The 244,310-nt window shown below is 35.8% G+C and overlaps 15 protein-coding genes across 18 annotated transcripts; 9 read left to right on the forward strand and 6 right to left on the reverse strand.

The window, feature by feature from the left end:
* The first annotated feature begins 30,483 nt into the window (after positions 1 to 30,483).
* Positions 30,484 to 50,378, forward strand: LOC6645441 (bestrophin homolog 14). 2 transcript variants are annotated; one of them, XM_023177310.2, is made up of 12 exons: positions 30,484 to 30,769; positions 37,175 to 37,777; positions 40,254 to 40,364; positions 40,441 to 40,621; positions 40,680 to 41,048; positions 41,121 to 41,249; positions 43,341 to 43,448; positions 46,457 to 46,696; positions 46,755 to 47,097; positions 48,181 to 48,273; positions 48,598 to 48,663; positions 48,721 to 50,378. In XM_023177310.2, exons 2-12 carry the CDS (start codon positions 37,707 to 37,709, stop codon positions 49,338 to 49,340), a joined length of 2,331 nt encoding a protein of 776 aa, XP_023033078.1. In that variant the 5' UTR covers positions 30,484 to 30,769; positions 37,175 to 37,706; the 3' UTR covers positions 49,341 to 50,378. The 2 variants fall into 2 exon arrangements, with proteins under 2 accessions (XP_023033078.1, XP_002068347.1); XM_002068311.4 differs by having other exon boundaries at positions 30,485 to 30,769; positions 48,412 to 48,663; positions 48,721 to 50,377.
* A 352-nt stretch (positions 50,379 to 50,730) lies between these two features.
* Positions 50,731 to 55,991, forward strand: LOC6645442 (multidrug resistance protein homolog 65). The gene is made up of 11 exons (XM_002068312.3): positions 50,731 to 50,858; positions 51,211 to 51,565; positions 51,624 to 51,869; positions 51,932 to 52,103; positions 52,174 to 52,488; positions 52,558 to 53,115; positions 53,174 to 53,561; positions 53,621 to 54,332; positions 54,400 to 54,696; positions 54,756 to 55,122; positions 55,197 to 55,991. Exons 2-11 carry the CDS (start codon positions 51,264 to 51,266, stop codon positions 55,749 to 55,751), a joined length of 3,912 nt encoding a protein of 1,303 aa, XP_002068348.1. The 5' UTR covers positions 50,731 to 50,858; positions 51,211 to 51,263; the 3' UTR covers positions 55,752 to 55,991.
* Positions 55,992 to 57,824: 1,833 nt separating this feature from the next.
* On the forward strand, positions 57,825 to 62,937 carry LOC6645443 (multidrug resistance protein homolog 65). The gene is made up of 10 exons (XM_002068313.4): positions 57,825 to 58,397; positions 58,473 to 58,718; positions 58,786 to 58,957; positions 59,174 to 59,957; positions 60,019 to 60,119; positions 60,171 to 61,012; positions 61,086 to 61,646; positions 61,714 to 62,095; positions 62,160 to 62,516; positions 62,578 to 62,937. Exons 1-10 carry the CDS (start codon positions 58,066 to 58,068, stop codon positions 62,776 to 62,778), a joined length of 3,978 nt encoding a protein of 1,325 aa, XP_002068349.1. The 5' UTR covers positions 57,825 to 58,065; the 3' UTR covers positions 62,779 to 62,937.
* A 439-nt stretch (positions 62,938 to 63,376) lies between these two features.
* LOC26528987 lies at positions 63,377 to 64,043 on the forward strand. Its single transcript, XM_015177827.3, has 3 exons — positions 63,377 to 63,433; positions 63,487 to 63,642; positions 63,735 to 64,043. The coding sequence occupies exons 1-3, from the start codon at positions 63,382 to 63,384 to the stop codon at positions 63,839 to 63,841; spliced, it is 315 nt and encodes a 104-aa protein (XP_015033313.1). The 5' UTR covers positions 63,377 to 63,381; the 3' UTR covers positions 63,842 to 64,043.
* Positions 64,044 to 68,207: 4,164 nt separating this feature from the next.
* Positions 68,208 to 69,952, forward strand: LOC6645444 (probable chitinase 10). Its single transcript, XM_002068314.3, has 3 exons — positions 68,208 to 68,380; positions 68,912 to 68,998; positions 69,082 to 69,952. Exons 2-3 carry the CDS (start codon positions 68,933 to 68,935, stop codon positions 69,901 to 69,903), a joined length of 888 nt encoding a protein of 295 aa, XP_002068350.2. The 5' UTR covers positions 68,208 to 68,380; positions 68,912 to 68,932; the 3' UTR covers positions 69,904 to 69,952.
* Positions 69,953 to 70,542: 590 nt separating this feature from the next.
* LOC6645636 (neurogenic locus notch homolog protein 1) lies at positions 70,543 to 72,871 on the reverse strand. Its single transcript, XM_002068315.3, has 2 exons — positions 72,840 to 72,871; positions 70,543 to 72,749 (listed from the first exon to the last, which is right to left on the reverse strand). The coding sequence occupies exons 1-2, from the start codon at positions 72,853 to 72,855 to the stop codon at positions 70,543 to 70,545; spliced, it is 2,223 nt and encodes a 740-aa protein (XP_002068351.2). The 5' UTR covers positions 72,856 to 72,871.
* A 4,170-nt stretch (positions 72,872 to 77,041) lies between these two features.
* Positions 77,042 to 78,586, reverse strand: LOC6645637 (chondroitin proteoglycan 2). The gene is made up of 2 exons (XM_002068316.3): positions 78,561 to 78,586; positions 77,042 to 78,501 (listed from the first exon to the last, which is right to left on the reverse strand). The coding sequence occupies exons 1-2, from the start codon at positions 78,571 to 78,573 to the stop codon at positions 77,042 to 77,044; spliced, it is 1,473 nt and encodes a 490-aa protein (XP_002068352.2). The 5' UTR covers positions 78,574 to 78,586.
* A 5,404-nt stretch (positions 78,587 to 83,990) lies between these two features.
* On the forward strand, positions 83,991 to 85,211 carry LOC6645639 (peritrophin-48). The gene is made up of 2 exons (XM_002068317.4): positions 83,991 to 84,044; positions 84,111 to 85,211. Exons 1-2 carry the CDS (start codon positions 84,011 to 84,013, stop codon positions 85,139 to 85,141), a joined length of 1,065 nt encoding a protein of 354 aa, XP_002068353.2. The 5' UTR covers positions 83,991 to 84,010; the 3' UTR covers positions 85,142 to 85,211.
* Positions 85,212 to 94,646: 9,435 nt separating this feature from the next.
* On the forward strand, positions 94,647 to 209,835 carry LOC6645657. 2 transcript variants are annotated; one of them, XM_047011811.1, is made up of 3 exons: positions 94,647 to 96,119; positions 206,071 to 206,741; positions 208,635 to 209,835. In XM_047011811.1, exons 1-3 carry the CDS (start codon positions 94,698 to 94,700, stop codon positions 209,530 to 209,532), a joined length of 2,991 nt encoding a protein of 996 aa, XP_046867767.1. In that variant the 5' UTR covers positions 94,647 to 94,697; the 3' UTR covers positions 209,533 to 209,835. The 2 variants fall into 2 exon arrangements, with proteins under 2 accessions (XP_046867767.1, XP_023033122.1); XM_023177354.2 differs by lacking the exon at positions 94,647 to 96,119 and adding an exon at positions 193,918 to 195,784.
* Positions 97,895 to 108,687, reverse strand: LOC6645641 (T-related protein). 2 transcript variants are annotated; one of them, XM_023177356.2, is made up of 7 exons: positions 108,278 to 108,685; positions 101,188 to 101,581; positions 100,292 to 100,412; positions 100,070 to 100,213; positions 99,160 to 100,006; positions 98,725 to 99,091; positions 97,895 to 98,634 (listed from the first exon to the last, which is right to left on the reverse strand). In XM_023177356.2, exons 2-7 carry the CDS (start codon positions 101,571 to 101,573, stop codon positions 98,304 to 98,306), a joined length of 2,196 nt encoding a protein of 731 aa, XP_023033124.1. In that variant the 5' UTR covers positions 101,574 to 101,581; positions 108,278 to 108,685; the 3' UTR covers positions 97,895 to 98,303. The 2 variants fall into 2 exon arrangements, with proteins under 2 accessions (XP_023033124.1, XP_023033125.1); XM_023177357.2 differs by having other exon boundaries at positions 98,568 to 98,666; positions 108,278 to 108,687.
* LOC6645650 (succinate dehydrogenase [ubiquinone] flavoprotein subunit, mitochondrial) lies at positions 114,172 to 115,702 on the forward strand. The gene is given in 2 exon segments (XM_023177479.1): positions 114,172 to 114,384; positions 114,386 to 115,702. Coding segments are annotated over 2 exon segments (1,530 nt in total).
* On the reverse strand, positions 115,752 to 116,697 carry LOC6645651 (thioredoxin-related transmembrane protein 1). The gene has a single exon (XM_002068322.3). The coding sequence runs from the start codon at positions 116,565 to 116,567 to the stop codon at positions 115,803 to 115,805; it is 765 nt and encodes a 254-aa protein (XP_002068358.1). The 5' UTR covers positions 116,568 to 116,697; the 3' UTR covers positions 115,752 to 115,802.
* LOC6645652 (pinin) lies at positions 171,049 to 173,312 on the reverse strand. Its single transcript, XM_002068323.3, has 4 exons — positions 173,191 to 173,312; positions 171,734 to 173,130; positions 171,397 to 171,649; positions 171,049 to 171,334 (listed from the first exon to the last, which is right to left on the reverse strand). The coding sequence occupies exons 1-4, from the start codon at positions 173,258 to 173,260 to the stop codon at positions 171,207 to 171,209; spliced, it is 1,848 nt and encodes a 615-aa protein (XP_002068359.1). The 5' UTR covers positions 173,261 to 173,312; the 3' UTR covers positions 171,049 to 171,206.
* LOC111518961 lies at positions 173,668 to 176,054 on the reverse strand. Its single transcript, XM_023177358.2, has 3 exons — positions 175,339 to 176,054; positions 174,177 to 174,935; positions 173,668 to 174,110 (listed from the first exon to the last, which is right to left on the reverse strand). Exons 1-3 carry the CDS (start codon positions 175,901 to 175,903, stop codon positions 173,803 to 173,805), a joined length of 1,632 nt encoding a protein of 543 aa, XP_023033126.1. The 5' UTR covers positions 175,904 to 176,054; the 3' UTR covers positions 173,668 to 173,802.
* Positions 186,648 to 187,795, forward strand: LOC6645654 (mpv17-like protein 2). Its single transcript, XM_002068325.3, has one exon. The coding sequence runs from the start codon at positions 186,718 to 186,720 to the stop codon at positions 187,309 to 187,311; it is 594 nt and encodes a 197-aa protein (XP_002068361.1). The 5' UTR covers positions 186,648 to 186,717; the 3' UTR covers positions 187,312 to 187,795.
* Positions 209,836 to 244,310: the final 34,475 nt, after the last annotated feature.

Here is a 244,310-nt window from a genome sequence, read left to right on the forward strand (position 1 = left end):
TTCGAAACAAAAATCAAAAAAAAATCCCAAGATTTGTGTCTCAAACAAAAAAAAAAAAAGAATGCACTAATTTATTTGCAATAGGAAATGGCCAGCAAATACAAATGGCGAGGGTAAGGAGAAAAAAAAAATGTTTTGCCGGCTGCAAGTTCACTTTTTGGTTGGGTTTTTCGGTGTTTTTTTTTGGTTGCCCCCCACACACACTTGATCTCCCGTCTTGGTTTTATTTTTAAGTTTAAGTTTTTTGGTTTTGGGTCTTCCACGCTTATGTGTGTCCAGACGGTATAAATAAGAAGATTGCAGGAGCGGAGTTTTGTGTGTTGTTTTGTTGGTAGTTTCTAGCGGCGGCAGGCGGCTGGCAGAAGAGGAGAGAACAAACCGAAAAAAGCGTGCGGCGTCTAGCAGAGCGTGGCTCAAACTGGCGGCCCATCATGAGAAAAAAGTCAGCCAGACGCCGCCGCCGACGCCGCCACACACAATTGGAAACACTGGAAAGTGGCTTGCTCTCTCTCTCGCTCTTTGTCTCTCTCTCTGTGTGTGTTTGTGAGTGGAAATACTTACTACTAAAAGAGACGCTGGCTGGCTGGATGGATGGCTGCTGCTGTTGTTGCCGGCATATGGTATAGGGGTTGCCCCATAATAACTACTAGTAGCAAGCTGGAAGTATCTTTAGCTCTCTCTCAATCTATTGCTCTTTCTTTCTTTCTCTCTCTCTCTCTCTCTCTGTCTCTCTCCCTCTCTCTCTGTCTCTCTCCCTGCAGGGATTGCTGGCGTTGCATTTGCTGCTGTTGCTGCTTCTGCTGACTGATATGTTGTAGTTGTACAGTAAATGCAAAATATATTCTATTTACGTCGGAGAGGACAGAGGTTTGCCGTTTGGTTTGGTTTCTGTTATTTCGTTAAAATGGTTAAGGGTAGAGAGAGCGAGAAAGAGGAAGAGCCGGTCGAGAGCCTTCTTCTGTTGCCCTTCTTACACGTCGCCCTGCCATTGTGTTAGAGATTCACCTAGAACGCACAAACAAAACAACACAGTTCAAAAACAACAACAATGAAAAAAAAAGTGTTGGCAAGTGGCATTTGTTTGAGGCGCAATTTTTTTGGTTTGCCGAAACATCTGGCGACAGGGAAATCCAAAAGCATTGAATGGATGCGTCATTACCAAACGTCCAACCGACCAACCGACCAAGCAAGTAACAGCAACCCTTACCCCGTTCCAAAGGGGCAAGAAGATCCTACTCTTACACCCCTTTTTCTACTACCCTTGAGAAAACTAAAAAAAAAAAAAAAAAATTTTTTTCTTTCCATCAAACTTATTATTTATGCCATTGTTGTCCATATTGCGATGATTTTTCATGTCAGATTTTCATCGTTTGCGTTTGATACAAAATTCCAAAGCGTAGTAAATTGCATTAAAAGAAAATCCCCATTTTCCATAAGCTGTTAAAGCTATTAGGCAGTTTTATAAGCAATCATATTTACAAATGTATATTTACATAGTAGGGATATTATTACAAAATTTGAAGTTCTTATTTGCCAAAAATTTCAGATCAATTTAAGTCAAACTTTGCATTTAAGTCGGCTCCAGATCAATCTTCAAAATTCCTTGAACAAATTTTAAATTTGACTTAGTTTTCAAAAAGATCGTTATTCAAACAAAGATCAATTAAAAAACTAAAACTTAGATTCAAATGAATTCAGAGAAATGTCTTTAATTACTTTGAAGTACATTTTTATACCCTTGCAGAGGGTATTATAAAATTGGTCAGATGTTTGTAACGCACAGAAGGAGACGTTTCCGACCCCATAAAGTATATATATTCTTGATCAGCATGAGAAGCTAAGTCGATATAGCCATGTCCGTCTGTCCGTCTGACCGTCTGTCCGTCGGTGCGTACGCGTTTTACTCAGCCATCTTAAGAGCTATCGGGATGAAATTTTTTTTGGGAGCTTTTTTTTACCCGGGTGAGATAAAGTATGAAAATCTTTGGGATCGGACCACTATATCATATAGCTCTAGAAGAAACATTTTTGCAAAAATTGGAGTATCCCCATGAAATTTACCAATATGATAGTAATAGATATAAAATCTCAGATCCCAAAATTTGAATCTGATCCGATAAATAGAACACAAGTTACAGTCAATATAAATCGGTTCAAACGCTGCCGGCAGCGCTGCTTGCTGCCTACTACTGCCATCATCAAATCAACAGAGCACACGCATACACACACAGACGCAACGCTACATGAACTGTATGTGTATGCGTGCCGTGCTTTGCTTAGAAAATGATGGAAGAAGAAAAACTTGTGGTAAAAAGAGAAATAATATTTTGTTTGTGTATTGATGAATTGAGTTGCAGGGAAAGAAATTTCAAAAAGGAAAAATATTATTGCCAAGTATACTGCAAGGGTATATAAACTTCGGCATAGCCGAAGTTAGCTTCTTTGATATTTAAAGTTTCAAAAATGTCGTAGTCTAAACAGAGAAGATCAATTTATGTTCCTACATACATATAGTATATATCTGGTTAGAGTACGATCTTTTTAAAAATTTGAGTCAAACCTTAAATAAAAGATGATTATTTAGAAGGCAATACAAAAAGGTAAGCAGGTTGTCTTTATAGCTACATATTTCAAGAAATACTAAGTTTTATCATCAGCAGACTTTGCTAAAGACCTCAAGAATTGCAATAGCTAGCGATAAAACTAGTTGGGAGTTGCAACTCAATGAAGCGAAAAAAGATTGGCGAGGCCTACAATACCGAATATTATTATACAGTCAACCTGGTCACCTTTTTGTGTTGCCTTTAAAACAATCTTCTCTTTGAAGATTGACCTCGAGTCGGCTTAAATGCAAGGTTTGACTTAAATTAAAACTTATATTGAGAAAAGAAACTTAGAAAAAATGTCTTAAATTAATTTAAAGTACCATTTTGAAAATTATAAATTATAAATTTCGAATTTTACATTAACAAACCAAACGTAAGCTAAGTATCACCCTTTTGACCGATCTCTTGATCTATCTTCATATAGATATACAATTAGAAAATGAAACATATACACTAGTTGGTAAAAATGTATTATCCTTTTATAATCCAAAATAAATACATCGCAATGCAAAGTCATTCTCATACCATTCTTGATCTTTAATCAACTATAAATACTTAGCAATTAGAATTACTTTATATAAAGCAGAAAATATTAAAAAAAAGGTTTATGCTGAATACTTTTTTAATACCGATTTTACTAAGAGTATTTAGTTTTGAATAAATCTTTAGTGGCACGTGCTAGGTAAAACTTTACCTCTCGTTTTTAGTTCTCCCGCACGTTTATTTGTCGACTGCTTCCCACATGTCAACAACTTTCACGCCTAACAACTTACCGCATCGGATCGCACGGTTTTTCATAGGGGTTCCCTCTACTTTATATTCAATTAAAAATTTTGTAGACACTTTGGAGCTACTGAAGCATTTCATTAGAAATTTGTTAGTGGCTGACAGCGGGCGCAGCTGCTTTTTTATGTGGGACACAAAATGTCGCAATGAAATGATATCAGGTTACTTATATATGTATATATAATATATATATACAGTGTTAGTTCCTCTTGACGTATGCCTGTCACGTTGTGAGGATCGTCGGATCATTGTCAATTATCATGATGATAATGATGATGACGATGAGTATGATGATGATTATGCGATCCAGGAAACCCGCAAAATGCGCACAACGAGGGCGTGTCACAACGAAAGGAAGTATGAAGGAGAACACATGTTTTTTTCCTCCCTGTGTGTGTGTGTGTGTGTGTGTGTAGGTAGAATGAGTTCACATTCAGTGGAATAATTAACAAGTTCTTGTTTAATTTAAATTTTCGGTCACAGGTTTTGTTTATTCTTCAGTTCAGTTCTGTGGCCATATAATGGATCCACAGGAAATTGAGGGAAATAAAATGAAAGAAACCTTTAAGAAGTTGGGCCAAGTTTGGGTTATATCCTCCTCCCTCCTACGCCTTATAAGTAATTCAATCATTGAATGATTCAGTTTATTTTCTACCCCTCAACAAATAACCAAAAGCCGCTTAATGTTTGAGCTCAATTATATGGCTTTTGGTCTGTTTTGTAAAAGACGAAACAAAAAAGGACTCAAGGGGAGCAAGGGTGGAAACACTTAATCTTCTATCTCTGCCCCCCCCTTAAAGTAGACTATATGAATATATATTCGAATAGCCCAAAAAAGAAAATAAAAACTCTACTAAAATGGACATAAAGTGCTTTCATATTCTCGTATTCATTTTCAGTGCAAAAATGTAGCTTCTTTTTGTTATTCGTCGTCGTCGTCGTCGTCGTCGTCCGTCTGTGGGCAACCACAAAAGTTAGTTTGAAATGGGCCTCGCCTTGGCTTTTGCTTTAAGTTAGAATAGAAGAAGAAAGTGTGGGCCCTTAATGGACTGCAGTCCTTCAGTCTCTTCTCATGGTGAGCCGCGCGTCTCATGTTCTTGCCTGGATGTGAGGTGGATAAAACATGAGACGTTTTTAAGTGTTCTGAGGTTAAACACCTTCGTGAGGATAAAAACGGCGACAAAGTATTGAGTGGGTGGCAAAAAAGGGTTTGTCAAACATCTTTTTGGTCGAAATTGACGCCCAAATGCTGACAACTAAAGGTGTTTCTAATAGTAAATCAACGTTTTCATTTGAAAAAAGGTTTTTCGACAACTACTTTGAAATAAATTGCTTTAATATGAGTTTCTAAACACCTGAGAATTCTCAACTAGATTTTACTATTCTATCCCCCTCTCTCTCTCTCTCTCTCCAATTCACTCTCTCTCTCTCTATTAAATCTCTAGACAATTGCCTTTCCGTATTGATTAATTTTTATTTTGAGTTGGAAAAAAGAATCCCCAGTTCAATATGGGCAAAGTGTTTCCCTAAGGGTCAATGTATATAGCATGTATCCGTGCCTGGGCTATGAAAAGACGATCAAGATGATGTGCTGCTGACGATGGGTCCAGGGGTCTGGGTCGCTTTCACATTTCAAGTGGCTGTGCGACATTGTGTATTCAATCTTTACAAAAAAAAAAAAATAAAAAGAAAACACCAAATGGTACAATGGAGATACAAAAAAAAGACAAAATACAGAGAGAGAGTGAGTGAGAGAAAGAAAGAAAACAACAAGCATTAAAAGTTACTTAAATATCGACAACAATTCATGATTATACATACGCTCAAGTGAGTGGAAATAATCACTAACAATAGAGTGTGTGGTGCATGAAGCATGCAGCATGCACCAAGAACACTGACGACGAGAACGACAACGACAACGCCAACAACGCCAACAACGACGACGACTACGACAAAGTGCGAAAGCAACTTGACAACGGTTAATAATTGACAATACTCGTCTTGGTCGTCGACGTAGTCATCGTCGTTGAGCTGCAGCTGCAATTGAGGATGCTGGATGGATGCAGGCAGAACGCAGATTAAGCTGAAGTCAATGTTGCAACGTTTGTGTGACTTTGCCTCGCTGCACTTTTCTTTCACTCTTCTTCGCTCAAAAGTGTTGCACTCGACAAACACCCACCGAGCATCGAGCTCAGCTACATACAATCAATGGTAAGGAATGGGTAAGGAGAGTAGTAGGGAAGGGGACTCCCCTCTCACTCTTTCTGCTAGCAACTTCAATTGAAAGCAGCGCCGGATTAACACCAAGAAAAAGAAAATTTTAAAGGCAAATTTCGTGGGCATGGTAGCGAATTACATACATACACAGTGGAAACAAAATATGCAGCAAAAATCAAAATTTTCAGGGCACAAACAAAAATTTAATTAAATTTTGCAGTTTTGACTCAATTATATGACGTCGAAATATTTATGTTCTTTTAATTGCTTTACCAATCACAACAAAATTAATGTATATAGCTGGAGACCTTGTTACTCGACTCGAAATATACATATTATATCCTTTAAGAGTTCAAAAAAAAAAGCTTGCTTCTTACTGTTACATCATTTTGGCGACTACTAGCCAAAAATTTAAAAAAAACCTAATTTTGTAAGCGTTGTTTTCCTCTTAAATGAAATCCATATATCGTATTTCGTTGAAATTGACGATTAAAATATTAAACAAGATGACTCTAGTTATGTCTAAATTTATACACAGTCGTTCAACATTAAATCATTATACTTTAAACTCTGTATTTAGTTCTCCAGTTCGAAAGCCCTCGTCAGAGACGTATCAAATCAAATCGCATTATCATAAAATATCACACAGTTTATCCCTCTTTTACTTAAGTCCTTCCCTTTCTATGCTGAGAAACTCATAAAATTTGGCACAATAATACTTGTTAATAAAATCTAAAGGCATACAAAATTTCTTAAAAATTGTACAATAAATAGTTAAGGTCTTCTGCCCATGGAGGACGCCAAAGATTTTCTCGCTTATGATATCTTTCAGTGTCATTATATTGGCTAAGTTTGCTAAGATTGACCTTGTTCCAGATTACTTTTATGTTACAATTTTGTGTTAGATTTTGCACAGTTTTGGGACACTGTTTCGCCCCCCTCAAATAGAGTGTGCAAACAATGCAGTCAGAGGAGGCTGCCCTGACATTGACATGAAGACACAAGCAAGAAGAGAACTTTGGATTCTTTTTTTTCTTCTGGAGCTGAAGGAGAAGGCAACACCCAGGCAAGAACAGCAACAGCAGCAGCTGGCCCCTCATAAAAAGTTCAGTTCCTGCCTTGTGTGGGCGGATGAAGAAGAATCATCGACGACTATGGACTGGGTGTGTGAATGTGTGTAGCCATATCCATAAAAGACCTTTGGGGGCTGCTGCCTCCTCTATTAATATTTAACTTCCTACAATATGCGTAAATTGTATCTCAAAGATGACGTTCGTCGTCTTTCTTCTTCGGTCCAAAATGGGCAAAAACGTTGAATTTTAATGCGGCATAATTGATGGACAATGCCCCATGCCCCACACCATGGCCATTCATGATTCATTTAAAATATTGGATTAATCAGAGGAGATATGTACATACATATGTATGATCTATTCAAATGACATATAATATATATGCATATACATATGTGTGTATGTATGTACATATGTTTGATTCTGTGAGATACTTGTGAACGCCAACATTTATCCGTGTACATCTTGACTTACTACCAAATTATTGATTTTCCCTGTGAAAGTCAAACAGCTCGCCAAAAGTAAGTCAAATGTGGGCGGCAGTCTTTTGTGCATAATTTTTAATTTTGTATTTTCAAGGAAACCCTTCAAAGTTTTTTTTGCTTTATTTTTCTTCTTCTCAACAACAATTATCCGCTTAACATGGCCAAACAGGCCAAAGCAACAATGGGCAAAGTATCTCTTTAAAGTTTTCTCTAGGCATCAATTTCAATTACAATCGGTAGTGTGCGTGCGTGTGTGTGTGTGTGTGTGTGTGTCTATATTGCATACTTGGTTTTTCAATTTAATGGTTATCATTGAACAATTGGTTTATCTTTTATTCTTTCTCTTCATGATGCATGATGCAGCAGAAAATCTAAAAATTAAGACAAGAAACACACGAAAAACAGTTGAACAAATTGACCAAGTCACAATTGCAGCAGCAGCTTCAGCAGCTCAAAGAAAATAGAAGGAAAAACCATCTGACAGATTGCTATTGAGTCGACAGCTCAGTTGAAATTGAGGATAGAGAAAGAAAGCCAAGAGCAAAATAAGAAGAATAAGAAAGAAAAAAAAAAGAAGAGGGGATTGCTTGGAATGGAATAAGCCATTAAATACTTAGATATATGTACATATATCTATACAATTTTACAGTCTCAGCGCGAACGCGTGCCAATGAACTTTTCCAGAGAAATACATACATTTCAATTTGATGGATCGATTTTCTTTTTGGACAAGTTCAATGCAGTTGGCCATAAGTCATTTGCCAAATAAATAAACTTTCAGATAAAGTGAACTTTTTGTAGGACACCTGTAAATCTAACCAAAAATCAAAATTGAGTTTGAGGAATATCTTTTATTCTTGACACCTTCTTCTTCTTCTTCTTCTTGTGCTTCTTCTGTCCTGCTGTTTTTCTCATTTTCCAAGCAGGAAATTGATTTGTTATTGAAAATCTGCTGCAGCTGCAGTTATGATGAAAATATATCTTATGATTATAGCAGCAGGAGCATATCTCGAAACTGAACTGAAATCATATTTCCATTTTCTGTCTTTGGTTCCACATTTTGGTTTGGCTTCATCAAAATGCTCGCTTGGTGGTCTTCTTTGTCGAGTTGAGAGTGTTTAATTAAATTGCCAAATGGCCAGAAGACGTCATCAACGAGTCTATATAAATACATATAGACATTTTTTTTCGTTCTTCGTTCTTCGTTGTTATTTTCATCTGCGTGGGTGGCCTTTTGGCGACTCTTTGGTCTCATTTTAAATTGTCATTCCTTTTTTTTTTTTTTTTGTGTATTTTCATTAATACTTGAGAGTGATTTCAAGCGGATGTTTTAAAAAGCATTGTCAATGTTTTAGATTCGTTTCCCACATTTAAATGTTAATGAAACACGTGCATCTATCTATCCATTCGACAGTGTCCATCGATTGGCGGCTACTTAAGGCCAAAGCTGGAGCGAGCTCCAAGTGTTGAATGTCATTAACGCTTTGTCGCCTCAAGCCTCTTGACGAGGGAGTGCAGCACTTTGTATATGGTCAGAAGCTTGATGACCGGAAACGGCACTAAAACAGTTACATGTGGAAAACACCTGAGGCATACAATGACAGGCAGTTAATGATTGAGACCCGGTCGCCCCTCTCTCTCTCCTTCCTTCCACACTTCCTCTTTCTCACTCATTGAAAAATTGATTGCCTCTTACACCCACACAAAGACACACACACACACACACACGCAACCAAATCAGGAAAAAATGAATCAAGTTCAGGGCAAAATTGCAATTCAAGCGCAAAGCTGTCAAATCACTTGAAGAGGAAGAGCACAATGGTTAGCTAGAGGTAGCAAGGGTTGTGGGCAGGAACGGGGGGGGGATGGAAGGAAAATGGGCCAACAGCATGCAATTTTCAAATCGCAGATGTAGCAAAAGGCAGCAGCAAAACGTTTAAAAATAGCTACATGTCACCAACAGACCAAAGCCAAGCCATTTTACTGCATCAATGTGGCAATGAAGCAGAAAGCTGGAGATACAGATACAAAAATAAGCGCAAGCTAAAGCGAGAGAAAACATATCCTCCTCCAAGCATAACAAGCTGGCTGCCTGGTTGATCGCAAAATGCCAGGGACAAGGGGAGAATAGAGGGCATTAGGTTAGGCTATAAAGACTTGGACGATCACCCTCGACAGCCAAGTAGAATAAAGTTTACTTACCCTTTCTTTTTTTTTTAAGAAAACGTTCTGTCAAAACTGAAACAAAAAAACAGAAGAAAAATATAAATAAATTGGATCCAAGTATATGTAATTAGAGAGAATGATATTTGATACAATCTGGGACAAATATGTAACACTTGGGTTTTTTTAAACTTAAGAATCATGGCACATGATTTTTGAGAATTATTACAACAGATGTTTAATTTCAATTTACTTTTGAAAACTTAAAGCTTATTGTTTATAGATTTCCTATTTTTCCAGGAATTTGCAGGGACCAGGTAACAGATATATCAAAGCTAGCGTTTAAGCCGGCTAATGGTTTTTCAAGTTTTATTTATTTGTAATTCTCAAGTAGTTTTAGCGTTAAAGATATGGCATTCAATAGAACTTTAAACAAAAATGACTAACAACAGTTGAGTTAACTTGTAATTTGTATTATTTCGATTTGTTCGAAAAATACTGAATGACAAGAAATACATATCATTGATCAATCTCTTCATATCCTTAGGCTTTAAAGAATTTAAGCAAATTCGATCTATATCTCAAAAATCGAAACATAGTATAACCTTAGAAAACATATGACAATTTCTTTGATTAATTCCTATTTAAACAAATAATAATAAATAATGATAATTTATCATTAATATTGAACAAAAATGGTCAATAATCGATAAAGTTTGATCAAGAAAATTATGTAAATCTCTGCAAGACTTCTATCTAATAAATATTAGTTGCAAAATAAAAGTCCAAAAACAATTTTTTTAACTAACGACAAAAATTGTATTAAACTAATATGCTCTACACTTGAAGACGATGTGTGCAACTTACTGCAGGTTTTTGGGTCGTGAGGCCTCTTTGCAACATTGTATGTATGTATGATGTGTCTTGGGGTAATGTGCTCGCCCACTAAATTGGGCCCCAATAGAGGGAGGAAGAGCCAACTAGAGGTAAGGCAATGAATGTGGCATAAACATTAGTATACATCGGTATTGGTGTATTATATATTTTTTGTGCCCTGCAGCAAAGTAGTGACGATTAGAAAGGATGACAACAAAAGAGCCAAACGAAGCTAAAGTTTGATTTTTTTTTGTTTTTTTTAGGTTTTTGTAAGGCCAACACGAGTGGAAAATCAGCAGGAGGATCGGACTGGCTGTGCGTGATGCGCATGAGCGAAGCGTCATAGCGCCTTAAATGGGAGCACCCCAACTACTTGTCATGACTGACAATGAAGTAGCAAAGTAGCAAAACAGACACAATAAACTTACTTGAGTTTGAGAGGCAAGGTAAAGAAGAAGAATGCACCGCACCGCACCGCACCGCACCGCACCGGGTAGCAGGGCAGGGCGATGAAAGAAACAGCATTGCAATTTTAAAACATTTCTTATTGTTTCATTTCATATGGCAGTGCGTTCAGCGATGCGTTTATTAATGTCGGGGGTGATCTATGAAAAGAATCCATCGTCGTCGTCATCGTCGTCGATGTTGTTGCCTTCGTCTTTTCCCCCCTCTTGGTAAACGTTGAGTAAGATTCCTTCTTTAAACTAAAATTGTCGTTGCCTTTTTTGGGGTCGGCTATAACTCTTTTAAGAGATTGAACCAGAGGGGAGAGAAAGATTTTGTATGTTTCCTTTTTTGTGAATTATTGAAATTGCACAGCTTTTGCCTCTTAGCAGCAATTGCAATAGGGTCAGAGTCAGTCAGACTTGCTGGATTGACATTGGCATAGCAATCAATCAATCAGCAATCACAGATATATAGTGAAGATATCGCCTCTCAACCAGAGTATGTCTTTCGTGTGTTTGTGTATGTGAGGAGGAGATAAACGAAAATTGAATGACGAAAATGGCATGCAATATTTATGACAAGTTGAAAGACATTTCAAACTAGTCACGAATCTCGCTTTGGGTGGGAATTAAAGTGTTTTTTGACATGCCAAGTGAGGCAAAAATGGTTCTGTAGGCGGTAGACCAAGTAAGCTTCTTGCTATGAAAATTGATTTTGAAATTATAACGAATTGGTTTCTTTTTTCTAGCATTATTGCTTAAGTTAAGTTCCAATAGGATTGTGAAAATTTTAAGCCTGAAGAATAATTAGAAACATATGATATTTGTTCCATGCCATGATCCCTCTAATCAAATCCATTGAATTCCATTCTGAATTCAAAGCCCTGACCCCGCCCACTGCTGTCCTCGTACCCCCTTCACCATCAAACTATTTCCATGTTCAAAGTCAAATCCCCCTTAGAAGAATTTTTTGCGCTAACTAAAAATAACATTGAATCTTTCCCCTCTGCACGGAGAGAGAGCAAGTGAACAGATTTCAATGGAAGTGTAAGGGAAACAAAAAACAACCAGAAAAAACACAGAGAAAGCAATCAGAAACAAATTAAATGGGGAACATGGAACATGAAGTTCTATAATATAAATCCGGTAGTGATATTCACTCTATCTTTCTTTTGACGATCACATTTAATTCTCGAAAAAGCACTAAAAGATACAAAAAAACAAAAAAAAAAAGAAAAATAAATGACCAATTATGACAAATTTTTTACATGTTTTTCTTTCTAATACCCTTGAAATTCAAGCTTAAAAGGGTAAATGTGTGACAATGTAAAATTTTACTCTTATTGGCTTTATTGGGTTTTTTATGTGAAATTTCACAACAATTCATTTCCATTTTAGTCATTTATAGCTTCGTGTGATTATTGAGAAGAAAAATTGGACTTATTATCCTATAAATCTACTTGCCAGGGGGTATCTAATATTCGATTCTCTCGGTGGAGGTTTTGGCTTCTTGTCTTTAACCACTTGAAAAGCCATTCAGCGTCATCATTAGCGCCCAACCAAAAAACATTAAAAATGAAAAAACAAAAAGAAGGTCTTTCCACGCCTCTCTTCACATTGCTGACCACAAAACGACAGAATTGTTGTCACACACTGTTGAAGTTTTAAAATTGATGTTTAAATCGCTTTTAATTGCCTCGCAGAGGATGAAATGGGAGATGGCTTGGAAGTTGCATACAGGGCAGGGCAAGGCAGGCAGAAGGGGGGCGAACAGGGAGTCAAGAAAGTCAATCTTCCAAAACATTTAGCCTAGATTCCATTGACTTCCTTGAGTTCAGATTGTGGGTCAAGCAATTTCCTTCTCCACCTTCAACCATGATGATCATCATCAGCAATTACCTATTAAAAGAGTTTTCACGATTTATACTTCTCTGGCCCCCCTCCCTAACCCCTTTTGCCAACCAATTTCAATTCCACCGAATGCACACCCGGCGCTTCCTCTATGTCTCTTTCTAATTCGCTTGCCTGGAAGTGGAACAAATTCTGTTTAACCATTAACAATTTTTCTTTGAACTATCTTTATATCTTTTTGGCTTGGCCTGGTCATAACTCTCCTCCATAACCAATAACTGGCTCGGTTCATGTTTAAGGCTAAGATATCTGAGATCACTACGAAAAAAAGAAAGAAAAAAACATACCAGAATAAAAGGAAGAGAGACAGAACCATAGATTGAGAAAGGGGAAAGAGTTGGTTTTCCATTAGAGAGAAATATTGCCTGGTCTATGCTTGAGAGTTTTATGCAATGTATAAAAATGTCAAAGATCGAATCTCCACAAGTCCACACAAGGATTAATGATCTTGGCCCCCTTCGGTAGTAGCCAGCATTTAATGACGTCATTATGCAGCTAAAACCCAGCACGTGCTTTAAACTCCAGATCTTTCTCCAGCTCCAGCTCCATTATTGGCCCATTCCAAATTCAACCAACTACAGTTTCCCGGTGTTCCCCGCTCCCGTTCCCATTCGTATTCCTTTTCCTGCTGTGGCTTAAAACATTCAAATTTAAATTCAAATTTCCACTAGATGGCGACTGAGAGAGGGTGTCAAATTTCATGAATATGCAAATTAGAAAAACGACAACCAAAATGCCCCCAGGAACTGAAATAAAACAAAATACAAGTACAGAAAAAAATCCATGTACGACTATGATGATAAATTTATGGTTAGAAGTTGTTGCTATTATTTCAGTTGCTGCTTCGTCGTGCGTGAATTGTAAATAAATTTATGGCGTTGGCAAATTCTGTTTCCTTCTTCTTCTTTTTTTTTATAATATTCTTCTTCTACATACTCTTAGTTGAAAGAGTTCATTGAATTCATGCCTATCTTCTTTTTTTTTGGGTTTATATCATTCAATTTGTTATTCAAATCTAAAAAATTAAATAATATTTGACGCAACTTTTGAAAACTGGCATGAATAATCATCAATATTTACAGTGAGATATTATCTTTTGAACAAGTTTTCAAGCTTTTCAAATATCAAGTAACTAGTAATTACTATAAAACACAACCTTTTCAAAAAGATGCTATAAAAAAATACAAAATAACATCAATATATAAAGTTTTTAATCAATCTTAAACTCTTTTAAATATACTTTTGTTTTGGATTATTAATTAAGGCAATTTGAGACATTGGAGGAAATGTTTTTGCAAGTGTATAAAATATTCGCAAAGGGAAAAAATCCGTCTTTATCAACTTTTGTCTTTGAATTTGGCTTTATGGTTGGGTCATGCTGAGATTGAATAAATTGTAGGTAAGAGTGTTACTGCCAAATTTTCCCTAATGGAAGATGTGCGAATATATTATCTCATAATCATAAGTGAGAATGAGAGGATATATGTACATAATAATCTGTCTTTTGAAATTGCAGAATTAATGAATAAAAATTATACTTATTAAAACAACATTTGTTAAATCGATTTGAAACAAATTTGTACGTGGAATATAGATCTTTAGTTTGGTTTATCTGGTTTTAATATTAAAAACGAAAACGATTTTTAAGACCAAGTCGAAATTCCTAAAAACTACATGCTAAAATCATCATTTCAACTGGTTCAAAATTCAATTCAAAAATTTGTAGTAAACAGTTTAATTTTGTTTAGTTAGCCTCATAGTTTTATTAGATCTACAACTTCTTTCGAAGCGTACATTAAAAACTGAAGGGGAAAATTTGTGACCAAAATCCTGCCTATTCCTAAGTTGAAACTTCCCATTTTAAGTGTATAAAATTTGTAAAATATCTAAAATGGAACATTTGTACTCCGATTCACCTTGAAGTTTTACAGAATATTCTAAATATGTTACAAAGTCAACAAAAATTTCAAAACCTTAGCCCCCACCTTAATTAAGTCTTACTGTGATTAGCTTATAGTTTCTTTATCGTTAAGTTTCAAAAGATCCAATTTGATGGGAGACTTTGGATTTGTTTTTTTTTTATACCTTTTATGAGAATAAAAACATTTCGAATGCCTGCACAGACAGAAAGTTTCTCATAGTCGTCCGTCGTCTGTTTGAGTTGATTGTAATTTGCAGGTCTCTTAATTGCTTGACTCAACTGAACGAGTCCATGTTCAGGCTGGGCATCTGGGGTATTTCAATTATAAAAGTTAATGGCGATAAACCTAATTGATTGACTTGGACTCTCTTTCTAGGAGGTGCAGATAATATTTATACCATGAACAAAATCAATTTAATTGCATTTAACACAAACAACAACGTTCTGACTCAAGTTTCTACATACAATTCAATATAGTATGTAGAATCCATCCTCAATAAGCAACAACGTTAAAGTGCTGGGGACCAGCTGCTGCTGCTTATGCCGGTGATGATGCTGCTCCAGTGGCCCATCTCTAGTGCTTCATCTGCTTCAATTGCAGTTAAAAATTATCTTGAGGCAACGGTAAACAAAAAAAAAAAAAAAAAAAAAAAGAAAACAGAACTAGCAAGTGCAACGTGGCACAATTTTGCGGTACTCACGATTTTCACCCCAGGAGTAAAGCGAAAAACAAAAAAAAAAAAAAAACAGAAGAAACAAAATAGAAAAGCCACCAACCAAGTTAGTTTTATAGGAGGATTTTATACAGCACAGCGTTTGCATCCATCAACTGGAGAGGAGCCCTCAGAGAGCTGAGAGTTGTCAACACAGTTGGCAAAAAGAGGGCGGCGGAATGAAGGAGCACACAAGGAAACTTTCCCAACTAGCAAAAAAGAAATCTCAACAGGCGGCGCCCCAAAAGTTCAATGAACTCCAACTATACATGAAAAGCTAAAGCAACAAAACAAAAAGAAAAAAAAAAGGAAAAAAATGGTTCACTTTGCGGCCACAGGTAATGATGATGATGATGACGATGACGATGATGTAGTTGTTGTTGTAGTAGATTCTGCTCCCTGTGAAAGGAAACGAGGCCAGACCAGACCTGGCAGACAGCGCGACGGACAGACCAACCAACCGGCAGTCCAACTGAGAGAGACAGTCAGACCCAGTGTAGAAAGGAACAAAGCGGGCAAAAAAAAGCAGGAAATGATTCACAATAGACACAACAGAAGGGACACTCAAACATACAGACGCTTCTTACAATAAGGAAAGAGAGAGGATGATTCGAATTGGTTTTTACGGCTCTTCTCCTTAATCCATCCACAATCAATGCAAGAAACATACGGAAAGAATACAATAAGAAAAAAATAGAAGCAAAGCAAATAAAAAAAAGAAATCTACAAGATCTTCGTTTTAAAACAAAAATTGATAGAGACGTGACTCTTGAGGCAGAGCAGAAGATTCAACTCGATTGGGTGTGCAGCGTGGAGTTGGAGTTGCCTGGAAGTGGGGATCTTCCACACACACACACACAAACCACTGCCAGAGACCATTTGTAACTCAATGGTGTGTAAAATAGCTGCCGGGCATTGGTTAGCATCCATCGGACATTGCAGCTGCTGTTCTAGTTTAGAGATGGAACCCAAAAACTCTCACATGAACTTGGCATAGCATCTTAAAACTTGACTTGAACAGAAATCATAATCATCAAATGTAGATTTTATATTCTCACTATCATTTGATCTAATTGAAGGATTTATACAAAAGAATCTAAAAGTTACATTTTAGAATCGCTCTAATTGTTATTCTATGCTTCTAAATAAATATTATAACTTTATAGATAAAAAAAATGTGTGTGCATTGTTCAACATTTTTATGTAACAATGTGAAATTGACCACTGTTTCCATTTTGGTTCATCTCTAGCCCCACTTAAGATCTCTTCTTCACCAAGTGAATGGGCAATTGAGTTGATCGAGTGGCCTGCAAAAATAAAAAAACCAGAAAATGTGAAAAAAAAACCTAGTGGGGAGTTTCGGATACCCTTTATTTTTAAAGGAACGTTTGCTTTTGCAATCACACAAACAGATAATATCAAACGATGTTTTAAGGTGTCACAAAGAAACTCAAAGTGAAAAACGAATAAGTTTCTTATATAGAAAGAGAAAACTACTTGATCGGGTATTATAGCCATACTGCGAGAATCAAGATAGACAAATTGTTTATACCCTTCTTGTAGCTAGTGTATCAAATATATATATAGATAGATTTTCACGAGCCAACAAAATCAGAAGCTGGGGTAGCAAATAGGCAGTTGCTGCTGTTGCTGCTGTTCGATCTGTTTGAGATATAAACAACACTGAGATGAAGATGAAGATGATCATAATGACAATGATGATGATGATGATTGTGTGATCAGCGATGCTGCTGCTTATGATGATGATAATGATGTTGTTGTGCTAAAATTTAATAAGTGCAAAAATAATCATCATCATCATCGCCCCGCTTTATGCAAACTTGTAATGATTTTGCTTTTGGCCTCTATTGTTATTGGCAGCACCAGGAGCAGCAGCAACCAGAATCAGAATCAGAATCAGAATGCCTCAGTCCCAGTCTCAGTCAGTTAGTCAGTCAGTCAATGAACTTTCCAGTTGTGCAATGTGTGTAATTCAAAGCGAAATTATTATGTTGAAGCAACAAAAAACAAAACAAAAAAGCAAAAAAAAAAAAGAAACAAGTTGACGCTGTTCACCCCTTTGAGCCCGCTACACCTCCCTTTTTCCTCTACCTAGCACATGTTTCAATGCATATGGCCAAACCATATCTTTCTCCCCCAAACCCCAACCCAACAAAACCCCCTCTTCTCCTCACCCCCTCTTGCCGATGGAGCGAGCACAGCAAGCGAAAGAGCGCGTAAAATAATTTTTTATGACACGAAGAATTTCTTGTTGTCGCCGCATTTTGCTGCCCATGTTGTTGTAGTAATTAAATGAAGTTATGTTTGAGACTCCATCAAGCTAGACACTAAAGTGACACGCGATCTCTGGTCAAAAAGAAAGAAGACGAAGTCAAAGAGAAAGGCGGTAGAGCGATAGAGAGCGAGAGGGTTGGCAGTGAGAACACGCAAATATGGTTTTATGTATAAAAATAGTTTCAATGTAAAATGACTGCTGCTCGATGAATGGGGGAGGGGGGAGTATATAGGGGAGTACACCATGCACTTGACATCTCAACTAAAGCAATTGGTTGAACACATAATTTAATTAGAGTTGAAATTGCAATTTCTGCTGATTCTCTTAGAGACATAAAACTATCTCATATTGATGGAAATGATGATCATACTTTCAGAAAGGGAAATACTCTCATGGAAAAGTCACCACATTAGCTTTGATGTGGAAAAAACAGTTAAAAGCTATGAATATTTACGTTTTTGAGTACTTTTGTCTTTATTATTTATGTTATTTACAGACAGGACACTACACTTAGCTATATCAGTTTTAGTTTCGACAATTCGTGTACATTATAAAATGTTCTTAATGAAACTGAACTTTAATAAGTTCTAATTGCATGATATACGATATAAAAGGATATTTTCAAGATATAAGATGTATATTCAAGATCTTTAGTAAAAATAACTGCAGATGCAATGTTTTCGTCAGTTAGCCTTTTTGGCTAGCCTTCAAGAACATTTGAAGAAAATTACTCTAGTGTCTATAATTTTTAAGAATTTTTTCAACAAGAAGTGTTTCGAATTGTTGTTTCAGGGTTATATTTATCTAAAAATATTTATAAATACATATTTAAATATATGTTGAATTTGTTTTTAAAAGAAATATTAGAAGTTTTAAAGAATATTGTACACATAGATCCCGCAGTACCCAGTGGCATCTCCTTAAAATTAATCGAAAATAAAAAAATTAAACACTAACTACCCAAAATTAAAATTTTTGAAGTCGCCAATACACACTCTTGATGTGGCCTTTAAATTTCAGCTATATTTTGGAATATACATTTATTAGATTTGTTTGAAATGACCTTTAAAATATGCTCATGCTTATACTTAAATATTGATTTTAACAAAATTTTGCATGTCTATATTAAAGATAAATTGTATTACGGAAAAATTCTTTTTATATTGTAACCTTTTGGATTTTAAACAAACCTAAACCAGAGGGCCGGGGCTAACTTCGACCGCACCGAAGTTTGTATACCCTTACAAGTTTTTTGAAAACACGTTTTATATAAAAAGACTAATTTTTGCAACAACCTACAATCTTAAGCGAGAGCAATTCGTTGCAGGAGGCACTTCATTTTATTGCATTTTTATATGACAGCTATATAACATAGTTATTCGATTTTGATCAAATTCGGCACACTAATTATATATTACCTATATATAAAACTAACAAATATGAACTGTTATGACAGTAGCTTAGAAAATAACGAAGTTATTGATGTTTACCACTGATCCTTTCTATGGGAACATATGATATAGTCACCCGATCTTGATCAAATTCGGCACAGTCATTAACAGATATATTAAACTGACAAATGTTTAGTTTTAAAGCAAAAAGTAACAAAGAAGTTAAAAAAATTTTTACTGTTTTCGACCGATTCTTCCTATGGGAGCTATATAATATAGTCATCCGGTCTTGATCATATTTCAGAGTCATTAATAGGTAAACAAAACTAACAAATATTAATTTTTATGTCAATTGCTTAGATAACAATTAAGTTATTGAGCTTCAGGGCTTATTGAGCTATCATATGGCTCGATATAGTGGTCCGATCCGCTTAAATCCGACATATACAACCCGTGCAGCTCTGTAGCTTCTACGGTCTAAGACCCTTTTTGCAAAAATAAATGGCAATGTAATGAAAGAGAATTTCTCACATGGACATTTATCAACTTCCTGCAGTTATTTGGAATTAGTTCTTCTAATAAAGTATGTTGGTATTTAGAATTTTCATTTACCTTATCTGTATGTCTTTAACAACTTGTTCAATTAAGACGATTCTCTTAATTTTGTTATTCTGTTGTGTTCTTTTTTCAATCAACTTTCAATTCTTCTAAAACTTTATCACAATTGAAGTATCATCGAGTATGAATGTAGAATGGAGGAGGAGGAGTAGGCGGCGGCGACGGCGGTGAATGAAGAAGCAACAAATTGGTCAGACATTAGAAACGCATAAAACTTCATTAAGATATCTATTCGAATGCAGTTTTCTCTTACCCATCTTCCCCATCCCTCCTTCTCTTTTTACGATTAACTATAGCAACCTAGATGGAGAACAACAACAACAACAAAAAAAGATGATAATAGTGATGGCCCCCAACCTGGACAGGGAGAGTAGCTCGCCGCTTGAGTGCATCCGTTGTGGGTTTTGCGTTTGTTTGTCGGATTTGGGTTTGAGGAGCTATTCCAAGGGACGAGGCATTTTATTATTTATCATTGCTGTTGCTGTTGAAATGAATTGCAATGATAGAGTTGAGTCAGCAGCAGCAACAGAAACTCAGCAACAACAATAAAAACAGAAATGTGGTTGTTTATTCGTACAATGGGTTTTAAGTCTGTCTCGTCATCCGCGAGGTTAAACCAAAAGTGCGCTTTTATGGCTCAAGGGGGGCATGAAATTTGATTCTTGGAAGAGTCTTTGCTTTCAGTCTTTTGTTGTTGTTGTATGTACATACTTTTTTTTTTTTTTGTTGCTTGTAGCTTACCGGAGAAGTTGAATCTTACTTACAGAGGTAACTTAATTAAAAATTTGATTGCAAGGGAGAGAAAGAGAGAGAGAGAGCAAACTAACTGCATTTGGCATTTGGAGTTGCCATTTCATTTGTAATGTTTTTGTTTTTTTGCCAGCATTGCGCCCTTTTTTTTATTGTTGTTCTTGGTGGTTAACAAAAATATATGTATGCCCATATATAAAGGCCATTAGTCTGCCCTATTTGTTGTAAATTTGATTTTGGCAAACATTTTTCACTTCCCCTGACAATTTTGTTGTTGTTGTTGTTGCTGTTTGGCAATTTTTATTACTTCCTCTTTTGGGCGGAGAGAGAGAGTGAGAAGAGAAGAAGTTTTCTTGTTATTTTTGTTGTCATTGCATCCCCGTGGGAGCTTTGGGAATTGGCAACCTCAACACATGTTATCCTCCCCTTGCCAACCCCCCACAAAAAAAAAGAAGAAAACACTGGCGACAATGGCAACTAAAGCAACAACAACAACAAATTGTTTGTTAGCTGTTGCAGGATAAACTGCATTGATTTCTGACAGTGGCCATGGAAGCGTGAAGAGAATGAAAAGAAAACATCGCCAAAGCAGAGGAAAATGCATAGTAAATTTAAACTTGGTCGCAATTTCTATACCCTAACATTGTTAATGCGAATATTAATTAATGTAAGACCCTTGCTCATAATTCAATCCCTTATGGTTTTAGTTCTTCGGAATCTTGAGACTCCTTCATTGCCATATGGCTAATACATTTATGCACTTTTTAGTTAGGGTATTACAATAGCCAAATAGCATGATTTAAACCATTTGTGTAGCATCGACTCATTCTCTTCCTTTGCTTCTATGATTTCCTGCTACTGTTTGTTGTTTTTGCGAGGGTAAATTGGCAACATTCAATGCAATTTTATTTTGCCGATTTAACCATTTGATGCTAGTGTGACCAGAGGTGTCATTTTTTTCCATTTGTCAACCACTTTAGCTCACCCACACCCACACACACACCCGCATTTGTTTGGTTTGTCTATTAAATTGGAAATGTAAATGAATTTTCTAGATTAATACTAACTTTCCAATTATTTTGTGTTAATTGTTACATTCTATTGTTGCTAAAACAATTACAAAATCTAATACAACAATAGATAATGCACTTTGCCTCTCATAGTCACATTAACACACACACACAAATGGATGCATGCAAAAATTCTCTTACCTGATTTAAAATAGATTCTGTTTTTCAGCTATTTTTGCTTGATTCCGATTAGTCTTGTATTAAATTTGCTTTTTGCTCACTCACAAACTGTATTTAGATTCCACTATTTTTAGTTAACTAAATCAATTTCACTAATTTTAATTTCCCGCAAAGCTTATGGCGCAATCCCCAAGAAAATGTGCTAAAAAAAAATACCGAAATTGCTGCGTCTATGCTAAAAAGAGGCTTGCCAACACTATTCGTTGTTAGAGCGAGATAGCAAGCATACACTTTGATCGAATGCTTCTTCTTTTGCTGCTTGTTGATATTCGATTGTGGAAGAAAGCTGATTAAATTGAGGTTAGAATATTTTCAAACAAAATTTAAATAGATCTTTTTATACCTGATTTTTATCTTATATATAGCAACGGCAATTTTCAAATAAACATACAAATAAAGGGAGAGAAAGCGGCATAATCCCCTCTCTCAGACTATTTGCATTTTGCCAGTTTTGAAAGGATTAAGAACCGGTTTGGTCACCATCATCATCATCATCGTCATGGATGACGTCGACGCCACCGCCACCGCTACCGTCACCGCCAGTGTCTGGTCAATGCCTGCTCCTGGCGCTTTTTTTTTTTTTTGTATGTGCTGTTGTTCTTCTTGCTTTTGGGGTGGACTGTGATTTACTTTTGAGGGTGGCTAGCTTTGCCAATGCCATTCAATATGCGTCCGCAATCGCACTTCATGTAAATGGCCAAACATTAAAGCAACACTTGAAATTGAGTCTCTTTGGGGGGGCTGCCACTGCTGCCTGTTCCTCTGGCTGTCAAAGTCATGCCACCCTCAGTAGTAGTAACAGCAGGCAAAGTCGGATATGTATGTATGCAAATGCAAAACAATGAGGAAAAGAAGTCACGTGCCTCGGACTGCGGACTCGGTTCTAATAAGCGGGCGTATAATTGGCAGACGAACTTGAGACTACCCCAAGCAAACTGCTCCTGGGTTCCTTCTCATCCTCCCGACTCCCTTGGCAACTGCAAATTTGTGCACTACAAAACATAAAAACAACAGAAAATCGATAGGACGACAAACCACCCTCTCGTCTGGTTTCTGTGGCTATGACTGTGGCCAGGTTGTCGATCCTTGGAATGTTTGACCTTCCAGTGTGAAAGAGACACAGAGAGAGCTAGCGAGCAGGAAAGCAGGAGATTGGGAGAGCAATTGCATTGCTCTTGCATTTGATTTAATATGCAGGTAAAAAAAAAAACAAAATATAGCCCTCATATTCCCTTGGTCAGTTTATGGCTCATGGAAGCATAAAACTTTGAATGTGTCTTTTCATATTTCATGTGTTTTTTTTTGTGTGTGTATGTGTAGGTAACTCAAAGTGTTGAAACCTCAACCAAAACAACAACAATTAGAATTTCCGGCTATAAAACTTGGAGAACTAAGAGAGAAACACGGGGAAAACTGTGAGTCGGCGGCGGTTTTACATTTTGCTCGTCAACTGTCCAAAATCTAATGTCAAGCTTGGAGAGTTATAAAATACGTTAGAAAGAGCTCTTAAGTTAAATGATCAGGAGCGCATCAAAGTGACCGCCACATACAAGGCTAAAAAGGTAAGCAAAATAGAAAATCCTACAAATAGATTACTTAGATTATTAAGTATAAATCCTTTAGCAGTTGTTCTTTTCTAATACCTTCTTGCCTTTAGGTAGTCATAAATTCTAAAAAGTTTTGAAAATTTATTGATAATAAGTTCAATGTACATACTGTCACCTCAAACAATTGCACTCCGCTACTGGTTAATGACCAAAAAATTACGATCGCTATGGAATTTGCTTTTTAGTTGCATTTTTTGTTGCTGTTTGTTGTTGTAATAGTTAGACACTATATCACTCCCGTCTCTTACACCTTCATCTCGTGCAGCTGAACCGAACCCAAACCCAAAACCTAAACCCGCCGCCGACGCCACCGCCAGCGTCGCTGTTCAATGAACCATTTTGTTGTAGTTGCCACTAAGCCCCGACATGGGCCTCAGCAGCAACACAACATTGAGAACAATTAATATGGTCAACGATGCGCATCTAATAATGTGACTACAATGACGACAATAGTCCCGCTCCTCTATGGTATTATGTAAGGTACTGGTAAGAGCCTCCCACTCTACTCTAGTTGTTTTTGGAACAAAGCTTGTCTCTCTGGCTGGCTGGCTGGCTGGATGGCTAACTGGGGGACAGCTGGAGAGTGTGATATGTATGTTGCCTGAACTATACTATAACGATATATCATTGTATGTATAAGTCAGTTGTTGTAGCCGATCTACACACACATGTATGTATGTATGTATATACTATGTGCCATAAATTAACACTCTAGTGTCGAGGTAGTATAGAGCCCAGTGGGCGGCAACTTGGTGGGCCATAAATGAACAGGAAAACAAATGGAAAACAATTAAGCACGATCAAGATCAGGAACCCTGGCAGACAACATTTGGCTGAGTCCGTTGGTGTTTCGGCTGCTGCTGCTGGTCAGCGGCCAAGTGCGTGAGATTGCCAGTGGGTGATAACAACCCGATATGGCAATAAGGGACAAATGGGCGATCGTTAATCTAAATGCCCAAAAAGGGCAATGCAACATTTTATGTGGCCAATGTTTTGAAGGGGAAAGTGTAATAATAATAATAGTAATAATCAGACTTGTTTACAATGTTGTTTAACAAATTTTATGTACTTATTGTAACAGTATTCAATATTGGATACGCCATGGTGAAATTGATCTCTTTAGGTAGTTCTATTAATTTCAATGTGACACCATTTAAATTAAAATTTAAATTTTACCGCAGGTTTCTTTATGAAATTTTGGCCAACTTTGAACCTTTATAATAAGACCATTTAAATAGCCACTCTCCTACCGAAGAGGATCCAGGGGTTTTTTGAAATACATCCCTGTGATTAGTTGAAAAAAAAAAACTTTTAAGATATACATATTTCCAAGTACTTAAAGTTGGAAATATCAAACCATAAGAAAATGTATTTAAAACGCATTTTGCATTCATTTATTTATTAGAAAACTGAATATTAAAAAATTTTTCAATTTCAGTTTATGACAACTGTATTCTTAAAAGCCGTATGTTAAAATTGTTAACTGAAAAATCATTTTTATTTATTTTTAATGGTTTTTTTTACAAATCACTTAACTTTTTGCATTTATTTTTTTGTTGTTTAACAAGACAATTTCTTATCCAGCTGATTATCCCTTTAGTCCTATTCAAAACTCTCACTCTTTTTTAAAATAAACAAAACCTATATATAGATATAAGCAGCATACCCCTGAGCCAATAAATCTCGTCAACACAATTCCAGTTAAGCTATATATATACATACATATGTAGAAAAGTTGAAACATGCAAAAATCAATGGACTTGAATATACAAAAATAAAAATTGCGTTCATGAAGATGAACGCACCACACACAAGGCATCGGAACAAAACAAAAAAACGTAAAACGAAATCGAAAACCACCCGAATCAAAGTGGAAGACCTCCCTTCAATGTGCGTACAACAACATCAACATCAACATGCATTCCCAGGCGATGATAATCGCTCAGCTCAGCTCAGTTCAGTTCGGTTCGGTTCGACAGGGCCCTAAGGGTTGTTGGTATGAAAAAGAAAGCTACCCTTGCAATAGTGAAAAAAAAAAATACATACATACATAACAAAAACTGCAACTGCAATTGGAAAACGGTCCGGGCCAACCCCTAAAGGTAGTAACTGAATCGCATATATGTTATATACACTATACTTACTACCCGATTCCGATTTTTCCCCTTCTCCAGTGGGTATGGCGAGAGCATTTGCAATGACAAACAACAATAAAAATTCGATATCGAGACGATCGATCAATAAGCTGTTACAAATACACACAACACACACACACACACACACAGATTGGCGCAATCTCTTTCAATGATGATGATGATGATGAGGAGGATGATGGTCCATTCATTGCGTGAAATTTTTCAGACAAAGCGGCGACATGCCATGGCCATAATGTAGGCTCCCAATCGGGAATAGAAGCAGCTGCGCAGGCGCCATGCCACAGGAGGGATTCATCCTCATCAGCAGCTTTGCTTCTGCTGTTGCTGCTGCTGCTGCTGGTGGTGGTGGCTAAGCTGTTTGTCAGCTGAATTTCCTTCTTGTTTTTTTTTTTTGGGTACAGTAGCGCAATAACTGGATGGTTTCTCCTGGCCTATGATAAGGTTTATGCGTTCGATGGTATTGTGATAAAAAGATGTTTGGGTAAACTAGTTTGAGCTGAAAACAAGAACTGGTTGCAGATATTGGATCAGGATTTACATTGTAAATAATACAGAATTGCATTTAGGAACTGGTTAATCCTTCTCGAAAGACCTAACTGAAAATGTGATTTAAATGAAGTTGTTGAGATTTCAAAATAAGATAGGAAATATGTATATAGAAACCATTTGAAAGTATTGAAAACTTTTTGGTTCTTCATAAGATGCTTCACATATTTTCCTAAACTTATTCGAAAACGAATAATGAATTTTTGTATGGTATAAACATGATTACGTTATCATCCTCCTCATCAGAGGCATTTGTCATTGTCTCATCATCTATGTATGGTTACTACGTACGTAACTTTCTCATTCTCTCTCTCTTTCTGTCCTTCCTTGGCTGGTTAACTGTTTGACATGCCAAAAAAGGGGTGACATACATGTCATTTGTACAATTTGTTACGACGACCAGACCAGACCAGAAGCAGAAGCAGATCTAGTCCCAGGTCTCATGGACTGTCTTTAGCTGGTAATTGGTTTGTCATTAAATGGCCACTGGGAAAAAAAGGCATTGAACTCTCTCCCTCTCTCTCTCTATTTCTCTTTCTGATTGTTTGTAGATTCTCTGAGATTGGCAGCTGCCTTTTGATCCTTGGCACGTTCTTCCCCACACCCTTAGCCTGTTTATAGCTTTGGACCTTTGCACCTTTTGCCATGTTGTTATAATTTATGGGCCACAATCAAAATACAGCTGATGAAAATTGAAGGTTCGGTCTACATATCCGGTTTTTTCTTCTTTGTTGAGAGTTTTTCCAGGACGTTATATGTATGTAAGATCATTTTCCATTCCCATGATTTCGAGTTTTCACATTTGAAAAGATTTATGGACTTGAGCAATTTATATATGCTAAGAACTTTTCATATCTAAAATGGCCATATCTCTTGAGCTGCCGTTTAAATGTTCTCTTAAATGTCATGAGGGTGCTCCATCCAAGCTGGCCAATTACTAAATGCGACACTTCTCCCTGCTGATGGGCGGCCGTGCCAAGTCTATGGATTCCAATTTAATGATCCAACAAAAGCACAATGATACTTTATCACCAAAACTTAATCTGGATACAAGGGAGAGTAGGATAGCATATACTGACATCTGGATGATTGTGTGGAGTGGGGTGGAGATGGGTATGGGGATGTGGACGGGGATGTGGACTGGGACGGAGGTTGTACTTTGAGATGATGAGGGCATAACCCAGGGCAATCACAGTTCGGTCAATGTTTCAATCAGTGCAATTTTCAAAAACTCAACTGAATGATTCTCCCATAATGTCTCTCTTTTTCTTATTTTTTTTTTTTTTTCAGTTAGTTTGTGAATTTATGTAATTGAATATTGATTGTGTAAGGGGTTAAAATTCAATTGTAATTTTTGAGGTTTTGTTATGTACATATGTAATGGAAACTTTGGTGGGGGACAAACCCGCATATTATGCTAGTAAAATTGTTAATCAAATTATCTACAGCATCGACAAAATCTGTGTATATATTGTTATGTCTTGCCCCATTTCCCAAATCATTTTTCTATATTAAATGACTTTCGAATTCGAGTTTATGTTCCATTTTTATACAAACACACACACACACAAATACATAGATACATATAGAGTTTATCATTTATTGATATTTAATCCTTTTTGTTTCTCCACCATTATTGCAGTTAGTTATCTTCGCTCTCTCCCCTTCCCTGTGGACAGATGTTTGACTAGCTCTCTAAATGCCTTGTTCACAGGATTAAAGAACGAGTAGTGCTCATGGTTCAGGGTGGTTGTAGGCAGCATGTGTGCTGATTTTTGCACTTTATTGTTGGATATGCTTAAGCCGTATTAATTTTCAATAAGTGCAATGAGGTCTATAAATATTTGATAAATGTGCACACACAGAATGGCAGACTCCACAGGACACCTTCGGCTCCTCGTTCTGCGTCACATCCAGACGAGTGCCTGGCACGTGACTTCTGGCTAACAACGTGGCTATGCATTTTTATACTAATTTATTTTAAACCAAAGATCATTTAGGTCCTCGACAAATGCATGATAAATCAAATTTTTCTCAAATTAAATGCTTGAGCGAAATATTTGAAAATGTTTTATGGTTATGACCTTTGCTGGATTTACACTCTGGCTCCATCTGTGGCAAGGTAGCGAATGTTCATTCTAGCGGCAGCCCAAAGTATTGATATAGATGGCAGCACTGCATCAGAGTCGCCCCCTGGCAACTTTTGTAAACGTAACGGCTACATGAGTTTGACTAGTTTGAATTATAGTGTAGGCGTCTTTATAAACTAAAGTCAAGATATTTTCCAATACAGAAGATTTAAAAGTAATTTTTTCTATTCTTTTTTTTAGAATTTATATATATCTATATTTAAGTTTCGAAGAAAATGCATATCAAGCGGGTCATATTATAATCGGTAATAGGTGGACGACGATTTTCTATCCAACTCTTCAGATGATAATTTGTTTAAGCTTACGTCTTCGAGTAAAGGAAAGGACCATCCTGTAACTGATTTGGCTGCTTCACAGGCAGCACATTGCTGGCGATTCTTTGGATTTCTTATCAAGCATGTCCCGCATTCCCATTCTGTAGGGAAACTACTACACAGTGAGTCTTACCCATTAATTGTACCTGACCGATCATTCTGGGAGTTCATAAAATCCTTTTCCATTCCGATAGGTGGTCTCTGCTTCTCCCCTGTAGGTGGCAATGTCAATGGTGATTCAAATTGAAAGGTGCGTGGAACGCTTTGGCTAAGTGTCAAGGCGGTCTGAGGCGGGATTCCATAGTTGCGAATTTTGTCTAAAAAAAATTGAAGAAAATTCAAAAAATGTTTCAAACAACAGTTTAATATACACTCATGGACAAATAAATAGGTGTGAGTCTCAGGATTCGAGAATTGCCTATTTTAAAATGATGTGGCAAGTTCTATGATCAGAAAACTGTTTCCCAATGATTAGTGGTAGTGTCATGAAATAAAATGAGTCATTCCTAGTAATTAATTATTACCAGCCTTAACAAATTTTATGACTGTAATGCGTAATATACACACTTTTTCAGTCAAAATCTGGTGATAATTTTAAAAATATGTAACTATAGTCCTATATTTCAATAAATTTTACTGCATACATTAAGTATTGTGAATATTCGGAATTCTTCTCGATAAGTTGTTCCAAATTCGTGTGCACAGACGACATTGTTTACCTGCAGGACTCTACACGGGTATTTCTGGATTTTTTCCAAAAACTGTGTTCTTTTAGGGCAACCGTGGTTAATAATTGGTTATTAATAAATATGTAAATGTGTAAATACCAAGCCGAAGGCCTTAGCTGCCAGCGCTTTAGTTCATAAGTTAGCAATAATTTTAATTATTAATAACTTTATTATAAATAAATAAAAAAATTGGTTATTAAGGTTGTTCTCAAAAATTCTTACTAGAATTAAGGTCCGAAGACTTACTTTTCCTCTCAAGGGCAATCAGCGTGTTGCTCTTTATTCATCATGTCTAAAACACACTTATTATATCTAGGCCGTTTTTAGGGTTAACCGACTAAAATAAGCTAATTTTTTTTTAAGAGCTTCTATTTTACTTGGGGCTTACTTTTTTTTTTTACTTCAGGGTAGTATTAAGAATCTTTGCGAATCAGTTTTCCGGCCGTAGAAATTATAGTATAGTTTTTATATGGCCATTTGTTAAATCCTGAGGCTCACACCTATTTTTTTGTCCATGAGTGTATTTTGTAATTTGCAAGAGAAGAAAATAGTTGTAGCTTTTAATTTTTATGTATAAATTTAAACGTATTAAGTTTATGTGTTCATTGAACTTTCTTTAGAAACTTTTTATTTTACCTTAATAGTTAAACCATTATAAAATTGGAACTCCTTTAATATCATAAAACAAAATTTGTCATAGGCTTCTAAATTTTTGACTTAAAGCAATGTAAATACAATTATATATTCCTGATTTGTATCTATAGCGAAAACCACGTGTCCCAATTTGGCAGATAGTTTTAGCTTTCTAGATTGTGTATGAGCCATAACTTTTGGCAAAATGGCTAAATTTTTGATACATTTATAGAGAACTAACTTTTGGATCTTTATAGTTATGAATATTTAAACTAGAAAATGTATAAAACAATTTAAACAATCTGTTTATCCGAAAATTGTAAACAAAATAAGTTCTAGATGTGTTTTTGTTTATCTTTTCTGGACTATAATTAGAAAAGAAAGTGAGTAGTAAAGTCGGTTTTTGGATTTTGATCAGTTTAAATATTTTATTACAATTTTTGTACAATTGTTTAAATATGGTTACAGGCCTCTCTTTGCATTTAAACGACTCTCTCTTTCTTTCTCTCTTGCTCTATCTCTGTCTCATTGTATCTCATTCTCTTTCATTCAGTTATTCTCTGGTGATCTTCGGCTTAAAAGCCAGGTCGAAAAAAAAACAGCTGATGGCCATTGTAAAAACAAAAATGCATTGGACTCTCCCACATACACAGAGACAGTGAGGCAGAAGCAAAGAGACATAGAGAGAGAGAGAGAGACAAAGAGAGAGGGAGAAGGCCGCTGAATGAGAGAACTGATCAGGCATATAAAAGCTAAAGGCAAAAAGCATTTCGTCTACCTGTTGCCAACTAAAAAAAAAAAAAACACTTTTTGTATCTACAAAACGAAAAACAAAAAATAAAAAAAAAAACTACAACAAAAAATGAGTTAAGAGCCAACAGAGCCCAACTCCAGAGCGCAGTTTGTATGAGTTTGGCGAGCTGACAGGTTGTGTGTGTGTTTGTGGCTCAATTCAGCTCAGCTCAGCTCAGATCGGATCGGAACAGACACCAACGACGGATTCGAAATCGGAATAGAGCTTACAACAAAAAAAAAAAAAAAGAAAAAATAATAAAAAAAAGTAAAAAGTACAACAAAAAAACACAGAAAAAGCCAGGCCCCAAGCGATAAACCCGTCGGGTGCGTTGTTGTCGGTACGTTTGTTGTTTTACTCCAACTCATTCGCCAGTTGATCGTGCGGAACACCAAAAGAGAAGAAAAAAAAAAAAACCCAAAAATATATACAACAGCTTGAAAAAGCAGAAAAAAACAACAACAAAACAGACCATCAGTATTTGTTTTACTATGCTGTAACAAAATAATAGAAGCCAAATGCAAGTGTATAAATAGAGTGCCAAAAAAAAAAAAAAAAAAAACACGCACAAAAATCTACAATTAAATAATATGTAGATTAAAGTGACCAAAAATGAAACAAGCTTTAACATCAATCTACACGTAGCTATCGGTTTGTTGTATCTCCATCTTCATCTCCGAATTGTATCTGTATCTGTGATCACAGGCGCGTCTCACTTTTAGCGCGTGTCTCCACTCAAAGCCCACTAGATAGATGCCCTGGCCTAGACTGACTTTTACACACACACAGATACATACATATATCTACCTACATACATCTCTAGATATATGTAGAGATATAGGTGTTTGGTCCCGAACCAAATTTGGTTGCAATTTTTCAATTGATTAACAAACATTTACAGTCCGGACAAGAGCAATTAGTCTACTATATACATATATACATCTAGTTAGTTGGGTATATAAAGAATTCGAAAAAAGAATAGTTAGATAATATATATGTATAACTTGCATTATTCAAGCCGCCATTAACAGAGTAATCATATACTATAGTAACAGAATGATAATGATAAATTGAAATAATAGGAAAATTGTTTATAAATTTGAAAACACAGCACTTCAAGTCATAAAGTCTAAAAGAATAAGTATCTGTTAAATTGATTGCCTCCAGTTTTATTTATAAAACTTGTATACAATTAGGTACCTATCAACATATATCATACCGATCATTATATGGTATATATAGGTATACAAATATTATTGCATTTTCGTCATAAAATTAGCGTTTCAATAACTTATTTTGTAGTGATTTACAGCCAGAACTTGATTTAAATCGATTTACTTCACCTCATTCTCTACATATGTTAATTAGTCAACAAATTATCGTATTTGAAACTATGAAATGCCTGTCCAGAGTATTTGAATATATTGAAATAATGGACAAAGGATCATTTCTACTATTAACATAGTTTAGATTAGTTTTTGAGTGTTCTATGAGATTGAGAGATATGAGATTGAATATCCAAATTTCTAGCAGTTTTTAAGGATGAATAAGGCGTCCCTCATTTCCTTTCCTGGCAATCCGCCACTAGATATTTGCTACAAATAAGATAACTGATTTCAAATTCCATTAATTTTGAACAAAACATAAATCAATCATCATTTATAGAAGGAAACATCAAAGAAAAGGAAAACATTTTGTGTGTGTGTCGCACATTTAATACCCTTACAAAAAGCATTATACAAGTAATTTACATAAATAAGTTCTTACCACATTGAATAGCTTAAAATCATGTTTAAAACTTAATTAAAACTAGTTTCCTATTAGATTACGATTAGGCCAACAATTTGTTTTAGAGTATTAATGCTGTTTTTTTAAGTTTTAACCACAAATTTAATGTCGTTTTGCCATATTAATTATGTAAATGAAGTTGAAATATTTTAATTACAACTAATTCGAACCACTATCAATTAATAAGTTATCTCATTCACAAAAAAGGCAAATTTTTCAACCAAACAATAACAAGAAAAAAAAAAAAACAACAACCGCAAATAACAAATTCTCTTGAAATCAATTCAGTAAGAGAAACAACAGAAAATACATACTTAATGAGTTTATAGAGAAAAAATAACAATGCTAAATGGACAATATACCTATAATATATACAAACATCCATTCAGTTGAAAGGGGTATAAGTATATTGTTGTGTACCTTCAACGGATATTCAATTCTTTATTGTGTGCTAATGAAGTATCTTTCATTTCATTGGAGACTCCCTCCCATCCATTACTAATATGTAGGAGGAGTATATGTATCCCAATGCCATGGCCAAGAATGGAACAAAAACTGCAGAATGAGAAAGAGAATCAAAAAAGAAAAAAACAAAAACAAATGGAAATCGTTCGCCTTAAAAGCTGAAACGATGTTTTCATTTCGATTTGAGTCATTAGGTAAACATAAATTTGGTCACTTGGCTGACGGATTGGCTACGTCAGAGGAAAGTGAAAACGGCTAACGGTTTCATTTATTTATTTTATTTGAATTGAATTCGTCAGCAATCAATGTCAACGGCAGCATTGTTGGCACAGTGACTTTTTAATACCCTCACATGATTGGGCATATTGATTTGGACAATGAGTTTTACCAAAACTCTTACTGAGCTAAGAGAATATCATTATGAATGATGTCCAAGGATATCCAGTTTCTGCACCTAGACACTTCACTCCTTTTATTTAGTTCTGAAATTTTCGAAATCTGGCGACTTATGAAAAACCATTTCCATTAAACACTTAAGAAGATTTTCAGAAAGATTTAAGTGCTAAGTGGAAATGGTTTTTCAAGTTATTGTCATAGAACGATATTATAGCTAAAATATAATTATTCCAATGAGTTTAAGGAGCAAACATTTCTAAGTCGAAAACGAATAAGCTCTCTTATCAGCAGAGCTCGCTAGACAATCTAGAATTGTAATGTCATATCGAAAAGTCAAAGCTAAAACTCGTTGGGAATTACAACTAGCCAAAAAGAAAACGCTTCGCTCAAAACTCTCGAATGCAAATACCTAAATACATTTTCTACAAATGTTCAGATAAAAATATTTGCTAATGAACTTGGATATGCAGATATAAAGTGATATCAATTTCATACAATTTCATTTTTATAGGGTATACAGAGTTCTATATTATCTATTTTGTTTTCATTGTTTGTCCATTTATTGCGTAGCAAAAGATTTATAGTTGATTTACTTATGATTTTTTGTTGTTTTATTTTTCTTCTTTGTTTATTATTTTTTTACATAATGCCAGAAGAGTTGTCTTTGGTTTGAGTTTTATCTGGAAACTGATGCTATCATCTGTTTGCTGTAGATCTGTGTGTTTAATTCGTTATCGTGAAGTATTTTCAACCGCAATGAGTAAGATTTACCTTGGTTGGGTCAAGGGTCAATTATAATTAAAAGATGATTGAAGTGAGCCAAGTTTGAGTAAATTGCGAAACTTAAATCAACTTGAGAATATTTCACATACAAATATGTAGATTCGTTTTTAGCCATAAGACTGCAACAACAACAACAACAACAACAAGTGGGTGGCAACAGCAACAACAACAACAATAGCAACGTGACTTAACCTAAGGCTAAGATGCCGCCCTGTTGTTGCCTCTCTGTTGCCACTGATATTGCCGCCGACACTCTGCCACTTGGCTGCTATGGCTAATAATAACCGGTTAAGGCTATAGAAATTTTTACATTCTTTTAGATACATATGTATGTATTTGTTTTTTTATTATAGTTACTTATCCACTCCAGTGTATCGCATCTATCCAAAACTGTTTGTAAATGAAATTAACGTGCTAAAGTGAAAATTGCTTATAACGAAAGAACTCGTTTTGTATAGAAATGTTAATACGAGTTGCTATAGTAAGTATATATGTACATAGTATATAAGTATGTACCCACATATACGATTCTTGATCCAAGTCAGGTTGACATTTTATGCATATATTTCGAACGACTATCGTGCACGGTACAAAATATTGTAAAGAGAGTTTTGTTTTCTTTCTTTCTTACTTTTTATTTTTTTTCTTATCGTTAAAAATAGCATTTTATCCAGCCAACTGGTTTGTGCCCAGAGCAGCTTAAAATAAAAAAAAAATTCCCATACGAAATATGCAAAACTCTTCCAAAACAAATTTGTTTATTCAATCAATTAATCAAATCGCAGCACTTACTTTAAAATCGAGTCAAACAAAACACAAAACGGAAACTGATGCAAAATCCCATAAAAACTCTTCAAGCTGACTTGCCAAAAGAAAAACATATGAAAACAAACAAAGAAATAAAGGGTAAAGAAATAGCTGACATAAAACAATCATACAGATATACATATATACATATATATGTTTGTATGTGTAACCTGTATATAGTCAAGGTTTTGCTGATCAGATCAGTCATCGTCTCCCAAAAAAAAGTAGTTTTTGGGTAAATCCTGTACTTAACATGATCTTTAAGTGCTGCTCGCCCCCAACCCGTAAAAAAAAAAAACACACAATGAATTTGCCAAGGTAAAAATTGTAATAATGAAGTTGACCCAAATAATGATGGGTGCATCTTGATGCAACATTGAGGTTTTTCCCCAATGCGTTGATAGTAAATTATTTTAACTAATAATCATCAAGTAGAAGTAGTAGTAATGCTCTGGCATTAAAATTATATTTCTTAGCCTCAAATTCCATAGTAGAAATCGAATTAAAACAACTTTAATTTTCTCTGTTCGATGAGCTCTAGCCTTTATCCTTTTCTTTTAACTGGCTATATTCAGACTTGTCAGCTGAAAACTGTTATTTAAAGTACATATTTCGTTTCATATTTGACATTTAAAGTGTTTTTTTTTTAATTTTGTGCTAGAAATAGTTATTAAACTTCAAAACTTTATTTTTGATTTTGTTGTAAATTTCTTGTAAAATAAATTGATTACTTAAAATGTTACTGTTTAGGTTATTTTAAATATTTCTTTAGAGGATAATATACAAATTTGATTATATAGATTATAATAAAAAAAAAAAATAAGAAACTCACAATTAAATTTAAGATTGTTAGCAAAGTTAAAAAAGAATAGCAACCAAAAGAAACTGCAGACATGTAAATAAAACTAAGAAAGATGGCAAATGATATACTTAAAACCGAGATCTTTTGGTAATGATTTCCACCTTTAAATTTTGCAGGCGAGTCACTAAATCAGAAGCCTTAGATTCAGATGGGCTTGAATTATCAAATTGGATTCCCAAGAACCTGACAAGAACAACACAAACAAATAATATAGTGTAGTGAATTTTTATTTTCTTTACATATACTATCGATGCTTTTAATTCATTCTATGCTGTCTGCAAATTTATTGGAATTGATTCGTCCCACTCAAGTTCTTTGAGTCACAGCTCTTGCATTAAGATTTTTCATCTAATAATTAGAGGACTCAGAAGTCCTAAGGGGTCAAATAAACGAGATGTCTTCCCCAGGTAACCAAAAAACACCAAGTGCTTTGGTAGAATCTGATTCTGAAATTGTTATCGGCGTTGCTGTGCTAAGGGAAGCAGTAAAAGAGAAATAAAACATCGTTGGTTATAGACATTTTAGTTTCTACATAAATCAATTTAAAAAATGATTATGATTACCTTGCAAGAATATCATTTGACCCAATGGAATTTGGTCAATACGTAGCTAAACGTCGACATCAACAAAAACATAGGAAAACATCGAGAAACGTCGTTACTCGATGCATTGATGTGTATATTATTGAAATAGGTCATATACATGTAGATTTATTATGTGGGCAGTAAAATGGGTGAAAATTATTTGTTTCTGTTCCAATAAACTATATGTTTTCCACTATATAAGTGGTCCAAAGTCAGTTTTTCTCAGAAACTAATCTATAAGCCAGTGAAAGTCCAGAATTATTGGGTTAGTAGGGTTAAAAGGTAATATGTTATAGTCTTCTTTACTAGTTTATAGTCATAGTTTGGTAGGTTGAAACCGTTTTAAATGTTTTCTTAGTGTCTATATTGTTTGGTTGCATTTCAAATCCAATATAAATGTTTGTTAGAAATACATAGGTCAAGTGTAAAAGGTAAAAGTGCAAAATGGAGCAACATATTGTCAAACTCTTTCTGTATAAAGCTTAAGACCACATCATCTAAACTGAGGCAACCGGATCGAAATGTGCACTACAATTGATATAAGTGAACAGTTAAAACACACTTTCATGATGACATATGTCTATAACTTTAAATAACTTTGAATACCAAAAAAACACATTTCACCTGAAAATACGAAAGTGCATAACACCAAAAGCAAATCAAATTAAAAATGTACCAACAATAACTTAAAATATATATACATATATGTATGTATATGTATATGTATATGTGTATGTGTAATGGTGTGTGTGTATATATATATGTACATATGTAAATATAAAATGGAAAATAGCCCACAATACAACGGCAACAGAAACTGTTCGAAACGTGTTGGAATTTAAGTTGAAGCGTTTTGTTTTTGTTTTATGTGTGTATGTGTTTTTTTTTTAGCCGCTTTAAGTATTTTGCATGAATTGCATTTGTGTTGGTGTATAATAACAACCACAACAACAACAATAATAACAAAATGAATTTTTGTCTTTTCTTGTTGTTGTTGCACGTGAGTGTAAACGATCAAACCAAAGCCCTTACAACTTCTTTGTCTCTCTTTCGATTTCAGGCAAACTTTTTAAAACAGAAAACACCCAACAAAAAAAAACATAAAATAAAATAAAAAAGAAAAAAACCCATTGAAAAGACCAAGCAGCAGTGTCACCCACTCCCATTCCCAATCCCATTCCTCCCCTATCCATCCTCCTATCCCAATTGACAGTACTCCCTAAGTCTTGACCACCCACTCACCTACCCAATTAACTTACTACCCTCCACAAAGTGGGTGTTAATATACAGTGTGTCTTACTCTGTGTGTGTGTGTGTGTGGAAGTGCGTGTGTGTGTGTGTGTGTGTATGTAGTGTAGTTGTTGCTGTCAATGCGGCGACGACGACGTCGAAGCCGTTGCCGATGCCGTTGCCACTGCTAATGTCGCGACGCTCGACGCCAGCAAATCAAACAAGTTTTTGGCCTCGTCAATAATCAAATTAATAATACCAATTGATATCTAATAAGTACAACAACAACAATAACAACAACAACAACAACAACAAAAATTAATAACCTAAAGTGAAACAACAACTAAGTCAAACCTGTTAAAATGACCGTCTCCTATGCTGGTGAAGTGCCAAATGGCAGCAGCTTTGGATGCTTTTGGAAAATTCTATGGAAGTAAGTATAACAATGTGTCAAAATTTTCTAAAATTGTTGAAAAATCAAAATTGACTTGAACATATAACGAACATTCATCATAGCCATTAACTTATCAGAATATATGTATGAGAAAAACTTAAATTTTAGTGTTAATCAAGATGATGAAGGATTTTTAGACAACAAATTACGTATACGCAACGTGAAATGCCAGCTAGAAAAATTATTTTGAAAATAACAATTGAAACTAAGTATGCCCCTTCCTGAAATATTAAAAAGAAAGAAAACATACAATTAATCGTTCCGATGACTTTGGGATATTTAAAATCAACTTTAAATTCATTATACCAAATTCAATAAATTAAATTCCTCTTTCGCTCACTTTTATTAAGACTCAAGTACTTTGGGAAACTTTTAACCTTTTAGATTGCGAAGTAAAACCACTATTCATTATGTTTCTATTATATAGATACCAGAAGACATATGTATCTCAAGAGTTTTTAGTCCAACTTTGTTGACCTTAGCTCCTATGTATATAGTCTTCAAGTATCGACCTATGTAGGTTTTCATAAGAATTGAAAGACCAATTTCAATTACTTTTTCGCTAGGGAGAAACTTACTCAAGTTTTCACAAATATCCAAAAAAAGCGTTTTTATTGTCAAGATTACTTAAATAAGATCCTGATATCGCAAATAGGTTTTAGTAAGATTGAAGTGAATAAATATAATGAATAAAAGATTTTAAATGATAAGCAGCACAAAAGTTCCTGATGTTGGGTCGGTCAAAAGGAACCTAATCCTATAAGTCTGCCATTTACTGACATAACTACACACACACCTAAGATTTCATAGCAAAAATTATGGCGGGTGCAATAAATTTCCCTTCATAATTTCCCTTACCTTTCTAGGTAATACAAAATCTGCAGTTTTTTGTTTTCCTCTTGGCAGTTGTAAATAAACAAAGAATGATTGTATCTTTTTTAACCAAGAAATATCTTAACATTTATTTTAATACATACATATGTACATATATGGAAAGTAATGACATTGTTGACATATGAAATACTCATTGATTGAAAAATTTAAATGAGTTAGAGCGAAAATTTGGCAAACATGTTGACCAATGACCAATTTTTGTTTTACAAAAGTTATTCATTAAAGAGATTATTTTTTTATTTGAGCTTAAAATATTATTTCGATAGATCTCTTAATTAAACAATTAATACTCAAATATAATTTCGATTTAAGTCGGTGATTACAGCCAGTTTTAGGATGGCAGTTTGAAATTATGGCTAAAATAAATGTGTAAAATTGAGTGTTGACTTAAGTGGGTCAGCAAACTATATACATATGCACACGTAGTTAATAGTTGAGGGGAATTTTCCTCTCTGAGTCATTATTGTACTGGCTCCCATTTTGTTTACCAATATAATTAACAGCCACTGATTCCATACCAGACAGATTCAGATGTCTGTTTTAGTTTTGTAGTTTTTTGTTTTTGTTTTTCTTTTTTTTTTTCAACTTTAATTGTAGTCCAAGTGCAGTCACACGTAACTGGGCTTAAAAGTGACCAGTAAATGGTTTTAGCTGGTCGCCAACTAATACAAAACGTGGCTTTTTCAGAGTTATTGCCAAGATAAGAGGTAATTTTAACCGATCAATTTCCCGGGCACGAAGTAAATTGAAGAATTTTTTCTTTCTGAAACTCACAATGCTTGTTTACAATTAAAAGAAAAAAATTTTAAATGTAAAGCTGGAAAAACAAATGAAATTAGCATATCTAACAAATGACTTAGGTAGAATTTTTCACATTTGTTTTGTTGTTTATCATTTGAAGAAATGTATAAAATTAGATTGGATTTAAAAGTTTCAATATGTGAAAATTAGGAAATGATGAATTTATATTTCTTTAGTGTTTTATAATTGTAAATATAAGGTGTAAATATAAACTGAGAAATTAATTTCCTAGGAATTATTATTGAAATATTATTGTCTTTCCATCAAACTTCATTAAGATAATCACTTTAATTATTATTTGCTTACGACTTATGTATATATGACTCAACAACAACAACAACAATTTCTTAATTGTTAATATATTGAAAACAAGTTGTCAATTTACTCCCCGCCTAAATATATGTATACCTATATACATATCTATTTCCTAACAAACAAAGGTTAATGCCATATCAACCCAAATTCATATACAAGAACCTTGAACAGACAACGAAACAAAATTTTTGTTTTCCAGTTTATCACAAAGGTTATATGCAGATTATGAACATATCAAATCACACCTAGCAAAAATTCTATAGAATTGACTGACTGACGGACTGACAAGTAATAATTGTTTAATAAAAAAAAAACGAAAAAAAAGTTGCAAAACTAGCATAGAATGAAATGTGATAAGGAAATGATGGGTAAATGTTTATATAAATGGTAAAAACTGGTTATATGTGAAAATTAATCATTATATTTTCTCAATTTTCTCTTGCAGATGGCGTGGCAGTGTCTATAAATTAATATGGCGTGAATTGGTAGCATATTTGTGTCTATACTATACCATTAATGTTGTCTATAGATTTGCTTTGACCAGCGGCCAGCAGGCGTAAGTTTCCACACCTATGATAGTGGGTATGTCGATTAGAGAGAGAGTGAGAGTTTTCCTTTTAATACAATTTCAGAATTTTCAACAAAATACGACAATATTTTGGCCAACAAGGCGAAAGTATACCCATGTCCTTTGTCTTGGGCTTCTATGTAAATCTGGTAGTTAAACGTTGGTGGGAACAATATCGTCTATTACCCTGGCCAGATACGTTGGCCTTGTTCATAAGTGCAGCGATACCAAATGGTGGATTAAATGTAAGTCATTGTTGTTTATTATCTTTGATGCAATTGTTATAATTTATTTCATATGTAGAACGAAACTGGACGCTTGATGAGACGTAACATTATGCGGTATATGGTCCTGGCCTATGTGATAACTTTACAGAGAATTTCGCTGCGTGTCAAGCGACGTTTTCCCACTACTCAGCATTTGGTTGATGCTGGTCTAATGCACGAATCGGAAATGAAAATCTTCGAGGCTTTAAATCAAAAGAGTCCCATGAGCAAATATTGGATGCCACTGGTCTGGGCCACAAATATTATCAATCGTGCTCGCAAAGATGGTCTTATTGCATCCGATCATATTGTACAAACTATATTGGTCGAATTGTCAGACATACGTAGACGTTTGGGTGGCCTAATTGGCTATGATACGGTCTGTGTACCTTTGGTTTATACACAGGTAAATTTACCACACATATCATATCAATTTCAAAGAATATTGTTGAAAATATGTTTTAACTCTTGTTTCTAGGTGGTCACCCTGGTATTGTATACATATTTTATAGCTGCTCTACTTGGCCGACAAATGTTACCCAATGTTCTTGATCGCAATGGACGTGAAGATCCAGATTTATATTTTCCCCTATTTACCGTTTTGCAGGTAAGTTAAAGAGCTAAAAAGTGAAATGGGTGTGAAAACGAAAAGAAACGAATTGTGCACGTTTCACTTTAATATAGTCATAATATGGGAATAAATCATAGAACATTTTGCACGTCTCGAAACAAAAGTATTGTTTCAGTTATTTGTTGGTTTTGCTTTTTTGTTGTTTTGTTGGTTTTATTTTTGCGGTTGGCTCATTAACAAACAGAAACAGAAATTGAAACGCAAATGAGCTGGGAATGAGATGGGGGCTACCGCTAAATTGTAATGGTTATACCTTGTTAACCGATCTAACGATATGGCCACCTCAATTTACATACATATATATAAATATATATGTATAATATCTATATATATATGCTCTTTAAATGTATGCATATCCATTTGAGATATGGCCAGTTACAATTTTTTCCAATTTTTTTTTTTGTGAGTTTTGTTTTGTTGTTTTCCGTTTTGGTTTTTGCGGTCGTCTCAAGTATGTGTGTGTGAGTGTGTGTTTCTTGTTATGTAAAGTGTGATGGAGTCACGTTCAAAACTTTTTTTCCAGATAAAAATCAACAGAAAGCGACAAGTGTTTAGGGGCTGTCATTAATAACTGTTAAATTTAATAAATATAATAAGTTTGATACCCTTTAAAAATCTAGACTTGGCCATATTCAAGAAGTATGTAACGGTTTTTAACATTAACTCAAAAATGGCTAACTTAGATCACAATAAATTTGAGTCTTTTTGAGAGTATTCCAAATTCGTTAGTTCGAAAGTCAATGTATTAAAATGGACTGCAAATAAATTAACAATTAACAAATTATTATTTATAAAAAAGGCAAAAAGTATTTAGAAACAATTAAAAGTTTGCAAGATATGAAATTTTGTCTAAAATCTTTAGAATGCATCGTCATACAACTATATGGAGTAACTATATGAAATTCATAGGATCAAATTGTTTTGTATCTATTTTAAAGTCTTAGAAATACCATAAATCATTCACAGACTATCTCGCTAAGTCTTACGAGGACTTCTGACACCCTCAACAAGCAATTTTGACCTTTCGGTTCAAGTTCTAGTGAAATTATATATAATTTGCCCAATTTTATGACATTTTGTGGCCCCTTGAATATTAATAAGTAAGTCAATTTTTACTACCTTGAGGAGTAAATAAATTTTATTTAAATTACAAGGGTGGAAAAAGGCGTAAAAGAAATTTGAAAAAATACGAGTCTACCAAGTGTAATAACTTTAGGTTTTAAAGTCTCTAAGATTGAGATGCTCATATTGATGGATAGATCGACTTGGCTATACTGATCCGTAATATATTTCGGAAACTCTATTATTTTGACATTTTGGCGACATTAATATTATGTTTCCTATAGTTGTTCTTTTGAATTGGGACAACATTTTCCCTTATGATCTTTTCGGTTAAACTAATATATTTCTTTTGTAGCAGTTGGCAATACTAATGAAACGTAAAGTAAACCCTTCGTTGAAAATTTCGCTCTCGAATTTAGTTACCTTACTTTAATTCAATCGAAACTTGGGATATTCTAGAAGAAAATGTAAACGATTTTCCTTAAATAAATTGCAAATTAGTTAAAAGAAAACTTTAAAAGAATTTATAGTTGTTCCATATAGTTGTGTGACGATGTATTCTAAAGATTCAATGTAAAATTTTATATCTTACAAGCTTTTAATTGTTATACTTTTGCCTTACTTTTTTTGCCTTTTTTTATAACTAATAAGATATCATTTAAATCATTTAATTTTGGTTAGTCTATAGAGGTCGCCATTATATTTTGTTTTTGAGAATATCATATTATTATTAGTTTTTGGAGGGTATCAACAAGTCTGTATTCTCTCCCTTGTCGTTTTGGCTGGTTGCTGCTGCTAGGGGAATGGGAAAGTTTTTTTTTTTTCTGTCCCATTCATTCACTCACTGGCTGGCAATTTAAAGATCTGGCTATCTTGATATTTAATTAATTACATTTTATAATCGTTTTTTCTTTTGTTTATGATGCAATTTGAATTTAATGATTTTTATACGAAATTCAATTACCTGTTAAACTATTTCCACACAAATTGTTACTCTGTTTGCAGTTTGTCTTCTATGTTGGCTGGCTAAAAGTTGCCGAGGTGCTTATCAATCCCTTTGGCGAAGATGACGATGATATCGAATTGAATTGGTTAATTGATCGACATATTAAGGTGAGTCACACAAAAATAGCTAGTAAAAAAAAAATCCCCCATTCAAAAAGTCTAATCTCCAAACCGGTCCAACTCCTCCAAAATAATTTCGCTTATTTAGCATGAAAATTTAAGTAAATATCACAATATTTAATTAGATATTGCCAATAAATTTTGGAACAGGTGAGGAGAATTTAAGTTATTTCACCTTGCCGTATGCTGCCATTAGTTCAGACCGCTCAGACCTTGAGTTGTTTCAAAAATCACAAACAAAGAAAAAGAAAACTAACATTCGTCAGAGTTTGGCATAACTTGAGACTGATTTTAGAGAGAAGAATAAAGTCTCCGCTAATTGGGTTAGCGTGCTAAATAATGAAGAATCTGTTGTGGAAATAAAAAAACAAAACTTAATCACTTGGGTCTGCTACAAAACAGATGTGTATACACACTATATACTATATATGTATGTATATGTACATTGGTATATAAGTAATTTAACAAAAAAAAGGAAGAGAATGGACCACAAACATGTGTGTGTATTTGCCACGTGTTGAATTTCTTGTTGTTTTTTGGTTTAAAGCAGTTGAACAACTTCAGAACAGAAAATAATGATGACGATGATCAAGATCAAAGTCCAAAAAAACGAAGCCCTAACTACTCGTTTAGAGTGAAAGTTTTATTCAGATTCCTTGAGGTTTCCCTTTATAACAGGTTACTAAAAAACAATCAAAAATATTATGATATCAGAAATTTTAACCAGTAAGTAAAAACGATTTTTGAACATTATCATATACAGTAGAATCCGGTTATAACGACTCCGCTTATAACGTCCGTCCGGTTATAGCGACTTTAGTTCGATGAGCGATTGGTTGGTCCCAATACAAACTATTATGAAAGGGCCTCCGGTTTGTACTTCTTCCGGATATAACGACGAAAATCGTCGATCCCTTGAGCGTCGTTTTAACCGTATTCTACTGTGTTGTATTTTAACTTTATTAATTTAATACACTTACTAATGTTGACTGTCGCATTAAAACTGCTAGACTCTTGTTATACTAAATGTATATTTCACATCGGCTGACTAAATAGTTTTGCTCAGGAAAATGTTTTTCGTTTCTTATGCTATTATAATAGATGTACTTTCAAATAAAAAATAAGATCCGGTGCGGTTTGATTTTTGGTGTTGCACAGTGTTAGTGATAAGTTAACATTAAAATCGGCAAACTATATAGGATGCATTACTTCAGCTTAAGTTCTTGGCAAACTATGTATGTATATACAAACATTCGCAATACTAGAGTTAGCTCAGACTTGTGATAGATAACATTTTGTTGGTCTTATGAGTTTCAATTTTCAACCGAAATTTTTCAAGCATTCAAATTCAAAAACTTTATTAATATTGGGAAGAAAGTTAACCAGGTTTAACCAGGGCCTTTTGTCTCGGCAAAAAAAACTAAACTTATTTTAAAAAGTATTTAAATTAGGTACAATAACTAAAATTTCCCTAATAAATTTTAAAATCACAAAAGAATATTTTTCAAGTTATCAAGAAATCTTAAAATTTTCATAGATTTTAGATTTAGATTTTTTCATTGCTTTATTTCCATATTATTATATTTAGCTTAAAGCTAGCTTATTGATTTATTTACAGATTTTCATAGATTTATTATGATTTATATCACTTGGATGAATACTTTACTTGTTTTCCCAGGCCGTTTTTGGGTCAACCGTTTAAAATAGCCCACATATTTTTTAAGCGCTTCTATTGTACTTTGGACTTACTTATTTTACTTCATGATAGTATTAAGAATCTTTGAGAATCAGTTTTTTTTTTTTATTTTTTTGTCCATGTGTGTATATAGATAGGATCTTTTCAAGTTGAAATTAATAAAGTATTGAAGTTAATTCTTTGTAATTAAAAAAATTAAATCCATTGTGATTTGTTTAAGGAAGTAATAAAATTTCAATTGAAGGAAATCAATTCGAGAATTCTGAATCAAGTTTTATGCTATATTATATAATGACAATTAATTTAGTATTATGCAAATATCAATTACACAGATTTTACAATACATACAATAATAAAGAGATATATTATTTATCTATAGAGATGTATATAGAGATATTTAGATAGGTAGATAGACATTGATTAATGATTGATAAATCACAACTTAACTTTGACTTTGTGTTGTGTGTGTTTTTTGTTTTGTAAAACTAAATATAAATATTAAAATAAGTTGTAACCCAGAGGCAGGTCATAAATCTTTATTAATTATATCGATACTAGAAAATTGCCAGTTATGCGGGGAAAACCGGGAAAAGCTGTTTTTTAAAACAATAATAAAAAATAGGTAAATTTTAATTGCCTTCTGCCAGATTTGTTAAGATTTCTTAAATATTTGTTACTTCGAAGAATTAAAGCGAATAAGTAAGAGAATCGGTTTTGTGCTATTTGTTCCTGGTTTTTTTTTTTAGTTTCTTGAACAACATTTAGTTGCCAAGTGCAAGTCAGGGTAAAATTCTGTTAATATTTTTATTTAAGGAGTTTTTTTTTGTTGTATTGATGTTGCTTTTTGCATATATACGAGATGTTGTCTGTCTACATACATATGTACATACATATGTAGGTATATGTGACTATATTTGTTTGTTTGCACATACATCTGACTATAGGTGTGTGTGTGTGTGTGTATATATGTATGTGTGTGTGTTTTGGGTCTGAGGCTTGCAATTATTTACAAAAAGCCAACAACAGTGGCAAAAGTAAATTGAAAACAGGTTTTGTTGTTGTTTCGGTTATTTTATTTTTATTTATTTTTTTTTTTGCTAAAAAACATTGAAACCTCTTTTGTCGAGCTTTTTATCATTGAATGTTTTACACATATGTATATATATGTATGTATATCGTTTAAGTTTTGAGCTTGATACTTGGCCCATTTCTAGAGCAAAAACAAAAGTACAACCAAAATTTTGATTACGAAATAATGTTAAATTTTCACTTTTGTCCATATATTGGCTATTTTCAACAGGCTGCCTACATGATTGTCGATGAAATGCACGAGGAGCACCCGGAACTCCTACGTGATCAATATTGGGAATGTGTGGTGCCCAAAGATTTGCCATATACGGTTGCCTCCGAGCACTATAGACGCGATGAGCCCAAAGGTTCCGCCGAGAAATACAAAGTGAAGAAAGAAGACGCCACATATGCCAATATAATGCCTGGCGGTGGCAAACGCATGCTCAGCGATGATGTCTATGCGGATTATGTAAGTGAAATCAACACAATAGAGAATTCAATTGATCGATATCTATTATTTTTCGCAGGAGAGTGTCGATACACCCATGGTCGAGAGACGCAAAAATAATTGGCTAGTACGTCAATTGTCACGCATGGGATCAATGCGTAGCCAATCGACTGCATATTCATCTGGTGGCATGCCCTTTAATAGGAATCGTTTGAATTCCGTTTACTCTAGTCCCGAATCAGGCTTGCCATTATCCATTATGCAGCAGCAACAGTTGCAGCAACAACACCAGCAACAACAGCAGCAGCAGCAACAACAACAGCAGCAACAACAGACAGGCTCACAGCAGAGCAAACCAAGTTTATATGAGAAATTTGTACATCGCAAATCTCTCAGAGCCCAGCGTCAACTGATCAAGCAGAGTAAGTAAAAAAAAAGAATACTAACTACAAATTGAAAAACTATCAACCCCAAAAAAAAAACTAAAGTATAATTCAAAACTTCTGATAATGATTTTTCAAGAACATTTGGGTCTGTTCCTATATGTGATCTCAAATCAATTTGTCAACTTACTTCGCCTTGAAATCGAAAGCCCTTTAACATCTCAGAAATATTTTAATTTCAAGGATCTATTTGGAAACTAAAATAGTCATATGTACATAGGTATATATTAGATGTAGAGTATATGCAACGATCTTACTAAGTTTAATTCGATGTGGAATTTCTTTTAAATTTGCTTAAAAAGATCCTTGTTAAAACTCATAGTTTATCTCCTAATACTTATATGTACTTATAAGTATGTGTATAACAAATTCAGGGCATCGAAAACTTTTAAGCGTTTAACCCAAATCGAAGAATAGAATAACATTTGTCTCTAAATATGCAATTATTTAAAAAAAATTTCACTTTTTTATTGTTTAATCGTCACAATTGCTTACAGAAGTTCACCCAAAATGCCAAAAAAATGATCAGTCAATTTCTTCTACAACATCAAGAGCCATACAAAATCAGATTTAGGCATGACTTTTCGTACTCCCCATTTGTTCTTTTTCTAGTGTTTGGGTCAAGGATTTCTTTCCTTAGTCATATTGAATCAATTATTGAACAAAAACTTATTTTTTCTACTACTACAAAGGTTTGAAAGGTTGACGTGATTTCAAAATTCAGGCTGTCTCGCTCACTCTTTTGGTCTATTTATGGAAAAACTTTAAAGGCAATTTTTTTTTATTTGAAAGGAAAGGCATTAGAAAAATTTTAAACAAACTTAGTCTATGCACATAACAAAAGAGTTTACATACCAAATTTGGTTACACTAGGTAAATCACTTCCTTTAGACTGTTACGTACTATATATTATGGACGATTTTCACCATATGCCCGTTTGATATAAAAATCACTAAACTTTTGTTGAAAATTTATACAAATACTTAGGAAATTCGTTGAATTCTTGCAACTTTTTAGTTTTGTGTTGAATTTAGTAATCATTTGGTTATTTTTAATGTTTAGATTCTAAACTAAATGGCCTGAATGTGAATGTGGCCAAGACCCGACCACGTATACCCACACCTGAGGTGGCAAAAGATGGCAGCAATTTGACCGGTGAGTGTAGCGAAACAAAGATTTGACATTGGTTTCGTTTTTCGTTGTTGTTCGATTTGATTTGTTTTGTTTTTAATTGAGCACCATAATAATTTAAAAAAATTTGCACAAAATTAATATATATATGTGTATATATAGCCACCGGTGCAGTCATAATGTCACCACAACAGCTAGGCACGAACACACAAAGCACTTCTCCTGGCATATATCCCTCTTATACGGCAGCAGCTGGAGCACAGGATAGTGGCCAAGTGCTAGGCACCTTGCTATTGTCACCCATTAAAGAGATGGATAGTTCATCATCGAATAACACTCTGATTCCAGGGCATCCATCGACAGCGGCATTGGCTCAGGCGATCCACAAGGAAGGCGGCGGATTTACAGCAACTAGTAAGTGGTTTCATATTGATTTGTTGAACTCTAATCTGGATTATTTAATTTCCACAGCGGTGCCAGCAGCAACAAATATAACAACACTATCGTTTCCATTCTCTGTGACCAGCAGCGGTGGCGAGTCCATACCCACTGGGACTCTAAGTATCTTACCGATCACAGCCAATGCACAATTGCCAACGATAACGACAACATCGAGTGGCTATGATCCGAACGATGTATTGACCACCATTCCCGTCTCATTGTCCATACAGCGATCGCCATCGGCCTTATCCATAGTCGAATTGACTGGCGGTGGCGTTGGAATTGATGGGGGTCCGGATGGCTATAGCCACAGTGGCTCAAGTAATAATGGTGGTGGAAATGGTGGCGGCATTACCACAACAGCTTTACTCTCGGTTAAACCGCTCAATGGCCATTCCAATATCTCGAGGAATAATAGCTTCAATTTGAGCCTAAATCTTCAGGATCCGCATCAGCGGGCAGCCTCAGTGCGTTCGGCGGGGCCAATGGCGGACACAGTGGACAATTCGTCGACGAATCCCTTGCCACGCAAGACCAGCAAGGAGGCAAGCAGTAGCACCACTGGCAACGGTGTGGCAACCGCCTCTTCGGCCCCCTCAACCATGCCTAAGCATAAACCCGAACCCAAAACGGGCGAGGTTTATGTGTGACGTTGACGTCGATGACGATGATGATTGATTAATTGATTGATTGATTGGTTCTTGTTTTTGCATATTGAACTTTTTGATAGCTTTTTTTCTTGTTTTTTTTTTATTCTTCTCTTATTTTAAACATAGATTTATTTAGATATAGAACAAAACCCCGGAACCAATAATACGATATTACAAAACAAACAAGAGAAAGAAAATTTCGGACATATCGAAATTTATTTTTATATCCTTGCAGAAAATATTTCACATTCTTCTTTCTGTAAATATATCTAGCTGATCCTATATAAATGTATGATTCGAAACTATTGAATGAAAGGTGTCCTTAAGGAGAAGGGGTAGAAGATCTCGCCATCAGATCGCTAGCTTGGAGGTACCCTGCCCCCAAGCACGAGTAATTATTTTAATAAGTTCTTCGAGCAATCGAGTAATTCATCTTGTCTTTACAGACATCTAACACTGCAAGAATTGTCATAAAAGATATAAGTCCGATATATTTCGATCTCTCAATCACAGATGGAAAATAGAGATCGTATGAAAGGATCATATAATTCCATGTGTATATATGTAGCTCCCTAAAATAAGTATAAAAGGATAAAAACATTTATGAGATAATTTAACAAAGAATTCTTGAATAATATCACTATTCATATAGTATATGTAGATTCAATCTCTGCAAGGATATAGAATATGACTTCCATGTATGTATAGGTATATATAAATTAGTAGTGTGATAGAAATCATGCGTGTATTTGAATCCTTTAAATATTTGATAATTTCTTTGCTCACTCTAGATGAATTGTGTAAATGTAAATCTCTAACAAAGATTATATATTTGTATATATACATATCTATTGACTTAGTGTTTTGTTTACCTTTATTATTATAATTATTATTTTTTTTTTTAAATTGGCACTTGCCATATTAGTTTTATTAGAATCTCTAACATATAGGCAAAACCTACATACTTACAAAAATATAGGTACATTTACCCAAACACAATATGTGATATGCGATTTTTTAGAGTTGTTTTTTTTTTTGGTTTTTTTTTTGTATTTTTTTTTTTGTGTATATGCTTAAATATTTGTATATGTAAATATTTAAAAATAAAAGAAGAGAAAATAAAGAAAGAAATCCTCCAACTATACATATGTATGTATATATATAATATGTTTAATATGTTTTTTTTTAAGGAGAGAACTATATACATATTTAGAAATATATGTAAATATTCATAGTTTAGTTAGATATACAAGTAAAAATATAAGAGCCGAAGGCTGGCAATCAATGGCCGAGAATCCAAGACCAATATGATACGACGATCAATTGAAAATTTGAACTTTAACTGTAATCAGAAATTTAAATGAATGCCCCAAGGCAGTTGGCCAGTCAGTCAAGCTCTAGCCAGCGAGCAAACAAGATCGGAGGCATCGGCAGAACTAGTTACTATACATATACATATAGACTCTAAATAATCATTGAGAAAGTCTCCAAGATAAAGGACCAACAATCAAGCAAAAGGTGGGCCAAGAGGTGTAAATAAAATGGAGCCATAGGGAGCCACAATTGATATATATATATATGTATATATGTATATATTTATGGAATTCTATTACTTGTTAACCCTAAGGGTCAATAGAAAAAAGCAAACATTATTATGGAAACCAAGCAGAGCAAAAACAAAAAAAAAAAATCTTATAACATTCAAGAGAGCAGGCAGCCAGCAGTGTTTGCTTAATTGAATTAACCTTTTTGGCGTTGCGTCTCGTCTTGTCTGACATATAAATATATCACGAAAAAATGATCAAAGAACAGAGAGAGAAAGAGTGAGATAGAGAGCTCTATATAAAGAAGAATGTGTTCTAAATTACAGATCGATAGCCGTCCATTGAATAATTATATTTGACACTCACACACGTCTACGCGATGGATCGCGATGACATCTCTTCGACATCGGGCGAAGCCAAATCCTTGGAGGAAATACCCGTAGCCCCTGGCTTGGAGTCGGGTCCTTCGATAAGCTTTTGGCAATTGTTTCGATTCTCGACATGGGGTGAACTCTTTTGGCTATTCATCGGTTTCATCATGTGCTGCATCAAGGCTCTAACTTTGCCAGCTGTGGTCATCATTTATAGTGAATTCACATCCATGCTGGTGGATCGTGCCATGGACTATGGTACTAGCTCCAATGTAAATGCCTTGCCTCTATTTGGCGGTGGCAAAGTATTGTGAGTAGAATTTGGTTTCTCTCCCTTAAGCCTTTAGATGTCCTTATTTCCTTTACAGAGTCAATGCCACACGGGAGGAGAATAATTCCGCTTTATATGATGATTCCATCTCGTATGGCATATTGCTAACCATTGCATCGGTTGTTATGTTCATATCGGGTATATTTTCGGTGGATATATTCAATTTTGTTGCTCTGCGTCAGGTAACACGGATGAGAATTAAATTATTTACGGCCGTAATGCGACAAGATATTGGCTGGCATGATTTGGCCAGTAAACAGAACTTTGCCCAAAGCATGACTGAGTAAGTTTCCAAAAAATGAATGAGCCATTGATGTATATCTTTATAAATATTTCGATTCCTAGTGACATTGAAAAAATACGTGATGGCATATCGGAAAAGGTGGGGCATTTTCTTTATCTAATTGTCGGTTTCATTATAACGGTGGCCATATCTTTTGCCTATGGCTGGAAATTGACCTTAGCTGTCAGTTCGTATATACCCCTGGTCATAGTGGTCAATATTTATGTGGCCAAGGTGGGTTTACATCGTTGCCTTATGCGTTCGATCGATTCCATTACTCATTGCTTGTTACTTATTTGATTAGTTTCAAGGTAAACTGACGGCCCGTGAACAAGAGTCATATGCCGGAGCTGGCAATTTAGCTGAAGAGATTCTGAGTGCCATACGCACAGTGGTCTCATTTGGTGGTGAGAAGGCGGAAATTGAACGTTTTGAGAATTTCCTAGTGCCCGCCCGTAAGGCAAGTCAATGGAAGGGTGCCTTCTCGGGTCTATCGGATGCTGTATTGAAGTCCATGCTCTTCTTATCCTGTGCCGGTGCATTTTGGTATGGTGTAAATCTTATTCTAGACGATCGTAATGTTGAGGATAAGGAATATACTCCAGCTATTTTAATGATTGTAAGTAGACCAGAACTTTATCTATATTTCTATTTATATGACCAATATGTATATATTATATGATTTTAGGCCTTCTTTGGCATTATTGTGGGAGCTGATAATATTGCAAGAACTGCACCATTTTTGGAGAGTTTTGCCACTGCCCGAGGATGTGCAACGAATTTGTTCAAGGTCATTGATTTGCCATCTAAAATTGATCCCCTGTCGACAGATGGCAAACTCTTGAACTATGGTTTGAGGGGAGATGTTGAATTTCAGGATGTCTTCTTTCGCTATCCCTCACGACCAGAGGTTATAGTTCATCGCGGCTTGAACATCAAGATACGGGCTGGTCAGACAGTGGCTCTGGTTGGTTCATCGGGTTGTGGTAAATCGACATGTGTCCAATTGCTGCAGAGATTCTATGATCCAGTTTTTGGTTCGGTACTTTTGGATGATTTGGACATCAGGAAATACAATATACAATGGTTGCGTTCAAATATTGCCGTTGTGGGACAAGAGCCAGTATTATTCTTGGGTTCAATAGCGCAAAATATCAGCTATGGCAAACCAAATGCCACACAAAAGGAAATCGAAGCGGCGGCCACTCAAGCAGGAGCTCATGAATTTATCACCAGTTTGCCCGAGGTAAGTTTGACTTGCCCTCCATAACTAAAAGCGGTAGTGATCTTTGTTTGTTTCTTAGAGCTATCGGACTATGATAGGTGAACGTGGCTCTCAATTATCTGGTGGCCAGAAGCAACGCATTGCCATTGCCCGTGCTTTGATACAGAATCCGAAGATTCTTTTACTCGACGAGGCAACCTCTGCCCTGGACTATCAGTCGGAGAAGCAGGTGCAACAGGCTCTGGACTTGGCTAGCAAAGGACGCACTACCATTGTGGTATCACATCGTTTGTCTGCCATCAGGGGTGCCGATAAGATTGTTTTCATACACGAGGGTAAGGTCCTGGAGGAGGGCTCACATGATGATCTAATGGCATTGGAGGGTGCCTACTACAGTATGGTGCGGGCCGGGGATATTCAAATGCCCGATGATACGGAAAAGGAAGAGGATATCGATGAAACTAAACGTAAGTAATAAGAATATTCCCCGAGAAGTTGAAAATCGATTTCAAATTTAATTTCTCAGGCAAAAGTATGGCTCTATATGAAAAATCCTTTGAGACGAGTCCCCTCAATTTTGAAAAGAATCAAAAGAATAGCGTACAATTCGATGAACCGATTGTTAAACTTAATTCCAAGGATACGAATGCCTCGCAGCAGGCGAATGAACCAGCCGAGAAGCCCAATTTCTTTCACATTTTCGCCAGAATAGTTCGTCTCTCTCGTCCCGAATGGTGTTATCTAATTTTGGGTGGCATCAGTTCCATAGCTGTGGGATGCCTCTATCCAGCTTTCTCTGTTATTTTTGGTGAATTCTATGCTGCTCTGGCAGAAGAAGATGAAAGTGTTGCCCTCAGCCGCACTGCTGTACTGTCCTGGTCCTGTCTAGGATTGGCTGTCATTACGGGATTGATTTGCTTTCTGCAAACATATCTATTCAATTATGCTGGCATCTGGTTAACCACACGGATGCGAGCAATGGCCTTTAAGGCTATGGTCAGTCAGGAGATCGGTTGGTTCGATGATGAACAGAATTCGGTGGGTGCTTTATCGGCACGATTGTCTGGTGAAGCGGCTGGTGTCCAGGGAGCAATTGGTTATCCATTGAGTGGCATGATTCAGGCATTATCCAATTTCATTTCCGGTGTTACCGTATCCATGTATTACAGTTGGAAATTGGCCTTATTATGTTTGGCCAATTGTCCCATTATTGTTGGCTCAGTTATTTTGGAGGCCAAGTGAGTATTATTGAAATCATTCACTACACCAGATCGAATACCTTTATGTATTTCCATTTTCTCTCAGAATGATGTCAACGGCTCTGGTGAGAGAGAAACAAATTCTGGAGGAGGCTTGTCGCATTGCCACTGAATCCATAGCCAATATTCGTACAGTTGCCGGCTTGAGACGTGAGGCTGATGTCATAAGGGAATACACAATCGAGATCCAACGTGTGGAGAGACAAATTAGACAGAAATTACGCTGGCGAGGCATTCTAAATTCGACCATGCAGGCATCGGCCTTCTTTGCCTATGCTGTGGCCCTCTGTTATGGTGGAGTTTTGGTCTCTGAGGGACAATTGCCATTCCAGGATATTATCAAGTAAGTGAAGTAAGTAGACTTCTGTTTCATTTTATTTTCAAAAACTTTCACCTTTGCAGAGTATCGGAAACACTTTTGTATGGTTCCATGATGTTGGCCCAATCGTTGGCCTTTACACCGGCATTTACCGCCGCCTTGGTGGCCGCTCATCGTCTATTCCAAATCCTTGATCGTAAACCACGCATTGTCTCCCCAATGGGTACTATCAAAAATACTTTGGCCAAGCAGTTGAATCTCTTTGAGGGTGTGCGATATCGTGATATTGAATTCCATTATCCCACACGACCGGATGCCAAAATTTTGAACGGTTTGAGCTTGGAGGTCCTTCGAGGTCAAACAGTGGCCCTGGTAGGACATTCGGGTTGCGGCAAATCCACATGTGTTCAGCTATTGCAGCGCTACTATGATCCAGACAGTGGTTCAATTGTAAGCATTGAAAACTTAAAGATTTCTTTTAATGAACTTATTTGACTGAGAAATGTTTTCTTTTTTCCTGCCAGCACATTGATCACGATGACATCCAACATGATTTGACTCTGGACGGGGTACGCAGTCGTCTGGGTATTGTCGCTCAGGAGCCAACACTGTTCGAGCGGTCCATAGCCGAGAATATAGCCTACGGAGATAATCGACGTGCCGTCTCGATGGCGGAAGTTATAGCCGCTGCCAAGAGTGCCAATGCTCATAGTTTTATAATATCCCTGCCCAATGGCTATGACACACGCATGGGTGCTCGCGGTACTCAATTGTCGGGTGGACAAAAGCAACGTATTGCCATTGCTCGGGCCTTGGTGAGAAATCCAAAGATTCTGCTGCTGGATGAGGCAACTTCCGCCTTGGATCTGCAGAGTGAACAATTGGTCCAACAGGCCTTGGATTCGGCCTGTTCGGGTCGTACTTGTATTGTAATTGCTCATCGTTTGTCAACTATACAAAATGCTGATATTATATGCGTTGTACAGGGTGGTGAAATTGTTGAACAGGGTAATCACATGCAATTGATTGCACAGGGTGGTATCTATGCTAAATTGCACAAGACTCAGAAAGCAGATTGATTAGAATTTGCATGAAAAGATAAATAAGGCAATTGAAGTATTTTCGGAATTGCCAAATAAATATATACATTTAGATATCCAGGTAAATCAATTTATAAAATTGATTGAAAAACGAACATTGCAGAAATTGTATATGTAAGTTAAATGGGGAGATGCAAAAATCTCGTTCTCCCTGTTTACTCTGATTAAACTTATTCTCAAAAACATGTTAAAAGGTCGCCTTACCTATTGAAAATATTTGAAAACTCTCTAAAATTTATATATATTTTTTTTTTGTAAATTAATTTAAACTAACCTTTGAAATACTCTAATATTATATATTTATATAGAAAACCTCTTAAGATTTGTACTTTTGGGGTTGATTTTTTTTTTGTTTTCTTAAAATTTGATCACCATATTATATGTGTAATAAAGATTTTTCACAAAAACTTATTGACTTTTAATTGACAATAAAGATTTGAAAACAAATCATATAGACAAGAATATTTACATATTTTATTATTGCACTACATCTTATCTATTTGTTATACCCTTGCAAAAAGGGTATATTAATTTTGGTCAAAAGTGTGCAACGCATAGAAGGAAGCATCTCCGACCATATAAAGTATATATATTCTTGATCAGCACGACGAGACTAGTTCAAATAGCCATGTCCGTCCGTCCGTCCGTCCGTCCGTCCGTCCGTCCGTCTGTCCGTCTGTCCGTCCGTCTGGATCAACGCAAACTCCTCCTAGACCGTTGGAGCTACAGAGCTGAAATTTTGCATGTAGGCTTGTATATACTGCAGGCGTTGTATATCTCGGATTCAGCCGGATCGGATCACTATATCATATAGCTCCCATACAACCGCCAAAGTCACGAACAGTGATTTTTCTCAATAACTTCGTTATGTTCTGAGCTATTGTCATGAAATTTAGTATAAGTGAGTTAATTACACATATAAACGACTATGCCAAATTTGATCAAGATCGGGTGACTATATCATATAGCTCCCATAGGAACGATCTTTCGAAAACAGTGACTTTGGTCAATAACTTCGTTACTTTTGCCGCGATTGCTTTGAAATTAATGATTTGTTAGTTTAATATATCTGTTAATGACTGTGCCGAATTGGATAAAGATCGGGTGACTATATCATATAGCTCCCATAGGAACGATCGGTGGAAAACAGTGACTTTGATCAATATCTTCGTTATTTGCTATGTAGGCCGTTCTTTCGGACACATTAGCTCTTTTAGCTTAAACGTGTTTCCACTCTAATGGCTATAGGTAAGGAAAAAGTTACCAAAAAAGTTGCAAGGGTATACAAACTTTGACGCGGTCGAAGTTAGCCCCGGCCCTCTGGTTTTTTCTTTCTTTTCTCTATGCCGTATACACCTATATACACACACATACATACATACATACATATATCTTATCTATTCCATTTCTGCGTCTTGACTTGACTTGAGTCTCTTCTGAAAGTATCTCACATTTTACATCAATCTTACATTATTAGTAGCCATATCTTATCATATACATACATACATACATACATATGTACGTACATACAATATATTCTAGCGCCAAAAAGTCACGGTCATTGCCATATAATCTGAACGAGTCGCCAATCTAATTGCAAATACTACTAGATACTATTATATGGTTTTCCTTTTGTCTCTATGAAATTATGCAGGAATTTTTGTCATATTTTGACCTAACTTTTTACACCTATTATGCGTTTTTTAATTTTTTTGGTATTTTCGCAAGTCATTGGCTAGAAACCTTGAGCAAAATCAATTCAATTGATATTAATCAAATGCCATCATAGAAAATTATTAGACATACTGAACCGAATCTGCCCAAACAATGATGGACTCTCTCTCTCTCTTTCTCTGCTCTTGAATTGATAAAAGTCGAACCACTTCAGCGGGCGAGACATTAGTTGAAGTCTGCATTTCAAAGGGAAAACACATCAAAGCCAAAGGCAAAGCTAAAGGAAAACTAAACGAAAGAATTTCTTCTGTGTGTGTGTTTTTTTTTTGCCTTCTTGTTGTTCTTTGCGCGCGCTCCTCAATTGAAAAGTGAAAAACGAAATAATTAAAAAGAGTCACAGCAAAAAAAAAAAAAGAAACAAAGGGAGTGAAAATAAAAGAGTTAGAGAGAGTTTGTGTTTGGTGAAAGAAGAAAATAAATAAATTAGTAAAAGTTTTAGACAACTATTGCCTGATTTGGTGTGTGTGTGTGTGTTTGTGTGTGTAATTGATGTTCCTCGTTCCTAGCGTTTATTAACTATTAATTAACCTTTGCGGTCAACTAGTTAAAACCCCGTTCAATGCCAATAGAAGCCAATGGAAATGATGACGATGAGGGACATCAGCAAGAACCACAAAGTATATCATCAGCAGAAAAGCATAAGACTAAATCCAAAGAGAAGGCACCTAAATCACCGATGACAAACTATCATCAACTTTTCCGCTATGCTCGTGCATCGGATTATTGTCTACTTATTCTTGGCATCATATCGGCGATACTGCAATCCCTAGTCTATCCCATTGCCATAGTGGTATATAGCGAATTGGTGGCCATGTTCATTGATCGCACCCTGGGCACAGGTACCAGTTCCAGTACAGTTGCTTTACCCCTATTTGGTGGCGGCAAAATATTGTAAGAATATATTGCATATATATGCAAATTCTACTATATATATTTAACTATGTATGTGTATGTGAATACCTTTAGAACTAATGCCAGCTATGAGGAGAATATGCAGGAATTGCGCAAAGATAGTGTCTCATTTGGTATACTATTAACATTGGATTCCATATTAATGTTAGTATCGGGTATTGCCTATGTGGATATCTTTAATCGTCTGGCCCTACGGATCACAGTGCGCATGAGAAGGGAATTTTTCAAGTCAACTTTAAGTCAGGAAATCGGTTGGCATGATATGTCCAAAGATCAGAATTTCGCTGTACGAATAACTGAGTAAGTGTCACAAAAAAAAAAGTTTTTTTTAATTTAATTTGATTATTTTTTTTTTGGTTTGCTTTAGTAATATGGAGAAAATTCGAAGTGGCATTGCCGAAAATTTGGGGCATTATATTGAAATTTTATGCGAAGTGGTGCTATCTGTCGTTTTATCCTTTGTCTATGGCTGGAAATTGGCTTTATCCATAATTGCCTATATACCCTTAACCATGATTGTTAACGCTGTGGTGGCTCATGTAAGTTTATACTTTAAAAGGATATTGCTATAAAGGACTTTTCCAGTTCTTAATGACCCTTTTGAAGACTTTGACTATATATTGCATACTTCAAGGGGCAAATTTAATCACTTTGAAAATATTTTCGATAAATTTGACAATCCGCAAGATATACAAATGCCAATTCTAGGCATTCTAGACCTAATTTCCTTTCGGAATTTTTGTTTGATTTTCTAGTACCAAGGCAAATTGACAACTCGCGAACAAAGTTCCTACGTGAGAGCCAGCTCAGTGGTCGAGGAGGTAATCGGTGCCATTCGAACTGTAGTGGCATTTGGTGGCGAACAATCGGAATCCCAGCGTTATGATAACCTTTTGCAACCAGCTCTCAAGGCTGGCAAATGGAAGGGGGTCTTCTCTGGTCTCAGTGATACAGTAATGAAGGCCATGATGTTTATAGCCGGTGCTGGAGCCTTTTGGTATGGTGCCAATTTGATATTATTCTATCGCAATAGTGATCTACCCATTGAGGAGAGGGAATATACTCCAGCTGTGGTTATGATTGTCATATCGGGAATTATTGTGAGTGCCAATCAATTGTCACGCACTTCGCCATTCCTTGAGACATTTGCCATGGCTCGTGGTTCGGCATCGGCCATTTATGATGTAATTGATCGTGTATCGCTCATTGATCCTTTATCGAAGGCTGGTAAAATTTTGAATTATGGCTTAAAAGGGAATATTGAATTCCGTGATGTATTCTTTCGCTATCCGGCCCGGGAGGATGTCATCGTGTTGAGGGGCTTAAATATCACAGTCAAAGAGGGACATACAGTGGCTCTGGTCGGCTCATCGGGATGCGGAAAATCCACTTGTTTGCAATTATTGCAACGCTTCTATGATCCGGTGTTTGGACAAGTTTTCTTAGATGGTGAAGATGTAAAAAAGTATAATTTAAATTGGTTAAGATCAAATATGGCTGTTGTGGGTCAGGAACCAGTTCTATTTCTAGGTACCATAGGTGAGTAATTAATTGGGGATGTTTATGCTAAATAAAATCAAGAACTCTTAACATTTATCAGGTGAAAATATACGGCATGGCAAGCCAGATGCAACCTATAAAGAAATGGAAGATGCCGCCAAGGCAGCCAATGCCCATGACTTTATCATATCACTAAATAAGGTTAGAGATTCGGATCTATTAATTTTCAGTTATTAACTGTTTAATTGATAGGGCTATGACACTGACATAAGTGAGAAGGGTGTCCAGTTGTCGGGAGGACAGCGTCAGAGGATTGCCATTGCTCGTGCCCTAATACAAAAGCCAAAGATTCTGCTACTCGATGAGGCTACCTCGGCCTTGGATTATCATTCTGAGAAATTGGTACAATCCGCTTTGGATAAGGCCTGTAAGGGACGCACCACTTTGGTGGTCTCCCATCGTCTATCGGCCATTAGATATGCCGATCGTATTATCTATATAGAACATGGCAAATGTGTCGAACAGGGAACGCACGAGGAACTAATGAAGTTACAAGGATTTTATTATAAAATGGTTACCGTACACTCCTACGATGATCAGGCCGAGGAAATGCTGAGTGAACTCGAGGAAGAGAAGGAACGCAAGTTATCTTTGGATGATCCTGAAAAATACACAAGGAATCATTCAATAGTCTCTCTGGGAAAGAATACCGAATTTCAAATGAAACATTTAAATGGTTTTAATGGCCAACTAAGTGAAATTCAGAAGCAATTGGAAAAAGAGAAGAACGAGAAACCATCAGCCAATTATATCAAGACATTCTTTCGGGTTTTGTCTTGGGCACGTCCAGAATGGAGTTTCCTGATCATCGGTGCCATATGTGCTGGCTTGTATGGCATCACAATGCCAGCGTTTTCCATAGTCTTGGCCGAATTATATGGCTCACTGGCACAGCCCACCGATGAAGAGGTACTGGATCAAAGTGCCACCATGTCCATAATATCCCTGGTGATTGGTATATGTGCGGGTATAGTTTGTTTCATACAAACATATTTCTTCAATTTGGCTGGCGTTTGGCTGACCATGAGAATGCGGTTAGTTTTGCAATTCCATCTAAAAAATAGATGTCCAATTAATGATACACCTTTAACTCGTCCTAAATTGCAGATCGAAAACCTTTGGTGCCATAATGCAACAGGAAATGGGCTGGTTTGATGAGAAGGAGAATAGTATTGGTGCCCTATCGGCTCGTCTGGCGGGTGATGCGGCTAGTGTCCAGGGTGCCATTGGCTTTCCATTGAGTAATATATTGCAAGCCTTCACCAATTTCATTTGCAGTATTTCCATTGCTTTTCCCTATTCTTGGGAATTGGCATTGATTTGCCTCAGCACTTCACCCTTTATGATTGCTTCGATTGTTTTTGAGGCAAGATTTGGTGAAAAGTCGGCATTGAAGGAGAAAGCTGTTCTAGAGGAAACAAGTCGCATAGCGACCGAAACTATAACTCAAATAAGAACAGTAGCTGGTCTGAGACGAGAAGAGGCTTTAATTAAGATCTATGATCAAGAAGTAGATAGATATGAGAAACAAATATTGACTCGCCTGAAATGGCGAGGTGTAGTCAATTCTTTGGGCAAAACCCTAATGTTCTTTGGCTATGCAGTCACCTTGACCTATGGCGGACATATGTGTGCCGATGGGAAAATCAAATTTGAGACCATTATGAAGTAAGTGCAAAATCCAATAACTCGCATATCCACGTAATGGTTTGTTTTTATTTTATTTGCAAAACAGAATATCCAATACCATGTTGTATGGTCTCTTCATATTGGCTCAATCTCTGGCTTTTACACCCGCCTTCAATGCGGCTCTATTATCGGCTAATCGCATGTATGAGATAATAGATCGAAGTCCTTCAATACAATCGCCAAAGGGCAAAGAAATAATCAATGGGAATGTCATCAGAACAAATAAGACAAATGTTGTCGATCAAGGTGTCAGTTATCGTGAACTGAATTTCTCATATCCCTCACGTCCCCATCTACGGGTATTGGATAATTTTAATTTGGATGTGCTGCAAGGACAGACAGTGGCTCTAGTGGGAGCTTCGGGTTCTGGCAAATCTACATGTGTTCAGTTGCTAATGCGTTACTATGATCCCAATGCTGGACAGATTGTAAGTACATAGAAATCCTTTGCTTATGAATTTCTACAAACCTCTATCCCTCTCATTCTCTTAGCTTATTGATCAGGAAAGTATCCATCACGATATGGGCTTGAAATCATTACGTCGACGTCTGGGCATAGTCTCACAGGAGCCTTCGCTTTTTGAGAAAACAATTGCCGAAAATATAGCCTACGGGGATAATTCACGCGAAGTGCCAATGCAACAGATAATGGAGGCAGCTAAAATGGCCAATGCCCATGATTTTATCATGACTTTACCTGCTCAATATGAGACTGTTTTGGGATCAAAGGGTACACAATTGTCCGGAGGACAAAAACAACGTATTGCCATAGCCAGAGCTATGGTAAGAAATCCAAAAATTCTTCTACTAGATGAAGCCACTTCGGCCCTCGACTTTCAAAGTGAAAGGGTATGCTAGTAGTTTTTCCAACTTTAAATACAATTTTAAGCCACCTTCTTTCTCCATGTAGGTGGTTCAACAAGCCTTGGATTCAGCCTGTTCGGGCCGTACTTGTATTGTGATTGCCCATCGCTTGTCGACAGTACAGAATGCCAATATTATATGTGTCCTACAAGCTGGTCGCATTGTTGAGCAGGGTTCGCACTCTCAGCTTTTGTCTAAAAATGGAATCTATGCCAAATTATATCGTAGTCAAACCAAAACCACATAAAAAACAGAAAGTGAACAAAATTATTAAAGCCAAGACACAAACCTTTAAGCCCTATGCATGATATACAATTTTTACATAATTCAGACAATAAAAATAAATGTTAAAACAATGAAATTAAAGAATTTGTTATCATAAATAGATAGATTAAGATAGTGGATAGTAGATTTATAGATCTTTGATTATATATCTATAAATCTATTTGTACAGTGCTTATCATATTTATAACCCGCCAAGGAGTTTAAACTTTGAACCGATTTTAAGAAAATTTTTAAAGTTTTTCAAAATAAATTATACTATACTTTGTTGACACTCATTTTTGAAAGATTCAAAGGAATATGTCATTTGGGAAAAATTTTCAGCCAATGTGTTTATTTCGTTTAAAAGTGAGTAATTATGATAAGCACTGTAGCAATATTTTTGGTCTTCTCTGTTGCATGTTCTAAAATTTCTGGTACACACAGAATCCGCTGGTACGTACCGAAATTTAGTCAAACAGTGTTTGCTGCTTATCTTATCTTACGAGTATTATCAGATCCAAATTGCTGCGTTTCGATGGTTTTATATCTTTAGCCGCATTGCTTTAGATATTGCGCTTTAATACAGATGACGAAACTCCAGAAATACTTTATAATTTGGTTTTTTGCCATTTTTTGGGGTATGTAGCTAAATGGAAGGAGTGATACACTTTCTTACTTATCAACATTTTAGTGGGTATTCCAGCCACACCGATTTGTCCTTTGGCAACAAGCTGCGAGCCTTTCAATGAGACAACTGCCGTTTGTTTCTTAGATGAAAATGAGGGCTGTATACGAAAATATGCATCAAAGTGTCATTTAAATATTGCTGCTTGTCTTAAAAGGAAAAGTAAGTAAAATACCAAAATACATTTTAACATATAAACAATAATGTTGATAATCGTATTGAAAAATACTGACGAATTTTTCATCTTATTTAAGATTATACGAATTATGATAATTTATATTGCTCAATGGAGACTTATATTTGCGAAGCAAGTCCCACATATGCACGTTGGACAATATTCTTTGGCCATAAAATGGATTAATATCGTTTTCAATTTCAAAATGTTGCTTTTGAACATTATATTTAGGATATAAAAGCAAATGTATGCTGAGAAATAACAACTTGAAATCCGGATCCGTGTTAAATGGGCCATGGGATTCATCCAAAATGGAGAGTTCTCTTGTTGTATTAGTTAAGTTTAAACTTGTTTTATTCGTGGTTATCGTTTTAAAATAAATTAAGCAGGTGGTATTAAATATTTATAGTGTTAGTGCTAAAAAAATAAGTGTTAAGCGAGTGCCAGATATACCTGACGATTTGGCCAGAACATAAGGTGGTATTCCGTGCTATGGTTTGTGTTAAAACTAAAAAGTTATAACAGCAATGTAACAAGTGTTTTTGCACCTGTTCAGCATACTTCTGCAGAAAAGAAAATAATAATTGAGCTGCATAGTTTGAGGCATAAACAAAATATGCAGAAAAACTAATCCAAGACACAAACCATGAACATAAAAATATCTCTACACAAGACATAAGTGAAAGTTAAGGCACAAACCAGCTGCGAAATTTTGCAAGCTTACAATGCAAGAGATGGAATTTTAAAGAGAATAATAAAATGATTTAAAGAGAGAAATATATTCAGCTGGTACTCTGTTGCTGTATATTCTGCTTTCCCTTTTCGTTTCTATATGTAGAATTTACATGTAGTTTAATTTACAAATATTTTTATCGCTTAAAGAATAGAATGGCAATTGTTATTTAAAAAAGCGTTATATAGGATTACACAGAATTTACAATATGTTCTGAATTTTTCTGACTTTTTTCTAGTTTGTCTTAATTATATTCTTTATTTTATTTCGATTTTTCTTAATATATCTAATTTTATTTAGCTTATTTTTCTCCACAGTTTTTACTATATAAAAAAAGTAACACTCCTAGCCAAGATACCTCCGATTTTCATTTCCAATGTGAGAGGCATCACTGGCATGGTCAATCACATCAAGGAAGCGATCGGCAGTGATGACTTTACCTACCAGTCAGACTGAGGTAATCCAGTTCGTGTTATGATATCCAATATGTTGGACTTTGGGAACTTGGGAGCTGCGCTAGAGATTAATAATCCGTACTAATAGAAGTAAGGACGTACATGCCTTCCCCACAGCCCCCCATTGTCTTTTATCCGAGACGAACGCAAAACATCCGCCACACCAAGAACCCGATGCCATTTTTCTTTATCGACCTCGAACCAGCGATAAACAATGAAATATTTAATGTCAAACGCCTTTGCAATGTTATTGTAAGAGATTTGAAACGAAAAGTAAGTACAGCATTTCATGTCCTCCCAAGTCATGAGGGGAAGTTGTACCACCAATAGAGGAAGAAAAATGATATTTTGCTGAGATTGATAGCGGAGAGGAGTATAGCTTTTCATGCCCTCCTAAGTAATGATCATTGCTCCGATGGACCAAGAGCCCTATCCCATCCTCGGTGAGTAGTGCCTACAGTTATTATAGTCAGGCAATATTAATATTAGGGAAAAATTTTTTTAAAAATCGTTTAATGTTTTCGAATAAGGAAAATATGGCTACTCAAAGAGACGCTGAAAGGACCTAAATATATTGGGGCAAGGATCTTTTGTTTCTAGTAAATAAAAATGTTTTAAGAGATGTTTTAATAAATGTTTAAAAACTCTGATTAGATCTATTATTGGAATAGGAAAAAATTGATTCAGTTTTTATCCAAACAGAAGGAAGTAACTGAATGAGGAAACCTGTGAGTTGGCCCAGTAATTATACCCTTTTCGAAACAAATTTCCCCATGGCAACTTGATGAAAATGAAAATTTTAAGTATTTAGCCACACTGATAATTATCGATTAAAATCGATAATCACAACATAGATATAGATAACTCTAATCGAACATCGAGAACCAGATATGGGGTACCCAAATATTTATTAATATAAATATATATTTAATGAATAACTTTTAATATATTACAAAAAAAATTATGAATTAATTCACTTTTAAACATGTGAAATAATAAAATGGCATTGTTTTTTGTTATGTTTGCTTAGTTTATTTACTGTATTTTTTTTATAAAAAAGAATTAAGTATTTAAGAACTATGTATTTTTTGCATCTTAGTAGACTATTTCGACAAGTGTATTGTCTCTTGTGTATGAATTTTAATGTTCATTACACTCTTTGTTGTCCAATTGGAGAATCAAATGTTAGAAAGGAATTTCTTATTGCAGGAGACAGTGGGATTGTTACAGAGGTTTTCTGTAATGAGCGGTTTTTAGGACTTTCAAATACACATTTTATCGTTTACTTGTTTTATATAAGGAATTTTGTAATTGATGGTATTTACATTCAAATTAAACCTTCAGTGGACCACAAAATACAAATTGAGCACTATAATTAGTGATGGTTTATTCCCGATACAGGGAAAACAAATCGATATTGGGTTGTTCTCCCGCGACAATAATAATAAATAAAATAAATTTAAAATAGAAGAAAAATAATTAAATTCATAAAGAAACGGTAGTGAAACCTAAGCTTTCATACCGTTTTAATCGGGGTAATAGTTGTTTAAAACTTTTTGACTTGCCTAAAGACAATCCGATGTGTTTAAACATATTATAGGTTGCCTGTGAACCAAGCAGGAATAGATCCTTTAAAAAAAAAAAAAAATAGAAATTTGATTTTTAAAAGAAAAAATAAGTATAGCCAATTCTTCTTCATAGAATTTACCAAAAAATCATCGAACAAATCAGCAAATTCACAATTTAAACAATCAAGAGAAAAGGCTTCAACACTAAAATTTGAACTGAATGCTCCTACAAGACCTATTTACAAGATCTCTTCCGAATCGTTTTTAAATTAGGAACCGAAGTAAAGGTATAAAAGATATTCAACAAAAAAAAAAAAAATGAGGATATGCCAGGATTTCCAATCATTATTCGTTTTGGTGTAAGGTTTCATGGTAAAACCATGAAGACCAAGTTAATTCACTTAAAAGGAACCAAGTTTATAAAAAAAAGTAAAAAAATAAATAAATAGCACAGATTTCATTAAGTTAGTTGTCTACATTTTGTTATAGTTTAAATGTCTTACAAAATCATGCTTTTGCAAAGTGAAAAAACCAAAAAAAAACATTAAAAAGCATTTGAATTTATTTCATTTAAATTCACAAGGTGACTATTAAAGAAAAACACATCGCAGTAAACATTAACCAAGAGTTAGCCACATACGAATGCTTTAAACAATTTAATTTTATTGGCATTATAACAGTACTTTCTGCCTTAATCGCGGAAGGAAAATGATATTTTGGTGAGTTTGATAGCGGAGAGGAGTACAGCTGTTCATGTCCCCCAAAAGTAGCAGTGATTGCCCATTTGGACCCTATCCCATCGTCGGTGAGTAGGGCCTACAGTTATTATAGTCACGCAATATTAAGGAAAAAACGATCGATGAATATTTTATAAATGTTTTTGAATTAGAGGGAGTAAAAATGTTTTATGAGATGTTTTTCAAAAGGGAAAAATTAAGATTTTAAAACGTTGATAAGAACTTTTGTTAAAATAAGGAAAAATTGATTCAGTTGTTATCCAAACAGAAGGAAGTGACTGAATGACGAAACCTGTGAGTCGTCCCAGTATTTATACCCTTTCCGAAACAAATTTCTCCATGGCAACTTGATGAAAATGAAAATTTTATGTATTATACCACACTGATAATTTTATCAATAACTAATACCTCAATGGGAATAGGGATGAAATTAACACTGGACTTTAAACACTGATTTGCAGTGGCGTCATTCCAATATACAATTATTCGGGTCCAAAACAGCCTTAAACTACATAAATTTGGTATCAAACGACAGAGAAAAATTCCACGAGTACGAACTCAGGCGCCTTGGGGATTTATTTCGTAGTTATTAGCGGGAATATAGCTAAAAGCTAAAATAGCTATTTCCGGCTAAAAGAAGCTGTCAAATTTTGAGATAGTGTTGCCAAATGCCAAACTTTTCAAACTTTTGTTCGCACTATTCTCAACAAGAGAAAATATTGTTGATTTTACAATATTTCTTGATTTTAGAGAACAAATATAGTTCAGAATACAATAATCGGCAGCCAGAGCAGTCGAATATTCCCTAATTCAATAATTCAGAGTAAAATATTTGGCTGACAGGGTGGTCAAACAACGCGCCATATAAAAAATAGCATTTGCCAACACTGAAATCTAGCTTTAGGCGATTTTCTCACTTTTCAACACTGAAATCTCGAGTAGCTTAAGTCAATGAATAATAAATTTATTTACCCTGTTGATAGTACGTTGGTGATGGCATTTGCCTAATTGTATATCGTAATCGAATAATAACTACGCTGCGGTTTGTTGTGGTTATCAACATAACGAAAATACGTAAAGAAAATTGAAAATTTTAATGTGTGGGTAGATACGACTATGAGAACGGAGTTTTCTCAATGGTGCACAATATTGGACGACTGGCTCCCATCTATGCATTTAATTCTAATGGAAACTGAACAAGAAATTCCATATTTTTTGTGATAAAACTCCAAGTAAGTAGTTGTTCTTGTCACAATTTGGTTGTTGTGCAAAAATGTAAAAAAAAAGACTGAAATTCTACAGAATTATATTTCATTCATGAGGACAATATCTTCTCCATAATTTCCGGTCCATTTTATGAATGGATTTTATCTTTACGACTTTAAAATCTTTTAGCTCCTTGATATGCAAAAAAGTCAGAGGAATAAGTATATGTACATATTTAAAAATTTTAGACATGCATAATATGTTTAAAACTAAAGGGCGAATGAAAACCGAAAGATGATATCAAGTTCAGAATGGGTATAAATAATTGTTATATGGTACATATTTGTAACATTTGTTTGATGTTGGTGCAAAAAAAAAAAAAAAAAAAAATCTTATCATTTCTTGGTAATAGAAGATAAATAAGAAGAACAAAGAAGTTCTTTTATCATGTGAGATGGCCGTGTTGCCCTTACACATTGCTATTTAATGCAAATTTCTATTAGTACTACCCATAACGAAGTCTATAAATGTCAACTTAGTTAATGGAAAGGTTTCAGTTTCAGGCCACAAGCAGCAACATGAAGATCCATGGTATAGTGTGGATACTGTTGACACTAGGGCGACCCCTTTGGGCGAGATTTCAAGTAGGTTTCTATATACATACATATGTACATATGTAGTAAAGAAAATAAATAGTTTTGATAACATCAAATTCTTTATGTTTTAGGACGGATTCACGTTCAAGACATCCATATGTGAGGGCAAGGATGGTGCCCTATTGCCGATGTTTGGGACATGTCGCGGCTATTATATATGTAATAATGGCAATGCGGTTGTGGGATCCTGTGACGAAATAAGTCGATTCAATCCCATTACTTTGCATTGCGATGAGGCGGATAATGTTGATTGCATGTATGATGATGAGAAGGCAAACAAGCTTACAGTTGATAAACAGGTTGACTCTCAGGAATTTCAAAGCGTGGAAAGTGACGAAGATGAGGATGAGGAGGATGACGACGACGAGGAAGAAGAGGAGTTGGAACCTGTGACGACTGTCAAGCCAAAGAAACGACCGCAGAAGCAAAAAGCAAACTCCAACAACATTTGTCTGGGCAAACGGAATGGTTATGCTTTGCCAAAAACGGATTCCTGCAGCGATTACTATGTCTGCAAATCGCAGCGGTCCCAACTCCGTAGTTGTCCTGGCCGGCAACAGTTCAGTCCAACTCGTCGTCTCTGCCTGCGAGCAAGTGAAGCCAAATGTCAAGTGTCTGAAGAGCCAAAATCGAGTCCTCCTGTTATGGGTGGCTTCTGTTCGGATGAAAGTGAAAGTGCCCTAGTTCCTCATGCCAATGATTGTAGCAAATTTATGCTTTGCAGTAACATGATGTTTCTGGTTATGGATTGCCCATTTGGTTTGCATTTCAATGCCGAGAATAAACGATGCGATTATCCAAAGATTGCCAAATGTCAAGTGGATAAGCAAAAGCAAACAAAATCGAAACAAAAATTGCGAAATCGTAAATCGAAAAGGCTTCCTACATTGTAACGTCAGTCTAATAAATTGTTAATAAAATCAAAACTGATTGAAATTTTAAGCAGATATACGTATTTGGTTTGTTTTAAGTTATCTAACATAATAAAAAAAAAGAATGTTAAAGATGATTAAATCCATTTATAATTCGAAATATCTATAACATTTATTTAACTTTCTGTTATTAAGAGATTTTAGAGGGTCGATGGTTTTATCGATTGTTAACGATATTTGTTTTTATTTTTTTAAAGTTGGGCATTTGATTCAGTTTGGTATATCGATTCGGTTTACAATATATTTCGCAATGCTCCTTTGTTATCCAAATGATCCAAATCGATTTCAACTTTTTTAAGGATGGTTGCTTGGTTTCATATCAAGTATAAACTACTCATAATAATCAAGTAACTATATTCAACTGAATAAAAAATTACACTAATTTGCCACGCCAATTGCACGATACTCGGCTCGTATCAATTAATATCATTATCAAGTGTGTTAAATCATTAGACGAATTTACCATTTAATATTGGTGCAAATAATTTTCCCATAACTTTATTCAAATTAAACACAAAACCAGCATTTAAGCAGCTTCAGATATATATTTTAAAATCAGAAAAAAAAAATATATAAAAACTCAAAAGGATGAGTTGAAGTTTAGCATTCATAGTCGCAGACTTTATATTTTGGATTGAACACCAATCCGCTGGGACAAGAAAGTTCAACCTCACACTCACATTGACACACTATATAGGTTGAACCGCAGGTATCTGCAACTCCGGTAAGCATAACGCCATCTCGTTGACCAACACATCGTCCATGACTCTCACAGTATGTGCCCGAGGGACCAGCAGAGGGGCCACTTGGAGGCAGGCTACCATCATCACAATCGACATTGTAGGGGTAATCGCACTCTCCCTTTTTGGGGTTGTATTGCAGATTGTTGGCACACCTTTGCTCGTACATTATTCCATGAACGCATTGAATAAACGCTGAGCAGTTACCATCGACTGGTCCCTCCCAGTTGTCTGGACGATCACAGCATTCGGGATCACAGGTTTTGTTTAGGCACACGCCATCGCGATCGTATACACATTGGGTCTTGTTGAAATAGGTTCCCTCAGGGCATTTCTGTGTCAGCCAATTGTTGTTGTTGCAAAGCAAGTAACCAGCACAATTCGCAGCATCGACTATTGTGCTTCCCTCAGTACAGGTTGAGTTGTTGCCATTGCATTCACCATTGTCCTTAGTGCAATCCGTACCGTTCCACCAATCATTGACATCACAGGACTTTGTTTCATACTTTCCATTGATACATTCAAGATACTGGGCACAGTTGTCCTCATCAGATGTTTTGGTGCCATTAACACAATTCACGCAAACTCCTTTGGTATCAACTATACATGTTTTATATGTTGCGTTGAAGTAGGTACCTTCAGCACAACTCTTGTTGATCCACTCGTTATTCTCACATTGCTGATAACCAGCACAATCCAAAGGATTTGCCTGTAGAGTTCCATCTTTACATGTTGAGTTGTTGCCATTGCATTCACCATTGTCGTAAGTGCAATCCGTACCGTTCCACCAATAATTGACATCACAGGACTTTGTTTCATACTTTCCATTGATACATTCAAGATACTGGGCACAGTTGTCCTCATCAGATGTTTTGGTGCCATTAACACAATTCACGCAAACTCCTTTGGTATCAACTATACATGTTTTATATGTTGCGTTGAAGTAGGTACCTTCAGCACAACTCTTGTTGATCCACTCGTTATTCTCACATTGCTGATAACCAGCACAATCCAAAGGATTTGCCTGTAGAGTTCCATCTTTACATGTTGAGTTGTTGCCATTGCATTCACCATTGTCGTAAGTGCAATCCGTACCGTTCCACCAATAATTGACATCACAGGACTTTGTTTCATACTTTCCATTGATACATTCAAGATACTGGGCACAGTTGTCCTCATCAGATGTTTTGGTGCCATTAACACAATTCACGCAAACTCCTTTGGTATCAACTATACATGTTTTATATGTTGCGTTGAAGTAGGTTCCTTCAGCACAACTCTTGTTGATCCACTCGTTATTCTCACATTGCTGATAACCAGCACAATCCGAAGGATTAATCTGTTTGTCTCCGTCTACGCATGTTGAGTTGTTGCCATTGCAAACCCCATCGGTATCAAATATACATGCTTCATATGTTGCGTTGAAGTAGTAACCTTCAGGACAAGATATGTTTAACCACTCGTTATTCTCACATTTCTGATAACCAGCACAATCCAAAGGATTTGCCTGTAGAGTTCCATCTTTACATGTTGAGTTATTGCCATTGCATTGACCTTCATCTCGTTCACATGCTCTGCTCTCTGCGTTCCAGTAATCGCCAGTTGGACACGATTTTGTTACATATTTGCCATTGCTGCAAACACGATATTTGGTACAGTCATCGAGATCCTCTTTAGTGCAGCCCTCAACGCAATTTAGGCAAACGTTATCGTCATCTTTCGTACATATGCCATTGTGGAAATAGTAACCTTCGGCACAAGCCACGGGTACCCAATCGTCGTTCACGCATTTGAGGTAGCCAGCGCAATCCGAGGGATTCTCTTTAATAGTACCCTCCTCGCAGTTTGTATTACCGCCAATGCATTCACCGTTATCCTCTTTGCATACTCCTTGGGTGGCATTCCAATAATAATTATCTTCACAAGATTTCAAGACAAATTGTCCGGTGCAACAGACATAGTATTGGGTGCAATCATCCTCATCAGCTTTGGTTTCACCATCTTTGCAGCAATCCTCTGCATGCAGTGATCCTATAAATAACGAAAGTGCCAAACACAGGGAGAGCACTGGAAAAAGACGTAACACACACACACACACACACATAAAGAAAAATGAAAAAAAAGCAAACATTTCGCTGTCTTCTGAAAGTTTCTTACCATAGTGCGGCTTCATCTTAGCGTTGAGATATTCAAACGTTAACTGAAGCATCACTGGGCAACATATCACCTTTTATATTTTCCGGCAATTAAAATAATGAAATGTTTCATCTACAAGTCGCATGTGCCGTTGATAAAGCGAAGGCATTTCAGTGATACCATCTAGTAGTAGCATGGCATATAGTAGTTAAACGTGCTACAGATTTTTATCGTCAATTTTTTTTTTGTTTTTATATATAAATAGCAATATTTGCCACAAGAAATCAAAGATTACAAAAAAGAAGAAAAAAAAAAAAAACAAACCAACTAAAAGAAAGGAAAACAAAATATTAAAGTGATGTTGCTGCTTAGTTTTTGTTGCGATTTTTGTACAATTTTTATGTACTTTAATTTCCTTTCAGGCGGTAGAGTCTTAGAGACGTGTGCCCCCGTTCGTTTCGTTTTCGCACAGTAACAATCATCTTAGTATCTCACGGAATTCAGGGTTAAAGAGAATAGTAGCGCTCCCCACATTTTCGCCTTGTTTCGAATAAAACAAACAATGAATGAACAAATTTGAGTATTTTTGTTCTTACATATATTTAATAAAACAGAAATATGTTTATAAAATGCCAATATATCTATGGGTTTGAGTTTCAAAGAAAACATTGGAAAAATCGAAGAAAACATTGAAATAATCTAAACATTTATAGTTTTTTTTAGATGAATTGTATGTGTGTCCAGTTCAACAATAAGGATGATTAATGTTGGAGTCCCAGGATGTAGTTATCATCTCCACCGATGGCCACAGTATACATATACATACAACTATATTTACTACTATATAATAAGAATAATAATAGAAACATTTTCTGCTTAAAGACTTAATATATATCGTGATATTCGTTTAATGGTTGTCGCTTTTCCCAAAAGAAACGATTATAAGTAGTTTCACTTATTTAGTTATATCTTTAGATATCAGCCAATTAGGCTGATGTTGTCAGAAGAGTTCGTCAAACTTAACATTGAAGGGTTTTCCGAGCGATGCTGTTAATTATCTCACCTTGGATTCGCAGACTCTTCCGACATATCTGAACCCATTTTAAGTATAAAAGGCCGCCTCATTTGTTCGGAAATGTCTTCTGAATAATACTTTCAAAAAATTTGTTTTTCAATAATAACAGTTTAAGTGAAAAGTCTCAATGAATATATAACTTAACAAAATTTTACAAAATACTTGTCAGACTAAAACAAGTTTTTATAATAAATGAAATAATAGAGGACTTTGAACCTATAGTAAAACCATAAAAAACTATAATCAAAACTAATAACATAAAAATCTTATAAATTAGGAAGATTTATAAGCCGGCTAAAACCAAGTTTTAATTAGCATAAAACTTGAGTTATGAGTTATGCAAAAATTAAAGCATATCCTGATCCAATTTTCAGGGTTTAATATTGGGAATTGGAATTTATTAGTTCAATCTTCTATATGTCATTCGACGGGAAATTCACACACCCACAGACACAACGCTACATGAACTGTATGAGTATGCGTGCGGTGCTTTACTTAGGGAATAGTAAAAAAAGTAATAATGTTTTGTTTGTGTATTGATGAATTGAGTTGCAGGGAAACAAATTTTAAAATGTAAAAAAATTATTGCCAAAGACTGCAAGGGTATATAAACTTCGGCATTGTCGAAGTTAGCTTCTTTGATATTTTATATTAAAAAAGAATTACATATGTATTTATGAACTATGTATGTATTTTTTGCATTTTAGTAGACTATTTCGACAAGTGTATTGTCTCTTGTGTAAAAACTTTAAAGTGATAACAAGTTAGCGTCTTATTAAATGTACATTGTACTTTTTGTTGCACAATTGGAGAATCAAATGTGAGAATTAATTTGAATTTATTCTACATTATTTGAATACTCAATTGATTCTGCAAGGAATTTCTTATTGCAGGAGACAGTGCGATTGTTACAGAGGTTTTCTGTAATGAGCGGTTTTTAGGACTTTCAAATACTTTCAATATTTTATTGTTTACTTGTTTTATATAAGGAATTTTGTAATTGATGGTATTTACATTCAAATTAAACCTTTAGTGGACCACAAAATACAAATTGAGCACTATAATTAGTGATGGTTTATTTTCGATACAGGGAAAACAAATCGATATTGGGTTGTCCTCCCGCGACAATAATAATAAATAAAATAAATTTAAAATAGAAGAAAAATAATTAAATTCATAAAGAAACGGTAGTGAAACTTAAGCTTTCATACCGTTTTAATCGGGGTAATAGTTGTTTAAAACTTTTTGACTTGCCTAAAGACAATCCGATGTGTTTAAACATATTATAGGTTGCCTGTGAACCAAGCAGGAATAGATCCTTTTCAAAAAAAAAAATAGAAATTTGATTTTTTAAAGAAAAATTAAGTATAGCCAATTCTTGTTGTTGTAAAAAACTTCTTCATAGAATTTACCAAAAAATCATCGAACAAATCAGCAAATTCACAATTTAAACAATCGTGAGAAAAGGCTTCAACACTAAAATTTGAACTGAATGCTCCTACAAGACCTATTTACAAGATCTCTTCCGAATCGTTTTCAAATTAGGAACCGAAGTAAAGGTATAAAACATATTCAACAAAAAAAAAAAAAAAAATGAGGATATGCCGGGATTTCCAATCATTATTCGTTTTGGTGTAAGGTTTCATGGTAAAACCATGAAGACAAAGTTAATTCACTTGAAAGGAACCAAGTTTATAAAAAAAGGTAAAAAAATAAATAAATAGCACAGATTTCATTAAGTTAGTTGTCTACATTTTGTTATAGTTTAAATGTCTTACAAAATCATGCTTTTGCAAAGTGAAAAAACCAAAAAAAAACATTAAAAAGCATTTGAATTTATTTCATTTAAATTCACAAGGTGACTACTAAAAAAAAAAAAACATCGCAGTAAACATTAACCAAGAGTTAGCCACATACGAATGCTTTAAACAAGTTTGAAATTTTATTGACATTATAACAGTACTTTCTGCCTTAATCGAGGAAGGAAAATGATATTTTGGTGAGATTGATAGCGAAGAGGAGTACAGCTTTTCATGTCCCCCAAAAGTAGCAGTGATTGCCCATTTGGACCCTATCCCATCGTCGGTGAGTAGGGCCTACAGTTATTATAGTCACGCAATATTAAAATATTAAGGAAAAAACGATCGATGAATATTTTATAAATGTTTTTGAATTAGAGGGAGTAAAAATGTAAAAATGTTTTATGAGATGTTTTTCAAAAGGGAAAAATTAAGATTTTAAAACGTTGATAAGAACTTTTGTTAAAATAAGGAAAAATTGATTCAGTTGTTATCCAAACAGAAGGAAGTGACTGAATGAGGAAACCTGTGAGTCGTCCCAGTATTTATACCCTTTCCGAAACAAATTTCCCCATGGCAACTTGATAAAAATGAAAATTTTAAGTATTATGCCACACTGGCAATTTTATCGATAACTAATTTCCTAATAGCAATAGGGATGAAATTAACACTGGACTTGAAACACTGATTTTCAGTGGCGCCATTTCAAACACAAAATTAAATTCCACAACAGTTAGTGTTTTGGTTTACTGAAAAATAATACGAGACTGGGTCCAAGAAACATTTAAGGCCAACTTCTTAAGCTTTTCAGTCATCTGAACGATATTTGTACATACATACATTTGTACATACATTTGTGGTGTTCTTTTTTGGCCCATTTAATCGGTCTATTGATGTTCACATTATCAGTGATTTATTTGAAAATATCAATAAAAGTAAGTGAAGTACATAGAAGCTGCCCTTTGGGATGGTGGAAGGAATGTAAACATTTTGTCAATTCAAAACCTTTTGGACCTTTCATTTTTGAACGGCATAAGCCGTTTTAATAAATTTCAATTATTTAAATACCTATGTATATATGTATGTACTATGTATATAAAAGCTTTTAAAGACTTTGTTACCAAATGGCATGCCACGTCTTTGGATATTCGGCCCAGTATAATTTGGCTACGGGAATTTATACTTTACTCTAAACAGAAGAGTACTTAAGTGCTCGTGTGGTAAAACTGTTTTATGAGACCCATAAGGGATTAGACTATAAGGGAATAGAATTATTTTTCAAATACAATAGAATTAAGGTTAAAAATATTTATTTGATTTTCAATTTCAATGTCCCACACCTTTCATACTCAGAGTGTGCACACCACTTTCTCCGGATAGTTGCAGGTCATGAGGTCTTGATCCCAGTAGAGATTATCGTCACAGGGCATTTCCACCTCGCATTCACATTGGCAGACTACATATTTATTGCAACTGGTAACTGACGGCAAGTAGGTTCCTTCGCGTTTTCCCAAACAGCGACCGTTACTCTCACAGGCAATGCCCGATGGTCCGGCAGTTTCTCCCGACGGTGGCACATAATCCCATTCGCAATCCACATTCTGTGGATAATCGCATATTTGCGATTCGGAATCATATATCAGATTATTGGGGCAATCCTGCTCGACAGCGCAATTAAAATTGCACTTGTAGAACTTATTGCATGTACCATTTACGGGAAAGAGTGTTCCCTCCTCTTGATTCTGGCATACGGTGCTTGTGCTATTGCATACGACGACTGGCACATAGCCATCGGGATAATCGCATTCATCTGATGTGGCATTGTATACCAAATCACCGGGACAAATGATATCACTGGTGGCATTCACATCACTCACACTATCCCAATCCCAATCGCATACTTGGGCTGTTTCATTGAATTTGGTGTACTCGTCGCACGGCATGGCGATGGGGCACTGACACTGGCATACCAAATAGCCATTTGTATCCGGATTGGCAAACATTTTGCCATCAGGCTGTTTGGCGCAAACGCTCTGATTGCTGCATGTGGTGCCCGAAGGTCCGACTATGACATCATCATCGGCTTCATCGCCACTGGCCTCGAGCGGGGTACAGTCAACCATATAGGCATGATTGCATAAATTATATGTGGGATCGAAGAACAGGCTACCGGGACAGGAGAACTCCTGGACACAGCCGTGGGCGCATTGGATAAACTTGCCACATTCCCCATCAATGGGCAACATGTCGCCATCTGTCTTGTTGGCACAATCTGCACGACTATCTGAGCAATACGCTGGAACCTTACCAGCTGGAGTAGTACTTGAGCTGATCGAATTATCAGTAGTTGTAGTTCTAGGTGTAGTTGTTATCTCGGGATCATCGGTTGCAATTGGCACAGTTGTATCGTCCTTATCGTCGGGAGCACAGGGTGTTGTTGTTTCTACATCGTCTTTGTCATTGCCATTGTCATTGTCATTGTCATCGTCATCCACATCCAAATCCAAATCATTGCATTCATCGACACAACAACTGCAGGTGCATTTATCATCGGTAGTAGCAAAGGCCGACAGGCCTAAACAATTGGCACGCCATTGAAAATCACATTCACCGAGCACACGATTGAAATGCAGGCCGCGAGGACAACTGCCAATGGAGGCCACCTCCCGGTCTTGGCATACAACAAATCGTCCACAATGGCTGGACAAAGGTAAACGCGAACCGTCCGCTTCCTGTGAGCAAATATCTACAAGCTCACCCAGAGCCAATTGAAGGCCAAGTACCAATAATAGCTGGCAGAACCAGGAACCTAATAGAAAAGACGGCTCAATTATTTAAATTTATGCATCAAATTCATTCATTCCTTACTCTCTTTCCGCATTGTGAGTAGGCCAAAAATTCACCAATAACTAAGCTATAACCTAGCCTAGGCCATGGCATTTATGCCAGTCGCAATGTATCAAATCAGTAGTCAATCTTTAAGTCGACTACTGATTTGATTCTTTACCATTTCATTTCAACGTCTTTCTTATCGCCTCGTGTAATTGGAAATATTCGGGGCCTAAACTGCTGAATGAAGAGGAAACTTCACGACAGCTACCTAATTTATGTTCTTTGCCGCACACTTATCAACGATAAGACGGAGGCAGCCAACACCTCCTCTGTCCCCTCTGTCCACCTCATCCATTCTATTACTATCGAGCACTCTAGAGCTCTTTGCCTGGTAATCAATGCTCGATCACATTATTGATACTTGAAATTAAAAGGCGCTTCAAATTAACCGACAGCGCACTGAAATACCATCAAGTTTCATTCTTAAACTTGAACAGATACACACTTTAACCAAAAAGCTCTTAACACATGTTGAATGTAGATGTAAAAATAAATAATGATAAGGTAATATCCTCTTTAAGGTTTAAAGAACTTGTCCAATTAGAATCACTTATCATGAGCATCTATGTAATTCTAATCAAGAAATTAGAATACCCACTACAAGAGTATCATAAACAATGAACATTGTTCCCATATGCATATATGAGAGTATAAATGTTTTTTTTTTTTTTTTTTGTATTTATATTTAGAGTCTGGCATTCTCGGAATCGAACGCAATCGCACTGATATGAAAAATCCCGATAACAATATGATTTTGCTGAACACAACTCTAACAAGAACAAAAACCAGCAAACAAAAAAAAAATAATATCAAAGAAACCAACATCGGCTTTACCGAAGTTAATATACCCTTGGAGTTATTAGCACTAAATTTTGAAATGTTTTAAACTTCTTTTGTGTTCCAAGGCCTTCAAGCTTTTACACTATACCTTTCAATATCGCTGTACCCGTCCATTTCCATCTCCTTTGGTTTCGAGCAATGACGTAGTGGGTTGCTGGCAGCGCTGTCGGTAGCGTTTGGGCAGAGCTAATTTGTATCGACTATAATTTGACTTTACTCCCACTCCTTCAACGATTTTTCGTATAGCATTTAAAGATATAGTGGTCTGATGCGGATGATTTTCATACTTGATCTCAGCCAGGCAATAAATAGCTTAAATGCTATGTTTTATCCTAATAGCTTTGAAATTGGCGAAGAAACATGCATACGCACCGATAGACGGACAGACAGATGTACGTACAGACAGACAGACAATGTATATCGACTCAGCTTCTCATGCTGATCAACAATATACATATGTATTTACTTTATGTGCTCGGAAACATATCCTTCTGTGCGTTACAAGCATCTGACTAATTTTATAATACCCTCTGCAAGGGTATTAAAAATAGACTGAGTAAAATTACATAACATAAAACGACATTATATTTATTCACATGAATAAAAGTAAATTAATTCATAGCCCCATGTGGATTTTAGTGGTTTTTGTCCTACATACATACATATGTATATAATATATTAAAAGTTATTCAAAATAGTCGATATTCAGGTACCCCATATCTGGTTCTCGATATTCGATTAAAATTATCGATATCTATGCTGTGATTATCGATTATCAGTGTGGTATAATACATAAAATTTTAATTTTCATCAAGTTGCCATGGAGAAATTTGTTTCGGAAAGGGTATAAATACTGGGACGACTCACAGGTTTCCTCATTCAGTCACTTCCTTCTGTTTGGATAACAACTGAATCAAATTTTCCTTATTCCAACAAAAGTTCTTATCAACGTTTTAAAATCTTAATTTTTCCCTATTTAAAAACATCTCATAAAACATTTTTACATCCCAAAAAGGCCCTCTAATTCAAAAACATTTATTAAATATTCATCGATCGTTTTTTCCTTAATATTTTAATATTGCGTGACTATAATAACTGTAGGCCCTACTCACCGACGATGGGATAGGGTCCAAATGGGCAATCACTGCTACTTTTGGGGGACATGAAAAGCTGTATTCCTCTCCGCTATCAATCTCACCAAAATATCATTTTCCTTCCTCGATTAAGGCAGAAAGTACTGTTATAATGCCAATAAAATTAAATTGTTTAAAGCATTCGTATGTGGCTAACTCTTGGTTAATGTTTACTGCGATGTGTTTTTCTTTAATAGTCACCTTGTGAATTTAAATGAAATAAATTCAAATGCTTTTTAATGTTTTTTTTTGGTTTTTTCACTTTGCAAAAGCATGATTTTGTAAGACATTTAAACTATAACAAAATGTAGACAACTAACTTAATGAAATCTGTGCTATTTATTTATTTTTTTACCTTTTTTTATAAACTTGGTTCCTTTCAAGTGAATTAACTTTGTCTTCATGGTTTTACCATGAAACCTTACACCAAAACGAATAATGATTGGAAATCCCGGCATATTCTCATTTTTTTTTTTTGTTGAATATCTTTTATAACTTTACTTCGGTTCCTAATTTGAAAACGATTCGGAAGAGATCTTGTAAATAGGTCTTGCAGGAGCATTCAGTTCAAATTTTAGTGTTGAAGCCTTTTCTCACGATTGTTTAAATTGTGAATTTGCTGATTTGTTCGATGATTTTTTGGTAAATTCTATGAAGAAGTTTTCTACAACAACAAGAATTGGCTATACTTAATTTTTTCTTTTAAAAATCAAATTTCTATTTTTTTTTTTTTAAAGGATCTACTCCTGCTTGGTTCACAGGCAACCTATAATATGTTTAAACACATCGGATTGTCTTTAGGCTAGTCAAAAAGTTTTAAACAACTATTACCCCGATTAAAACGGTATGAAAGCTTAAGTTTCACTACCGTTTCTTTATGAATTTAATTATTTTTCTTCTATTTTAAATTTATTTTATTTATTATTATTGTCGCGGGAGAACAACCCAATATCGATTTGTTTTCCCTGTATCTGTAAAATAAACTATCACTAATTATAGTGCTCAATTTGTATTTTGTGGTCCACTGAAGGTTTAATTTGAATGTAAATACTATCAATTACAAAATTCCTTATTTAAAACAAGTAAAGAACAAAATTTGTATAAAGTCCTAGAGTCCTAGAGCCAGCTCATTACAGCAAACCGCTATAAAATCGTACTATCTCCTGCAATAAGGAATTCCCTGCAGAATTATTTGAGTATTGAAATAATTTGAAATAAATTCCAATTAATTGTAACATTTGAATCTCCGATTGGACAACAAAATGTATAATTTACAGTAAATAAGGCGTTACATGTTACCACTTTAAAGTCAATTTTGGAAAGAATATGTCTCTGATCTGGATACAATAGTATGATTGAATGTAAACCAGAACTTCAAACTGGATGTAGAGAAATGAAAGACATTTGTGACATGGCAATATGTACAGTTATAGACATGTTGAAGAAGATACAACATTACATATGTATGTACATAAGTATGTATGTTTAGACATGGGATAGACTGCGGTGACAGGCTTCCTGCTTCGCGGCTTAGTTCGAGACCATCGTCATGATCGTCATCATTGTCAGCCTACTTGCATAGGTGCCTTGGTGCCTAGATGCCTAAAGGTGAAACCCAAGCCAAAGCAATTCTAATTATTCAAATGCAAATACTAAAGTACGCTTGAATTAAATTACACAAACTTCTACTACATAAATGTCAGGGAAAAGCATACAGAGGAAGAGACAAAAAAAAAACTGTGCAGAGAGGCCAACGGCAGGCTTAACGGCGGTAATAATATACATTACACTACATATACAAATACATAGTTATCACTCACACACACAACACACACGCGCATACAAATGCCCATATATGTATGTATGTATGTTTTGATGTAAAAGGGACGGGACCCCCAACAAAAGACCAAGTCTAAATGGGAAATATGAGTTGATCGCTCTCTTTCTTGCTCAAACGGGCTACACACACACAAGCATACACACACACACGCAAAGACACAGAGCACTGTCCCCCCACATTTGCTCTATTGTAAATATCTTCTCAGGTGTAACAGGTTTCTCAGATTTAAACTGAGATCGCGCCTGTAATACAGGCCAGTCGTCAGTGCAACTCGCTACGTAATTGATCGTGAGAAGCAGAAGAAGGAGAAGGAAGGAGCCTTCAGTACACCTCAATGGGGATCCCTATGACATTAAGGACATACGGACCACATACAAATTGTTCGAATTAAAGAACTGAGATCGATTGGTGCATAGATAATATGCGAATTCTATCATTTGATTTCATTCAATTCTAGCACCATTCGAAATCAGTGCTTTTGATTAGAACCAATCAACAAGAGATGGCATTAAATTACAATTGCTACAGTAAATACTAAGTAAATGTGTCTGACTACGAAAGCTGTGTGTGTGTGTGTTTTTTTTTCTGTTTTGTTTTTGTTGTTACTGTGATAAACGCTGTGCTGTGTTCAGGGCAGAAGAAGCCTTCAAAGTGCCAAACCAACCAACTTAACCGGGTCTTCGGTCATCGATTGCCTTTGTGTACCTCTTTTATGTTAAAAACAAAAAAAAAAAAAACACAGAAAATAATAATTTATATATTGTTATACAATTTTGGTCATCGTTCGATTAAATAAACTAAACTAAAGCAGAGTGTTCAATCATGTGTGTGTAGATAAAAAAAAAAAAAATAATAGAAAAACCCATGTTAAGTATACAGTTTAAATTGCAGATCATTGATTTGTATTAGTTATCGCAGCTATAAATAATTGCAAACACAAATGAAATCATTAGTTACATACTAATTTAAAAACAATTATCAGAGCCTTATCTTAGCCATAAATAATCCTATGCATACACCTAAAGAAAAAAAATAAGTTAAGTGAGAAATAGTAAGCCAGGCAAAAGAGAGAAAAGTCTTTTACAAAATGGAAATTGAAAAATTTGCCAAACTCAAAACGATAAGAAGATTGCCTAATGAAAATTTTCAGTCTTGGGGCAGGAAAATTCTGGGGGGAATTCTGTCTTTTAATGGAAAATCTAAAAAGGGGAAAAATCAGTAAACGAAAAAGTACTTAAATTGTGGCAAAATGGCAAAATGAAGTAAAACAAAGTCAAATGTTAAATATAGAATAGGATTTAAAAACTTCCAAAGGAAGTTTAACGAAAAAAAACAACAAAATAGACATCCTTGACTTATACTCTATACGTTATCTGTAAGATTTTCAATTGAGTGTATATGGTATTCGTTGTTAGTTTGGAAATGAGATTTTCTCTTATCTATGTGATTATTATTATTTGTTCGATTAATTAAGTTTAAAGAGTTGAGTGTAAATTTGAAACTGAAATCTTATCTAACTTCAAAACATTAATTAAAATTTTATAAATTATAGAAGGAGGAAATTTTTTTTTAATCGCTTTGACTATATATAAACTGGCGCATCAGCCGTCTCAATGTTTTGTTGTTTAACAAGAGTGACAATGAAAGGTTCGATTTAAAAAAACAATCACAAAATGAGTATTGTATATATGTATTTCATTCCTTTGATTACAGGATCTGTGCGTTGTTTGGGTGTGCCAATTTTGGTGCTGGCTACACTGGTGCAGCTGAGCAGTCAAACCGTGTTCCTAAATGGCGAGGAAGAGGATATTTGTCGTCTGTTCAAAGATGGCACCTTGTTGAGAAAGCCAACTACGTGTAATGAGTGGATTACTTGCAAGAACTATACCACCACAGAGGGAGGAATTTGCGATGATGGCAAATACTTTAGCTTAAGCAAAGGATCGTGTCAAAAAAGTTTGGACTCTACCGATACTTATTGCAGTACGCCATGCAGTTCGTCGACTCAGGGGTATGTGGGAACGACTACTAACTGTGCCGGTTGGCATTACTGTGAGAAGAAGGAGGAATTGGCCAGTGGTGTTTGCCCCAGCGGAATGCATTTCGATGGAACCACACAGACATGTCTCTACGCTAAGGACTCAGATTGTGTGGAAGAGTACGATTTTTGTAATATAGTGCCAACAGGTACTGCTTTTTTGGATGAATACAATTGCCATCTGTACTATACGTGCACCAAATATAAGCTTGACATCAATACCTGCGATGATGGACTCTACTTTGATGTGTCAGCGGGTAAATGTGTCGATAAGAAACTCGTCACGTGTGGCAAACATCCGATACCCAGCGATATTTGCGGCACGAAGAAGTTGGCAGTGCGTAATAAATTTGTCGCCGATGGCGCCACTTGTCGTGGTTATTACTATTGTCGCGATCTTGGCTCAGGTGTGCCCGACACCGAGCCCACCTGGCTGCAGTGTTCTTCCGATAGGTTCTTTAATGAGGATCGTCAGGGTTGTGTGCCACGCGAATCCCAAAAATGCAGTGGAAGTCGCTGCGATGGCCGAGAGGATGGTGAATTAGAGGTATCCGAAGTCGAAGGTTGCCAACATTATATAACATGTCTCAACGGCAAGGAGAGCCCCTCAGTGTCCTGCGGCAGTGACATGTATTTCAATGTTGCCTCTCAAAGTTGCTCAACCGTTGTGACATCATATGGTGCCTGTACTAATACTTCTGCTTAGGCACCCTGTATTATTTCTGTATAATCGTAAATATAAGAAACACATGACATGCTGATATGTTCTTTTAATAGATTCTCTAAATGATTTAAACTTTTACTCACGTCACCAAGAAAACAATTACTACAAAGCACAATGCTCTATAATCTTTTAATCAATATGAACTACTTGGCAAGACTTATTTATGTATGAAATCTTCTAGCCAAAGTGACAAAGTAATACCTGAAGTCTTACTTTCCTTCTATATTACATGAAACGGAGAAACAGTTCATTAAAGATTTGGAATGGAATGGAAAGGTTACTAGGAAATAACTTTTTTTTTTCTTTCTATTAGGCAGACATTTTACAGATTAAGCATTAAGCAGAGGACTGGAGCCAACTTCGACCGTGCCGAAGTTTTTATACCCTTGCAAATTTGTTTGTTATTCTTCCCTTTCCCATATCCGTCAAAGTGGAAAAACGTTTTATCTTAAAAGTCTAACATCTAACGGCCTACAATCTTAGGCTAAAGTAATGTGGCGAATACATCATGCTATTTTATCCAATGTGTATATGCCATCTATATATGTAATATAGTTATCCGATTTTGATCATAATAATAGGTATGTATTAATTTTTATCACAATCGCGTCAAAAATAACAAAGCCATTAATAAAAGTTACTGTTTTTGATGAGAACTAGATGATATAGTCACCAGATCTGGCTAAAAATTTGGCACATTCACTTGGAAGTGTATTAAACTTACAAATATTATTAGTTTTATAACCATATTTCACAAACAATGAATTTATTGAGAAACGTCACAGTTCGTGCCGTTTTGTATGGGCGCTATATTATATAGTAATCCGATCAGACTAAATCCATAATATACAACCCATCTAGTACATATGTATGAAATGCACAGAAAAAATGCGTTGATCCAGACGGACGGACGGACGGACATGGCTATATGAACTCATCTCGTCGTGCTGATCAACAATATATATACTTTATATGGTCGGAGATGCGTCTTTTTATGCGTTGCACACTTCTGACTAAAATTAATATATCCTTATTGCAAGGATAAAAAAGGTAACAGTTGAATGAAGAATCTTAACCATTAATCTACACACTAAATTATTTAAACTGATGTAAGTGAAAACGAGAAATGAGTGATTAGGTTAAAAAAATTAAAGTAGTCTTAAGGTTGAAACGGCTAAATGGCTTTCTAAAATGTTTGGTTGCATAACTTTGGGCGTTCGTAATATTGATTTCCGTTGCTGACTTTAGTTCAAGATCCTTGGGGAGAATTTATAGGTTATGGGTAAGATTTGCTATGGAGCTGAACCATATTCGGTTATCAGCCACTCTGTTAGAGTGTAAAGAGAAAGCAAAACACAAAGTTTTTATAACGAGCTACATAATTTAGTTATCCGATTTTGATCAATTTTACAGAGTCATTAATATGTACAATGTACCTACACACATATATATTTAAAACTGACAAATTTCAAAATCTCGTCAAAAATAACTAAGTTGTTAATAAAAATTACTGTTTTCGATCGATAATTCCTATGGGAGCTATATTATATAACCACCAACAGTTGTTTTTCGATTTACAAACTAGGCCCCAAAAACAAAAATTTTAATAAACTAGGCTTTTAATATAACAAAATAACAAAATGCATGATTTTTTAAAACCATAAAATTAATTTTTAAAAAAATCGAAAAGTTATTTTCGATTGATTGACACTTTTTTCTTTAAGTTTTTCTATTTTATTTTCTAAACTAATAAGGCTATCAAAGTCACTGTCTTGAATATCATCCGAAGAAAAAAGAAGTTACAAAAACAAAATTTTAATTTATAAGAGGTTTAATATTCTATGAGTTGTGAAAAAGACTACGAATTAACGAGGGGACCAAAATGTATGGAATTTTTTTCAAGGAGATAGAATTTTGTTTCGATTTATCGCGACTTTCGATTTAGCGGGTTACAAATTATCGATTACTGTATATAGTAGTTTGACACTTAGTCCTAACTTAAAACCTAATTGGGTTATATGTATATAACTTTTTATCTGTAAAATCTGGCTTAAAGCGAAAGTGTCAAAAGCAAACTCCAGAACTTGCGCGCTCTTAATTCATCGGCGACGTCCAAGTTGATCAATGTGCTAGAGAAAAAGGCTGAAAACCACAGAGAGTGATAGACAGTGGGAGAGAGACGAAGAGGCTCTTTAAGAAACAAGAACCGACATGAACATTTTTGCCGACATTGTTGTTGGTGTCAAGTCTGCAGATTTAGTTTGCTCACCGGAGCGAGTAATTTAACATCGTTTGGAAGCCGCTCCGCGTCATCGGAAGGAAGAAAGGAAAAATTAAAAAAAAAGACAAACAAAAAAAAAAGAATTTATTGGTACAGCATTTATACATGTCTATATAAATTTTGTAACGGTGAAGGAAAAATTTATAAAAGGAAACAAAACAAAAAGAAAAAAACAAAGTGCCTAAGAAAGAAAACGAGCACCGTTACAAGTTTTGGTCCCCCATATTGTCTTTGCTTTGCCATTTTTCGGATGCAAATGCAAAAAATTTACCGCTCGATTGACTCCACCTCTCTCAAGACAAAAAAAAAGTTTCTAAAGCCTCTCTTATAAAAAAGAAAAAAAGGGAAACGAATTAAACAAAACCCTTGGTGTTTCTGCGAAAGTGAGTGAATTTTTGTATATATAATTGTTGTCTAACGTTGTGCAGCAACAAGGAAAGCGCATCAACACGTGTAAGTGATCTTTCATTCTCTTTCTTTTTACTTGACTCCCTTTTGTCACGATGAGTGACCCATTTAAATAACTTGCGTTGCATTGACGTAATTTTTGCAGCAAAGTACTCATACATATAAATAAAATAGACATATGTACATACATATGTACTTACATGTACATACATGCATATATAAGTACATACATATGTATATGGTTTTATATCTGTGTACATAGGTTGTTAAAAAAATGAAAATGATTTCCTCATTATTATTTACCTCAGACTGTTTTTTAAGCCAATTTCTACCCGATTTAATAAAAGTTATATACATACATATCTAATAAATCCGAACTTGTATATATGTATGTATGTATGTACAAACATACATGTGTTAAAATGACGCCAAACACTTGGATATTTAAAAAAAAATTAATTTTGAATAATTAAAAAAAAAAAAATCATGATATACATAATTATTTTTACGAAAATTGTCCCAGTTTTAGTTTTTGAGGTTTTGATGAAAATGGAATGGAAACTTAAAGATTACTTTCTAATAAAAAAACTGAAATATGAATTTTAAAAATCGGTGAAAAATGAACAGAATTACAGATTCACAAAGTTAGGGTTATTTGAGATATTAAAAAAAAAAAATGAGTGGTGACTCCAACCAATTTTGCTAAGCTTGTTAATTTTCGTCAATTTGTAACCGATTTTAAAAAGATATACCTCAATTAAATCTGAATTAAGTATATTCCAAAGTGGCATATGAAATTGGATAACTTAGAGATTTTGGTCCGATTTAAAAAAAAAATCATCATGATTTCTTTATGATTCAGTTTTAAATTTTGTTCTGAAGATTTTAATGGCAGATTGAAAGACATTATTCTAAGTTGAAAATAAAGACATGATTTTTTTTTAAATGCTTCGAAAATTGATTTATTGCTGTTCATTGGCATTTTTTGTATCGCTTGAAAAAATAAATTGATAACTAGCGTGATTTGAATTATAGCTCAAAACTGAATTTAAAAACATTAAAATGAGATATCATTTTCGTAAGTCGGTTAAAATTGGACAAATTTACACAGTCGCAAAATTAAGAGTATTTAAGAATTTTCAGAATTTTTCAAATTATATTTTTGTGAAGTATATTTTGGTAAATGAATAAACAATAAATCATATTTTCAGTGATCCAAAAACTTTTAACAGCGCTCTAATAGCGCGGAAGCCGTGGCATATGCCACTCCTGCAATAAGGCTAATCCGGACCTGGTTCTAACAAAATTCACACTCAGGTAAGTCGCTTGTCTAACTTGAGGAACTAGGAAGAAACTGTTCGCAAGTTTCTTCCCCTCTGGATTAATGTAAATTTGACATTTTTTCTTTTGGCATTTCTTTACAATTCCTACAACAGTTTTTGGTAATGGCTTGTATGTTTAAAGTCAAAGTATTTAATCCTTTATATAAAATTTGTGTTGAAAAAATCGCATAAACTTAGATGCAAAAAGAGATTCCAAGAAATTTCACATATTGCTTTTTATAGATTCAGTTTTTTGACTTTGATTTCGTAAAATGGAATATAGGCATAGGAAAAATGAAGAAGCTCCGTTTATTTTACTATGTTTTGGGTAGTTTTTCACACTTTTTGTTTATACCCATAAATAAAGATATTTACCTACCAAAATAGCAGTTTTTCGTTTAGTTGCTGAAAAAGTAAATAAAAAGTTTAAAAATCTGTCAGTAGTAAGTTAAGTTAATTAAATAATTTTTTTTTACAAATACTTGCATGCAAATACATTGATTCGAATACATTGAAACATTAGTGACCAAGTAAAGTTTTAAAGCAAACATTGGTCATTTACCTATTATATTTCATACATTTTTCAAAACTTTTAGGTTAAGCAACTCTACATATTCTTGAATCACGTAAATTCAGTAAAGCAATTTTACTCAAAGCACTTTAGGTAGATAACTTAACTACATAGTTTCCCAGAACAATGCTTCAACAATTTGAGACATTAAATTTAGCAAGTTAAACTTGTTGCACTGCATAAAGTTTCCTTTTTCCTGTTGTGCATACTTTTAATAATATTGAAATTTCAGCTGACAATGAAATGCAAGCAGTGCAAATACCTTTTTAAAGTTTTGCCATTAAAATCATACTTTTCACCTTTATTTCAACTTCTATATATGCGAATGAGTATACTCATCCATACATATATATGTGTGTATGTATTTATATAGGTTTATTTTGAAATTTAATCGAGAAAGTTTTCGTTAGTCAAAGATTTGGCATTTCCAGTGGTTTTCCTGTTATTTTATAATTAAGTCATTTCGCGCCATGTGTGCTTAATTGTTGAATACGAATCGTATTGTGAAAGTTTGTACTTCCAAATTTGTTTTTAATCATTTGGAAATGACTTTGCTTTTCCTTATCCTCCACTCACAAAACAGCCGAACCCCGCACCACCACCCGCATTCCAAACATAGTTCATAAAACTTAATTTGTTTAATTAGTTGTATTGTTGCATAGTATTTGATTTGTATTTCACACTGAGTGAATGGGAAAACAATTGCTTAGGTTTTCACTCTTACTTACAGCAAAAGGCTAAGGAAATTTTATATCCTTTTGGCGCACATTGCTTATTTAATTGCCATTCATTAGGCGTACGCACACTCACACATACATACATACATATGCATTGAGAATACTCCAAGTGAGATTCAAGAGCCTTTTCGCCTTTCATTTTCATTTTAATTAACCAACTTTACGCATTTATTCTCATTTGCAAGCCAAAGTTTGCCGCACTAGCGCAGCAACATTTGTTGCTCGGCCAAAAACAGAGCGCAAAAAAAAACCTACAACAAATAAACAACGTAAAAACAAAAAAAAAATGCCGTATAATAAATAAAAGTTATTCAAAAGCGAAACACCAACTAAGCAACAACAACAACAACAACAACAATATCAGCCATTGGGAGTACTTCTATTTCAACTTTTTAAATCTGTGATACTCCGCAAAAAAAAAAAAAGCACGGAAAAAAATAATAGTAGTAAAAAATTTTTGCCGAAAGCTTTATACTCTTGCAGGATTTTGAATGTAAAATCGCATTCTCTTCACTGATGTCCATTTCCCACAGAATCACGGTACCCCGAAAAAGTGACTCAAAAGAAGGATGCTCTTCTTTATAAAGTCAACCAGATACATTATAACGAATGCGCTGAGTTGACCCAGTTTAGCCAATATGATTAGTGGGGCTCATAAAAAGTTTGAAAGCCTCTTTTCTACCTCGGTCAGCTAAAGTTGAATTGAGCTATATGCAAATTCAAGAGTCATTCTAATAAGATGGCCGGTTGTCGAATCAACCACAAGGATATAGACACTATTAGTTGATAAAATATTTGTTATTGCCATAAATGCTTAGAATTTATTAGCGGCATTTATCTGCAATTAAACCCATTCTCGTTTATTAAGAATGTAACTTTAGGTTGATAAAAATCTAATGCAGTAAGGACTTTAAGGTTTAAATTTATTTCAATAACTAGAGAATCTCTCTCTTTCTCTCTCTCTGGCTCTGTCACTCGGTCTCTTTATTTCAGATATTTTTGTTGAACTGTAAACCAAATCCGAATGTCAACATGCGAAATAAATCAGCGACTGTTGGCACCAGCAAGCCGCTGGTCCATGAATTCTCCCATTGTTATCGTTAGCAGCCCCCCGTCAAATATGCGAATTGGAAATGTTTAATGAATTTTGGATCCGCCCCATCTAACCCAGTCTACACAAACCATCCAGTCACACTCTGTACAAGCATGCATGTTGTATGCGAATTTATTACGACTCGCATTACATTCGCTGAGGTCTAACACTCTTTGCCGTTTGCTTACCCCTCCCTCCCGCCCTCTCTCACTCTCCCTAGCTGTGTGTGATACACGTCATTTGCCGTTCGGGGCAGGCAAAAAGGCAAACATTTTGTTGACCCAAACCCAAACCACAGCCACAGTGCTGGCGCATGGTTTTCGTCTGTTATTGTTGGCAATTAACGTATTTCCATTGGCAATTTTTTTTTTAATCCCATTTTTGGCAGGCAAAATCGAGAGCACTCTTAATGAAAAACAATATCTACCTAGTTTTAATTTCTTCAAATTGAAATGAAAGTTCATCTGTTTTTGGCCTCTTAATTTTCATAATCTTGTCGTATTTTTTAGCTAACCTCCTGTTATATGTGATTTATTAGGCAAATAAAGCACGAGATGTATTATCAATTCCCTTTCAAAAGGACTATGTCGATTTTGGTCATCATTTTGCAAGTGCATTAAAGACGAAACATATTAAGTTTATGTTTAATTAGGAAATTTTGTAAACCGTCGAAAATACATTTTTTTTGTAGCATACTTAGGGGATGATAAAATAATACAAATAAAGTCTTTGGTATTTTACAGATCTCTAACTTCAAATCAGTCAATAACTTTAAAGTTTACATTAATTAAACTGGAAATACTTTAAAAATCAACATGAATGTTTCAAAATTTCAGTTTCTATGACGAATAAATATATAAAAGTTACAAAGTTAGAGGTTTTTTGTTGCAGTTTTAGTGAGTTTAATAAAAGTAAATAAAACTGATCGAGTTCTTGCAAGAGAGTATAGAAACTTTGGCTTTGCTTTGCCTTCTAGTTTAGTTTTAGTTTTCTTATTTTTCATCTTCATATTTTTACTGGCGTAGTGGAAAAATTATGCAACTAAATTTGAGTCAGGCCACAAATTTTCGTTTCATTGTACATTGTGTCAGGGCCATAAATTTTGCCAGAAACATGCTGGCACCAACGAATTGCTCAGTCTCCTCCCTCGACAACGACCCCAGAGCGAAAAGTGTGTGTATGCTTGTGCTTGTGTGTGTGTGCCTTAGGAAGGAGGGCGGCAAAGAAGTCAAGAGTCAAGATCGGAAAACAAGCTGCTATTTGGAAAAGTTGCAACAAGCTGGAAAGCCTGTTGCAGCCAAGCAACATTTAATTTCTTTCACTTCAAGCCAAATCGAATAGACAAAAGTTCTGGGCCAACAAACCAAAAATCGAAACCGCCCATCTAGGCGGGCCCTTTGCCAATGTCACTGGCAAAAGTTATAGAGTCTAAAAACTTAATATTTTTGTTGCTTATGTTATCCTTTACCAAACTAACCCATTCTCATTTTCATTTACCGCGTACACAAAACGCCCCAAGTCAGCCTCTTTAATATTTCTTTTGAAATACTTTTAAGCTAATGGTTAGATGCCTTCTGGACTTGTGATTAATTTCAGTTTACCAACACAACTACATCTATGTGAGACACCTATAATTCTTCATTTCATTTGGCACTGTAGTAAAAGTTTTAACTTTTTCTAATGAAAGCAATTCAAGTCAAACACCTCGAATAACTTTTCACTAGTGTAATTAACTAAGCAACTACCAAAACTATTTATTTGTGATGGAAAAACTGCGAGTGGTAAATAAATTTTCCTCGTATTGATTTTACTCTAAAAGTTGTTTATTGCCTGTAGTTTTCACTTACAAGGGATTACAACAACAATAAAAACAACAACAACAACATTCATTTAAGAATTTTCTTTCATGTGTGTGAGAGTAGTTCAAGATAAAAACATTGACTTAAAGTAAGCAATATGGAGAACTTTAAAACCAATTTAACGATGGATAGCATTAAAAAATAATTAGAAATTTAAAAAAAAAGTATTCTTAGACGTTATTTCAAAAATGTTAATATTACTTGTATTTTTATTAATTTCAATAAAATGATGATGTATTTTTTTGTTATTTTATTAAAGGTTTTTAATCGAAAAGGGCGGATATATTGCTAAATTTGTTAGCATTTTTAGTATACATTGAAATAAACTTATTACTGTGAACATATTTGTTAATTTTTATATTTTGTTTCTGGGAGTTCCTTTGTCTTCAATGGTTGGTATTTTGTAGCACAGTTTTTGGGGCATGAAAAGTGCTTGATTTTGCAGTTGTGTTGATTTTGAAATCCCAACATGGTGTTTAATAAATTCTTTCCAAATTTATATTCATGTATCTAGGCACATATGTATGTTTGTTTATATGTATTTGTATATGCATTTAGAATGTAGATGCAAGCATGCATGCTTATATGTACACTGGGGCAAACACTTGGAATTTCATTAACACAGTTCAGAGAGTGCAGTTAGAGGAAGGTTAACACCGGCACCAACAGCTTGCTTGATGGCCATACATCAAGATGAAGGATGAGCATACCCCACAGCCCCACATGCAAGTGTGTATTTACATATGTATGCATGTGTGTGTGTGTGTGTGTGTGTATATAAATATATGACCCTTGCATTGTAACGTTAACGGGTGTCGCTGTCAGGTCCGTTGAGGTTAACAAAAATGTCTGCAAAATTGCTTGGGCTTGTGAAATGAATGCACGTGCATAATTTATACCCTTGGCTTTCGTCTCATCAGTCTCTTTTTCTCTCTCTTCCTGTCTCTCTTTCTTTTTAAGTCTCTAACATGTCTGTTAATTGTGACTTAACAGCCAATGCGGTAGCATTGTAGTTTACAGAACTCGACCCAATGGCTTTGAATTTATATCTTACTACTGGCGGGAGAGTAGGAATCAAAGTGAAATGTTATACTAGGTCACTTACGTTCCACAAGCAGCACGTGCGAATTGTTATAAAGTAACGGTGCTTTTGCCTGGCAGCGCTCAGTACGCTGATAACCTCGTGTGTGGCAAAACCATTTTTGAGGTAAATTGTGTCCGTCTGCCTTAGAGTAACGAAAAATGTGAATGGAAAAAGGCGAAAGAAATGTCATCGGGTGAATGGGATTTGCGTGCCCTTAAGGCGCTCGAGGAGGAGGAGCAAAAAGAATTTCTGGCCCTAAGTCAAAAGAATCTCTTTGATGGTCCTCTACCGGGCGGCGGCGGTGGTGGTGGGGCTGTCGGATCTGGTGGCGGAGGAGGCGGTGCCGGTGATGGGATAACAAACAAAACATCAACTCTAACATATGCCCAATTGCATCCCCATCTACTAAAATTACCCACCATTGACGAGTGTCAACTAATAGCAGCCAAACGACACGCCTTCAGTCCCAATGGCGGTGGTAGCTCCTCCGGATTGAAATTCACCCGTGCCCTATCCCTATCGGCCCATTCGCTGTCACCGCGGGCCAGTTCCAGTTTTGGTAAGAAGCTCAAGGCCCGATTGGTGGGTGCCAAATCAAGTGGCTCCCTGTCTCCGTCACGGCATTCGCATAGTTATAGTGTGTCGCCGGTTTATACACCGCCGCCCATGCGCCGCTGTGCCACATTGCATCATACTCAGCCGGTGCGCAAGGCATTTAAGAATCTTCAGCAACTTGAGCGTAAACGTGGACAAAATCAGCAACAGCAACAGCAACAACAACATCAATTGCAACAAAATTCCGTTGCAATGCTACCCCCACTGCCCCCACAACTTCAACGTATTGCGGGAACTAATAAAACATATTGGAAATATGGCGCCAATTCAACGGCTGCCTCGATTATTGGCCAGCGAGCACAACGACAGCAGAGACAGGGACTAGAACTCGAATCAAATACATCCGATGAGCATAACTCAGAGTCCGATATACTGGATAGTGCCACGGAAACGGGCTCCTGCAGTGTTCCTCTGCCGGCAGCAGATTCCAATGAGTTGCTACGTCTGATGTTAAATGCCGCCAGTTCGGCGGTGACAGCAACTGGTGGGCCAATGCCAATCCGACGATATCAACACCAGCAGCAACAGCAACAGCTACCCGTCAGCGATGTCGACGAAGATGAAGTGGAAACTGTTGCTTATGAAGCTTACCATCAACAACCACTCAATCTTCAGAGCAAAAGCTTTGAGCGCAAGCTCTTAGGACTAACAGGACAGGAGAATAACAGTCATTGTAACAGTCCAAAATTAAGCCCCAGTCGTTTAATACAATCCACAACTAACAGAAGGATGTACAAGTCCAATTCACTGGATGCTGCTGTCCCCCACCAGCAGCAGCAGCAGCAGCAGCAGCCGCAACAGCAACAGGAGACGAATGAGCCTCGTTACCTTCATCAGGGCAAGATTGTCTGCTATGGTGGTCATCAAATCACTCAGACCGCAGCTGGTCTTCTAACTTCAACAGTAATCGACGATGAACTCGAACAACATATCAAGCATTGTTCGTGCTCGTGCAATCACATGGGCTACGGCAATTCCATGGACTATCAGGTGAGTTGGCCATCCCGCTGGACACCTGCAGTCCCGAGTCCAAAGTTGTGTGCATTCTGTTGTAAATGATTCTGGCATGTACATATGTATGTATGTATGTTCCTACTACTCTTAATTGCACTCATTCTCACAATCATTTAGCCAATTCCCTTTGACCTTACTCTAGCTTGCCCCATGGACATGCCATTAAAGGGTACCCAAGAAATCGCATAATAAATCAATACTGAACTTGTTTATACGCATTTTCATCCTTTGAAAGGTTCAGAGATAAAAAATATTAACATTTGTAAACGACATTTTAAAAGTACAGATCAACTCATGAAACTATACTTGAGTTTATCCTTGTCAAATTCGAATTGGTACTACAGTACCAACAAAACTTTCTTGAGGAATGGACAATGTACTATGTATAAAATAGTATGTCCAGACTATTAGTTGAATAGAAGAAGACTAAGAGTATGCGGAATAATAAACAAACTTGTTTCGCTTGATTTCCTTAGCTGTAATTTTCAACTAGTTTTAGCGTCGGAAAAATTCTGCGGCCATTTTAATTCTATACTCATTAGCAGAGTCTCTCGATAAGCGAGCTTGTTCGTTCTTTAAAGAGCTATGCAGAAAACCTGTTTATCACTTTGTTTTACCTGTGATATTGACCTTGAGTTGGTTTATTAGCCATGCGTTCTAAGGTTGATACATTTTCAAACGATCGAAATCTAGAGAATTAACTTTCGAGTTTCTAAAAAGGATGATTCGGGCTTTTATTTTTTACAGTTTTTAGCTCATGAGAGATATGTACTTGCAGAATAAAACGAACAAACAACTTAAGAATAAAATTGTTACTCCTTTAAAGTCGTTAGAAACTTTTAACATAATTTCAAATTTAAAAAAAATATAGTTTTAGGTAGATATATGTATTTAGACTAGAATATTCCTATTGAAAAGTTGCCTCTATTTGACCAACGTTTCTAATTGATAATTATTAACTGTGTTTGAGTCTTGCAGCTGTGTAACACCCCTTTAATATAATAGTTTAAGCTTGTTTCCTGGCAATGCGCCCCACATCACGACGCCAATGTCCTTTGGCCCTAACTCCGGGGTAGCAATTGTGATGCTGGTGGCATACATTTAACGTCTGAGCCGTTAGTTGTAAACTCATTATCATTATGACTCTTTGTGGTGCATTTTGTGTTCATGGCTGGATTGGTGCCCGGAGATCGGCCAACACTGCAGGTTGCTGTTGTTGTTGTTGTTGTTGTTGTTGCTGCTGCTGCTGTTGGCCATGCGTTCTGAAGTGCCCAGCACTCTATTGTTTGAAATAATGCTGAGTGGCGTTGGTCCGTTGCTCGCTGCTGGTTAAGTGAAAAGTTCTCGTTTTTTTTTTCTTTTGACTCAATTGGTATGAAAGGCTTTCTGAGTGTGTCAAACAATAAGCTAGATACGAATCTTAATTAATTTGAAAGTTCATCTATAAAAATAAATTAAATATGTACAATAAAACACTTTTAATAGGGTCATACATAAGTATGTACTTATATGAATAGTCAAAGCAAACATTTTTCATTTCTAGGGATTATCATTAGTTTTATTAAATAATTAAACTCTAGTATAAGCTGTTTAAGCAAGCAAAAAAAAAAAGAAAAAAAAAATTATATAGACATACATACATATATACATATGTATATCTTTACTACTTTTATATATGTATATGTATATATATAGTTTTTGGTGCATTGACGTTTTTATTTTAATGTTCTTGGTTTTCGGTCAAGCTTTCTTTTTTGTTTATTTCTTTTATTTTATAAATCTGGAATCTATTTGCTACAATGTTTCTTATACGTCCTGAGGGTTCGTATTGTCCAGATTAAGGATAAATGGTTACTAATTGAGATAATATATATATATATATATTTATATTTACTTTTGATTAAACAATTATAGGAAGATGTTTTACAGCATAAGTCAATCAATCTAAGTATCTACTAATATGTATAAGAAAGAGATAGAGAGTGTAAGAGAGAGAGAGAGAGAGTAAGAGGGGAAATTTTAAAAACTGTTTTTTTTTTACATCTAATACGATCAGGAATATGGAAAAAGATTACGGGGGCGAATGATGGGGTATAGAAGTGCTGGAAGGTCATGCGTCTAAGGGCTGTGGTCCTCTATATATATATTGTGTGTCCATCATCATTGCAAAGTGCTTTGGGGCGGAGTCAATGGTGTCCAAGTATCGGCGCTGACTGCCGCTGTGACAACCGATGTGGGCACAGCTGTTGGTGCAGTCACAACACCTCCGACAACAGCACTGCGATCTATCGAATGGTCCAACGATGATGTCGTAGATTCCAGTTTGATGTTGTCGCCATGCACCGATTTTAAATTTGCACTTGTGGCAGCCGCACACTCTAGGGTGATGACCGAGCTCTGCTCTTCAGATGGTTTATACATGGCTGCGGATTGGGGATCTTCAAGCGATTTCGTTACATCCACCGGCTCCAGGGGATGAGTGGTGGCATAACTGTGAAATTTAGGGTGCGAATTCATTGATAACTGATTTTGGAGTTAGAAATATATAGATATTTATGCCTTCCTCTTCGTTGCAACTTACCCAATTTCTAGGGGTATATACTCCGGCTGATAGTAGGCTGCAGCAGGATTCTGATATAATCCGTATTCGGCGCCCGAACCATTGTGCCAGCAGCCACTTGTCGGATAGCTTAAAGCTGAGGGTGCATTCAACACATTCGTGTACAATTGATGCGAGGGTGAGGTGGGTGTTGGATGGTACATCTGATGGGTGGCCGAGCCATAGGCCGTTTGTGGTGAACTCGACGCAGTAGCACCACTAGCATAGAGATCCGCTTGTCCCGAATTGTACTGATGACTGTGCGGAGTCAAATGGTGTATAGTATAGCCAGGCGATGGTGTTGTATAGCTTGGTGAACCGTTCGTTGGCGATGGTGAATTATGTGTGGCTAGATAGATGGATAAGTAGGAAGTTAGGCATTGTCATAATAAGAGTCTTCTGCTTAAGCCAACTTACATATATTCCGACTACTGCAGAATGTCTGCATGGGCATAGGACCAGGAACACTTGTGGGATTCCAATAGTTGCCATTGCTCTGCCAACTGCTGGGATACGAGAAGACAGATGCTGTAGAACTGCTGGCCTCAACGGGCATAAACGATGCAGCTGCCGCGGACGATGATGATGTTGATGCCACCGACGACTGGGTATAGGCGGAACTGCTATAGCAGCCCAAACCACCTGCACCTGCACTGCTGCTGCTGCTGCTGCTATTTACGCTTGTGGTCACGGATCCTGTCGATGAGTGCAAACTCGTTGGGGTCTGTGGTGCCGATGGCGGTTGCGGGGATGAGGATGAAACATTGCCCGCACTGCCATTCGATCCAGAGCCGGAGACTACGCGTGGCCTACTGTACGGGGTAGTGCGAGTGCTGTTGGCAACACTACGTGAGCTCGAGAGCGAACGGCCATAACGATCACATGTGGCAGATGAAATTGTGGCCGATGATGAGACAGAATGCGACGATGGGGCAGCAGCCACTAGACTGTGGGTCTGGGCCATCGGCAAAGGTGGTGGGGCAGCGACTGCAGCGGCGCTGGCATAGTGTGTTGGCGGCGGGATTAGCCAGCCGTAGTGAGTGTCGTGCGGATAGAGAGTATCCGGACGTTCTTTGGCATCGAGAAAAGCCTTGGCGAAGGGATTGTACTTGATTTTCAGTGAGGTAACCTCCTCATTTTGATACGCTGTAACGGCTATAAATTGCGTCTCGGGAAATGGATAGGTCACCACATGACGCTGCTCGGACCCGACACGAACAAGATGCACTCGTGGCTCATATTTGTGTAGCGAGTTCAGCATTATCTTTGAAGGACAAATTTCAATAAGTCAGTAATAATATTAAGAGATTGATTTCATTTTGCCTACCTGTCCGTTGCCATTGGTTTTGTTTGTCAATTTGACTTTGGCAAACGAGATGGGTTCCTTCATCCAATGTGCACCGAAATTGGGTGATTCTGGGTGTACATATATGGGATTTGAGGGTGGAACTTCTGCCTTGCCGCCAGGTACCTAAACAAGAAATAATTTGATTTATCAGATTATCAAATTAAATGAGAATTGAGGTTCCGTGAGATTAGGTGTACCTACCCATTCGCCATTGACATATTTCCAGCGATGTGTGTCGACCTGTACGAACTCTAAGAGGACCGTATACATGGCAGCCGGATCTAAGCCAGAGGCGCTGATTTTAACCACTGGAAACATGCGTCTGAGGAGGGGGCAAAACGAAGATCAACAATTAGAACGGTTATATAACAGTAAGAAGTAGTTGTAGTTTCTCTCTCTCTGTCTCTCTCTCTAGCTCATTCATTTGTGTTGGACAAACATTAAAACTGGCATTGGCATCTTGTCCTGAGAACGGAACCGACTCCGAACCAAACAGAATGGAACGGAACGGAACGGGACGCAAGCATTCGCTTGTTGAGTAAATATTGAAACGAAAAACGTTGCGCCGTGGCTGTTCCACAACAATTAGTACAAGATGGCCGACTGGTATCGGTTTAGGGGGTTGAGGGTCTGACTCTGACTCTGTTGCCGGGCCGCTTTAATTAGCACCTAAGCTGGACCAGGTCCGACCATCGACCATCGACTCAGCGTCTCACCGACTCACCGACTCTCAGACCCAGGTCGGTCCGGTTCTAAACGCGCGCGTTTTGCATGGGTAAATATTTTTAGATATTTCGACAAATGCCTGGCATGTAAATAAACATACAGATAGTAGATGGACATACGGACAGAGGGTCTGGTCGGCGGACAGACAAATAGACGAACAGACATGGACCTGAGCAGCAACAGAAAACGTTAACGCTTCATTATAACTTTGAAAAATCATTGCAACAACAGCGCAAAAAAACAAAAACCCATTGCCAATTTGCATAGGAAAACAAAATGCGCCATTTAACACATTGCGAGAGAGAAAGAGATACTCATTCACTCACTCACTCACTCAGTCAGTTCGTCAGTCAGTTAGACGATTTACTCACCTCCCATTCTTGGTGACGATCATCTCGTTGGTGAGATTCTGAAACCGCAACCATAACTCACGATCATCCAATGAGACACGCAGATTGCGATCCAATTCATTGGGACTACCGGCACCACCGACCACACGATGACCAATGCCATTACCACCAGAGGCACTGACAGCTACAGCCACAACGCCGCCGCCACCTACACCACTTAGTCCATGACCATGTCCAACGTGTCCCACATGTCCACCATGTCCATGTCCATTGTGGTTTGCATGTTGTGGTGAAACGCCGCCGCCACCGCCTCCGCCTCCATTGCCGCTACCACCACCGGCGGCTGACACATTTCCATTAAGCCCGGTTGTTGGATCCACGGCGGATAAAATGTGCGAGGTGGTCATGTCGCCTGCTGCAAATGAGATATGCATTCATATAAATATACAAGTATATATACACACACATATGTACATAAAGATGAAGAACCAGCAAACAGCGAACATGCCTGTTAGTTAGCTAAATGCTGCATTAAACTAAGCTGTCAATGAGCTCACAAAACAATTTTATTGAACCTCCACTCTAATGCACACTGTCCCCAAGTTTGGAGAAAACAAGCCAAAAATTTCAATCAAGTACTTACAACTAAATGCAATTAAGAGACGGAGGTCTAGAAACTATTAATCTTTTAGAGATCAGCTATGTTTTAAAACCTAATAATAAATATCCGAATCGAAAAATATTTTCTCTTTCAAAATGATATATTTTTGAAATATTCATTTTACATGTTAAATACGATGTTTATAGGTTTTCTGAAACTTTTCTGTGTTGTTTGAATTGAATTTTGCTTAATATATAAATATAGGTATTTCAGATAATTCATTAGTTTTTTTTATTAACTTTTGGAACCCACTGAAACCCTGATTGATTAATTTAATGATCGTTTAGATATGTTACCATTTTTGTCAACTATTTAATAGACGGTTTATGGTTTTAAGACCCTATTATTAACACATTCTTTTTTTTTATACAAAGTCATTAAATAATCATAGTTAATTTATTCAATCTTTTCGCATTGATTGAGTTTAACTTAAACAGTTTTCTGTTTAAAAACATATCTGTAAATTTAGATGAAAGTATTTGACACCTTTTAACCCAGTGTAGGCCTTGGGAATTACATCAAAGAGACGATGCGTCAGACAATCAGTCAGTCAGTCAGTCAGTCCAAGCTGAGCACTTTATACCTTTACAACGCTATGAGAGTACCGGGGGCATTAGAAGAATACCTCTTTCCCAGGTCTCTTGTCGGCTTTTAATTATATTGCACACTTTAGCCATGCTCGGAACAGAGACTCAAACTGAGACTGAGACTGAGACTCCTCAGTCTTAGACTGATTCGCGGTGTCAGTTTCAGATTTAGTCTTTGGAGTGGTATATCGGGATGCTGGCTGGTTGGCTGGCTGACTGTCTGGCCATAAACAGCGGGCACCCTTTTTTTTTTTTTTTTTTTTTTTTTATTTATGACCGCGCAGCAACAAACACCTCTGTTTACTTCGGGGTCGGCCCCTGGCCTGACCAGGCCCGTTGTTATGACCAGACCAGGCCCAGACCATACAACACCATGGCGGTGCGGCAGGGCAAAGACAAATCTCTGATGTCTAAATTCTCTGGTTCCCTACCATACAATATGCGTACCGAAAGTGTTTCTCGCAATGTTTTCTTTTTGTTTCTTGTTTTGTAATCATAAATTAACAAAATGTATTAATTGTTTTGTTTGTTTTTATTGCTGCCATATGAAATTGGAGGTCTCGAATGCCGACGGCAAAAATGCTTCCATCATTCCCTCCATAGTGGGAATGATTTGGTTTATGACTGAAATATATATATACATACATATCTCTTTTGATGAAAAACTCATTTGATTTATACTTGTATTCTTTTGAAAAGTTCCTTTTTTTTTGTGGGTTTGAGAAAGCAGTTAAATGTCTTTCATATTTGTCAAGCATTCAATTTTGAAGGGTGTCAAACGAGCTGGTTTTATCTGATATATGCATTTGAATTCAAATTGATACAAAAGTCATGTGTAATCAATCAAACTTTGATTTTAACGAGTTTGGTAAATTAAATTGGCATAAGACAATATTGGTTTATTGATAAGCAACCTCTAAAAAGAATAAGGGATTATAATCAATTCCAATTGTGTCAAATTGGACAAGCAGTGATGAATAACTAAGCAATAGATTTATATAATCACATCAAAAGTATAGCCTACTTAAGGGCGATTAAATAGTTTCATTTTATTTATTTGGTATATTAATTCATTTAGATTACTAATTTTGTGTAGAACTAAAAAATTCATTGGCTCAGACAATTGATGTGATAACGTTTGGTTATATAGCTAACCAATTAGTTAAATTTATTAACTTCACACTTTTGCATCAGTTTATTGTGATTTGCATGTAATTTTGATTAAACATTTTAAATATGCTTCTTTATCCTCTTATATGGGACAAATGTAAGAGAAAAGCATCATTCCTTCCCCTACCCACCTCGTTTTTTTTCCTCTGCTCTGCTGTATTGGTTGGTTGGTCGGTTGGTTGGTGTCGCTGGTCCCCTATGGTATAGTCTGGTATTTGAATGGTAACCCTAACACCAACCATCACGGGTATGCATATTTGTGTTCCACATCAATCCACACCACACCACACCGTACCATACCACACCGCACCACACAACACAACACCACATACTCCATCATCTCTTCAGTTCTCTTCCTCTCGTTCCTCTCTTACCTCTTGCCACCATTTTTAGCCATCTACCATCACTAAGCTTAATGAAAAGCTGTTTTTGTGTGTTGTCTGAACGCGCGTGTGTTTAGTGTGTATAGTATATGTGCGTGTTTAGTGTGTGTCTGTGTGTGTGTGTATACATATACATATCTATGTACTTTGACTTTTGATGGCAGCCATGACGATTTTGGACCGTTTTTTCTGTACTTCGCCTGGCCCTCTCGCTCCCCGCCAACCATTTTGTTGTGTTGATTTTTGAATGATTTCGTGACTTTGATATTTACTCAGACTTTTTGAGAGTTGAGTTTTTTTTTCTTTTTAATTTTTGGCTTTTTTTTCTTTTTGGTGGGGGTTTTTGTGTTCGGTTTGGTGTATGAAATATTCACGCTATTTGAAATCGAACCGAACCTTTTTATAATACAACCAAAATCTTGAAGAATTTACATAGACTTTAGGCACAAAAGTACAGCCATCAATAGTTGTGGTTTGCCTTTAAGTGTGCCTGACCTGAATAAATACACTGAAATAACCATTTCTCATTTATTTTTGGTTGAGAGATAACTATAAAATATGTTTAATATACATATATGTATGTATATAATTTAAACATAACTGGTGTATCTTGTTTACATTTCTATCAAAAAATAAATAACTGTGTTCATATTTAAATATTGTCCTTTCATTTCGATTAAATTGTTTTTTATACATAAATATTTATACATATATTGATTTCACACTTCATCACTTAAGGACTGTTCATGTACTCCATTAATTTTCGCACCTTTTGACAGGACCTTTCTGTTTGGGCCATTGACTGACTGAGTGGCGAACGATAACAAACTACTGGAATGTCCCATCAGTAGCTTATCGAAGGCGATTAAAATGAATTTGCTAAATTTCACACTCCACACACTTCACATGAAAATAAACCAAAGCAAAGCAAACCAAAACCCAAAAAAAAAAAAAAAAACAAAAAAAATAACTAAGCCATTGTTTCCAATTTAAATTGGTTGGCATTCTGCATATTCCTTTTGGTGCTGGTGCCGCCTGCTACTGATTTCTGGTTAAATATGTATGTGGTTTGGTGGGCGTGGTCTCATAATTGTCACACTTTTGTTTTCTGCACACTTTGCCGTTGCTGATAAACGCACTTTATGAGCCGTACACTAAAATTTTGTACAAACTGTAATTAATTAGTAAGCATTTGTCAAGTACTAAACGCAACTTGATCTTGACCGTTGCGGGGGCGTACCAAGCACTAGAGAGTGTGTGTCAGACAGAGAGAGAGAGATAGATCGAGTATGCGAGCTGTCCCATAAGTCTCATTCTTTCCTCTACTCTTTTTTTCTTTTTTTTTTTTGATTTGTATTTAATAGGATAATTTTCACATGGTTCGTAATTGGTTAGCTTGTGCTGCTGCTGCTTTTAGTGCTGCTGTTGAGATTAAAATGCCTGCGGCAAATTCTTATGTCCCTACTAATTTGCGTGTGAATATCCCAGGCGAACCGTTGTCATCTACTACACTCACCAATTCCATTCCCCCCCGTCCACCTCGAACCACTCTTAACGACCACATGGCTCCTTTCCCCGGGCCATTGAGTCGCGTGGGCTGCTGCTGCTGCTGCTGCTGATGTTGGTGGTGTTTTATATTATTAGAGTTATTATTAGGATCATTAATATATGAGTTTTTTTTTTTTTTTTTTTGTCACTTGCTTGTGGGATATTATTATTATTATTTTTTTCTCTTTCGACTAGCCAATTTTTCGGCAAGTGTCAAAATTTGTGTTTTGTGAAATTGTTAAATGTTTTTTTGGGTTTCTGATATATGTTTATTTGATTTTCACACATTTGTTTAAATAGGCTTGCCAATTTGTTAGACGCATAAATTTCTGATGTGAAATATAAATATACATGTGGCAAGATTATTCTTCAATAAATTTAGGTACAAATTTAATGGGGCAATTAGTAGTTGTGATAGTTGTTTTCTATTGAAATGAATTCAATCGTGGACAACCTTTAGTAAGTAGACTTCCTTGATAACTTGTAAACATTTTGTTACTCACATGATTGACGGTAGAATAAGTCAGTATTTGTTATTAACGTTCAGAAGTTTCATTTAAAACGTTGAAAAAGATTTTAATTACTAATTCAAAATTTCATTGCAGTCATAACGAATAAAAATGTTGAATTCGATGCTTTTTTGAGTTATGTTTGCCATGCCAAAAAAACTTGGCATGCATTTTTTTTTTTTTGGATCGATTGCGAATCCATATTCAATTTATATATACTACATTTATATAAGCCTTGAAATCAGCTTTATAAGTAAAAAACCTGATATATGAGATAAAATAGTTATTTATCGAGAGTTATTATTATCAGTAAAAATTATGTAATGAGATGTTGTAAAATTACTCATTGCATTATTTTAAACCCTTATATCTCTTCCCCAAAATAGATGTTAAAGTGTTTTTTTTTTGTTCAAATCATTGATTTTTTGAATTTTTTAAAGAATCTTAAAAATATGTAACAAAGATACTGGCATATCTACGGGCCAATAGAACCGACTGGTAGATACATCTAATTAGAATATTGATGGCAATCATGCACTTAATGAGTAAAATAGTTTATCAAACCAGCCAAAAATGCATATAACAGACAGATGGAAACGTTTTCACCGCATATATTCCTGAGCAGCCAGATCTGGCTTTTAAATTGTTTCATCTAAACCCAGTTAAATAAGTCTCATTTAAGCCCTGATTTAAAATTATCATTGTCATACTTGATTAAAAGTAGTTTCGTGTCTCTTTCATATGCTCAAAATCTGAAGTCTAAAAAGTGTGACTAACTCCATGTATGATTAAAAATATGAGTCTAAAGGGAGTCGACACTGAGTAAAAGAAGGAGGCATCATGTCTAACTCAGTGAAAGAAGTCATGACTAGTGTACCATTCCCTGCAGACAAAGAAGTCTTTAATGATCAGAAAATGAGCTTATTTATGACTATTTAAATCAGAAAAAGGATTCGACAGAGATTCGTAAAGAAATCGTAGAAATTCAGAAAATGCAAGGTGCATTTGAGGACTTAAATCTCGCAGACTATAAAAGTTAGAGCTATTAGGTTTGTACAATAAAATTGTAATAAAACAGTTCTGCTCGGAAACTACATAAGCTAAGGCTTGAAGGTTTGTTGATTCAATTTTTGACATACATACTTCCGCTTCCGTAATTTTGGAAACAAGAACCTGATTTGCCTCCGAATATTTAAGGTATTACAATTAATATTTGTTATATACCGGTCATCGGTTTATATAAATAGCCAAGTCATGCGAATAAAATAGGAATAGCCAAGTTATGCGTCTAAAAGTGAACCAAAAAGGCGGAGTTGGCCTCTAAAGAGATCGTGTGAGCAATATCGCTGATTCCTACGATGAAACAAAGTAATAAAAATAATATTTTACACTGCTACGAACCAAGATATTCCCACTTACGGAAGACGGGATCATTTGTAATGACATAAAAGTTTTCCTTACAATTTGACTTTAAGAAATACAGAAAATCCATCTAACAATAAGTTCATTTGTGTCCTACATAGGTCTTTTTGAACCAGGATATATCTACATACATTTCGCATTTTAAGTTAAGCTACTCAAATTATCTATTTGTGATAAGAATTAAGAATATAAATCAGCTCCTAAGTATAAATAGCGAGCGTAATGGGCGTATATATTAGACAAGTTATTGTATGAAATCTTTTTGGCTTCAACAACAATAGTTTATTCGTTAAAAAGTATAATTTTGAAAGGCGATATCTACCCAAAAACAAAATAATTTACTTTGTAGAGGTCTACAATATCTATTGTATATATCAAATTTAATACAAGGCTAGTTACACACGGAAAGCTTTAGTTGTTATTGTCTTTTTTATTTCTATTAAGCTAGAGTCAAGTAAATTAAACTTTATGTATTGAGCTCAAGTAAATCGTAATCCGAATGAAGAAAAAGAGCTGATTTTAAGATATACTTAAATAAATATTTAAAGAAATTCTTTTTACGGTGGTTTGTTTATCCAGGCAATTGACAAAAGTTTTCATCTTTTTGCGAATTATGATTTCATAAGTAAATTTTTGATTTAATGTTGTGTGCCTTTGCGATTCGCACACAATTGAAAAATATAAAAATGATAAATATTCCTTATAAATGTATTTGCAAGTATAATTTTTATAAAAACTCGGTGGAAAAGTTACTTATAAGTGCAAAAATTAAATCAATGTTAAACAATTTTATGTCCATTTAGTGAATTTTATGATTTTTCATAAACTTACAAATCTGAATTTTGATTCCGTAGATATTTTGCCCGCCGCAAAACGGCGTCTTTCACAATTTGTTTGAGAACAAAATGTATCTCGCCGATAGATTTGATTGATTTGAAACTTTTGTTACACTTAGATCACGCTATTGGTGTCTTTTGTAGAAAAAAAAATAGATGTATGTATTTTTGTAGAATTTTTTGGCCACGCACAATGGATATAATCCAATAATTATAGGAAAAAGACGAATTTTCTGCTGCTGCTGTTAAAGATGATGATAATGATTTTTTTTTTCAATCGTAAGATATAGATTTTGTACGACGTATTTTGTTTTGTTTTATTTTTATTCAATTTTAGTTCGCGGCGCGTCGAATGTGTGTTTGCGTTGCCACCGTTCCCGAGCTAATGATCGACGATCGGTGCTAATTTTTTCAACCATCACAAGTCGCGCTTGTTGCCTTCTCTTCCTCTATTTCACTTTGGGCCCAACAACAGCAACATCGTGTTGAGTGAGTGTGCCCATCAATGGCTGATCGGTTGCGGCTGGCAACTCTTTACCTTCCATCACAGTCTCCCGTACTGTCCCATTCCATCTCATGCTGCCATTGCCGTAGAGCTGTCCTGCTCGCTCGCACACTAATCATACAGGGTTAGGCCACACCTTCTAACAGGTAGTTGCAATCATGCGTCTCGCTCGTATTTCCAAGCCGGCCATTGCTATCGATGGACTTGGCAACAGGTACACAAAACTCACTCACACACACATACACCCAGCTATCAGAATTCAGGTTTTGCTTTTTTTTTTCTGTATATTTTTCATCTTGTTCTTTCAATAAATATCATTCATATGAAGCTGATCACTGAATGCTAAAACTTTTGATCTGCCCTGATCTGAAAGCCCTGAAGGATTTGTCCGGCAAAAACTGAAAGAAACATGCTTGATCCTTTCTTGTTAGTTTGGGCGTTTTATTTTTGTTTTTTGCTACATTATCTTGTTTGTTAGTTGGTTGGCCTAACATGCGCTAAAAGTTAAGTGTAACGTGATCCAAAAAAAAAAAAGAAAACGATTTTTAAAACTTTTGTAGTGTGTGACTCTAGGTGTGTGTCTGTGTGTGTATGTGTGTCTTTTGGCCGCGGGGTTTACTATGATCATCGTCGTTGCCGCCGCCGTAGTCGACTGGCTTTGATTTGTTTAGACGCTCGTTTTGTGTGTTTTTGTTTGTGCAACCAATTAAAACTTTGTATATTTTTTTCCATCATGCCTGTTTGTTGTACATACATATATCTTGAAAACGGGTTGGCCTTTTTTCTCTACACTCTTTTACTTTAAGTTATTTCTTTCCAGCATTTTTTTTTTCAGCTGAATTTTGAATTTAGTTGTTGTAAACACACTTAAACCGCATACGTCAATTTGTATTTGTGACCGAAATATATCCACGTTTATATTTTTTTTTCTTTTTTCGAACTTGAAGCTGGTTTTTTTTTGTGTGTCTGTTTTGGAAGGGGGCCTGGGAGTGGAATTGGGACTTGAATTCAATTTGATACGGTTTTGGTTGGTGTTAACCTTTTTTTTATGAGTCTAAACCTTTATTTACAAGTAATTTAGAATCAATAAAAATCGGAACGAATTTTGCACACAAAATACAATAATCGATGACTAACGGTTCAAATACGAGCTCTGTATCTAGGACCTTTCTCTTGCTTGAAATGTGAGAAAATGATTTAAATTCAAATTTGCTGATCATCAGCGATTAAAGCCTTCCATTTCATTTTGGCTTCACGGGCATGAAATGCATCACATTATTGCATCTACTTTGTGAGGCGCTTGCTTCAGGCAGAGTATTGAGTTTCAAGAATCTGAGGGCGACTGAATTCATTTCCCAAATTGCATGTTAACCTGTAGGCATTTCCTCCTTTGTATAGAGAGAAGGATAGCAATGTGGCCATGGTTCTCTATGCAAAGGGCTCAGCAACACCAGCAGTATCAGCAACACATTTCACAAGCTTTCAGTACTTCATATTGATATACAAAGCACAAATTTGTAATCAAGTATCATGTATGATGATGACGGGCTTGTCGGAATGTTCAATGTAGAGGAGCGCAGCCATCGGAAATTTGAGTTCAAAGGAAAACTGTTTACAAAATCCGACAATTTCTAGTTTTCAAATTTTGAATGAGTTTTACTTGTTTTTGCTTTGGTTTCAAAGACGTTTCTCGATGTTGCATCTGAAAAAAGATTTTACTCCTAATCGTTTCCAATATCTAGTGAAATGAGTAAAATGAGTTCATTAATCGGTTTGATCTTTTAGTTTACAATAATTTTGTGGTAGCAGACAACTGGAAAATTAAGTGCCAAAAACATGAATAAGCTCGATTTTGATTCATTTTCCTTATTTAAAACATTATCGGTGGAATTGGTGATATAATGCTTTAGCTTTTCCCCAAAACTTCCAGGTTTTTTATGAGAGAAATCTAAGGAAAACTCTAGCCAAACTCTTATTTTGATGTTATATTACAATCGAAAACCATTCAAAAGATTATCTGGATTTCGCTCGACATTAGTAGAACAATTTTCTAAAATGATGTGAAGTTACTGACAATTCTGAAATGAAAACGAAACTTAGAGATAGTCATCAAAACATTTGTAAGTTTTGAAGATCCGTATTTAATATGGATTAGCAAATGGCTTATTAAATTTAGCTACTAAGATTTATAGTTAAAATAATCTATAATGTTTGTGTTTCTATGCGTTTGAGTATTAAAATCATTTTTGAAAAAATTGAAATAATTTTCGAAAAGAAAAAGAGGACGTAGCTTCGAGCTGGCAAACAAAAATGGTTTAATAATAATAAATTTCAAAAAAACTTGTGATCTTAGTAACTGAATAATACCCATTTCAAATCTTACTTTGATTGGACTTATGTTTTTATTTTACTTTCTTCTGTTTTTCTTTTTATCTTCTTTGAGTGAAACTTTCAATAAAAATAGAGTTAAATTACTTTTAAATGCATTTATCAATTGATCATTCAAATGTCGGTGATAGTTAATCTAGAATATAGTAGAAATGTTCTTACATATGTGCATAAAAAAAAGAAAAACTTCTATATATATAATATTGACTTGGAGTGTATCTAACAAATGTTGAATGGTTTTATTTTCTAAATAAATAAAAATCAAGTTTTAGTAACAGATTCATTTGTTTTGATTTCAACTGGGGAAGCACTTTGCCACAATTTATGTTGATGATATTTAGATCATTGTAAAGGTATATCATTTTAGAGCCAAGCAAAATGGGTTTTTAAATATAAATTGTTGTATTTATTGGTTTAATATGAATGTGAATTGATTTTAATCAATACATAAAATAAAATATTATTGATTGTACATATTTATACGGTTTGGATATATTTGTATGTATACAGAAAGTTTATGGAATTGATTTAGAAAATATTGGCCATGGATCACGCGCCAGACAAAACGTCAAAATGTCGATTATTCTTTTCGACGTTTTATGTGTCTTTTGAACCAAGTCATTGCCGCATGTCAATGGACCTTATAGGCATAGAGATCACCGAGAAGGGGTTGGTCGACTAAAAAGGAAAATGAGAAAAATCAACAAACTATGAAATTCAATCAAAGAAAGAAGATAGAGAAAGAGACAACACAAGACAAGCCAAATATTGTAATAAAAGAGCCTCAGTGGAGAGGGAAGTGGCGGTAGTACCCCCGCTTTCAGCATTTTTTTGTTTGTTTGTATGTTGTTTTTTATTTTATTTTTTGGTTAAGAGAAAAAAAGGAAAAAGCTAATGCGATAGGTAGAAAAGATCAATCATAATTTCGATGCCTCGCATTCGACCAACCGACCGACCGACCGATCAACCGACCATTCATTAAATGAAGACCACAGATTTTCATTAAGAAGAGAGAGGAGCAACAAAAACAACTTGAACAACTGTTTTGCCTACCATATAATAATATTATCGGTAGGATGGTTTCCTGGGAAATGTTTGCCACCCTTCAACCCTTTCTGTTTTTGTCTGGGCCTTGACCTTGCCCTAAATATTCACCGCATTGCATTGTAGCGGCGTTTTTCTTTTACATTTGTTGTTGATTATTGTGCTCAGTTTATGGCAAATCCTTTCTCCGTGTGTTGGCAAACAATTCGATTTTATGACAGGCCTAAGCGAACTTCCCCCGCCTCAATTAGGCTGAGGTTGTAAACTCATAAAATACAGAAACACACACGAGACCCGCAGGATACGTAAAAGGATGCCGTGGGCAATTAGGGATCCGATACGAGCTGCTGCTGTTGCTGCTGCCGACGGGAAAAACCAATGAACAACAACAACAACGCGATGTAGTTTGTGTTCGAAGTCTTTCGTTTGCCCTCAACTCTCGCCCCCGTAGAACCCAGTCGTTGTCGCTGACGCTATCGCTGTAGCAATTCCAGTCCCAGTCTCAGACCCGGAATGGTCCTCTAGGCCAGGGCCTGGGCCTAATCGATCGACCACTGCCACTATTTGCTCTAGACTCGCCGTGTTTCGTTCGTGTTTCTTTTTCTTTAGACTCATTTACATACTGCCTGCTGTACGTTTTGGGCTCTGTTTGGTAAAGCAGTGTAATTTGTGTTTTCGTTTCGCTTAAGTATGTTTACCCTGGGTACGAAACAAACCTCTTTTTTTTTATTTTGTTATGTTTCTCCTCCTCTCTTCATTATTTTCGTGTTGTTGTTCTTGTTTTGTTTTTCTCTCTCTTTTCTGCTGTTTGCAGTCTCACCTCCGCACTCCTCCACCCAGAAAAGGTCCAAGGTTTGAGCGGCAGTTTGCAATGTCTCTGTTTTTTTTTGCCATTTTGTTGGCACAACTAAAGGATTTACTTGGAAATTCTTAACTTTAAGTTAATCGACAGTTCAACTGCAATTGTAAAACAGTGTTACTTGGCAAACAACAGCTGAGAAAACACAAAAAACGAAACAAAAAATGAAGCTTTCTTTCCATAAGTGACTTGGACACTATGCTAGATTAAATGAATCTATGATCCTAAGATAAGTTCAACGACTTTGCGTTTCCTTATATCATAAAAAAGTGTCGCAATTTGATAAACTGATGAAAAAATGTGCAGCTTAGGGTGAATTAATTTAAATTAACTGAAGCTTAACTGATAAACATTGACTTAAGGGTCAAAATACCGCTCTTTACATTACGTCAACTTTTTAAACTTATTAAATATTAATAATCTAAATATATTTTTGTTAGATTATTATTATTTATGCAGCTATTTCTGTTTGCTTGTTCAATTGCCTAGATCAATGCAAGCTACATAGTTCCTCAATAACTAAGTCCCTTTTTGTACTTTGAATCATTAGGAACTAGAACTTAGCCATTTGGAACCTTCTGGAGCCTCATACTCAAGCAATAGTTACCAAACTTAGCAATTACTAGTTTACTCTAAGTATTTATTAAAATTTTTTATTAACTTTCGATTCTCGCCCGCCACTCTGGTAGCTAATCTTACGCGAAATCCGTTTAACTATTTGGCCCTCATCCATTTAAAATAATTTTTTAAAGTTCTGCTTAAAGTTGAAATATTCATGATCAATTTGTACAATAATTTTAAGGCAAAATTAGGATCATTCATTTTGTAGTATTGCTGTATTGTATATCGGATTAACTATCATCGAAGATAATAAAAAGGCAATCAAAATGAATCTCCCAAAACTAGACTAGAACTATACGCTTTAGATACTTAGCTTAAAAGAAAATATTGTATAATCTATTTGTATTGAAAAACTTGCCTAAAAGATGAGTCAACTTTATGGTGGACTATTGAAACGCGAATGGGTCAGAGGCAATTTTTGGCGATTTTTGCATCTGAATGGTATAATGCGGCGATTCACTGGGCGATCAGAATGACATTGTATGTGCCAAAAGGCCGAGTTGTCTGTGAACTGGATCATCGGAATGGAATGTCCTTTTCCCGCACGGAAAACGGCAAAATCTATCAGCGACCCTTTGGCGGTCAGACTCTGGACTATGGCAAAGGCGGTGTGGCAAGGCGGGTTTGTTGTGTGGCCGATCGTACGGGACACTCTGTCATACACACTCTCTATGGCCAGACCTTGATTTCATATTTATGAAGACCAATGCCATTATTATGTGGACTATTTTGTTCTCGATCTAATTATGTGTGAGTGCACTAGTGTGGGCTGTTTGGCCTGGAAGCTGAACGTTGGAACCTTTCATCGATTTATGGGCAAGAATACGGTGATTGCAACTAGGAGATGTGCACTGGAGATGGCACTGCCGCGTCAACAGCTGCGTCTACAGGACATGGAATTTGTGCAATTTCATCCAACTGGAATATACGGAGCCGGAGGTGTTTGCAGCGAGGGAGGATTCTTTGTTAACGAGAAGGGCGAACGTTTCATGGAGCGTTATGCCCCCGAGGCCAAAGATCTGGCCTATCTCGATGTGGTAGCTCGTGCCATGGCTATGGAAGTGCTAAATGGTAATGGTTGTGGTCCCCTCAAGGATCATGTACACCTGCATCTGCATCACATTGATGCTAGGATAATACGTGAACGATTGCCAGGTATAATGGCAACTGCGAGAATTTTTGCCAAAGTCGATGTGACCAAGGAACCAGTCCCAGTATTGTTAACTGTGCATTATACTATGGGCGGCATACCCACCACTTATATGGGACGTGTTCTTACCCGGAGCAGCCAGGACGAAGGCCAAGACGAAATTGTAGCCGGTCTCTATGCCTGTGGCGAGGCGGCATGCGCATCTGTTCATGGGGCAAATCGTTTAGGTGCCAATTTACTGCTCGACCTAATCGTGTTTGGACGTTTGCGTGCCCTGGACATTGCTGCCAACAATTGTCCGGGCGAAGAGATTCCGGCAATCGATGAGAATGCCACTAAGTAGTCAATGAATAATTTCATATTTGCCGATGGCAAAATACCGACGGCTGTTATACGTCTCGAACAGCAACGGACACTGACCAAACATGCAGCCGTATTTCGTGAGGGTAAATTGCTCAAGGAGGGACTAGACAAGGTGGCCGAGTTATGTCAGCAACTCAAGGATGTGAAAGTTTTCGATAGGACTCTAATATGGAATACCGATCTGGTGGAGACTCTAGAATTGCAGAATATGCTGGCCAATGCAGTTCACATAATCACAGCTATGGAGAACCGCAATGAATCGCGTGGTTCGCATGCTCGCGAGGATTTCAAGGACCGTATAGACGAATATGACTACAGTATGCCCACATCGATACAGGAAAAGAGAAAACTGGATGAGCAGTGGCGTAAGCATACGTTGACATTCGCCAGCGGCGATGAGGGTTGCGCCTCTATTAAATATCGTGAACTTATTGAAAAGACACTGGATGATCAATTGGCTTACATACCGCCGGCAATACGAACAAATTAATAAGTTTTGTAATGCATTTTTCTAGATTTAAAATAATACTACCTACTACTTATTTGATCATATTCAGTTTATTGTTCAGTTTATTATGTCTCCAGTTTATTCACTTTTTTTTCTTCTTAGAGGCATCTCCATTTTGGTTTTTTTTTCTATCGTTGATGGTGGCCATATCTTTGTTTCGTGCTAGACAATGTATGACAAAGAATAAAATGCGCCAACAGATGTATACAATCCAAATGATCATGGCTAGCATGCCAGTGAGCATAAGATAAATACACCATGTAGCTATTTCATTATCATCGCCAACAGTTCCCGATTCCAATAGATCCAAAGAAGCTTTATATTCAAAGACCAACACACATGTCCAAATAGATGTTGGATGTCTCCAAAATGGTATCTCTGAAATCGATGACCACTCCTGTTTCTCGACCAATTGACGCAATGCCGTCATTTCCAAATTGGGATCCAGACTACGAAAATGACCATCTATCACATGATACAATGTGGGCAACTCGTAGGTTGATAGACGTCGCAGTAGAGTTGACTCCTTGGATAGATCCACAACGGCAATGCCGACATTGAGACTGCTGTACACGTCCGAAGTGGCCAATTGATACACCTTTATCTCCGATTGCCTGCAGTCTTCAAGATTCTTAGCGCAAATGCTCACTATCCATTCACCAGTCAACAATTTTTTCCAATCATTCTCGTGTATCTCGACAAGGGAGCGTGATATTTTTTGTAATCCATGGGCATCTTTATTGTCATTCTCAATCTCATCCAAGGCCCCGGCAGCTGAGGCAACAGTATTTGCTATTACCACAAAAATTATGGTCACAAGAAAACCGCATTTGAACGGGCCGAACATTGTTAAATAAACAACAGTAAAAATCTGAGCTAAATTTCGAGAAATTAATAAATTAATAAAGACTGACTGTTTAGACGAGGTAACTCGGCCAGCTAATGAACTGAATGATTTTCATTGCAGTGCCTACTTAAACAAATGTTCGTTCACCTGAAACCTATTGAATGTCACAATTGACAGATGAAAGTATTTGCGAACTTCTAAAATGTTGATTTGAATACATACGTATGTACTTTCCTATATTGCTTAAAAGCTAGAGTGTTTACGCAAATCTTTTTTCAAAAGAAATTTTATATTTTTAGTAACTCGAAACTTTTCATAATGTATTAAGCACTGAGAATTTTTTCCTGCTTCTTTTAGAATTAAGATTTTGAAATAAAGGGAAATAATTTAAGAATCAGTTAACTCAAGCCTCAAGAAGAATAACTAAAGCAACGTATGTACATACATACATACATACATTTTGAGCCGAAAAGATGGCAACTGATTTTTTTATGCCGACTGCTTGAATGCAAGCTTCAAAACTACTTGCCGGCCTAGAGTTTGGGCTAGGCTTAATAGGAAAGAAACTTTGCAATATATGAATTGGTATAATTTTAATTATCTTTAAGAATGATCAAAGTTTTTGCAGGAAGTTATTCCTCTGTCATGTTATAGTTAGAAGGTAGATCGAGGGCATTTAGGCAGAAATTTGAAGAATATGATTTTCAAAATTCAAGACATTAATTTCTTCTAGGTTATTGGTCTTTAAAATTGCATTAAACCCTCAAAAAATAATATTTTTGGCGTAATTGGCTTGAAATTAGTTTTTTGAATATTCCAAGCGTTGTATGTCATTTTAAAATATGCTAAATTATAATTTAATTGACATATTACTTTTAGAAATTCGTTAAAATAAAGTCTGAGAAAAGTAGGATATTGACAATTCTTAAGTACAGATTTATAGTCCTAGTCCTAAACGACCAAACAATATAGCATGCCCTGGCCAATTAGGTCAATGTCCTGCTTTTTGTAAAAAGGAAATCTTGAGGAAATCAAAAAATTGATGCCAACTTTGTGAAGCAATTCAAATGCAGAAATTTAGGAATCAACAGAATGCTGAGTTACATCAAGAGATTCAATTAAAAGGGATTGTCCTCTTTTGTTTGTAATAATTCAGAAATTTATTTCAATCAATTTGCTTTTCTTTTAAATACTTCGCATTTGTATATAAATTACCAATGTGTGTGTGTGTTTTTGTCACATGATTGCTTTTTATGGCAAACCATATATTTGGTTTACTTTTCAAGTGATTTTAATTGAGTTTTTAGTGAAAATATCTGCACTTGACAGTTGGCTAATATGAAATAATTGCCCCGTTTTGCTGTACTAAAATTGGGTATATCAGAATGGTCTGGAACTAGTAAATAAAGAAGAAGAAGAAGAATAGGAAAAGGTTTGATTTTATTACATACTAATCAAGCACAGCAGGAGGAAACTTTCAAATGGTATGATAAAGTGAGATTTTTCTATTGTTTTTATTTTAATATAAAAGGCTTCAAAATAAATATTCTGAAGTGGAGCTTGGATATATTCTACTAATGACCACAATAAATTATATTCATTTAGGAGCATTTAACATACAAAAAAAAAAAAAAAAAAAGGGAAGAGAAAAAAACCTCAACACGAAGAGGTTGTGGCAATAGCAGAGAGCCTGCCTGGTAAAGGAATAATTTATAGCTGTTGAAAACTTAACATGTTCATTTTAGCCACATATGGGCGTCTGTGTGTGTGTGTGTGTGTGTGTGTGGGTCCAATAATGGCGTTTGTTAAGGCTTATGCATCTGTGTATATGCCAGTGTATGCATGTGTGCGTGTGTGTGTGTGTGTGTATGCGGGAAAACAAATGAAAAGCCAACAGAACATGCCGCATAAATACTTTGCCTACGACGAGTACACACAGCAAAAATGGTAAAATGTTTGATGCTAGCCATACACCAGTAACAGCAACAGCAATTTAGTAACCCCCCCGCACATCCCGCTTCTCCCCTGCCATTCCACTTTTCAACCATTGGGCCATACACTCGAAGAACAAAACTATTTGGTATGCCATTCATGTAGGCCTGAGTATGAATGTGAGTGAGTGAGTGAGTGTGTGTGTGTGTGTGGGTGGTTGGCTCGTTTAGTGAGTAGTGGTAATAGGAGAAATAGAAGAGATCCTCAATTGTTGCTATTTTGTTTTGTGGCAACCGACACAAAAAATTACAGACGCAGACATAGACATTTTGCCTGTGTTAAATTGTCTCACAACCAATACAACAAAGTGACCTTTTCATTTATTTTTATGATTCTCTTCCCACTCATTTTCCCACACACACACACATACACATACATACCCACACACCACAAAGAAACGGTATATGCATATGCCAGTTCCCCTCCCAATTATTTTGGCCATAAAGAATGGTTCGCCTGATTCAACTTTCCTGCGGCTACAACAAAACTTTTGTTGCCAACCATTGGGTTAGTTGGTTGGGTTGGCTTCTGGTCGAAATGTTTAGTTGCTTATTTGATTTTCGTCTACCCTTTTATTTGGTTTCTTTTTCTTCTTTTTTTTTTTTTTTTTGGTTTCTAGCTTAACCATTAGGAATCAAAGCATTTATTTAGATACAACTCGAACTTTGGCCAAGTTACTTGGGGCGAGAGAAGTGAACAAATTTTTATGTCACTTGAAGTATATTGATAGTCTTAAATATTATGTAATAATATTGTCAATTTTGGGGATCAAGTTAACTTAGTGATTTTCCATATTAATATGTACTTCGAAACAATTTCTAGACTACAAAAATAACAACAAATTTCACCCTACGTTTATTATTCGAACAAGACAAGATATTTCATTCATTTGGAATTAGTAAATAATTGAACACTCTTTCGGTTGAGTGAATTTAATTCAAAAAATTTGTTAATAAGTTTTAGTTAACATGAGAATCTTTTGGATTTCTCACTCCGTTTTTCAATTGTGCAATTTGTTCAGAAACTCAATGTTATGTTGCCGCAAAATGTTTTTCGATATTAATAAGTGTGAAAATATCACAGTATATTTGGGTAAAATTTAAAGGATACTTTACAAGAAATTTAATAGACCAAAAAATGGGGGAAAAAATATTAAGGTCAATGTATGTAAAATATATTGATATTAAATTACACATCGAATCTTTCGATCGATCTTGTAGTCAATCAACTGTCTGTGAATTTTTAATGAATTCTATAACGTTTGTGAATTGTATGGTAAAAAAGCAATTTCTGTCAAATTGTGTAACTATTATTAGTAATTATGCGAATGTTTGCTCTAGACCGGTCTTTAAAACCTAGTAATAACATTTTGTGCCCAATTTTGCTCCGACAATTCCAATTTTTATGATTTCAGACAAATTTTAGGGTAGAAATTCTATCTTGGATCAAATCGAAATGAAATAACCATTTTGGACTGCATTAAATTAGTGATTAAACTGAAAGAAGCTAAAATCACCAATTAAAATATGAAATTTTCATAATTATTTCATAAGAAACTTTTCAAAATATTTCTAAAGAAACCAAATCAGGCCCAAAAGTATGCAAAAAGGCAAAATTGTATAATTTTGAGCAAGTCGAAATAAAACTTTGATTCGATGGCAATAATAATCGATCGAAATTCTAGCTAAGAAAAAGTGCATCTAGAATATGCACGCTTAAAACTACAATCGATCTAAGGATTCTAAAGAGTAAAGTGTTGTGAAGTTGGTGCAAGTATTTTTAAGCACATTCTGCCAGGGGGAGAAAGTGCAAAAGGCTGCCACTTGCATAAAAAATGTTTGTTGGCCATATTTTTTTTTCGCTGTCGGCATTGCGTTTCCGCTTTGCAGTCAAAGAGTCCTAATTGGTTTACCCAATATCTTGCAGTTCCAACATTTGCGATTCTCTTTTAAGCTATGGATACTCTGAAACATCAAGAGCATCAATTTACAAAACTGTTTATGGATTTTGGGTATTACATGAAGATCCGGCTTTTGGTCTAACTCTCAACGCAGTTTATGCAGTTTTTCATCTCGCTTTTGGGACTGTCTGTGGTACTCTTTAAACTGGTTAGTTCATCATTTATATTGTATGCTGCTGCTTTTATGCCTTTACACTCAATCATCGGACTCGTTTCATCTCTTCTCTCTCACACACACACAAATTCTCTAAGCATACTAGATAGACTTTTTGTTGTTATTTTTTTTTTTGTTCAGGCCAGGACAAAAACTTCATCATCGGCTTCATTGGCATCATCGCCTTTTCCATTAGCATCGCTTTGGGCCTACCTCCCTCCATTCTTGAAACTGTATCAAAAGCATTTAAGACCCAACAACATTTCTGGCCCAAAAGCATATCTCCCACTATAAACTAACTATTCAAGCTATGCGAAACTGCAAAATAATATATTTTTTTTTTCTCGTTTTCTGTTTCTATTTTCGGTTTTGTGCATTCGAAATTGTTCTCTTTGGCTAAAAACTTTCGCCAGCTCGAATTTGATTTATTAATAAATTATACAAAATTTGGCATGAATAAAATTCATTTTATATTTCGATTTATTTATTTTCAGGTATGCGTTCGTGTATATGTATATGTGTGTCTCATCCGGTACCTCAAACAAAACCAGATGCCCCAAATAAGTTTGGTAAAAAAACACAACAAAAACAAAAAACAACGCACCAACAAAATTTTCAATTTGTATTTTGTAGTTACAAACATTTTTATCTCTCTGGGCAGATGGAGAAGAGTCACCTCTTTCCTTTCTCCGGCGTTCTCGAAAATAGATGTTTGTATATTGATGCTACCAATTTGCTTGTGAAATTGTTGAAAAATTGTAAATCAATTTTGTTTGTGTGTGGGTGTGAGTGTGTGTATTTTCTTGTGCTGTGCCCAAAGCCTAAAGGCATGCTATTGAAATTTAATTGCAATTTGATGAAGCTGCCAGCTTGAAACTAGACTACAGAAAATTAATGTCTATTGAATTGATGTTGATTTCCGGCTCATATAGAAATTGTTATTGGTATTCATGTTTCTCAACGATGATAAATGCCCATTTAATTACCTTTACGATTGACATAAAATCTCTCTCTTTTTATTTGGCTTATTCTATTGATTAAAAAATGTATTTTTGGCATAAAATCAAAGATGCCAACAGATTTCAATTTGATATGAAAAAAAAGTCTATTATATGTATGTATATTCCTTCAATGTAATTCGATTTAAGCGGGAGTTAAAATCAATTTCTTAATATGAGAAAAGAGATTGCAGAGTTTCATTGAGTTTTGTCCTCTTTGTAACTATCACTTGATAGTTTGTTTGTTTCCATACGATTGACTTTCTAAAGTGCTATTACCTCATCTACCCATTGACATTTTAAATAGCTTTCTATATCATTTATAAACCATGACACAAGCCACACGTCAACAAGAATCCATGGATTGTCCTGTTAACACCCGAGAAAGAGAGGAGCAAAAAATTCATGACGTTTGCCTTATACTCGAGTAAACCCTGAGCACCTCCACAGAGGATAGAAGAGAAGGAGTAAAATGAGTTTTGCATAAAGAAATGCTCAGGAAAATATAGAGAAGAAGATAGGATGGGAGAGAATGAGAAGCAGGAGCTACTACAAATCTGTACAATGTTCAAACTGGGAATGCATAATTAAGAGCAAACAAGAAAAATGAGCAAAACGTTTTTCTTTCATGCTTTTCATTTCTCATCTATTTTATTTTATCTATTCCCTTAAGTTTTCACGCTTTTAACTTGAACCTCGAACTGGACCTTGGAGAATCGGAGAAAACCGGAGTTGGTCTCCAATTTCGTGTCGGGCTTGGTCGTTCCTTTGGGATGCTTGTTTCGTTTTGTTCCGTACCGTATTTTGTTTTCTCTCTCTCTCTCTCTTTTCATTTTTCAAATTAAAATGCATTTAGCTTTAAAGTTCACGTTTTCATTTATCATTTTATTATGTCAAAGCAAGAGGAAAAATAGCTTTCCTTTGCCTTTTGCTTTACTCCATGCAAACCACCCATTTTGCTTCACTGTTGGCTTTGCCCTTAGTGCCATTTACCATTTGCCTTTTGCCTCTTTGCCTTTTACCGCGTTTTCCAATTTTGTGCTTGGGGCCGAGGCAAACAACGTGACGCATGAGTAATATCAATGAGTTGGAGTTGGAGTACTTCTGGTTGTATTCAGTTTGGAACTAGTTTGTTAAACAAGTGGAAAATAATGGAAAATGTGCATCAACACTGAGAGTGACCAAATGTTTTCCCACAAGCACCCAATTACCCTCTCACTCTTCCCCCTCGCCCTCACCCTCATCCATCCTATCTGACCATTTCCATTAATGATTTCAAGTTGAAACTGTCTTTGGTTTCGTTTATATTTTTTGTGTGTCTTTCTCGTGTTGGCCAACAGGCAAAGATGAGCACGAAAAATATTAAACAATAACGAAAATTTTCCTCTGCTATTTTCATTTTTCCCCGGTTTTCCATTGCATTCCTGGCTAGGGTCCTGGACTCCTTGCTTCATACTTGTTTTTCCTCTCTCTCTTGTTTCATTTTTCCATTTGGTGTTTTTTCTTGTTGCTGTTTTTGCCAAGGACTTAGTTTACTTCACATTTATATTCATTTGTTTTCCGTTTTATTTACCCAGCAGCAGCAGCAGCAGCAGCTATACTAAAAACAACAACAAAAATAACGACCAGTACAAAATGTTTGAATGTGTTTGTATAATTTCCCAGAAAGCTGAGTTGAAAAATACAAAAATACTTGTATAGAAGAGACGGTTGTATACCAACAAATATCCAAACACACATCCACAACACACACACACACACATTAAACCATACACCACACATGTATGTATGTGATGGCTTCATAATTTTGCGGCTTCTGTGTTGTGGGCAAAATTATTTGGTTCAAACAATAAGTTTGCTGCCCCAAAATTAATTAATTAGTAGTTTTTTTTTTGTTGTTTAACACAAACGGATGCACTAATCATGGCAAAACAATATACGCATTAATAATTTATTGTATTATAGATATGAATTCAATAGATTTTAATCTAAATTAATTATTTTGTTGCAACTCTTTCTTAATTACTTAACAGACCAGGTTTTTTGACTATATAAAATCAAATAGAACAGAAAATAATAGTTATAAAAATATAAGTTGAAAGATTGCCCAAATAAATTTAGGACATTTTGAATATGTCATCTATTGCCTTTCATACTCTCATAGTTTAAATATTAGGATATGAAAGACCATTTTACAGTCAACCAAAAAAAAAAAAGTGGTACTTAGACCATTTGATAGGTGTATTTAATGATTTTTAATTCAAAACGAAAAACTATTCCAGATAAATTATTCGAACTAAATATTCAGCAGATTATATGTATTCAATAACATTCATTAAATCATCTGGTCCTTTACTAAAACAAAATTCCGTTCATTGCTCATCTGGAAACCAATTTCATTATGCCATTCTGTTAAAACGAATTTTTGTGCATTACTCGCACAGACAAACAAATAGACAGACAGACGAACAGAAAGACGACTTTGTTGTTTCTGCAGAAGGTACACATAGCTGAGCCCATTATTATAAATATATAAATTATTTTTATTAATGTCACATTGCATTTAGCTAATTAATTTATATGAAGGTTCACCACTGCGTATAAACAATTTTCATTCGAATCAACACTTATCGAAATGCCGTTCGTTCGTGTACATCTAAAAAATTGCAAGCAAAAATTACTTAAACTATTTGTTCAGTTGTTGTCTGAAATTGTGTATCATGTTTGTTGCCTTTTATGTTTGGGATCGTTTCGGTATAGTGCAGAACTTGGACTGCTGAAAAATCATCACATATCCTGGCAGTGGTCATTTTTTGCAACCATTATAAAGTTTTTTTTGTTAGCACTGGACAGTTTTTATTTTTGGTTGTTGTTTTGTATTCTCTTCATGTTTATAATTGATGGAGATAAAAGCTATGATTTTGGAAATGAAGCTTACTACCTGTTTATTGTACTTACCACTCTATGGGTGTCTTTCGTGATCACAATCCGACTGCTCCAACTGGCACATAGTCGCTCATTCAATTCACTTTGCATTTCGAGTGTGAACGGACTATTACGGATCCAACGTTGCATAAGGAAGACATTTGGCTCCAACTACATCACATACGACATGGATTTAATCGTTATTTTTTGTATGAAATTAATCTGTACGTTGCTACATATTTGGGCTCAGTATACACCTATAAAATCTTATATAATATTTGTAAGATTTCCAACCATGAATGTTTTGCTTTTTGAGTTGATTTTTATCTCATATTTTATGTATTTGTTACATGTGTTGAGTTGGCAACGTTCTTTGCGAATATTTTTAGAGTCCTATAGAAAACATATATCGCAAAGAGAAGCACCGACAGCTAAGAAGGCTCGAAAGTTTGTGGCTACATTAAATCTCTACAGTAGAATGGGACGACTTCATGATCAAGTATCTAAGGTTTGGCTTAAATGTTCCAGCGCCCTATACGGCTTTTTGTTGTATAGCATATATGAAGGAGCTCATACAGTATTTTGTTTAAGTTCTCATATAGGATTGACCAAGCAGTTTCGATTTAAATGCTTTCTATATCATAAGTTTGGCACTCTTATATATGGATTTATGGCCACATTTCTGATCACAATATGTAATGATCGACTTAAACATCGTGAAATCGATATATCCAATGAAATATTCATAATCCAAATGAAGCATTTGTATCTGCAAGAGCTGGTAATGCGAAGATTTGCTCGATTTTTGAACGGAAAGGTGAGCTACAGCAAATTGAGAAATACAAGAACTCCAGCTTTATGCAACTATATGTCTTTCAATTCACAGTATGCCTGTTTTGAGCTACAATTGCTGATTCAACCCATACGTAACCATATTTGGAATATGAATATTATATGTGATAGGATGTTCTTCTTTGGCATTGTTATTGGCATGTTAATCAATGCGATAACATATACACAATTCAAGTATAGTGAAAAGTATATATATTGTGAAGAATTTATCAAAAATAGATATAGTTGTAAATAGATGCATCAAAATAAGTTAATTTAACAGTAAACACGATTCATTTTATTGTAGTAACAGGTACATCAAGTTGGAAATAAAAACCATTTTCCTGAGCCTTACAAAACAGATAGACAATTTGGGCTCTTTAAAATATCGGAAAATGTCTGTCTATGAGACAATTTGTGACGAACTATATATTAAAGCTATAATCCCCATCCATTGTTGACTTTTTCGATCATATACTCACTCGTGATTTAATTGTTGTAAGAGAGTCCTTGTTTACTCACCAATTTTCCTAGTGACATCATTTTCACCCAACCACTTGTGATAATTTTGGAAAAATACTTGGTCGTCATGACAACTAATTGGCGCTTAGCTAATTAATGTCTGGGTTTATAAATGTTATCATTGGAACTGTTTTATGCCCTTATTAAAATGCTTTCTGGTCAATGTATTAAACGCTGTAAGCTAAAGTTTGCCCCAAGTCATATTCAAATTCCGTGTCCCTCTGATTTTCGTTGAAGAACTTGATGGCTCGGAAAAGCTTTCTTCCTTATGTAACATACATTTTGGCGACTTTTATGTACCTTCCACCCTATGGTTGCCATGGTATAAAGATTAGAAGAATATACTCTGCACCATGATGACATTTTACTTTTTCAAAGTGCTTTTCATTTCCCTAAATCAAATTGGATTTGCTTTAGCATAAGTCTGATCGACATTATCAATTGTACGAGTTTGGTTAAGACAGTTTCTGGAGCAGTTAAGCTGTGAGTCTTAATACCTCTTCTGAGATTTCCGCTTGATAAAGTACTGACAATTTTTCATAATTTGTTTTTTATCTTGTATATGTATACTGAGCCAAAAATCTCAGATTTGTGGAGAAAGTGGGAACTTATGCATTGCGCTATCTCTTTTCCAAACACGAACGGCCCAATAATTCGGCATAGTAAAGCTCTGACATCAAGTTTAAGTCCAATAAGAGAGTCTGATTTTACGGAGCGCAGTCCGGTAAAGGGTAAAGTTCAGGGACTCGACTGTATATTGACCTCTATGGTGTACCGGTGGATACATGTTTCATTTATGGTAAGGAAACAATGCACAAGCTCATTGAGGTTGAGTTTGAATAGCTTTAAAAACGCCGTCTACATTGCTTATTTTCTTCATAACTATATTAAAACCTATCAGATTTTCATCTTTAGCTTGTAAAAACGTTTATCATTGCCGCTAATGGAGAATTATTTCAAGTTAAATTTTATATCATGGTTTTTGGCTTAGGCATTAAGGACTTTGTTTCCATTCAATTCCTAAAAGTCTGGAATTGAATTTTTTAGGTTGGTTTTTATTTTTATTGGCTTGCATCTGTTTTGGACAAGTGAAAGTATTGCTAATTGCACTTAATACACAAAGCCTGAAAGCAACAAGCTGACACTATAATCTTTCTAACCCGCCCCCTATATATATATAAATTTTCCGCCCACTGAAAACTTGGCTAAGCTACCGCTGTAATGTGGCCAAAGTACTACACTGAAGATTCAAGTAGAGTGTGTTTTTTTTTGCTTCTTGTTGTTGTTATCTTTTTTTCCTCTCCTGTTCCTTAAATCCACGACACAGAAACCAAACGAGAGAGAGAGAGAGAGAGAAAGAGACAGGGGGCCGGGAGTGGGTAAAGAGAAACTGGGTGAGACAAAGCAAAAACATGCGGTGAATGTTTTGTGGATGCCACGGACAGACAGAGAGTCTTGCTCTCGCCCTCCAGGGTCCAAAAAAGAGCGCGCGTTTTGCCGTAAAAATGCTATGGTTGTCCATAAGGATTGCCAGGCGAAGAGCAAAGGGGAATAATAACAAAAAAAAAAACAGGAACGGAAACGGGAAGGACGAAGGAAACTAGTCGCTTTGAACTTGCTCTGTTGTTGCTCTGTCGTTGCTCCTGCTGCGACTGCTGCTGATGCCTTTTTTGTGACATTTTTGTAGAAGGTTTTTGCATTTGTGCAACTTTTTTCTTTTTCTTTTTTTCATCTACTGCGGTTAAAAAGACGAGGTTTTCAGAGAAAAGGGGTGAACGAGAGGGAAGCGAGTGTGAGAGGGGCAATGGTGGGGAGGAGGGACGGGGCATGTCAGTTGTTGGCCGCCTTAAAGTTTTGCGTGCGCGTTAATTTTGTTTGCGCGTGCGAAAAAGTGTGAGAATTTATTTTTAAGCTTCTCCGCGTTCTAATTTCAACGTTTGCCAAGTCCTAGCCCAACTTTCAGTGGCATGGTGAGTTGTAGAGAATGGGTTTGGGCTAGGGCTATCAGAGAAGACCAGGACGAGAATGTGCGTGAATCTCGTCCTCTCTCACTCTCACTCAGTGTAAAGTCTGGTTGGGAAAGTTTTTAACACGAAGCGCCAAAAAGTATGCAAATTATTAGCAAAGTTTTTCGCATTTTTCATAAGGCGGTTGCGTTTTTCTCTTTCATTTTTTTTATTCATGTTGTTGTTGTTTTTTTTGAGAATTCCCCCGAAATAGCGAACGATAAATTCACATTGCAAATGTGTTGAATGAATTTAAGTGTCCATAAAAGTAGGCTACATTTATTTATGCCAAACTTATGCCGTCTCGCACACATATTGCGACAATTTAAGGCTCTGCACTTGACATTCGAGGTCCTTTTGCTTGTCAAGGGCCGCCAGTCTTTCGCTCTGTGCTGCTGTTTTCAGCCCCCTCATTTTTCAGAATTCGTACATCCTTCGTCCTTTTGGGCTCTGCTCTCTGCTCTTGCGGAAATTATTATTTTGTTTAATGATTTGTGCTTAGTTTCGTAATTGAGCTTTAGGACCAGAAGAAGGGTCCTTCGATTTTTTTTCTCTCTCGTTTCCTTTCATTTTTTTGTTTTTTTGTTTTTTTTTTTTTTGTTAGTTCTCTGTGCTCTTGACCCACAAAAAACTATCGAAACAAAAATTTGCCCTATGCTTTGGACAAACTCATCCCAGCATGAATGAACGGATGATGATGATGATGATGATGATGATGATGATGATGATAATGACGTTAGGGACAGAGAAAAAAAATGTTACAAAAATTCAGTTTATAAATTTTTTCGTTTTGGCATCGCAAAATATTTTGTTTGCAACTGTCACTGGAGCAGAAAGTTCATTGTCAATTGATTTGCTGTCCACGCAGCCAGAAAATCGAAAATATAAATTATTGAAAATAAAATTCCATATACACACACACACACACACACACACATACACATTTGCAAAAGCAATAGATTGAAAATAACTTGAAAAATATAGACAAAGTAAAATATGTTTTTTTTTTTCAATCTTTTTTTTTTTGACAACTTTTTGCTAGTTAACAAATTAGTTGCATAATGCAACAAAATTTGAAATCATTCAGCCATTAATCAGACATTCAGTAGGGCGCATAATTTAATTAAAATATTTCAACAATTGACAACATTGACAACAAATTGATTCATGTTAATGCAAAAACTCACTTGCGAATGCGAAACACGGCTCTTTCAATTTTAATTCACTTTTTGTCCATAATTATTTATTTCATTTTTTTCCAATTTTGTTTTTTTTTTGTTGCGTTGAAATCCATTTATCAGCAGCATATTAAATGTTAAATGCATTTTTTTCCCCATAATATATTATGACATGGCATTGGCAATGGCCATATGAACAGTCGGCTAGTCGGCCAGTTGACCAGTGGGCCATGGCAACCGCATTAACTAGACAAATTAAAAGCAGCAACCAATTAAAATCCCTGCCAAATGAATGTGGGCAGAAAAAGTGTATTATCCAGGCACATCCCCTTTAATGTTCACTTGCTTAAATGGGTTTTATATTAATGAATAACCTTTTGTAACTAGTTGTATAGATATGTACATACATACAATCATACATTTATAATAATTGACTATGTATATATGTACATTTGTATGTATGTATGTAGATGTATTCTTCAATGAAAAGGTCAAATGGAAAACAATTCATTTATTATCAAGATACTTTGCAGCTGATGGAATTTTCTATTAAATCCTGCTGTTTGCCATACTTTAAAGTTAACAAATCAATATTATTTACATACTTGGGTTGTGGTATATTTAAGAATCCTATTGGACAAAACTTGTTTTTCTTGTTTTTTTTCAATAAATTTAGAACTTTTCGTATGCCTCGTAGCTTTAAAATTGTCTGCTTCAAGAATGTTTTCTTTATCCACAGAATATTCAGAAAAATTAAATTGTATATGCTTAAAGCGAATTCTTGAACTGCTGATTGCATAGTTTAGGGAGCAAAATTTTCCCTATTTTCGATCCGCCCTTTGACTGCTTTGCCGAGTTTTATCAACAACTTAACATAGTGTGTAAATAGTTATTAGACAATTGCTTTCTAGTAAATACCATAATGATTGGATAGAACATAATTTTTTAAATTTAAACTAAAATTCAATATAAAATACAAACTTTAAAAAGCGCGACTAAAATTTTATTTAGTAAGAGGCATATTTGAAATCTAATATGTGGAAAAATGCCAATTATCTGCCATTTAATATAGTTTGAAAGATAGAAAAATTAAATTTTAAATACACATTGGTTGTTCCATTTAGCAATCGCTTCTACCCATCCTGATTAATTCTTTGAATTTCAGCATGTATGCTTAATTTAAGGCTGCCTTGTTATTATTGGCAAACTATTTGGAACCCTTAATTACTACCTACTATCTGTAATATATAAATTGGACCAATTTTAGTAACTGTTTTTGTTTTTGGTTAGTTTAAACAGTCTTGAATTTCTTTAGTCGAATTAATTGAGTGCAAAAGGATCGAATGATTTTGTATGCTCCACTACATTTGCTTTTTGGTCGAAAATGTTTCCTGTTATGTGGGATTTTTTCTTTTACAAAATAACAATTTTCACCTGATATAACGATTGTTGCTTTGGATGAAAATAATGTAATTTCTTGTTCATATTCTCTCCAATAAGTATGCTACAAAAATTATTTTTAATTGAGATCAAAATTTCATAATTTGCATAGTTTTTCATGTATTTGTTGTATTTTAGCAAGAAATCGATTCAAAAATGATCTTTACAAAGCTTTTAACTTAACATAATGTAATACGCCAAACAGTTATTACTAACAGTAAATTTTTAATCTTATTTACATAAATCTATATTTTGATTGGTTATATGTTTTATATTTACTTACAATTAGTTATACAAATCAGTCAGCAACTTAACGTATTATTGAAAGATATTGCCTTCTCTTTAGCCTGTGGATGGTCCTTTGGCTCGCAAAGAGTGTAGCCAGCCGGTTAGGCAGCTAAACCCAAGCTGAAACCCAATTAAATGTTATATTAGCCATTACCTATTTTATATATTCATGCTGATAATCATCCATAAAAATTCACTCGCACTAACATTGCTTACAACAACATGCTGATTTTAAGTCTGAAAAGAAGAAACTTTGAGAATATTTGCTTAATGTCCATTTAGGGTAGATCGCAAATAAAAATAAATTTAAAAAAAAATGTTGATAATAAATCGAAGAACAAAAAATAAGCAAATGGTAAAACTTTGATTGATTTTTAGTAAATCGAGTTTAAAAATTTAAAAATAATTTTCCAACTTAATTAGGAAGACAATTTAAATCATTTGAAGACTGTAACTCATTTGATTGCTTACCGAATTGGCAAGTAAAGAATATGAGTTTTAAATCCTTTTAAAATTTAAAATTTGGACACAATTGTAGCGCCGAATGATCAATTATCTAAATAAAACCTTGCGGTTGATTTGATTAAACGAATATTAAATTTAGTTTCTGTAGTTTAAATTAAAATACACATATTTGCGCTGCATTCTTTACATTGCACTTGCATTTATTGAAATTCAAAATTCTTGATTTGTTATTTGTTTGCACGGTTTTTCCCATTAGCCGTATAGCTTTATTTGTGGCATAGTTTCTGTTTTGTTTGTGTTCGTGGCAGGAGCATTTAAAATGCTTTCCACTTCATTAGATGGAGCGAGCTAAGGAAAATGTAGAAAGGCAAAATGCAGAGCCAACACGGCGAGTCAGCGTGGCAATAGCAGCTGCATTTTTTTTCCATAGCATTTTGTTTACACTTTCGGTTGGATGCGGTTTTCGGTTTTTCGGGGTGCTTGGTGCTTGGTGTTTGGGCTGCGTAAACCATCCGTATACCGTGAACCGTAAAAATGCATTGCATAGTTTAGGGGGCGTACGGGCGAATAAACATGCGAACCGCTGTTGATCTTTGCCTGCGAATTTTCACCAAAATAGCCAACGGTGAATTGAAGAACTTGGTCTATGCACATACCTACATACATTTTTACATACATACATATATGTATGTACATACATACATTTGGATGTGGCTGAAAATTAATTCAATTTGAGTTGAAGTTGAGTTTTTCGTGCTTGGCATGGCAGATGATAGGGAAACTGTTTGACGGTTAGGCCAGGCTGGGTATTGCAAAGTGTTCAATTGAACGCTCCAATGATTTCAAGTAACCGCAATCCAATAAGACTGGCCAAGTGCTAAGGAGGAAGAAGGCAGTAGAATTGTGAGAGATGCCCATGTTTACCCACTTAGGTAAATACGCGCGAGCCTGGAAATTGCCTTTCCCTCTCACTTAGTTATTCACTCACTCTCTGTCTCTCTCTCTCATACACACTCCTTCTCCCCCTCTGTTTCTCTTTCTCCGCCTCAAGCTCTCTTGTTCGGTGTCTCTATCACAGTCTTAGACTTATGGCAAATGAAGCAGAAGAACTTCACGTGCCGCAGCAATACAAATTGAAAATCAATGCATTGAAGTAAAGAACCACCAAGGGACAAAGGAAGAAATAGCGAGTGAGAGAGGGAGAGAGAGAATAAGAGAACTGGCTACCCATTGGCGTTTTGTTCCATAAATTAACGCTTCAGTTGTTCTTCCAAATGATGGTGGCTGCTGCTCCTGCTCCTGCTGCTGCAGAGCGGTCGTCAGTGAATTGTCGGCCGTTTTGTATTCAATTTGCCAGACATTGACTCCAGCCATTGCCTGATGTTAATCAGCATAAACTGAACTATTACTTGAAATGCCCCCCAGAAACCAAAAACCATAAAAAATCAGAGTTCATATGAGTAAACCCTATGCAGAAGTTGTATAAAAATCAATTTATGTACTTTCAGAAATCATTATCTATGAAAAACTTGATACATGCTTTCTCTCTATCATAACATTTGCATATGGTAAAGACTATTAGCCAAAAAAAAAACGAGAATAGATAGAAACCATCCGATACAATTTTGAAATAATGACAGCAACTCTTTACTGCTTACCTTTTTTTCTTCTATGAGGCATTTAAAAGCCCAGTTTTGCATAATAGTTTTTACAGCTGACTTTAAATGCCCACTGTGCCCCATCTGCTTGGCAATCTTTAGATGGCAGCACTTCCTCCACGCCATCTCCATCTTTGTGCTATTACGAACAACATCAAGAATCAGCTCAGAGCAGCGTTTACTTTTGGCTTCGCAATGTAAGCGGATTGATCCTTGCCAACGGGTAGCACTATGCATCCTCCGTCTTTTACTTTTTATAGTTCCTGGCAAAGTGTGTCTGTGTGTGTGTGTGTGTGTGTGTGTGTGTGCGCGCGCGAGCTGTTGTACGTGTGTGTGTGTGTATTTACAGTAATTCAGCTTACAGCTTCGGCTTCAGCTCAGATGAGTGTTGCATAAATTTGCAAATATTTTGCAAGTCAGCAACAGCCGCCTGCCAGCAAATGCGCGCACCATGAATTCTTACTTCACGGCAGTAACAGTACAGCAATAGCAACAACATTGTTCCTCTCTCTCTCTCTCTATCCTCTCGTGAGCATCATCATCATCATCAGGCAGACTCCAGGTCTAGTTGAAGCTTCGGCTTCGGATCCGGCCCTGCAGCCGTAGGAAACAAGCTGCAAACAACGGTAAAAGTCACACAGTGCCGTGTCTGTGCCGTGTGGAATTGATTTTACTTTTTCTTTTCTTGCTGTTGTTATTGTCGTTGTCGTTTTTGTTTTTGTTTTTGTTTTTGTTTTTGTTTTTTTAACGATGCGCGACGTTACCTTTCATTTCTCTCTGTTGCTTCCTTCTTGTTGTCTTCACATTCAACATTCGCCAAACTAACTTTCCATTTTGTAGTAGTTGCATGTGCAACATCAAACTACAACAACAATGCAAAACAATTTCACATGATGGGAACGAAACATTGCAAAAGATGTCACAACAAGGTAAACACTTGAAGCCTGATCAACAAATAATAGAAATACTTCATTCAGTATGACTTTTCAATTACACTTTTTACCATCTACATACATACATGCATCCACAAACAAAAAATAAGGGAAAAATATATATGAACTGTAAGCAAACAATTTTCAAATATTTGCAAGTTGTTTAAATCATAAATAAAAATTTATCTCTTTAACAAAATTTTTGGTTAAGATATTTATTTAACAATTGGTCAGCAGTAATTCTATTATATTGGGTAAACAATCAAATAGTTTAACTCCTTATTAAGGCATAGTAAGTAAAATCCAATTGAAAATCAGAAAATTTCATCTATTCTGAATGAAAATAATTAAAAGGCAAATCCAGCGCGACAGACTTTGCATTTTTTCCAAAGTTTAATCCCATTTGCATTGGAGTAAAGATATATTGATAAAACATTCAGTACATATTCTTCAAATATCATTTCATTTTCTTGCCAAGTTTTTTAACGAAACGAAAAAAGGACTACTTGGGGATTCACAGCACCCAAACTTAAGGTCGTAGATCGTGAAGTTACTTGTTCCCATATGTATATTTTTAGATAATCAAGTAATTAATGAAAACAAAGAGAAGGCTAAAGAAACTAAAATTAAAAATTTCAATTAAATTTTCTTCATCTGTTTAGATTTCAAACTCATTGAAATATATCAAGCCTTGCATTTCGGCCGGTTCGAGGTCAGGTCGAAAACGGCGAATTTGGCCATTTTTTTTTCCACTTTTTTAAGTTGTAATTTCCAACTAGTTGTAGCATTTAGGATATGATAGGGCCCATTACATATATCTTACTTTTACTTATTTCACCAATTCGGCTTTCAGCGTTTCCTTTCCTTTGCCTGATTCAGCTTCTGCTCCTTCCAAATAACGGCATTGCTTGCTTTGTTACTTTGTATGAAGTTGTGAAACCACATTTTTCCACAAAACTATTTGAAATCAAAGTATTCATATTTTGATTTTCGTCTTTTTCCCAATTCAAGTTGCAGTGGAAATAAGTTTTATTAACTAGTTTGCATGTACGCAGAAAACGAAAATTGTTATATGAAATCCTTTGGAAAACTTCAACTATACCATTTGGCTTCCTTCAAATGTAATAAAGAAAAGTTTTATAATTTTAACGACTTTTTATTGCACACAGTATGTGTAGGTGCAGTTTTCATCCATATCTAGTGACCATTGACTCAGACGACTGTAACTAGGAAACGAATTTTGCCATTTGGCATTAACTTTGTGAATTCAATTCACTTTTGATTGTCATAAAAGAAACTTCCAAACTGGCAAACTTATTGAGGATATATATTGAAAATGAACTAAGTGATGAAAATCAGACATGAAACTTAATTTCCTAGTAGATATCAAGATGGAAATTGGCAACCACATGTACTCGAATGTTTTTGTTGGACTGATTGGCCCTTAATTTGGCAGACCAACCAAAAGTCAATGAAAGTAATTGTAGTTAAGTGGATGGAATATGCTTCTTTAATGCTCATCCATCATTGTTTTTGGATTGATTGCATCTGGTAGATGCATCATCAATTCACTTCACAATTAGGAAGCAAAGAGTCCTGAAATATTCAAAGGCTTAGAGAGAGCGAAGGAGGAGCCAACTCCAGTCAATCCAGGGAAAACAAAGTGAGCAAATTGATGTGAAAATGCAAGTGATTCGATTTTTCATGTTCAGACTAACAGTTTAGCTAACTGTTTGGCTAAGGGTATCCTGCCCCCCTCCCATTTGCCTCCTCTTCGGGAGTGTCGTTCATGACGTTGATTTGATGAATTATTGATTCGTTTGATTAATCGTCTGACTGAACAGACCTGGCCCACTTTTAGTGGACATTTTCACACTTTAATGGATTAAACTTTAATGACCAAAGACTTAACTCAGAGTTGGCCAATTATGTGCATACAATCGACTGACTGTTAAGTGCGTTTTTCTCGCCTTTTCATTTTATTATTGTTGTTGTTGTTCTGTGGAGCGAATTAAAAGTGCACACTACACAGTATTTTCGTTTTCCCCCCAATTTTGTTTCATTTTATTTTTTTGCGACTTCTTAAACCCACTGCCTGCTGTTGGCTCATCTCCTTTTGACCCAACCCACCACCCATAAAGATAAATGAGAATAAAAACGAAATGAAGCGCAGCAAAAAAATAAAAGAAATATGGAAAAGAAAAAAAAAACGCCAGAAAAAGGAAAAAGAAACAACGGCAGCAGCAATTTGCTGCAAGGACAAACGAGACATGCCACAACAATGGCAATGTTTGGCCACGGAAAAGAGGACAAGCCGCCTGGCAGGCAGTCAGGATGGTAGTGTCCCTACCACATTCTCTTCACACAAACGCCTCAGTCTCTGTCTCTGTCTCTGGCTTTGCCTTTTGCTCGCTGTAGAGGCCACAAAAAGTAACCAAACGTCGGACAAGTGTCAAACATTGCAAGAAAAAAATATGAAGCAAAAAAAATTCCCCCCATGGAAAAAGAAAGCCAGAAGGCGGCTGAAAGGCCTTACAACAAGTTTAGGGGGGGGAGACAAAGCGTAGGAAAACATTTCCCTGACCATTGACATGGCATCGCGTAATCTTGGGCCATCGACGCCATCGGTTCAGTTGGTGGCAATGGGTGCAAGAACCCGAGCTCAACCAAACAAATTTGGCAAGGAGTAACAAAAGGAAAATAAAAACTCAACACACACGCAAACACGAAAAGGACAGCAAAGATGCTAAAGCAACGAACTTATCACTTGGAAAGAAAAACACTTTCAAAGTTATAATTTAAATATAATGCTTTTTAATTATAATCTAACAAAAACAATAAATGTGCGAAAGTCTATCATTTCTCAGAGATTTTTGAGGTTCAGCAAATGTTAAGAGATGCTTACTTATATATATTTCATTATACACTATAATTAATTTAGATATACAGTTCTTATATCAAATGATATATGACATAAATTGGTTCTCGAATACTACAAGAAAAACAAAAATTATACGCAACACATTTAATGTGAATAAACATTAGCTATGACATTATTATGTTTATGCTGATGGACAAGAACATTTACCAAATAACCAGAAACATTAATCAAAATCATAAATGCTTTCAACCAACTCCCAGCAAAAAAAAAAAAAGGAAAAGAAAAACCGAATTCGCAACAAAGAAAGTGGAAACGAGAGGAAAAACAGAGAGAGAGAGAGGGAGAGAGAGATAAAGAGAGAGTCTTAATGTTCAATTTTTATTGCCTTGAAACGAATTGAATCGATTCCTTCTTCTTTTGCCACTGCTGGCATTTTTCTAATGTAATGCCCCAAAAAGTTGGGAGTCAAATGTGTAGCAACATCAAGGACCTCGACCTATACACACACACACACACGCACATACATATATACGTAGGCAGGTAGTGATAACTCGTACGACATTTGCCTTCCACCTACATGGATGATTAGGCATGCACACGCACACGCACACATGTGAATGGATATTTATATATTTTTGTATATATGTATGTATGTATGTTTATGTCTTATGTATGTAACTTTGCCCAGTCAAGAAAAAAAGGTGGTGGGAGAAAGAGAGGGAAGAAAGGAAAAAAAGGTAAGGTAAGTGGGAGCAATTTTGCTGACTTGTCACTTCCGGTCAAATGATTCTGAATGCTTCGAAGCCAACACTAAGCATAAATTTCAATGGTTATGAAGGAGGAGAGGTAAATGAGAGGTGGACTGCCGAAGAGTGAGCGAGGGGAGGGACCCAGTTGGGGTGGTAAAGGTGGAGCTGTCATCACGTTGGCTGCCATCTGTGAAAATGTTACGAAATTTTGTTGAATGTCGCCGCATGAAATTAATGAAATTAGGCAATTGTCAACAATAATTCTCCCACTCTCTAGCTCTCTCTCTCTCTCTCTCTCTCTCTCTCTCTCTCTGACCACCGCCAACCGCCCATATATTCATCAACCTAAAAATGGCATGATATTCATCATGGCGCCTAAACACACCACCATAATATCCCACTCCCACTAACAGGCCTTTGTTCAATATGATTTGTCCCTAAATGCAGGGTACTCTTACTATGACAAAAGATAAGGACCTAAACGGCCATCTAAAGAATATATATGTATACGTACATACATATATTTCGATTGAAGAAGAATACTCTTTGATTTGTCTATAGTTATGTATGTTTAGGAGTATTTTATTTCTAGACTATTTACAGGGTATCTGAACTTTGATTGAGCTTTATAAAATTCGTGCCTGACCTGGCTGCTATTCCATTTTGGCTTATTCATGATGCTTTATGAATTTGAATTGATTTTTATGCGAATTTATCGGCATTGCAGTTGACACGTTCAGCTACTTATATGCGATATATATTATTACATATACATATGTACCTATATATGTATGTATATATTTTTTTTTCTGCTTCCTTCTCATATATTTAAGTATGTAATAATGTGAAAGTAATGGGCCAAGTTTTAGCAACAGTTGGTCCTTTGGACTTTGAAGTGTTTTTTTTTTACATTCCCATCGAGTGGGCCATGGGTGGTTGATGATTTGAGTTGGCTGCACTTTGCATTGAAAATTGAAATCAAATACTAAGGAAATTTCAATTTAAAAAATTACGTTTCATCTGTAATATCAAATATTGTTTGTTATTGGCAATTTGTAAAAGTATTTTTTTTTTTTTTCCTTTTTAACATTCATGTGTTTGTTTTTAGTTTGATTCCCTGAAGTGTTTAGTTATTGGATTGGCTTATTTACTTAAAATTACAATTTGTTTATTCTGATTTTAAATTATTTAAATAACTTTAACGACCGCACACGCACACACTCATAGCCGCACACGAAACAAAAAAAAACCGCCAACTATAAAAAAAAGGTTGCAATACATTTAGGCTAAACGAAATTTTATTCGGTTAGATTTCACAAGGGATTATTTGCAAAAAAATTTAAATTGTTTGGCTTCCTTAGAGTGCCATTAGCATTATAAGCAAGCACTTAGCACCATTTCATGCGTTCTGAATCTTGGGCCAATCTGTGGTGTCCTTTTTCTCGTTTTTTTTTGTTGAGTTGCTTGAAAAGGCTTGGGCCCTTCAATCAATTTAATGTATTTATTTTTTGTTACAGTCATGCCACGCGCTCAATTAAGTTATTGCTTGCACTTATTTTTATGCTTTTTAATCGCACCTTTCAAATGTTTTTCTGCTCTGTTTTCCCTTTCCACCACTGGTTTGGTTCATTTCGTTTTTCCTTGTCAGTTGGCCTGAGAAACAAATGAACTCATTTGTTCTAATTTAATCTTATTACATGAAGATTTATTGCTTGGCGCCTGATGATATGGCAACCCTTTCTACTACTTTCTTGTCTTTTTTTTTTTTATTTTTGTTGTTTGCTTCAAGAACTGCCAACCCTTTTTTATTTTTTGGCGAAAAGCCTCAAGCCTCAGAGAATTCTGTAGAAATGATGAGGCGGCAATGGAATGAGTTGGGTTTTTGGGGGGGCAATTTAAAATGATGCTTCAAGTGAATGTACTCGAAAGTTAATTATGATTGATTGAGTGGCCATTGAAATTGATTTTTACGAGCCCTTCAAATTCAAACGTTTGACAACTAAGAGAGTGCGTGTAATTGACATGACCGAATATTGCGTATACGCACTGTTTAACTCATTACTTTGTTAGCCAGCTGAATAAATAATATCCCCACTAAGCTCAACAAAAACAACACAAAAATTTAAATGACTGGGCGGTCTGGTGTGGTCTGTCTGTCTCCTAGTTTTATTTGTCCCTTGATATTTGCCCTAGAGCCAAAGCAAATAACAACAACAACAACAAGAAATAAAAAAAAAAAAACAAAATATGTATGTATATATGGACTAAATAATTAAAAATAATAAAACTTTAATGAGTTGTGTATATGTGGCTGAGTATGTGGGTGGGTCATTTAGTTGGTTGTTTCAGAGATTGTGTGAGAGATTGTGTGGAAGGCTATAAAAACAAATTACAAGCAACAGCATAAATGGAATTTCAAATGATTCCCAAAGGCAAGGATAATCCACCAATTGGGCATGTTGTTGTGGTCAGTTTATCTCAGATTCTGATGAGTTGGCGTTAGCTAGGTAGGTGATGGGTTAACCAAAAGTAGTAAGAGAGAGCTAGACAAGTTTGGTGTGGGGTTGGGTTTGGTGTTAGGGTTTGGGGTTTGGTGGATACTGGTCGTAGCTAACATGCGTCTGACAAGATTGCAGTTTGCAGTAGTTGGAACGCCCAATTTCTACGTAAATCAAATCAGCCTTGTGCCAATTGTTGTTCAGGTGTGTGCCAGTTCATGTGTGCCTGTATGCGTGTGCGTGTGTGTGTGTGTGTGTGTGTGTGTGTGTGTATGTTGATTCAGTTATTTGTGGCATGTTGGTTGTTGCTGAAGAAGACAAACCCCAATTCCAGAGTGGCATCTAAAATGTGGCATAGTGGACATGTGCCAAATGAAAATGACAATAATCTGTATACTAATTTCTCAAAGTCAAAACAATTCTAGTTGAAATTATATTGTGAAATTGTTTTCCGTCAATGGAATAGATCACAAAATAAATTAAACAATTGTGTTGAATATCAATTCTTTGATTTGCATTTTAAACCTTTAGACTATTACAACTATAAACTATTAACTAATACCTTGTTGGATTGTTCATCTGGTTATTTGTATTTAGTGAGACAGCAAAAGTTGTTAGTTGATTTGTAAAACCCACTGTATTTACCCCCTGTCACTGGACTTTTAACCTCAGCAACCCGTTTTCTATGCCACTAGGCAGTATGTAGTAGTAGTAGTCCTCACTTCTCTCTCACTTGCTCTTGCACTCAATGTATCTGTCTCCATCTATCTCTCTATATATATGTGTGTACTATATGCATCTCTGTCTCTGTCTATTGTCTGTGTCTGTCGCTTAACCAGTTCATGGTAATTTATGTGCAGCAATCTAAACTCATTTAGCACGCAGCCAGGCGTATATGTGGCCACACACATACGCCGACCTGACCTCGATGATGGTGACCCCCTTCCATGTCCCTCGCCACCTCTAAGCCCATAGAAACGCCCATTTCAAGTCACCATTTAACCCCCACATCAACCTTATGTGCAGAATGTTGTTGTGTAGGCAAAGTCGGTGTTTTGTTTGTGTTTAAATTGGCTTTGACTGAGGTTATAGTGCATCCATTCAGCCTTTACCAAGGATCCGTAATGAAGTTATCATGTTGACACTTGGCTTCGTTATTTAAACGAATTCGCGCATCTTTCTGCAACGTTTGCATACACAAAACAGTTGAAGAAGAGTTCACGCGAGCGAACGTAGAGGAAGACAAGAAGGAGCTGTTGCTCATTTTGGCCCACAAAAACCAACCCACAAACAAACAAAAGGTAAATATACAAACACGCACTATACACACAACCACAATCTCACAGATGCACACACACACAGACAAACACACACACACACACTTGTACAAACTCACATGTATGTACATATATACACTTAGATACACAGTGTAAACATTCATATTTTCTAAAAGCATTCGTCATGTGGTTAAAATTTTGCCTCAACTGCTTGAACAGCTATTCATCTCCTTCCAAGCTCTCACTCCCTCTCTTGCTCTGTTCTTGCATCAAGCCTTTGCCTGTATCCTGTCGTCCTCAACGTCGTTGTCGTCGTCGTCGTCGACAAGCTTTTCATTTCAGTCTTAATTCCTTTTGAATAATATCTACCACTTAAACTTACAAAGCATCAAGACCGCACACAGACAAATTCATTTCTATATAAAGGTACATATGTAGGTATATACATACATACCTACACAGAGTCTTTGGGAGAGGCAACCGCATGTACTTATCACCAAGTACAATTCAAATTCGCGCCCTCCAACTCCTCTAAGCAATCCTCTAACAAAATTCTCTCCTACCAAACACATGGACATGGTTATTAAAAGGGTGTACATGACTGAGATACTATCAGAACGGCAACTTTAAATGGGCTTTTAGTTTTGCGTATTAATACATTAATTAGCTAACCAATCCAATGGGAATCTCTCAATCAAACTTTGACTTTCAAACGCATTGCAATTAGTGACAGAATTTGATATGGGAATACATTGAGGTAATTTAAGAGATAACTAGGCCAAATACACTTGGGAGACATTTAATCTGCCTTTGTTGATTGGAAAATCTTTTAATATCTATCTTGTTCGAATTAAATAAAATAAATTCCAGTAAACTGAAGATTAGTTATTTAACTTATTTACCACAAATCATTTAATAAGAAAATATGCTTAATGCGTTTAATATGTAGTACATATTTGTTTTTGCAAGCAATAATATTGCAACTTGGAAAACTTCTTTAAGATAGTACAATGAAAATAAAGATTACAATAGAATGCAAAACATGTTTTCTTATTTTCTTTTAAGATATAGTTTTTTCCTATTTAAAAACCCTTTAAACAGCCAACTACGACTTTGCTCTCAAGGTCCTTAGGTGTGTGTATGTACATATATATACATACATACATATGTATGTACTTACATTTGTGTATGTATGAATGTACACTTTTTGTGGCCATGTTCTATGTGCATAATTATTTTAATATGGGCTGTTTGTTTTCTTTTGCTTTAGCATTTACTGGGAACTCTTTTGCCATGAGATTTTCAAGATGGCGTTGAAAGGCGACGAGTTTTCCTTTTTTGCCATTTCCTGGCGACGCTTTTCCTTTCAGTAGCAAGGGGAAAAAATGAAACTGAAACAACAACATGAACCAGAATAAAAGCAAAAACAAAAGGCATAGGCCAAGTCAAGCGGTTGTCATAGTTAGCCTTCGCGCATCTATTGAATGAATGGAAATACTATACATACATATATACATTTAATATACCCTTTGGCCCTTATTGTTGTTCTTGTTGTGATTGGTTTGCTTGTCATTGGCTCAATGTCAACAAGCATTTCCATTTCCACTTGAACTTAAGAATTCATCCCATAACGAATCCTGTCAACCACAATTTAATTATGGTTGTCACAACGTCGGGAAATTGTAAATATAATTTGAATACGAATAGTAAAAAAAATTGATGAGTTAAGATTATATTTGCTTACAGTTTCATTAAGGATGCATACAAACTTGTGTATGCCTGTGTGCATGTATGTATGTATGTAAGTATAAACAATTGCTTACAAGATGCAACTAAAAATTGAATAATATTTATACCAAAGGGAAATCAATGCTTATTGAAATTGGCTTTGTTTTACGCTATAACATGTACAATACACGGAGTTATTAGAAGTATTAAACTTTGTGAAAAGGTTCATGCAACTAAATGAACCGTAAAAAGTTGGGCGAAACATAGTTAACAAGTTCTGAGAGAGTAGGTATATTAATTTTTGTCAGAAGTGCATTTTCGACCATTTAAAGGACATACATACATATATTTTTCTTAATCAGCACGACGAGACGAATTCATATAACCATATTCGTCCGTCCGTAAGCCTGTCCGTATGGTTGAACTCAAACTCCGCCTAGACTGCATGTGAAGCGAAAACTATTTTTCCTTATACCACGCCTAAATTGCATTTTCCATGACATGACCCAACAAAATTTTAATAAAATTATATTATTTGGTATTAAGGTATTTAGCCAACTTGACAAATTTGACAGTTGCGGTATTTAATAAAAATAACACTTTAGGATTGAAATCGATATAAGTCGTATCTGTCAATCATGCAGCCCTAACAAGAGATGGGAAACTATCAATAACTATCAATATTCGATATTTTTGATACTATCGATATCAGCAATCTGTTCAATATAAATTTTGTTAACTAAAATGTTAAGCAACTTTAAATCATTGTATATTTTGCATATTTAATAGGGATTGATTCATTTTGCTTAACATAAAATTGAAGAGACAATTTAATTTCAAATTCAAAGTATGTGATAACATCATTAAGATATGTCTATGAAAAATAATATTAGAGATTATGTCCATGAAAAATGAGAAAATTAAACGACACAATAAAAAAGCCTTGCTAAACATATGTCCAGCTCCGTTAACATAAAAATCCGCAGACATAAAAATAATCAAATTAGAATCAACATTATGCTGAAATAAAAGAAAAGTTAAGCGCTCATCTCTAACAATAGCGATAAAAATAAATATCGATTATGGCTTACAAAATCAAAAATCGATACTTCGATATGGCCATCTCTAGACTTTCCTTGTCATCCATCTAGTAGGCATTGACTCAGACAGGTATAAATAGTCGATGTATTCTGTAAAGTGCTTCATTAGGTGCTAGCCTCCGATGAGGCAACATTAAATTATTGCACATTTTCTCCTTTGGTTTTCTGGATTAAATTTTCCCTCTTTCAAACATTAAAACGTTTTGACTTAATACATTTTCCTTATTAATTAATAAAAGATTATTGGTTTAGATGTTATAACACTTTAACTGTAAACCTACAGTAATGTAAAAAGGGTTGGCATACATAGATCCTTCAAGCATTAAAACGTGCTCACTAAATGCATTTTCCTTATTAATTATTAAAAGATTATTGGTTTAGATGTTATAACACTTTAACTACCCACTGTGATAAAAAGGATTGGCATACATTGGGTTAATGTCTTCTTTTTCAACGGAAAGAACCATCAGTCATATTCCTATATCTTATGATTTAAAACGAATGTTCCCGTTTAAGCAGCACTTACTGACGGATCTGTGAAATTCAGTGCAAAAAGTGATGAGAGGTAGACTTTTAAACAATAATTTAATAATAATAATTTTTAACACTGATAAGTGTGGAGTTTTCGCTCGAAATTGTTTAATTTGTAGGCCAGACCAATGATAAGTTTTCCACCACCCAATTTCACAAGAACCACACAGTTATGTAAAAGGGATTGGCTTACATGGATCCTTCAAGCATTAAAACGTTTTGACTAAATACATTTTTCTTATTAATTAATAAAAGCTTATTGGTTTAGATGTTATAACACTTTAACTGTAAACCCACAGTAATGTAAAAGGGGTTGGCATACATAGATCCTTCGAACATTAAAACGTTTTGACTAAATACATTTTTCTTATTAATTAATAAAAGCTTATTGGTTTAGATGTTATAACACTTTAACTGTAAACCCACAGTAATGTAAAATGGATTGGCATACATGGATCCTTCAAGCATTAAAACGTGCTCACTAAATGCATTTTCCTTATTAATTATTAAAAGATTATTAGTTTAGATGTTATAACACTTTAACTGTAAACCCACAGTAATGTAAAAGGGATTGGCATACATAGATCCTTCAAGCATTAAAACGTGCTCACTAAATGCATTTTCCTTATTAATTATTAAAAGATTATTGGTTTAGATGTTATAACACTTAAACTACCCACTGTGATAAAAAGGATTGGCATACATTGGGTTAATGTCTTCTTTTTCAACGGAAAGAACCATCAGTCATATTCCTATATCTTATGATTTAAAACGAATGTTCCCGTTTAAGCAGCACTTACTGACGGATCTGTGAAATTCAGTGCAAAAAGTGATGAGAGGTAGACTTTTAAACAATAATTTAATAATAATAATTTTTAACACTGATAAGTGTGGAGTTTTCGCTCGAAATTGTTTAATTTGTAGGCCAGACCAATGATAAGTTTTCCACCACCCAATTTCACAAGAACCACACAGTTATGTAAAAGGGATTGGCTTACATGGATCCTTCAAGCATTAAAACGTTTTGACTAAATACATTTTTCTTATTAATTAATAAAAGCTTATTGGTTTAGATGTTATAACACTTTAACTGTAAACCCACAGTAATGTAAAAGGGGTTGGCATACATAGATCCTTCGAACATTAAAACGTTTTGACTAAATACATTTTTCTTATTAATTAATAAAAGCTTATTGGTTTAGATGTTATAACACTTTAACTGTAAACCCACAGTAATGTAAAATGGATTGGCATACATGGATCCTTCAAGCATTAAAACGTGCTCACTAAATGCATTTTCCTTATTAATTATTAAAAGATTATTGGTTTAGATGTTATAACACTTAAACTACCCACTGTGATAAAAAGGATTGGCATACATAGATCCTTCAAGCATTAAAACGTGCTCACTAAATGCATTTTCCTTATTAATTATTAAAAGATTATTGGTTTAGATGTTATAACACTTAAACTACCCACTGTGATAAAAAGGATTGGCATACATTGGGTTAATGTCTTCTTTTTCAACGGAAAGAACCATCAATCATATTCCTATATCTTATGATTTTAAACGAATGTTCCCGTTTAAGCAGCACTTACTGACGGATCTGTGAAATTCAGTGCAAAAAGTGATGAGAGGTAGACTTTTAAACAATAATTTAATAATAATAATTTTTAACACTGATAAGTGTGGAGTTTTCGCTCGAAATTGTTTAATTTGTAGGCCAGACCAATGATAAGTTTTCCACCACCCATTTTTACAAGAACCACACAGTAATGTAAAAGGGATTGGCATACATGGATCCTTCAAGCATTAAAACGTGCTCACTAAATGCATTTTCCTTATTAATTATTAAAAGATTATTGGTTTAGACGTTATAACACTTAAACTGTAAACCCACAGTAATGTAAAAAGGGTTGGCATACATAGATCCTTCAAGCATTAAAACGTTTTGACTAAATACATTTTTCTTATTAATTAATAAAAGCTTATTGGTTTAGATGTTATAACACTTTAACTGTAAACCCACAGTAATGTAAAATGGGTTGGCATACATGGATCAGTTATATTCCTACATCCTATGATTTTAAGCGAATATTCCCGTTTTCCCTTTCGTCTTTTGGATTAAATTTTCCCTCTTTCAAACATTAAAACGTTTTGACTAAATACATTTTCCTTATTAATTATTAAAAGCTTATTGGTTTAGATGTTATAACACTTAAACTACGCACTGTGATAAAATGGATTGGCATACATACGTTAATGTCTTCTTTTTCAACGGAAAGAACCATGGATAAGTCATATTCCTATATCTTATGATTTTAAAGGAATACTCCCGTTTAAGAAATCATTTTATAACATTAAAACTACCAACTGTAATAATAACCAGAGGGCCGGAGCTAACTTCGACCACGTCAAAGTTTGTATACCCCTCCATTTTTTTTGGTAATTCTTTCCTTACCTATTCCTTACCTATCTAAAAGTCACTGATTTCCACCGATCGTTCCTATGGGAGCTATATGATATAGTAACCCGATCTTGATCAAATTTTGCATAGTCGTTTATATGTGTAATATAGTGGTCCGATCCGGCTGAAATCTAGATATACAACTCCTGGAGGATATAGAAGCCTTCGTGTAAAATTTATACTCTGTAGCTCTAACGGTCTAAGAGGAGTTTGCGTTGATCCAGACTATGCGTTGCACACTTCTGACCAAAACTAATATACTCTTTTTGCAAGGGTATAAAAAGTACCTTTAGTAACTGAGTCCATCTTACCTAAACAGCGATATTTTGCATACGAAAGAAAGAGATGGAAATAAAAATACACTAACTGTTTTTCCGAGGCAATGAAGCTTATCTATTTTTTTATCCGATTTCGATGAATAATCAGGAATTTTAATTCACTATCGTTCGTAGTTAAGGTGTATGTAGTTATACTTTATAATTAATTAATGTCGTAAAATAAGGCCAAGCTGGGGGCCAAATTGAAAATTTGTGGTATACAGTTAATCTTAGTGTTAGTAGTACTACAACTTTTTCTTCTTATCCGGTGCAATTTTTCAATAGAATGACCAACTCAACGCTACAAATTAACGCATTAAAAGTTTTCACTGACATTAATAAATTGAATGATCTCTAATTCTGTTGCTCTCGAGTTCCAACCCCGACGTAGATATGATCTTAAGATTGTTTTAAATCATGCAGCATGACAAGAGAGTACGGCTAGGACATTTCAATTATTATATGTTTATACCTTTGATATATTTCTGATCATTTGCATATAATACCCACTGTAAGGGTATCAAAAATTGGCCGACAGTGACATTTTTATCTGTTGCATTTCAGCAACTGCAGCTGGAAAATCGCATGGCATGTCTGATGACAGCTGGAATAAGTTTAACTTGTGTGCACGGAGTATATTCGCACACACAAACATACGTACATGTATGTGTGTATAAGCTGCTTTCACAGTATTTCGTTGGGTTTTTTTTTTTTTTTGTCGTTTTGTTACTTTTTTGACAAGAACAATTATCTGACCAAATGGCAGGCAGCTGCATCACAAAATAAAACCATTACTGAAAAATTTCGCGGCTAATTGGTTTCATTTTCAACTTACAGGGAATAAATTTATATAAAACAAAAAAAAAAATACAAAAACAAAAAAAATGACTGTCGGGGTAAGAAAAGCGAAAAACACACAAAACGAAAAGTGGTATTGCCATTTTTAATTTCCATCAGGGAAAATTTTGTACAAAGGCCTTGGAACCCATGTTTATCATGTCCTGTGGCAAAGCGGCTGTCAGTGCGAATATTTCATATTGAAAACAACTTTCGCCCTGTGTTGACCGCACACGCATACCCAACAGTTGTGTGTGTGTGTGTGTGAGTTTCATTGTTTGTTCAGCTACCCAAGGCAACGGTCTCCGTGGCCCCTGTACCACTCTCGCTTTAATTAACCACCGGCCACTAGTTGCTGTCTCCTTGCCTCCAGGCATCAACGTGCTAAATGTAAGCCACGTCGTTTTAATTACAAAATTCCACACAAGTCCCCAGCTGCAATGTCAAGTGGAGAGTCCGGTACGGTTCGGTACGGTACGCCAGGGTACGGTCCGTTCTGACATTGAGACCGAATGAGAAGTTTGAGAATCAGTTCGAGTCTGAATTGGGTTTTGCCCTCGTCATTAAAATCACTTTGCTACAAGCCCCGTAAAATTAACGTAGCATACTTTTTTGGGTGCCGAGCCGCTTAGCTTTGTTCGCAGTAGCCTGCAGTCAACTTGCCTTTGTATGTGTATGTCTGTGTGTGTGTGTGTGTGTGTGTGTGTGTGCATAAGTAAGGCGATTTGCGGCTCCTCCTTTAGTTCGCTGATGCTTAATTAGTGAAACTGCCACATTGGCACATTTTAGTCGGAACAGACTTGGCCGAAAAGCCTTTTTTGCATTTAAATTGATGAGCGGTGGCATACACAAAAGGCTACCGACATGGTGCCAAGTGCTTCATGCCTCATGCCTCCTGCTTCATGTCAGTTGCCTCCTGCCTTGTGATGGACTTTCTTTGCGGCTTTCTTCTTTCTTCTTAATTGGCAGAGCATCAACGCTGCTTGAGGTCAGCTTTTGGCATTCAAAGTGCCAAATAATTAGAAATTCAAATTCACATTCACATTCAAACTTTGGAAAGTGAGAAGTGGCTTCCTGTCTGTCTTTCGTTGACTCTTAAATAAAAAAATAAACTAAATCATTTGCATTTCTTAAAGAAAGCCAATTATGCACTCCAATTGAAAATAAGCTGTCGAGGAAATTGCCCAAAAACTAACCAAAATAGTTTTGCTTCTAAGTCTCTCTCTCTTTAATTTTTCAGGCATTAAATTCGAGTTTTTGGTTTATCATGGGCTTATGGCCCATGCAAATTGCTCTGTAAACTCTCCAAAAACTTGAGAGTTAACTGACTACAAAAATTGCGCATACGTAGCATAAGCCGACGGCCAAAAACCATAAGAGATAAAAATGAAGCTTAATATGTGTTAAGCACTTTGTAAATACTTGGTAACTGGCATACAAAACCAAACACAAGCCCAACCCCAAAACCAAACCCAAATCTAAAACCAAACAAAGAGCAAAAAGCAAAAAGGGGGTGAAAAAATAAATGAATCACTCTGTAAACCCAGCTTGTTCTGCACAATTATTCAATTTGAACTTTCAGCAGCGAGTGAATCAAGTTAAGCATCATACAATTTTTGTTCTATTTATTTGAAGTATTTCTTTACGGTTAGTTTGCCAATGCGAAAATATTTACCATAGGCATTTAAAATTTGGCTACCACTAAATGGCTTCTGTCGGCTGCCATTCGACATTAATGGGGAAGGGTAAATCAGTAAAGTTAATTGTATATGGCAAACTAAATTACAAATTAAATTTTCAATTTGCAATTTTCAATTCTCAATTGACTCATTTGTGTTTCGTTTGTCAGTGTGAACATTTAAGCTTCTCTTTTTGGAGTATACACTAAGCAGCAAATCAAACGTAAACGAACGTGTGTGTGTGTGTGTGTGTGTGTGTGTGGAATACCAATATTCATTTTAAAATGCTGCTAAATGTAGTAAATAAACTATTTTGTCTCAAGTATCAAGCACTTTTAAAACTTAAATGTTATTAAATGGAATTTTTTCATAGACACTTCTACTGCTTTTATTTAGTTTTGATCAATTTAATGAAAAATTTATTTGTTGTAGTGCATTTTGTTTGTTTTCATTTTTTGCAGTGTTTACAAAAATATTCAACTAATGAAATTAGAGTTCTAAATTCGCTTTTCCCTTCCATAAAATTTGAAATGCAATTAAAAGATATCACTTACAGCATAAAATAATTTCCACTACCGCAAAAAGTTTGTCAGCAGAGTATCAAATATGGGGAGCAGGGGCGTAGGGTTTTCGCAATGCCGCAACATGGATACGCCCATACAATTTTGTTGTTGGTTTTTTTTTGTTTTTTTGGCCAGTGGAAATGCAACTGGCGACATTTTCCATTTTTCTGGTTTTTTTCCGAGCACTCCTCGCCATTTTACTCACCCCGCCTGTCCATTTTCTACTCCGCAACGCGTTGACAGCAAATTGAATTAGAAACGCATTTTTGTTGAACAAAAGTGACCGCAGGGAAAGGCACATGACGCTCTGACAGGAGGGCAGGAAGACAGGAATATAGGAATATGGGAGGAGACCGGAGGGTAGAGGTGGATGAACAAGTCGATTGGTGAGCATAGGAGTGGCTCGAAGGGTGCCTATATGTATACGTATAGTGTGTGTGAAATGCTGCCGGATGCGAACAATGACAAACCGCAAAAATTCAATTTAAAGTTTGTATTTCAATGCCCCACAAACAACACCCACAACGAGTACAAACCAAAAAAAAAAAAAAATAGCAGAAAAGGGAAAACTCGTAAACTCTTCGATATGCGTATGTAAGGATATGGTTTGGTGAGAAGAGCAGAGCGTAAAGCACGTAGGGAGGGGGCTGGATGGGTAGGATACGTGCATGTAATTGGAAAATATTGAACTGTGAACTGTGAACAAGTTTGCCAAGAAACGATGCCAGAATGGCCTTATTTATTATGCCAGACAAAGATGTAGAAATTGTTATAGGTCGCCCCAGGCAAATGAAAGTTATGTCAATCTACAGTTAGATCAATTCTCAATAAATTGTTACAGGTAGTTAATATAAACTTTTGAATATTTCATATGCAAATATTGAGAATATTCTATATTAAAATTTTCTCGACTTTCACCTTTAAATGAAAACTTTAATCTCAATTTTCCACCGGTTATGCCCAATCACCATTATTTTAAGTAACAAAAAAAAAATAAAAACAAATAAACCATTTCATGCTGGCATTTTGATTTAGTAGTTATGGCGTTTGGTGTGAATTTTTTTTGGTCTCAAAGGGATTTTCATACCCTATATTAAAGAAAAGGTAAAGCATGACTTATTCCAACTACAACTTCGAACAAAATATAAACATCAAGGCAAAAGAAAAACTAAAAACAAGTATTGCAATTGAATTTTGGAAATTTCAAGAAGAAGTTACATTTAATAAAGGGCGACTTTAAAAATTCAGTAATTTATGTTGGGACGAATCTTGAAACTAAGTTACAAATATTTGCCTGCATATGGTTTATTTTCAGATACTAGAGGATATATCTCTAGCCGACTTTGTGACTAATATGTGGATTTTTTCATGGGTTTTTTTTTTCGGATTTAACTTAAATCCGCCGGCGAAAAAAAGAAAGAAAATCCTACAGAAAAAGAAACAACAAATAAGTAAAAGGAAACAAACAAAGAACAAAATCAGAGATCCCCAAGCGACATATGCACACACACCCACACAGTAACACCCACGCACACACACACACAGACGAACAGTAATACCCACGCATATTCACACACATGCAATATTTTAGCATTTGTCATAATTACAAAGCGCGAAGCCCATGGGAGGCAAACACGACGACTACCATAAAATAAAAGAAAATGCGCGAATTTGAAAATTTCATCGCCCGCCCACATAAACACAAACAGACACACACACACACACACACACATGCCACAGAGAAACTCTTGCTTCATGCTCCATGCTCCACAATTATTAACGTCTTACATAAAGGATGGCGGTGGCAGCGGCAGCGGCGGCGGCGGCGACGGCATCCAGCAATGGCGCATTTATGACTGCACTTTTCACATCCGTTTCCGCATCCGTCTGTCGACACGCACACATACAAACATACAAACATACACATACATATTCAGACATTTTTCGGGCAGGTCGCAGCATTCGGTGGCAGAAAGCAATTTCGTTTTACATTTGTTTTACGGCAAATGGCAAGGTATGCCATTTTTCGGGGGCGTGGCGACAATATGCTACCGTTTGCCACTGCTCCGCCAGTGATGATAAGTATTTATTATTATGCCTTTTAATGCTTAAAACGCTTTGCTTTTAACCAAATGAGTTTCCCTCATTAGAGTTTCCTTTCAGCCATCGCTTCTCATATACTTTCTTTTCTGCGGAAATGCATGAGATTTGTGTGAAATGTTTTAAACAGGAAATTCCATTTTGAATTTGCATTCAACATTTGTCATGGCTCTTTATCTGAGTTGTGTGAATTAGCCCATTAAGTTAATATGGTTCATTGAGTTGGTAAAATCTAATTATATAATCGTTAACCAGACGCAATCAAGTACAATCCACCCAGCCATTCAACACACATTCTGTTTTGCAACATTTTGTTGCAACAATAAAGATACAAAGAGAAACAAAAGATTTTTTTGAGCCATTAAAAGTAAAAGTAGAGAAGTTTGTTCTTTTTATTTGACAATGGCATTCGATACGATTCAATTCAAATTGAATACAAGACGTTGCGTTTAATGAATAATTTAATGGCTTTTTCTTCCTTTATACATGTGTATATATGTACATATATGTGCAGGTGTATGTGTATATGAGGAATTATTAATTTACTTGATATGGCCATGATATGTAAGTACGTACATATGGAAACATTATTTTAAAAATGCATTGCCATATACACACACACACACACGGGAGACGAAAATGGTCGCTGAGAGGTTTTTGGGGGGAAATCAACTGCGCCAGGAAGTGGCAAATGGGAAAGCTTTTTAAGTAATTAATATTGGTACAACAAGGCTAAAGGACCTTTGCCGCTTCCTATATCGCCGCTCTCTTTCTCTCTAGAGGCAATAATGCATAATTATGTTAAGGTGAATTCGTGTGAATATTGAAAATTCAAGAACTTAATGTCAGGTCAAAATTCTCGACCTCTATCCTGTGCTTACTTAAGATGTCATGAAAAGGAAACTTAATATTTTGTTCAAATTTTTGAACTTACCTTTGAACCTTTATTGTCATTATGTGTCTAGAATTTCTGCTGCAAAATATTTAATAAAGGTGCAAACATAAAGATTCTTTTTTCTGGTCTGTCTTTCTCTCCCTTCAATTACGTTTTCTTATGCTTTAATTAAGGACAATTCAAAACGGGTTAAAATGAGATATACAAAATAGAAGCAAATTAAAACATTATCTATAATCATTTTAATAATCTTGATCAAGTATTTATCACACCATAAACGTAATTAAACGATCATGATGAGGAAAGTTGGCTAGAAAATGGGGAATGGGTATGAGAGGACGCTGAAAACTTCCAGCTGAGATTTTTGGTTTGACCTTAGTTGGTGGTACAAGTATACATAATTCATGGCCACTAAATATATTCAGGGCCAGCGCCCCAATTAAGACACTTTCATGTCAGAGGGGTTTGCCTAACCCTAACCTTGGTTGGCGTGAACATTGAAAAGTTTTTGCAGATCTTTGCCCCATTCTACCCCAATAGCAACGCTTAAAAGTTGTCGCCCTCACCGAAATAAAAGTTTCTTGTGTCGCAGAATTTATAACGAAGATGTAGAAAACCATTTCCATCTTACGTTACACCATTAAAAATTAATGCAATATTTTGGTTCCGGGCTAGTTAGTCCCTTCTCGGTATCGCAGGGCACTTCTACCCATCCTGAGGCATGTCACGTTGGTTGTGTGGGATACACGAACCAAACTGGCATAATTAACAAACAGTCAGCATATGGATTAAAGTAAAGCTTTTGCCACCAAGGGCCTGCCTGGACCTTACAATTTAGCCATTCTGGTCTAGAGGTCTTTTTTGGGAGAGAATGTGGCACGTAAACATAATTAGAGGCACATTTAAAAGGTCGTTAAACGCCGCAAACAATGGGACCCTTCCAATCTACCTACCAACCAGCCAACCAACCTACCATCTTCTTTCTAACCCCGAAATACAGCAACAACTTACGCGTATTTGCATCTGTCCCCTGACTTTGTGTGCCGTCTGCTTGCATGACACTGGCAAAGTGTCCTACGAAGGACAAAGGACGACCAACATGTAAATACCATTAGCTGTCTCTGTATCTTGTCCAGAAGTGGGGTGTAGAAGTAAGTGGAGAATGCTAAAATGGTAAAGGCAAAATGGGGAAAATGGCAACTGGGCGGCTAAGCTAAGGTGCACTTAAAAATGTTGTCAACGACTTGACATTGTTGTTTCAAGAGCGCAAAGAAAAATATGACTTTGCAGCTAACTGGGGTATATGTAGAAATAATGGCCCAAAGACACAGCAGTTACTAGTTAGCAGGCTGTCTACGTGAGCTCTGCAAACAAGTTACATACATATAAGATCAGGGACAATACATTCCCTAGTAGTAGTAGTCATTAAAATGACTCTACATCGAAATATTATCTCATTTTAAATGATGAATCAAAAAGGTAGGTAGGTCTTTTCAGTTCATCTGGGCGGCCGTATGCCTACATTTTAGAGCGGCTGCACAACAATTCACATCGCCAATATTCGTGCGCTTGATTTCTGGGTTGAGTCCTATTAAAGAGAAAGAAATAATACCATTTCTATATTTATTAATATGTAAATATTAAAGTGAATATTATCTGTTTGGCCGTCAATGAAAGCTTCTTGATGGTTGTGACGTTATAGAGCCCTCCTTCCACAGTTATCCTAATCGCGAATGGGAATTCCTTTGCATGTGAATCGAAAACTATTTATCCTTATACCACGCCTAAATTGCATTTTCCATGACATGACCCAACAAAATTTTAATAAAATTATATTATTTGGTATTAAGGTATTTAGCCAACTTGACAAATTTGACAGTTGCGGTATTTAATAAAAATAACACTTTAGGATTGAAATCGATATAAGTCGTATCTGTCAATCATGCAGCCCTAACAAGAGATGGGAAACTATCAATAGTATTTTCGAGGGTACATGTCATAACGCCCAGTGTCATAAGGCCCTTGGGCCTTATGACACACATTTTGCGACATAAAGCCCACGGGCGCAATGACACTTTTAAATGTGACATAAAGCACGCCGGACTTTATTTCACTTTTTTATGGGCGTTATGACACGATTAAAGGGCAAACAATTACATTTTTTAAATATTTTATTGAATATTCTTCAATTGTGTCGTAGCGCCCTCGGGCGCTATTTCGTTTTTGGAGTGGGCGCTAGTTCACATTTAAAAGTGTCTTAGCGCCCATGGGCGCTAAGACACACATTTTTGCGACATAAAGCCCATGGGCCTTATGACACTGGGCGTTATGACATGTACCCTATTTTCGATACTATCGATATCAGCAATCTGTTCAATATGAATTTGTTAACTAAATGTCAAGCAACTTTAAATCATTGTATATTTTGCATATTTAATAGGGATTGATTCATTTTGCTTAACATAAAATTGAAGAGACAATTTGATTTCAAGTTGAAATTATGTAATAACATCATTAAGTCTATGAAAAATAATATTAGAGATTATGTCCATGAAAAATGAGAAAATTAAACGACACAATAAAAAAGCCTTGCTAAACATATGTCCAGCTCCGTTAACATAAAAATCCGCAGACATAAAAATAATCAAATTAGAATCAACATTATGCTGAAATAAAAGAAAAGTTAAGCGCTCATCTCTAACAATAGCGATAAAAATAAATATCGATTATGGCTTACAAAATCAAAAATCGATACTTCGATATGGCCATCTCTAGACTTTCCTTGTCATCCATCTACTAGGCATTGACTCAGACAGGTATAAATAGTCGATGTATTCTGTAAAGTGCTTCATTAGGTGCTAGCCTCCGATGAGGCAACATTAAATTATTGCACATTTTCTCCTTTGGTTTTCTGGATTAAATTTTCCCTCTTTCAAACATTAAAACGTTTTGACTTAATACATTTTCCTTATTAATTAATAAAAGATTATTGGTTTAGATGTTATAACACTTTAACTGTAAACCCACAGTAATGTAAAAAGGGTTGGCATACATGGATCCTTCAAGCATTAAAAAGTTTTGACTAAATACATTTTCCTTATTAATTATTAAAAGATTATTGGTTTAGATGTTATAACACTTAAACTACCCACTGTGATAAAAAGGATTGGCATACATTGTGTTAATGTCTTCTTTTTCAACGGAAAGAACCATCAGTCATACTCCTATATCTTATGATTTTAAACGAATGTTCCCGTTTAAGCAGCACTTACTGACGGATCTGTGAAATTCAGTGCAAAAAGTGATGAGAGGTGGACTTTTAAACAATAATTTAATAATTTGCTTTTTAACACTGATAAGTGTGGAGTTTTCGCTCGAAATTGTTTAATTTGTAGGCCAGACCAATGATAAGTTTTCCACCACCCAATTTTACAAGAACCACACAGTAATGTAAAAGGGATTGGCATACATGGATCCTTCAAGCATTAAAACGTTTTGACTAAATACATTTTCCTTATTAATTATTAAAAGATTATTGGTTTAGACGTTATAACACTTAAACTACCCACTGTGATAAAAAGGATTGGCATACATTGGGTTAATGTCTTGTTTTTCAACGGAAAGAACCATCAGTCATACTCCTATATCTTATGATTTTAAACGAATGTTCCCGTTTAAGCAGCACTTACTGACGGATCTGTAAAATTCAGTGCAAAAAGTGATGAGAGGTGGACTTTTAAACAATAATTTAATAATTTGCTTTTTAACACTGATAAGTGTGGAGTTTTCGCTCGAAATTGTTTAATTTGTAGGCCAGACCAATGATAAGTTTTCCACCACCCAATTTTACAAGAACCACACAGTAATGTAAAAGGGATTGGCATACATGGATCCTTCAAGCATTAAAACGTTTTGACTAAATACATTTTCCTTATTAATTATTAAAAGATTATTGGTTTAGACGTTAAACTACTTAAACTACCCACTGTGATAAAAAGGATTGGCATACATTGTGTTAATGTCTTCTTTTTCAACGGAAAGAACCATCAGTCATATTCCTATATCTTATGATTTTAAACGAATGTTCCCGTTTAAGCAGCACTTACTGACGGATCTGTAAAATTCAGTGCAAAAAGTGATGAGAGGTGGACTTTTAAACAATAATTTAATAATTTGCTTTTTAACACTGATAAGTGTGGAGTTTTCGCTCGAAATTGTTTAATTTGTAGGCCAGACCAATGATAAGTTTTCCACCACCCAATTTTACAAGAACCACCGTACAAGTGTTTCCTCTTCAACATATACTTAAGAAGCAACCTTTTTGGCCTCTTAGTCTACAATTTCTAATGTTTCCAACTAAAAACTCCCAACTGAGCGTGGTTCCACACAAAATTTCATGAGCAGCATTTATGACCCAAGATGCGAACGTTGACGATGTTAGATACCTTGGACTACTACGTCCCATATTCATTCTTGGTCCTTGTCCTTCTCGTCTTGGTCCACTTCTTTACGTGTAAGAGCAAAATGAGTCTGCTGCTTCATTTGGCACACACCGAGTGCAAACTGTTACACATTCCACCTTCAAGCATGGCTCCATGCTCCCTCTTTAGTCTCCACTTGGCATCGCCCTATACCAGCGAGTGGCCATTAACGCTTTTTTATCTGTTCATAAATTTTAATTTTGCCAAAATACTCCAAGTACGTGCTCTGCCCACCCCAGAGGCCAGTGTCAGTGGGACAGAGACTGAGACGGTGACAAAGGAGAAGAGGGGCGAGGACAGAGGCCATACCATTCAACTTGAAACGAAGCCACCATAATTCTTCCTGTTTCCCTTACTCCACGCCCCGTTTAGTCCGCTCTTCCAGCCATGGGCAATTGTTGTTGGCGAGAAATATGACTTTGGCCATTGCCGCTACCTCAACCTCCGTCTTTGCTTTTGCACTTTTCCGTCTTGGCAACCTTTTTTCTGCAAGTGGTAAGCTTATTTCTGCCAGCGGACCCATCAGCGGAACGCCGAGCTTGCGGGTTGTTTATCGTTCTTTGCATCTCATTGAGCTTGCTCCAAGCCCCGAGCCAGGCATCCAACCACCCATCCACCCGCTTGGTTCGGGTTGTCTACATGGACATGGATCCGCCTTTGCCTTTTGCATTTTATTTTTTCTTTGTTCGTTTTTTGCTTCTTAAATATTTTGCTTTCCTTCTTTTTACTTCCTTTTTTCCGAGTTTTATTTTTCCATTGCATATTTAACCTAATTAAAATGAGTTATACGAGCCAGGTGAAGAGACCAAGTTAATCCTTGACCTGCTTGACTTCTTTGCGGGTCTATATTTGCTTTCGCCACAAGGCGCAAAAAAAAGCTTCGATTTAATTGACCACATTTTCCATATAAGTTTAAAAAGACAGATATATTTATATCTGTATCTTAATGACAGCGTTTTCGATGCATTCCATATGGTCGTAACCACCACAGAGGAATTCCACTTCTTTAGATTGATCTTATCGCTTGACTACTTGGCGATGTATTCGCTTATCATCTTATTTGGATTTTTATAAAATTTCGAAGCGGCATTTCTCCTTTTCGACGAAATTTTTTTGAGACTTTTGGCGCTTTGGGTTTAGCAGGTGTTTTCCCCTAGCAATGTGTGATATAAGTCTACTCCGATTTCACAAGACGCTGCCTCATTTATGATTTGCTCGATCTGGATTTCCGAACCTTGATCATGATTTGTTTTATTTATTTTATGTACATACATATGTATGGATATTGGTTCCTCTTGGCCAATTGGCAAAAGAACCGCTCATGACTCAATATGACATGAAAAGCTCTACTCACTCTCCGTTTTAAATCTCACCAAAAACATTATGCTGAAATAAAAGAGAAGTTAAGCGCTCATCTCTAACAATAGCGATAAAAATAAATATCGATTGTGGCTTACAAAATCAAAAATCGATACTTTGATATGGCCATCTCTAGACTTTCCTTGTCATCCATCTAGTAGGCATTGACTCAGACAGGTATAAATAGTCGATGTATTCTGTAAAGTGCTTCATTAGGTGCTAGCCTCCGATGAGGCAACATTAAATTATTGCACCTTTTCTCCTTTGGTTTTTTGGATTAAATTTTCCCTCTTTCAAACACTAAAACGTTTTGACTTAATACATTTTCCTTATTAATTAATAAAAGATTATTGGTTTAGATGTTATAACACTTTAACTGTAAACCCACAGTAATGTAAAAAGGGTTGGCATACATAGATCCTTCAAGCATTAAAACGTGCTCACTAAATGCATTTTCCTTATTAATTATTAAAAGATTATTGGTTTAGATGTTATAACACTTAAACTACCCACTGTGATAAAAAGGATTGGCATACATTGGGTTAATGTCTTGTTTTTCAACGGAAAGAACCATCAGTCATACTCCTATATCTTATGATTTTAAACGAATGTTCCCGTTTAAGCAGCACTTACTGACGGATCTGTGAAATTCAGTGCAAAAAGTGATGAGAGGTGGACTTTTAAACAATAATTTAATAATTTGCTTTTTAACACTGATAAGTGTGGAGTTTTCGCTCGAAATTGTTTAATTTGTAGGCCAGACCAATGATAAGTTTTCCACCACCCAATTTTACAAGAACCACACAGTAATGTAAAAGGGATTGGCATACATGGAACCTTCAAGCATTAAACGTGCTCACTAAATGCATTTTCCTTATTAATTATTAAAAGATTATTGGCTTAGATGTTATAACACTTAAACTACCCACTGTGATAAAAAGGATTGGCATACATTGGGTTAATGTCTTCTTTTTCAACGAAAAGAACCATCAGTCATATTCCTATATCTTATGATTTTAAACGAATGTTCCCGTTTAAGCAGCACTTACTGACGGATCTGTGAAATTCAGTGCAAAAAGTGATGAGAGGTGGACTTTTAAACAATAATTTAATAATTTGCTTTTTAACACTGATAAGTGTGGAGTTTTCGCTCGAAATTGTTTAATTTGTAGGCCAGACCAATGATAAGTTTTCCACCACCCAATTTTACAAGAACCACACAGTAATGTAAAAGGGATTGGCATACATGGATCCTTCAAGCATTAAAACGTGCTCACTAAATGCATTTTCCTTATTAATTATTAAAAGATTATTGGTTTAGACGTTATAACACTTAAACTACCCACTGTGATAAAAAGGATTGGCATACATACGTTAATGTCTTCTTTTTCAACGGAAAGAACCATCAGTCATATTCCTATATCTTATGATTTTAAACGAATGTTCCCGTTTAAGCAGCACTTACTGACGGATCTGTGAAGTTCAGTGCAAAAAGTGATGAGAGGTAGACTTTTAAACAATAATTTAATAATTTGCTTTTTAACACTGATAAAAAGATGATAAAAAAAACTTTTTTACTTTCTCGATTAAAGTACATAACTGCCAAACGGTTATCAAACAAATCAATACTGAAATCAACAGAACTGCGATTTGTAAATGACCTCGAGTTGCTTTAAATTAAAAGTTATTCATTTAAAGCTGAATTTCCCTTGTTCATCGAAATTTCTGAGGGACTTTCGGAGTTTTGGGTCTAGAAGGTCACAAGGCGCTACCTTATTTATGACTTTTGACTTTTTTGTGGGTCTATATTAGCTTTCGCCATAAGGCACAAAAGAGAGATTTCCGAACAAAGTGTGCGAATCTCAAATGATTTTTTTTTTTTATGTTGCTCTAATGTTTTTCCTTTTTGCGGGGCGATTGTAATGGTGATACCTTTAAAATAAACGTTCATAAACAAAATTGCAGATATAGTCTGTTTTTCCTGCCCAAAAAATTTAAAAATCGGCTGGAAGACTTTCGTCAGATGCATGTTAGCTTTTCAGGTTGTTATGAATGAACAGCTGAACAATTGAAACACATTCTGTTAGGTTATACTGCTTCATAATTAGAATTGTACTAAAATGATGCTTCCAAGGAGAAGTGCAAGATTTGCTTTTAAATTTTAGTAAACATTTACTTAATGTTAATATGGGCTGTCAGATGCCACATTTCGGAAACAACTGATTAACGAATAAGTCGGGTTTTTCAAACATTTCGTCGCTTTACTTTCTACAAACGAAAATACTGTACAATATACAATTTTCCTCAATTTTATAAAACAAAATTCGGCTTGCAGAGCAAAGCACGCGAATATTCGTCGATTTGACGAAACCAAAAATAATCTGGCTTACATTTCCCATCTAGGTTTAAATTAAACGGCTTAAACGGCAAACAAACAACGTGCCAAAATAAAAACAAAAAACTGGCAACGCTATAATCCATAAAAAATAGCGTTTGTCAACACTGAAATCTAGCTTTACCCAATTTTTCCACTATTCAACACTGAAATTTCGACTAGCTTAAGTAAATATTTACCAAAATTAGCCCATTTAAATAAAAAAAGTAAAGGCTCGGACATAGATACCTGTATCTCAGATATGAGATCAGATAGCAGAAATTTTGGGGTCGGACAGTCCAGGAAGAAACATACTCAACAAGTGGTGAACCAGTGGTAAAAACAAACAATGGCCCAGAAATGTAATCTAATGAATTTATGTGCGTCCTTGGTGCAAGAAGGTGCAAAACGGAGCCCAGACATACAAACTACGGGATGGAAGAACACAGAAAGAGAGAGAAAGAGAGGCAAATGCAAAAAGACTCTAACTGAAAGCACTTAAGCCCATAAAATATTCAAGCCGTGAACATGTGGAAAAAATTACAAAAGAAAAAATAAAGAAAAGGCAGTCCAGGCAAGGACACGCAAACATGATACAAATACAAGAGAAGTGAGAAAAGTGAAGGGGAGAGGAGACCAGGAATAGTCAGTCAGTTGAGTCGCACAATTTGCCATTGCCATTGCGTGTTGTGGGCCTGGGGAATAGGCCAACAGGCAGAGCCCTGGCGCAGATACGGGTACAGGGTTGGGGCAGAGCTGGCAGCCAGAGAATGGTAGCAGACCCAGTCACTGATTGAAAAGAAAATTACGGGCAAGTAGTTGGCCGGGTTTGGTCGCCAGATGGTCTCGACGACAACGACAACGTTGACGACTACAACGACGACGTTGCTGATGTTGATGCTGATGCTGATGAGAGAAGCGGCCATAAATGTCGGTGCGGGAAAGGTTAAGGGAAACGGAAGCGCACGGCGCCGCTGCGGAAGTGGTAAAAGCAACAAAGCGAGACCCAAAGTGGCCCAGTCTATGGCATGGCCTGACATGGCATGCCATTTGCATGGCCGCCACCTCTACAATCACCACCACCATATAGACACATCCCTTCGAGCAATCCACCCATCCATTCAATCACCTACCCACCCACTCACTCGCTCGCTCGCTCGCTCGAAGGCTGGCAACTGTTTTTCTGCTTCGGCAAGCTTCTATAGGTTAGCTAGCTACTGTGGAACTAATTAATAATTTTACTCAGCAATTATAAAAATCAAATTGTTCATATTATATGTATGGGTTAGTAAATGAAAGGAATCTAAAAGGTTCTCTAATAATATTTTGTCTATTGTGTTCCATAAATGTTAATAACGATTTGTCCCCATGCAATTGCGTGGCCCATTGTATTGTAGCACAACCTCTTGAGATAACTCCACGCTATCTGTTCTGGCAGATAGCACGTTAAGGATATTAAGTATGTCCTTAAGCATAAAATGTCAATAAATGCATCCAACCGATGCTAAGCAGTTTACATTGCCTGCCAACATGATGGCGACAAGCCACTCAAAGTGAACCCCCAAGACCCACTTCTTCAGCCATGTTTTTCATCTTCTTCTTTTTCTGTTTTCTATTCCTAGTCTTGCTTTGGTTCCAGTTCCTCAGCACAATTCAGCTCAGTTTCTTGCATTACCATAAGGACATCGAGAAGAATGCAAAAAAAAAAAAAAAGGATGCATGCATCTCATATTTTTTGATATACCTACATAGATAAGCGATTTTTTGACATTTGAAGCCAGTCGCCATTTTATTATATCTCTCTCTCCCTCTCTTTTTCACTTTCTCTCAATCCTTTTCGTGCGTGTCTGTGTGTCTGTGTGTGTGTGCGGGAAAACTGGATTTTCAAGTCACTTAGTCGTTGTGAGCCAACAAAATGCAATTCTTTGTCGTTTAACTAATGTAAAAAAAAAGCAACGTATCAACTGACAGCAACTGTACTAAGGATAATGTGATGAACCTTTAGTAAAATGGATGATGGGACATATATTAACTGTCTTCAAAAGAACAAACTTACACTTAAAGCAAAGAACAAAAAAAAAAGGATACTACTTTAAGAACTAGAATAATAAATGGTGAAAGCATATTCAAAAAGGGAAAATCATTTTCAGCAGCCTTCTTCGCCGGCGAAATTCATTTACCTAATCTTTCAAGTTTTAGCATTACTCTTTCCCTGTCTATGGGTGTCAAAGTGATGAAAAGTCGCATATCTACAAAAGACAGAGTAAAGAGACCCTTATAGCAGACAATTTGATCGTTTGCTTGTATGACAGCTATCTGATATAGTCATCTGCTGTCATCAACTTTGAACTAGCATCTATTAAATTTTATAAAAATTGTTCAAAAAATAATAAAGTTATTGACTTTTATCACTGTTTTCGATCGATCGTTTCTGTGGAAGCTACAAGATATATTAGAAGTATAGCATAAGCAAAACAAAAACTATTCAAACACGTTTTGAAACTGTAATTATTTCAATAAAGTTCCAAATATGAAGTAATACTAAATTTATCAATGTGAATGTTTAACTCACAAAGTATTTTTTTATTTTGGAAGTATCAAATCAAACATTTACTTAAAATTCTAATCTAAAATTCTAAAATTGAAACTTAGCTGTGAGAAGATCTGACTATAGCACTTTAGGAATTTCTTGTACAAAAAGTGAGTTCTCCAATCTTTAAGGAAATTTGTTTCATGTTCTTACTATCTCTTCAATTGCTGTTACATATTCAATCTTTGTTATAAAGTATAGTCTCTCTATTAATTTTTTTTTTTTTTTTTTTTGTGGGTCACCTTATCTTTACTTTGTGAAAATCAAGCAATGAGAATGTGACATGAACTGTTTCACGTTATCAAAACTCTTTTTAGTTTGCATTGGCTTCTGGGTGGAGATGGTACTCAATTGGTATTGAGAGTTAGAATAGTCTGAAGCTGACAGAAGCAGGATTTTAAAATCCATTGACTGCAGCTTCCATGGACAAAAAATTACTTGCTTTTCTTGCACTGATCATCTCTGGCTGCAGTTGCTATACGATGCAAGATTTGTGTTATTTTTGGCCTGGCCCCGGATACATAGGCGATCCCACGGATTGTCGGAATTGGGGTTACTGTCAGGATAGTCTTCTTGTGACTCATGGCTCTTGTCCTGCTGATCAATTATATAATTTTCGAGATGGGACCTGCAGAAAGGCAAGTGAAGTGAATTGCCTAGCCAAACAAGAAGATATTTGTTTTCATTTGCAGCCAAATGATTATGTGGCTGATTTATCGAATTGTAGCATATATAGAATGTGTGACGAAGATTGGAATGATGAGAGGAAATACTTGCAATGTCAGGCAGGTGAACTTTTTAGCAACCAGCTGCAGAAATGTGTTAATGTTACAGATAACGAAAGGTGTCCACAGGCTCCAGATATTTGCTCAAAGATTCAGAATGGAAGTCGTCTGCGAGATGCCATGGATTGCAGGAATTATCGTCTGTGTATAAATGGCATTGGACAGCAGAAACGTTGTTCAGCTGGACGATACTTTAATCCCCAAACAGCACGTTGTCAATCAATCCCCCCAGAGCACTGCCTCGACTTTGACAATGAGTACATTTCTTATCCTCCTCCAGAGACTGATGTCTATGTCTGCTCGAAGTACTATCGAAACGATCGTTCTTCGGGGCCACAACTTTTTTCGGATGCCCTTACTTGTTATGGGTATTACGTATGTAAGTCTCAGTTTGATGTAGGCGTATGGCAAAGTTGTCCCTCGGGCCTACATTTTCAATGGTGGAGCCAAAAGTGTGCCCCAGCACATACTTACAGTTGCCCCTACGATCGTTGTGCTAACTTGAATATATCAATGGTTAGTATCATTAACACAGGGTGCAGAGAATATGCTTTATGCTATAATGATCAATCGACGCATATGGAAAAGTGTCCCAAGGATTATCCATATTTTGATGAGGCCACTGGATATTGTGGAAATGAATTTCCGAATTATACAGTTTGCTATATGAATGGTTAAGTCAAAAATAAAAAAAAAAAAAACAACGAGTTGATAAAATAAAAATATTTTTCGAATTTTTAAAATTTACTTACCATCAGCGACTGATGGCTTCTTTAAAATGTGTTATAATAAATTCATAAAAATTAAACTCCATATGTATATGAATAAAGATAAAAAAATACCGAAGATACTGATCGCTCTACAAAGAGGTAGTTGGAATAATAGACAAATATATTTGAAAAGAGAACTTGATGCATAAAATATGGATTAAAGGATGGAAAAGCTTATACAATAAGTTATAGATTAGATGAATATCACAATGTAATAGACATGCGTGTCTATTACTAACTTCTATAGCATCTGTATGTACATAGTTGTGCTCAGTTTTGAGGCCATTTCAACCAACATAGTACATCCTTTCAGTTGGCTTAGGGTATTTAAAGGTCGCTCTTTCTGTTGACTTACACTGTAACTTTCTTGTTTGTTTTCCGAATCGATATGCCCATAAATTAATGGTTTATGCATCAGCTGTCTGCCTGTAACAACACAAGTATGCCCGAACCCAGTCCCGGACCCACCTCGGTAAGCCCAAACGCCACACCCCCTTTTGGCGTCCTCCTTCTTTCTTTTTACCAGGCATCTCTGCGCCATCTCGAACAGCAACTCAAGGATGGATGATGGCAAACGATGAGACTGAAACAAAAAAAAATAACAAAAAACAAGTCTGCGTCGGAGACAAGATTTATGCTTAGCCAATATTTTCTAGCGCTGAGTCAAAAATTTGTTCGTTGGGAGCAAAAATAAAAAGGCAAAAATTTGCCTCATCCAAGTAAAGGGCGGCAGGACTCTCATCCAATTGGCTAAACTTGGCTTAAGACTAAGTAAAGGTAAATTATAAGGTATCAAATGGTAAACTTAAACGATTTACTTTGGTCTTAACTCGGTGTAATTGGATCGGATTTGCCAACTGTAACTTGCCATTAATTTCTGCTTTTGGGTTTTATTTTCGCTTCTTTCCCGTTTGCCACTTGCCACTTGAACACGCCCATTTTTAAGGCAATTAAGCAATTTTCCATTTGGCCGTAAATCAAACGCCCATCGATACAAACTAATTTTAAGCCCATTGACTAAAAGTACACCTCCCTCGAGAGAAAGAGAGAGTGTGGGCGTGGCACTTTTTGGGTGCCCGCCGAAGGCTTTGCCATGGGTGACCGTTCAAAAAACCGCAAAACAATAAATTTAAATTTTCTGCTGCCGCCACAAAAAACTTTTTTAACTGTGTGCTGCAAACTACAACCAAAGGACTGTCTGAGTGTGTGTATGTGTGTGTGTGTGTGTGTGTTTGACAGTCACGCAAATAAATGAACGGAAACGGAAACGGTTTGGTGGCTGCTCCTCCTGCTAGTGGTAGTCGGTAAGCTGATGGGAAGGCGTTCCCCATGATAAATAACGTAATTTCTTTATAACTTTTCATTCAAAAATGCTCGCTACTTTCAACTGCTCTTGTTGCGCTGCTGCTGCTGTTGCTGCGGCTGCTACTGCGGCTGCTTCTGCTTGTTGTTAAGTAAAATAAATTGCAATTTCATGTAATAAAAGTCAATCATCATAATTCAATGGCAAATGGCGTGTTGTATTGTTGAATAAGCCATGGCAAGCAAAAAGAAGCAGCAGCTGGACCGATTTTGTCTGTCATGCAAAATTATACAAATATTTGTGGAATTGGATCTGACAATGGTGAGATAAGCAAAGATGATAAAAGAAACAAAAGAAGGGGGGCAAAAGAGACAGAAAGGGAGAAAAAGACTGCGAAAGCTTTAGAATGGCATCTTCTTCCAAGTCAAAGCCGTAGTTAAAGCATTATAGCTATACAAATAACTTAGAGATACGATTCACCTTTTTTTTAATTACAGTAAAAAGTAATTAAATTTGCAAAAAAAAATATATCAAGAGTGTGTTTTTCTGTACATCAATCCAATATATTTTGAAGATTGTTTAAGCTACAGTGCTGAAATTATCGCTGTACACTTCTTCTATATACTGTACCTATTTTCATATATAGGACAACTTTATCAAATAGCATGGAAACGATCGATGGAGAATTTGGAACCTGATAAAGTATATTCTTGATATTCATCAACAGCCGAGTTGATAGAGTTCGTCTATTTCTATATGTCTCTCCGTATGAACATGAGCTAGAGGCGAAAAATTTGGTATGAAGACTTGCTTAATAAGTTTGCTGTGCAACTTGAATTAAAATTTGGCATATCAAACTTGGCGCTGTGTTATATATACTTAATTAAATAACAAAATGTTTAACTTTGACACGAAACTTGCAAGGGTATACAGTCATCAGCACTGACGTGGTTAACCCGGGGCACTTTTGTATTTATTTTTCAACTCTCAAGTACTTCCCTTTTTTTCATAGTTTAATCTGATGAAATTTTCGTAAATTGAAAATGCCATCATTAACATGCTCAATATCCTGTCGGCTTTTATGTCTTTCCCCCTTTTTTTTTTTTTGTTTTTTAATTATCAATCAAATTGAGAATGAGCTGGCTTAAATGACTCGCGACAAGGATTGAACCTCGGCTTAATCTCGTCAACTTTAATCAACTTCTGTTAAAGTCATTGGCTTTCTGTTTCCTTTATTTTCTCATTATAAGGGAACAGAAAAAAAATAAAGGAAAATAATTAAAATTTCATTTAAGCGCTGCATATACTCCATCTGCATATCTCTTTCTCACTCTCTGTCTCCCTCTATCTCTCTCTCTCTTTCTATCTGAATCCAGTCCATCCGCATACAGCCTTGGTATTTACTGATGGGCTAGAGTCGGGTAATGGGGTGCGAATTGTGAGGAATCCTGGCTAGCGTGCGGCGTTGGCCATCAACCGCAGACCGCGCTGCCGCATTCCAGTGTTAAGCACTTCTTTTGATGACAGTGCAACCGGTTGGCTAGCAGGTCTCGGTCCTTGAAGCAGGGGACAGCGGTAGGAAGCGGCCTTACCAAGCAATTATTATCCTTGACTTTCATTCTGCGGGCTCCCACATACACAATGCAATAGCAGCAACGACCCAAGTACCCAAGGCCAGAATCTAGCCTTTGTCTACCATCGCCCTGCAGGCCAGTTGTTGAATCTCTCTCCCTCTCTGTCCCTCTACCTCGTCCGATTCTTCTCTTTCTAGCTTTTATCTTCTAGCTTGTCAGAAGAGGTTGACTCCTTTCGGAGTTTCGCTTTTCTTAGCCATCCTGTGCACAAACCACACCCTTATTGTCCCTGTCCGCCTGCCCTCTTTTGCCCTCTTCTGACTGCCTTCGTTGGTTACTTGTGTTCGTTCATCTGCTGTGGTTTATGTCCTTCGTTGTTGACATTTAGTTGACATACACACAAACACGCACACCCACACACATACACATAACACAGACATCCTTGTTTGTTCTATGTTAGCCATGAGCGAAACGAGACCTCTAAAGGGGTAAATATTATTTTCCAACATTGATACAATAACAATCTGATTTAAATAATATTAAGACTTTCGAAATTGATTTTGCCTATTCAAGAAATCTCATTAAGTCGAATTAATGTCAATTTGAGGTGCTGCATAATTCAAAACCTATATTATTATTTTTAAAAATTTAGAATATTTTACGATTTTTTGTAAAATGAGTTTTCCTAGTTTTTAAAATAAAATAGTTAGTTTATCGCATTAGAATTGAACAGGACTAGCATCGATTGTGTTATTTTATAAAGGTGTCTTCACATTACGAATTACTTTCAATCAATTTTACTATCCTTTTTCACAAAATCTGTTGGGATTAGGGGAATCGGGCATTTATCCCCTTTATAGTAACGCCCCTGATGTTGGGTCGTGTAGGTCTCCGTTCTGCTCTACTACTATGCATTTGCTGTGGTGTAAACAATTTTTTGAAAGGTTATTTCTCTTGCAACAGCCGCGGTCTGCACTTTGTTCCGTTTTGCACTTCATTTGCCCGACAGAGTCCTTCGTAGCAGTAAATTCTGTTTACTCTGTTCGTTGTCGTTGTTGCATCGCCCGGACAGCTATTTGTTATGTCATTTGACTGACTGAAACCGTTGACATTTATCCAGCAACAGCATCACCACCAGATATCCAGACAACCAGACATCCAGATCTAGCCAAGCTGCAAATACAGTTTGGTTAGCTGCTCAACTCTGGCTTTGAGATATTAAATCGCTCCAAAGGGGCTTTCGATTTGTTGCTTAGTCTTGAATGCCTTTATTTATGCTTTCGTGAATAGCAATTCAAATGGTCAACTCAACTCAAAAGACAAAGGGCAGAAATGAATGCTTATTTATTAACTGGCAGAGTGGATTTATTTATGCAACAGTTTAATTTATTCACATTGTGAAGATATTCCTTTCAAGTTCAATTCTTTTCATATATAAATTTATGAGTATTTTATTGAAATTTTAATTAAGATTGAAAATATATTCAATCAAATATAAATTTCCGATCAAATAAAAAGCATTTAATATACTCATTAACCTAAAACCATTAATAATAACGAAATATTCCGAAATTTCTATTTGCAGAAATCTTTCTGTAATGCTTATATTTATTTATATGTCTTAACTTTAATATTAATATTCGTTGTTGGACTTTATAAATACTGATACCTGGATTTAAATGGATAACTCAATTTTACCCTTTACAAAAAATATGTTTTAAAAATTTACATAATTTTGTGGACCCTTCCTTGTCTCAGCCCACCCTAAAGTTCTCATTTGAAACGAGAAGGATTGTCTAAAGATAATAGAAACCAGAGGGCCAAGGCTAACTTCGTCCAAGCCGAAGTTTGTATACCCTTGCAACTTTTTTTTTTTTTTTTGTTACTCTTCCCAGGCGTCAAAGAGGAAAAATATTTTATCTAAAAACTCGAATTTTCCAAAAAGAATGGAATAAAATTCACTGTTTTCGACCGATTGTTTCTATGGGAGGTATTTGTTATAGTCCCTCGATCCTGATCAAATTTGGCATAGTGGTTTGTAGGTATTTCAAAGTGATAAATAACAATGTTTTTGGGAAATCACTGTTTCGGACCGATCGTTGCTATGGGAGCTATGTGTATGATTTAGTGATCCGACAGGACAGGTTGACAGGATGAATCCGGAATATATAGATGCTTACATGCAAAATTTTAGCTCTGTAGCTCTTGCGGGCGAACGGACGGACGGAATTGGCTATATGAACTCTTCGTGCTGATCAAAAATATATGCATATACTTTACATGGTTGGATATGCTTTCTTCTATGCGTTTTACACTTCTGGCCAGGGCAAATATACCCTTTATGCAAGGGTATAAAAATGGTTTTCTTTGATTTTGTCCTATGAGACAACTACTTTAAAGGGCAGTTAATTTTCCATTTCCATTGGATTTACTATTTTCGCCTGCCACCGGGAGTGGGCCTAAATGGTTTTCGTCTAGATTTTGAGTCCACAATAAGCACTGACTGACGTTTGAGAAAGTTTCGTGAGGGCACTTCATTATCATCATCCGCGGTGGCCACTTAACAAAAGAATAGAAGAGTAGTTGTCGAATAATTCTAATGAATGTATTTGGAACTTTACCTGCTGCCGGGGCTTGTTCTGGCGAGGATGAGGAAGTGCCAGCTGCCCTTTGGGCACGTCCAGCAAAAAGATTGTAATAGCACATAGGCATGGGCTGAGGTTTTTCACCCTCGTGCACTGATGGTGACTTTGGTGGCTCTGTCTTAAATGCCTCCTCCTCTTCTTCCTCCAGATCGAGCTTGGGTATCTCCAATGGTGGCACCTCCTCAAGCTTGCTAAGCTCTTGACAACGTTTGATTTTCAACTTTAGTATCTGTACAAATGGATGGAGAGAAAGCGAGAGAGAAAACTAATTAGAATATAATGAAATATATATGTGTGTCTGTCCATTTTCTACCTCAATTAGATCCTCATCCTCAGCCGTGTGGGTAAGAAAGTTGGGCAATTCGGCAACACTCACATGCAATTTACGCTCTGGCATGTCAATATTGCTCTCATCTACCTCCTGGACTTTGAAAATCATTTCGCAAATGCGCTCTTTTAGATATTTAAGGACCCCCATGGATTTATCGGCTGCATCTACATCCTTTTTGCGTTCAACTTCCATGGAAGCAATATTATTTTTAATTTGTTCAATAACCTCTTGATTAACTTCACTCTCCTTGACATCGGAGAATTTCGAAGCCTCCAATTCGCTGGTCAGAGCCTCGCGTTCCGCCTCCAAATTTGCCTTTTCCGCTTCGGCAGCCTTGCGCAAATAATTCAAACGGGCAGCCGATTCTTTTTGGGCGCTGAAACGTTCAAATACCTCAAGGGGTGAGGTGGCACCAGATGCCTCCATTAATTGCTTGAACAGAGTCTCCATATCGCCGGTGACACTCTCCAGCTGAGACACGGGCTCCCCATCCACATCCCCATTCTCAGTCTTGGCCGTATGCTGATCCCCCGAACTGGATCCAACGCTATCCTGATGGACTAAAGTTTTGGTCTCCGCAAACAATTTCCGTCCAATGCGCTCCAATTCCAGTTTACGTGCCTCCACTTGCTTGCGAAAATCAAGAGCTTGACGTTCTCGTGTCTTTTGCGATAAATTTGCCTGTTGCTCTTGCCGCTGGAGTATAACCTTGGCTGCATCTCGCATTTCGATAGCCTCATTATGGACTTGTTGCAACCGCTCAATTTCGGCCTTTTGTTCGCTCAACGAATGCTCCAATTCTCTGAGACTTCGCTCAAATCGCTCGGCATCGTTCATGAGAGATGCCTCAATGGAACGATATTTCTTACGTATATGCTCTGCTTCCATCCATTGGACATTTGTGCGATGAATCTCGTTCTCCAGTTGGCAAACAAGCTTTCTATTAGCATCCTCTTCAAGAGTTTCTGGTGGTTTCTCACCAAGATTTTGATTCTGAGCCTCTTTGTTGGCCAAAAGTTCGCGATATTTCTCCACCAAACGTGTGAAATACTGTTGACGCATTTTGAAACGATGGCGCATTAGATCCATTTGCTTGCGACTCTCTGTGATCTTGAGATCGGTGAGAAAAATGGCATCTTCGGCATTTTTAGCCCCTACCGGATATGTGGCTTTGCCTACAATAATGGTGGGCGTGGCACTTTGAGTTCTTCTTGGCTCGCTGCTAGGCTCCTTGATGACCACTGGTCGTTGTAGAGGATTACGCAAGCGACTCACTTTCACAGTCAGCTCTTTAATATCCTTTTTCAATGTGGTTATCGTATCACAATTAATGCGATTCTGTTTCTGCCATTCGGCTGCATTGGCCGTCTTTTGGCCCTCTTCAAAAAATGGGTAAATATATTAATTGCTTCTACAAAAAATTAATATCAAAATCTTACCAGCCAATAAAATACGTTTTTTAATTTCATTGATTTGTTTATTCAATTCGTTTAGCTTCTCGGATTCCATAACGTTAACTAAACTGAACTGTAAGTGAGAACAAATTCACAAGGCAAACAAGTTGGTTGATTATTTGTTTGATCAATTGAAAATATGTTACCACAATTTGGTTGCTAACAACAATGGCTAGCCAAAGAGTTGGTTTAGCTTTAGCAGATTCGATTTTTGTATACCCTTGCATGCCTCTAAGTTATTCCATTTTAAAAGTAGCAAAAGAAAAAAACCTTTTTGTTTAAAGTGATGTGTGAGTGAATTTACACGTAAGAACAGCCTAAAATTATGCTAATGTACATAAAAATATAAACGCATATGCGAAATTTCAGCATTTTAGCTGATTTTGCCAAACAGGTATATATATATATATATCTAATATGAGTTTCACAAGTCTGCCTTTAATTAATACATCCTGACTACAATTTGAGTTACCACAAAAATTTCTATTTCTATTTCATTATTTCAATACACACAAATAGATGGGGTTGGTAAAGCCGCCACCGCTTTCGTTTCGTTTTCTGTTAACAAATAAATTGAGTAAAGAGGAATAAAAATTACTACTTCGTTTTCGGGCCAAATCCAGCACACAATTTTTCGACACAATCGCCCACCAGCAACAGGAATTGCTCTGCTGTATTGGACTCTGGGAAACGACAGCGCAATTGTTCTAGTTTACCCTTTGGAGCATTCGCATAGTTTAAGTTCATCCAGCGGCAAGTGTCGCTGCTATTGCCGAAATATTCAATTTTCCAATTGGCATCCAGTTTCATATGAATCAACAATTCGAAGCTCGCGTTATCCCAGAGGAGCATGTAGTAGCTAGCAATGGGTTCATGTTTTTGCCAAATTTGAATTTCACCCTCGCCTAAAATATAGAAATATGAATTTTATTGTGCCAAAATGGTGTGAAATAAAAATATTTATGTAATACCATAACGTTTCCAGTCCTTGAAATTTTCCAAATAATCAATTTTTGTGGGTTCACTAAAAATCTTTATGCCTGATTTAACTATATTCCTGGGATCAACAATCTCATAGATTTGGTATACTTTTACCACTATTTGAGGAATATCTGGCTGTTTATTATCTTTGCCGTTTTCAGCCACATCTTGTTTTTTTAAATAAATAATATTACTGGATGAATTCTCTTCATCAATTTTGAATAAAGAATTATAACCACTTGAATCAATTTTGACAAGCTGATCATTCACTAAGATTTTAGAATCGGTTTCTTTTATGTTACTATTATCTGAAGATACGTGTTCTTCACTCTGAGACTCCTTAATTATCTCTTCATCAATTTCTAAAAAAGAATTATAACCACTTGAATCAATTTCGAAAAGCTGATCTTTCATTAAGATTTTAGAATCGTCTTCTATGTTACTATTATCTGAAGATATGTGTTTTTCACTCTGAGAATCGTTAATTATCTCTTCATCAATCTCTAATAAGGGATTATATCGTTTAGAGTCAATTTGTAAAATTATGTTGTCTAAAAAGGTTTTTGATTCAATTTTTTCAATGTGTTCGTCACTCTGAGAAACTTCAATTAGCTCTTCATTAATTTCCAAAAAGTTATTATATCGTTTAGATTCAATTTCCAAAACTATCTCCTCCAACCAGGTTTTTGATTGAACGGTTCTTTCAGTTGTGCTATCATGGGGATTTCTTGTAAAGGTATTTACAATTCCTGATAATCAATGAAGGAAAATATAATAAATTAGACATCGGATAATTTAAAAAATACATTTCTAAATTCTGAAGAATAATAGAATTTAGGTATAAGCCGTATCGAGGTCATTCTTACGACCTAGATAACACAATAAAGTGGAACTTGGAAGCACGAGCTAATCAAGCTTCCTTTTCACCTCATGTGCTTCCTTTTATTGTCATACTCGTAGTTTGACATCGAGCCGACTATTAACCAAAATTTGAATCAAAATTTAAATTTCAGGGTCTAGCAATCAATGTTCAACAATCAACATAGATACACATATTCAAAAGTAATCGAAATTAATATAGGTAGATCTAAAGTTTAACCCTCTTTGCGGTTAATTTATATTTCATTAACGACACTAATTTTAAATATTTACCCATCAAAGTTTTGGCCAACATCCGCCCAATTGATTTTGAAAGTGGTGCCATAACTATTCTTGCATCCATATAAAAAGTTTCTTCGGGTCTTGGTAATTTTTTCTTGTCACCGAATTTAGATTTATATTTCAAATTTTGAACTGGTATGCCCATAAATCCTTGTATAAACCAAGAGCCAGCGCTTTTATTAGCCAATAGCAATGAAGTCTGTTGACTACTTTCGGGCAAAATGGAATTGCTTGGATCAAAATCGGTCTCGTTGGTTGCTTGGCAAGGCATCTCCATATCGGATAGTCTAAAATAATGAATGCATCCTTGTTCATCCTTGTCATTGGATTGTTGACGAGACCATTCCGTTATATCCATTTGTTTGGCACTCGGCGCCTCTGTATGCTCTGTATTTGGTATTGTCACATTTGTAACTAATTTTGGTTTAATTTCATCATTCATCATACATCCAAAGTCTTTGAATAGATGCTCAATTTTTGGTAGGGAATCGCTTTTTAATGGCTCACTGTCTTTGTCTTTCGGAGGTTCAAAATTTGAAATATTCTTGTCGTCCATGATGTACTGCGCTATAAGTTGAATACTTTGAGAGAATATTTAAAAACAAAAAAATAAGAACTGGAGAAATAAAATCGAATAGTTCTAGTTCGACTACCAAATATGTACTAACTAAATGAAAGAAATGAGAGATGTTCCAAAACATCTAAACTTGTGAATGAAAAGTCTAAGGGTTCTTAGATGTTAGATGTTTTATCTCAAATGTCAGTCGTATATATGTATGTATAAAGCATCTATGTATGTATATATGTATATGTGGATGTACTTATTTTACTATGCTTGACCTGCTTGAGCACATCCTGAGTTTATTGCTTTCTTTAGTCACATATCCTTACTCACTCACACGCATGTTGGCCATCGTTCGAAAAGTTTTCCATTGTCCACATGGCAACTACTATTTCCTCTAATTACAATTTGCGCTTTGCTAAACAGAGCGTGCCGAAAAGTGAAAAAGTAAAGCGCACAAGAACCCAACAACAACCATAGGAAAAAAAAAAGAAGAAAAATATAACGAAAATTATATGAAAACGATGAGCCAAGGAAAAGAAAGAACAGAAAAAAACCAAGGTGGAGACAATGGATAAATATGCTTTGGAGTGGGCATCAAATTACATTGACAACAAGTTTTTACTCCAGGGGCTTTTCAATAGGAAAAAACGAAGATGACATAACAAAATCTTCTATGCGTAGCCGACATTGTGATGTACACTTCAATTGCTGTTGCTTTAGTCTCTCACTAGCGGCACTTAGAAGTCCATTGAGTCCTTTTGCTGTTTGCAGGGTATTAAAATAATGCAAAGTTTCTGCTAGATGGATGAATCAACGAAGGGAGAGAAGGGAAGTTAGCCGCCAGCCAAAAGTTAATGGCAAAGTATGTAAAAATATTTGAATCTCAAATATGGATAAAATGTTTGTGTGTTTGTGTGTGTGTGTTGGTACTAGAGAAAATGAATTCAAAGCGCTGCTAAAGTAAATAAATAGCAAATGCAAACCAAATGGGAAAAACGGTGAAAAACACACAGACAAGCATAAAAACAAAAAAAAAAAAAGACGGCAACTAAAATGAAAAGAAAATTTTTTAAAAGTAAAACAATCAAAATTTGCGCACCATTAAATTTGTATGGTATTCCGTTTTCCTTTGCCAGAATTTCATGTGTGTGTGTGTGTCTGGACTGGTCTCTTTGTGTGTGTAAGTGTCTGCTCTGATATGAGTGTGTGTGTGAGTGCTCTACATTGAGTTTTTTTGTTGCACTGTTTATACCTTTAGATTTACCTTCTTCTTTTTTCTTCTTCTGCTGGAATTGGCAAGTAGCTCACTTAACCCCTTGTTACCCTCTTTGTTGACACTTTCTTTACTCTTTTTCTCTCTCTTTCTATCTCTCTCCCTCACTCTTTCAGTCTGTCCATGGATTCTCACTCTATTATTTACCTAACAGATTTAGAAGCAAACTTAGCGACATGTTCAAATATGACTAGCATTGAAAATATTAGTTTTTTGCACATTAGGTGAGTGTCTCGACTACAGAATATCCTTTTGTATTAAAGGATGTATTAAAGTCGCCAAAAATGTATGTATAAGACAGAGTAAAGATTAATTTCACAAAAAAAGAATTTTAGGTCTAGGACAAACAAATTTGTTAAATTTGGCCCCGAAATTAAATTTGAAGTCAATTAAAAATCTGAATTTTGTATGAATTTCTTTTACTTGGGTTTTTTAACTTGGCGTGATTTTACGTCACAAATTGATTCAAAAGTATGAAATGATTTTCGTGTTGAAAATTAGCAGTTTTGATTAAAATTAGATTACCATAAGATACTTTTCTCTCTCTGAAAAAGAATACATTCATGGAGACCTCTAATAACTTTATTTGGCCATTCATTGATTCCTCAAATATGCTCTTCCATACAATGTGTTAGAGGAATTAAATTCAAAACAAATAAGAAATAAGTTATTATTGATTTATGCATTTTTTAAAAACATGTGTGCACAACTTTTGTTAGTAAATATTTTATAGAGATTTTAAAAGTGCCTGCTATAAAAGTAAAAAACGACAGATATAAAATATTAAAAATAACACACGCTCAAAATGAATTTAGGATCAAACGACCACTGGGCGTATGAGTAACAAATAGTTTACAGAGTTTAAAATTTAAAAAAGTCTCAAATTAAATTACATACATGAAGACTATAGCAAAAGTATAGTTTGTTATTATTATTTTAAAAGCCACAGTTAGCCCTAGTTAGCTGCTATTTATAGGAATTCATATTAATTAAATTGGCAACTAATTGAAAATTTATTTCATCTGAAATTTTGATTATAAATGTTTTGCTTTTAGCATTGAGTTATTATTTTTCATTAGGCGGCACTTGACTAAATTTATGAAGATAACATTTGTTATCTGAATTTTTACTTTCATCTCTCAGCTCAGAGCTTTCACCTGGCAGCAGTAGCTCCCCATACAAGGATACGGATGTGTAGAGGCGCAAGGACAGCTGCTTCTACTTCTGCTTCTGGTTCTGATGGTGCTCCTGCTGCTGCTGCTGTTAGCTGCCAGCTGTTGCCAGGATATGCTTGCAGAGCATTAAAACTAATTACTCATAATCATTTTGGCGGCAAGTGCTGGCAACTGAATCTAGGGACTGAGTATTCAGCCGCCTAACTGTGAGCAGCCTGTAAGCAGCCTGTGAGCTTCTTGGCACACATTGAAATTAATTAAAATTAAGCCACATGTGGCAAGAATTCAAATTTTGAAAATGACTCAACCGCAAATGATGGGGAAATTAGTGTATGTATGTTTGTTATGTCTGTGTGTATTTGTGCGGGGGATGAGTGTGTGTGTGTGTATGAGAAATGGAAAAATCAAAAAGTACAAAGTCAAATTTAACAGAATGTATAACAAATGGTAAATCTCTGTAAAATTAATTAAATTTTTGTGATTTAATAAGAAGAAAGCAAAGAAGACGAATGCCAAGTAAAGAGCGAAAGTCGAACGAGAGCAACAGAGATAGAGACAGATAACGAATGAAAGAGATGATAATAGAAAGTGAGATGGGCTACCGTTGTGGGTGGTTTTATGCTGATTATGCCATGTCACTCTGAATGCATGTGGTTGTGTGTGTGTGTGTGTGTGTGTGTGTGTGTGTGTCTGTTTGTGTGTGTAGTGAGAGTCAGGTTCGCTGACCTTTTGGTCTGACATTTGCTTTTATCCTCGTCACGATGCCCAGGCAAAGCCAGGTTTTGTTTGTTCTGTTCATTGGTGTGTATGTGTTTGTATATATATGTGTGTTTTTATGTATGTGTGTGTGTGTGTGTCTGTGTGTACCTCCGCCACCTGCTCGAGCAGCAGCTGGCAAAACATTTGCAACGTTGCCAAGCGCAACGCAGCGCGAAATTATTCTAATTAGGAAACAAACCTTTTCCTCTTTGCCCCTTGTACTACCGAAGGGTAGGGCCCTGGCTGAAGAGCGAGGGGCGGATCCAGAGCAAGAGATTTTATATATAAGGCTGGCATTTGTAGCATATATTTGATTGTAGCAGATCTTGCTTGAGCACTTCTTCTTTTTCTGCAATCCTTTTGGTGGGAGGACAACTCTCTACCAGTTGCTTCTGCCTGGATCCGGCACTGTAATGTTCAGCCGTCAGTCCGTCGTCCATTTTACCTTTCAAAGGTGTCTTACATTAAATACGTACACACACACACATACATATAAACATGAATTTATATATGTATACTTAAATATTAAATAATATTTTATATACCATTTCAAAATGCTTAAGTTTTTGCCATGCATTTAAAAAGCATTTGCATTAGCCCAACTAATTAGATTTCCTACACGAAGGGTTGCCATAATTTACTATCAGTACTGCCAAAACGATTAACGATCAGCACAAATGCGCTATTATCGATAAATTCTGATTTTCGATATTAAATGACGTTTTTAGTTTTAAAAGAAGAAAACCTCATTACACATTAATTTAATAGAAAAATGTATTTACTAGATTCCTAGATTATTTCACGCCTCATTCTGATGATAAAATTGAATTTCCCATTATGGCCAACTGAATTTATGAACCATAATATGCATTGGACGCTACCTGCGGCACTGGCATTCTAGACTCTAGGTAGTAGGCATCATAGAAATGATTTATTATCAGCTATGTAGATGTGTGAGAGCCATGAATTTCTACCTACGGATAAGGAGGTGTGATGGCAGCTTTTTGTGTCAGATACGATGGCAATGGCAGCATGTGCTTAATAGTTTAACGCTTCATGTGCCACTTAGAGTTAGAGTATCCGGGTATACATATGTACATATGTATGTATGTATATACACGGAGCCAACTTACATCACACCTCATTCTAAACTCAATTCACTCTGCATGTTGGCAGGGATAATGGTTATGATGATGCTGATGATAATGATGTTACTTCAGTTTACAGCCACTGGACGACACGTGCTCAATTTTCACATCAGACTACGACGCGTTTCATTTTCCAACATCGCGATGCTATTTGCTGCATGTCCTGATGTGTGGGCTATGACACGGTGCATGACCAAAGGAAAAGGTATCTCTGATTCAGACGTGCTGAAATCTGAAATCCAAACCAAGCCAAGCCAACCGTATATCCACCGTCACCCTTCACCCTTCTCTTCATCGTTCTCTCATCAGTGGCAGTGTCGCCTTGATGTATGAGATTTTTGCGCCTCATAACCAAACGCCATGCTTATGACGCGATCCTTTTGGTAATCAGGTGGAGATGTCCCCCTCTTTCATGTCGCCAGTTTGTTGCTCTTTTTTTCAGCTTTTGTTTTTGTCTCTGTGCACTCGCCAAAAAGTCCCAATGGGAGGGCTAGTGGGTGTTACTTGGTTTATTTTGGTTAGCTCGACGGGGCGTGAATACGGTGGCTGTCTGTAGACCGGTGTTGTTTGTTTGCTTAAACGAAATTGGCACGACTGGCGTCGACTGGCATTGCTACCGTCATGTTGACAATTTGCTCGTTTACGTTGACGTTGACGTTGACATTAACTGCTGATACTGATGCTGTTGCTGACTTGGTTTTTGGCCCAATGGTACAATTCAAATTGAACCAAAAGTTCCTTTACCCCAAACGATACGCAGCAGCACCAGCATGTGTACCTTTTGACCCCCCCAACCTGCCATCATTTAGCCATGGTAATGTTGTTATACATGCATATGACAACAAACATATGTATATACAAACTTGATATAAGAATTCTCTTTAATAATAAGTATGAATAGATTTTCATCTGATACAAAAAATTGTACAATTGTCCGAGCTTCTAGAGGAGAATGTTTCCTTTAAAATGCCAAAATACATTTCAAAGAATTTTCACGTACTTTCTTGGTTTCAACCTTGGTTAAGGTTGTCCTGCAGTTTTATTTACGTTTCTTTTCGCTTGGTCTTTTCAACCAGTAGTCAATGGTTTTATTTTCGTTTTGTTTTTTTTATTTTGTCCATTGATTTTGGATTTTAAATTCGTTTCATCAATCAGTGAGGTCGCTATATTCGATTCATGGGGATTTTTGCGACTGTCATTGAATGCATTTTGTGTGGTCTCATCAGGAATCTCATTAAGAGCACATTTCAATTCAATTTGCATAAATTGAAGATGAAGCAAACGTTTGATGGATTCAAAATGTTATACAAAAATCGATTTGAAATCAATTAGAGAATGATTTGCAAAATATGTATCTCTATCTCTTGCTTGGGCTCCCTGTCGCTCACACACACACACATACAAACACAATCACACTCTATCTCGCTTTTCTTTACTGTTCTTTTATTCAAGTAAGTAAATCATTTAATTGATTTTGGTCGTCAGTTGCTCATTTAATCGAATTGAATTTAACCTCCCCTCCCCCCGTGGAATTGGGCCTGGACGTAGGGCAGTAAGGGATTATGACACTTTTTGCGCTTGGCTGCTCCCTTACATATGTATGTATGCATGTATATATGTACTACAATATATACATGTATATATAAGGCTTTTGCTTTCATTGAGCGAAATAAAAAATTCAATTAAAATGCGCACATGGTCGTCACTCCAACCCAATTCCCATACCCAAACCCATTCCCACAAGCCCAAACCCCAAACTCTCTGTATCCAGTGCCAAAAACGAAAAAAGAACACACCAGAGCAAAGCAAAAGAAACAAGAACGGAACAAAAACGAAACGAAAAATGTGAAAAATCAGCATAACAAAGTGGAGAAAACTATGAAAATGCATTTGTTGCCCGTGCCTGTTTTCACTTTTCCCCTTCTATTATGTTTTTTTCTTTTTTTTTTGTGTGTTTTTTGTCATGCTCTATGGGTCTGGCGAACATCCAGCGAGGTATGTCCTGTCCTGCCGCAGGACAGGCGACACAATATCTCTTCCATGCTATGAGATGCGAGGAGACAGAAAGAGAGAAGACGATATGATGCTAGAACAAAAGTGGCAACAATAAATAAAGGATTGTGAATTGTAAATAATGCTCAAGAAAAAGAGTTTTAGGGATTACTAAACACAAACGCAAACAAATTTGTTAAAGCAAATGGCAATAAAACGAACCAAACAATAAAACCATGATAAAAATTATAAAGATTTAAAATACATAGTTTAACAACTGGCGAAAAATATAGACAATTATTTTACACTCCAAGAGTATGCTATAAACAAGTTAACTTAATTTTAGGCAAATTAAATGGACATAAATAAACCAACTTCTTTCTTTGGAGTAGTAATTGCTTACATATGTATATCAGTATTTGTGTTAATGGTTAAAGCGCGATTCCCACTGGCGATGGTGCATAAAGACTTGCCGTGCCAAAATTTGATCATCCATCCAAAAGAGATGTTTCTACAATAAAACTCAAATTTTAACTGTTTGTTCCTACACGATCTATGTGCTTTTCATCCGAATCGTTTTAAAATTGGCAACCGAAGTTGATGAGATGATACTTTAAGTGGTCCACAAAAATGCCTGGATATCACTTTAAAGGCAACGCAAATACAAAAATCATTTTAAATTAAAGTGTTAGACTTCAGCAAACAAACTGCAATGAATTAACAATTTGTAAATGAAGAACTTTTTTTAAAAAACTTAAATCGGAAACCTTTTGGGTGAGGGAGTAAAGTAAAGACTAGAAAAATGGAATACACGTCTGTGAAGAAACTGATGATTGGACTTACAATTTGTGGGCATTGTAACTATCCCTTGCTCGGTGTGGAGTCTCTACAGTTATTATAGTCAGGCAGTGTTAATATTAAGGAAAAATCTTTCAAAAATCATTTAAGTAAATGTTTTCAAATAAGGAAAATGTGGCTACTCAAAGAGAAACCCCACGTCAACTTATTCCCTTGTAATAACGGTATTTTTGTTTTAGGGATGATGAAATATTTTTAAATGAATATACATACATATATGTATGTATATGAAAACCATTCAAAGAAGTACATTTTAAACGAAATGGTGCCAAAGCATCCCATCCTCGGTGTGTAATCTCTACAGTTATTATAGTCAGGCAATGTTAATATTAAGGAAAAATCTTTTAAAAATCATTTAAGTAAATGTTTTCAAATAAGGAAAATGTGGCTACTCAAAGGGAAACCCACCGTCAACTTATTCCCTTGTAATAGGGCCTTTTGTTTTTGGGATGTAAAAATGTTTTAAGAGATGTTTTTAATTAGGGAAAAATAAATGTTTAAAAACTTTGACTAGAACTTTTGTTGGAATAAGGAAAAATTGATTCAGTTGTTATCCAAACAGAAGGAAGTGACTGAATGAGGAAACCTGTGAGTCGTCCCAGTATTTAAAAGATTTTCCGAAACAAATTTCTCCATGGCAACTTGATGAAAAGGAAAAGTTTATGTATTATGCCACACTGAAATTGCTATCGATAACTTTTATTGAAATGGTCATTTTAGTAATTTACACACGATTCCCACTGGCGACCATCTCAACCATCCCGCAAATTAATCGAGTGGGAATCGAATTAAGGCCCGATTCCCACTCGATCCATCTCCGGGGAATGCTTGGGATTAACGGTGGAAGTGAAATACCGATCAAATAATTTTTAATTCTGCAAAGTTGTAACATAAAAAAGGTCAATATTTTAGATATATACATAGTTATAAATTATGAAGGTATTTATAAAACTTCGGATGTTTAAAGACTTTTAATAGCCATAACACATACACATATATGAAGGCCTATGCCTATGAATGTTCATATGTACATACATTGTACATATGCAGTAGAATTCCAACTAAATTGAACTTATATATGATATATTGAATGTACGTTTATACATTTGAGCAAAAATAACGGTGTAAACAACAGAGATAAATTTTTGTTTTCGAACGTAATAACAAAGGCAATTAGTTTTCAAATAGATGCCGTCCAGAGTGTCTTAAAAATCGTTCTTTGAGAAATTGAAAAACTGCAACGAATATTTTGCCCGCACCGTTGCAAAATTTATTTCAATTTTGATCGGAAAATATTGATAAAAAGGTAAATCGAACCGCCTGAGATAGGAACGTCTCGTTTAAAAGGTATAATTTCTGGTAGTCGATACTCGATTATAATTATCGATATTTATGTCAGTGTGGCATAATACATAAGCTTTTCATTTTCATCACGTTGTCATGGATAAATTTGTTGCGGAAAGGGTATAAATACTGGGACGACTCGCAGGTTTCTTCATTCAGTCACTTCCTTTTGTTTGGATAACAACTGAATCAATTTTTCCTTATTCCAACAAATGTTCTAATCAAAGTTTTTAAACATTTATTTTTCCCTAATTAAAAACATCTCTTTAAAACATTTTAACATCCCAAAAACAAAAGGCCCTATTACAAGGGAATAAGTTGACGGTGGGTTTCTCTTTGAGTAGCCACATTTTCCTTATTTGAAAACATTTACTTAAATGATTTTTAAAAGATTTTTCCTTAATATTAACATTGCCTGACTATAATAACTGTAGAGATTACACACCGAGGATGGGATGCTTTAGCACCATTTCGTTTAAAATGTACTTCTTTGAATGGTTTTCATATACATACATATATGTATATTCATTTAAAAATATTTCATCATCCCAAAAACAAAAATTACGTTATTACAAGGGAATAAGTTGACGGTGGGTTTCTCTTTGAGTAGCCACATTTTCCTTATTTGAAAACATTTACTTAAATGATTTTTAAAAGATTTTTCCTTAATATTAACATTGCCTGACTATAATAACCGTAGAGATTACACACCGAGGATGGGATGCTTTAGCACCATTTCGTTTAAAATGTACTTCTTTGAATGGTTTTCATATACATACATATATGTATATTCATTTGAAAATATTTCATTAGTTCAAATTTTCCTCCTTAATTTTCTTATGCACTTAAAATGCAAATTTTTTATGTGGTCTAGATTTTGGTTACCAAATTTAATTTTTGACAAAAAATAAAATAAAATATTTTATAACAATCGCATTTTTAATATTTCATAAATAAGTCCTTATATGTATATTGGTATACTTTTTGGTCCTTAAAAAAAAATGACCAGGTGTTTGGGGCTTAAGTCAATAGATAATTAAAACAAAAATGTATTCCAATTTATTTTAGTTATTGTAAATTTGCGCTTTTCTCTTTTTGTGTGTGTTTGCTCGACATTGGTAAACATTTCAGTTAATGGTTGGGCATTTATTTATTTCTTTTCTTTTTTTTCATGGATTTAAATGTTTTTTGCCCCATGCAAGCAACAATAACAATACGAAAAAGGCCGAAAACAAATTCATTTGCTTAACATTGAGCGCTAATGAAACAGATTTCTGTGCCCAAGTACCGTACAGGAGTGCCTAAAGCCTGAGATTCGAAGACCGGAAGTCCCCTGCGGGCTGGTTTGGGGTTCGTTGCCTTGTTTTATGGCGAATTTTCGGCAAAGAAAGCAAAACAACTACAACAACAACGAAAAAAAGAAAAACCCTAACATATACATATATACATATAAAAATAAAATTGGATTTTTAGCGTAAAATGTAGAAAGCCGTAAATATATTTCAATTCGCTGCTGCGAAGGTCGCAGCAATATATATAGTACAATGTGATTTCCCAAAGGGGTCTAAACGAAAGGGCTATGGGTTTTGTTTTTTTTTTTTTATTTTTTTGGTTACTTGCGGTTGCCAAAATGTTGAGAATCGTGTGCAAATGATTTGGTAGAATTAACTCCCCAAAATGCGCGGCAAATGGAATTGGAGAGGGCAATGGAGGAGGAGTAAGGAGATATATGGGTGGATATATGAATTGGAGCAGAGCAACATGTGCGTTGGCCTTCATTTGAATGCCGCGTGAAACGTTTGTTCGGCTTTGGTCTAGTAAACCCTTTTTTTTTTCTTTTTTTCTTATTTGTGTTTGTTGTGTGTTATGTTTTTGTCCCTCGCCTTGGGCGTTGAATGACTCTGTATGTGAATTTGTAATGTCGTTCGGTACCTTTGCACAAATCCCCTTAAAACTCATTTTGCTTTTGATGGCGTCAAATTGATTTCGCTGCTTGTTTGTTTTTGAAGTTAAAATGACAGTTGTGTCGTGATCCCATCTCCCGTCCGACTTTTCCATTATTATTTTGTTGTTGTTTTTTTTTTTTTTTTTTTAACACCCTTTGCTTTATTTTTCGTATTTCATAGTATTTCTTTGTTTTTATCATCGAAATTTATTAGTAAAAATTTTTGTTGTTGTTTTTGGTTTTACACGGAAAGTTAATTTACAAAATTTCTTCAAAACATTTTTCTTAGGCAATGTCAAATCAGTGTATTAATGTGGAGAAATCTAGCGCTAACATTAAATCGATGGAAGTGCTATGCATTCAGTTCAAAATATCTGATCTACACTAATTTGGGTATGTCCGTGTCACTGAGTATGGTCGGAGACGCCATGGAGCAATCATATGAACGTTACACTCGAGAAGCTGATAAATGGGATCGCACACGTACTGTGCGAATGGGTATATCTGGATTTACCGTGGGCTTTGTGTGTCATTTTTGGTATAAATATTTAGATTATGTTTATCCAAAGCGTACAATTGGTGTGGTTGTACGTAAAATATTGCTAGATCAATTCGTATGCTCACCCTTTTTTTTAGTGGTGTTCTTTGTCACCATGGGAGTGCTAGAGAAAAAAAACTGGGCAGAGCTTAAAGAGGAAATTGGCGATAAGGCATTCATACTCTACAAGGCCGAATGGACTGTCTGGCCGCTTGCCCAGCTCTTTAATTTCTTTTTCATCAAACCAAAATATCGTGTTCTTTATGATAATAGCATCAGTCTCGGCTATGATGTCTATATATCGAAAGTGAAATATAGCAAAGTCAAAAAGGAAGCCAAAAAGGAAGATGAACCGAAAATTAATTAAGCAACAACTATTACTTCAAAAAAAACAAAAAAAAAGAAACCAAGAAAATTCTCAAAATTTTTTTTCTTTTGTCAAATACTATAAATGGAACAAACTTCAGCATACAGGCAGAATGGAATGCTGTCCTTTTTCTCTATAATCAAGTTTAAATTGTCAAAGGATATGGCTGGAAGGAAAAAGGCAACATCAAAAGAAATCAAAATGGCCCAATGACAACAGAAATGTGCCAAAAGTCAACAATGAATATCTTTTTCCCCCGTTTTAGCCGACTCCCCCAAACAAGTATCTGGTGTGAATTTTTCAAAAGGATGACTTTTACAAATATTACACTGGAAGAAAATAATGGGCGCATAACCAATTGTCGATAGCCAATGTAACATTCGTGTAATAGCATTCAAGTGAAAAGATTCATATCATTTATCATGAATATAGAATTAACTACAAGACATTAAATTTCAACTTTTGCTAAATGCGTATTATCCAAGTTTTTTAGCTCTTTTAATTTTCAGTCATATGGTTATAGTTAGCTGAAATTGCTTTTTTTTCGTTAGTGTTAGCATTGGTTGCCTTGGCCCATGCAGCATAAAAACTTGGGTTTCTTCCATTGAGATAGACCGCGTATAAATTTAAGTGGACTTGAACTGAATATTTTTGCCATTAAACTTTGTTGTTATCCACATTACTAGAAGAGCAAATATACATAGTCACTAGCACGTATTCTCATTTGATGCATATAGAGTACATTAACCATATAAGCAAAGCAACAGCAACACCTACACACCACAAACACATACAGACAAACACACACACATACACAGATTCTTACACGCAGTGAATGCCCCAGTTAGCTTATACTTGGCCACGTGCCTCAAAAAACTTTCCCCTCGCCCGGTGAGCTTTTAAATTAAATCACAAAATGGAGATACATATATAGGAGGAGCCAAAAAGAAGCAACGGCAAAGGCAAAAGCAATGTCGATGGCAACGGCAACGGCGACTAAACCAAATAAATAAACCCTTTAGCCGCAGTCCTTGGTCTTCTCCTTTTCTTTCTTATTTTCTTTATTCTTTTTTTGTTGGGCCAGAAGATAAGAGTAAAGACAGGAAGTCATCTTTAGTAGGAGTAGTAGTAGTCCTAGTAGTGGTAGTAGTCAGCAGTCACCCAACAACCGAAAAAAGGGATAATGGCATAAAATCCAGCAAAATGAAAAGAAAGCGGCAAATCATGTTAAGAGATTTAAATTGGATTAGTTGACGTGTGTGTATGTGATTGTGTCTTGGCCTGGGTGTTGATGTGTCTCCCTATGTGTGTGTGTGTGTGTGTGTGTCAAAGGGTGTGAAGCCGCGTTGGCACGGTCGACAAACGCTCGTCTTGACATCAATTTTTTTGCTTTTGATTTTTATATCCTTTTAGAATAAAAAGCATTATGGTCTGAATCAAAACTTGGCATTACTTGAATGTAAATAACTTCAACAAATTCCACCCATACCTATTTATAAGCCTCCTAAAAACTGCTGCTAAAAAAATTCAATGAGTGTACTTAATATATTCAATGTCAAGGGTATCAAGACTTCGGTGCTCGCACTTTGTTTTGGTCTATTGTTTGTTTTGTTTCTTTTTTTCAATATATGTATATATATATATGTACATATATATGTGTATACATTAGGCTGGTTGTTTTTCATTGCATTTGATATCCTTGATTTATCTTCAATATATCGTAAAATTTTTGAGTAATAAACAAAATATTACTTAAAGAAATATTCGAAAATTTATATAAACATTGTATATTGAAGACATTTCAAAAATAAGAGCCTTTTATTTTAGTTAAAAATCATAAAATAGAAGAGTAAAATAAAATAGAAACAATTATTTTTGGTAAGGTTCACATGTCGTATGCGTAATATATTTTGTCATTTAAGCTTTAACGTTTTCATAAAGTCTGTTTTTCTCTTTCCTCTTTAAGCATACAGCAATACATTTTCAGCAATTAATTCATAGCAATTGTTTTGATATAGAAAAGTTATTTTTGAGAAAGTATCTCTCAGACATCACGTAGTATGCGTAATATTTTGTATCAAATTTAAAACTAACAAAATTTTAGGGTTTTATTTTTCATAGTTTTCTCTAAGCGAGTAACTTGACCTTTTAAGTTTTTTAAAAACAACATCCAATCCATCCCAATGTCTGTACCTATATGTATATGTATACAATATAAACTTATATGTATGTATGTATATATTTTGTATGCTTGACACAATTCGCTGTAAAGTGCTTAGAGGCTTCTCGAGTGTCTGTCAAGTTTACAATGACATTCAGTCATCTGCTCTTTTTTTATACCCTGTACCCCGAGTAAAAGGGTATGTTAGAGTCAACAAATATTCAAAATTCATCTCTCTTTAATGAGATTTAACCTAATTCGTCACCAATGGAGAAATTATTTTTTTAGAATAAATTTGATGGTAATTATTCAAACCATTAGAATTCAATTGATTGAAGTATTGAAATATTATTTAGTTTTTGGCCCTAAAAACTAGTCAGTCAACAAATTTAAGAATTATCTTTATATGTATCTATCTATAGCAGCTTTAGGGGAACTTCATGGGCAGCGATTTGGAACAATGGCGGCCGTGGGAAAATTATATTCCATCGATGTAAAGAGACAGCTATTTGTGAAATATTTCGCTAGGCATATTGATATATATGATTTTCACGCTCTGCCAAGTCAATCAATCATCATTTATCGGATGCCAATCAGGAAAATTTTGTTATTACATGAATTTAACCACACATATGTGTGTATGTATGTACATATAGATAACTCTATGGAGACGAATATAGAGATATGTACATGTTTTCTTTTTTGTATATTCACTCTATCAATTCAGGTGAGAGGCATATACCATGAAGCAGGGCTGACACCAGGACTTGTTTTCACACACACACACACACACACACTTAATTGGCACTCAGAGTCATCAAACAGAAATGCCAATGATGTTTGTCTACGAAATTACCCCAACGGGATGTAACAGAATCAAAAGCAAACTACATACCAGGAACCAGGAGCATACACATATCTATAGGGATAAAGAGTGTAAGAGTCAGCATAGCCAGAATCCAGAGAAACCAGAACCCAGAACCAGAACCAGAGTCAGCTAGCCAGTGAGCTTCATCATGATAATGATAGGGGGAGACAAGCAGGAGGAGCAACGTGAACAATGGGTGGGGGTAGAATGGAGCGAAGAGAACGGGGAAAACGGCGAAACGGGGTGGTGAACAACTGTACTCGTTATATGAATGTGGGCTACTGCCCGCAGTTATAATTCCATTTGCGACCATAAAAATGTATTACGTTGGGTAAGCCGCTGCTGCTCATAACAGGCTACTTAATTAACGAGGTATTCATGGAGATGTAAGTCCTTTGTTTCGGTTTTCGTTTCTACTAACTAACTAACTAACCTGCCGAGCACGTGGCATATGCCACATAATGACTCAACAAAAATGGTTCGGTGTGTGTGTATGTGTGTGTATGCTAGTGTGTATGCTTTAACTTAATTAACCATAAATTAGTTAGGATTCACGCATTTTTAACGAAACCCTTGAGATGACACCACAGAGACAGACTCACACATTTGTATAGACTAAAACACACATGTCCATCTGTCAGGCATCTTGAAGGAGTTAATTTATTTATCTTGTTGCAACAGTAACCTAATGCCACTTGATTTATCTTAGATTGTTACTCAAAAGTTCTAACCTCATAGCGGAGACCCCTCACCAACCGATTTCTGTCAATGTTTCCGTGTTGATAAAAATTTGTTGAAAGAAAAGAAAAGCTTATTTCCATAGGCTTACAGCATAGGAAAAATAGACAAGGATTTACCGCAGGAATTTAATGTTAGAAAAGCAGAGCTCATCGCTCTTATATGTTGTCTAGGTACGCAGCCAAAATCCTGGTTAAGTATCTTAAAAATGACTTTAAAGTCTTTATGAAATTCAATTTAGCAATAGGAAATAGAGACATTTCAATTTTAACAACCTTATCGAAATGGCATAAAAAAGAAAGAAATATAGATAACTCAGAGCTTAGATTATTGATAGACATTAGCATTTAGTTTATAGCTTTAACATAAAAGATTAGATTATATGGCTACTTGGTACAAAAGCCCTTTGAAGAGTCTTTTAATCATCATAAAACAGTCGCTTAACATATTCTTTGCTACGCTCCTCAGGATGTTTTTACTAGGTATTATGCCAACTTGCTGACTATATAATTTATATTGGATAATTATGATAAAAAGTACAATAAATATGACAAAAAGCACTCGTCTAGACTTGAATCTATATAATTATATAGCCATTTTATATACAATATTTACTCAAAAGTATTTTATTTAAAGAATTATCTATAGTTTCTCTTGCAGTAAATAAGGTCGTCAATATAAATTAAAGGTGTAATAAGATTTCAAGTTCTGTGGTTTTGGTTTTAGACAAAAAAAAGCAATACATCTTAATCTTTTCTATAGCAAAAAATCGGCTAAAAGGCTTTCATGTGATTTACTTATTCATAAAAATTCAACAAGGTACCTGAGTCTCACGAAGTACACTCAAATGAATAAACAAGAGTTAAAAAAAAAATTACCAATCTATATTGATTTATTTTGTTTTGAATGGATTATTGAAAAAGTGCGTTTAAGCCATATTGTATCAGGACCTGATTCGACTCAAAAAAACGGTGTTTAGACTATATATTTTGAAAACTAAAGCATTAAGAGTGATTTTGGCTCTCCCCAATAAATTATCTTTAAAAATTGTTAACCCAAAAATGTTGAAATTTATAAATCTTTCTTTAAAAAAACAAAAAGGAAAGATCTGAAATGCGAAATAGCAGTTACCATAAAAGAATGCTTTTTCAAATAATTTAGAATATGTATATAATTTTCAACACATTTTGAGCCTCTTCACTTTTTAAGTATTTGTATTTGTAATATCTGTACCTGAAGGTTGTATTCTTGTAAATTAATATGTTTTTTTTTTTGTTGTTGAGGAATGTGGAATTTAAATTCGCGTTTCACGCTTCCCTTTCTTCGGCGGGACTATTCTTTAAGCATATTTCTCTTGGTAACTTTTTGTCCCTGCCATTACAACTACAAGGCAATGGGCATACATTGCGATTTGTGTCCTGAGCCTGCGGCGTTGTTCCATTTGCAATAGGGCAAAAAGCACACTGTTGGAAATGTCTTCAACAGATTTTTGTATCATCGTGTTTTTTTTTTATTTTTGTTTTTATTTTTTGGCTGGGCTGCGATGTTTCGGTTTTTGTCTTTTATTTTTATTTTCCTTTTTTTACACAATTGCCGCTATAACCGCGCTCCGCCGCCCGCTTCATTTACATTTGTTTCATCCTATTATCCTGGTTAACCGTCTGTATGTGTGGGTGTGTGTGTGTGTGTGTGTGTGTGTCTGCCCACCCACCGTGCCATTTGTCAAAGTTCTGCGCCCCATCGCCCCATCAAATCCCAGCTCTCTCACGGCCTTTTTGTAATTACACAGCCAACAGTACATACGAAGGCAAAGGCAGATGAAGAGGTATAGGGCACAGGCTAGGCTAAGGGCTGGGGCTCGGATAGGGGCAGAGGCAGGGGCAGAACATGAAGAGATGTGCGAATGAAAAAGGCAGCTTAAAAAGCATCGCGTTGGGGTTTTTGTGGGGCGCTCGTTAAAATTTGTTGCTCTCATTTCGATTGTTCGCTATGTTTTCTGGGCATTGTTGTTGTCGATTTAGTCCACGGGATTGAAGGTATTTTACTTAAATATGCGAATCGGATTTAAAATCACCAAAAACCGCTTCGCATCGTTTCACCTACCCGCAACCCTCTCTCCATCAATAATTTTCATGATTCATGATCTACCCATTCCATGGCTCACTTTAATGTTCATTCAATTTTTCCCAGAGCCCAGCAATTAAAAGTTTTTAATCATCGACTAACTCTTGCCTGAAACTCATTCATTCCCAAAAACAGTGTGGATTAATATGCTTAAGGGTTTTTAGAAAAGCAAAACAAAAATGAACATTTGATTTATTTACATCTATCTTTTTATTAACATTTTTTCATGCCATCATTAAATGGTTGATTTACCACACTAAAGGGCTTTAAACGAACAAACAAAGAGGAAAAATTTTCAAATGAAAAATGAAAAATGAGAATCTAGGCTCGGTCTAGTGGACTGTAGCGAACTGTGAAAAGTGTCCGGTCATCAGTCAAGTGAATTTTAATAAGTCCTTTCCTGTTGTCATTTGTGTAAAGCCAGCCAAAGTGGCTCAGTGTTATATATGTACATGTGTACATACACACACACACATACATACATACATAAATTGTACCAACAGTTCACAGAGCAATTATTTATAATAAATAAATCTGCTACACGCAACTGAACTTTAAACTATATTCTCATAATATATACTCTCTACCTTTAAAATTCCTGATTTGATATGAAACAGTTCATTGCCTTTTCAATAATCCTTGTTGATTGTAGAATTCTATAGCATTGAAACTAAAATCTGATTTTACATGTAAACCTTGGGGTATCGAAATATCTGAACAAAAACATAAACATTTTTGGTCTCAAAATTTGCGTGTAATTAACGCTCATTCAGCCAGGTCATTTCCACTTGAGGCAGCAGCAGCAGCGGCAGAATTGCTGCTCATCAAGCCAGATCCCTATGGGGGCATTTGGCCCAACAGTTGGTTGCACCATCTGGGCATCATTGCCTGGTTTTGCTCCCCAGCTGCATTTCGAACGCCTGCCCACCCAATTCGGGACGCAGCAATTAAAATCTTGCATTCGTATTTGATGGCAGCAGCAGCAGCAGCAGCTTGAAAGTATTTTAATTTCCCAACAGAGCTTCGACGGAATGGCCAACCCGATATGCCTATTACCCCCTATGCCCCTCCGACCCGTCGACAATGACAACGAAGTGGAATCAAAACAAAAACGTCAAGCGGCTCTGGCCAAGATGGCGACGGCGAAGAGCAGGCGCATGCGTTGGCTCTGCACACATGGGGCGAATTGGGCGAAAATTTGGCAAAAATCTCCAGAGATTGGACCAGACAGTTTCAGTTGCTGCAAGACTGTCGCGAGATAAAGTTGTCCGAAAAAATAAGGCTTTTCAGGAAGGATTAATGTGTGCGCGCGTATAAAAAAAACCGAAGCCCGCGCGAAAACTCCTATCCCACACACACACACGCACAGAGAGTGAAAGAGGGAGAGAGAAAGACAGAGAGAGAGAGAGTTATAGACAGGGAGAACGAGAGAGACAAAGTTAAGGAGGATAGACTTAAGCGTTTGTGTTTCCGTTTATGTGTGTGTGTGTGTGTGCAGGTGAAACGAAGGTTTAACCATCAACAAGGAAATTAAAGTGAATTAAAGTAAATCCTATTGCCACGCCCTCATCGCAGGAGCTCCAAATATGGAACACCTGCGTCCTCTGAGCTATGAGGAGATGTGCCAAATGGAAATACTTCAGCCTGGTGAGGCAGCAAATGCTCAAAACTCCACCATGATGCCGATAATGGTAATACCCACAGCATTGCTGGCTCCTGGAGCCGGCGGCATTATTGATAGTGGCGGTGGCGGCGGCGGAATCATCGGCGGCAGCTTATCAACATCAGAACCAGTAGTGGGTGGAGAGCATTACTATCAGCTGCAGCCCACGCACATACTAACTACAGATCCAACGACGGCGGCGGCGGTAACAAATGGCGGCGAATTGGCCCTCCTGCAAAGCGGCGGCGGCGAACAGCTTCCACACTCAATACACCAGCTTCAACAGCATCCACACTCACAGCACGCTCCCGTTAACATATTATGTACAGGCACCTTGGGTCGCGTCCAGCCGTCAGCTTCATCGTCTCTAGCACCACCACCACCGAGTGGTGCAGCGACTTTGCCACGCGGCTTTCAACCCGCTGCCTTTGTACCCGATGTTGAGAGCGATTTCGAGGGCAGCGAATGCGGGGCCGGTAGTGTGACAACCACCTGCATGCCACATTTTCGTTTTGGCGGTTGTGGTCTATCCACATTGCAGCATCAGCACCACCAACAACAACAACATCAGCAGCAGCAACAACAACAACATCAGCAGCAGCAACAGCAACAGCAGCAAGATGTTGTCATAGGTTGTGGCTCACTTTCGTATATGATGGGCTCCGGCACTTTAATGGGACGCGGACGTCGTCTTATGAGTGGCCAACAAAGTAAACCCAAACGTGTATCCTTTAAGGGTGACAATTTGCCTCCACCGTCTCCACCGCCCCCACCGGCCGTGGAATTGGATGAGAATGGTTTTCCCCTACCTGCTGGTGATGTCTCTGGCACCGGCCCTGCTGCTATGGGAGTTGGCGGTGGCGTTGGTATTGGCAGTGGCTGCTCTTACATGCACTTTGACAACTACATGGACTACCAGGTAATTGTCATTCATGGCCCTTAGTCCGCCATTGTGATGGAATGGCGTAATATTTACGATTATTACCCAGGTCTTTTGCCTCTACGTGCCGCGATTAAACTGCGAGAAAGTTAGAGCCAAGCCGAATAAGAGAATCGAATGACTTGGAAATCTCATTTTACTTTTATTGTTTATAGATGGAGGGCAGATAAAACAACCAATGGTTTTTCTACGAAAACCCAGAAAGAAGATATAATAAGACAGTTGTATGTGTGACTCTGTGTATGGGTGTGGGTAGTAAACACAAAGGAAAACAAATGCTCAAGGTTAAACAGTCATAAACAAGAAATCACTTGTGATTCGGTAATTTTGCCATCTATTCATATGTATACTATTCACAGAAAGTTCATAAAAACTGTTTTTTTATAAATCTATGGGAAAAAATTAATACATATCCAGGGATCGACAAAAAAATGCTGAAATGCAGAAAAAATAATTTAATGAAAATATAAAATTTCACTTCTCTTGAAATTTTGTATATGTTTCTGATTTTCATTTAAGGACTAATTGCAGATGAAGAAACCCCGAAGAAAAACATAGAACTTAATTAGTTAGAGACAATCGAACTAAATTATAACTCAAGATCTTTACATGTATGAGTATTAGGTATTTTGTACTTACATATGTCACAATGAACTCAATTTTTCGCTGAAGACGGTTAGAGGTCAATCTACAAAAAAAGATAACATATTCAAACATTTCGACACAAAAAGGTGAACAAATGGTCGATTGCATGTTTCAAGAACTACCAAGTTCTATTTTTAGCAGTCTTTGCTAAAGAAGTCCTGATTTGCCATTCACTAACGTTGTAATACACAAAGTTGTAATACACAAATGAACTAAAACCATGTGTAGAATAATCAAGGATTAAAAACTGGTCCTGCTTATATCAAAGACATCAATATATAAGAAAATTTAATTAATGACTATTTGCTTCAGTTCTTCTATGAGACTAGAAGAACTAAACAACTTATAAGTACTTATACCAAGTGTTGGATATAAATTTACGGAAATTTAAACTCCATAGTGAAGTCAAAATAGATTTGTTTTGCTGCAGGATATTCTAAAATCTTGCTTAGTCCATCATTTATTTATTTATCGAATAAGCCACATAAGACGATTCATTTTTTTTTCGTTGTTGCTGGTTTCTTATTTAAATCCACACATCAGACAAAGGGCGAATGACAAATGCTAAACGATTCTATTGTAATTTGTTCTAGACACTTTATCGACCGAATGACCGACCGACCTACCACATCATTTGATAAACGTTTATTTACATGTAACTCAATTTGTAAGGACTTTAGAGACAGAGAAATAAGCGTATGAAATTCAACGCTTGATTCTTATCGAATCTTCAAAATCCAAATGCAAATTTCAAACCCAGCCAGAATAAAGATGTGCATTCAACTGAACTATGTGTATAAGTATATGTATATGTTACTATGGGGTATATCTATGTATGTATGTATGTATGTATGTAGGATGTGTAGCGGAATGCGAAAATGTTTGCCAGCAGGACACTGGGGCCAATTGTCCTTTGCGGCCATTAGTCACAGCGTTGAATGCGCTGTCATCTTTGGCCGTTGGCGCCATTTATTCACATTTGAATAATAAATTAAATGTTGCAAATGTCGTTTCTCCAGTTTTGTTCAGTTCTCCTTTTAGCTTTCAGCTTCGGTTCCAGCGATTGCAATGCGCAACGCTTTTTCTTATTCTCTTCATCGTTTTTGCAGTGCATTCCGCCGCCAAAAGTCAAAGCCATAAAAGCAAAGCATAGAAAAAAACAAAAAAAAAAAAAAAAAAAAATGTGGATAGAAAACAAAAATGAATTCTTCTTCTTTTTTCTTATTATTTCCACGCTTTGTTGCGCTTTTGTCCACCATCAACTCCCACGATTATCATGGCTTATCCTTGTGTTGGTGCTCATAAACTTTGCCAATAGTTTGCCAAATCCTGATTGAATACATACATTAAACCATCCATAGACACTGAGTCTACGAGAGCGGATCCTGAAGAAATGCTAACAAAATAACTCACGTAAATGACAACAAATTTTATACTTTGGCCTTTTAAAATCTTTAAAAATTATCTCAATAATTCCATTGTGTAATTCCCAAAGCTCTCAAATTATGAAAACTAGTAAAATTAACAAATAAGAACAAAGACGAATCAAAAATAAGTATTTAACTCAAAACTCAAATGTGTTAAGTGGTCTAAGAACAAGGGATTAAGACAAATTGGATAGCAATTCTGGCCACTGCAATTCTAGAGGTTGACCTCGATTGATATTTAAATGAAAAATGTCAACATTCAAATTAGAAATCTTCTTATCTTGAGAGAAATCCTTTGTTTTACCAGAAATCGAATTATGTATTATGCCACTTAGTTCATTCGAGACCTAAATGTAAACAGATTAGGCAAACTTTTCTGACATCGTGTATTATCAGTAATCCGGTCCTGCTAACAAATTCGTTTTTCCATCGTTTCCTTTCCCTCCCCCCACACACCAATTTCATTTCTAGTTAAAGTTTTCCAAATTTTCGTTTACAAGTGAGCTAGCCAGTGAGCAATTTTCCGTAGCTTTTCTTTTCCATTTTTCGCATTGGTCTGCTTCTAGGCGTCGGTTTGATTGATAGTTGGCTGGAATGATGCGTGTCCTTCCCTTCATGTCTATTGTTCGAATCGTTTTCGTTGAGTGCCAACTTCTGGCATTGAAATGATGAAAAGCACTTTGTTTTTTTGTGTGTCCTCTCTGCTCTTGGTCCAGCCTCTGTCTCCCTGTTGTGTTATGAGTTTGGCTGGGACAAAAAAACAATTCGAATCTGTGTTCAAATTGAGTAGGAGCAAGAAGTGAGAAAGAATCATTTTTCATTGATGAACAACTGAATCATGGAAAGGGGCTGTGATTAAGAAAATTAACAAACTTATCACACATGTCCATCAGCAATTTGTTAATGAAATTCTCCCTCCATTCAGTGAAATAGTTGAGTTCATCTTAACAAAGGTGATGTACATACATATATCGTCTAATTGACTTTCTATTAACTGCAGTTGCACTAGGTGACACTAGAGTTTTTCTTAAACCATGCTTTTGTTCTCAACTTCAAAAGCTATCAAGTAGATTAGCTTTTAAATTATAACAACACTTGGACGCCATTCATTCAGCTCACGCAAGTTGTGTGAAGACACGCACTGACCCTAGCATGAAGTCTAATAAAGAACACAGCAGATCATATAGAAGGATGGTCCTCCCACCACCCCCAAGCACCTTCTCTTGGTCTGGGCGGGAGATTTTTTTTTTCATTTTTTTCTTTTTTTTCTTTGTGATGTGTCAAGCGGACGGTGTACAAATTGGCTTCATTGTTATCTTGCATGTCCCGGGGTAAAAATTCGTACAATTGAGTTTTAAATAAAAATGAGGCAGGCGATATAGTAGCTACAATGCGAAAAGGAAACTCACCACCCACCAGAAGCAGTGGCAGCATCAGCTACCTGCCACACATCAGGCTGTGGAAGTCGCTTAGAATACTGGAGAAGAGTGGAAAGAAGAATCACTCTCGCATGACACAAAAGGCAGGCGACAGCAGCAACAGGAGCAACAACAGCAACAATGAAAATGGCAACAAAAACCTGTCTAACTAGAAACAAAACCAAGGGGCAGGGATACAAAACAAAAAAAAAAAAATGAAGCGAAATGTTAGAGAAAAAAACTGTAACGGAATGCTTTATAGTTTCCGCCATTATTTTCCCTTTTTGCAGTTACACTTTTTTTTAGTAAAAATCCTTTTGCTTCTTCTTCTATGCATTTCCCCTCTTTTTTTTTTTGTTTTGCATCCCAAAACAAAACTCTGAGATTTGTATATTTTGCACTGCACGAATTGTGTCCAACAAATTTTAGACCAAACAACCAAAAAAAAAAGCAGAATAAAAAACTCTGTCACACTGCATTCAGAGGACTATCTACGTACATAGATGTATGTGTATATGCAACAGTAGGATAAAATATTATGTGGCAGTTGGGTGACTCCTGGCACCATGTTGAAAAGAAGTTGTCTATATGAACATCCTCATAGTTTTTGTTCCAGCTTTATGACTTGGCCGGTGCAAAATTTCCATGCGAAATTGATAAATGCTTACAGCTCAGGACAAAGTTATAAATAAATGTGACAAAAGATATGAGAAAAAATAGGTAATAAAATATTACAAATGACAAGTGCTTTTGGAACGAGTGTTTTTCTTAAAACATTCCTAAGTAACAAGATGTTCATACAAAACTTAAACTAGGAGTAAGGTTTTTAGCTACTTTCTAGATAGAGTATTAAAGAATAGGAAAAACTAATAATAAAATTGTAAAGAAAAGCACTTGAAATTGTTTACATAAAGCATACTTAATAGTTCAGCGATTTAACGATAGTCGAATATAATTTCCTCTCGGTTACGAGGTACGCTTTGACTTTCAATAGATATGCTAAATAATTGAGTTTCCTAACTTATTTTGCAAATTAGAATCCGACCTGATCGTGTACTAGATAAAGTAGATAGAAATATTTAGCCAAAGCTACTATGTTTTAACATTACTTTTTAGTCTTCAACACGGTTAAGTTTAGTTTACAAATCAAAAAAATTGCTTAATCCGGACATTCATTTGATGAATTTGTAAACTTAATTGCTTTAACTTGCATTTATTCGTTCAAAGTAGTTATGTACATATATTGATTAAATATTGTAGATCCCAGAAAAAGGTTCATGTCTGATACATGACAATTAGTTTATGTTTTGTATATGGAAAATACTCAGAATGATCTCAAAGCTCTCTTTTATTTTGATAGTTAAAATTACCCTCAATATGGAATTATTCTCAAAGATATCTTTAGAGATAATGAGAACTCTCTTAAAAGCCTTGTCTCTAGTCTTTCGCTTTATTTAGTTGTACTTTTTAAATAGTTGTTAGCAATGCAATTCTTAAGTTCTTATAAATGGCTATCTATGTACTATATATATGGACAACTAGTTCACCTTTTGTGTGTTTACTAAAGTTAATCACGAATCCGCTAGCCTTAAGGGTTTGGCAAATGTTTTTCGCTTAGCAATTATTACAAAGTTACTTTCTTTCTTGTCTATCACTTTGCCATCAATGCTGAGATAATATTTCATTTTCATTTTAATTTGATATCCTAGACGAAACTTAGCTTCTACACAAGAGATAATGCAATAAACTTTTCTATAAGCATTTATAGAGTGCGTTCATAACTTTTGATTATGATTGATTTGCTGAACAAAAAAGCTAAAAAGAAACTTGTGTATATAAATACGAAGTACATTTTTGTGGTGAACTTTTTCAATTTGCTGCCATTGTAGTATGAAAGCGATGTCCAGAAGAGACTGACCCCAGGAGATTGAGATATTGAGAGATATATAATATAGTTTGAAGCATCACACAGCAGCACGACTTTGGTCTTGGAGGGAGTTGTCGACATCGGTTGTTGGCAGCTGTTGATGGTGCCCGGTGCCCAATGTCCAATGCCCAATGCCTTGTGCCCGATGGCTGATGTCTGATGCCTGATGCGGATGCCGTTGTTCATGTCAACGTTGGCAAGTTTCTACTTAGTTTTTGTTATGCATACCCCGCAATTTCAATGTGGCTCAGAGGTCATTATGAAAGTTCGCAAAAGCAGGATCCCAAAAAAAACAATGATTGAAAAATAAACGCATTGATGTGACCTATCTGAAAGCAAGAAAAAGTTAGTATATTACTTAATCCTCAAGTAAAAGTTATGAGATGAACTAAAAGCCAGGGTATTTAAATGTTCAAAATTACTAAAAGTTTTGTTTTTTCTCTGCTCCTGCAAATGTCATTTTTGGGGCATTTCACGCTGATGGACATCATCAGAATCAGGATGCCAACAATATACCAACGTGTGGACGAAGAGGAACTAAAAACTTACCCGCTGGCGAATTGGCGGCTATGACTCTGTTAGCATTTGGTATTTGTCTGTTTGTCTGTTTATTTGCACGTCTCCGTCTCTCTTTTTTTTTCTCTATTGGCTGGACAATGGCCGTTGGGTTTTTACGATTTTCCAAGCTTAAAGTGCTCATTAAACAATGGAAATTTTATGGCAAAATACATTTGGAAATAAGGGTCCTTCACTCAACGCCTCTTTAAGGCTCTTTGTAACATTAATATCAATTTTGTGTTCAATAAAACTACATTTTATCCCCGACAATTAAAAAAGTTGATATGAAAATTGTTCAACGCTTTGCGTATTTATTAATTGCCTAAAAACGTAACATCTCGAAGTCCTTGTCCTTGTTTAGAAGTCCTTGTTGGCTGAGTCGGGTGTTGATGGGTGGGGGCAGATAATTTAGTTGTTATTGTTATTGTCATTGTTATTGGGCGTTTCTTCAGATGGATTGTCATCATTCGGTTCATTTTGGACTATTTGATTTCCCATTAAGTCCAGGTCATCCATCAAACCAAGAGCGAAGGGAATTATATCCTCACCGCCGCCCTCCATGTTCCTGATGAACAGCACATTCATCTGCTGTTCTACATTATTATTATGCCATTGGTCATCGAGCAAGCTGTCCGGGTCGCTTTTTGTCTGAGGTGCATCCTTATACATCTTTTCGGCCACCATAACGACAAATATATCCAGAAGGTTCTCTAGCGGTTTCTTTTTTTATTTTGTTGGTTGTTTAGTTTTTTTTTATTTTTTTATTTTTGTTCTTTGTTTTCTGATTACTCCAAAAATATATTGAGCATGTGAGTGAATATTTTCACAAGGCACAACCAAAACGTAAATTGATGATAGAATTGTTACTCTCTGTAAAATCAAAGGTAAATTGATGTTAGAAATGTCATTCTCTGTTTTGAAGTTTAATGTTATGTCAAAATTTCGGGTAGGGAGCTTCACGAGAAAAAACAAAAAACTTTTTCCCAAGCATGTCAAGTGCCAGACATGACCCAAGTTAAACTAATTATAAACTCAATGCCCTCAGAATAAGAACAAAAAAGAAGACCATAAAATAAAACTAAAATAAAACTATGGTGAACAAACCTCCAAAATGTTGTCACCTGGTGCCCATGAATTTTGGAATAGTTTTACCTCCACCTCACACCATCCCTTACGGTGTTTTATCTGCCAACCGTCAAATGCGAGCAAAGTCAGCGCAAACTGTGGCCAAAGCTGTTTCCTGGATTACCAAAGCCCAGCCCTGAGCTCAGGCTCCCATGACGATGCCCATAATGATGATGATGATGATGATAATGCGACTCCTCTGTTCCACTTTCCGCCGTTATGCCCCCACGCCACGCCCACTCACGCTGGCAACAGCAGCAAACTAACTTTTCTCTAAAAAGCGCAGCGTACAAAATGAAGCGCCTTTTAAGCAGCCAAACAGCATTTTCCTCTTGCCCAAAAAAAAAAAAATATATATATGTATATATAAAAATGAAAAAGAAAAAACTAAAATAAATTTCGCGAATTTTATTCAAAAAAAAAAAAAAAAACTAGAAAATAATACATAAAAAAAGATAACTGCAACGGAAGCACGTAAAATATTTGCATTTTTATTAAAAATTGAATAAATTCAGATGATTTTCTGCACTTCCCTCTTGTTATCATTCTTACACCCTGTAAACTATAACCTAAGTAAAAGGGGTATATTAAAAATATATACATAGATGTGGAACTACCCTTATACATTATATTTTTTATTCTATTTGAAGATGTGCTTGATAACTAACCTAGAGTAAATATCTTTTTACCTTATTTCAACAATCCACTGCTTATGCTTAGCTTTTTTAAGTAAATATTTAAGCTAACACGTGGCCACATCTAAATAGTCTGGTAACACTGTTTCGCAATACTAGAAAACAAACGGAAGTGTTGTAAAGAACAAAACTATACAATTTAGAAAGTGAAAGTGGCGATAGTGATTTTCACCTCTTCTAATAAGTCATAGCCAACTCATTCTCAATTGGAATGACTTCAACTGATTTAACAGATTTTTATAACTACTAATTAGCATTAGCATTAGTTTCAATTAATGTTATGACATATTGAAAAGCCCAATTAGCAAAACAAATGAAAGAGAGATAAACATATATGCCCTTTAGTTAGTAAACTAGCATTTTCAGCATTCTAGGCATTTGGGCAATATGTGATATTTTTGTTTAAGTAACGAAAGTTGAATACTACAAATTTCGATTATAAATTAGATAATTTTACAGATTTTTATTGATATCGATAAATATTTAGTCAACCCTGCTCAGATGTCTGCTTTGAAACCTAACACATGTTGTGGCTGCAAAAAGAAAATATAAAAACATTTCCCAAAAATACTTTTTCAGAAAGAGACTCTTTCAAACTTAGTAGCATTTTAGTAGAAGGGTATATAAAAGTCGTGGCAAATAAAATTCATAATGTATGAAGTGATTTTTGTGTGTTTTTTTTTTTTGTGAACTTTCATCGTTGGGGGAAAGTTTTGCCAGCATTAATAAAAGTTAATTTCGTTCGTTGCCTTTGCCGTTTTCACCCCGCTGACGTCTGATGTTTGAAATTCATAATTAAAAATAGTTGCAAAAATTTTTAGCAGCCTCCGCCGTTGGTCTATGTATATGTAAGTGTGTGTGTGTATGAGTATTTTATTTAATTAATTTTTTTTTAGTCCAAAGGAAGAGGAGCAACAAAAAAAGACACACATACACACACACAGAAAACTTGCACAATTTTGGCTCTCCCTTTCATCTGCACATTGCTCATACGCCATGTGATGCCGATTTTCCAGCTAATTAGCCGCATATTCAAGTCAAGTGAATGAGACCGGATAAAACTAGGCATGGAAAACCAAGAAAAAAATTGAATTTTGAACCTGAACATTTTGTGAAAAGATAACTGAATGAATCTTAAACTTTTCCTTTTTTTATCGTCAATTCGTTTGCCAGTATGTATGTATGTATATATATCTGTGAGTATCCTTATCAATCTGTCAGTGAAAACGGCCATGTTCTTTAGAAAGCAGTTAAAAGCTATGGTTTTTATTGCAGAATTATCGATTTACCCAATGTTTTACTTCTTCATAACTAGACCAGAAGAATGGAGAATGTATACACACTTGAACAATACAACATGTACAACATGTTTCCATCTACGGAAACTGCACAGAAAACAACAACATCAACTTTACAAATAAGAGAGAAAAGAAACAGATGATGATGATGATGATGATGATCATTAAGAGGACGAGGTTGAAACAATATTTTTTTGGGGCACATGCAGAACAAATCATTTTGGCATCCTTTCTGGTTAGTTGTTTCCTTGGTGCCGTACAATGTTTCAACTTCATTTTCGTTCTGTCTATATACATTAAGAGATATATATATGTATGTATTCATATATACAAACATATGTATGTACCTTTATATATATATATGTATATACTTGTACATGGAAAAGTGCGTGCTTAGTTAGATTTGATTTGTATTTTGCACTTTTGCCACAGTTTATGAGTTTTTGTCATAATTCCTCAAGGCAGTAGTCGCAATATAAACAAATCATAGCAATACCGTTAGTAAACTTTATGCTCAAACTTTTGCACGACAAACTTTCTTACCCATTTCGGATTCTGGACCTTGGGGACACATATATTCATATATGTATGCATCCCACATATGTGACCCATGAATTATGACTGACAATGAGCGGGTAGGAGAAAGCCCGGTTTAATTATGTTGGACTTCTATGATGACAAGATTAACTTAAACCACCCCCCAGCCCACCCAACAACAACAACATGTGTGGCCATCTAATGGCATTGGGTTTTATTTTGTAATGACTTCTTTTTACTCTTTCGTTTAGTACACTTGAAAAATCTAAATTCATTTTAAAGAAAGTTAGTTCTTGTTGAGCCATTTTCCTAGTCAGCTTGTCATGAATTACATGACCTGTCCTAGTGTATATCAGCTTCGGAGTGTGAAATGTGTTAAAAAACAACTTTCTGATTTTTTTGGTTCATTAAAAAGTTTCAATGTTTCTTTCATGTACAGCCTGTTATGAATACTGTAAGACCCATGGAAAGTTTTCAACTGATGGCTTGCCATCATCTTTCGGCTGCAGTTTTAATTAGCGTGCAAAATCAAACAAAGAAGTAGAATCTACCCAACCCCAACCGTAGTAAAGCAACTTTTCTGGTACACATTTAATGAAACAACTTTTTTACCTTCCTTCTACGACTCTTTGCAGACAACCGGCTTTGGCGGCCTTCCAGACGTAACCGAACACTCAAATATACGCCGCACACTGTCCCGCCAGAATTCCATCTCGAATAGTGACTCCGGCGGCGAGATAGCCAGCATACAGAAATCCAAAGTGAATTTCGGCACAGCATTGGCCGGCGGTGCTGTGGTTGTTGGTGGTGATATTGTTGTTGGTCTTGATGCAAAGTCACCCACCTCGCCGGCAGCATTGGCCGGTGTTGCTGCCTCTTCGTGTGGCAAGGTCAAGGGCAAATCTGGTCGCAAAGCAAAACAAAACTCTGGGGTCGGTGGCGGTGTTGGTGTTGGTGCCGCTGCTGGGCATAAAACAAGACGCGGCTCCTGGCTGGTTGCCCTCACCCTCGTTAGTGCCATTTGTCTGCTGGCGATTGCAGCGACATTGGCCTATCAGCATTTTTTAATGTCGCCCAGCCGCAATTCCCATGCCCAAAGACTGAGAATCGTTCGACGCATTCTGCGTGAAGTTCCCCTTGTCGATGGCCACAACAATTATGCCTGGAATGTACGCAAATATGCCCACAGTAGTCTGGAGTTGCATCTGAGTCATGATTTGGATCACAAATCGCTGTGGGCGAGACCAGCATGGGCGCAAACCGATATGGAACGCCTAAAGCAGGGACTTGTTGGCGTTCAAGTGTGGTAAGTATTTTATTTAGTTTAAGAATCAAGATTTCTGAGTAATTAGTATACTAAATAGAAAGTAAATAGTAATATCAAAATTTTAAGATTAGAGCTAAGCCTTACCAAATTTTAATTTATAGGATATCTTTTGTGTTTCTCCAAATTTTCAAGCTCTATAAACACTTTTTATTTAACCATCGCAGATAATTTGACCATCTAAATTTCTATCATTTGATTTGTTTTCAAACTCTTCTTGAATGAAATCAATTGCTTAAATGCTAATGGAAATAAAATCCTTGTACTCATTTGTATGTAAGGATATCGTATCGTATTGTACATAGAAAATTCTTTATATATATTCTGGGAAATAGCTATTGTTTCACCTTATTGAGGACGCATGGTTTAATTCCAGATAACGCAGTATCTGACAAATCCTGACAGGTGAAATTAAGTAAAGTTGATTATAAATAAATATAAATATAAATTAACAAAGACAAGCAAAGCCGCTGTAGATAACAATAATAATAAAAGGAGTAAAATATCCTCAAATTTTCTACAATCATCGGGAGCATTTTTAATGTTAAAAAACATTACCATAGTTAGATAATACCAAATACATATATTGATATACAGCAGCATAAGTGTGAATTCCCCTTAGTGTATTGCCCCCAACATACCCCTCTTCATATTCATATACAAATTTAATATGCCAAATGCAATTTGAAAGTTAGTTTAGCCATTATAAACGTGCTTGAGTGTGGGCGATGCTGAGCACAATGAACTTTGAATTTTAAATGCCATGATATGGCCATAAGCGATAACCAACAACAACAACAACAGCACGGGAGAGAGGAAAAGTACATAGTACAAGTGAAAGAAGAACAAGAACCGCAGTTCCTACATTGGTTCATCTAGAGTGCCTCTGCACTGCACTGCACACTGCAATGCAATCAGACAGAAACGAACAATAAAGACCACTAAAAATTAAATGCGGAGTTGGCGTAAAAGTTACGCTTTTGGATTGTAGAAAGTTTAGCAAAAAAAGGAAATTGTACCCGGTGTGTTGTGCTTAAGGGGGGGAAGTGAAAGAGAGAGGGCATTGAAATAAAGTCAAGTCAATTGCCTATCAGCGTTTTTCCCCAACTGCAACTGTCTGCTGGCTGTCAAAAGTCGGCATGGAACTCTGTTACAAGACTCCATTTTCCGTCTCCATTTTCAACCTTTCCACCTTCAACTTCCACCTCTGAAATTCATCCTCACTCTAAACGGATTCAGACAGGTTGGCTGCTGCTGCTGCTGCTGCTGCTGTTTCTGTTGTGGCCCAGTGCCAGTTGCCAAATTTTATTTTGCAGTCAAATTGTTGCCAGCTTCTGTTTTCTTCTTTATTTTGTTGTTTTTTTATTACTCGTCTGACTCGATTGGGAGGCCATGGGTGGGCGTGGGCGTGGCATTTGTGTCTGACTGGCTGGCTGTTGGTCAAAGATCTTTGACTGCCTAGGGTTTGGGTTGCGGCAACGGTTTGATTGCATTTTTATGGGACTTTTCAATTTTCATGACGGTTTCAGCATGCTCCATTTACATTACGATGTTAACACTCCTACATACAAACATATGGAAACAGTATTGGATTCAGAATACATATGTATGCATTTACATTGTACATTGGCATTTTTAAATAAATCACATTTTTATATTCCTTTTCAAAGTCTCTTAAGTATTATATAAATATTTATTTCTTTATCTACCAATTAGATAACAAAGACATAGAAAAGATATCAGCAAAACTGCTTTACCCATTTTATGTTCCTTTTTAGTCGAATTACATTTTTGATAAAAGCGGTCAAAACTATATATCACTGACTAACCTTTTTGTCACCGCCTTTCACCTCTCACCCTTCAACCTTTTTGCAGGTCGGCGTATGTGCCATGTGAAGCACAAGGCTTGGATGCTGTCCAATTGGCACTAGAGCAAATTGACATCGTGCGGCGCCTATCCGACATGTACAACCGGGAAACAGTGCTGGCGACCTCCTCCCAGGACATTGTGGCTGCTCATCGGCGTGGCTTGCTGGCCTCACTGATTGGAGTCGAGGGTGGTCATACAATCGGTTCATCGCTGGGCGTATTGAGATCCTTCTATTCGCTGGGCGCACGATATCTGAGTCTCACCCATCGCTGTGACGTGTCGTGGGCCGGATCGAGTGCGTCGCCCATGGAACAGGGTCTGACGCCATTCGGCAAAGCCATTGTACGTGAAATGAATCGTTTGGGCATGATGATCGATCTGTCGCACAGTTCGGATGCCACGGCACGAGATGTCCTGCAAGTGACACGAGCTCCCGTCATATTCTCCCATTCGGCGGCACGCCAACTATGCAACTCAACGCGAAATGTGCCCGACGATATACTTCGTCTGGTGGCTGAGAATGGTGGCCTGATCATGCTAAGCTTTGATTCGGAGGATGTGGCCTGTGGTCGACAGGCTAGACTACAGGATGTTATCGAGCATATCAAATATGTGCGAACAATCGCTGGCATACAGCATATAGGCCTAGGTGCTGGCTACGATGGCATCGAATTGCCACCACTGGGTCTGGAAGATGTTTCCAAATATCCGGAACTATTGGCCGCCTTGCTCGAGGATCACAATTGGAGCGAAGAGGATGTGGCCATGTTGGCGGGACGTAACTTTTTGCGCATCATGGAGACCGTCGAAACGGTGCGAGACTATTGGAAACGAGCGGCAATTCAACCGATTGAACAAACAGAACCCCAACCCAAGACTCAATGCACGTATATGTCATCGTGACCCCAGGCCCAGGCTCAAGTCCAAATGCAAATGCAAAAGCAAATGCAGATGCAAATGCAAATTCAAATGCAAGCGCAAACGCAAGTTAGAACGCGACGGGATGAGCCGTTCAATCATACGGCAGCCATGCTTACGGCGGATTCACAGATTTGGGCAAGGACAGGTATTTCCGGTGAAACTGCTGCTACCAATCGCACTGATACTGAACGAGATCGTTTAATCATGGCAGCATCGGCGGCTACAACGTTTACAGTCAGCGGAGTACTTCAGTGAAGTGAAAATTAAATAAGGTCTAATGAATAAGTGAAAACATTTTTTTTGTATGTGTGTGTGTGTATGTGAGAATGGTTACAAGCAAAACTAAGGTATATATGGATACATACAAATAATACACACATACATAAGTATATATTCAGCAGATATTTTGGATCTTGAAAGAAAGATCATTCTCCATAAACAAAAGCAAAGGTATTTCTTCACATCCATTAAATTCACAATTCTATAATATTTATTTACATATACAGACATATATGAGGGGTAACAAATATTGAAGTCAACTTATGCGTTTGTGAAACGACGATACGAGAATATTGACTACCAATGATGGCTCATACATATTGATAAGCTAATGAATAAATAATCCTAAATGGATTTATGCCCATGTTAGCTAATTACAATATTTTTCCCCCCTTACTCTTGCCCTAACATCCGGTTTCTAATTCTTACTATTTTTCATTTGATTTTTTTGTTTGGACATAATATATGCACAGTCACCATTCGGTGAACCGCAAGCCAAAATCTCTCTCTCTCTCTCAAAATATGTATGCATGTGTGTATGTATGTATGTATGTATGTATATGTATTGCTTTATATACATATATACCTATATGAATACTTTTTGTTTGTAACTGTATAATAAATAATGAGGCAAATCAATGATTAACACTAATTATCGTTATTAAACGGCAACTATATTTAATCATAAATTACACACATGGACACATGGTAAAAATTAAGCTCTGCAAATCCCTACATACATATATATGTAGCTCTCTACCAAAAACCAACCAAGAGTAAAATATACAATTAACAAAAACAAAAACAAAAAAGAAAACAGAACAAAAACAAAAACGTAAATGTGAACGAAAACAAAAACAAATTAAATGTCTTTTTTTTCTGTGTTAGGTTAGTTGAAATAAAAAAAAAAAACAAAACGAAGAAAAACACAAAAAACAAAATATGGCAATGACAAAAAGAGAAAAGCAAAATCAAAAACCCAAAAAAATAATGTTCGTATATATCGTACATATATAATCTTAATCCATACGTATATATACTTATACATATATATAAAATCCAATAAAGTAAAATCAAGATGAATACGGAGAATACGAATAGAAGGACACGAATACACACACATTTCCATAAAAATAAATTGAAACAACAAAAAAAAAAAAAAAGTAAATCGAACAATTGTCTATTATTTATGTTGGACTTTGCTGACATGTTTGGAATTTAACTTTTCTTTAAATCGAACCCATTCCATCCATATATCCACATTAACTGCGCTGAAATGTATGCTATAGAATTTTGTACAGTCCGACCAGCCGTTTTCTTCGCAAGAAAAGTGATCGTGGAGAGTATCTAGAATAAAACGACAAGCTCTTATACCCATATAAGTAAGTTATTGTTATTTGAGCTCAGGAGTAGCCAAATCTGGAATTATTGTGATGAACTTTTCACGGAATATGGCAAGGTGTCAGAGTTATACCTTTTTTGGTAAGTTTACTTTCAAGTGCATAAATGAAGTTACTTGAAGTATACAGAACTAAAGCAAGCTTCTTATAAATAAAACAGTAAGTGTTTCACACAGACACACACACACACGTATACAGATGCCATGAACGCATTTTATACTGTTATGCGAGGCCATAAAAAACCGTTAAGTGGTCGTAAATCAAAATTTTTGCTAGTCTGCGAAAGTTCTCTAAGAGTTTTGTTGGTTTCTTTTTTGTATTTTCTGGTTTTTTTTTTATTTTACTACTTGGCTTTTCTATTTATTTTTGCCACAAAAGAAATCACAGCTCAGTGTTTCTTTCTAGTACCCGGAAATTGAGCTTTCTCCCTGGCATTCTCTCTCTCTTTCTCTATTGGTATCATTCTCCGTATCTTTTCCTGTCTCTCTCTCCCTCAGTCGATGTGTCTCTTTCTAACAATTGTGTTCATTTTCAGTCCATTGAGTTTTACTTAAAATTTAATGAAAACTTTTATCCAACAATATCCGCTAACGACAATTCTTTCGTTTTGACTGTCTCGTTCTGTCTTTGGCCCCTAAGGTCCTTAACGGGTCCTGGCGCCAATGCCATCAAAAAGTCTCTGATATCAATGTATTTTTTTTGTTTTTTTTTCTGCTATTTTGTTCGTTTTTGTTTACAAGTTTCACTTGTTTTGATTGCCAACCAACACCAACGTCATTCCCCACTTGTGCCACCTTCCCCGGCCATCTTCTTGTAGGTTGCCTCATCTTATTCTTTATTGTTGTTACTGCTGTTCCAGCATAATGAAGACACTAATTGTTTGTGTATTTTGACAAGTTTTATTAAGTTTATTTTGGCCATTTAATTAGTCAACAATATAAACTTTGCCTGAAAATATGCAATAAATGTGGTACGAGGGCTAATTTGAGAGTATAAGTTTTTCCTTAGAGGATTAACATGCCCAAAGTTGTGACATTCGATGCCTATAACACTCGATATGTACGTGGATGTTATGTTAATGGTTGATCTAAAATTTAATTAAATTGGTATCGTTCACAGAACTTCTTTTTTTTTTTGCATTAATTTGTGGCAAAATGTCAACCTGTCTGAATTTTATTGAAGCAATTTCTATCTACCAACAACTTTCTAAGGGACGTTATTTAATATTCTAATTAATTACATTACATACAATTTTTTTTCAAATTTTAGAAATTGTTACAAATACTAACACTTTGCAAATCTATAAATAGGACAGAGCACATGTCAGATTTGAAGGTCCTTTACAGGGCCAAATCTTTTATTAATAAAAACTTTGTATGAAAATTTTAACTTCATCGCGTTAGTTTTTCGAAAATTCACTTATTTCCAAAAACTAAGCCTAACTACATTCCTAAAAAACGTTACAAAAAATATAAATAAACTTGGTCTATAATTACTTATACCTTTTCTGTATACCAATTTCAAAATGTCCAGCAAATAAATTTAATTCAGATGATCTTCGTAATCCGCTATTGAGATGTCTTAAGTTTAATATCATGCACTCCAGTTTTTGTTTTCTTAAGGCCTCAAATGAATTCAATGGAAAGAGCATAATGTCTTATATAGCTGTAGGTCCTTTAACCACATTGGGAAACTATTAATTGACTTAATGATTTAGTTGAATGTTTTCGGCAAATTCTCACATAATGCTAAACACAATGTTGGTTTATATGTATTTTGAATTTGTTGTTTCTTTCTTTTCTCATTTCGCCCATGATTAAATTTCTGCTATTAAATATAATTACCAATTCAGTCCCCGAGGACACGTTAATGTTAACATTTTCTGGGGGCATTAAAGTACTGCCCATTTAACGACATCGCATTGCATTGTCATTAACACTCCGACGACAATGTCGATAGCATTGCCTTTGTCGTTGTCGTTGTCGAAACCGATGCCGAGCCAATGCCAACAGTGAAACAGTCCGGTTTCAATTTCCTCATTTAATTTCGTTTCATTAAAAATGTGAACAAATTTCAGGCAAAAGCCATAAACAATACTGTGAAAGTTGATGGTGAAAATAATGCCTGATGACATTCATAATGAGGCACCGAAAATGCTGTAGCTGTTGCCTAGAACTGTCCTTGTTGATAAGTTGCAAAATTTCCGACGCCCTCTTCCCCATCCCTCACTGTAACATCATAATGCCAACGCTTCATGTAACCGAAATTTGCGCTCCATAGAGCGCATCATAAATCCTAAGGGAAGTGAAATGGCGTCCAAGCTTTCTCCACATTTCGCCTCTATCGCCCCCTTGTAGCTCACATTAAATGTCTATTCTATGATGTTCCGACTGAAAAGAGGATAGCCAGAGGGGGTTTTTGGGTTCTGCGAAAATGAATTATATGCCAACTAAATTTTCGAATTGAGTTGAGCTTGTTGCTTCTTGTATTTTGCCACATATTCAGTTTTTGGAATCACATATAATTTAATTTCATGCTGCATTTCATAGAATAATAAAATTTAATTATCAAATCCAGATTGTAGATAGAGCACAAAAATGTTGCACAAATATTGCACACAAATTTACTTTTGCTTTGGTTTTGACAAGCTGACTTGAACAAAATGAAATTCAAATACTGATTGTACGATTTATGCAACTACAAGAAGTTGTTTAATTTGTATCATTATACTAATAACCATTCTTTACTCTTCCATTCAATCATTGTGGAATAGGATATTCAAAGAGTTGACTGTTTTCATACATATATTCTTTATAATTTCTTTTTCAATATATCTATGTTCATATATATTTATATTGTGTTGACTTTATGTTGGAGAATGTCTGACTGGCTGGTGGTTACTGCTTGTTATTTTCCACACTTTACAACATTGCGTATGTGTAATGAAGTTATTGATTTGGGTGCCACTGTGACTGTCAGAGTCTGTGTTTGTATATATATATGTGTGTCAGTGTATGCGTGTGTGTGTGGGTATGTTTGTCTCTCTCCATGTAGAATTCATGTCGAAGCCACTTAATAGCAAATGGGCAACAGATGGCACTTGTAAGCCTCTCAGTTCGTATGGCTTCTCGTTTTGGGTCCAGCCATTTTGACCATTTGTCAGTGTCAACTTGATAGCTCTTCACGTTTTTCGCCTACCCACAAGAACAACAACAAATATACAAAGTAATGTCCATTATCCCATTTTTTTTTGCCAAAATAAAACTCCCAAAAAAGGTCTAAAAACACTTACACATTCTACATGATGCTGGACTCAACATCATTTTTAGCCACATTTGAAACTTAAATTTTAAAATGAGATTTACAAATCCAATTCTCTTTGTCTTCACAAATGAATATAATGCAAATGTCATGTTACATTGGACGTTAAGTCTAACAATAAAAACAAAACCGATCTAAAAACTGTTCTGCACATCTCCGATAGAATATGTTAAAAACAGGAAAAGTTTATGTCATCGTAATAACTTTGAAATATCAAGTAGCAAATAAAACAACTATGCCAAATGTGTAAGAAACTTAAAACTTAATATGTGTTAGTTTAATATACTAATTAACATTTATCTACTATGTATACATATTGTACAGCTCCAATAGAAAAGATCAAACCAAAAAAAAAATCTAGTCAGTAAAACTTTTTTTTTAAATATAAATGCCCTAATTAACCAAGTCCTTTAAATACAATTATAACAAATCTGTGATACTTGAAGTAAATAATAAAGTCCCTTGATTCGTGATTGTTCAAATGACCAAAAAACACAACATCCATACTGGTTCCAAGTGGGTTCCGTTGTGGTAAATTCCATTATAATTGTAGTTTGTCTTCTTAGCATCATCTGCAGTAAAATTCACATTGAAATCTTTCATCAAAACGATTCGATAGTTCGGACTGTAAGTGCCCTTTAAGGACTGCCGATGCCTTGCTTCTAGCATTAACTATTCTTCCATTTCTTTTGGCTGTCTCTTCCCTTTGGGCCTACTTCCGTCTCACAAAAACCTTACAAAGGGGTTTGTTTGCCTTTAAAACAATATAACCAATCTTAAACTTGGTAATAATAAGAATTTCATTAACTAATCAAGCTTTTTTTTCTTTATTCATTAAATTTAAATATATATTGACATCTGCTAAATATCGAATTGGATCTAATTATGCATACGCATGGACATATAAATATTATTTATACTTATATCTAAAAATTGCATAACAATGTATGCAAAAACAAATGTGTACTCCTTTCAATGTGGCTTATTAATTTACATATTCCTTTGTGGGGCTTATAAAAAGTTTTAATTAAATGAAAATGATAATCGCAAATGTATTTACGTTCATATAAATTTTAATTTGTTTGGTATTTATGGAAAACATTTTATGAAATGCATACAAACAGGCAGCATCATGCTCTTACATTTAACTTTGTTTTTTTGCTGTTTTTATAGTCATGCCCAGATTATATAGAAGAGTGTACTTTTTTGTTGTTGCAGTTGCAGTACGTGGTTGGATTCGTAGTTGCTAAATTGGATTACTTCATTACGTGTGCGATATGCGAATTGAAAATGCATTCTCTAGCTTAACTGAACAAAAATGAAATTGGTTAAAAAAAAAAACATAAAAAAAATTGATATGTATAACTAAAATATATCGGCATAAGTCCTTTAAAAATACAATTTTATGACTTTATAGCATTTATGCATATGGATATTATTTGTTTATAATCTAGCTGAACACATTTCTACACATAAAATTTGTGTTGTATAAGTAATCAAATTTTTCTTGATAATTCAGGTAACAAGATTTTCCAACAACTTTTTAAAAATTGTCCTTTGACATTGTCGAAAATACGACACTTTTTATAAGGGTTTCCATCAATCTGATATTTTTTGTTATCTACATCATTGTTAATATCGTAGTGTACATATTGATTCGTCTCAATCTTTTTAAAACGCTCCAGTGCCGTCGAAATTCCAGAAAGAGCTTTATGTACTCTAGTACACATCCGAAGTCAGGTCACAATTAGGTCGTTTACGCTTTTTTGTTGGCCTGGAAAACGCAATTTATAAGTTTTCAAAAGTTTTTGAAAATTATAATTACCTTTTCAAGTACTGCTACTTACTCTGTTCGGTCAAGCTTGACAGAAATTTAAAAATGGTTTACCAATTTTCATAGATTAAAGATCTCATTGTAAGTACATACACAATCGGCATTGATTGATAGAATCAGAAAGTTATCACCACATATTAAAAGATCTAATAAGTATCGGTGTTGTATAAGACTGCAGTTCGCTGGCAGTTTTTTTGTATTACTTTTTCCAATAACTCTACGCGTAAAAAATATAGAAAGATACAAAGAGCTTGCTTAGTCATATGCTTTTAGTGGTGGGAAACTGTCGATGGTACAATCGATATAGCGATTTTAGCCACAATCGATAGTTTATTTTCGTAGCTATCGATATTGCTGTGTGCTGAAGTTTTCTTTAGTCTCGATTCCCACTCGATCCACCTCCTGGGACCGGTTGGGATTATGACAATTCCCAATGTTTAAATATGCAAAATTTTATAAAGTACTAAATATATATACAAAATGTTGATATTTTTAATGTAACAACAGTTGCAGAAATTATAAATTTGTATTGTTCTCGCTGTACTGTGCAACAAGTCTGCCTGTGGCAGCTGTTAATGGTGCCAGTGCCACTATTTCACATCACCGTTCATCCTAACCCGCAGATGTATCTTGTGGGAATTGGGCCATTAGCTTATAGAGCTGGGAAACTATCTATATTTTCGATTAATAATTTGTATCAAATACATATTGTAAAGCTCGTTACAACAACGTTTTGCTTACATTTGCAATATTTAGTGATTGATTTGAATATAAAATCACTTAAAAAGACTAAAAGCAAGCATCAAAATGGCAATTTAATAAGCTTAAAACGAGTATGATTTTTTAGCCAAAGAAGATTTTAGATTTTTAGTAAAGATTAAAAACCAAGACATATTCATATTTGTGGCTCAAACAAATGCACAATACATAAACACACCCACACTCACACACACCCACACAGAAGGACACACTTGTAATCCCAAACAACTTAAGGACATCAATTACAAAATGCAAATACTACAAGGGCCAATACCAAAATTTTCGTGGCATCCAATATGATAATGATGCCTAAAGGCTAACGCCCCCTCCACCGCCCACATCCTTACTGTCATGTTGATCTGGACTTTTGGCACTCTACAATTGTGTAACGTCATTTCTATACCAAAAGCTTACCAAACCCAAAGCAATTAGGGAATTTGCAAAATTTCCTCATTCCCTCATTGCCTTGCCTCCCTTTCTAACTCTTGTCCATGTCTATTGATGCCACTGGACCGAATCAAACCAAACCAAACCAAACCAGACCAAACCACATAATGTACAAAGCAAATAGACAGACAGATTTACAACACTTGAAATTCTGTGATGGCAATGCATTGGTTATATTTGCCAGGCAAATAACAGTCAATTATGAGAAATTGTCTTTAATAATTTTGTAATAATTCATTATACATATTGGCATTTGGTTAGATTATGATGACTCCACCCACACCACACTATCGTCAGTTGCAACGGCAATGTACATATAATACATAATATATAACATTAAATTGACCAAATTACCAATTTGAATAGCATGCTGATTTTTGGCCGCCAGCAAAATGGTTAAGTAAACTAACAGCAGGTACCAAGGACACATTAAAACCAAATTTAGTCATGTTCTCAAGTTCAAGTCTTACAGATCTACCTAGTGTATCTAAGCGGATTTTATTGTTAGATCTTTTTTTGACAAGGAGGCATCCGATGAGTAAGTCTGGGGGTCTCAGTTCCCTCCGAAATATCACATATTTTTGGTATTATTTTTTTTAACACCACCCAGAAATATTTTCTAGATCTATTTATGCATTTTTATAATAGGTTAATCCTACTTTGGGTGATTAGGTTATAATGATAAATTGTCCATCAGGGCGATTAGTTATTTTGTTCTATTTGATTAGTTTTTTTGTCTATTGCATTTAAATATACATAGTCGTGTGTCCTAATAAAATCCTTTCGAAAATAAGCGAGTTCAATCCTACAGAATGTAATTACTTATTGCTTCTATCTCTAAGAGACAAAGATACAGGGTATTTTGAAGTCGTTGTATGTGTTTTTTTTCTTTTTAGTGTAACTTAGCTTATATGAAGGTTTTTGGTTAAACAAATGAGCAGACAAATAATGACACTTTCTATTCTTATATCCTTCTCTTTGTCTTCTCGCCCCCTCACCCTTTCTATCTCTCTCCATCTCTGTCTGTGTCTTGCTATCTCGCTCATTGTCTATCTATCTGTGTAATATTAAGCTTTGCGTTGTGTTTACAACAAGAAATTGATTTACTTTTACTTCGAGCCAATTTGGCACGCTCATTTAGACCCATACAATGGCATCTAGCAGGACGCACTCGTAATTAAGCGTCCAGTGTCCTTGTCCCTTGAGTGTAGTTAATGCTTAGGATGCCATAAATTTGACTTTTGTTGTGGTAGTTGTAGTAGGTAGGTCCTTGTATAACTGTATGGACACAAGTGTGTGTACGTTCGTTCGTACGTACGAATACGGATATTTATGAGTGGAAGCTGCATTTGTCAGGTAACAACAGGACATGTAAACATACACAGATGCTTAATACTGGATTAAGATGATTACGATGAATTTAATTTCTTTGAGAAATACTAAGAACCAAAAAATTTCAACTATTCTTAATGAAAATATACGAATTCAATTCGATTTCAGGTGTCAAGTTTTATCATATATATGTATATACACGGACTCATTACATTGGCTAGCATTAGCTGGGGATTAATTGTACATATTGGTCCAGGGAGTTAAGTTATCTCAAGTCTTGAGATGCCAAAATGCCGAAAGCAGTAAATCGCTGCTTGCCCTTTTCTTTGCACAATCTGTGGTGGCTAGTAGAGGGCGGGAGGGGGATGAGGATGGGAACATCGACGAAGGCAACTTGGATTTTCATTTTCCCATTTAATTTTATTCGTTTTTTGCTCTTTTCTTTTTGCCTTTTATTTAGTTATATATATATGTATATATGCTGTCTTGTGCTATCTTCTTCGCTCTCCCTGTCTTTCCCTCTCCCGCCCTTGTGCCGCCTGTCTCTGTCGGGCATTTGGCCATAAAAACGCTGATTGAACTGTATGGGTGTTCTCTTTGCTGCTGTTTGCTACAATTGCACTGGGTAATCTGATGCTATTGGATTTGGACCAAAAACTTACCAGAGAGATAGAGAGCAATAAAAGTGTATTAATTAAAAATAACAACAATACTAGAAATGAAACTAAGAAAGAACTCTCTATTATGTGTAGATTAAAGATAATCGTAAAGTGATATCTTTACAAACTGAATTTGCTATATAAAATAAAAATGAAACAATTCTGTTATACCCTTGCAGGTGAAGAAGTTTAAGTCTCTCATTCTAAAAACCTTGAGGGTCCAAGTTACAAAAGTCCGTATCACGGAGCAAGGCACAATGAATGCTTTGTCCAATCGGACCGTTTTATTAATCGACATTTTAACGACATTTTAAGGATGCAGTTCATCTGCCAGTGATTCTAATGGTCTCCTGTCTTTATTGTTCAAGTTATGGGAGAAATCAATGAACAAGCGATTTGACAAAACTATCAAAGATGGACGTGTCTTGACGTATCACAAGTTTGAAACTCGGGAGGCACAATCTTCAGGACTATCATGATCTAGAATAGTCTAATGCAATGTAATGCAATTTTAATTGGTAAAGTCTAGCATAATGGTCTACAAGGTGCTTCGATCCTACTTCAGTTTATGGTCAGTCTCCTGACTGGTCATCGATTCAATTTAAATAAAACATGCATAGGCTGAATATCTAATTTTCGGATCCCATGAAAAGCACTTTATGAGGCTATTCTCGCCCTATATTAGGCCTTAAGTTGACATGGTTACAGAAGGCGAGACTCTATTTTGAAGGCTAATTTAATTGACCAAAAGATACTTCTATATTTAACTCTTTTTGAGTTGAAACACACGTAAACTGTATTGTCTGTTTTTTTTTGTTTGTTTCGAAGGGATTTCGATATCTCAATTCAATGACAATTTAATGGTTGCCCGATTATAGGTACTACGAGTCTAACAGTAAGTACCGGCTTTTGTCTCTAGTAGAGTCAGAGCTACTAATGTAAATGTAAATAAACATCGAACGGTTTGCGACGGTATAAAAAGTCAAAACGATATCAAGGGTATCGAATGATAAATCTGCAATCTGATATGCTTCAAGAAAATCCCGATTACTTTGCTAAGATTATGGGCTATCACTGTCAAGGGAAATTGTCATTATTTTTCCGATTCACGTTTATGATCGATCTCTGTTTCATTTGATTCAAGATAAATTCTTTTCCAGCATGCGAATTCTGCTCAAGGACTTTTGAAAACACGAAAATCAATTGAAATGTAATTGAATTGCAAACACTTGAGAGCCAAAAAACCGCTGAGGAAACGCATGAATATTTTACGTGAGCGATTTTCGAAGGCGCAAAAGAAGAAGATGGCGAAGAATAAAAAAAGAGAACGCAGAACTCTACAGAAATCCTTTTACCCAAATTACCCACAAAATATGCAAAAGCGAAAAACAAATATCGCATAGGGAGCATAGGGGGATGTAAGAGTCGGTGACGGTGACGGTAACAGAGTCGGAGTTGGAGTGGCAGAAGGAAAGTTCAAAATATTCATTTGGCTTGTGGCAACGCAACGCGTATAAGTGAAGCGATGACGATGAGAACGACGGAGATGGAGCACGTACAAGTACATGTACACGTAGTCGTATACGTAATATGTAGACGTATACGTATACGTATAGATGAGCGTATAGAGAGTATTCGTCATATGCCGACAGGACACAGACTCGAGCAATTGGCAAAAAAAAAAAAAACAAAATCGAATGGAACCAACACTCAAGGCGACTCGCCGCCTTGCCAACAATTCGAAAAGGAAACGGAAATGTAAGCGATGGAAACGGCAAAAACGAATGAGGAGCGAAAACATTGGCGTGGTCATGCATGAACAGTAAATGAAGGCGGGATGCAGGGCGTCATTCGTGGTGGGTTTTCAGCTCGACCATGTCGTGTGTCCATGCTGGAGGCTCCTCAAATGTGTGTAAGTGTACGTTGAAGTGTATATACATACATACATACCAATATATGTATATATATATGTATGTGTGTGTGTGTTTCCGCCGGATGCGTTGCGAGTGCACGAACGCGCGTTGGCTTTTGCTCACAAACGTTTTGCCAGTAGAAAAAACAAATTAAGTGACTTTCAGGCGAATGAATTTTTGAATTTCTCCTCCATCCATGATCTACGGCTTGGTCTATGCGTATCCATTTCAAAGTAGACAACTTGTATTGTGGCTTCGTAATTGCAAATTCAAGGCATACATACTTCAAGAATGATGATACGAAATGAGAAAAATATATAAAATCTACACACACACACACACACACACACCACACAAATTCCATTCGAATTCTAAGTATACAAAATAAATGGCTTGAAGTTTACAATGGATTAAAAATTAAAAAATATTTCCAATAGACCATAACAATGGAAGCTAAAGTAAAACAAGATGTTTTTAAAGTCCTACTTGCAAGAATTTTATAATAAATGAACCTTGAACGGCTTCAACAATTAAGAAGTTTTTAGTTTTTAAATTTATTTCTTTTCCGATATATTTCGGTTGCGCAGCGACAACCGTCTTTAGGGCAACTACAATAAAATACAAGAACATTGAACAATTATGTGACATTTAAAAATTTTTAACATACATTATTTAACACGTCAGCACCGTTCGACGTGGAGTTAAGAACTAATTCTTGTCAAGTAAATGTCTGTATATGTGAGCGCAGTTGTCGGTATCAGTCTTAAAGTTAAGTCGTGTGGCGCTCGGTGTATTGATGATATGTAGCATCTCCATGGTAAACCTTTTGTTGTAGTGCCGCTCTTCATCTAATATTCAGTGCATGGCCACTAGTTGCACAGTGTGTCATTAGTGCTGTTTTTGGTGTGTCTGAGTAATGTCTCATTTTAGAGTCAGATTTGTGTTGGGAAATCCTAGTTTTTAATTTCGATTTGGTCGTCCCTATGTACATATATCTTATTGCACGGTATGTCCGGCCTATTTTTTATTTGGCGCGTTGTTTGACCGACCTGGCAGCCAAAAATTTTACTCTGAATTATAGAATTAGGGAATATTCGGCTGCTCTAGCAGCCTTTTGACATATATTTGTTCTCTAAAATCAATAAGTTGTAAACTCAACAAGATTTTCATTTGTTGAGAAAAGTGCGAACAAAGGTCTCAAAAAGCCCGCGTATCCAGTATCCAAAATTTGGCATCTGGCAACACTACTCAAAATTTGACTGCTTCTTTTAGCAGGAAATGGCTACTTTTAGCTATAGTCCCGCTAAGAACATGAAGACATTCGATTATAATCTGAGTATTCGACTAAAATCGATTATAATTATCGATATCTATGTTAGTGTGGTGTAATAATTTGTTTTTCATCACGTTGCCATCGAGAAATTTGTATCAAAATCTCTATAAATGCAGGAACGACTCTCAGGTTTTACTCATTCAGTCACTTCCTTCTGTTGGGATTACAACTAAATCAATTTTTCCTTATTCCTACAAAAGTTATAATCAAAGTTTTAAAAAATTTATTATTCCCTATTTAAAAACATCCCATAAAACATTTTTATTTTCCAAAAACAGCAATAGTAATACAGCCTTGATAGAGTCGATCTTATCACTTATACCGTTTAAAATTGTGGGTCATGTTTCTGCTCGTATGCCTTATTTGTAGTCATCTAAATTGGCTTCCTAACTAAAATTTTCCTTCCTAATTAAAAGCGGCATTTATACTCCTTATCAAACAAGACGCTACCCTATTTATAACTATCTCCGTCTGGATTATCAAACATATTACTTTACTTGGTCGCAGAGGTACATTTAGGCCCTGTTTTTGCCTTGTTAGATTTATTTTCCCACATGCGTATGGACCGATACAGTTGAAGTCATTTAATGCCTTTTCTAGCTGCTGTGTCGAATAAACCGTCTTATTTAAATTAAGAGAAAAAATACCGAAAACTCGTTAATTTTTAGTGACTTATTCTTCATATAAGGGCATTAGGTCAACCAGCTAAACCTTTTCGGTACAGATTAAAGTATCATTTTCAGCTATTAATGGAATTTTGTGCAAAAACAGTATTGGGTTTGTTCTCCCATTGTCTAAGTCAAAGTGGTTATTAATATTGGCTTACTTAAATTTTAAATATTATTCAATTTTTAAAAAGAATTTAAATGTCTTAGAAAATCTTAACTATTGCCTCAAAAAAGTTGTCAAGCTAAAATACATTTGAGAGCCAAGCATTTTATTTTCAAACGACTTTTATATTTCTTTAAGTTATCCTATTAAAAATTTCTTAATTATTTATAGAAAAAAAATGGCTCTAAAGCTAAATACAAATACCTTTTATTTTTCAACCATCCAGTGCCGCATTTCATTTGACTCTAAACGAATCATTAATTACAAGTACCATAAGGCCAAGCATGGTTGTGGTTGGGGTGGTGGGAGGAGGAACTCTCTATCTAATCATCAACACAACATCATCAGCACTACAAAATCCACTCCATTTCCATCATTTAAACGTGTCAAACACGCAAATTCCATTCGCATTCCAAATTCGCTAACCAGCACTCATCTTTCGCTTTGATATGACAGGATATGTGGATGGAAGAGAGCTAATTTCCCTATTGGTTGCATTCTGTTCCTGTTTCTGGTATATAAAGTTTCCAACTGGTTTAATGGAATTACATACATATATGTAGAATGTACATATATTTATCAGGGACCGTAATCATTATAAGTTATATTAAAAAACTTATATGATAATAATTACATTTCGATTTTTTAGATTTTCTTCAAGAAAGATCATTAATTTTGAGCAGGGACCGTGTTAAAAGATAAATCTAAAAAAATCAATAATAATAATTATTTTGAAACTTTTTCCATTTAACTCAAGAATAACTTTTATTTTTGATTTTTATTTTTTCCCTCAACTATTAACTGTTATTTTTGAGAAAAAAAAAATCATTTAATGATAAAAAATTTTAAAATTTCCAATTCCAACTCCAATTTGTTGGCTGGATGAAAACAAAAGAATAAACTTAGAATGAGTAGTAGTAAACTAGTAAACTGGAAATTTATTCGGTATTTAATTTTACAAAAAACGTTTTTTGTATCGAATCGGTAGACAAATTCCATCTAAGGTCGCTTAAAATTAGCTTCAATGCAGAAAAGGCTCTTTCAACGTTGACTTGGGATAGACAAATTTTTTTTCTTCCCAGTATCCCGTTACGTCCATACTGAGATCCACCGGCTTGGTATTATAAGCATCTATCTCTGCCATTGCTTTGGTAATATCGTCCTCGACTTCTTCTGTCTCCGCATTATCAACCAGAAACGAGTTCAAATATTCGTTCAGAACAGAACAAGTGCTTTCACTTGGTATCTCTGCCATTGCTTTGGTAATATCGTCCTCGACTTCTTCTGTCTCCGCATTATCAACCAGAAACGAGTTCAAATATTCGTTCAGGAGAGAACAATTGCTTTCACTTGGTATCTCTGCCATTGCTTTGGTAATATCGTCCTCGACTTCTTCTGTCTCCGCATTATCAGCTAGAAACGAGATCAAATATTCGTTCAGGAGAGAACAAGTGCTTTCACTTGGTGGCTCGGCAGGACCACTAGCACAGCTCGATTGAGTCGATATTTGGCGAAACGAAAAGTAAAATGTACTTAAATATTTCGAAAATTTCCAGTATCCCGTTACGTCCATACTGAGATCCACAGGCTTGGGATTATAAGCATCTATCTCTGCCATTGCTTCGGTAATATCGTCCTCGACTTCTTCTGTCTCCGCATTATCAACCAGAAACGAGTTCAAATATTCGTTCAGGAGAGAACAAGTGCATTCACTTAGAAAAAAAATCAAAAAATTGTAAACTCTCTAATTTTTCGGTAATTAATCCCTTGGGATTGTCTTTATATTTTCCGATTTTTATTTCTTTTCAATAAATTGCACATGTGTTCTTATTGGCTATATTTCGAGAGCGTGTGCCCGTACCCCGCCTTAGTGTATAATACCCTTTTAGTGTGACCAAATTCGGTTATCGGGGAAATTCACTGAGACGAAAAGCGGGCTTATTTAAAATATTCTTAATGTTTACAAATAATGATTAAAAATGATTTTTATTTTTTTTGCTCAAAATAAAGCTCACTTTTATATATCAAAAAAGCTAACTTCGCTGTGCCGAAGTTTATAAACCCTCGCAGTCCTTGGCCATAATATTTTTTGACATGTTCCAAACTCTTTCTTTACTTTCTGTAAATGAATTCATCAATGCAATCAATGCAAAAACCTTCTAAATCTTATTTCCATTTCTGGTTCTTCTCCTTCCCCATCCGCTTTAACATGCATGCTGCCATTGGCACGCATACACATACAGTTTATGTAGCGTTGCGTCTGTGTGTATGCGTGTGCTCTGATGATTCGAGCAATGACATAGTTGGCTGCTGGCAGCGCTGCCGTCAGCGTTCGAGCAGAGTCAATTTAAATTGACTGTAACTTGTGTTCTATTTATCCGATTAGATTCAAATTTTGGGATCTGATGTTTTATATAAAAAACTATCTATCTAACTATATATTAGTCAATTTCATAGCGATACTCCAATTTCTTCATCTAAGTTTCTTCTATAACTATATGATACAGTGGTCCGATCCTGACAATTTTCATACTTTATCTGCTCCGGGCTATAAGTTCATTCCGATAGCTCTTAAGATGGTGGCGTCAAATTGATTTGCAGAGACGAACGGACTGACGGACGGACAGACAGACATGCTGATCAAGAATATATATACTTTATGGGGTCGCAAACGTCTCGTTCTGTGCGTTACAAACATCTAAACAATTTTATAATACCCTCTGCAAGGGTGTAAAAAACTGCTCCTGTGTTAAATATTTTCAAAATATTTTTGCACATCCTTCAAAATAAGTTCAAAGACTACTCCTTGAAAATTGGCACTATTACAGGTTCACAAAGTTAGGGTTATGTGAAAATATTTGAGATTTTTAAGATTTTCTTCTAAAAAAAAACTTCATTTTTACCAAATCGTGATTTTCTCAGGAAACGGGTTAGAGGGTTAGTCCCTGAACTTTATTTTAAGGATGTGCAAAAGTATTTAACACAGGAGCCGTTGTTTAAAAGCGAGTTTTACTTTGAGCGAAAAAAACCAAAATAATTTTTTTTTTTTATCAAAATAGATTTTTATGGATCACTTTTAATAAAATATTGATCTTTCTTAAGAAAAATTTAAAAAAATTGAATTTTTAAAAATGTAATGGTGTAATATGTTTTTATATAAAAAAAAATTAAACATTTGTTACGGTCCCTGATTTATATCATTTTTACCGTTTTCTTTTTACTATTTGCTGTTGTTTTTGTTATTTTTCGGGGGCACTAAAGTAACACGAATGCAAGTTGCGCACTTAACATACTTTCGTTACGTTTCGTTGTACCTGAACGACTATCAACAAGTTTGCAAAGTGCATTTTGCCAGCTGTAAGCGAAGAACGGAGAGTGAGAGAGAAAGAGGGGGGGTTTGGGAAAAAACATTACCCAACGGAAGATGTTAAAGTCAGAAGCAGTGGCATCGTCATCGTCGTCATCATCGCCATCTACTTGCAACTCCATAGCCATCGTCATCGACATCCAGCCATACCAACACATTCACATGCAAGGAGAAGGATATTCATGTATGGCGCTGGCAGTCTAGCTGTCGAGTTGTCCATCTGCCGCCTGGTTGTTATCTCGGGAAATATGACAATATTGCCAAAGGCGACGAAAAAGAAGCAGATGAAGAAGAAACGTTTGTCTACCCGCCCCCACACACACACACACACACACACATGCACACTGATACGCATACGCACACACAGGTGCGTAATGGCATATTCGAGTTGAAGTTGAGGAAAATAACATACGCAAGGATATCCAGAAACGTTGAGTGACAGACAAACAGCACTGACTCATGCAAATATGCATAAGGAAAATATTAAAAATGAATTACTAACTGTACAGGCAACACACGGAAGGTACGAACATCTACATTGAAACAAGACATTCATTCAAAAGGACCAGCTTGCCGTCTCCTAAAGCGCCGTGTATGTGTCTGTTTTTTTTTTTTACATTTTATTTACAACTAATTTATTTTTTGCAGCATATGGCAAGTAGCAACTCTTTTTATACCCTTGCAAAAAGGGTATGTTAATTTTGGTCAGAAGTGTGCAACGCTTAGAAGGAAGCATTTCCGACCATATAAAGTATATATATTCTTGATCAGCATGACGAGACGAGTTCAAATCGCCATGTCCGTCCGTCCGTCCGTCCATCCATCTGCCCGTCCGTCTAGACTCTAGATCAACGCAAACTCTTCCTAGACCGTCAGAGCTACAGAGTCGAAATTTTGCATGTATCCGGATCGGACCACTATATCATATAGCTCCCACACAAACGGCATAGTCACGAACAGTGACTTTTCTCAATAACTCCGTTATTTTCTGAGCTATTGTCGTAAAATTTTGGTATTATATTGGTGAGTTTATTACACACAAAAACAACTGTGCTAAATTTGATCAAGATCGGGTGACTATATCATATAGCTCCCATAGGAACGATCGGTCGAAAACAGTGACTTTGATCAATATCTTCGTTATTTCCTATGCTAAGATTGTAGGCCGTTTTTTCGCAAACATTAGCTATTTTAGATAAAACGTTTTTCCACTTTGATGGCTATGTGTAAGGAAAGAGTTAATGAAGCAGTTGCAAGGGTATACAAATTTTGACGCGGTCGAAGTTAGCCCCGTCCCTCTGGTTTTTTTTGTATTTGTCACATTTAGAGTGTGCTTAAAAAAGCAATATCCATTAAATACATTCTAGGAATTTCCTAGAAATATTTGGGTATAAATATTTAAACATTACAATAACTTTTCTGGCCTTTTCTGCAGTTATAAATAAGATAAAATAATAATAAAATTATAAGCGCCAATCGAAAAAGGCATTTGATTTGAATTAACAATAATAATTTTGATAACAGTAATGAAATTTGGGTACAAATGTTTGTTACGCCCAGAAGGAGATGTTTCCGACCCAATTAAATATATATATTCTGGATCAGCATGATAAGCCAAGTTGATATAGCCATGTCCGTCTGTCCGTTCCGTCTGTGCGCATGCGTTTTACTCAGACAATTTATGAGCTATTGGGATGAAACTTGGGATTTGAGCTATATCATATAGCTCTAGAAGAAACATTTTCATAAAAATTGAAGTATCCCCATGAAATTTGCTACTCTGAAAGTATTGGATGTAAAACCCCAGATCCCAAAACTTCAATCCGATCGGATAAATAGAACACAAGTTACAGTCAATATAAATCGGCTCAAATGCTGCCGGCAGCGCTGCTTGCTGCCTACTACGTCATCGTCAAATCAACAGAGCACATGCATACACACACAGACGCAACGCTACATAAACTGTATGTGTTTGCGTGGCGTGCTTTGCGTAGGGAATGATGGAAAAAGAAGAAAAAATTGTAGTAAAAAGAGTAATAATGTTTTGTTTGTGTATTGATGAATTGAAAGAAATTTCAAAATGTAAAAATATTATTGCCAAGGACTGTAAGGGTATATAAAACTCGGCTATGCCGAAGTTAGCTTCTTAGACATTTAAATCGTGCGTTGGTCCAGCCCATTAGCAAAAAACTAAAGTAATATTTGATATCCACACGGAGAAAGTTATAAATAGCATAGTATCTTGTAAAATCGGGTAGATTGCTATGATACTAGGGAAATCTACCACCTAGACCCATAATGCCAAAGCTGTCAAAAAATGTTTGATAAGGAGTAGAAATGCCGCTTTTAATAGGGAAGGTAAGTTTAATTAGGATCCAATTAAGATGATCCGTAAGAAGACATAAGAACAAAAATGGCAGCATTACTGAACAAACCCCACAATTGGTATAGTTAGTCAGTTCGTATTGCATTTGTAGGTAGGTGGCAGACTTTTAATAAGGAAAAAGAAAAGACCATCATCAGCAGATCGAGAATACTACAAATATTTGATAAGGCGCATCGCTTTAAGAGGCAAAATAGTGATTGTAAGTAATAAGGAAAATTATGCTATTCAAACAGCACAAGTTATGAGATGTTTTTAAATAGGGAAAAATAAATTTGTAAAAAATAAAGAAAAAGTGATTCAGTTGTTATCCGAACAGAAGGAACTGACTGAATGAGAAAACCAGTGAGCCGTTCCAGGATTTATACCATTGACAAGACAAATTTCTCCATGGCTACTTGATGAAAATGAAGTAGTATTGTGCTACACTGAAATTGCTATCGATAACTTTTATTGAAATGGTCATTTTAGTAATTTACGCACGATTCCCACTGGCGACCATCTACCATCTCAACCATCCCGCAGATTAATCGAGTGGGAATCAAATTAAGGCCGAATGGCCAGGCCACCTGAGAACAGCTGTTTATCGACGATACGGCAAGTGCTCTACAAGACACGATGTGGCAAGCAACACTCAATGGGATGATGTGGCAAGGTAGCCACGATGCAACGACGAGCAACACTTAAAGACAATAGGCCATATGAAGCAAAAAAAAAGTATGAACAAAGAGCTAAGACGTTTTTAAGACGAATGAGAAACGACGATCTCATTACAAATCTATAGACTAATCTTTTATAATTTATAGTTAAGTCATTAAGTAGTTACTAAAAACTAATTATGCTCTAAAGTACCACATATGTATGTAAACCTCAACTTATATCTCCAGAAATCTAAAAGCCGCTCTGAAGCGGTAAAAGGTATACAGGAACAGCTCAACACACTGGCAGATTAAGAGCACAACCTTAAACCATCCATTCAGATAGCAGGCGTAACTCTAGACTAACCTCCACAGAATAAGTATAACTTAAGCGCCTAACTTTTGAACCCCCAATTTAAATGCAACAGACATAAAATACGGCGAACGATTTAGCGCCCTCTGCAGATATGGAGAATAGCTACTAAAACAGACTACAAATGTCCAGAGGTTTCGCAGAATGCGAATGCTTCCACCCTAAATCTGCACTTTTTCGGGAAACAGATTCCATCTAAGGCACACCAGATAAAGCACTTAAAAAGTTGGGTTTGCCCAACACACTAACATATCTCTGCATCTTACAACGATCACACAAAAAAGAAAAACAGGATTCAAATAAAAATAGTTAGGTCTTAAAGCATGTTGCTCTAACAACTGAACCAATATTTATAACCACTTTAAACTAGACAATGAGAGAAAAAGTTTAATATTATTTTTGCACAAAATTCCAAAATAATGTTCTTTAATCTGTACCGAAAAGTTGTAGCTGTTTGGCTTAATGCCATTATCCTTATGTAAAGAAGATGTCACCAAAAATTGTGATTATTGTGAAGAGCTTTAAGAGCTCGACGCTTTAACTGAACGCTTTAAATGAATTCGACTGTATCAGCCCATAAACATGTGGGAAAATTAATCTAACAAGGCAAAAACAACTCCTAAATGTACCCTTTAAAATAGTACGTTGGACTAGCCTACCGATCATCGAAAAACTAAAGTATTATGTTTGATAATCCAGACGGAGAAAGTTATAAATAGGGTAACGTCTTGTAAAATCGGGTAGATTTCTATGATTCTAGGGAAATCCACCACCTGCCAAAGGTGTCAAAAAATGTTAGATAAGGAGTAGAAATGCTTCTTTTAATTAGGAAGAAAGTTTAAATAGGAAGCCAATTAAGATGATCCGTAAGAAGGCATAAGAACAGAAAGCGCATCCTTACTGAACAAACCCCACAATTAGTACAGCTAGTCAGTTCCTATTGCAGTTGTAGGTAGGCGGCAGACTTTTATTAAGGAAAAAGAAAAGATGTTTTCGATGTAATCCATTACAATGTTGAAATGAGTGTCTCTCTAGGTTTCTCTAAGTGTGTATATATTGAGGAAGACAAAACATCGCCAGGTCACGTTGTAACAGCCGAATGCAAACGCCACAATTAGTATAGTTGGTCAGTTCGTATTGCAGTTAAAGGTAGATGACAGATTTAAAATAAGGAAAACAAACAGACTATCATCAGCAGATCGAGGAATTGGGATTCCCTCTAAATCAGTTTTCAATGTAATCCATTACAATGGTGAAATGACCAATGTCATAATGAAAAAGAATGTTCAACGGGAAAAGTAATAAAAGCATTTCTCTAAGTGTGTTTATATCGAGGAAGACAAAACATCGCCAGGTCACGTTGTAACAGCCGAATGCAAACGCCACAATTAGTATAGTTGGTCAGTTCGTATTGCAGTTAAAGGTAGATGACAGATTTAAAATAAGGAAAACAAACAGACTATCATCAGCAGATCGAGGAATTGGGATTCCCTCTACATCAGTTTCCGATGCAATCCATTACAATGGTCGAATGACCATTGTGATGATGACAAAGAATGTTCTACGGGAAGTGTTTTAATGGAAGAACAACAAATACACCGCCAAGTCATGTGGTGACAGCCGAATGCAAACCCGTCAAGTTCCTATTGCAGTTGTAGGTAGGTGGCAGAAAAAGAAACTACCATCATCAGCAGATCGAGAATACTACAAATATTTGATAAAAAGCGCATCGCTTTAAAAGGCAAAATTGTGATTGTAAGTAATAAGGAAAATTATTATTTAAACAGCACAAGTTATGAGATGTTTTTAAATAGGGAAAAATAAGTTTTTAAAAATTAAGGAAAAAATGATTCAGTTGTTATCCGAACAGAAGGAAGTGACTGAATGAGAAAACCAGTGAGTCGCTCCAGGATTTATACCATTGACAAGACAAATTTCTCCATGGCTACTTGATGAAAATGAAGTAGTATTGTGCCACACTGAAATTGCTATCGATAACTTTTATTGAAATGGTCATTTTAGTAATTTACGCACGATTCCCACTGGCGACCATCTACCATCTCAACCATCCCGCAGATTAATCGAGTGGGAATCAAATTAAGGCCGAATGGCCAGGCCACCTGAGAACAGCTGTTTATCGACGATACGGCAAGTGCTCTACAAGACACGATGTGGCAAGCAACACTCAATGGGATGATGTGGCAAGGTAGCCACGATGCAACGACGAGCAACACTTAAAGACAATAGGCCATATGAAGCAGAAAAGACGTGTTAAAAACGAAAGACGTGTCAAGACGAATGAGAAACGACGAAAATCTAAAGACGAATCAGTCAATTTATTCATCATTTATATATAGTTACTTAAACCTAATTAAGATCTAAAATAAAATCATCTACCATGTAAATAATTAAATCTAAGCCTCAATGGGACCATTTATTTCTCCAGAAAGCTAAAAGCCGCTCTGAAGCGGTAAAAGGTATACAGGAATAGCTCAACACACTGTCAGATTGGTGCTTAACACAACCTTAAACCATCCATTCAGATAGCAGGCGTAACTCTAGATTAACCTCCACAGAATAAGTAACACTTGTCAAGCGCCTAACTTTTGAACCCCCAATTTAAATGCAACACACATAAAATACGGCGAACGATTTAGCCCCCTCTGCAGATATGGAGAATAGCTACTAAAACAGACTACAAATGTCCAGAGGTTTCGCAGAATGCGAATGCTTCCACCCTAAATCTGCACTTTGTCGGGAAACAGATTCCATCTAAGGCACACCAGATAAAGTTAAAAAGATAGCACTTAAAAAGTTGGGTTTGCCCAGCACACTAACATATCTCTGCATCTTGCAACGATCACACAAAAAAGAAAAACATTTGGAAGAATTAGTTGGCAAAGCCTCTTCTTGGGGTGACTGATGCGAGCCTATGGAAGGGCAGGTAAGACCCCAGAACATCTCCCATATCAAAGTATAAATTGGAGTTTGGCAAACCACACTGCCTCAAATAATTTATGTATTTAAGTTCTATTGGCTAAGCGAATATAGGGAATATAAGGAACACTTTCAAATATAAATAGGAGAGATTTGTACATAAGTGTATATTAGTGTATATTATATAGGTAGTATATGTACATTTATTTTACACGAACATAAAAAAGTCAAGATAAAATATAACCCAATCATTTCATGGGGGAAAGAGTTCCAAAACTACCTCACAGGATTCAAATGAAAATAGTTAGGCCTTAAAGCATGTTGCTCTAACAACTGAACCAATATTTATAACCACTTTAAACTAGACAATGAGAGAAAAAGTTTAATATTATTTTTGCACAAAATTCCAAAATAATGTTCTTTAATCTGTACCGAAAAGTTGTAGCTGTTTGGCTTAATGCCATTATCCTTATGTGAAGAAGATGTCACCAAAAATTGTGATTATTGTGAAGAGCTTTAAGAGCTCGACGCTTTAACTGAACGCTTTAAATGAATTCGACTGTATCAGCCCATAAACATGTGGGAAAATTAATCTAACAAGGCAAAAACAACGCCTAAGTCTATCCTTTAAAATAATACGTTGGACTAGCCTACCGATCATCGAAAAACTAAAGTATTATGTTTGATAATCCAGACGGAGAAAGTTATAAATAGGGTAACGTCTTGTAAAATCGGGTAGATTGTTGTGATCCTAGGTAAATCTACCACCTAGACCCATAATGCCAAAGGTGTCAAAAAATGTTTGATAAGGAGTAGAAATGCCGCTTTTAATTAGGAAGGAAAGTTTAAATAGGAAGCCAATTAAGATGATCCTTTAGAAGACATAAGAACAAAAAGAGCAGCATTACTGAACAAACCCCGCAATTAGTACAGCTAGTCAGTTCCTATTGCAGTTGTAGGTAGGTGGCAGACTTTAAATTAATTAATAAGGAAAAGTATGATCTTTAAAGGGAGGCATGACGGTTTTTGTTTTTGGAAAATAAAAATGTTTTATAAGATGTTTTTAAATAGGGGAAAAAAACATTCTAAAACGTTGATCAGTTTTTGCTGGAATAAGGAAAAATTGCTTTAGTTGTAGTCCCTACAGAAGGAAGTGACTGAATGAGTAAAACAGATTTTTATACAAATTTCTCCAAAGGCTACTTGATGAAAATGAAAATAAAAGGTGGTAAACAATCAAAGGGCAAGCAGTATCGAGCTGACCAACTATCGATAGTCGTGCATGTCCGATAGTTTCGGGTGTCATCGATAGTTTTGTTTACACATCACTGAAATAATTTCCACGTTTATTTTATTTTGGTGTCGCTTGGCCTGGAAAAGTAATATTTGTGGTAAATATTTACTTAATCTACTCGAAATTTCAGTGTTGAACAGTGAAAAAATTGCTTAAATCTAAATTCAGCGGCAAATGCTATTTTTTATTTGACGCGTTGTTTGGCCGACCTGGCAGCCAAATATTTTACTCTGAATTATAGAATTAGGGAATATTCGGCTGCTCTAGCAGCCTTTTGACATATATTTGTTCTCTAAAATCAATAAGTTGTAAACTCAACAAGATTTTCATTTGTTGAGAAAAGTGCGAACAAAGGTCTCAAAAAGCCCGCGTATCCAGTATCCAAAATTTGGCATCTGGCAACACTACTCAAAATTTGACTGCTTCTTTTAGCAGGAAATGGCTACTTTTAGCTATAGTCCCGCTAAGAACATGAAGACATTCGACTATAATCTGAGTATTCGACTATAATCGATTATAATTATCGATATCTATGTCAGTGTGGTATAATACATAAAATTTGTTTTTCATCACGTTGCCATCGAGAAATTCGTATCAGCATCTCTATAAATACAGGGACGACTCGCAGGTTTTACTCATTCAGTCACTTTCTTCTGTTTGGATAACAACTAAATAAATTTTTCCTTAATCCAACAAAAACTGATCAACGTTTTAAAATGTTTTTTTCCCTATTTAAAAACATCATTTAAAACAATTTTATTTTCCAAAAACCGTCATGCCTTCCTTTAAAGAGCATTCTTTTCCTTATTAATTAATTTAAAGTCTGCCACCTACCTACAACGGCAATAGTAAAATGCAAAAACAATGAAATGATTGGGTTACATTTTACCTTCGTGTAAAATGAATGTATACCTACATATGTACATTTATCTAGAAATATCTGCTTATTTGTGAGTACTTCCTATATTGCCTAAGCCACCTCCCTAGTTTTGTGGCACAATTAATTTTACCTACATATGTATATAGTATTTCAACCGCCACGCCCACCGAAAGAGCAAAAAGAAACACTGATGGTTGCTTTTGATGTTAGAGACACCATTCCAACAGATACATAAATGAGTCCCCGGGGCGTATTTAAGATGCTCAAGCACCAATACCCCAACAAAAAAAAGAAAAATGAAATAAATATTCCTGATTGTAATGGCAGACATCTTCATAATGCCTATCGGGCGTATTTGCCATGCCATTTGGCAAAACAATTTTAATTGATTTCTTGTACTTTGTTTCACATTGTGTCTGGTTCGATAATTAAAAGGACTACAAGTACGTGCCTTGTTTAACCTGGTTAACTTTTTTTTTTTGTTTTGGCTGTGGCGAAAGGTAAATTACATTAAATTAATTGGTAGACTGGGTTCAAAACAAGCGCTGTAGCTATTTAATCTACATAAAATTTAGAGACAGATACATAAATATCTTTTTTGGCCGCTAAAATTTGTTATTGATGTGTATATCTTTTTTAAACGTTTGATTTAGATTTATGTGCTTAATGAAGCTTCAAGGCGGAAAGACCCTACATGGTCGTTAAAGTTTACTTTTGCATCTAGTATAACCCCTAGGTAGCGAATCTTTTTTTCCTATTGCTCTTCTATTAGCGAAATATATCGCTTGCGTTTTTTCGGAGTTGACTTGGATTTTCCATCGTGTTAAAAAGGATTGGACAGTGTTAAAAGCTTCACGTTCTTCTTCTCGCAATACATTCATGCTAGCCCATGGATTACTCTGTGTAAAATCCCTTTTGTAACATTGACTAAAATTTTCAATGGGAGTCGATTGCAATTCTTCGCCGGTATAGGCAGTCTAATAGAAACGTAGTTGGTGGACAGACGACAATGAATCCCAAAATGTTTCCGAAGCATCTTGCTCTTGAGCCTGGTTACACCCAAGCCAAGCTGCACGTAGATTATGAGTGATTTCATTTGGTAGCAGACTTATTTATTAATTATATACCCTACATGGTCCTTAAAGTTTCCTTTTGCGTTTAGTATGCATAACTCCTAGGTAGCGAACCTTTTTTTCCTATTAGGAAGATACCTTATAGCTCTTCTATTAGCGAAATATATCGCTTGCGTTTTTTCGGAGTTGACTTGGATTTTCCATCGTGTTAAAAAGGATTGGACAGTGTTAAAAGCTTCACGTTCTTCTTCTCGCATTACATTCATGCTAGCCCATGGATTACTCTGTGTAAAATCCCTTTTGTAACATTGACTAAAATTTTCAATGGGAGTCGATTGCAATTCTTCGCCGGTATAGGCAGTCTAATAGAAACGTAGTTGGTGGACAGACGACAATGAATCCCAAAATGTTTCCGGAGCATCTTGCTCTTGTGCCTGGTGACACACAAGCCAAGCTTCACGTAGAGTGATTTCATTTGTTAACAGTCTTATTTATTAATTGTATACCCTACATGGTCCTTAAAGTTTACTTTTGCATCTAGTATAACTCCTAGGTAGCGAATCTTTTTTTCCTATTAGGAAGATACCTTATAGCTCTTCTATTAGCGAAATATATCGCTTCCGTTTTTTCAAAGTTGACTTGGATTTTCCATCGTGTTAAAAAGGATTGGACAGTGTCAAAAGCTTCACGTTCTTCTTCTCGCAATGCATTCATGCTAGCCCATGGATTACTCTGTGTAAAATCCCTTTTGTAACATTGACTAAAATTTTCAATGGGAGTCGATTGCAATTCTTCGCCGGTATAGGCAGTCTAATAGAAACGTAGTTGGTGGACAGACGACAATGAATCCCAAAATGTTTCCGAAGCATCTTGCTCTTGAGCCTGGTTACACCCAAGCCAAGCTGCACGTAGATTATGAGTGATTTCATTTGGTAGCAGACTTATTTATTAATTATATACCCTACATGGTCCTTAAAGTTTCCTTTTGCGTTTAGTATGCATAACTCCTAGGTAGCGAATCTTTTTTTCCTACTGCTCTTCTATTAGTGAAATATATCGCTTGCGTTTTTTCGGAGTTGACTTGGATTTTCCATCGTGTTAAAAAGGATTGGACAGTGTCAAAAGCTTCACGTTCTTCTTCTCGCATTACATTCATGCTAGCCCATGGATTACTCTGTGTAAAATCCCTTTTGTAACATTGACTAAAATTTTCAATGGGAGTCGATTGCAATTCTTCGCCGGTATAGGCAGTCTAATAGAAACGTAGTTGGTGGACAGACGACAATGAATCCCAAAATGTTTCCGGAGCATCTTGCTCTTGTGCCTGGTGACACACAAGCCAAGCTTCACGTAGAGTGATTTCATTTGTTAACAGTCTTATTTATTAATTGTATACCCTACATGGTCCTTAAAGTTTACTTTTGCATCTAGTATAACTCCTAGGTAGCGAATCTTTTTTTCCTATTAGGAAGATACCTTATAGCTCTTCTATTAGCGAAATATATCGCTTCCGTTTTTTCAAAGTTGACTTGGATTTTCCATCGTGTTAAAAAGGATTGGACAGTGTCAAAAGCTTCACGTTCTTCTTCTCGCAATGCATTCATGCTAGCCCATGGATTACTCTGTGTAAAATCCCTTTTGTAACATTGACTAAAATTTTCAATGGGAGTCGATTGCAATTCTTCGCCGGTATAGGCAGTCTAATAGAAACGTAGTTGGTGGACAGACGACAATGAATCCCAAAATGTTTCCGAAGCATCTTGCTCTTGAGCCTGGTTACACCCAAGCCAAGCTGCACGTAGATTATGAGTGATTTCATTTGGTAGCAGACTTATTTATTAATTATATACCCTACATGGTCCTTAAAGTTTCCTTTTGCGTTTAGTATGCATAACTCCTAGGTAGCGAATCTTTTTTTCCTACTGCTCTTCTATTAGTGAAATATATCGCTTGCGTTTTTTCGGAGTTGACTTGGATTTTCCATCGTTTTAAAAAGGATTGGACAGTGTTAAAAGCTTCACGTTCTTCTTCTCGCATTACATTCATGCTAGCCCATGGATTACTCTGTGTAAAATCCCTTTTGTAACATTGACTAAAATTTTCAATGGGAGTCGATTGCAATTCTTCGCCGGTATAGGCAGTCTAATAGAAACGTAGTTGGTGGACAGACGACAATGAATCCCAAAATGTTTCCGGAGCATCTTGCTCTTGTGCCTGGTGACACACAAGCCAAGCTTCACGTAGAGTGATTTCATTTGTTAACAGTCTTATTTATTAATTGCATACCCTACATGGTCCTTAAAGTTTACTTTTGCATCTAGTATAACTCCTAGGTAGCGAATCTTTTTTTCCTACTGCTCTTCTATTAGTGAAATATATCGCTTGCGTTTTTTCGGAGTTGACTTGGATTTTCCATCGTGTTAAAAAGGATTGGACAGTGTCAAAAGCTTCACGTTCTTCTTCTCGCATGCATTCATGCTAGCCCATGGATTACTCTGTGTAAAATCCCTTTTGTAACATTGACTAAAATTGTCAATGGTAGTCGATTGCAATTCTTCGCCGGTATAGGCAGTCTAATAGAAACGTAGTTGGTGGACAGACGACAATGAATCCCAAAATGTTTCCGGAGCATCTTGCTCTTGTGCCTGGTTACAGCCAAGCCAAGCTTCACGTAGATTATGAGTGATTTCATTTGGTAGCAGACTTATTTATTAATTGGATACCCTACATGGTCCTTATAGTTTACTTTTGCATCTAGTATAACTCCTAGGTAGCGAATCTTTTTTTCCTATTGCTCTTCTATTAGCAAAATATATCGCTTGCGTTTTTTCGGAGTTGACTTGGATTTTCCATCGTGTTAAAAAGGATTGGACAGTGTCAAAAGCTTCACGTTCTTCTTCTCGCAATACATTCATGCTAGCACATGGATTACTCTGTATAAAATCCCTTTTGTAACATTGACTAAAATTGTCAATGGTAGTCGATTGCAATTCTTCGCCGGTATAGGCAGTCTAATAGAAACGTAGTTGGTGGACAGACGACAATGAATCCCAAAATGTTTCCGGAGCATCTTGCTCTTGTGCCTGGTTACAGCCAAGCCAAGCTTCACGTAGATTATGAGTGATTTCATTTGGTAGCAGACCTGTACTGATAATCACTGTGTCGTCAGTATTGGGGGCATTGGAGGAATTGGAGGCAAAGCAGCCATTTAGATTCGGAAAGTCGGATGTATGAATATTATATAGCAGAGAGGAAAGGCAGGACCCTTGGGGTCAACCTGCAGGGATATTTCAGGGGTAGAGTGTGCGAATCCTAAGTAGACACTGAACGAACGCTTTTTTTTTCCTATTAAAATTTTGTTTTACAATATTTTTGATTCATACCAGCGGATGGATTGTCCTGTGTTCCCCGTAACGATTGTTTCTAATATTTTGCTGACTGCCGATAAGAGACTCATCGGCATGGTCGGTATGCTGGCAGAGGTTTATTTGGCTTTCTAATTGGTACAACTTCAGATGTTTTCCCAACTTGTGCAAAAAATGATTTTTACAAAACGGCCACAATTCGACTCGTGCTTTGAGAATCATTTTTTTTATGACAAGCACGAGTCGAATTGTTTCGGAAGTGCCGTTGCTGACACGAGTATTTACAGTGTATGTGAAACGGCAGCGCTGCGGCAGAGCCATGCCCTAGTCCGGGAAATGGGCCGTGCCGACCACTGGTTTAGAGTCTGCAGTGGAGCAAAATTATTTAGGCGCTCGCTTGAGGGCTCACCGGAGTCGGTGATATTCGGTTTTTTTCTTTTAAGTCGCGACATAACAGTGACTGCACTTAGGAAAAACGAAAAAGTTCCGCTAATTTGACTAATTTTTGGGTCGTTTTTCACACCTTTGTGCTTATTCCCACAAATTCGGCTGTTTACAAAAATAGCAGTGTTTCGTTTGGTTGCAATAAATTAAATAAAAAGTGTACATATCTGTCAGTATTAAGCTTAATTAATTATATACTTGTACTATTATTTGCGACAACTAACGCTAGAATTTTCATGGTAGTCGGAAGAGGAACTCATTGCTATGCTGAGAAGACCGAGTGGATCCAAAACCTTGGAAAACAAGGTAAAACCTAAAAAAAAATCCAAAGCTTAGATGGATGTGCTGCAAAGATGGTCGAAATATCTACGTGGACATCATAAAAAAGGTTAAGCTCTCCTATATCATATGGAATATGCCGATAAAATAAACATATCACCAATACAACGAAGAACGACAAGAATCGATGTAATGCCAGGGCCAGCTCAGTCGCCGGATTGGTAAAAATGTATGGGGAAACATTCAAAGAAGCGTCACAAAGAAAAAACCCTCCAATAAAGCTCAACATTGGGAAATTATCCAAAAACCATGGCAGCAGATCCCAGTTTAGCTTTGCTGGATTCGGTGCGGCGCAGGTGCCAAGCCACTATTGCCAATAATTGGTTCAGGACTAAGTATTAAGTTCTAAGAACCAAACGTGACTTGGATTTGAAGTTTCAAATAATTTGGAATCGACAGATTTAAATTCTTAATTGACACTGCTATTTTTATGAATAGCACAAAATGTCCTTTTTTTACCATCAGTCCAAAATGGTTGTAATTTTATTATATATAAATATAGATTCTGAATTTTAAAAATATTGGTGCATTTATGGTCTTTTTAATATGGTTTAACAACTTTAAAGTCAACGCTTAAGGGCACTGCTATTTGTTTAAATAAATATTTTAAATTCATCTCAAAAATTCGAATCAATGTAATTAAATTTTCAATTTAAAGTGACTCGCGTTCATTTTCAAATCGCAGTTAACATTTTGCAAAACAAAATTGCCACTTTAATTGAATTTTTAAATATCAAATAAGCTAACTTCGGCTATGCCGAGTTGCGTTGTATGTGTGTGCGGTCTGCTGCTCTGTTCATTTCGGCCAATGGCGTAGTAGGCAGCAAGCAGCGCTGCCGGCAGCGCTTCAAGCAGAGCCTATTTATATGGACTGTACCATAATGAAATAAGTATAAGGTGGTCCCATCGGCAGCAGCGCTGCTTATGACGAGGTCTTATTTCAGTTGTCGTTCGACTTCGTGGTCAGTTGTCGGTTTACCTTTTTTTCATGCATAGGACCGTACGATTTGCCGACGGGACCACCTTGTACTTATTTCACCATGGACTGTACATTGTGTTCTATTTATCAGATCAGATTCAAATTTGGGATCTGATGTTTTATATACAATACTATCATATTAGTAAATTTCATGGGGATACTCCAATTTCTTCACCTATGTTTCTTCTAGAGCTATATGATGTAGTGGTCCGATTCTGATGATTTTCATACTCCCATCCCAAGTTTCATCCCAATAGCTCTGACGATGGCTGAGTAAAACGCATACGCAGCGATGGACGGACATGGCTACATCGACTCAGCTTCTCATGCTGATAAAGAATATATGTATATACTTTTTTTACGGAAAAAAAAAAGTTTTATTAAATGTTTTTAAATTTTTTAAAACGTTGATTACAACTTTTGTAGAAATAAGGAAAAATTAATTCAGTTGTTATCCCTACAGGAGAAACTGACTGAATGTATTACACCAATTTCTCCAGGGCTACTTAACTATATAATCGATTATATTCGAATATCCAGTGCTGTCAAATGACATCAGAATAGGTTTACGATAAATAACATGCTAAATGCCTCGCATTAACCCGGCAATTGAAATTTGTTTGACTCTTTCATTTAAAATCTGAACGACTGAAGCAAAAAAAAACTTCTATACACACTTGAACACGGCCGTAAAACACAAAACACTCTTCGTCCTAATTTGTTGTAAAAGAAACGTACAAATTTCAATTTCATCACGAAATTTATAGACACAGATATGCGCTTAAGTTTGTAATATCCGCATAGTGTAAATCATCGGAACATTATTCTCAAGTGCACCAAACAAAATGTTGTCCACAAAACAACGCAATGTCATGTCAAACCCTTACGATGTGCATAAAAAGTTATGACAACCACCAAAAAAAAAAAGAAAGAAAAAAAAAACGGAGACGATAATGTTAAAGATATATACCATACATATGCATGTATACGGAAGGGAAAGACAAGTTCGCAGTTCATAAAACGACGAATGAACGGCGGCCAACAACAACAACAACAAAAGCAAATTGGTGCCAACCCCAAAGCAACAGTGCCGGATGAAACAGGCAAATGACCCTGCGTTCTCCTTATGCCATTCATTTTATGACCAGCGATGGGAGTCACTAGTGAAAACCACCAAACTCATTGCCGCTTATCGCAATGCTGGTTTTTTTAAGGCCCTTTTACCAAGAAATTGGTCACTGTCATCTGCAGGTCGTTGCTTTATCATTTGCACATTACAAGCAAAAATTTAGCCTAAAGTGTAATCCGTGTTAAGAAATCGTGACCATTATTTAACCATTGACATGTTTTGCTATTTGTCCTTGATCTTGGTTAACAAGTATCCGACTTGATTCCCATTGCAGATATTATTTCCCCACTATAAACTACATAACCTATAAATAGAGTCTTTGCCTTGCCGTACAGCAAATACAAACTATGAGTTCTCTCTCTCGCTTTCCCTAGTAATATTTTCTATTCTATCATATATGTATGTACATATAGCTTACTTTTATATTTATCATGTTAATAGTATCCTAAGAGCTGTGGTTTCTAAAGTTTAGAACGTAGATAACAAGTTGTATAAAGTAGGACAAACTAATCGAACAGCCTGAAAATATATTCCAAGAGAATAGACTAAAATATATTTGGAATTTCTAATGGTAAGTGTTTTAAGGGGCTTCACATTTTTCGAATCTTTTGTTGTTCTGGATTAAAATGATTTCAAACTGGTGTACTTTAATTTATTATATTTATAGACTTGAAAACTGAACATAATTATTTGAAATAAAAGATTCGATAACCTTACCTCTAGAAATAAATTTTGGTGGCTTACCAATTTTTACTAATTAATTAAATAATGTTTATTGAATATTATTATTCTGATTATGAAGAATGAGTTTATAAAAGTTGAGCTGACGACTTGTTTACTTTATGTTTCTATATAATTTTGCACTAACATAATTGTTATAATATTGTATGGCTAGAAATTAAGGGAGACATGTATGCCGAAGTGTGTATACCCTTGCATGTTTTTTTATTACTCCATCTACATATATAATAGATCACATATCGATTCAATTTATGAGTATCAAAACTAAATGGAAATTTCGTGTAAACATTTCTGAGATGAGTTGTGAAATTTCAGAAGTGTAAATCTCTGCGAGACGATTGTGCTGACAGATGGTCATATAATTGGTAAGGCTTGGCTTTTTACCCTTTCAAATAGCATGGAATTGCTGTCTCAGCTCAATTTGACTTTAAGTGGATAAATGCTGTTTACTCGAATGCATTAGCATGCTTAGAGTATTCAGGAATATTTGTAAACACTGAGCGTTTCTTATTATTTATACCCTGTTAGTTTAGATTATATAGTGACAGTTTATCAATTCACGATTCCGATTCCAAGATTTTTCTTAAATTTTAAGAGTCAACACTGTTTACTGTATACTTTTAACCCAAGGCCTAGACTCTAACTTCTAGACAATACATTTGTTTGGGGCTCTAATACTGTCTTTTCTAGGATATATAAAGAGCGACTCT

Source organism: Drosophila willistoni (assembly GCF_018902025.1).
Source record: "Drosophila willistoni isolate 14030-0811.24 chromosome XR unlocalized genomic scaffold, UCI_dwil_1.1 Seg143, whole genome shotgun sequence".
Classification (NCBI taxonomy): Eukaryota; Metazoa; Arthropoda; class Insecta; order Diptera; family Drosophilidae; genus Drosophila; species Drosophila willistoni.

What these genes read in the sequence shown, in the direction of transcription:
- LOC6645441 (XM_002068311.4), top strand. Translation starts at nt 37,707, where the DNA reads ATGACCGTCTCCTATGCTGGTGAAGTGCCAAATGGCAGCAGCTTTGGA. An exon ending in TAATTGATCGACATATTAAG is followed by an intron (nt 43,449 to 46,456) that starts GTGAGTCACACA and finishes TATTTTCAACAG; the next exon opens with GCTGCCTACATGATTGTCGA. An exon ending in CGGCGGATTTACAGCAACTA is followed by an intron (nt 48,664 to 48,720) that starts GTAAGTGGTTTC and finishes TAATTTCCACAG; the next exon opens with CGGTGCCAGCAGCAACAAAT.
- LOC6645442 (XM_002068312.3), top strand. Translation starts at nt 51,264, where the DNA reads ATGGATCGCGATGACATCTCTTCGACATCGGGCGAAGCCAAATCCTTG. An exon ending in TTTGCCCAAAGCATGACTGA is followed by an intron (nt 51,870 to 51,931) that starts GTAAGTTTCCAA and finishes TTCGATTCCTAG; the next exon opens with TGACATTGAAAAAATACGTG. An exon ending in TTATCACCAGTTTGCCCGAG is followed by an intron (nt 53,116 to 53,173) that starts GTAAGTTTGACT and finishes TTTGTTTCTTAG; the next exon opens with AGCTATCGGACTATGATAGG.
- LOC6645443 (XM_002068313.4), top strand. Translation starts at nt 58,066, where the DNA reads ATGCCAATAGAAGCCAATGGAAATGATGACGATGAGGGACATCAGCAA. An exon ending in TCTATTTCTAGGTACCATAG is followed by an intron (nt 59,958 to 60,018) that starts GTGAGTAATTAA and finishes AACATTTATCAG; the next exon opens with GTGAAAATATACGGCATGGC. An exon ending in ATCCCAATGCTGGACAGATT is followed by an intron (nt 62,096 to 62,159) that starts GTAAGTACATAG and finishes TCATTCTCTTAG; the next exon opens with CTTATTGATCAGGAAAGTAT.
- LOC26528987 (XM_015177827.3), top strand. Translation starts at nt 63,382, where the DNA reads ATGACGAAACTCCAGAAATACTTTATAATTTGGTTTTTTGCCATTTTT. An exon ending in GTTTTTTGCCATTTTTTGGG is followed by an intron (nt 63,434 to 63,486) that starts GTATGTAGCTAA and finishes TCAACATTTTAG; the next exon opens with TGGGTATTCCAGCCACACCG. An exon ending in TGCTTGTCTTAAAAGGAAAA is followed by an intron (nt 63,643 to 63,734) that starts GTAAGTAAAATA and finishes ATCTTATTTAAG; the next exon opens with ATTATACGAATTATGATAAT.
- LOC6645444 (XM_002068314.3), top strand. Translation starts at nt 68,933, where the DNA reads ATGAAGATCCATGGTATAGTGTGGATACTGTTGACACTAGGGCGACCC. An exon ending in CCCTTTGGGCGAGATTTCAA is followed by an intron (nt 68,999 to 69,081) that starts GTAGGTTTCTAT and finishes TTTATGTTTTAG; the next exon opens with GACGGATTCACGTTCAAGAC.
- LOC6645639 (XM_002068317.4), top strand. Translation starts at nt 84,011, where the DNA reads ATGTTTTGTTGTTTAACAAGAGTGACAATGAAAG. An exon ending in AACAAGAGTGACAATGAAAG is followed by an intron (nt 84,045 to 84,110) that starts GTTCGATTTAAA and finishes CTTTGATTACAG; the next exon opens with GATCTGTGCGTTGTTTGGGT.
- LOC6645657 (XM_047011811.1), top strand. Translation starts at nt 94,698, where the DNA reads ATGTCATCGGGTGAATGGGATTTGCGTGCCCTTAAGGCGCTCGAGGAG. An exon ending in GCAATTCCATGGACTATCAG is followed by an intron (nt 96,120 to 206,070) that starts GTGAGTTGGCCA and finishes GACTCTTTGCAG; the next exon opens with ACAACCGGCTTTGGCGGCCT. An exon ending in CTTGTTGGCGTTCAAGTGTG is followed by an intron (nt 206,742 to 208,634) that starts GTAAGTATTTTA and finishes ACCTTTTTGCAG; the next exon opens with GTCGGCGTATGTGCCATGTG.
- LOC6645641 (XM_023177356.2), bottom strand. Translation starts at nt 101,573, where the DNA reads ATGACCACCTCGCACATTTTATCCGCCGTGGATCCAACAACCGGGCTT. An exon ending in CTGCAGTAGTCGGAATATAT is followed by an intron (nt 99,092 to 99,159) that starts GTAAGTTGGCTT and finishes CCATCTATCTAG; the next exon opens with CCACACATAATTCACCATCG. An exon ending in TATATACCCCTAGAAATTGG is followed by an intron (nt 98,635 to 98,724) that starts GTAAGTTGCAAC and finishes TAAATTTCACAG; the next exon opens with TTATGCCACCACTCATCCCC.
- LOC6645651 (XM_002068322.3), bottom strand. Translation starts at nt 116,567, where the DNA reads ATGTTCGGCCCGTTCAAATGCGGTTTTCTTGTGACCATAATTTTTGTG.
- LOC6645652 (XM_002068323.3), bottom strand. Translation starts at nt 173,260, where the DNA reads ATGGAATCCGAGAAGCTAAACGAATTGAATAAACAAATCAATGAAATT. An exon ending in AAAACGTATTTTATTGGCTG is followed by an intron (nt 173,131 to 173,190) that starts GTAAGATTTTGA and finishes CATTTTTTGAAG; the next exon opens with AGGGCCAAAAGACGGCCAAT. An exon ending in AGGATGAGGATCTAATTGAG is followed by an intron (nt 171,650 to 171,733) that starts GTAGAAAATGGA and finishes CCATTTGTACAG; the next exon opens with ATACTAAAGTTGAAAATCAA.
- LOC111518961 (XM_023177358.2), bottom strand. Translation starts at nt 175,903, where the DNA reads ATGGACGACAAGAATATTTCAAATTTTGAACCTCCGAAAGACAAAGAC. An exon ending in GTTGGCCAAAACTTTGATGG is followed by an intron (nt 174,936 to 175,338) that starts GTAAATATTTAA and finishes ATTGATTATCAG; the next exon opens with GAATTGTAAATACCTTTACA. An exon ending in CAAGGACTGGAAACGTTATG is followed by an intron (nt 174,111 to 174,176) that starts GTATTACATAAA and finishes TCTATATTTTAG; the next exon opens with GCGAGGGTGAAATTCAAATT.
- LOC6645654 (XM_002068325.3), top strand. Translation starts at nt 186,718, where the DNA reads ATGTGGAGAAATCTAGCGCTAACATTAAATCGATGGAAGTGCTATGCA.